Source organism: Felis catus, chromosome F1, assembly GCF_018350175.1.
Source record: "Felis catus isolate Fca126 chromosome F1, F.catus_Fca126_mat1.0, whole genome shotgun sequence".
NCBI lineage: Eukaryota > Metazoa > Chordata > Mammalia > Carnivora > Felidae > Felis > Felis catus.
In genome coordinates, this window is record NC_058384.1 from 66,559,904 (window position 1) to 66,803,704 (window position 243,801).

General features: G+C 59.3%; 7 protein-coding genes, 5 long non-coding RNA genes and 1 other non-coding gene across 53 annotated transcripts; 7 read left to right on the top strand and 6 right to left on the bottom strand.

The window, feature by feature from the left end:
- Window positions 1–10,116: 10,116 nt before the first annotated feature.
- On the bottom strand, window positions 10,117–10,201 carry TRNAR-UCG. Its single transcript has one exon. It is a non-coding gene; the product is annotated as a tRNA-Arg (tRNA).
- Window positions 10,202–17,306: 7,105 nt separating this feature from the next.
- Window positions 17,307–32,182, top strand: ETV3 (ETS variant transcription factor 3). 3 transcript variants are annotated; one of them, XM_045048665.1, is made up of 6 exons: window positions 18,063–19,136; window positions 19,280–19,335; window positions 19,940–20,177; window positions 21,419–21,534; window positions 22,234–22,444; window positions 27,472–27,793. In XM_045048665.1, exons 1-6 carry the CDS (start codon window positions 19,111–19,113, stop codon window positions 27,617–27,619), a joined length of 795 nt encoding a protein of 264 aa, XP_044904600.1. In that variant the 5' UTR covers window positions 18,063–19,110; the 3' UTR covers window positions 27,620–27,793. The 3 variants fall into 3 exon arrangements, with proteins under 3 accessions (XP_023103127.1, XP_023103128.1, XP_044904600.1); XM_023247359.2 differs by lacking the exons at window positions 18,063–19,136; window positions 22,234–22,444 and adding an exon at window positions 17,307–17,444 and having other exon boundaries at window positions 19,277–19,335; window positions 27,472–32,182; XM_023247360.2 differs by lacking the exons at window positions 18,063–19,136; window positions 22,234–22,444 and adding an exon at window positions 17,344–17,444 and having other exon boundaries at window positions 27,472–32,182.
- Window positions 32,183–40,097: 7,915 nt separating this feature from the next.
- Window positions 40,098–54,176, top strand: ETV3L (ETS variant transcription factor 3 like). 3 transcript variants are annotated; one of them, XM_045048666.1, is made up of 6 exons: window positions 40,098–43,163; window positions 48,809–49,573; window positions 49,694–49,931; window positions 50,111–50,297; window positions 50,629–50,749; window positions 53,126–53,741. In XM_045048666.1, the coding sequence occupies exons 2-6, from the start codon at window positions 49,516–49,518 to the stop codon at window positions 53,602–53,604; spliced, it is 1,083 nt and encodes a 360-aa protein (XP_044904601.1). In that variant the 5' UTR covers window positions 40,098–43,163; window positions 48,809–49,515; the 3' UTR covers window positions 53,605–53,741. The 3 variants fall into 3 exon arrangements, with proteins under 3 accessions (XP_044904601.1, XP_023103271.2, XP_044904602.1); XM_045048667.1 differs by lacking the exon at window positions 40,098–43,163 and adding an exon at window positions 53,857–54,176 and having other exon boundaries at window positions 47,722–49,573; window positions 53,126–53,451; XM_023247503.2 differs by lacking the exon at window positions 40,098–43,163 and having other exon boundaries at window positions 47,721–49,573.
- Window positions 54,177–56,976: 2,800 nt separating this feature from the next.
- Window positions 56,977–72,213, top strand: LOC109495827. Of its 5 annotated transcripts, XR_006591619.1 has the most exons (4): window positions 56,977–57,836; window positions 61,912–62,183; window positions 63,173–63,328; window positions 63,816–64,771. It is a non-coding gene; the product is annotated as an uncharacterized LOC109495827 (long non-coding RNA). The 5 variants fall into 5 exon arrangements; XR_006591621.1 differs by lacking the exons at window positions 63,173–63,328; window positions 63,816–64,771 and adding an exon at window positions 71,624–72,213; XR_006591622.1 differs by lacking the exons at window positions 63,173–63,328; window positions 63,816–64,771 and adding an exon at window positions 67,856–69,275.
- Window positions 72,214–72,964: 751 nt separating this feature from the next.
- LOC111558350 lies at window positions 72,965–74,039 on the bottom strand. Of its 2 annotated transcripts, none has more exons than XR_002739122.2 (2): window positions 73,481–74,039; window positions 72,965–73,172 (listed from the first exon to the last, which is right to left on the bottom strand). It is a non-coding gene; the product is annotated as an uncharacterized LOC111558350 (long non-coding RNA). The 2 variants fall into 2 exon arrangements; XR_006591618.1 differs by having other exon boundaries at window positions 72,965–73,348.
- A 969-nt stretch (window positions 74,040–75,008) lies between these two features.
- Window positions 75,009–162,021, top strand: ARHGEF11 (Rho guanine nucleotide exchange factor 11). Of its 11 annotated transcripts, none has more exons than XM_023247561.2 (42): window positions 75,012–75,403; window positions 118,886–118,900; window positions 119,212–119,309; window positions 120,224–120,322; window positions 126,221–126,270; window positions 126,946–127,003; window positions 127,718–127,896; window positions 128,581–128,652; window positions 132,850–132,969; window positions 134,377–134,422; window positions 134,900–134,976; window positions 135,926–136,063; window positions 137,732–137,806; window positions 138,016–138,117; window positions 139,012–139,110; window positions 140,093–140,135; window positions 141,141–141,237; window positions 141,372–141,494; window positions 143,494–143,517; window positions 144,527–144,671; window positions 144,967–145,066; window positions 145,852–145,881; window positions 148,659–148,785; window positions 151,181–151,360; window positions 151,440–151,487; window positions 151,618–151,805; window positions 152,066–152,212; window positions 152,516–152,595; window positions 152,703–152,828; window positions 153,359–153,476; window positions 154,273–154,451; window positions 154,871–154,946; window positions 155,094–155,261; window positions 155,711–155,801; window positions 156,278–156,403; window positions 156,724–156,785; window positions 157,540–157,758; window positions 157,931–158,248; window positions 159,164–159,259; window positions 160,040–160,278; window positions 160,361–160,550; window positions 160,989–162,021. In XM_023247561.2, exons 1-42 carry the CDS (start codon window positions 75,372–75,374, stop codon window positions 161,045–161,047), a joined length of 4,659 nt encoding a protein of 1,552 aa, XP_023103329.2. In that variant the 5' UTR covers window positions 75,012–75,371; the 3' UTR covers window positions 161,048–162,021. The 11 variants fall into 11 exon arrangements, with proteins under 11 accessions (XP_023103336.2, XP_023103329.2, XP_023103331.2 ...); XM_023247563.2 differs by having other exon boundaries at window positions 157,543–157,758; XM_023247569.2 differs by having other exon boundaries at window positions 157,654–157,758.
- A 1,026-nt stretch (window positions 162,022–163,047) lies between these two features.
- Window positions 163,048–174,264, bottom strand: LRRC71 (leucine rich repeat containing 71). Of its 13 annotated transcripts, none has more exons than XM_023247575.2 (16): window positions 173,925–174,264; window positions 170,492–170,641; window positions 170,116–170,241; window positions 169,708–169,783; window positions 169,467–169,544; window positions 167,463–167,531; window positions 167,082–167,241; window positions 166,910–166,993; window positions 166,737–166,826; window positions 165,902–165,994; window positions 165,666–165,759; window positions 165,189–165,277; window positions 164,110–164,151; window positions 163,926–164,040; window positions 163,421–163,542; window positions 163,048–163,314 (listed from the first exon to the last, which is right to left on the bottom strand). In XM_023247575.2, exons 1-16 carry the CDS (start codon window positions 174,082–174,084, stop codon window positions 163,207–163,209), a joined length of 1,656 nt encoding a protein of 551 aa, XP_023103343.1. In that variant the 5' UTR covers window positions 174,085–174,264; the 3' UTR covers window positions 163,048–163,206. The 13 variants fall into 13 exon arrangements, with proteins under 13 accessions (XP_023103343.1, XP_023103347.1, XP_023103346.1 ...); XM_023247579.2 differs by having other exon boundaries at window positions 163,951–164,037; window positions 165,902–166,054; window positions 173,925–174,263; XM_023247578.2 differs by having other exon boundaries at window positions 163,951–164,040; window positions 165,902–166,054; window positions 173,925–174,263.
- Window positions 174,265–174,545: 281 nt separating this feature from the next.
- Window positions 174,546–178,929, top strand: LOC123382748. Its single transcript, XR_006591617.1, has 4 exons — window positions 174,546–174,818; window positions 175,222–175,357; window positions 177,209–178,065; window positions 178,259–178,929. It is a non-coding gene; the product is annotated as an uncharacterized LOC123382748 (long non-coding RNA).
- Window positions 175,799–193,369, bottom strand: PEAR1 (platelet endothelial aggregation receptor 1). 7 transcript variants are annotated; one of them, XM_023247315.2, is made up of 25 exons: window positions 193,288–193,369; window positions 186,430–186,561; window positions 185,388–185,622; window positions 184,988–185,133; window positions 184,703–184,807; window positions 184,356–184,456; window positions 183,653–183,745; window positions 183,172–183,415; window positions 182,403–182,526; window positions 182,090–182,226; window positions 181,802–182,014; window positions 181,390–181,564; window positions 181,188–181,308; window positions 180,289–180,452; window positions 180,090–180,192; window positions 179,810–179,956; window positions 179,479–179,604; window positions 178,476–178,604; window positions 178,248–178,376; window positions 177,884–178,096; window positions 177,575–177,663; window positions 177,330–177,465; window positions 177,074–177,142; window positions 176,737–176,970; window positions 175,799–176,272 (listed from the first exon to the last, which is right to left on the bottom strand). In XM_023247315.2, exons 4-25 carry the CDS (start codon window positions 185,086–185,088, stop codon window positions 176,121–176,123), a joined length of 3,105 nt encoding a protein of 1,034 aa, XP_023103083.2. In that variant the 5' UTR covers window positions 185,089–185,133; window positions 185,388–185,622; window positions 186,430–186,561; window positions 193,288–193,369; the 3' UTR covers window positions 175,799–176,120. The 7 variants fall into 7 exon arrangements, with proteins under 7 accessions (XP_023103083.2, XP_044904599.1, XP_044904594.1 ...); XM_045048664.1 differs by lacking the exon at window positions 193,288–193,369 and adding an exon at window positions 187,026–187,163 and having other exon boundaries at window positions 182,403–182,523; XM_045048659.1 differs by lacking the exon at window positions 193,288–193,369 and adding an exon at window positions 187,026–187,163.
- On the top strand, window positions 187,055–191,249 carry LOC123382749. The gene is made up of 3 exons (XR_006591623.1): window positions 187,055–187,188; window positions 187,787–187,887; window positions 188,616–191,249. It is a non-coding gene; the product is annotated as an uncharacterized LOC123382749 (long non-coding RNA).
- A 7,249-nt stretch (window positions 193,370–200,618) lies between the features above and the next one.
- On the bottom strand, window positions 200,619–203,674 carry LOC109495480. Its single transcript, XR_002150892.3, has 3 exons — window positions 203,512–203,674; window positions 202,738–202,909; window positions 200,619–200,856 (listed from the first exon to the last, which is right to left on the bottom strand). It is a non-coding gene; the product is annotated as an uncharacterized LOC109495480 (long non-coding RNA).
- Window positions 203,675–204,139: 465 nt separating this feature from the next.
- Window positions 204,140–223,116, bottom strand: NTRK1 (neurotrophic receptor tyrosine kinase 1). The gene is made up of 17 exons (XM_023247543.2): window positions 222,856–223,116; window positions 219,451–219,525; window positions 219,147–219,218; window positions 217,487–217,555; window positions 216,684–216,829; window positions 216,333–216,475; window positions 213,951–214,083; window positions 212,032–212,358; window positions 211,557–211,574; window positions 211,341–211,396; window positions 210,958–211,060; window positions 210,306–210,452; window positions 209,883–210,013; window positions 209,589–209,761; window positions 206,134–206,374; window positions 205,703–205,861; window positions 204,140–204,523 (listed from the first exon to the last, which is right to left on the bottom strand). The coding sequence occupies exons 1-17, from the start codon at window positions 223,062–223,064 to the stop codon at window positions 204,338–204,340; spliced, it is 2,388 nt and encodes a 795-aa protein (XP_023103311.1). The 5' UTR covers window positions 223,065–223,116; the 3' UTR covers window positions 204,140–204,337.
- Window positions 223,117–224,600: 1,484 nt separating this feature from the next.
- On the top strand, window positions 224,601–240,197 carry INSRR (insulin receptor related receptor). 4 transcript variants are annotated; one of them, XM_023247540.2, is made up of 23 exons: window positions 224,601–224,888; window positions 225,168–225,324; window positions 228,381–228,932; window positions 230,180–230,483; window positions 230,578–230,720; window positions 230,926–231,070; window positions 231,737–231,951; window positions 232,202–232,328; window positions 233,697–233,935; window positions 234,298–234,465; window positions 234,553–234,748; window positions 234,987–235,028; window positions 235,099–235,319; window positions 235,563–235,699; window positions 235,783–235,945; window positions 236,145–236,250; window positions 236,863–236,915; window positions 237,100–237,329; window positions 237,822–237,932; window positions 238,065–238,224; window positions 238,513–238,642; window positions 238,760–238,894; window positions 239,106–240,197. In XM_023247540.2, exons 2-23 carry the CDS (start codon window positions 225,240–225,242, stop codon window positions 239,344–239,346), a joined length of 3,903 nt encoding a protein of 1,300 aa, XP_023103308.1. In that variant the 5' UTR covers window positions 224,601–224,888; window positions 225,168–225,239; the 3' UTR covers window positions 239,347–240,197. The 4 variants fall into 4 exon arrangements, with proteins under 4 accessions (XP_023103308.1, XP_023103310.1, XP_023103309.1 ...); XM_023247542.2 differs by lacking the exons at window positions 224,601–224,888; window positions 225,168–225,324 and having other exon boundaries at window positions 228,179–228,932; window positions 239,110–239,231; XM_023247539.2 differs by lacking the exons at window positions 224,601–224,888; window positions 225,168–225,324 and having other exon boundaries at window positions 228,182–228,932.
- The last annotated feature ends 3,604 nt before the right edge of the window (window positions 240,198–243,801 follow it).

Sequence of the window (243,801 nt, forward strand, 5' to 3'; positions counted from 1 at the left end):
CCCTGAGAGAACTTGTCCCCTGAACGCCTTTTCAGACCCGGGTCTGGCCGGAGTTGACCTGGCCTGGCCCGGTGCAGGGCTGTGCCGTCCACCTTCAGGGTCCAGGAGAGACCTGCTCCCTGGGCCCTGCAGGCGGGGCTGGGAGACCGGGCCGCGCGCGGCCGCCGCTGCAGCTCCTTCCGCCAGGGGGCGCTGCCGGCACAGCTTTGCCCGCAGGCCCTGCACCTGCTGAGGCTGAGACTCAGGGGCGCCCCTGGCCCGCGCCCTGACCCTGACCCTGACCGCAGCCCAGCCGGTGCGCAGGGTCCTTCCCAGCCTCGCTGCCCGGGTCTCCGTGTCTGCCTCCGGTTGGGCCCCGGGAAGAGGCCTGAGGGCAGCCAGCCTGGTTTGCAGGGCGGAGGGGGGGGAGGGGGGATGAGGAAAGGCGGCCCCAGGGCGGCCTGGGCAGGTGCAGGGTGCACAGTCAGCTTGTCCCCCGCGCTCTCTGGGGCTGGCCCTTGTCGGTCCCTCTTGTGTTTGCCGCTGTGGGTTCCCCGGGGGCTCATTGGGAGCCAGGGAACAGGGCAGGGGGTAGGAGCAAGGGCAGCAGAGTAGACAGCAGGGAAGAGTGGGGTGACAGGCGGCCCTTAACCTGCCAGAACCACTGGGAAAGGTGCCATGGCCCCACCCCCACTCACAGGGCTTGTCCCTCTCAAAGACAACAGCCCAGGAAGGGGAAACTGAGGCACCACAGGACAGGGCCGGCTGCCAAGTGCCCTCCTCTCCTGCCCCTCATTCCTGGGTATCCTGGATGAGAGTCGTGTGGAGGACGCCCCCCTCCGGCCCTGCTCCGTGGACACAATGGGTTTCCGGGGCGGAAGGGGGTGGTTGCTGCTGCCACACCCCCCTGATCAAGGCTGTAGGTCCGGGCCACACCCGCCTGCACACACCTGCTGGGAGAGCAGAGGCGGCCCACACCTCGTCCACCTCACTGCTGGACAGCTGACGACAGGGACAGGCAGGACAGGGCGATGCAGGCAGAGGTCAGCACGGGGTCTCTCCCACCCATGACCCCAGCGCCTCCTCTCTCTCCTGCCCCCACCCTATCTTGCCCTCTGAGCCTTGAGGCCTCACCTCCAGACCTAAAGAGGAGGGGTCAGTGGGAGTTCCCTGCTGAGCAGGGAAACAGGCTCTTGGCCTGAACTTTGGTCTGGCTTCGTAGTTGGCCTGAGGCCAAGAATAAGGTTTCCCTTTCCATGCAGACTTCCTGCTGGCCCAGGCTGGGGAAATCCCAGAAGCTGAACTGCCCTTCTCCCCCAGGGACTCACAGCTGGCCTGGGCCAGGGGCAGGGAGCTGCTGTGTGTCCCTGACAGCACAGTAGCGGGCTTGGGGCAGAGGGTGGTGCTGAGGCAAAGTCGGGGGTGGGGGGGGGAGTGGCAGGAGGGCGAAGGGCCTGGGAGATACCCAGGTACGGACCAGGGCCAGCAGCCCAAGAGGGACAGAGAGGTGGCCTCTTCCAGGCCTTCACTTCATGGACATGGGGCTGATATGGCTCTGAGCGAACCAGGGAGAGAGTCAGAGCTGGGGAGGGGGAGAGGGTGGGACGCCCATCTTGGCAGCCACGGAGGAGGGGATCGGAGGAAGGGACCGTGATGGGCTGAGGTGAGGGCGCAAACAGCTGGTAAGGCCAGCCATCCCGCACACTGGGAGCCAGGTGGAGAGGTGGGGAGTAGAGAGAAGTGGGGGGGGAGGCAGAGGGAGTGCGGGTGTTCTCCAGTCTGAAAGCAAAGCCCCCACAGGGAGCGAAGGCAGCCAAGCTGAGCTGGAACGGTGCGTTACAATGGTTATTCTTGTCCCTGTTGCCCTAGAGATCTCCTTGGGGCCCCCTCACGACAGCTGTGATGGGCTCCTCCTCCAGCAATGCCCCCCTCCCAGGATGGATGGGCCTGGGGACCATGCCCAGAGTCCCAGCCACAGGCAGGAAGCTCCATCCTCCCTCCAAAAGCATCTCCCCCTGATTCTCTCCTCCTTCGCAGTTGCCTCCAGGCCAAAACTGAGCCCTGCCTTCCTCCCCCTCCTCTTCCTCCTGTCCCTCCTCCTCCGGGAAGCTCTTCTAGACCAGCCCTTCCCCACCCCCTATGCACAGCTCCTCGTCCTCTCCCCGGAGTGACCAACTCCCTTTCCTTTTCTGGGCGCTGACAGGAGGCTGTGCAAATGTTCTAGACTCTGTGGTTTCCTGGATGTGTCTCAGGGCTCTCCTGTAGGAACAACTCCAAGGCACGGACCTTGAGGCCAGGTCACAGGCCGGTCCTCAGGGAGGGGGTGGGCAGCTGCCAGTGGACTTTCATAGCCCAGAATCCTAAGCGAATGGCCCTGGTCTCTCCATCACCACCTGTCTCAACCTGACCTTTGTGTCTCCCTTTCCTCATTTTCCTCTCTGACCCAAGCCATCAGCTTCCCCCAACTTCTGGTTCTGTGCCAACCGCTCCGCCCTTGTCCTCCCGACCTGGACTCCGTCCCTGGGAGTCGCCTTTGACTCTTTCCTCTGACACCCCAGATACACATGAGGCCCTTTCCGCTTGGGGCTCCAACCCCGGGCACCTCCTTTCTTTTCAAGTCAACGGCACCTTCGGGGGGCCGGCTGACATCAGGTGCCGGTTCACAAAGGATGAGTAAGACACAGGCAGTCACCCTGGAGGCAGTCACCGCGTTGCGGGTCAGACTGTACTGAGCATCACCTGGGCAGCGCGGATCGCTGCTTCCATCTGGGGCAGGAGGAAGGCAGTGTGGACCGTTTCTGTCTTCTCGTCCTAGAAGGGATGAAGCTGCCTGGGTCCCCTTGGACAAGTCACTTAACCTCCGAGCCTTCGTTTCCTCCTCGACAACTGGAGCCTCGCCGTGCGGCTGGGATGAACCATCTGACGTTTCTTGGTCACCAGGAACCAGGCGCCCTCCTAAGTGTTTCTTTGTGACGTAGAGTTCTACACTTACTCCCCCAACAAGATGGGCACGCTCTCAACTCTGGCTTTAGATGAAGAAACAGGCTCAGAGGTTAAGTAGATTATGCACATGAGCCCAGCTGATGGGGATCGGAGCCAGGATTTGATGCAGGGCACCGTTCCATAACCTGACCCTACTCACTGTGTCTTCAAAATAATTGTCATCGCAGCCAACCTGTTGGGTTTTTTTTTTCCCCAGCTCTGTGCCAGGCTCTATGTTGATTGTCCAATCCTTAGAACACCCTTGAACAGCAGATATTACCATCTTAGGAGAAAGTCAAGGCTCACAGAGGTGCCATGATGCTGAAGGCCACGCACCTGGTTCCCAGAAGTCTGTGCCTCCTGGGAGCTTTCTCTTCTGCCTGGTACCCTCCCCGCCTGTCTGGTCACCTGCAGGGCTCACGCGGCTCTCCCTTCCCGAGCTGTGAACGCTCCCCTGCTTCCCACGCCAGCTCTGAGCGGCCCCTGCCACTTTTCAGAGTCCTTCTGGGCTGCACTGCTCAGGAAGCCCTCTCGCTGATTCGTCAGAGCCACCTGGCTTGTCCTCTACAGACACGCTCAGCAAGTAACCCTGGTGGCCCGTACTCTGGGGCTTTGTCGTATTTAACCGACAGTGTAATTACACGTTATTTGGCATCGTCTTCTAATCATTTAATGTTTAGAACCCTTATATCCACGATCAGAGAGCAAACATCCCTTGAGGCCAGGAACGCTGACCTTCCGTTCCCTTGGGTCTCTGCCTCCTGGCCTCCTTACTGAGCGCAGGGCTAGACGCACCGCAAGGGCTCCTTAAATGGAGAGGGGCTCACAGAAGTGCCCAGATGCTCTCCCGCGTTCGTGTCCCAGGCACGCACGCGCCCGCATACAGCGTGGTGCACCGCCAGCCTCACCAGGGGGCAGCCGCCCCCCCCCCCCCCCGCGTTTCCAGGAGCTACAGGTCCTCTGAGGACGGTCTGCCAGACGACGGCCTTGCCCTTGGCTCCCATCTGGTAGCACCAGTTCCCTGCCCGCCGCCCGCCCTCCCTGAAGGAGGTCGCTAAGCGATCTCCCGAGCACAGCGGGGAGTAACCGCTAACCCAGGTCTGGCCCTCCTTCGTCTCCACAGCGACCCTCCGCTGCTGCGTTCCAGGGCCACCATCCAGACCGTGGCGCTGGGTCCCTCACTCAGGAGGACCGGGACTCGCCGTCTCCATCCCGAAGTGATGTTTGAGCCCCGGGCCCCACAAATGAGGCAGCCCGCCCTAGGCAGGCCATCCCTCCCATGCCAAGGGGGCCACAGCAGCCCGGGCCCCTTCCCCGCCCTGCCCCTGCCACCGTGAACAAGGAGGGCTCCGCATGGCAGGGTGCCAAGCCTGTGTCACCCTATCTCCCAGCGGTGTCGTGCTCCAGCCTCCTGCGGACCAAGCGCAGACTCCCCTCGGTCACAGGAGAAGTGCGCACGGGGCTTCAGGCAGGGCCCGGCTCTGGGTTCTCGGCAAATGCTGCGGGATTAGCGGGATTAGCGGGAGGCCTAAAGCCGCAGAGGGAAGTCGGGGGCGTGGATGGAGGTTTGGCCTTGGGACCAGATGCCTCATACCTGGGGCCCCCAGATCAGAGGACGGGCTCCTCAGAGTCCAGACCTCCTGCCGTGTCTCTGCTTCCTCAGCCTGTGCTCTGTCTCGGGCGATTTTCTTATCAGGCCTCGCACATGAGCGTGCTCGTCTCTGCTTCTGCAACTGCACAAAACGTTTGCTCCTAGATACCCGCTGTCACTCCTCCTTCCCGATCCGTGCCTGTCACCTCCTCCGAGAGGCCTCCTGTGACCAGCGCGTCTGCCCTCCTTCCCTGCCCGGTTCCAGGAGCGACACTACACTCTAATTGCTGAGCCTGCTTACTCACGGCTCCCTGCCTCCCCCCACCCACTCGGAGGAAGCAGATGCCATATCCCAGGACTGGACTGACCCCTTCGAAATTCTCCCCACGGCCCCCAGCCGCCTCTTGCTGAGCTCTGAGTTCCGTGCAAGCCCACTGCCTGTCAAAGACGGCGAACCAAGGACCAACGCCCGCCGCACCTACCTCCTCAGAGTGACGGAAGGTAACGCTTAGAAAAGAGGGCTGACCCTCTGGGAATCAGGGTTCTAGAAAATTGCCGGATGATTATTACTGAAGTGTGCTCCTGTGCTCCCAACGGGAGTGAAGGAAGCATCATAGTGCCTAGAAAATCCCCCTGGAAGAGAGCCCAGGAGAGCCAGGACCCCACGTCCAGCTCTCCCACCGACGTGCTGGGTGACCCGAGCACAGAACTTCTCCGTGACTCAGCCGTCCGCGATTTGGGGTTCTGAGTGCGGGGATGGAGTGGTCCCCACCAATCCCAGGCTGTGCCTACGGCTGGCCCTCCGAGGGCCGAGTTTGTATTTGTCCGCTTAGGACTGAAGGAAAACAGAGCTGGCGAGTTCTGGAAACTGAGTCCCGTCCTTTCTGCCCAGATGCCTTCCACCCTCTTCCCATATTCAGTGGGAGGCGAGGGGCAGGCCTCCTCTCCCAAATATGCCCTGATTCTCTCCCAAATTCTGCCGTCTACACACGAGATCACTTGAGTAGCAGGCATGAGACGAATCCATCATCGGCTCTCTCTGGTCAGTGAGCTTCAGTCCATGATTAGCAACAATGATGGGGTTGACAGCCTGCCATATGCTAATCGTTATCTCTGGGAATACTTTGATGGAGACACCATGAGGAGTCCTTCTGACCCCTGAAACTCCTTGTTCCCGTTCAAAACATTGCAAATAAGCCTTATTTTCTTTGGTTCTGTTTTCTATTGCTGCGTAGGAAACCACCCCAAAATTTAGCCGCCTAAGACAAGAGCTGTTTTACTATATTGGATGATTTTGTGGGTCAGGAGTTTGGACAGGACCCGGCGGGGCAATTCTTGTGCTTCCTGTTGCTCAGACTGGAGTTACCCGGTGGTTTCAGCTGGTGGCTCAGCTAGGCTGGGGGGTCCAAGATGACTTCCCTCATGTGTGTGGTGTCTTGCCTGAGATGGGGGAAAGGCTGGTGCCTGTCCCTGTCCGTGCAGTCTGGGGTCTCTGGCGGGCGGTGGCTCTGGGCCACGAGAGAAACAGGTAGAAGCTGCAAAGCCTCTTGAAGGCTCAGCCAGGACTCACTCCGAGTCGCTACGGCTGTCCTTTGTCGGTCAGAGCAGCCAAAGACCAGCCGAGATTCAGGAGCGACGGAAATAGCTCCCACCTCCGCAGAGAGGAGCATGGGAGAACGCTCGGCCGTCTGCAATCGGGCACACAGGGCAACCTGATGGGGACCAGGCAGGAAAGATGTAGGGGAGGACACCCAGCATGCAAAAGGCCACAGAGAGCTCCTTGATACAAAGTGAAACCTTCAGACTTGGCCATGGTCCCCAAACACCTCAGCCTCCCGGATGTTTCTTCTCTGCACCCTGAACCCAACCTGCCCAGATCCCAGGAGTTACCTCACTGGATGATTCGAAATCCAGACTGTGGTCTCGAGCCCGCCCGACACAGACACCGAGCCCTCCTCTCTGAACACCCCTCCCTGTGTCCTAACAGCTCCCGTGCTCCCCTTCTGTCCTAAGGAGCTCAGACTCTGTGCCCCTCGGCCTCACTGTCTCCCAGGACTAGTTTCTCAGACCGGCATCACCCCCTTCCGTTTCGTGGGCAGACTTCACACCAGGGTCTGTGCTAAGGGCTTTAGAAGCTTCATGACGGTGGCTCCTTGCAACGAGGCGTTGGCCGCGCACTCCAGGTGAGGAAACTGAGACTCAGATGATGCAAACACACCTAAGCTACGAGCACCAGGCGTTGAACACTCTCCATACACCGACTCACTGAATTCTCTATTTCAACAGACCACCCACGTCCCATGCCTGGGCCTTACATCCCAAGTTCCCTGTCAGTGGGAGAGGCTGCAAGCCCCTCAACGTGCTGATCAAGGACCCCTTAGATGGCAAAGGCGGTAAGGAAGGAACTCGGGGACCCTAAATCCTTCAAGAAGGAAATCCAAGGAGCAGCTGCAGCCGTGGTTTGGGACCGATTCCGCGTCATGGTGCATCCGTGGTGGGGATAAATCCGCACCCGGCCTCACGACAGACAAAGAGAACCGACTGAGCAGGACGGATGAACACTGGACACCTCATTCGGTCGTCCCAGCACCCCGGAGGCCCGGCCCCAGCGAGCTCGGTTCTGCGGAACGCAGCAGCCAATCCAGACGTGGACAAGGCGTTTAGGCCCCCAAAATAGCTGACACAAAGCTCTTGAACCAAAGCCAGGTGCTCAGGCCTCCACACAGAGCCTTACTTACTGAGCCACGCCGGACAAAGTATTCAGAGGCTGGCCTCTGATTTCCCAGCCCGTGGTCCGGGGAGGTCAAGGTGGGGCGTGGGCAAAAGGCCTTCTAGCGAGGCGAGCGTCTGGTCGGGGAAGAGAAAGCCAACAACCCAACAGCAAAAGACAGTAGGAGTCGAGGGCGGACGCGGCGTTGTGTCATAGGCCGCTTGGCTCCAGAAAAAGGGTCACAATGCCTCCGAAGACGGTGTCTGGTGGCTGGCCCAGCCCTTCCACACGGATTCTCTGAGTCTATGCCCGCAGCAAGCCTGTGAAGTAGGTGGCCAAGGAGAAGAGAAGTAGAGAGGCGAAGTGACCTTTTCCCTGACCACACGGGTTAGCGAGCGTGGGGCTGGGAGTAAAGGCAGATCTTGCGATGTCTAGCACACCCTTCTCCTGTGCCGTGACGCCTCTCTTCCCTAGTGACGACCATGAGTCAGCAAGAAAAGGCTACTTGAAATCTAGCCAACTCTGTTGAAAAAAGACAGGGAAGTACGCGGTCCTTTTTTAGATTTTTCATAAAAGGTGACACAAAGGGACAACGTTTGGCATTTGGGATACAGTTCAACTTCCTGCTGTCAGTTTTCCCTCCCCCTCTCTATTCCACCTGAATTCTGCTCCCTCCTCTCTCCTGAGCTCTCCTGAAACTCCTGATTGGGATCCCTGCCTCTGCTCATGGCAGTCTGGCCAAGGCCACAGAAGGAACAGCAAACTCTCCCGGAGGGAACAGTCAGGCTCTCCCAGAGGGAAGGCACACCCTTCATAGGGGGTCAAGGCCTCACTCCTCCACCCAAGCCCTGCCCACCCCCTCCCACGACACCAAAGACTCATAGCTACCTCATGTCTCTCGCAAAGCTGGTGGCTTCTGCTCTTGGGGTGACCCTGCGTTTCTGAAACGCCCTTTGTCCAGCCTCTCACTTGATGACTTTCTGCGTATCTTTACTTTTTTGGTTTTTGTAATCAAGCTTATTTATTTTGGGAGAGACAGAGCCAGCATGAGTGGGGGAAGGGCAGAGAGAGGGAGGGAGGGAGAGAATCCCAGGCGGGTTCCATCCACGCTGCCAGCGCAGAACCCGACGTGAGGCTCGAACCCGCGAAGCCGTGAGGTCATGACTCGAGCCGAAACCAAGAGTCAGGTGCTTAACTGACTGAGCCACCCAGGCACCCTCTACGTGTCTTTAAAAACCCAGGCTGAGTTGCTACTGGACACTTCTTCGGGGTGTCCCTGCCATACCCACCTCCGTACGACACGGCCTCCGTCCTTGCGTCATCAGTCAGGATGCTCGTGGTTCAGGACTCCCACATCTAACGCAGCTTGGACACCAGGGGCTTTACTGTCTCTTCACGACAAACGCGACAGCGGATGGTTCCAGAGTTGATCCAGTGATGCCAAGGCTCTAAGTTAGCGTGTCTGCAAGTCTCTTGGCCCTAAAGGCCTCATTGTAATTTACTTCCCTCTGTAGACACCCTATCTCCAACTACAGTCATGGTCACGTTCTGAGGTTCTGGGAGTTATGACTTCCACATAAGGAGGGGGGGAGAGGGGGGACAATTCAGTCCTAACAGTGGGAGAGGCAGGGTCGGAAATCCCTCTCTGGGAATCTCTCTCTTCAAGGGAAAATCTTTGCCAGAATCCTTCCAGTAAATTTACAGGGCAGGATTTGGTAACATGCCCTTTTCCTAGTTACAAGGGAACCTAGGAAATCATTTGCACTTTGTAACGGGAAGAGAGCTCTGCCAGCCGGAAGGAAAGTGTCGGGAAGCACCGTGTGGGGCAGGCTGCCGGGCTCTGGCACCTTGTGCCACACCGCTTCGAGCTGCCTGCTCACGCGTCCACCTCTCCCGTTGGGTTCTCAGCCCTTTGACACAGAAACCGGGGTTGCGATCATCTGTGTGCCCTTAATGCCTAGCACAGTGCCTGGTTCACAACAGGTGCTCAGCCAGTATCTATTGAAGCAATGACCACGTAGAATTTAATGAACCAGCTGAGCCTGTTTATGTGACACTCGATTAGGATCTTAAACTCTGTCCCTACGCTCGCCTTACATAGCCTGTGGTTCGCACCTTTGAAAGACTGTAGGGAGTATTGCTAACGGAACTGTTTCTACAGTCAGAGGAAACCAAGCTCGGCGAGCCGCGTCCCTCCCGAGTCTGGCAGAGTGTGTGTGCTGGCACCTGAAGCAGGACTTGATGTGGAACGAATAATGGATACATGAAAATTAAAGTACGAAAACTGGGGCACCCAGCTGGCTCAATTGGTAGAGCGTGAGACGCTCGGTCTCGGGGTCGTGAGTTCAAGACCCGCATTGTGCATAGGGATTACTAAAAAAAAAAAAAAAAATGCTTTGGAAAGGGGCATCTGGGTGACTCAGTCGGTTAAGCGACCAACTCTTGACTTCGGCTCACGGTTTGTGGGTTCAAGCCCCCACGTCGTGCTCTGTGCCGACGACACAGAGGCTGCTTGGGATTCTCTCTCTCCCTCTCTCTCTTGCCCTCCCCCGCGCACGCTCTGTCTCTCTTAAAATAAATACATTTTAAAAACTCTTTGAAAAAATATTGTCATACAAATTTCAAGAGTTACCATATTTTCTGGACAAAATGTCTTCCAGAACCAGGCATGCATTCTGCTCTGTCAGCACTTGTAAAGGGGCTATCGCGTCAGGCATTTATAGCACCTATTTTTTTTAATGTTTATTTATTTTTGAGAGAGACAGAGAGAGAGACAGACTGTATGCAGGGGAGGGGCAGAGAGAGGGAGACACAGAATCTGAAGCAGGCTCCGGGCTCTGAGCCGTCAGCACAGAGCCCGACGTGGGGCTCGAACCCACGGACCGCGAGATCACGACCTGAGCCGAAGTCGGACGCTCAACCGACTGAGCCACCCAGGCGCCCCTACATCACCTATTTTTATTCCACTGGTAAAGAACGGTCCTCGCGATCTCGGCCAACAGGCCCACGATGTCAGAGCTATTTCATCCGAGAAGTGAGGCAATGCCAGCAACCTGAGCAGCTGAGCTGTTGTGAGTGGCTGGGACTCTGGCTCGGCGCAGTCCCGGGAGGAATACCACCGGGCTGCACAAAGCCAGCTACCACCGGGCTGCACAAAGCGTGCTGGCCACCGGACGCCAGTTCTGTTCCACAGAACAGACTGCTCCACTGTTCCACGTGTCTGACCTTTCGTGTTCCGCAGAATAGGGAAGAACCGAGCACCTAACTAATGAACGGCATCAGCTGTGGGGGTACGTGGCTGATCGGGTGGAGGTTCCCCAAATTCTGGCCTCCCCAACGGTAGAGAGCCTCTCGTGTCTCCCATGTAATTGCTACTTCCCTCTCTGCATCCAGGTGAAGGCCTCCGTTGGCCAAGGCGTGAAGTACGTGAAATAAATGAGGACCAGGGACGCAGAAAGTTGCCACAAGCAACCGGGCTCCCAGAGGCGGGGCGTGTCGCGCCCAGAGGCCACCGAGTCGCCCAGAGCTGTCCCCTCCCACCCTTTGCAGACCCGGGGGACCCACACCTCCTTCACAGGGCTCAAGTAACGAGGTTCAATTAAAACGTTCGGGCTCAATTAGCGTCTCAGGGCAAAATATTTTCCACGAGGAACTTGAGAGAAAGTAACCCGGTTCGGGACCAGCATGGCATGTAGGGGCAGGAGAGGGCTCGGTCTGCACAGCGTCGAAGCCGGACAAGACGGCACTTGCGCGTGTGTGTTTGCGCGTCTCCAGCGCCCTTCTCTGCGCCCGGGGTGTTTTCCCAACAGCCAGGAGGAGGACGTGCACGCCAGGCTGTTTTCCCTCCGCGTTTCGAGTTTTTCTTCTCTCCTTCAAATATTAGCAGCCCAGACTCCTGCTGCAAAATCAAGACTTGTTTTTATAATGACGGTGCTTCGTTTTGGTTTGTTTAATTGTGCCAAGGAACCTGGTGTTGAGGCATTCTTGCAAGCGCATTAACCCAGCCCATTGCAAGAGTCTATTGTTCAGACAAAAATGTCCTGGCGGCACATGCATCGAGAAGTTCCGCCTTCTTAATTGATGCCAAAATATGATAGATTTCCAGTTCCTTACGATGTCCAACTACTTGACACGAACCCCCACTCCCCTCTCCCTGCGGCCAGCATAACAAGTACTTTTCCTTTGATGTTCTTCCTTTCCACAGCGGCTTTAACTCTCTACCAGAGTCCCCGGCACTAAGCGCTCTGCTATTTGGAATCCCATCACCTCCAACGCCACTAACTGGCATCCTGCAGATCAAAGGTACGATAATTGAGGACACACTACGGGATCCTGCAGTGACTTCTGAACCCGTCAGAAAATATTTGATTGTGTTTGGAGTAGGTTCACGTCGACGTTTTAATGCATTCTGCAGAAGTCTGCCTCATGCTTGCTCTAAGTAGAGTCTCTCCACCAGGACATCATACAATAATATATTCCAATAAATCCAGATGATATAGACAGGAGGCTGGAATGAATAACAGATCAAAACCAACCATATAAGGTTGACAAGAAGTAATGTAATTCATGTAAACTCTGGCATTTAGACTTCGAGACGACTTAACAGAAGACCTGGACAGTTCTCGTAAGAAAGCCATAGAGATTTTGACTATCTACTCAGCAGTACGCTATGGCCTCTGAAACGGTCAATCTTATCCAAGGCCATTTTAAGGTGGGGGGTGGAGGGAGAGGGAGAGAGGGAGAGAGGAGGGAGAGAGAGAAAGGGAGAAAAGAGAGGGAGTGAGAGTGTCCAAACAAAGAGAGAACAGCCCCACTCCATACTTTGCTAATCAGAGGAGGGCTGTGTTTAGTTACTGAAGCCACATTTGAAGAGGAAAGGAAATAAGGATGTTTCTTCCAGTTAATTCCTTACAAAAGGCATAATACTTGCCTTCAAAGAACTGGTGGGTTGTCACATGGAAGAAACATTCCACTTAATCTGCACAGCCCCAGCGCCCAGAGCTAGGAGTCATGGGTAGTCATGTCAGGGCGACACATTTCAGCTCCATATAAGGAAGAGCCTTCCACAGCTAGGGTGATCCAAACGCTGAACGTGGATGAAAACGGGAGAAGCAAAGAAAATCCCAGGGTGTGGTAGCTTCTTTCCCTGCATGGTAGGTACTTAAGCACCTTTGTTTTATTATGGTGTTTCAACGGACACGTAGATTTCCATATACTCTTCTGCAGGTCTGATATGTTTTACAATAAGAAAACTAGGTTGACTAGGTGCTAGGCAAAGTGGTGAGCTACAAAGTAGTAAGGGTCCAGGCAGAGGCTGATAGCGAGGGGATGGGGTGATGACCTCTGACATTCAGTCCATCTCTAAGATTCTACACATCCGAAAATATGTGGGCAATTCTTAAAGGGAAGCTTTTCAAAAGTGTTTTTAAGATGATTGCCTTTTAATTAACGTTGAGTCGAGGCCTCGTTCCATTGTTTGCCGCAATTAGTACGGGCGTTTGCTAGACTATGATCCCAAGTCTCTGTTACAGCGATTATCTGGTTTATTGCCATTGTGTAATGAGAATTAGATAGACACAGTGTCTGCCCTCTTAGGACAACAAATGATGTAAAGAGTATACAGTAAGAGCCGGACACGAACAGTGAACAAATACAAAAGATAGCAAAAAGGTTCACGTAGCAAACAGGGCAAGGTTTCAGGCTTGCAGGAGAGGGGACTAGGTACGCAAGGACCTTGGGAAGTGTGCCCTGGGTGGGTCAAGATCAGGAGCTAGCCCTCTGCTCCAGTTAACTTCAGTGGGCTTCCTGGGTGAAGCGAATTTTCAGAACGATCTAGATTCTGGCAATCGTACATTTGGTTAGGGGAACCTTTGTCCCCGGCTGCCGGGAAAAAGAAAAAGAAAAAAGTCAAGATAGCCTGAGTGGCTGGTTCCTCACGTCAATCCTGTTCTCCTGTTCCGTTCCTTCGTGATCTCTCACTACCGTCTCCCGCGTGCTGATCTGAGATGGGGGAACCAAGACCTGAAAAGGGGAAATGAGAGGAAGGGGTATTTATGGACTGTGATAGATGTGGAGTCGGGGAGAGTCCTTGAGTCCCCGAGTCACTGCTAAACAAACACACAGGCTTTGCCCCTCCTGGCTGAGCTGGGACTCTGGGCCAAGTTACTTCTCCTTTGGGCTCACTTAACCTTTAATCTGGGGATCCCCACTCATGTTACTGACATTAACTCCTCTATCTTTACAACAACCCTAGGTTGATGGGAAAAATAAACCAAAACACGAAAATCTTATGATCTGCTGGAGTCCAATGTGGTAAAATACAAATAATCCATAGCCGAAGTTTATTCTTTCATAATCACTTGTCTTCACTTTACTGAAAGGGAACCTGAGTCACAAAGAGAGGAAGTAAGTTTATTCCATGCACACCCTCCAGCTTTTGGCTCTATTGATATAAATAACGTTCTAACAGTATAGTATTTTTCTTTCTGAAACTTCTTGTCGTGGTCATTTTACGGGTGGGGATACTGATACTGAGGCTCAGAGTGACTGAAATGGACTGTCTCAAGGCAAGCCTGACAAAAAATATCGTGCCTGGATGAGAAACTCAAGAACCCAAATTCTCAAAGCAAAATTCTTTTCCGTTAGATTGCCACCCAGGTCTGAAGCATTAAGTTCACTTGAGGTTTGTGAAATGAGGTGATTATGGCTGTCTAGTTCAAGTTCCGGATACCAAGAACAGTGCGGGGTCTGGGGCTGGTAGCAAGAGGCATCACGGTCCATGACCTTCGGAAAGAGTTTAGAGTGTACGGGGGCGCCTGGGGGGCTCAGTCGGTTGAGCGTCCGACTTCAGCTCAGGTCCTGATCTCGCGGTTCGTGAGTTCGAGCCCCGCGTCGGGCTCTGTGCTGACAGCTCGGAGCCTGGAGCCTGCTTCGGATTGTGTGTCTCCTTCTCTCTCTGCCCCGCCCCGACTTGTGCTGTCTCTCAAAAAATAAATGTAAAAACGAGTTTACAGCGTGCGAATGTGCAGCTGCCATCACACTCTGTCCTCATCAAGGACATCAACAGCGTCCCTTTTACAGACGAGGAGGCCAGGACTCGTTTAGCGGCTTGTCAGAGGACCCGGTTAGCAAAGGGCAGAACTGGGACTGAAACTCAGGCCTTCCGTATCCAAGTTCAGCGAGAACGCCCTTTGGGGGGGAAAGAGGCCGCCTAGTTTTTACTGGGAGACCTAGAGGAGATTAAGGGAAGGTGGGAAGAAGCTAGTCCCGGCAGCACCCCAGCCCGTGTGTTGGCAAAGATTACCGTCACCAGGCATTTCAAGCGATGACACAGAACTGCTCTGGGCACCGTGACGTCTACCGCAGCTCTGGCTTCTGAAGGCCTGCAATCTAACACCAACACACCGAGAAGAACAAACATGCTCACGACACATAGATGGCATCTACTGCAGTGACAGATCTGCCGTGTTAATCCCCTACAAGGGTAGAGAGGAAAGCATCTGTAGGATACACACGGCCAGATCAGTTTGGGATGTAGAGAATTTAAGGGCACAAATAAAAACGGGAACCATAAAAGAGAGCAAGCCGGGCAAAGAAGAAACACACGTACACAAGCAAATGCACACACCAATCCGGGAAGGGTTTCTCGGAAGGAAAAATTAACCTGAGGAGTTCCTTTTCTCTTCTTTGAAAGGGAAGAAACAACGGTGTGGCGGTGTCACAGCAAGAGCAGAGGGGAGAGCGCAGGATTTAGAACAGAACTTGTCCCAGGCCTATGGAACGGCTACAGAGATGGGGAAGCAGGGAGGCGGGGGCAGTGGACAAAGAGGGCCTTGAGCAAGTGGAAATTCAAGAGAGGTCACAACCTGCCTTGACTCCTCAGACTATGCCCAAGTGTCTCCACCCCCACGCTTTCTGAAAGCTCGTGCTGTGTGTGTCTCAGAAACAAGGACCCCCACCTCGTGGAAGCCTGTCTGGAGAAGGCGGCGGGGTGCCACGGTGAAGGCGTAGAGGACGGGGACCTTGAGGGTGCTGGGCAAGGGGTCTCAAACCGTCCCCATCTCCCCAGCTTCTACCACCCAAGGAGGTTGCCAATGCAAAACTTATTCATCTGGACCCAGTAATTGTTAGAGGCTTCCCAAGATTTGTTTTTTACCAAACCCAAATCTTCCTGTTTGAGTTTGAGGCCAGTAAGGAGATTCTTCACGTAAAGACTGTTGAGGTCTGCCGGGGCATAAACATTAGTCAATGGATCAGTTCAAACTGCAGCCAGGTAGAGACACCTGTTCCTCTCTGTTAACTGTGTTTACGGACTCGTCATCCTTTGTGACCCTAAGTAGTCAGAGAGGCAGCGGCAGAGAACCACTAGGAGACCAGGGTGAATAATATGCAGAAAGAGCGCCTATCCTCTAGTTGCCGGCCCCTTGCAGAAAGGGTCCTGGGAGATAAGGGGCTGGCTCAAACCGTGACAATTTGAGAGCTGGGCCAAAAGTTAACAATTTCAGACTTTCCGAGGAAGCTGCTCATTCCCAATCATGCTGGTTTCTGAGCTGACACAACCAATAAAATTTGCAAGGGTGGTGTGAGAATTTGAGGATTTTTATGATAATGATTCTTATGATTATTTTTGCCAATATTTGTTCACCTGCCATGTTTACAATGTGCTCTTGTTAACCCCCCTACATGTCTTAACGCATTTAAGACAACCACGTGAGCCGATACTATAGGAACTGACACAGAGAAGTTAAATAACTTAATGGGGGGGGGGGGGGAGGTCACACAGCTAGTACATGAAGGCACTAGGATCCAACTACAATTTACATCATTCCGCTTAAATGATTTTAAAAAGAATGTTCAACCAAACATCTGATACTTACGTGTAAGACATTGTTCTAGGTACTATGTACAAGATACAAAAGATTGTAGACAGTTCCTTACAAAGAGCTCAGGGTACAGCTGCAGGTATTGGTAATCTTGGTCGTCGTCTCTAAGGCACTAAAATTGTGCTCATTTTATTCACCTACGTCGTAGCCTTTCCTAACTAGAAAAGACCTTACATCCTCAATGCTATTGTCCTTTTGTGGTTTTTGTTTTGGGGGGGAGGGGGATGTTTGTTTTTGAGAGAGAGAGAGAAAGAGAGAGAGAGAATGGGGGAACAGGGTAGAGGGAGAGACTCTTCAGCAGCCTCCACGCCGCGCACGGAGCGGGACCGGGGCTGACCTGAGCCGAAATCAAGAGACAGAAGCTCAACCCACTGAGCCACCCAGGTGCCCCATCCTTTCTTTTTTAAACAAAAAAGGCAACCTGAGGTCCAGTTAATCGATCAACAGCTAGAGAATGGCTAGTGGCAAATTCACAAGTGGAAGCCACCTTTTCCAACACGGGATGCTGACGTCCCCACGCGTCTGTGGCCTGGGTATGTCAAGGCACCAGGGGAACACCAGGACAACACGAAGTGCCCTCTTCTGACCCCACACGCCGATCAACTCCCCTTCAGTCCCGGGTCCCTCCTCCGGGGCTGCCGCTCTTATTCGGCCTTCCTCCTCCCTTCCCGACCGCCCACCTCCCCGGTGACACAGGCCCGCACCCGCGCGCGGCTGGGGGAGGCGGGGTCCACCTGCCCGAGGCCCCGCACGGCGATCTATCCCTGCGACAAGAACGACCGAGGGAGGAGGCGAGCCAGCGGGCTCCGGACAGCAGGACCGGACGCGGCCCGCCCCTAAGGTCCCCGCGGCGACCCTCCCCCGGGCTCGGAGAGGCCCCTCGGCGGGCAGGGCGCCCCGGCTCTCGCGGGGGATCTGCCGCACGCCCCCCCCCCCCCGCCGCAACGGCCGAGCCCGGCCCGCCCCCTCGCGCGGCTCGCCCGGCCCGCCCGCGCCACCCCGCCCCCCGCCAGCGTGCGTGACGTGTCCCCGCGGCGTGACGCGGCGCGGCGCCCGGGAGGGGGAGCGCGCGGGGGCGGGGCGACGGCCGCGGCGGAAGTCGGCGTCTGCGGAGACGAGAAGGACGGGGGCGCGGCCCAGGCGGGGAGCCCGGCCGACGGCACCGCCCCGTTTCCCGCCCCCTGCCCTGAGCGGAAGTGACGACAGCGGCCGCCGAGGTCACTTCCTGCTGGGGTGGATGAGGAGGAGCCGGAGACGCCGCGGAGGAGACCGGAGCGAAGACGGGCCGCGCCGGGGAGAGGTGAGCCCCGGCCTCGTCGCCGGGCCTCGGCGGGCCGACCCGGAGCCTCGCGGGCGGCATCCCCGGGGTCGGGCCGCCCAGCGGGCCACGCACAGGCCCGGCCGGGCCGCCGGCAGCGCGGGGGCGGCAGGGCCCCGGGGTGTGAGGGGAGCCGGAGCGCGTTCGTGTGGTGGCTCCGCGGGGCCCCGGGGCGAGGCCGGCTTGGCCGGAGGCAGGAGGGAGACAGGCTCCGGGGGCCGGGACCCCGCAACCGCGGAGCCGCAGCGCCGGCCTCGGCGCGCCTCGCCCTCCCCGGCGGGCCGCGAGCTGTGGAAGGGCGAGGGCCCGGGGAGGTTGCCGACGGGCGACGAGCGGCCTCGCGGGGACTCTGTGGGCGGCAGGGAGAGGCGTCTCCGGGCTCCTGCGAGGGGGCGATCGGGGAGCCGGGGGGTCGGGAGGAAGGTTCCTGGCCAGGTCCTTGCCGCGGCGGGACTTGCACCCCCGAGTCTTGCGGTTGGAGGGCATTCCTGCGGCAGAATGAGGGCCCCGCGTTCCGACGGAGCGATCCGGGGCTCAGAGTCCGGGGCAGCTTCCTGGAGCGGCGGAGAGCAGTGTTTTTCCTCCGTCGCGGTCGCGGAGATGGGAGCAGCCCGGAGAGGAAGCGCTGGCCTCTGAGCTCTGAGGCCTTGTTATTGTGTATCTTGTGTGTGGGACTGCGTGTCTGTGTTTGTGTCTGTTTTCTCCTTCCTTTGGGGTGTTTCTGTCGCCCTCGTTCCCTGGTCGTTTTATAGCCTGAAACTTAACTGATTATCCTAACGTATATGGTGAGAAAAAAGAGCTCGAAGGATCTAGAGGAATTCTGGTTAGATGAAATTTCCAAGATCAGGAACTCGCCCCCACCCCACCCCACCCCACCCTGAGGCCATTGAGGCACCTACATTCCGGCCTTGAGCGCTCTTGTTGATGTGGGTGCTGCGGCCCTGTCATCCACCCTGGGGAACCGAGAGTGTGGCCCTGCCCCCTCCTGCCCGCATCTCCCTGAGGCAGCTTCACCCCTCCCTCCTTTTTGCTAAAGGGTTGACTGACACAAAGCTGCTTGCTGCCAGGAACAGGAAACTTATCGAGGAGCTGTAAGTCTGGGTGGAATGAGTTCAGATCAGCCAGACTCCTCCACCTCCCCAACAGAAGCTTCTCAGAAATGCCCGCCTTCTCCCCTCCCCGTTAAAGGGAGAAGATGTAAAAATACTTCTCCAAGTAACGTAACTGTACATGTGGTGTGTTTACTTCCTGTATCCCACGGTGTTTTTCAAGAAGGAGGGGGCAGCCTCCGACTGGGAGGAGTTTCCTTCTCATATAATTCGAAATAAATCAAAATCAGATGTTTTCTTGAGTGGCACAGGGACTTGGATTTTTTCACCCTTTTAAACTGGTACATCTGGGTGAACTCAGGCATGTGTGTCTTGGCATCTGGGCCTGTCTGGTAATCGAAGAGAACGGTTTGGCTTGTTTTGGCTGCCTCTCTGGACCCATTTCACGGCACTCTTCCTTTTTTTTTTTTTTTAACATCTGAAGGGCCGGTCTGGGGGAAGAAAGCAAATACTAAAGACAGTGTTTGTACTTTGTGGTTTGAAGTCAGGTGAGAGGTAATTATGGCCTTTGAAGCTGATGACCGGAGGACCATCATTCGATGACTTGGGGATTAGCAGTTTGGAGGTGACCTATTCGAAAGAAAGCGGGTTACATAAGGAGGGAAGACAGGGAAGGAAGGTGGGGAAAAGGCTGTGCCGGAAAACGTTGGGAGGATAATAAACAAATAGCACCTTAAAGTAATTGATGTGGCTTGTGTCTCTCAGCAGGAGGGTGAAAATGAAAGCGGGCTGTAGCATCGTGGAAAAGCCAGAAGGAGGTGGAGGTGAGCAGAAGTTAATCATCTCTGATGTACCTGGAACGTTCCTCCCGGGGTTCCTTTTCTCTCCACTGGGGCTCTGTTCACAGATGTCAGGCTGTGACCAGACGGCCTGACTGGGTGGATACCGCCAGCACAGTTGTGGGCTTGTTTCTTATGAAAGTATATTTAACGTGTCTGGTCACCACACCTTTATCCCGGGCTTGAGTCTCCTCCCTGTTGGAGACACAGCTCCACCCTGGGGGAGGGGGCAGGGTAAGGGGTCTTTCAGCTCTATTTTCCTAAAACGTTAGTTTGTCTTTCCCGTTTGTTTCTGTTGGAACTCTCATGCCCTCGTGGAAAGTAGGTGTGAGATTTAGTAGCGTAGGAAAGGGCGACAGGTTGGTGCGCCGTCCGGCGGCTCTAGCAGACCAGATGATTGCCCCAGGGAAGGTGACGCGCCTTTGCTCTCCCCTCCCCTGTTGTGTCAGCCCCAGCTGACCGAGGGGGTGTTTATGGCATGTTTGCACAGCACTCCTGAGATTCTGAGCGTCGGGGTGCGAGGTCGGGGATACCGATAGGTGTGTGCCCGACTCCTGACTACCTTGATCTTGCCCTTTTCACATTAAAGGGTATCAGTTTCCCGACTGGGCCTACAAAACAGAGTCGTCCCCGGGCTCCCGGCAGATCCAGCTGTGGCACTTCATCCTGGAGCTGCTGCAGAAGGAAGAGTTCCGCCACGTCATCGCCTGGCAGCAGGGGGAGTACGGCGAGTTTGTCATCAAGGACCCGGACGAGGTGGCCCGCCTCTGGGGCCGCAGGAAGTGCAAACCACAGATGAATTACGACAAGCTGAGCCGGGCCCTCAGGTGAGGGAAAGGATTCCCAGATCCACGGTTTTAAGAGATTGGAAGGAGACGAAGCAGTTGGGTGAATGTTGGATGGAAAGGGTATCAGGTGGTAAGAGACTGCTCTATCGAACTGAATAGCAACGTGTGGCTTTAAAGTGGGAGTATAAGCGCTTCTGGATCTGAGTAGCACAGGCACAGGAGGGAAAGGCATATCTTTGGTCATATGTAGGAGGGATTCCAGCGTGGTTGGCATCGGATCCTGACAGACAACCGAGTCCGCTCTGCAGTGGGCGAGGGTGTGTGGTGAAACATGGATTGGAGCTCACTTAGAATCCAAAGGATGAGTTTAGACTTCCCTGTTAGAGGTTGGTTAGACTTTCTCTCTTTAGGCTTTCCTAGAAGAAACAGAAAAGTGAGGCAAGCACACGGGAGGAGGGTTCGCTGGATGGCAGTGACCTCACCTTTCAGCAGCCATATCTGGGAGCTCCGTTGTCGGTCCAGAGGTCGCTCCAGCAGGTCTAAAGATTGACCACTTCAAGGTTTCTTGGGTTCTTTTTTTCTCCCCTTGTCAGTTTTTACATTTCATAACCCGTTAGCCCTCCAGGGGCCAGAAGGTAGGTTATGACCCCTGCTGCTGAATAGATGCGATGCCAGAGGCCCCGGGTCCGTTGAAGCCCCTGCCTCTCTTCCTTCTTGGCTACCCTGAGCGTCAAATCTGCGGCAGCTGTGCTGGAGCCGCTCTCATCCTCGTGAAAATGAGGCAGGCCAGGCCGACAGCTGTTTCCCCGATCAGGGTACACGACTGTTTGACCTGCCATCATCAAACGGTTCTGCGTTTCTGTGTCTGCGCTTTGCGCTCAGGTCTCCAGACTAGCCTTATCAGGTCTCCAAGAGACTAGTCTGCCCCCACCTGGGCAAGGCGGCGACATACAGTGGGATAGGAAGGAAACAGAGAATGGAACTGAAAGTGTAGAGCGATGGACGACAAAAAGGTGGCTGGGGCTGGGATAGGTGTTCAGGATCTGAGAGTGCGATTGTCTTTGTAAAGCCCTGGCCAGACACTAGAACCTAGTTTGAAAACGGAATGGGAAGTGGAAGCTCTTAGGTCTCCCAGCCCTAACCTTCAGGCCAGGCTGCGGAAGGATAGTGATGTTTCCATGTAATTTAGAGCAAGAACCGTTTGTCTCGGTGGTTACCTAAGTGTATCAAGAACTCTCAGTAGCTAGAAGCTAAATTGACACGTATTCCTATTTTTACAGATACTATTATAACAAGAGGATCCTTCATAAAACAAAAGGGAAAAGATTTACTTATAAATTTAACTTCAACAAGCTGGTGATGCCTAACTACCCATTCATCAACATCCGGTCAAGTGGTAAGAAGCAGACTGTTCTGGAGGGCAGGGGGCGGGGGGGATGAATTTTGAATTGAGAAAGGATTTTAAAAGCCCAAGTCTAAGACCTGGCATGTTGAAGGATTTTTAGAAGTGCTGAAGTCAGGTGGATTGCCTCCACGGTCTCGTTCAGGTTTCCCTATTTGTCCCGTGCAGGGAGTGACAGCCTCTGCAGCCTCAGAAGAGGTGTGTTTAGTTGTGTCTTTGGTTCCCTTTTCTACGTGTTATTTGTATCTCCCAGATAGTCTTGCTCTGTCTTCTTTAGGAACTATGTTCCACAGGTCTGTGTTCATCTTTCAGGTCAGAACTCGGAGTGTTAACACCCTGCCCAGAGGCTCTTTCATAGACGAGGGCCTGTTTCTACAAACACTTCCGATTTTCTGTGAAACTACCAAGCTCTCCCTTATCGAGTGAATATCATCAAAACCACAGCATCCTTAATCACAGAAGGGGAGGTTCATATGTTTGCAGTGAAAAGCAGGGTCTTTGATCTGCACTAGCAACTCCTCAGAGACTAAGATCTGGGGTTGTTTGACCTTCTTTCCTCTTACGTGCAGCAAGGCTCCCTCTAGACTCTCCTCTAACCGCTTTCCATCACCGCTCCTCACGAAGAGTTGAGGTCTGCCTCTGCCCGTGCAGAAGGCACCCTCTTAGAACCGGTTTGCTTCTGTTTTGTTTCAGATGGAAGTCTTATCCCTGTCCAAGAAAACAGATTGTATTTAGTTTCTGACCAGCCCATCGATACTGTTTTTGTGGAGTTGTGTGTTAAGGCAAAGCAATCTGATTGTAATTCTGCAGATTCTGAGTTCTCAGAGAAAAGTTGGAAGAAACTTGAAAAGTCAGAGCGGGGGTGTGGCCGGGAGAACATACTGCTGAGATCCATTGTAGATAGGTAATTACTACACACAACAAGTTAGGGCAGTTTTAGCTTGACTCTCCTATCGGTAAAGTCCTGTCTCTCCTGTAGCCACTCCCTCCTATCCCTGGGGCATGCGCTTGAAAAAAAAAAAGTGGTATTGGAATGCATCTCTCTAATTACAACCTGTTTTCTTTCCTTGTGCCTGAGGGAGAGGTGTTAGGAAATCAGACCTATTCTAGACGCTGGAATCTTGTTTCCTCTGTTTTCGCTCGTGTCCCCTTCTGCGTACCTAAGGGAATTGAGACTATGGATGGGTAGTACACCAACAATTTTGAAGAAAATGTTGGTGTCCCATACCTCCTGCCTGAAAAAAGGTTCACTGCTTTTGTTTGGACCCATTTTTTCCTATTGAAAACCCTGAAGTCCAGCCAGCCACTTGAAGAGCCTGGAATGGGACACATCCATTAGCCCTTGGGAGTTATATGCTTTTCCGGGGCAGGAAAATCGGGCCCCTCACTCTGTGAAGTCTCTGGTGTGCTAGCCCAACAGTACTGGCCTAGCACAGCCTATTGTCCCTGATGAAAGCAATCGGACCAACCTTGATCCTTAACTAAGCTCAGGACCCTGATCGAATGAAAAGTCACAGGGAAAGGAAAAGAGTATACATTTTGTTTGTGTATACCACTTGGTTGCATACGTCCTGGGTACAGATAACTCCAAAGAACTGGAGTCATCGGTTCATAAAGGACTTTTACCCAGACCAAATGTTGTTTCAGGTTTAACTTTTATGATGACGGGGAAATGTAACATTTATTGAACAACTGCTTAATGGAGGTACTTCTGCTGGGTGTGTTTATGAATTCTGTCATTTAACTCTCCCAGCCTACTAAACTATACATCTCCAGATTCACATCTTACAGATGATAAAATGACGGATGACGGCAAAGTCAGAGATTGATGAGGGCAGGTTGAGTAGAGTTATTGTACAGAGTTGTTGAACAGTTTCTCAGGAAACAATTCCTGAGAGACTGAGCTATTGACACTCACTCTTGTTTATTAATAGGTCATACTTTCCTCCCCCAAATTGGGATTCATTCGTTTGCTCAACAGATAACGTGTTAAGTCCTGAAGACAAAAAGAAAAGATTATGGAGGAGTTCTTTCCCTCAAGGAACTTAAAATTTAGCGGGAGAGATCAGATATATGAGGTCTAGCACAATTCGGAGTAACGGTGTGAAATGTGATAAGCACTCTCCGTAGCAGAGCCCTGTGGATTTTGATTCTGGAGGTCAGACGGGTCATGTCCAGATGGTGGCGATATGTGTGTGCTTTTAGGAAACAGTAGATGCTGATGGTAACATACCCAAATAATACAGAAACTTAGAGTGAAAAGCAAAGTGAGCGCTCTTTTCCCTTCCTGGCAGTCCTCGCTGTTGACAGTTTAGGGTAGGGTGCTTAACATGTGGGTGGCATCAGAAGTACTTCTACGTACAGCATTTCATGTTTATCTTGAAAGCGTGCTATGAAATACGTTATCGTATATGTGTTTTTTAACGTTTACTGTCTTTGCATAAGAAACATTGGGAAGATGCAGAAGGTACTAGTGAAAATGGTTACCTGTCAGGGTGGGGGGTGGGCAGGACCGGCCATTCCAAGGAGGGATTTGAGAGCTCTCACTCTGTGCCTCCCCACCCCCAGCCTGGGTTTTTACAGTTCTCTTTATTTTGGGAAACTTTAAACCTATGAAAAAAAATTGCAAAAAATAGAACAGTGATTCCTCCATCTAGATTCACTAATGGTCGACGTCGTTGCCACATTTGCTTTTTCTCTCTCTTTTTTTTTAAGTTTGTTTATTTATTTATTTTTTTAAATTTTTTTTTTTAACATTTATTTATTTTTGAGACAGAGAGAGACAGAGCATGAACGGGGGAGGGGCAGAGAGAGAGGGAGACACAGAATCTGAAGCAGGCTCCAGGCTCTGAGCCCTCAGCACAGAGCCCGATGCAGGGCTCGAACTCACGGACCGTGAGATCGTGACCTGAGCGAAGTCGGATGCTCAACCGACTGAGCCACCCAGGCGCCCCTTTTTAAGTTTATTTTTTGAAAGAGAGATTGAGAGAGAGAAGGCTCTGTCAGCACAGAGCCTGATGTGGGGCTCAAACTCACCAACGAGTCTTTTTGAGGTTAAGTTGCAGACAACACGACATTTCTCCCATGTTCCCCCCGTAGGTCCAAGGACCTTCTCTTCCACAACCACAATAACATTAACACACCCAGGAAATAAGACATTGCTCTAATACTCTTGTCTAACATATGGTATGTAATCAAACTACATGTCTTTTACAGTTTTTATTTTTAAACGATGATTACTGTGTAGTAAAAAATTACTCGTTGTAACAAATAGTTAACGTAGTTAGCTGTGTGCCAGTACTATCCTAAGGACTTTATAAAAATATTAAACCTTTTACTTATTATTTTTTTAAAGTTTTTTATTTTTATTTATTTTGCGAGATAGCGAGCAAATAAGGGAGTGACAGAGAGAGACAGAATCCCAGGCAGGCTCTGTGCTGTCCACACAGAGCCCAACTCGGAGCTCAATGTCACGAACCGTGAGATTATGACCTGAGCTGAAATCAAGAGTCAGACACTTAACTGACTGAGCCACCCAGGTGCTGCAACCCCTTTAGTTTTTATGACATGAGGATTAGTCCTTTTACTATCCATTTTACAGGTAAGGAAACTGAGGCACAGAAAAATGAGTAAATTATCCAGAGTCACACAGCTAATAAGTGGTAGGGCGAGGGTTTGAAAGTAGGCAACGGTCTTGTTATTTCCATTTTGCAAAAGGGGGTTAAAAGCCAGTTGGTTACAGGTCACAAGGTAGAAGGTGCCAGAACTGAGATTCAGTGTCTTTTTTTATTTTTTTTTAATGTGTATTTATTTTTGAGAGAGAGAGAGGGAGACAGAGTTTCCAGAACGGGCTGTGCACCATCAGCACAGAGCCCGATGGGAGCTTGAACTCATGAGCTGCGAGATCAGGCCCCGAGTCGAAGTCGGACGTTCAACTGACTGAGCCACCCAGGTGCCCCCAGAACTGAGATTCAAACCCAGATTTTCCAGCCTTGCCACCCAGATTTCATAGTGGCTCCTCGAAGGCGGTCTTGTTCTAAAGCAGTGTTATTCAGTGTTTTAAGCAGCAAGCTCAGTTTTTCAAACAAAATCTTAGATTTGTTCTCTCAGCACATCTACCCCATAGAAAAGTGTTGCTGCTACTCAGCGTGGGAGGCGAGGGCCCATAGTGCTGCCCCAGCACGTGTGTTCTCTGTTCTTACTGCAAATCAGCATACCTTAGCCTGTGTGAAGAAGAAAGTAGAAGTTTAAAAAAAAAAAAAAACAGACTGTCTAGGAGACAGGACCTTCCTCCCTCCCTGCCGCTCCCCAGAACACACCTTCCGAACACATAGAAGCAGCTTTTTTGCTTTTCGGTACATGTGCTCTTAATACAAAATTAAGACGCAAATGAGTCCAAAAGAGAATTTTAGCCACTAATAGGCTGGTAGAAGAGATCCTTTTGGCCTGAGACGACCCTGATGCTACTCGGATTGTATATACAAGGTCATCTACCAGTTTTTCCAGTTGTAAGATTGAGTTACTGGCTTTAGGGGCAAAAGGCCCTACGGAGCCATTTCCGCGGAACTTCGGTTTGGGAAATGCTACTCTGGCACAGTTCCTCAGTTGCGTGTGCCTAGAAAGCCACAGTGCACAGCCCGGCCACCTGTAGAGTCCTGGCTGAGGATGGCCCATTGTGTCAGCAACGGAAGGGGGCAACTGATGGGGGCGCTTTCCGACCACACCAGGCCTTACACCCTCTTGTTTCTTCTCCTTGGTCTGGTACTTTCATTTACTTGGCTTTTCTTATTTTTTCCTTCTCCCGTATCTCTGCCTCAAGAGTGTAGAAAGCCCTCCTGACATCATCACTGATAGAAGCCACTGGTACCTCCCAGGGGCCCAAAGGGTCTCTGAGGCCTCAGATGGCATCCCTTTCCTCTGACTTGTTTATAGAAGGACCTTGGGGGGAGTTGAGAACTCGCAGGCCTCTGAGGCTGATGTTTAGTGTGGTGTTGGTTTTTGCATCAGTTAAAGTTTCGGTACCAGCAGGCAGACGTGGGAGAGGGGGTGGTAGGTCCTCCGTTTTCTCCCAGCCTCTTCAGTGCTTGAAAGCAGGATGGGAACGGAGAGCGTTATATGGAATTTGTTAGAGGAAAACAGATTTACAGACAGCAAAAAATACTTGAATCTCCGTAGTGATTGTGTATCAGAAATGACAAAGGATCTACCACAGCAACTCACCGTAGTAAACACGTGGCCTTTTCTTTTTTAAGCTGTTTTTGCTCTTAAATATGGTCTTGTTCGTGACCTTGTATGTGAGGTGCAGAGTCTTTGGGCTTTTAATGCATTGCTTTACATACATGTCCTTTCCAGTTTTGTTTGTGTTTGATTTGCTCTCTTGTTTTATTGATACAGCCCAAACTATGAAAGTAAAAAAGAGGGGCACCTGAGGGGCTCAGTACATTTTTTTATAAAAATAAAAAAAGACTCTTTGCAAAGCTGAGAATTGCAACAGGTGATACACGCACAGTAGTTTGAGTCGCCGAGGAGAAGGCTCGTGTGCCCATCTGTGCGTCCCGCTGACCCAGACTGGGCCCCGACGAACCCGTTGACCCCCGGCTGCTTTATTACATCTAGTTGCAAACAACGGGGAGTCCCCACCGTGGTGGACGTGATGTTGGAGGACAAATAAGAAATGTGATTTCGGACGCCCGGCGGGCAGGAGGCTAGGGGAGCCCACAGCAGCCGCCTCCTGGGGAGGAAGCTGAGCTGCAGCTGCTGGGGGGGGGGGGGGGGGGGGCAGAGCGCGTGCTTCCTGCTGTGACGAGCTGTAGACACCCCCCCCCCCCCCCCCCCGCCGTGCTGCTTATCAGGGTGCTGCTTATCAGGCTGAGCGTGCCGGCGGTGGGTGACCAGTCCTCTAAAGTGGCCTTTGTCTCCTCCGCCCCACAGGTGTGGTCCCCCAGAGTGCGCCACCAGTGCCGACGGCCTCTTCCCGGTTCCATTTCCCCCCTCTGGACACCCATTCTCCGACGGGCGACGTGCAGCCCGGGCGGTTCTCCGCCGGCTCCCTCGCCGCTTCTGGCCAGGAGTCCGGTAACGGCGCCGAGAGAAAGGCGGAGCTGCCGGAGCTGGACGACGGCTCGGCCGCCGACTGGCGCCGGGGCGTGGACCTCCTGTCCTCGCGGAGTGCCGTCGGTGCGGGAGGGATCGGCCATCAGAAACGCAAGCCGGACATCATGCTTCCTCTGTTCACCAGGCCCGGGATGTACCCTGACCCCCACAGCCCCTTCGCCGTCTCTCCGCTCCCTGGCCGTGGGGGCGTTCTCAACGTCCCCATCTCCCCAGCCCTGTCCCTGACGCCCACCATCTTCTCCTACAGCCCGTCCCCGGGCCTGAGCCCCTTCGCCGGCAGCGGCTGCTTCTCCTTCAACCCTGAGGAAATGAAACACTACCTTCATTCTCAAGCCTGCTCCGTGTTCAACTACCACCTGAGTCCGCGGACATTCCCCCGTTACCCGGGCCTCGTGGTCCCGCCTCTGCAGTGCCAGATGCATCCTGAGGAGTCGGCCCAGTTTTCCATCAAGCTGCAGCCCCCGCCAGCTGGGCGGAAGAACCGGGAGAGGGTGGAGAGCAGCGAGGAGTCCGCCCCCGTCCCTGCTCCCCCCGTGGCTCCTGTCCCCCCGAGAATTAAGGTGGAGCCGGCCTCCGACAAGGATCCGGAGAGCCTCGGGCAGTTGGCGCGGGAGGAGGAGCGCTCCCAGGAAGAGGGCCCTGTGCCGGGCAGGACCACGGAGGAGGAGAAGGGCACCCTCTTTGCCCGCCCGGCTGTGCCGGTCTGGCCCTCCGCACCCGTCGGCACCCCGAGCGAAGAGCCCCTAGAGGTGGCTGAAGACAGTGAGGACAGGCCTGGCAGAGAGCCCAACGCGCCTGAGAAGAAAGAAGACGCCCTGATGCCCCCCAAGCTCCGGTTGAAGCGGCGTTGGAACGATGGCCCTGGAGCCCGCCAGCCCAGTAAGAACGGCGCGGCCCTCTGGAGGGGGCCGGGACCCCGGGGCTTGGCCGCGGCCGCCGATGCCTAGAACTGGCGGGGGGGTCGGGGACCGTTTGTACTCTAGTCACACGCGTCCGTGTATTTATGTAGCGAGATTGGGGGTGGGGGGTGGGGGGAGGGAGTTAGACTGGTTTGATCATTCTAGGGGCATAGACTTGTATTTTTATGTTTGGGGGACGGGATGGGCATCTTCTGTTGTAAATTAGGTGGGGTATGAACACTTTCCCTGGTGAGTAGCACGCGGGGAGGTCGATGAACTGAGAGGAGGAGGGGCCTCCGCTTCTTGGGGAGGCTCACACTTCCCGACAAACTCTCTCGGGGGCCTCGCTACGCCTGGCCCCGTCTAGTTCAGGTTCCAGACTTCTTTTCTATTGTATTTATATATGGAAAGCCATTAATGAATTTCTTTTGCTCTGAGAGATACACGTAAAAGGGAATAGGGCGTGATCAGGAGGGTGAGTGGGGAGAGCCCATTCATACTATGGGTGTCGCCGGAGATGTTTCTGTATAATTATTTCAGGGGAGGAATGAGATAACCTGTCTTACTGGGACGGGGGGGCGTGTTCAGATGTTGCTTTTTTCCTCTTTTCCTTTGTTGTTGTTGTTTGGCGTTTTTTCCTTTGCTTTTAAAAAAAAACCGTTTGCAGGAAACATGAGACGTTTGCGCCGGTCACAGGCGGGGGTTGGGGGTTCCACAGGGGTGGGGCCGGGGGCCCCACTGCAGGTTTCTCAGACTTACCCCTGCTTCCCGTAGTGAGGAGCCGTGAGGAGCTGTAAACTCTGGTTCAGGGAAGCAAGAAGAGGGCGGGAGGACATAACCCAATGCCTTTAAAAACAAAACACATACAAAAATGATCTTCATCTTTCCTTCTCCATGGTGGGTTTGGAGAGCCAGGCTGCAGCGTGGCCATGGGCGCGCTGAGCAGCACGACGTGGGAGATGCCTTTGCGTTGCGTCTGGTTCTCTGGCTGTTTCTTAAGTCGAGCCTTAACAATGAGCATACTTTCACCTGATACGGGTCTGTCGGCAGAAGCCCAGAGAAGGGCACGGACAACTTTGCAGACAAGCCAGGAGCGTCGAAACAGGGTTAAGTTTCGAGGTGGCATTTAGTTGTTCCCCTGAGCGTCACCGGGACGGGAAGCAGGACGGCGGGATTGTGGGCGACAGGGGCAGGTGATACCTGGAAATTCAGAAGGTAGCCGGGGTGCGAGTGGATGTCAGCGGAGACTGAAGGGCGAGGCGGGCGGAGACACAGAAGGCGGCCAGATGCCAAGAGCCTGGGGGGAGCGCGGGAGTTGGTGTCCGTCCTGTCGTGGTGGTGCCGTTCCTGGCGTACCCATTTCCCTAGATTGTTCTAATCCTCCTGATAGGCTGGCCGTCCCCCCCCCCCCGTCCCGAGACTCCAGTTTACAGACGGCGAGGAGCGGTTTCTCCATGGGGAATCCCCTTCCCTCGGCACGAAGGAACGGGAAAGTACTGCTCTTACGTGAAGTGAGAGGGACCTGACTGGGGGCAGAGAGAACCCACAGCCACCCGCGTGCGCACACGCGTAACTGCGAGGTGTGCCGAGATGCCGGACCGGCTCACGTCTTCCCGGCGTCCAGGAGGCAGGGAGAGAGGAGATGACTCCCTATCCGATGGAGGCAGGGAGCGGGCACAGGGACGCTGTCTAGGAAGTGGCGAAATCCCTGACTGCACCTTAGCCTGAGGAAACTGTATACTAAGAAGCATTCAAAGGTTGTCTTTTAACGGGAGGGGGGAGGGTCTTTTTTAAAAGAGTGCATGCGGGAGGGGCGGGGGAAGGTCAGAGCAGGTGAGTGGGTTGGTAGGTGGCTTGGGATGTCTTGAGTCCATCGTGCTATTCTCTGGCAGGTGTCCTCGTTGAGATTTCCAAATAGTGACTTGTCTTTCCCTAGGAAGGGCTCAGGAGAGGGGTCTATCAACTCAGGCTTTGGTCAGGCTGCAGAGGGCTCCCCGTTCAGCCTCCTTGGGGTTGGTTATGTTTTTGTCCGTTTCTTTCTCTGCACCTCTTACCTCGGATCAGAAAGCAAGCCCGGGCAGGTGGAGGAAGGATCTCTGCGTGGCATTGCCCAATCTAACCAGGGTGGCTGGCCGGCCCCCCTCCCTGTCCATGAGAGGGGGGGGGCCAGCACGTGTCGGTATGAACTCAGGAATAGAAACTCGAGGCCTTTAAAATAAGAGGGAGGAAAATCCGTGATGCATACCTGGAAACCCCTGGAACCCAAGTGCCAGAATTAATTCCTAGATGCTGCTTCTGTGTGAACAAAAAGTCACCGCTTTTACACTTGAAAAAACACACTCGAAAAACGTTCGACTCCATGAGAAATGTTTTTTGGCTTTAAGAAATTGTTTGGTGTTTACTGTTTTCTTTGGCTGCCATTCCTCTGGTAAATCGTTGGTTGATCTGCGCTGTGCGCGGGCTGGCGTCGGGAAGGGCCCTCCTACAGAGCCAGACTTGCTCAGGAAGGGGACCGGGAATGGGGAAGTCATCGACATTTCCCGGGGCAGTGGGGTGGGAGGTGCCTCCTCACCCCAGGGGACCCATTCCGGCAGGCACCTGTCTCCCTGGCCCTGGCCCGGCACGAAGCCAGTGCTAGCTCTCCGCGCCGCATTTCATCCCTGTCCCGCAGCAGGCGGGGAAAGGGGGACGAGACCGGGCCCGTTTCTCCCGTTCCCCCCACGTTTTGCTGCGCCAAACCTTTCAGACTTTGCAGATCTACATCTTGGATTTCATCAGTCAAGAACTTGTTCATGCAAACAGTTTGCTTTTCTGACTACAGAGGGAACGGTAGTGGTCTCCCAAGGGCGTCCGGCGCTGCTGAGCTCCTCCTCCTTTTTTAAAGGATGGCTAGGTGTGTAGCAGGCGGTCCACCAGGTCCCTTCACCCCAGTTTTCAAGCTGCACTGCGTTAAACCCAGCTCGCCAGCCGACAGGGAGACGCCGCGCCCTAGTCCTCTGTGGGCCAAGAGACCCTGCGAAGCATTAAAAAGTAGTTGAAGTACATCACTTCTCACCAAGCGGGTAGTCAGTTGGCTGTTCGTCCCTTGTTTTTTGGGTTTTTTTTAATTTATTCCATAATTATGTTTATACTTCTTATCTTGTAAAGGGTCACGGAACATACGTTTTAAATTTGCTTAGAAGAAAACTTTTGACCCATTCTTTCGTGAGCAGTTCTCTTTCTCGTTTCGGTGGGGTGGGGGGAGTCGCGGCTCGTTCGTTCCGACATAGCTAAGCGTTCTTTGGGTTACAGAATTGCGAGGCAGGGATCTGGGAGTGAGGCGCTCACGCGCGGGGGAGGACTTCTAGGCGCGGCTGCAGCAGAACCAGCGTGCGTGTGTGCGTACGTGGAAGTAACCGCCTCCCTCGTGCAGTGCCTTTCAGACGTTCCTCTTTCTATAAAGTCTTCAAATTTTTGCATATATATTATATATATATATATGATGTAACGTTATAGAAATATATGTATAATATACATATTTTTTCCAGGGGTATCTGATAGCTCTGTATTTTGTTATGGAAGTTGAAAGAGAAAAAGTATTTTACCTCAGAAATTAAAGTTAAATAAAAAACTACTTTTAAGTAACGCCTGCGGGGTGTCGGTGGTGTTGACGCGCCGGGGCGGCCGTGGCAGAGAACTCGCCGAGCCGCGCCCGCTCACCCTCCCTGCCCCACGCGTCCTCACGGGGTGCCGGCGCGGTGCCGGGCAGGTCTTTTAACCGCCTCGGGGGCTGTCGCAACCCCGGCGGCAGCGGCGGCAGCCAGACAAAGGGCAGCTGACGCCGGGGACACGAGTTCGTGGGGGGAGTTTTGACCTCGGGATTGTTTGGAGGGTCCGGTGAGAGTCTGTGGCAGGGGCGCCGGCCGGCTCCGCCGGTGGAGCCTCCGGTTCTTGATCTCGGGGTCGCGAGTTCAGGCCCCACGTCGGGCCTAAAGCTTACTTTAAAAAAAGGGAAGAAGTGCACGGCGAAGCCGGCCCCGTAGGCCGCGGGCTGTGCTGTGCGATTCCGTTTCTACGAAGCGTCCGGGAGAGGCGAGTCTGGAGACGCAGCCTGGCTGAGCGGCTGCGAGGAGGGCAGCGTGACTGTGACCCCTCGCGCGTTCCCAGAGGGACAGGAGCGCTCTGCAGTTGGCGGCGGGACTCGCACGACGATCTCATAAAGCCCGCAGGATGGCGGTCGCTGCGAAGGGGTGAACCCCGTGGCTGCGGTTGTTACCTCCGTGAAGGCGGTTTTGTTAGCTTGTGGTTCCGCGGCAAGCTGGCTCCGGTTCCGGGGAAGCCAGCGGAAGATGACCGTCCGGAGGCAGGAGGGGAGCCCGTGGGATGTCGAATGTCCTGCCACACCGCCTGAGAAAGATGGTGCCACGCCCTGTAATCTCGTCGCCCCCCCCCCCCCCCAGAGCTCCCCACGTTCGCAGAAGCCCAGCCAGGTGTTGGGTTTGACTTCCGCGAGAGGGTCCTGTGGGTCGGGAGGGAAGGCCCGGACATAGGAGGTGCCGAGGCTGGCCCGCAGAGCCAGGGCGGATCGCAGGAGGTCTCAGGAGGGGCCTGGAGGGCTCACGTTCTCCCGGGCCGGCCGCGGCCACACCCCGTGTCCAACAGGAGTCGGGGCCGGCCGCCGAGCGTGGCAGTCCCGGCCTCGAGAGCCCCCCTCCCGCCCCGAGCCTGCTGGCACCCCTGCCCACGGAGAGCAGGGGAAGGGACGGTGACGAAGGTGGCTGCTCGAGGCCCGGAAGCAACCCGGTCAGGCTGGGAATGAGCGTGCGTGCAGACCCCGGAGCTGGGAGCCAGGCAGCCGGTCAGAACCCGGTCGATCCGTCCTGTGTCGCCGCCTCCGTGCACAGAACTGTGGGATTGCTAGATGCCGAGCAGAGAGAGAGGTGAGCGGGGCAAGGCGGCGGGAGGGGGAAGGGAGGGCTCAGCCCCTCAGGTGGGCGGGCTCCCGGTCACCTCCCTGTCCCACGCGCAGCCCCGCACAAAGCCTGCGTTGTAAGCAGAGCAGTCGCCCGAGCCGGGCCTCCTGGCGTCGGCTCCTTTAAACACCCTGTGAGGCAGGTGCCGCTAGCTCCCATCGTGCCGAGGGGACACCGAGTCGCGCTGTTAACTGGTGGCGGCCCCCGTGCGAGCCCCACCCGTGCGCTCAGCCTCTCGGCCCTGCTGACCGAGGACACCCTCTTTTCCTCCCCCTACCCCTGGCCGGTGACATCTCATCCCCCAGAATTCCACTCGCACGCCGCCGCCCTCCCCTGGCTCCCCCGAGGCGTCCCGTTGCCCCCGTGCCGGCCTCTGAACCACGGCCTCGCGCTGCCACCGGTGCCGTTGGTCTGGCCGCTGACAGGGTGGTGGAGAAGCCGGGGGCCGGCACGTTGCCGAGCCCTGAGGATGCTTGACAAGCGTTTGTTGGACAGACGGGAAGCAAGAGACGCACGAGGGGTGTTCGCCTGGGGTGGGGGACACAGGCCTGGGATACAAGGACAGGCTAAGGGACGAGGGGACAGTGGCACTCGGCGGCATACGGTGTCTCTGTGACGAGCTTCCAGGCCCGGAGGAGTCCCCGTGCGGAAGGCGCTGTGCCCTGCGGCTCCCTCTCCCCCTGCGTCTTCACACTGTGTCTCCTCTCCCTGCAGCTGAGCCCCCCTCCCGGCAAACCCGCCTCTCCCCGGGGCACCGACACGTGTGTGCTGCAAACTCACGCCCACGTGGAACGTGAGCCGGAGGGAAATGAACCGAGACCCCTCCCACTAGGCTGCTCCCTAAATAGCCCAGCGGGGTCTTTCCCTTCTCGCCCCTTTGGCCAGGATTGACTCACACATTCCAGCTTCACTCACTTGCCCCCGATCCTACAGAAGGAAATTTTTAAGGGTGTGCAAGAAGGCAGCTAAAAATCCCCAGAAGGCCTGCTGTGTAGACAGCCCCCACTCCGGCATCCCCTCCCAGTCGTGGTCCTGTGGCCAGCTGTGCTGAGCCCCAGAGGAGGGGAGGTGAGCTGGCGCTGGCCTTGCCCCCACAGCCGCCGCCCCCCCCCCCCGCCGTTTTCCTGGCTAGGACGTGGGCAGGTTACAGAAACTGCCTGTGCCTCAGTTTCCCTATTTTGTGGAGACCGAATGATGCACACAAAGCACTTAGTACTCAACATCATTTGTTGTAAAGATTTTATTTTTAAGTCATCTCCACACCCAACGGGCTCGAACTCACAATCCAGAGGTCAAGAGTGGCACCCACTGAGCCAGCCAGGCACCCCTCAAAATCACTCTTTTAATGAGACCGGATGTCTCCTCATTGAGGTGCGGCTCTGTCTTCACGCTCCTCTCCTCTGCAGGGTTGAGTGCCTTCTCGTCCCCCTTTGGCCCCTCGAGAGGATCCCTGGTTTGCAGATGAGAGAAAGGAGACCCGGCACGGGTGACCTGTCCCAGCCATTTAAACAGGTTTCCGGACTCCGAATCCCCAACTTGCCTCGGATCTCTGAGGCAAGAATGAAAACACGGAAGGAAGTCGTGGGGGGACCCCGGCCTTGGTGTTTCTCCACTGTCGGGCCAGTCTGGAGCCCGGGAGGCTCTGGTCAGACAGGCTCCAGGGGCCGGGCTGCCTGCTGACCAGGGAGGGAGAAAGATCGAAGATGGAACCCTTCACCAGCGCAGATGAGCCAACCCGGAGGAGCAGTCCCCGGGGTCTCCGACCGCAGGCCTCAGGATGTGGGGACGCGTCCGGGCAGACGACGGGGTGGGATGCAGCCCGGACACTGGACTGAGCCCGGACAAGAAGCCCAAGCCTCGGCCCGCGTCACCGCCCCTCGCCCCGGCTGGCGCTGGCAGGTGCCCGTCCCAGCCAACTTCTATCCAAAGGCTGGTCTGCAACCAACCTTGGTCCCAGAGAGCTAACCAGCAGGGAGGCACAGGGCCTCGCCCCTGGAGCCCTGCAGGGACCTCACCAGAGAGGGGTAGGGAGGAGGCAGGAGGGTGGAGGGACCCCCCCCCCTCCAGGAGGCAGAGAACAGCGTTGAACCAGGGGTCCGGCGGTGGCCGGGCAGGACCCAAAGTTCCGTGTGTCGTTACGAATTGCTTCCCCTCCCCCATCCCTCCAAGTGACATAAACAGGTGAGAGCGTGGGCAGCCGGCCTCACCTGGTGTTCTGAGATGTGTCGTCTTTGTGTGACGTTTGTCCTCTTGGCAACTGGCGGAAGGAAAGGGGAGGAGGGGAAACGGGCCGGTGGTGTTGCTCTCCATTCGTGCCACCACAGGTAACGAGGTCTGTTCACTGTCCTGCTCCCGGCCCGGCTGGAAAGCGTCTGCATCCGTGCTTGTTCAAGCTCCGGCCTTCTGCTGCCCAACTCTGCCCGACCCCCGTGTCGAAAATAACACCACCGTCTTGTCCAAATCCACAGACTTGCCCCCTGCAGAAAGTACTTATGATTGTCCCCATTTTGCAGACGAAGGAAGCAGAGGTCAAGGAAGTCAAGTGAGTTGCCCAAGGTCGACTCTGCTGTCGAGGAGCCAAACCAGGACTCAGCCTGAACTTCCGACCCCGAAGTCCGTGCACCGCCCCCCCCACCCCCGCCTCTCAGCCATGACACACAGAGCCTAGAAGCTGGAAGGAGGGCAATGGGGTGGCTTCAAAGAGGTCCCTGATGTCCCTAAGGGGACTTGTGGAATCAGGAATCAAGAATGCAGGGGGCTCTTCTGGAACAAGCTCCAGGCCACACGGCGCAGTTGTTCACCCACAAAACACGTGGCGGCCCACGCGTGCCTACAGCAGGTCCCCGCTCTCTGGGGACTCCTGGTTTGGCCCGGGAAACAAGCTGACATGAACTGACGGTGGCCTGGTGACAGTAGCCATGCATGTATTCAACTAGCCTTTCCTGAGTGCCTGCCGCATGCCAGGCTCTGTCCTGGGCTTTCAAAGTCAAATAGAGATGCTCCTTACCCACCAGGAGCTTCCCCCTGGGTGGGGTCCCCGCAGACGCAGGCCGCCCCCCACGGTGCCACCGCCTTCCCCAGCAAGCTGCAACTTTCCTGGCCCGGGGAATTTTCAGTACTGACCGGGCAGGCAGGAACTCAGGTGTTCCCACAATACTCGGGGAGTTCCCACTCTCCCCACGCCCCTTCTGGAAAGAACCAGAGCCTCGAGTGCCCCTTCTGACCCCGGGCAGTCCCCGGATGGACTGGTGCCCTTCCCTGCCAGCACCTTCACAGCCACCTTTGGAGCTGCACGCACAGCAGCAGCAGCAGCAGCAGCAGCAGCGGGGGCCTCCTCCCGGCTCCTCCGGGCCCGGCCCTGACCTCCGAGTGGGGCTCAGCCTGGGCCTGGCGCACCGGGAGTGCTGGGTGGTGCTCAGCACTGGAGAGGTCAGGTCAGGTCCAAAGACAGAGGCCCAGCTCCCTCCAGTCCCGTCTGGCCGGTGGGGAAGCCTTGGTCCCCGTAAACCTGGGTCTTGTGCTCAGAGAGTCCTAAGTGATGCCCCCAGGACACAGATGCGGGCAGCTGGCTCCCCAGCTGGCCTGGGGCGTGGCCCCCAGTAGGGGGAGTTGGCGAAAGAGAGGGAGGCATCCTGGGCAGCAGCCTAGAAGGACTGATGCTAAGGGGGTCAGCTTGGGAGGGGAGGAGAGGGCAGTAGGGGAGGGGAACGAGGGGAAGGGAGGATCCAGGGTGCAGCCTAAGCACAGGTGGGGGCCGGCCGGAGGGGCAGGGGGTGATCCTCTGGGGGGCCGGATGCAGAGGTAGACTCAGGAATTTTCAAGGAGTGGGCAGGGGCTGCAGCAGGGAAGGGCAGGGGACCCCCCCGCCCCAGCCTCCTGCCCACAGTATTGATCTGCTAGATTACTCAATTTCACCCGTATTGATCAGGTAATTGCTTTATCTCGGGTCTCATTTGAGCTCTGCATTCTCCTGGCTTCCCCTTCTCTCTCCCTCTTGTTTTTCCTATCAGCCTGACACAGGGCTCCTTAACACAGAAAAAAAAAAATATATATATATATATATATATATATAAAGATATAAAGTTTGGTTAGCTTGTTGGGGGGTGGATGGAGCTCCCTCTAGCCCCTGAATCGTCTGCTCTCCAGAAGCCCCTACTGGCTCCAGATAGTGGGCACGTTGGCTGTCCTGAGCTCCAAGGTCCAGAAAGGAGCTGGGGAAATAGAATCCATGGGCTTCGGCCTCTGTTTCCTCTTCCCGTCACCCCACCCGCTGCCCTCCGACTGCGACCCAGAACCCCCTACTCCTTAGCCAGGCTTTTGGGCATCACCAGGTCTCGGGAGCCCCGCCTCTGCCCCCTCGCCGCCTCCTCGGGGGCCTCTTCAACGGCGGTAGCGCCCCGTCGGCCCTGCCCTCTCTACAGCCCTGTGTGGGCCCCTCTTCCTAACTCCTGCTCCCCTCAGCCTCACCCAGCCCAGTGCCCTGCCCCCAGGGCCCAGGCAGCCTGGGGAAGGGGAGCGTGGGAAGGGTGCTCACAGCCCTCCCCCAGGGAGCCCCCCATCTGAGAAGCAACAGTTCCTGGCTTCTGCAGAAGAGACAGACCCATCTGAGGACCAGACAGAAAGACCCACACAAAAGACAAAAAGACAAGGCCCAGAGGGGAGCAGGCAGTGAAGGGTCCTGGACAAGTGTCATTTTGAGCACCATCTTCCAGAGCTCGGGTCACAGACCAGCCTGGCAATGGATACAGATACAGAAATTGTAACTTGCAAGCAGGACCACCGGAGCCTGGGTCTGGAGTCTGTGGCCAAGGGGACGTGTCCACCCGCAGCCATGTCCTCCGTCCAGCCCACCCTCTGGGCTCCTGGCACGCGGGGACCCCTGTCCACATGATGGAGTGGTGAGCAGTCTGTGCCCCAGACATGCCCCCCTGAGCAGGGGTGCGGGGGGCGGTCGCCTGTTCGTTCTCCTGCACAAGTACCTGCAAACGTCAGGAGTGGACCAGGCTGCAAAGACTTAACATTGGAGCTCCGTCTTCAAAACTTCCACTGAGAGCTTGGTTTATAAGACAGATGAAAGCCTGCGTGACCTCCGAAGACAATGAAGTCTTCATGGTTATTGGCACAACCCTCCAAACACCTCGAGGTGCCAAAGGGCCAATGTCAGGGCGATTTGAAAAGCACTGCGTTGAGATCAAACAGCAGGGGACATCTCTCCCCTGGGCTGGAGCCCGGTCCTGTGTGAGCAGGGACTGGTGCAGGAATGAGATTTGCTGGTGGCCGTGCTCCCCTGTGCGGCCTGGACAGCAGTGGGAGGGACAGGAGGGACAGGGGCTGGGGACAGGAGCAGCCAGGGGACTAAAGGGCCCCCAGAGGAGGGCAGCTAGCACCCTCCGAAGAAGGTGCAAAGCTAGAGTTAGTCAATAGGATCTTCAGAGACACTGTGTGCCAGGCATGGAGGGAGGGACCCGGAAGTTCCAAGGTGAAAACCATGACTGGTACCCTCCCTGGGGGAGCTCAGAGACCCTAAGACACTATAAAAAACCAGCTCAGCCTCACGGCCCCCACTCCACCCATGCCCACCCCCCGGGGCCACCGGGCCTGTTCCAGCCCATCTCTGAGTCGCTGTGGGGGGCGGGGGGGGGGGGGGAGCTTTTTTTTTTCTAATTTTTCTGATTTTTTCTAATTCTTCTAACGTTCAAGTACCAAGCGCCTCGACCTTTCCAGCTTCCCCTTCAAGCCCCCACATCCCACGGTTCTCCCTCCCTGGCACCTGCCCCTCCCTTCACTCCAGCCTCCTGGTGTCCAGGCCTGGACGAAGCAGGAACCCCTGGCCTGGTTTTCGTGGGGCTGGGTCAGCTTCAGTGCTGAAACTCCCGTGTCTGGGGAGACCACTCAGGCCCTTCTGGGCCTCAGGTCCAGCCCAAGGGCCAAAGCTGGGGGGCAGGGTTAGAGAGCGGCGGCACCCGCCCACTCGTACAAGGAGACGAAGAGGGGGGTGCACGTGTGTGCACATGCACACACACACACACACACACACACGGGTACACACACACACACAGACTCTCGGAAACAAAGCGTGACCCGCACGTCCAGAGCAAACACCCACAGAATCGCGGACACACTCACGAACCCGGGCTCACACACCCACGTTCCCAGAGACAGGCGTGCGAGGACACACCGGCGACACAAAACGTGGCAAACACCCACGCGTGAAACCGCACGGCCGTGGAGACGCCTACGGAGACACACGGCCACTTCCCGGGTCCTCGGAGACGCACAGACGCAGGCCAGCCGAGACAGCCACACACACAGACGCCCACGCGCGGGCACGGGCGGGCCAGGAGCACAGAGACACCTTCACCTGTGCCCACGGGGTGAGCGGCTCAAACTCCAGAGCTTCCCCGGTTCCACCTTGGAAACATGCGCAGGGCTGGGGACGTGAGTTCAGCCCCGGGGGGCACAAGGTGGGCCCGAGCCTCACAGAGCCGGACATCACCACCCCCCACCAGGCCCACCTCACCACGCTGGGGGCCCCCAGCCCCAGGGACGGTTCCGGGAGCAGGCTCTCCGGGGAGGGGGTCCGGGGGAGCCGGCGGGGGTGGGGAGCGTGAGTGAAATGGGTTCATTACTGGGAGTCTGTTGCCTCGATTGGTATCGATCCCACATGTCACCTTCCATTGCTGCTAATGGGACCTGAAGAGTCTGCACCGACACCACAGCCACGGGCTCCACCCCCGCGCGCCGCCTCCCCTCCCCCTGCCCGGCCGCCGCCTCCTCTCCCGCTCCTGAGGTTCCCCAGTCCTCCTCTGTCGCACCAAGGACCTTATCCCTCTATTCAGGGGTGTCCTTCCCCCGCTTCCCCCCGCCGAGTCCGGTCTCAGTCACATCTGTCACAACCGGACCGTCCCCTGCTGCCCTCCACTGCCTGCCAGGCCCCCGGGGCCAGATCCCTTTTCTCTCCTCCTTCCTACTCCTCATTTCTGAGCCCCGACCCGCACCCTGCGCAGCCCCTCGATCAGGCCTCCGGGGGCTGAGCCCACCCTGTGTCTCCTGTCTGCCCATCATAAGTCAGAGGGTCACAGGGGCCCACATGAGGCCTAAGAGGACCCACGTGGGGTGATGAGGTCTTGATCCAAAGTGTCACACAGTGTCCGTAGGCTCACGCTGGCTACTCATGTATGAAAAAGTCACTACTAGGACGGGAACCTTCGACCCCAAGCTCACGTGAACACCCTCTGGTTGGCCCCCAACCTGTGCCACTAAGCTCTAGGGGGTGGCCGGGGAGCCAAGGCCCACCCTCCTCCCCCTGGGGAGACTCCTCTCTCTGGGCGGACTCCCGGGGGACCCCCAGAGCCGGCTCCAGCCCCAGAGTGGGAAGGGCCGCCCTCTGCGGTCTCCGCCTCACCCCGCTTGGTGCCCGTGATTGTGTCACTGTGTTGAGAAAATGTAGGTGGCCTGGAGCGGGCCACTAAAATCAGTGGCAATGAAGTTGGGGGCCCTGAGGCGGTGTAAAATGTGTCGAGGCTGATGTGAGCTGGGGCTGTGGGATCGGCTTCAGCGGGGGGGAGCCGGTTGGGTTGGGGTGAGTTGCTCAGCAGTCATTGGTGAGGCAGCCCCGCGGCCAGGCCCTGGGACACATCAGAGATGCTCGCAAGAGCGAAGGGCTGCATTTGGTTAGGGGACGCATCCCCAAGGGCCCTGGGCCCTTTGCCTGTGTCTTGGGGAAGAAACAGGAGGCCCCCGTGTGCCACCCGGGAGCCAGGGTCGGTGCCAAGCGCCTGGCCTCCTGTCCCCTGGTGAATGGGAGTGGGGGCTCTGCTCTGATCGGGCTTACGGGAATATGGAAGGAAATGGGCAGGGAAGTGTGTAAGGCACTAGAGGGAAGGTGAAAACCCTAAGTGTCGCAGAAGCAGCTGCTCTGGTTCCCGAAGGGACTGTAGTTAGCGACTTGGGGGACTTTCCTGGGAGCTGGGGTCATGGCAGGCAAGCGGGGGAGCGGAGCCGCCCTCCCCGGAGGCCCCCCGGATGCTGCCTCCCGGGGGAACTCTCGGAGGCAGCAGGTGCTCTGAGCGGCCGTGGGGTCCAGGCCTTGGACTCGGCTCCTTCGAATGGGCGGGGCCTTCGTGGAGAGGAAGCTCTTCCTGCCCGCGTCTGCCTGGCCTTGGCATCTTCCGGGTCCTCACTCAGGTGCCAAGTCCTTAGATGAAGGAGATGGAGTGAGGTGACATGTGTAAGGGCAGGACCACCCGCCCAGGGGAGGAAAGGCCAAGGGCACCTGAGGGAAACGCCGGGATCGCGTCTCAGTGCCGACCTCGGCCCCCTCGCTGAGGCTCCGTCTCCCGTGGGCACCAGGCCTGCCTGCTCCTTGCTAGGCCTGCATCCAACAACCTGGACACGCATCCTGTCCCCCCCAGGACCCTCTGCCAGCGGTCCCCAGCGACCTGTCTCTCCATCAATCATCCTCTCCCCCCTCACCTCTCTGTCATGTTAGCTTCGGTTGATTTAACCAGAAAACAACCCCCAGGATTGAATTCCATGGCTCTCCCTCCCCACGTCCTTCAGCCCGAGGCCGGGAGGGGCTGCGTAATGAGGTGGGGAGGGACACTTGGCCTCCCAGAGCCAGGGAGGAATAAAAGAAAATCATATTGATTCCCCAGCGACAGCCGTCAACCTTTTCATCCCCGCCGGAGACTGGAGACGTGGGCTCCAGGCCCCACAGGCTCCAAGGGGCTCATTCCCCGGGACTTCAAAGGCAGAGGCCCTCGTTTCGCCTTGAGAAGCGTCTCCCGATGTCAGGCGCCTAACGCAACCCCTCCCGGTGTATTCTGGAACCCTGCCCCTTCCCTGCTCCTGCTCCTTCCCTGCAGGGTATCTGATGCCCCCCAGTCACTTCCTCCTGTCCAGTCTGTGCCTGACCTGGAAGTTCTTCTCGCTGTCTGGCTTTCAGTCATATTAATAGAGGAAAGCAAACATCATTTTCCAGAACTCCGAAACTCCCAGACGACAGAGACATAATAAGTGCTTTAAAATCCTCAGAGAAAATACATCGGGTAAACCATTTGTGTCATTTAATACTCGAGACTCGAGGGAAACGCCAGATTTCGGGGACTGTAACGTCCATGAGCTCGAGCAGAGCCGCGGCCTGGAAGCCAGGGGGACTTGGGGACCAGGCGGTGGTAACAGTCCCAGGTTGGGAGGGGCTTCTCTTCCAGGCCTGGGCTCTATCTGCACAGAGAGTTCCCTGAGACGGGGACTGACTTATCTAGGGAAGGGTAGACAGCTGGAAGGACTTCCCCACAGTTCAGGGTCCCTTTGCCTAGAACGGAGGACAGGTGGCCTCCTCACGAGTCTCTGTGTTGGCCTGACACTGTAGGAGCCACCAGCCCCAGAGGCAGCTCTGGATACGGAGGACTGAAGGAGAGACACCCCTCCTACCACAGCCCTCACGGAGGCGGAGGGGGCGCGGGCCGCGGTGCCACTGGCCCCCGAAGGGTTAATGCTATTGTCTGAAAACCACATCGGCTCCCCTGGGAGCTTGGAGATCCCGCTCTCATTTTAAGTAACCCTAACTCGCGTGTGATGAGCGAGGGCCGCTGGGCGAGGCGTGCTCCAGAAGAAGCAGGGGACGAAGCAGGGGCCGGCCGGCCACCGCTCCAAGGTAAGGGACTCTGGTGGCCGGTGTGCGGCTGGGCTGGCCTGAGGGACGGCCCTTCTCGCCCCCACCCCGCCCCGGCTGTGGGTCCAGCTGGGGAGCGGCCGGGAAGGGGGTTCGTAAGGAGGAGCGGGCAGTGGTGGGGGTGAGAGCCCAGGGGCCTCGCAGAAGCCTCCCGGGAGGCGGCCGGTGCGGGACAGCCGCAGGGCCGGGTGCTGGGGGGCCAGGGCGGAAAGAAGTGGGGAGCTCATCAAGACAGCTGGTCTCCTCTCCCCAGGTGGGGCGCTCCTGGGGTCAGATGTCCGCGTGCCGGGGCAGAGGAGACTCCTGGCACGGATGGGGTCAGGTCAGGCTGGGGCCGGCGGAAGGACGGGCTCGGGCATCCCTGCACCCTGCCGTCCGCACAAACAGCAGCCCGTACGGAGCTGACCGCACCATCGGAGGGGCTGAGGGTGGGGCCGGACACGGGGGGTGCGGGCATCACAGCCCGGGGGTACGGAGGAGCAGGGGGTGGGCCTCGGGGTCCCAAGGGCGGGAGAGTTAAGGCTGTGCTCCCACCTGAGCCGGGCTGGGGTGGACCGGACCGAAGCCTCTGGCAGGGTTAGGGGACGCTGCCCCGTGTGCCTGCCGGGCTCCCTTCCTCATGCTCCTGGCATCCTTCCCAAAAACGAGGTCCAAGAAGCCTGAAGTCGGACAGCCCCTGTGCTGGAGGGCAGGTGCGGGCTCTCGGAGGCTGGAGAGGCGCAGGGAGGGGTGATTCTCTCCTCCAGCCCTCCGGAAGGACGGAAGGACGAGGACGGAGAAGGAGGAGGAGGAGGAGGAGGAGGAGGAGGAGGAGGAAGAGGAGAAGGAGGGCTGGGGAGGGCGGGGGCAGGGAGAGGGGCTTCGTTCAGGCAGGAGGCTTAGTGAAGTTCAAGTCAGGGTTCACTAGGACTGGGGTGAGCACCACGAGGCTGGAGGTGGAGGCTGCGACTGGACTGGGATGGGGGGGTAGTCCACCCAGCCGGCGAAGTCCTGACACTCTGGTCCCTGTTTGCTCCGTCTGGCTGCCACTTGTCCCAGATCAGCGTTTGACTGAGAACTTTCACTTCCTCTGGCTGGCCTGGCTCCTGCTGGAGGGGATTTCTTGTTGGGGGGGTGGGGGGTGGGGGGAGCAAAGGGAAGGATCGGGGATGTCCAGGCAGGGGGATCCCCAGGGCACAGCTGACAGGAATGAGATGTCAGGAAGGAGGCTGGGGTTGCCCGGGAAGGGATTTGGGAGGGAGCAGGGTGGGAGGGGGCTGCGGGGACCTAGGCCGGGGAGCTGGGGGCCTGGGCTCAGCTTCCAGTCTGAAGCCTGGGTGAGAGAAAGAGCACAGGAACAGGACGGAGAGAGAAGCAAGAAAACGCAAGACACAGGGCCTGAGCCTGGCGGCAGTGCCCAGAGCAGGAGATGGGGTGAGGCAGCCGGCCTGGTCCCCAGAAGTAGAGACGGAAAGGGACCGGCCTCCTCCTCGACACCGAGACGGAAAAGGATGGGCCACAGAGGTGGCGGGGCAGGGAGACTCAGAAGCCTGGTGGCCTGGGGACTGGAAAGAAGGGAGAAGAAGCAGTCGGGAAGCAGGAAATGAGCTAAGATGAAAAGGTCAAACCAAGCGAAACAGAGGCCGGGAGGGGCCAGACGGGAGAGGGGAGCATGCGGGGCTGGGAGCCTGTCTCCCGGCCCCCGTTGCCCATCCCCCAACCCCTGGGCCAGGGGGCTGTGACTTGCCCCACCGCCCTTCTACTGCGTCTGGGGTGGGGTCTGGGGGCGTCTGGGATTTCTACTCCAAGAGTTGCACAAACCTTTTAAAGCCCACGGTCCCCAGGGACACAGAGATCAGAGTCAGAGGGTCTGCCAGGGGCTGGGGGGGCAGGGACCTGAGACCCGAGGGCCCCTGGAGAGAGAAGTAAAGTGACGGAGAAGCAGGGCCGCCTGGGGACCCCCCTAGGGAGAGGCAAGGAGGGGCGCCTTTCCTGCTTGGGGTTACAGGGTAGAGGCGGGGCTCAGCTGGTCCATTCCCAACATGGAGCATCGAGAAGGGGCCCCTCGGCCCCATGCGGGTCCCCTGAGTTTGGGGACCTGCAGGAGGGACAAGATGCCCTGGGGTCTCTGGGAAGAAAGAACTTCTGTCTCTGCCCCTCCCCCAAATCCCCCGGGGAAGAAGGTGGTTGGCTTTTCTCCCGGGCCCCAGCCCCTCGAAGTCCTACCTAACTAAGCAGCTTTAGCTAATAGCATTAAGGGAGGTCTCAGGACTAACCACTCTCCACTGGGGGAGAGATCAAGGGGACGGACCAGAGGCTTCTAATCAGATTGGGGATTCTGCAGAAGTGGGGGGGGGGGCGGTGTGCAGTTTGCTCAGTGTCCCCTGGAGGCCGTCACCTCTGTGTTCCCACTGTCCCCCTCTGGGCTGGTCTCCCCACTGTGACCCTTCAGCCCTCACCTGTGTCCACACACACACACACACACACCACAGAGCTGCCTGTCATTCCCTTGGCACTCTTTCTTTCGGACTCTGTCCCCCTGAATCAGTCGGGGACTCACCCACCAGGAAGGCTCGGTGGAGGTCAGTCAACCCGACCGTGCGGTCAGCCCAGGCCAGCCTCCTGGAAGGCCCAGCAGCAAAGTGACTCTCGATGCAAGTTTTGCTTTTCAGATGGGTAGGCAGTACGGGCCTTTACCGCTCAACTTTTTTTTTTATTCGGAGTGTGTTCGTGTCTTTCTCATCCCCTTCCCGTCTGACTGTCGGTCCTCAGGCTTCCGGACAAGGAGCCCAGCACAGCTTAGGTTAGACCCGAGAGGCTCCTCCAGGGCCCCGGCCGCCACCACCCTCTCAGCTCCGAAGTTTCAGTCTCGGCCTCTCTGCCCTGATTGACTGATTACAGCTCGGAGCCCGGAGTCAGATAGACCTGCTCCCGAGTCCGGCTCAACCACCTGCACGGGGATCTGATGCAAGGCTCCCACTCTGTGGAGCGTCGATTTCCTCGGCTTGCAAAATGGGGGAAATAACGTCCGCGTCGAGGGGCTTGTGTGCGGATTCGGGGCAGGACCTGTGGAAAGAGAGGGCTGGCCCCGTGCTGTGACACGACAAGGGCCCGTTTCTAGTAACTAAACTCTCAGAAAGATAAGATCTGCTCTGGACTTTTCCTCTGGCTCCAAGCCCAGAGAAGTAAAGTGTCGGAGAAGCAGGGCCGCCTGGGGACCCCCCTAGGGGAGTGGCAAGGGGGGCGGCTCTCCTGCTTGGGGTTACAGGGGAGAGGCGGGGCTTAAGGCCCGCTCTCCGTTGTTACCAGGCTCCTCTATATCGCGTTGTTAAATAATGACCTAAAACCTACCTGTGTGGTAACCAGCGCTCGTATTAGCCAAGCAGACCTACCGTGTTATCAGTAACCAGAATGACGGGGGCGGTGACAATAACAATCGCTCACGGCTACGAGCCTTCAAACAACACAAAGCGCCTAACAGCAGCCCCTCTGATCATTCCAGATTGGGTTATGGTCCTCTTTGATTTATAGCTCTCCACGCTGACCCTCTGAGACCCCGCTGTCGCCGGGGCTGTAGGGGCTGCGAGAGCCGCCGGGCAGGGGGGCCCCCCAAGCCCTGCGAGCTCAGCTCACCACACGGGAGGGAGGGAGCTGGGGGCCCGGGGTGGGGGCTCGGGGGACAGAGCGGGTCACCTCCCCCGGCCTTGGGGTCACCACCACCAGAGCCGCAGGGTAAAATTGGAGCACAAGGAACCGAGACGAAGCACGAAGCACGAAGGCCGCGACCGTCTGAGGGCGGGTCAGCTCCTCGGGGCCCAGGGCAAAAGGGGGGGCTGGAGGGGGGCCGTCAGGAAGGATTTGCCAGCAGCGAGGACTTCCACATCCCCGCCGCAAGCTCCTCAGAGACCCGGGGGTCTTGGCGGGACCCCCACACGCATGGGGGAGACCGGGAAATGGGGAACGGCGGGGACGGGAGGGGCTTGACCTCACCCACGGATGCCACTTGTGGTTTTTGTATTTGGGGTTTTCTCCCTTTGGGGGCCAGAGGCGGGGTGTCGGTCGGTCGGTCGCCTCCCTGGGTGGCGGAATAGCACACATCTTGAATCAAGGTGTTGCTGTCGCTTCCGCTTAAGAGCTGTGTGACCTTGGAGAAGTTCCTCGACCCCTCTGAGCTCCATCTTGTGAGATACTCCCGCGAGCTTTCGGGGCGTGTGGGCTCCCCGGCTGGGGGCGGGGCGCACCGAGGACCCCCTCCGCGGTGGGTTCATCATTCTCCTGACGCCAGATCCTAAAGCTATCCTAAGGTCTCCAATCCTCCAGACCAGACACTGTGGGGGCCCGGCAGCACTGGGGGGGGGGGGAGGCAGCTGGAGGAGGCCACCGCTCCCTCCACGGAACAGTCTTCCCGTGGGACCTCTCACCCCGGCACCGCCCCCCCCATTTCCCAACCCATTTTCCTAAGGTGAGGTGGAAGGGATCCCAACCCGCTTGAGTTTAGACAGGAGGAACTTCTCAACGGACAAGGCGGGGGAGGAGGGTGGGAGGCGGGTGGGGGGGCTTCTGTTTCGGGGGAGGACGGGAAAGGGCGAAGTTCCAGAATGTCAGCCGTCAGTTTAGAGGCGGAAGGCTGGGCGGGAAGACCCCAAGCGGCGTGCACCCCTCACCACCATCCACCACGGCATTTCCGGAGGTGCCCTCTGCTCCAGCCAGACCGGGCACCCCCAGGAGCACCTGCCCCCAAGGGGCCACTGGTTTGTCGGTTGACCCCCTGGAGCCGTGTCCCCTGGGAAAGGAAAAGCAGGAGACCAGATGACCTCTGGGGCGGGGGTAGGGGTGGAGAGGGCAGGGAGGGTCTCAGCAGCTGAGGTGTCTGACGTCCTGACCCCCAGCAACTCCCGGGGTACCCCGCGGGCTCTCGCTACTCAAAGCAGGGTCCGCGGGCCGGCAACATCGGCGTCACCGAGGAGCTTGTTAGAAATGCAGGGTCTTGGGTACCACCAAGTGCCTCCGAATCCGAATCTGCGTCCCGAAGAGATTCTCGGGATTCTTCGCCTCGGTGTTTGAGAAGCACTTCCATAGACAGCGGGGTCTAAGTCTCAAGACGACACGGCGTAGGAGCGGGGGCCGTGTGCGAGGGGTGAAAGTGTGGCCGCTGAGCCCGTGTGTCGGGTGGCTTTCCCTCTGTGAGCCTCGTCTGGAAAGTGAGGAGGCCACTCCAGGCAAGCCCTCACATGCCCTCCAGACCTGCCGGCCTAGTAAGTTCTGGCTGAGAGCAGGGCTCACCCCATCCCGACTTCCCCCCTCCCCCAGAGACGGAGCCCGGAGCCAGGTCCTGTAAGCCTCGTCACAGGGTCCTGACCTCACAGGTGACGCCTACCCTGGAGCGGGGCCCACACCCTGCATCTCCCCCAGGCCCTGTGGGCGCTCCGCCTCTGGGGTCATCTTCCCTCGGGGACGGGAAGCCAGCCCTCGGCCCGGCCTCAGCTCCATCTGGAAGGTCTGGGACAGGGACGGGTGCTCTCCTCCCGTGGCCTGCATCAGGGAGCTCACCCCCGAGTCCTCTCCCCATCTGGGCCACGCTGGGAACCAGCAAGACCCCTCCTTCCGTGGCCGGGGCCGCGGTTCGGTAACTCCACGGATATTTACAGAGTAGCTGGAGCCCAGGGCCCATGCTGGGCTGGCCTGTGAACAAGACAGCCGGGGCCCCTGACGGCGGGGAGCCACCACTCGGAGGCAAAGACAGACACAAGCACACAGACCGCATCGACAGCCTCATTCCCACACGCGGACTCCACCGCCAAGCACTTCACCGCCAGGCACCTGCGACGCACCAGGCGTCTGCTGGGCCAGGGGCTCGCTGGGGACAGAGCAGGAAGCACACACCCCCTGCTCGCCCCGAGGCCTGCAGCAGGTCCGGCTCCGTAAAGGTATGGGTGTGCGTATCTTCCGCCTGCCCCCGCTCGAGGTTTACGAAGAGCCCACGATTAATCACATTTTCTCTGGTCTTCTCTTGGGGAAAGCGCCAATCCTATTAAAGCCCTGAGAGGAGAGCGCGTCCTGTCTAAATCCCCCAGCGGGGGCAGGATATAGGACCCTCTGCCTTCTTCTGCATCCATATAAGTGGTCCCAGCTCCAGGTCTGCCCCTGGCCGGGAAGGACGTCCCCAGAGGAGGCCGGGCCCTGCCTTCCGTGCGGGGGAGCTTCCCGCCTGCCACCTGGTCCCCTGCCTCAGGGCCCCTCGTCCTTGTCATCCTCCTCTCTGTCCTCTTTTCTTTCCCTCATTCTTCGCCTCCCTCCTAAGCAGTGACCGGCTCCCCCAGGCCCAGACGCGGCCCTCGCGGCCCCAGAGGCGACCATGCACTGCGGCTGCGGGGCCCAGGGCGTCCCTGTCGCGGGCAGCTCCTGGATCTCAGGTGAGCCTCTGCCAGGCCGCCCGCCCGTCGTGGAGGCCCAGCCGCAGAGGGGCGGCCCCGGGGGGCGGGGTTGCCCCCCTCCCCCCCGCAGCGCTGTGGCACTCACGCCCCTCCCCCCAGGCTTGGCCTTCCCGGACTGGGCCTACAAAGCCGAGTCGTCCCCGGGCTCCCGGCAGATCCAGCTGTGGCACTTCATCCTGGAACTGCTGCAGAAGGAAGAGTTCCGCCACGTCATCGCCTGGCAGCAGGGGGAGTACGGCGAGTTTGTCATCAAGGACCCGGACGAGGTGGCCCGCCTCTGGGGCCGCAGGAAGTGCAAACCACAGATGAATTACGACAAGCTGAGCCGGGCCCTCAGGTGGGAAGGGGCGGCCAGCGGCCAGAGAGGTCAGGGCTCAAAGACGGGGCTGTGGGTGCTGGCAGCCCCGCCCCCCCCCCCCCCGAGGCTGGTGGGGTGCCCCGGGGCTCCCCAGGCTCGACGGCCGGGGGAGGGGCGTGGCCGGCCCAACTCTGCGTTCTCAACCTCGGAATCCGCAGGTATTACTACAACAAGAGGATCCTGCACAAGACCAAAGGCAAAAGGTTCACGTACAAGTTCAACTTCAGCAAGCTGATTGTCGTCAACTACCCTCTGTGGGAGGTGCGGGCACCACCTTGCCCCCTGCTGCTGGGGGCCCCTGCCCTGTTTCGGCCAGCCCTGTTGCCCATGGGCATGCACGGCGAGGTAGGCACAGGAGGCCCCCCCTCCGCTCCGCCCAGGAGGACCCCAGCCCTCCTCTCTGCCTCGGGGGCCCCGGCAGTGGCCAGTGGTCTTCTCCCACTGCTTTCTGGTCCCCCAGCGCCCCGGGCGGGGGGGGACAGGGCCGTCACCCTAAAACACCTTCAGGGGGCGCAGCCTGCGCCTGGGGGCGAGGGTGGTTCCTGCGGGACCCCTCCAGCGGGAGGACCCCAGGGAAGGGGGCGGGGTCTCAGGGAGGAGTCTGGGCATGAACCGGGGAACACAGGCCGCCGGCCAGCCCACGCCACCCTCACTCCTGCTTCTCCCCCCCCCCCAGCTCCTGCACAGCGCGCTGCTGGCCCGTTGGGCCACAGTGGAGCAGCTGGCCGGGCAGCGGACCCCCCGAGGGCCGCCAGAGGCCTCTGAGGATAAGAAGGGGAGCGGCAGCAGTGCCCTCCGTGAGTGCTCGGGCCGGGGAGGGCCCAGGGGATTGCAAGTGGGACCCTCCTGGCTGAGCCCATGGGCCAGAGGCTTGAGACGGGGACAATAAAGTCATTCATTCATTCAACAAACTGAGCCCCAGCTATTCCCTAGGTGTGGGGGCTCAGGGGGGCCGGACGGCCCTCAAGATGCGCAGAGAATGGAGGGAGTAGAGGAGGGACAGTCAGCGAGTGGTGTGGAGAGACTCAGGGAAGCGCCAGGCGCTACGGGAATGCAGAGATGAGTGGGCATCGGGGAGGAGGAGGCCCCTGCCCCCGGTGAGGCAGGTGCAGAAAGTGCCCAGGCAGAGGGAATGGCGTGTGCGAGGCAGGGAGTTGTGAGCAAGAGTAGAGGCGCTGAGGGACCCAGTGAGTGGCCGTGGTCAGAGAGTGAGGGGTGGAGCTGGGTTGGAGGGGGCGTGAGGCGGGTACCGGCAGGCTTGGGAGGACCATCCAGGCAGAGGAGGACGGGACCAGAACGAAGCACGGGCGGCAGGTGGAGAAGGAGGCTCTGCACAAGGAGGAGGGAGAACAGCACGGCAAGCAGAGAGAAACAGTGTGTGCAAAGGCCCTGGGGCAGGAGCGAGGGACTAGGAAAGGCCAGCGTGGCAGCACTGGCGATCCCAGGGGGGTGGGTGGAAATGTAGGCAGAGGTCAGCTCTCCCAGGGCTGTAAACAGCGAAGTGGCAAAACCAGACTGTCCGTGAGGAAGATCACGGACACGCCTGAGCAGCCTGAGGCTTCACACAGACGGCTCAGACCTGCCCCTCCTCTCCGGGCGACTTCACGGGCGAGAGACCCCGGGCCTTAGCCTTGTCCCCAGAGCCAGGCACCTCTGGGCCCCAGGGTGCAGCCGAGGCTGTGGGCGAGGGTGGCCCAGGGCCTGCTGGGACCTGCTCGGCCACCGGTCTGGCCCCTGGAGAGAGACAGTGCCTGCACGGCCCCCCTGTGCTCCTACCCCCCCCCCCGACTCCTGGCTCCAGAAGTGCCCTGCATGGAGCTTTCTCTTTGGGGAACCACGAGGGGGAAACTGTCCCCGGCGAGCCCCAGCTTGGAGTGGGCCGTCTGCACCTCCCTGCCCTCTGTGGGGACATACACACACACACACACACACACACACACACACACACACACACACAAGCTGCCTGGCTGAAGTCATCTGAAGGCTGTGCAGGCCCCTCACCCCACCTCCGCTCCGGGCACTGGTGCCAAGAGAGGATGCTTCTGGGTGGAAAAGTAGGCAGGCCTGCGAACCGGAGGCAGAGGCTGCAGGCCCGGTGCTGGGAGTGGCGGTGGAGGGGGGGGGGGCGGTGGCGGACACTCAGACCGTCTCCTTCACCTGCTCCTCAGCCCCCATCTGATGTCCGAGGGCGGACGCAGCCCCAGGCCCAGGGAGAAGGGCAGTGACCCCGGGGGACGGCTCGGGGTCACCTTTGCCTCATGCAGGACCCTGTCCACTGGTTTCCCTTTGTGGGTCCGACTTCAGAACCATCGTTCCGTCCGAATACGTCAGGCGTGTTAAATAATAACGAATTCGCCTTTCCGGTTTTCATTCACTACAGCCCCACCGATGTGATGACATTACTCTTGTAGTTCGATGATGTGGCCTTGCTAAGAGAGGACTCGAGGGGTCGGAGTTGGGCTTTTGGAAATAAGGACAGTGCCGGGAGGTTGTGCTAGTCGCCCCGAGCCCCGCCCCCCCCCCCCGGGGTTTTGGGCGCCGGGTTGCAGGATGCCCGCAGGGCCGGAGGATCTGGAGGGAGGGGCGGAGGGAAGGATCCTGGGGCAGCAGGCCAGGGCCCAGCCGGCCGAGAAGGCGAGGCTGGGCCCCCCACGCGCTGGCCTCCCACTTGACCTTCGCCAGCAGAGGGGCCGGTACAGATGAGGAGACCGGGGCCTGGATTTCAGGGACAAGCTTGGGGCCACAGGCTAGAGCCAGAGCCCTGCGCTACAGAGAGTGCAGACAGGACTCACTGAGTTCCAGCAGTGTCCTCACCCAGTCATCCCACACGCTCATCCTGAGCTCTTAGGAGGCACCAGGCGGGTCCAGGAGACAGCAATACAGGCGCGGTTCTGGCGCGCACAGAGCCGGGGGCGCAGACATTCTGGGGGTAACCACGCTCATCGGGCCAAGGGCCCAGGAGGAGAGGGGCGGGAGCCACAAGGGGGACCCCCAGGCTGACCTGTCTCGCCCCCAGGGAATAGACCCGAAGCAAAGGAAACAGGATGGGGCACAGCAAGGAAAGGAAGTTTCCAGCAAGAGGAAAAGGAAATAGGAAGTAGGTGGAGAAGGGAGATCCCTCCTGACCCTCCCTCCCTCTCTCTCTCTGTCTCTCTGTCTCTCTCTCTCCCCAGGCCTTGGCTCTCTCCCAGCCCCCTGCCAGCTTGGCCCTTGCTGCCTTCTGGGGAGCCCCCGAGAGGAGCTGCTGGGTCTGGCCTCCTTGGCCCCTCCTCTCCTGCCTTCCCTCCCTCCCGACTGGACCCGCCTCTCAGGGCCCTTCCTGCCCCCTGTCCCCCCAGAGCGGCTGATCCCGGGGACCTCCAAGCCAGACACCCTGCTGCCGGGGCCCGGCTGCCCCCCAGCGACCCACCACTTTCCGGGGCTCCCCCTGTTGGCTGGGCTGGGACAGGGGGCCGGCGAGAGGATCCGGCTTTTGCCCCTGAGGCCCCCGGGGCTGGAGGTAAAGCCCTATCCCATGATGGGGGCAAAGGGACGCCTGGACCCCAGGGAGGGCTTCTCCTCAGAGATACACAGACCCAAAGTCGGGGACGAAAGCCCCGTGTCCCCCCATCTGGAGAACTTCAAGGCAGTGTGGCCCTTGGATCCTCCTTAACTGGGGAGAAGAGGGGAAGTGGGGAGTCCCCCAAAGTCCATGCCTCCTCCCGTGTATTTCCTTTCTGGCTTTGCACCTTCCTTGGCCTGGAAACAGGTTTCAATTACAGGAGGCTTTGAAGGGGAGGAGTTGGACAAAAGGGGGTGGGGGGCATGCCGGGGGGGGGGGTGGGGACTGAGGCAGGGTGACCCTCCCCTCCCCTCCCCTCCTACCAAATTATGAATCAGATTAAGGAGGCATCCTTAACCTCAGCTGTCTTCAAAGGAGATGAGCATACGGATTCTGTCGCTTGAGCGCCCCCAGCCCCACCTGCCCACATGACATGACGGAGAAAGCGAGCATCTGGGGAGCCCCTGCCCCCTCATCCGGGCTGAGGCCCCAGTCTCTCTCCTGCCTCTCCGTGCGCTTCCTCCTCGGCCCTCTGGTCTCTGTGACCCTGGGAGCTCCTGTCCTGCACGGGCACTTCCTACAAGCCACCATTTCCCCAAGACGCCAGGCAGTGGGGCAGGGAGGACCCGGCCTCCTCAGCTCTGTAATTCTCCCCGCGAATAAAACACCCTTGGCCAACCGCACTCGGCTGACCGTCCCACCGCGTCCCCGCTGCCCTGAGCTGCTGTGGGGCTACACGTCACCCCAGGCTCTTGTGGGAGGGGGGGCAGGGGACAGGGTGCTGCCATCATCCCCCAGAGAGAGAGGCTGGCAGACGACGTGGTCTGGAGCCACCTGTGCTGCGTGGGGACCAGCCTCAAGGACAGAACCCGAGCAGAGCAGGGCCTGCCGTGGACCCATGAGCAGAGCCGAGGGGGCAGCGGGTGGAGGGGGCCCTTCCTCTGTCCCCAGCCCTCCGAATGACCAGAGGAGCTGAGGAAGTATGGGGCAGCCAGGGGAGGGGGCCGTGTGAGGGAGGGGCTTTTGCTCAATGAAGGAAAAGCCAACAGGGCAGAATGTTCCAGGAGCCAAGACGAGTGAACCGCATCGCTCTCCTGTCTTTGGGCCACCGATTACAGGTTTAGGACTCGTCTCCACTTCCTGTCTAGGATATGAGGAGGCACAGGGGTCCTCGTGTGTGTGTGTGTCTGCACTGGGCTTGGGGGTGCGCGCATTTTGCGTTCTGCCACCTGCTGTCCTTCCTTGCGGCAGATGCCTGGTGGCCTCCAACGGAATGGGGGAGGAGAGGCCCAGAGCAGGGCGGGGCCGGGCCCTCACCCCAGGGAACCCTGGATACAGGCCCGGGGTCTCCCTCCCAGGAGCTATCGGGGGGTCCGTGAAAACCCACTTCTCACTTGCTCCCAAGGCGCAGGCCGATCTCCAGCCCAGCGGGAAGGAGGAACCACCAGCCCCGGGCCTGCCCCTCACCCTGCCGGGTTTGGGAGACAAACCAGGTCTCCTCTGACACAAGGAACCGGCTCGCGCTGTCATGGGGCCTGGGCCCTGTTCAGAGAGGCCAACCCCCCCCCCACGCCCCGCCTCGACAGGGTCCCGTACTGAGGACCCCATGTACCCTCTGCAGGGCACACGGTGGGTGAACCCGGGACACGGCCACAGCGGGTCCAGAGGACATAAACTCCCAGGGCGCGTGCCCTGTTCTGCTCTGCATAAACCATTTTCTCAACCTTGGCAGTGCGGACATTTGGGGCTGCCTCGTCTTCCCTTCTGGAAGCTGTCCTGTGCGTTCCAGGATGCTTAGGACATCCCCGGCCTCCAGCGACACCCGCCCCCAGCAGACGCAGTGAACTGTCCCTGGGGGGAGGAAACCGTCCCTGGCTGAGGGTGGCTTCAATGAGTCCAGATGTTCTAGCAAAGCTGGGCCCTGCGCTGTGCCAGCACGGGAAGTTCAAGGGTTCCATGGTGCGAGAGCGCCCTCTGGTGGCCAGGGCCTCCACCGACGCCCGGCGTGGGGGGAGGACTAGGTGTGAGGTGACGGGCACCTTGGGGTCTTCTCAGATTAGGGATTCGCAATTTCACATTGTGAAACCCTCCCACTTCAAACCCCCTTGGCTGATCACGGAGGAGCCCCCAAAGGCTCCGCAGGCCTCATGTGACAGCAGACAGCAGGTGAGCAGCTCCTTTGGGACAATCGAGTACAGCCATCAACCCTGGACCTCACGCTCCCTGGCCGCCTGTGGCCGGAAGGGCCCAGAGTGGATACTCGGCCCTCCTCCAGCAGCAGCGGGAACCAGGACGAGACACGCAAAGTCGGTGCACCAACCATCCTTCCTCCTGGACGCTCCGTCGCACCAAAAACAGGGACACTCGTGGGTTCGGGCAGGCTGAGGACTCACAAACCCGAGCTTCACGAAGGCTGGACTGTTGGGAGCCGGAAGGGACCTTTGCGATCACGGCCCACAGAGAGAGGAAGACACCTGCCCCAAGTCACACGTGTGGAGGGGCCACGTGTAAAACCAAAGCCCCCCAGGTATCAGGGACCGTTCATCCCACCTCACCACAATCACGTGGACTGAGAGCTTAAGACGCCCCCGAATCCCTTAGAAACGAGAGTGTATTACGTACGGAGAAGGAAATTTGACGTCGTTCCTGCGTGATTTTTACTATGGCCGCGGTGGGATTCGACAACAAAAGCGAGTCATTTGCTGCCCTGAGTTGTCAGTGGCGGTGAGGTCCTTCCCTCCCCTCCCCCTCTTCGTCCCTAATGAGGACCCTGCCCAAGAGCGGGGGTAAACGTTCAAGGACCGCGGGTGTTACGTGCACACACACGTGTGCGCGCTCACACGTACGCACACGTACGTACGTACGTAACTCAACAAACGCTTCTTAAACACCTGCTACGCGCCAAGCACCGTGCTGCCTGTGGCTCAGGCAACCGCCCTGGAGATACTTTCCTCTGTGAACGTCGGAGCCCCGGACGCCAGGGGGGAGCCGAGAAAGGAGGAGGGTCTTCGGGTGAACCGGAGAGGGGACGGGGCCTTGGCAGTCACTGCGGGAGCTCCGAGCGTGGCGTGCCTGAGGGGCAAGCTTCTTCCTAATGTTCGACACCTAATTTAAAGATCAACTTTGTAGGGCGCCCGGGGCACTCGGTCGGTTAAGCGTCCGACTTTGGCTCAGGTCGTGATCGGCTCAGGTCGTGATCTCGCGGTCCGTGAGTTCGAGCCCCGCGTCGGGCCCTGTGCCGACAGGTCGGAGCCTGGAGCCTGTTTCGGATTCTGTGTCTCCTTCTCTCTGACCCTCCCCCGTTCATGCTCTGTCTCTCTCTGTCTCAAAAATAAATAAAAGTTAAAAAAAAAATTTTTTTAATACCTAAAAGTAAATTTTAAAGCATTTCTCTTTTTATTTTTTAATGACTTTTTTTTTTTTTGAGTTATTTACTTATTTCCAGGAAGGGAACGAGCAGGGGAGGGGCAGAGAGAGAATCCCAAGCGGGCGCCACAATGCCAGCGCAGAGCCCAATGCGGGGGCTCGAACCCACAAACGGTGAGCTCGCGACCTGAGCCGAGATCAAGAGCTGGAGGCTTAACCCGCTGAGCCCCCCGGGCGCCCCCGGGAGGCGTTTCTAATCCCCGCACACAGTCAGGCAACATGTGCCAACGGCTTGTAAAGTCACCAAAACACATCCCAAGTCCGTGATCGCTTTTCTGCGTGTCACTTCATAAACAGCTCACCGCGCGCGCTCGGAGCCCACGTTGGCCCGCTCGCCACGGCCGACCGTTGGGTCACGCGGCCACGGCGTGTATTTAAGCATCAGCCTTTCCGTGGCCTTCTAGGTTGTTCCTCTTTCTTTGCTTTGTAAATACAATGGTTTCAAAACCTTTGTCCCAAGTTGCCTTTTTTTTCCTTTTTTGACTTAATTCCTCGAGATACCTCCTCAGGAATGAAATTACTGACTCAAAAACCATGACATTTGAATGGCTTTAGATGCGCACTGCCCAACCGTCCTCAGGAAGGGTTGTAACGGTTTCGAAAGCCACGTCTCCGCACCACTCGCTAGGAACCGTGCTGTGTCTCACGCGAGGCCTAGGGCAGCTGGCGGGGGGCTGGGGGATGGTCATCACGCTTCCCGGATGAGAACATCAGGTGTAGACGGGCCAGCCAGCTCAGGGCCCAGCCGAGGTGCACTTGGCCGCGGGCTCCACGGCCCGTGCCCGCCCCCCCCCCCCCCCCCCCAGGCCAGCCGAGAGTGTCAACTCAACTGCAAAGGACGGGCTCTCCCCGACCCGTCTCAGTGAGAGAAGTCTGTTCCATCTCCGCCGTCGTCTTCGGTCGGTCTTCAGTCAACGGTGAGGGCAATCGAACATTTGACCGCTGTCTTGCTGTTTTTAATCTGTACGAATACAATACCTAAAAGACGCTTTAGGGGCGCCCGGCTGGCTCTGTCGGTGGGGCGTTGGACTCTTGATCTCCGGGTTGTGTGAGCCCCACACTGGGTGTGGAGATGACTTAAGAATAAAATCTTTTGGGGGGCGCTTGGTGTGGCTCAGTCGGTTAAGTGTCCTACTTCGGCCTAGGTCACGATCTCGCCGTTCCTGAGTTTGAGCCCCGAGTCAGGCTCTGTGGGGACAGATCGGCTGTGTTCTGCCCCTCCCCCGCTCATGCTCTCTCCCTCTCCGTCTCAAAAATGAATGAAACATTAAAAATTAAAAAAAAAAACTCAAATAAAATAAAATCTTCCAAGGGATGCCTGGGTGGCTCAGTCGGTTAAGCGTCTGATTTCGGCTCAGGTCACGATCTCACAGTTCGTGAGTTCGAGCCCCGCGTGCGGCTCTGTGCTGACGGCTCAGAGCCTGGAGCTGCTTCGGATTCTGTGTCTCCCTCTCTCTCTCTGCCCCTCCCCCAACTGTGCTCTCTCGCTCGCGTGCTCTCTCTCTCTTTCTCGCTCAAAAATGAATAAACATTAAAAAATTAAAACAATAAAAAATTAAATAAAAATTTAAAATATAAAAAGCGCTCCCTTTATGGGGGCTGAGAGCTGTGGTTTCCATTTGAAATGTTAACACAACAGCTACTGGGCACTCTTTGTTTTTCTTTCCGCGCATTGTGCTTTCTGGCCTCAGCCCCTGGGTCCTGAGGTTGGGCCAGAGGTTCTGCCTCCCAGCAGGTGAGCCCCAAACAGCCCACCGCCGGGAACCTCGAAAGGAAGCCGGCAGGGGGTGGGGGGCGGGGGGGCGGGTAGCAGTCCAGCCATCCCAGGTCCCCAGGCATCGGGTGTGCTGAGTCGCCAGAACAGCAAAGCCGGCGTATCAAGGCCTGTGCGGTCCATCCCGTCCCATTCACCCCTACTCCCCTGCTGAGGGCTGATGGAGAGACCCCTGCGCCTGCAGGGACCCCGGCCCACCCCACCTCTCCCGGAGTTCCCAGGCCGGCGGCAGCGGCTCGGCTCCCTAACGCCTCCCTCTCTCCCATCCCACCTGGTCGACCTCCGTCCTCCAGGTTCTCCGGGTGGTCTTCTGCCCTTCCTGCCAGACCCTCCCTTCCCGCCAGACCCTCCCTTCCCTTCCCGCTGGCTCTTTCCTCCAGTCTCCCCAGCGACGCGGCTCCCCCCCCTCCCCCACCTTCACGGCCAGGCAGTACCATCCCTTTGGGCAAATCTCCTCAGTGACGGGGCCACGCCTGAGAAGCACGCAGCTCAGGAGTCCACGGCTGTGTCCAGAAAGGGGTGGGGCTGTGTTTTTTCCGTGACTTCCATATTCCATTGCAACCAGTGATCACACTTTGGTCCTTATCTTGTTCAGCCTCTCCCTGCATCCACCACCCTTGACGACTTTTATTCCATTAGTTGCCAAGATCGACCCCTCCCCAGGTCTCCTTCCCATCCCTAAGATGTTACTTTTCTTAAAAAAAAAATTTTTTTTAATGTTTATTTTTAAGAGACAGAGAAACAGAGCATGAGCAGGGGAGGGACAGAGAGAGAAGGAGACACAGAATCCGAAGCAGGATCCAGGCTCTGAGCCGTCGGCACAGAGCCCGATGCGGGGCTCGAACTCACGAAGCGCAAGATCGTGACCTGAGCCGAAGTCGGACGCTTAACCAACTGAGCCACCCAGGCGCCCCAGTAAGATGTTCCTTTTCAAACTCCATTCTGGGGTCCCCTATACACGCCCACCTCCAGGGCTCTCCACGGACCCCGCCACAGCCCTGCTAAACCTGCCCTTGATTCCTGGGTGGTTTCAGTTCTGTCCTGTCTCCCCGCCTTGGCTGCCACCTAAATGCTGACCGTGCCCACGTCTGCACAGCCAGCCATACCTCTGACCCGAGCTCCAGGCTCATCAGTCCGCCTGCCCACTGCCTGGACGTCCCACAGGCTCCTCGAATGTGTCATGTCCCAAGTGGAGCTCTCTGTCCCAATATCCAGGGCTGCCTCTCAGGCCCCTTGCCTTTCTGTTTCTTGCTTTAGTTGACGGCACCACAAAATATCCACTTACACCCAGGGAGAAGCTCGGGGGTCAGGCTGTCCTGCCTTTCCCCTCACCTCCTACACCCTTTCAGTCATCAGAGCCTACCAGTTTACCAGTTTTCCCTCCTAAACATTTCTCGAATCTATCCTTTTCTGGATGATCCTACGCTGACCTGGTTAGGCTCTGACCAGCCCATAGGAAGCCCACCCTGCACATCCCATACATTTCTGTTCAAAATGCCGATCTGACCACGTGACTTAAAACCCTTCTGTGGCTCTCCTGAAAGGAAAAAAAAAAGTCCTCTGTGCCCCCAGTGATGGTAATTTATCTGTACAATAATGTCACTTAAAGAGACAGAGACATGGGAATGCAAACTGGTGCAGCCAGTTTGGACAACAGGATGGAGGTTCCTCAAAAAACTCAAAATAGAACTACCCCACGACCCAGAAATTGCACTGCTAGGCGTTTCTCCACGGGATACAGGTGGGCTGTTTCGAAGGGACACACGCACCCCCACGTTTACAGCAGCGCTGTCGACAACAGCCAAAGGATGGAAAGAGTCCAAATGTCCCTCGATGGATGAGTGGATAAAGAAGATGTGGTCTATATACACAAGGGAGTATTACTCGGCAATCAAAAAGAACGAAATCTTGCCATTTGCAGCTACGTGGATGGAACTGGAGGGTATGATGCTAAGTGATGTTAGTCAGAGAAAGACAAAAATCCTATGATTTCACTCATATGAGGACTTTAAGAGACAAAACAGATGAACATAAGGGAAGGGAAGCAAAAACAATATAAAAACAGGGAGGGGGACAGAACAGAAGAGACTCATAAATATGGAGAACAAACTGAGGGTTACTGGAGGGGGTGTCGGGGGGCATAGGCTAAATGGGGGAGGGGCACTAAGGAATCTACTCCTGAAATCATTGTTGCACTATATGCTAATTTGGATGTAAATTTAAAAAAATAAAAAATAAAACAAGTTTTAAAAAAAGAGAGACAGCTAGTTGTAAATATGTATTTATGGCACATCCAACTATAAAAGATCTGGCAATTTACCAATCAAATGGAAACAAAATTAGCAAGCCAATACGTATTTTACTAATAACATTTTTTTAAGTTTAGTTTATTTTGAGAGAGGAAGAGAGTGCAAACAGGGGAGGGGGAAAGAGAGAAAGAGAGAGCAAGAATCTCAAACAGGCTCGGCACTATAAGCGTGGAGCCTGACGTGGGGCTCAAACCCACCAACTGCGAGATCGTGACCTGAGCCGAAATCAAGAATCAGATGCCTAACTGCCTGAACTGCCCAGGCACTCCTTTATTTTACTAGTAACATTAATTTATTGCAACAGATGGTATTTACTGAAACCGATGACTGCACAAAGCGTGACCCTCCAGCGCAAGTTCCCCGGTGTTTGGCAGGCGTGTGACAACTCACCTCTGCCGCCACTCTCCGTTAGAACTTCTGCTAACCCCCTCTTCACGCCACCTGGAGGGAAGAACCAAGTCCTCTATTCTCTGTTCGGTGGCTGACACCATTAAAGCGGCGCTCCTCAGCACCAACTCATCATAAACACAAAGGCAAATGCAAACACTGAAACCAATTGGCAACTTAAGTCATAGAGCGCCTCCCGGATAATCCAAAACATGATTAGCTCATTTGTTTGTTATCTTATCACTAAAAGTAAGACCCAAAAGTTAACCTTTCCGCAGAAGTTTCATGGACTTTGGGTTGAAACCTACAGAACCGAGTCAGAGTTCCAGAAAGAGCCAGGAGCTCCCCACTGCACCCGACACAAACACTCAGAGCCACGTCTGTAGCCATTCCCCGCCATCCACTTGACATCCCAGTGGAAACAAATTGCTTGCGCCTCTGGGCTTTGCATGCCTCCTCATCCCTCTGACTGAAAGGCCCTGTTTTGCCCACTTCTGAAGCTAACTCCTCCTCATCTTTTAGAATTTCACTCAGAAGCTCATCCTGAACCCTCAGGCGGGATCCAACAGGATTTGTCCGAGCTTGCCCCCGGACCACGCAGCATGGAAACACGGCCACCAGACTAAACCCCAGGCTCCCTGCAGCAGTGGAGGGAAGCCCTCACCGTGGCTGAGCCGTACAGCTTGCCACGATGATTGTTTGTGACCTTGGACGTGCCATTTCACCACCTAGGACCTCAGCTGCCCCATCTGCGACACAGGAACAATACAGATAAACTGGCACAGGTGAAAAGTGTAAGTATAAGCAAACTTCGAGCCTGGGCTCGAAGCAAAATATTAGAAGCAACCCAATGTCCACAAATTACACAGATTAGGGCACATCCATAGAACGGAATCTCATGCACAGACAGAAAGAAAGAGGAAGCTCTCTGTGTACGGATGTGGAAACACCTCTGAGATTTGTATTGGGAGGGAGTAGGGACATAGCAGTGTCCGTGGGATGTTAGCATTTGTCTGTGAAAGGGGGGAGGGAATGCATATTCACATTTTCTTGCTTCGGCACTAAAATGTCCGGAAAGGTAGACAAGAACTAATCACAGAGGTTACCGTTAGCGAGAAGTGGGTGGGTGGAGGGCACAGGTGACAGGTTTTTCACCGCACAGACTTTATGTTCATGATTTTAAAGTTTATTTCTTTATTTTGAGAGAGAGAGCGCGCGGGGGATGGGCAGAGAGAGAGGGAGACAGAGTCCCAAGCAGGCTTCATGCGGTCAGCACAGAGCCCACATCGGGGCTCGATCCCACCGACCGCGAGATCATGACCTGAGCCAAAACCTAGAGTCAGACGCCCCACCAACCGAGCCACCCAGGCGCCCCACGTTTATGATTTTTAAACTACAAGATTGTTATTAGTTATATAAAAAGTAAATGAATTTAAGAGCAAACGGTAATATTGCTGCCATGGCCACATCTCGGGATCAAGTGGGGAAACCAAACAAAATCTGCAAAAGCACGTGCCGTGGTCGTAAAGCGTGGAGCAACGGCAGCATTTTTGTGGTGAAGTTACTACCCTCCGGGGTCACATGCCTGCCCTTCTCTATCCCTGCACCCCTCCCGCCACACTCACCGGGAGGACCAAGCTACCATGTGACAGAGGGACGTGGGGAGGCTGCAATTCAGGAAAGGACAGCTGGGCACATGATCTCGTGCCTGCTTGTATTATGGCGGGTCCCACGTGCAAACCCTCCCGCCCAAGAGCCTTCCTCCCACCCTCCCTTCCCACAGCTCAGTCCCAGCCAGACCTTCTCGTGGGCCCCCGCACAATCGTGACCTTCCTTACTCAGTTGGACGTTCTCCCAGGAGCCTCAAGGCCGCCAAACAGCAGGTCCCCACAGAGATACTGGGTGCTGAGTCCTGAGATCCTGGGTGAGCTAGCTCAAGGTGAGTCACTTCGGATGGGCTTCCCGCCTCTTCTCCCTCTTGCTTCAAAGAAACTGGAAGGGTGAGGGCGCCTGGCTGGCTCAGAGCACATGACTCTTGATCTCAGGGTCATGAGTTTGAGCTCCATGTTGGGTGTAGAGATTACTTAAAACTTAAAAAAAAAAAAAAACCAGAACTGGAAGGGAAGAATGCCAACATTGGCTTTTGGAGAGCAGGCAGGTGCCATGCAAATAACACCCCAGCAATGCCCACAGGAAGGGTCTTCTGTGAAATTCTACGCTGAGTCCTACTTGGTTCAAGGAACGGCCGGAAAGACCCTAACCATGAAATGATTAGATACATGGATTTTGGTCATGTGTCTATTCATTCAACAAATATTTACTGAGTGCCTACTAAGTGCCAGGTGCTGGGCTAGACAATGGCATGCTGGTAAACAGGCTGTCCAAAAACAAAAGTTAAAAGGCCCTGATTTTTTTTTTTTGAGTAGGTTCCGCACCCAATGGGGGGCTCGAAGTCATGACCTCAAGATCAAGAGTCACATGTTCCACCAAATGAGCCTGCCACACACCCCAAAAAAGCCCCAATTTAAAGCATCTGTCAACTACCGTGGTGTGAATACTCCCACTATGGTCCATTATCAGCTGTAGGACGTCACCGAATGTGGAACTGGGAGGAGAGAGGCACGACCGGTTCTCGTCGGCACAGGCTGGCTGCAGCACGCCACCAGACGATGAGCAAAACACACAGACTCTACCTTCATGAGCACGTGGCATAATTACTAACGTTTCCTGAGCGTTCGCTGTGAGCCAGATAATATTCTAATAAGTTCATCATTACAAACCGTTAAGTTGTCACGACAAACCCTATATGGGGGGTTTTATCATCGGATAACAGGAAACTGCACACATAATCTCGAAGTGGGAAGCCAACAGACAGGGTACTGGAATAAACTATCGACAAGGGGGCAGGGGCAGGACATGATGACCAGGGCAGAATCTCTCCCCGCCTGGGTACCTTAATGAATAAGCACAGGAGGGCCGCATGCTACGCTGTTCACCCATCCCGCTGGTTAAACCACTGAAATTTGGGGATGGTTATGCTAGCTAGAATCATCCTGGAACAAATATTTTCAGTTGGTGGCAAGTATTTGTTGTATTTGTCACACAGAGGACATCATTCCACGGCTTTCTGATTTCCATGGTTGAACGTTGAGAAGTCGGCTATCGGTATAAATGTTGCCACTTTTACAGACAGCGGGGTTTTTCTCTAATCCCTTAAAAACATCTTCCTGTGCAATGATTTTAATAGGCATCTCTAACATACAAAGAATAGGGGCGCCTAGGTGGTTCAGTCGGGTAAGCCTCTGGCTCTTGGTTTCAGCTCAGGTCCTGATCTCATGGTTCGTGGCATCGGGTTCTGGGTTGACAGCTTGGAGCCTGCTTAGGAGTCTCTCTCTCTCTCTCTCTCTCTCTCTCTCTCTCTCTCTCCCACTCTCTCTGCCCCTCCCCCACTCAGTGCTCTCTGTCTCTCTCAAAATAAGTAAATAAAAACATTAAAAATAGGGGCGCCTGGGTGGCGCAGTCGGTTAAGCGTCCGACTTCAGCCAGGTCACGATCTCGCGGTCCAGGAGTTCGAGCCCCGCGTCAGGTTCTGGGCTGATGGCTCAGAGCCTGGAACCTGTTTCCGATTCTGTGTCTCCCTCTCTCTCTGCCCCTCCCCCGTTCATGCTCTGTCTCTCTCTGTCCCAAAAAATAAATAAACGTTGAAAAAAAAAACATTAAAAATAAATAAATAAAATAAAACAAAACACAAGAGATAACTATTTTTAACATAACCACAATACCATTATCATATCAATAGTATTAGCAATGGTATTACTAGTATATCACTCATCAATAATTCCTAATATCCAGTGATCTAATGTCTAAATTGACTCACAAACGCCATATGCTTTTTTAAACGTTTTAGCAATTTGTTTGTTTGAATCAGTATCCATAAGGCCCACATATTACGATTGCTTGGTATGATTTTTAAAATCTCGTAATCTATAGGTTCCCCATACACACACACACATACAAACACACACACAAAATCTATATATAAGATACAGATTTTATATATATATATATCTATACATATATATGTGTAGATATATATACTTTGATATATTTCATCAGTTTCTGTGGTTTTCCTCAAATAGATTTGGTATATACTTTGTTAGATTTTTTTGTTTTTGTTTTTTTATTTTTTTAAGTAGGCTCCACACCCAATATGGGGCTCAAACTCACAACCCTGAGCCCAAGAGTCACATGCTCCACTGACGGAACCAGCCAGCTGTCCCTATTTTGTTAGATTTATACTTAAGTATCTCATTTTGGGGAGTGCTACTTGAAATGGTAATGTGTTTTTAATTTCAGATTTCACTAGTTCATCGCCAATATATAGAAAAGCAATTGACTTTTGCATAGCAGCCTCATTTTCTGCAACTTTTCTCTAATCTCTTATTAAGTTACAGGAATTTTTTGTTGACTCTGATTTTCTACATAGATGATCATGTCATCTACAAAGTTTTATTTACCTCTTCCCAATCTGTATCCTTTTTACTTCTTTTTCTTTTTTTTTTATTTTTTTATTTATTTTTTTCACCGTTTTTTATTTATTTTGGGGACAGAGAGAGACAGAGCATGAACGGGGGAGGGGCAGAGAGAGAGGGAGACACAGAATCGGAAACAGGCTCCAGGCTCCGAGCCATCAGCCCAGAGCCCGACGCGGGGCTCGAACTCCCGGACCGCGAGATCGTGACCTGGCTGAAGTCGGACGCTTAACCGACTGCGCCACCCAGGCGCCCCTCTTTTTCTTATCTTATTACATTAGCTAGAATTTCCAGTATAATATTGAAAAGGAGTGGTAAGAGGAGACATCCTTGTCATGTTATTGATCTTAGTGGGAAAATTTCGAGTTTCTCACCAAAAGTATGATGTTAGCTATAGGATTTTTGGAGATTTATTTTATCGAGTTGAGGAAGTTCTCTATTCCTAGATTGTTAAGAGGTTTTTTTTTTTTTTTATCATGAATGGTTGTTACATTCATGTCAAATGTTTTTTTCTACACCTATTGATATGATCATATAATTTTTCTTCTTTAGGCTGCTGATATGATGGATCACATTAATTGATTTTTGAATGTTGAATCAGACTACCATGCCTGATATAAATCCCACCTGGCTGCGGTGTATAATTCTTTCTATACATTGTCGAATTTGATTTGCTAACATTTTGTTGAGGATTTTTGTATTTATGTTTATGAAAGACATTGGTCTGTAGTTTCCTAATAATGCGTGTGGTTTTGTTATTAGGATAAGATTGGCCTCATAGAATGAGTTACAAAGTATTTCCTCTCCTTCTGTCTTCTGGAAAAGATTGAAGAGAATTGGTAATAATTTTTTTTCATAGATGTTTGGTAAAATACCAGTCGGCAAATCTGTGCCTGGTGCTTCCTGTTCTTAAGGGTTATTAATTATTAGTTCAAAGACATTTTTTAAGATACAGGCCTATTCAGATGGCTTCTTTCTTCTTGTATGAGTTTTGGCAGACTGTGCTTTTGAAGGAGTTTGTCCATTTTATCTAAGTTATCAAGTATGTGGGCATATAGCTGTTCATAATATTCCTTTGTTATCCTTTTAATGTCCATGGGTTCTGTAGTGATGCCTTTTTATTTCTGATATTAGTAACTTGTGTTTTTCTTAGTTAGCCTGGCTAAGGGCTCATCAATTCTATTGAGCATCTCAAAGAACCAGATTTTGTTTTATTTTCTCTACTGATTTCCTATTTTCAATTTCATTGATTTCTGCTCTAATTTTTATTATTTTTTATCTTTTGCTCACTTTTGGTTTAATTTGCTCTACTTTTTCTACTTTCCTAAGGAGGAAACTTAGATAATTGATTTTAGATCTTTCTTCTTTTCCAAAAAATGTATTCAATGCTACAAATTTCTCTTTAAGCACTGTTTTTACTGGATCCCACAAATTTTGATACACTGGGTTTTTTTTTTAATTTAATCAGAATATTTTAAAATTTAGCTTGAGATTTCTTCTTTGACCTGTTGTTTGGAAGTTTACCATTACATTTCCAAGTATTTGGGGCTTTCTAGCTATCTGTCAATTATTGAGTTCTAATTTAATTTCACTGGGGTCTAAGAGCAAACACTGTATGATTTCTACTCTTTAAAAACTTGTTAAAGGGTGTCTTCTGGCCCAGAAGGGGGTCTACCTTGGTGAATGTCTCATGTGAGCTTGAGAAGAATGTGCTACCGGCTGTTGCTGGATGAGGGGGTCTCTAGATGTCCATTATATCCAGCTGATTGATGGTGCTGCTGAGTTCAACTCTGTCCTTACTGATTTTACGCCTGCCGGATCTGTCCATTTGTGACAGAGGAGTGTTAAAGTCTTCAACGATAATACTGAATTAATATATCTCTCTTCACAGTTGCATCAGTTTTTGCCTTACATATTTTGATATTCTGTTTCAGATGCACACACATAGGATTGTCATGGCTTCTTGGAATGTGGACTCCTTCATCATTACATAATGCCCCTCTTTATCTCTGATAACTTTCCTTGATCTGACGTCTGCTTTGTCCGAAATTAATGTAGCCACTTCTACTTTTTTTTGAGTAGCATACCTTTTCCTGTCTTTTTTTTTTAACACAAAGATTGAGTTTGTAGTTAAAAACTTTCCCACAAAGAAAATTCCAGGTCCAAATGGCTTCACCGGGGCATTCTATAAAACATTTAAAGAAGAAATAATGCCAATTCCACACAAACCCTTTCAGAAAATTGAAGAGGAAGAAATTCTTTCCAACTTGTTCTACAAAGCCAGCATGACTCAAAACCAGATGGGGCGTCACAAGAAAAGAAAGTGACAGACTAATATCTTTCATGAACATAGATGTAACAATTCTTAACGAAATGTTAGCAAATCAAATCAAATCATAAAGAAAAGGTTAACATCACAACCAGGTGGGGTGTATCCCAGAAATTCCAGGCTGGTTCAACGTTGAAAATCTACAATATCAAACAACGAAAGAAGAAAAACCATATGATCATCTCAGTCAATCCAGAAAAAAAAAACTGATAAAATAACGAACATCTATCTATTCTTGATTTTAAAACAAAACAAAACAGAAACAAAAAACAAACAAAAGCAACTCTCAGCACACTGGGAATAAATGGGGACGGCCACAGTCTGATAGAAGAGCACCTAGGAAAAACCTACAAGATAACATCATATTTAATGGTGTAAAATCAATTGCTTTCCTCCAAAGATCAGAAACAAGACAGGAATGCATGCTCTCACTAGTTCTATCAACTTTGTTCTGGAGGTTCTAGCTAGTGCAGTAAGACAAGAAAAAGGAAATGAAAAGAATGCATACTGGAAAGGAAGGAGGAAAATTGTCTTTATTCTCAGACAACATGCTCATCCATACAGAAAATCTTATGGAATCTACAAAACACCTACTAGAACGAATGAGTGGTTTTAGCAAGATTGTAAGATATAAGATCAATATATACAAAAATTACTATAGATCCATGTACTAGCAGTAAGCAATTTGAAATTGAAATTTTAGGGGCACCTGGCTGGCTCAGTCGGAGAAGCATGTGACTCTTGATCTTGGGGTCATGAGTTCAAGCTCTACGTTGGGTGCAGAGATTACTTAAATAAATAAAACTTAAAAGAAAAGAAAGAAACCTAAGAGAAAAAAGAAAAGTCCCATTCAGCAATAAACTGATGTACTCAACAATATAGATGAGCCCGAAAACATGCTGAGTAAAAGAAGTCATGCAGAAAAGAATACATACTGTATGATCTCATTTATATAAATTCTAAAAGATGCAAACTAATCTACTGGGGCAAAAAGCAGATCCCAGATTGCCCAGGAACTCGGAGGGGTGGGGGGTGGGGGTCCAGTGGGAAGGAGCCGCAGGCAAGAATCAGAAATGAACAAAAAGTAACCTTAGAGGTAATCAACATACTCATTACCCTGACTGTGGTGATCGTTTCATGGGTGTGTAAGTGTCAAAACCCCTCAAGCTGCACATTTTAAATACGAAAAATTGATTATATGTCAACAATTTCTTTTTTAAATTTAAGAACATTTTCAGTTTTTAAAGCAAGCTTCGGGCGGTTTTTAAAAAATTATCTTCCCCTTGGCCTCTCACCTTTTTTTGTAGCTCACTTTTGATCCTGGGAACTTTTCCTTATTCAGAGGGAAAAAATAACACACGTACACAGCCAGCTTCCCAAAATATTAGCCTTCAATCTAAAACTGGTTTTCTTTCACACATTTTCCTTTACAATGTATCTTGGCACCTTCCCTGCTATTCAGTTCGTCTCAGCTACCAGAGGTGTTGGTGGGAGAGAGTTGGTTTCTAAGGTAACCACAGACAGTAAGGTACCAAGCTTGGGAGGCTGGAGTGCACACCCAGAGGTGACCCCCCCCCCCCAGGCAGCACAGACCTCCCCTCAGTGGGAGTTAAGGTGAGAAGCCCCTTCTGCACTAAATGCCTTGAGATCTTCAGAAACCATGAAGGGCCGAACTTCTGGGGGTGGCGTCTCAAGGCATCAAGGGACAGTAGAAAGGGAGACACAGAACTGAGAGCAGGAAGGTGAGATCTGCTGGTCACCGCCCCGTGGGAAAGAGGACCGTGCAGACGGACCCGGACTTCCAGCAACACCCTCGCCAGTGTCCCCGCAGTAAGCCTGCACCCTTCTAATCTTCTGAGAACCTCCTGCCTCCGCACCGTTCTTTGGTTTCATCTTTTCCTCCAGTGCTGGCACCGTGCCTACAACATTGAGGGGGTGTGGTTGACAGTTAAGCACAGACTCCGGAGACAGACAGCCTGGGTTCCCAGCTCTGTGACCCTAAGCAAGTCATTCAACCTCTCTGGGCCTCAGATTCCCATCTGAAAAGAAGGGGTAACGGTAAGCACCTCAAAAGGTTGCTTGAGAGGATCTAATGGTTAATACTGACAGTCTGTTTAGAATGGTATTCACACAGCAAGCACTGTATATGTGTGGGGTATGGTTATCACTTCATATTAAAATGTGATCGGGAACTCAACAGGTGGAACGAACAGAATACTGAGTGGCATTCAAAGGGGGTGTATAACACAGGTTGACTACTGGTTATCCTGTCCACCCAAAAGCATTCTAGAGAAATCTAAATCAGCCAGAAAATAAGTCTCCGCCTTAGGGCTAAACGATACCTTAACTAAGCCAGCCTTTCCACATCCCCTTCCCAGCGGAGAAGGGCTACAAGAAGGATAAAAGATCTCCAATAAACAGTGGCACTGGGGCCTTCAGTGGTGATGTTGTCTTCAGAAGGAGAATGGCTGCAACCTGGAGTGACTTGGCTGTCACTCTCTAGGACACACCCGCTTTGGTCTGGGGATGAGAATGAGAAGCTGTTTCTCTAGAACTCACTCCGAACCATTCGGGGCTCTGGATCACTACTCTCCCTCCGCTACTCAGTCAAGCGTTAAGTTTCTAGAATCCCTCCCCGCAAATAGGAGCCGCCCATACCTGTGTTTTCCTCTGCTTCTCACGCCTAAAGATGAGGAAGTATGAATTCTAGCTTCAAGTTATCAAATTAATGAAACTTCTTGCTAACCACCTACAACCTGTCTGTGCCCTTCCCAGTTTCCTTAAGTATAAATGAACGAAAGCAGCATTAACAACGAACGCCCTCCCCACCCCACAGGATGTTGGACAGAGGAAAGGATTCATTTATTAATAGAGTTCTGGGGGGGGGGGAGTTAAAAGGACTACGTCAACTCAAGGCATCGCTTCTTAATGTCTATTTTGATTTTTCTGTCCAGCACGCTACAGTTTACAGAGCCCGTGCTTGAACTTATTCTATCCTTACGACCTGCAAACAGCGGTCCCAGAGCTGAAAAGGGACACAGTCCCCAAAAAACTCAGTTCTTTGGACTCCTAGTCTAGTGCTCTTTCCATTAACCAGACGCTGCTTCCAGATCCCCTACAACGCAGTCTGTCTTGGGTCTAATCTAGGTCTTGTTTCTAAACCAAGAGTTGCAGTTCACCTAAGTGGCCAGCTAACTTGAAGGAACTCTCTTCTGCTGAAGCCCCCCCCCCCTTCCCCATAGACTTCAAAGTGGAGTGTACCAAGAGATGCTCAGGTGTGCAAGAGGAAAACGTCTAAGAGTGCGTGCACAGTAGTATTTAACTGTAGCAAACACAGTTGTCTAAGCTTTACTAAAACCTGTCTTTAACACAGGGATCGACCTAGAGCTCTCTCTGGGCAGCGTGTCGGATGTTTCCAGGAACGAACAGTAATGCCACCCACAGCTTAGACCTCCATTTTCACCATCGCGTAACGCCATCCGCCAGACAAAAACAGGCCTGTTAATTGCTACAAACTTGACAATTCTTAGGAAAGACACGGAGAATGACCATGAAAATCCTTGTTCTGCAGAGAGTCACTGGTTATCTCCAGAGAAAGGCCCCACAAGAGATACTGAACACAGAAGAGATACCCGTTTTTATGTGACCGCGTCCTACGCTGAGGACTGGCCGGCAAGAGTGGACTAACACTTGTGTTCCAAACCAAACAACGACAACAAAAAATCCACTTAATCTGTTCCTTCAAAGTGAACAGGGCAGTCTATTAATGAGTGGGAAAGGCATTGCTTTGCTAAAGAAAGTCATGCATACGGGGAAAGCATTTTGAAAATGCACGACTACATATGGGTCCAACATTGTGATTTTTAAAATTTACTTATCGGGGAGCTTGAGTGGCACAGTCAGTCAAGCGTCTGACTCTTTATTTTGGCTCAGGTCATGATCTCAGAGTCCTGCGAAAGAGGCCGCGCCAGGCTCTATGCTGAGCGCAGAACCTGCTTGGGATTGTCTCTCTCCCTCTCTCTGCCCCTCCCCCACGAACATGCACTCACATTCTCTCTCTCTCTGTCTCTCAAAATAAATAAATAAACATAAAACAATAAAACTTATTTATCAAAAACAATGTGTTACCTGTAAAACATATATATATATACATATATATATGCATACATATATATATTTTTTTAAATCAAGTAAACCCTATGCCCAATGTGGGGCTCAAATTCATGACCCCGATGTCAAGATCTGCATGGTCTACCTAGTGAGCCAGCCAGGCACCCCGTCACCTGTAAAACTTTTGTCTGCACGCTTGAAAAACTAAGAAACAGAATTTTAAAATCTGTTTTAAAAACCTAAATGAACTTTCTTAGTAGGTTTGGACCCATTTGTTAAAAATACAAAACGCAGCACCTTTCAATCAAATACCAAACAACTCATTGACTTAAAATGTAAGTTTGCTGACTGGATTTCAATGAAAACCTTTGTATCGTGGTGAACGGACTGGAAAATGAGTCCTAATTTAATAAATGCAACCAAGGATGCTCTTCCTCTACTTTAATCTACCTCTTTGACAAGTATCTCTTCCAGTTATGACAGCCAATACCTTTCACTAAAAAAGTATGATTTTAAAAATGCACTTCATCTTTATTTCGATCTTCGCGTATTCCTACTCTAGGGCATGTTTTATAGGGTATGTAATAAAATTGCATGTACACCATTGTTTTTAAAATATCGCATGTATTCAGAAAGCACGATAGGACTTGTCTGGCGACCACTGGTTGGTCTATCAGCACAGAGGAAGTGTCCACATTCGGGAGCATCATCCTCGCAGGTAGAACGGGAAAGGAATAAACAATAAGGACAGCAGCAATTTGGACCGTGGCGCTTCAGATGCCGGCAGACCACCCGTCTTGGGGAGTTCTGACCTGGGAGGTGGTGAAGACGGGTGAAGGCAGCAGGTCTTTCTTTTAATTGTCAACTTGTACTTGGTATCATCTAGGGGAAGCTCCTGGGTTATTCTAATCGTCAGCCAATGCTTACTCGTCTTTCCTCGTGCTAACTGGTAACGCTGCTGGGGTCAGTCCACACGGCTCCCTCCACACTGCTCATGGATGTGTGGGTAAGCACACGTGCACCGTGCGTGTATTCCCCGCCCCCCCCGCCCCCCAACGATCAAGATGGTGTGGGAGGGAGGGAACACACTGCCCGCGGGGTGTTCTACAGTAGCACTTACCTAGGCCGGAAGACAGAGAGCATTCCCCAGTCCCGATGGAAAAGTTTCCTTTTTATCTTATTTTTAACGGTAATGCCAGGGACCCTCTGACCAATGTCATGTTACTTGGAAAGATTGAGGCACCGTGATTCTGTGAGAGGGGTTGTAAAGATAGAATTGTCCTTGAAAGGCTCTTCCACCGAGTTCAAAAACGCCCAGGGCTGGCACCAAGGTGCCCAAACGCAGGGGAGCGGGAAGAGCGAAAGGTCTCTGCCTCCCAGGTGGTGGTGGGGGGGGGGGGGGCTCGGGGGTAGGGAGGTCACGGACACCGGGAACAGGCTAAAGAGCTCCCGGCACCCAGGAAGAAGGGCCGCACAGATTTTTGGAAAATAAGACGAGGTCAGAGGTGGAGAGAGGGTGAGCAGCGGCGGTGGGAGCGCCCCGCGCGGGAGAAGGGGGAGGGGGCGGCGCGCGCCGACTCGGCGAGCCAGGGCCGGGGCCGGGCAGCCGGCGGGCCTGGCCGGGAAAAGCCGGGGATCCCGACGCGCCCGAGGCCGGCTAGGCCGCGCGGAGAGAGGGCGGCGCGCGAGGGGCGGCGGGGCGCGGGGGGGAGGGGGAGGGGCCGGAGGGGGGGTGGAGCGCGGGGAGGGCCGGGAGGAGGGGAGCTGGGAGGACGGCCCGGAGTGGGGGAGGACGAGCCAGAGTGGGGGAGGGCCCGGAGGAGGGGAGAGAGGAGAGCGGGGGAGGGGAGCGGAGAGGCGGACCCGGAGGAGGGAGGGGGAGGGGCTGGGGGAGGGCCCGGAGGAGGGGAGGGAGGACGGGAGTGGGGGGGGGCGGGGAAGGCCCAGAGGGGGGAGGGGAGCGGGGAGGAGAACCCGGAGCGGGGAGGGGCCGGGGGAGGGGCCTGCGGGCCGCGCCGGCGGAGCGGGGCCGAAGGGGGCGGCGCGGGCACGGACGGGCGGCCGGCCGGGCCTGCGCCCGAGGAGCGGCGCGCCGAGGGGGAAGGGCCCGGAAGGAGCCGCCGAGCCGCCTTCCGCGCGCGCCGGGCCGGGAGGCGAGGCCGCGGCGGGCGAGCGGGCGGGCGTGCGGGCGGCGCAGGGGCCGAGACGAGCCGGGGCCGGGCGGCCGCGGGCCGGCGCGGAGGAGGCCGCAGGCGGGCGGCCGCGGTTGATGGCGGCCGGCGGCCGGCGGCGGGCGCGGGCCGGCGGCGCGGAGAGGCCGGGGGTCCGGCGGGCGTGAGGCGGGGGCGCCGCGCTGCCGGGGAGGCGCTCGCTCGCGCTCTCGCCGTACGCCAGCGGCCCATTGAGGAATTTCCAGACCTTTCACGGAAAGGCTGCTTTTTTTCCCTTTTTCCAAGGACGTTGGTAAGCGCGGTCCCGGCGGCGGGCCGGACCTGAGCGGCCGCCGCGGCGCGCACGCCGCTGCACGGTGGCGGCGGCGGGGCCCGGCCCGGCTGGGGTCCCTGTGGCCGCGGCCCGCGGCGCTGGCCGGCGGGGGGCCCGGGGGCCCGCGCCCGCTCTCCGCGGTGAGCGCCGACATGCCGGGGGCGCGTTCTTCCTGCGGTCCGCGCCGGAGCCCGCAGCGCCAGCCGTGAAGAGATTTGCGGTCGGGGGTTTGTTTTCTGAGAAGGTCACAGTTTTTCCTCTTTTTCTTTCGGTTTTTTTCTTCTTCTTTTTCTTTTCCCTACGGCGGGGGAGGGGACCGGGGGCCAAGAAAGGACAGCATGCTGGCCGGTGCGAGTAGAGTGGAGCCTCAGTTCCCGGGGTCCTGAGAGCCCGGCGCACGGCACCCGACCATCCGGCCGCGAGCGGGGAGGCCCTCCTCCCGCCTCTCTTAACCATCGCAGCCGATTCGGCCCCGATCCCGACGTCCACACTGCAGGACCCTGGCGGCGCGGACGCGCTGAGGAACCATGAGTGTAAGGTTGCCCCAGAGCATAGACAGGTAGGTTTACGGATGATGTGCTTTTCAACACTTTCTTAAGGAAAGGCTGGGAGGGCGGGTGTTGCATTTGGGTAAAAGGTTGCAAAGCCCGGGTCGGGGTGGGAGCGACCGTCTCTGGGGACCCTCCGGACCTGTCTGTGTGTTTATGTTCTGTGTGTGTGTGTCGGCGTCCTGATTCCGTGTTTTTTTAATCTACCAGCAATAGACAGCAGAGCTGGGAGAGCAGAAAGAGGGGCCGTGCTCCCATCAGCCTTTGACTTTTGCCTTGCTACAGGCTGATTTTGAGCCCCTAACACGCCAGTTTAGGGGGCGGGAGGCGACACGAGCCTGGTCACGTGAGTCCCCAGGGTGGATTGGGACTGGCTTTAGGTGTTGAGCTGCTGGGGGAAGGGCCCTGCAGGGGCGTGGGCCTCCGCCTGCTGGTTGCTACGGAATGGTGGGGCTTGGTGATGGGGTGGATTCCATTTCTAGAACGAGGAGGATGTTGCAGGCCTGACTGATGGGACAGAAACACCCTTTGCACCCATACAGGTCTGGATTTTTGCCAGTGGCTGATAATGGCCCCGCAAACGCGCAGGCCACGTTAGAATCTCTTGCTCTGCAGGCTTAGGGTTTAATTGGAGTCCTGCTTACGGGCGCACGTTCTAGGCTTGATCTTCTAAGCCGTTTTTAAAACGCCTGGTTCTGCAGGATGGGCCTTTCCTCTGCCTAGGAGTTGTGGGCTCTCAGGCCTAACCTGCAGAGGCGCTGGGCCTTGGAGTCTGAGCCCAGGACCCACCCCCCCCACCAGCCTCTGCTTCACTGGTTACCACCGCAGTTTACAACTTTGTGAGGCGTTTGCCCGCCGCCGCCCCCCCCCCCCCCAACGCTTTCTCCTTAAGAATCTTGACAGAGGGCTGCATTGTGGGTGCTGCACACATCCTAACTGGATGGAGATGGGTGGTTGCAGGACTGAGCACTGGCCTGGAGGCCGTGTGAGCGGAGCGGCAGGGCAGGGCAGGGAGCGGTGGTGTTTTCAGGCCAGTTAACCTTTGATTATCCATGCTAATAGTAATTTCTTTTTGGCTGTGGAACGCGGCCTGAGTATAATCTGTCCCTCCCAGACACTCCTCTGTGTGTCGTCCCCGAGTCCTGTTTAGATCAGTTCAGCATCAGATCAGCTCAGCAGTCCCCCAGCCCGGGACCTGACTTGGCAGCGGTGGGGGGAGAAGGCGGCCAGCCGCAAAGGACATAAGGCGTGTGCCCCTTCCCCTTGTTGTTGGCCTCTTGTAAAGGGAGGCCCGAGGTGCGTCGGGCCAGGGAGGTGACATGGTTGCCGCCTTCTCTGTTCCTCCGGCTGGAGTTTGGAAATTCGTGCACCTGCCTTTTGTGAGATTTGAATGGTGAGTGATTTCTTAGAAATCGGGGATGTGAGCAGGTGGAAACCCAGGCTTAGGGGGGCAAAGAAAGAGGCCATGACGGTTCCCGGGCTAACGCGAGATGCCCCTCTGGGAGCCTGTGTATCTTCGTAGTCTTGTCGGGATTCATACAGCGCAGGACATCTTCCTAAGAGCTCTCGTAGGACATATCTCATCTGGGCCCACGGCGTTTCTGAGGGGCAGACAAGTTGGATGTGATTCCGTTTTACAGAGGGGGGTCACTGAGGCTCGGGAAGGATACGTGGCTTGCCCAGTGCCGTCTTGCTGGACCAGTGGCAGAGTCTGAGCTCCGACGCAGGTTGTCAGGCCCAGGCTCTCCTGCTTGCGCACACGCTAACAGGGTTTATGACTTGGCCCCGTGGAATGTGGTGTCAGTCTCTCCTTTTGACAGTAGGTGAAGATGCCTTTCAGTGTTCCCTTTGCACTTTTTTTTAAGGGTCGTTTATTTGTTTTTAATTTACTTTTGAGAGTGGGGGACGGGCAGACAGTCGAGAGCGAGAGAGAGAGAGAAAGAATCCCAAGCAGAGCCCAACATGGGGCTCGATCCCACGAACTGTGAGATCAGGACCTGAGCCACAATTAAGAGTCGGATGCGTAACCGACTGAGCCACCCAGGCGCCCCTCCCTTTGCACTTTTTAACAGTCTTGGGGCCAACACTAGCTTCTGTAGTAACGCACTGTTTTCTCCTGGGGGATGAGGTACCTTTGCAGGCTGAGAGCATTCCTCGCCTCTGCCCCCACCTCCGCTCTCTTCCCCGTTAGGTATCTCCCGTTGTATCCGATCTCACCCCCGAGGCTGCGGGCTCATTCTGCCGGGCCTTTGACATCTCAGGTTCAAGACTCTGGATTTTAAATAATTCATGATTTTACTCCGCACTGGAGGGATTGAGCAGAAGGAATGCTCCAGATTGTGGCGTCAGGGTTTCTCTTATAGTTTGTCCACGTGCCGTGTAGGGTCTAGCATGAGACGCCAGACGGGCGTTTCAGAAAATTGAAGGACGCGGCTCCTGCCCACAAAGAGTGTGCAGTCTATTTGGGGAGCGAGGGAAGGGTCCCGAAGACCCTACACTAGGCTGTAAGCCGCGCACAGGCAGGGACTGTGTCTGCTTTGCTCAGCGGTAAGCTGTGCGCACTGAGCCTTCGATAACTGTGTGACGGGTGATTGTGGGAAGGCGTGAGCGTGGCAGCAAGCAGAAAGTCTTCCATTTCAGATTGTCTCAGCGCTCCGGTGTTGGTTTCCCGGGTAGTCAAAGCGGGGTCAGAGAAGGCCTCCTAGGTGGCGTGTATTTCCCAGGGGATAAACCACGTGACACAGGACCACGTTTGTGGGAAAGAACCCCCTCTAGGGGACGGACACCCGCGTCCGCTGGAACGAGGGGTATTTGTGACTGATCTTTGTCTCTCCGTATTAATCGGTTGTGACTGACACATGGGCCCCAGCGGCTGCTTGAGCCCCTGTCGGTTTTGCCCGTCGACCCCTCGTCTTCTCCAGAGATCCTGAAGGTGTGTTTGGTGCTGCAGGCGGAGGTGAGGATGCTGAATTCGTCTTATGGGAACGGTAATGAGTTCTGCTGAACGATCTAGATCCTTCTGCTTCGTCTCCAGTGACACACGTTTCCACGCCGGCCGGGTGGGTTAGGCGGCTGCGTCCGCACGGCAGCTTTCCTCCGTGCAGAGGAAGATAGCCCCTGTGAGGCCAGGACAGACGGCGAAGTAGGAGAGTTAAGCCAAGAGGCCCTGGTTTGAGCCCTGGCATGCCCCTTGACTCCGTGACCTTGGGCAGGTCACAGACCTTCTCTGATTTCCTCGTAGGCGAAACGAGCGTTCGCTTATGTGCAAGGCCTTCTGGTTCACAAACATTTTCACGCTGTGTGTCATTTGAGGATTATAACATTTATTGCGTCTCTCTCGTGGGGCTGTTGAAAAGAGCAAATAAGATAATATATTTCAGATTGCTTTCTAAGCTGTAAAGCTGTAAAGGAGTTCTAGGCGGTGAACTCCTGAATTTGATTTAGCGTCATGCGGTACTTTCTGAACTAGCCCAAAACAGATTTTGAGTAACTGAAGGATCCTTGCGTCGTTTCGAAGCATTTGACCAGAGTGAACAGGCTTTTTGTGCAGAAGTACGTGGTCGGAAGGGAGAAGTACTTCTCCTGTGGTCTGTGCTGGGTAATAGACCTGAAGAATATGAGAAGAGGAAGCTTCTCAGGAGTTTTGATGAGTGGGAGGGACCGTAGCTACCTTGGCTCCCTTAGATTTGGGGTGGAAAGAATTTGTTTCGTGATCTCCGGCCATCCCCAATTCAGAGTAAATCCAGACCCAGCAACCGCCCTTATCAGAGATCTGAGGCTGAATGTAACCTTTCCCTGTCGGTAGCCTTTTTTCTAGAAGAGACTCAATCTTGGGGGTGGGGGGGGGGGGTGGCACAGGAAGGAAGGACGGTAGAGAGCCTTGCGCTTTGGGGAAGGTCTGCAGAGAAGAGACGCTGGGTGCCCAGACAGGGCTTATGTGGAAAGGAAGGGGGTGGTTCTGGGAACTCTTCCCACCTTGGCTGCAGGTTCTTACCGAGCCCCAGGTCCTAGAAATCCCCATTCAGCTGAGTTTAGATGGTTGGCCTCCCTCCCATTCAGAGCTACAAGTAATAAGCCCCCTGAAATGCTGAGTCTCCTCCAGGACATACTCTTGCCCCGTCTGGGGTGAGATGAGAGGTAGCAGCAGATTTGGAGATGAAACGTTTGGTGGTTAATCACCACTATGGCCGGAGCACGCTGAGTTCATTCACTTCAAAAGCATTTTTGAAAGAGCGCCTTTTTTTTTTTTTTAATGTTTATTTATTTTTGAGACAGAGAGAAACAGAGCATGAATGGGGGAGGGTCACGGAGAGGGAGACACAGAATCCGAAGCAGGCTCCAGGCTCCGAGCAGTCAGCACAGAGCCCGATGTGGGGCTTGAACTGACGGACCGTGAGAGCATGACCTGAGCCGAAGTCAGATGCTTAACCAACTGAGCCACCCAGGCGCCCCGAAAGAGCGCCTTTTGATTAACAAATTTATTTAGGGTTTTGTTTTGTTTGTTGTTGTTGTTGTTGTTGTTGTTGTTTTTGGTCGGGCTACTGTCAGAGTCCTTGCCACCCATTTAAGAGAATAAATAAAAAATATGAAAAGTTAAGTGATGGTATGATTTCATCAAAAATAAAAAGATCTTATGAAGGGTAATGGCTCATTCCCAAATTAGTATAGAGACAGAGTCCTGGAAACTCATAACCCTCACGGAGTGGAGTTTGGGAGCCCGGGCCAGCACCCCGCACCGCCGCTCTGAAGGTCTGGGTGGGATCCCATGGGAGGGAAGGGCTTCCGTGCGTGTGTCGTCCCAGGAAACGCCACAGGAGTTGTTTTAATCTATGTTGACGGAGTCCGCTTCGTGTCTTCATAGTGGCACTTACCGCCTTTCCGTCTCCACTTTAGTGGCGTGTTAATCTTGGTTTGCTATTTTATTTTATTTTATTTATTAAGAAAAACTGTTTTTGTTTTATTTTACATTTGGGAGAGATAGAGCGAGCAGGGGAGGGGCAGAGAGATGGAGACAGAATCCGAAGCAGGCTCCAGACTCCACGCTGTCAGCACAGAGCCCGATGCAGGGCTCGAACTCATGAACTATGAGATCATGACCTGAGCCGAAGTCAGGCGCTCAACTGACTGAGCCACCCAGGCGGCCCATTGGCATGGTATTTTAAAGCGGTTTATCACGTGGCCCTGAAGAGCCTCTTCGGGGACCCCCCCGGGGTCCGTGCATGCTTTCCCTTCTCAGCCCCTGAGTGGCCCATGGCAGGACCCGCACACAGCCCGGCTCTGGCCTCCAGGGTCACTCCTGCGCCCCGTGGGGGTCAGCAGTGCTCACGAAGCTACAGGTCCTGTCTCAGAAGAAAAAAGGAATCGTTCCTTCACTCAGTCACGCTGGGTCCCTCCCGAATGGATCGTTAGGGCTCTGAGTGACAGGGGAGCACATCAGCCCGCAGCCTCTTGGGCTCGGTCCCTCTGAGAGCATCATGCGTGTGTCCTTTCCAGAACCAGGACTTTTCCCCCGGGGATCTTGGTCTGGCCTTCCGGGAAACGGTGAAAGTGAAAGTTTGCAAAGACCAGGGAGCAGAGCTGGTGCTGCAGGGATGGAGGAGAGTGGAAGTGCGCTGAGGGGCCCGGAGCAGGGGCTGCAAGGTGCTCTCACACCTGGAAGGACACCCGGAGCTGTGGCAGGAACGTCACACGCGTCCTAAGGCTTAAGGGGTCACCTTGCCCTTTCCTGTTGGCTCCAGAATGGACACCTCTGGGGCTAGTTTGCAGCAGGTGGAGTGTCTCTCCCATACTGGCTGGTCCCTCGAGGAAGGTGGCTCCACATGGCTAGCACAGTTAGGGTCTCAGACTTGCCTCTGCTCCAGTTTAAGCCCATTTCATTGTCTTTTCATCCTGACTTCAGCGTAGGCCCTAAAATCACGAGTATTCTTTTATCTCTTTGTTTGACTTCAGGGTTTTCGTCCTCATTCTAAAGAACAGCAAACTAAGATATGAATGCACAAGGAAGGAGCTTTGAAAAGTCAGGGGAAGTGATTTCAGAGTCTTGATTTCCAGCACTTTCTCCGCCAGTATTTGAAGCTACCATAAGGTGGTCTGTCGGGGTCTGTCGTCACCGGTCGTGGCCTGGCCTCAGGTGCTAGAGGGGACCGGGTGACTCCAGCAGCCTCCCAGGTGATGCCGTGTGATCGGTAGTCCGCTTGCTGGACGACAAATATCTATCAAACAGCCGCACACCTAGCTCGGTCCTTGGTGTCCTGGCAGATAACGTCGGAGGGAACGTTAGCGAAACAGCACGTAACCATGAAAGGATAGTAGTAATTGCTCAAGTCCGTGTGTGTCGAGAGGTGCGTTCGGAGGAGAGGAGAGAGCGGGTGCTAAGAAAGGCAGCCCGGAGAGGGCAGGTGGAAATTAGGGAGAGGGGAGGGGCCACGGCAGACACGCAAACAGCACCGGCAGAGGTTCTAGGTGGGACCAGCGTGGGGCGCGTCGGGGTGGTAAGATGGTGTGTGTTTGCAGAGCAGGGAGAAAGTAGGTTGTCGAGGTGGGCAGGATGGGGGGATAAAGGCGTTCGGACTCGATGCGGGAGGGAGAAGGAAGCCAGTGAGGTTTGTGTGTTACGTGGCAGAGAGAATGCGGACTGCGGGCGTCGATAGGCAGATCGGAAGAGAGCCTGGGGCCCGCAGGCCGGCAGGGAGGTTGTGCGGCCGTCTTGGCAAAAGATAACGTGGAACAGAGAAGAGAGGCAGGACCCGAATGACACCGTGGAGGGGAAATCTTCGGGGTCTGTTACGGCTGAATCCCATTTGATTTCCAAGGTGTCGAGACAGGTTGGCTGGGAGGAGGGTCAGGCTGTCGCTGGAGAGAATGGAACGGTCCGTAAGTCTGTCTCCTATTGGCTCCCAGTAGTTCGCTGACTGTGGCCGCAGCCAGCGATCACTTCCCTTGCCGACACGGCCCTTGGGTTGGGCCTCCTGACCACAGAGTTGTAGTTCTTCGTGGCAGCCTCTTGAAGGGAGCGGGAAGGGAGTCGGGTCTGGGAGATCCCTCGGGAAACTGGTCCTGGTCTGAGGAGGCGGGCACGTGTGTGACGGGGATGAACTCACACTGCACCCCCACGTGGCAGACCGGGCCCCAGGGCCGGAGGGGGGGGCATCTCTGCAGGAGAGGTGCTGGGACCAGAGTTACAGAGTCCAGGATTTGGGGCGAGAAGGTCTTTGTGGGAGCCCCCACTCAACCACCACCCGGCTGTGCGAATTCTGTGTTGTCAAGGTGGCTGGTGGGACCAGGACCAGACCGGCCTGGGCTCTACTCAGCTGTCACGGAACACCCGGGTCTGGGGGCTCCGGCCTGTGCTCGCCCTAAACTGGGGACTGGCAGCCATTGCTCCGGGGACACCGAACAAACACGGGACGGTACTTAAGAACCCAGTGCGCAGGATCTCGTCCTAAAGGCATCCTTTGCCAGACACCCACAGCGCCTTTCCTTCCCTGCCCAGACCCCCCAGCTGGGGCTCCCCCCCAGCTGGGGCTCCGTGGCTCCTTCCTTCAGCTCGGCCCACCTCTTCTTACTGTGCCCCCCACCCGCTTCCTGGGCCCACACGCCCCTCCGCACCTGTACTCGGGCCTGCTCTTCCCCCCACGACTTCAGGGAGGCCATTTCTGGTAAATGCCACCGCGCTTGTACGTCTCTGTCATTCCGTGTCCCTTCTGTACACACGTACAGCAGTTGGACTCTTACCCTTTGTGTAAAATAATTCACGTAGGGGTCCTAGCAGAACGCCGCACCCCTGGCGCCCTGTGGTCGGCAGGTGCCGGCGTGCTTCTGTCCTTCCCATGCTCTGTGTCGGTGACAGTGTCTCTTCCTGTCTCTTCGTTCCTGTGGGTGGATGTCTCGTGCCCAGCTGGCTCTCTCCATACGGCATGCACACCTGCCTGCTGTTAACTGACTTCACCTGCAGCTCCTTCTGGACGTTTCCCATCCCCACCGGGCCTGGCCACGGAGTTTTCGAGGAAGCAGCTCTCTACACAGTGCTGCCGGGAACGGAGACCAAGAATTCAGTGCTCGGTCTTGGGCACTTGGCGTTTCTTCTAGGGACAGAGCAGCCTTGTTGGGGCTGCTTCTCAGAGGCCGGGGGATTTCCCCACTGGCGGCCTGGCTTCCGGGCTGCCTCTCCCCGAGGGGGTCTGACGGCACCGGGCCCACCCTGCTATTGTCCTGCCCGCCCCAGGCCCCAGGCCGGCCCCATTCAGTTCCCAGAGCAGACCCACGGAGAAAGGCCGCTGTTGTCTGGGGGAGACGGTGGAGAGAGTGCAGTCAGCAGCCCTGTCAATGGACCTTGTGTGGGGCCAGAGACGCACGCCCTTCCTGCTCAGGGCCCTGGGGACGGGGGCAGAAACCACTGCGTGCCAGTGTCTTCGCAGGGACAGGGCTGAGGTTCGGGAGGGTCCGTGCTGGCTCTCAGGTTAAGAGGTCTGGTCCACTTCTCGAACCTTCAGGGCTTCAGCGGGAGTGAGCTACACACACCACTCTCCGCTGGGCGGGGAGACAGAAGGTAGGGGGCGGTGTGTGATCCCACCCGGAGCTCTCTTCGGTGACACCTGCTGACGCACGCGGGAGGGACACCGAGGAAGGTTTCCTGGAGGGAGGGACCTTGAGGCCTAAAACAGAGCCAGGCTAGCGGGGGCAGGAAGGGCGAGGTGTGGGGGGGGAGGGTGGCCACAGGACAACGAATAGGTGAGCCTGGAAGACGGCAAGGAGCCGGGGCCCGTGTCTGGGTTCGGGGGGTGACGTGAATGGGATGCGCCGTGAGGAAAACTGGGGTCCCTGTGGCGTCGGTGGAGCAGCGACAGAGCCGAGAGGCGATCAGGCAGGGAGCTGTCGCCGGGGGTGGAGAAGGACGGTGGGACACTGAGCAGCGGCTGCGTGGGGGAGGACGGTGCCCCATCCTCGGTGCGGGTGGGGGTCCCCCTCGAACGGGAGCGCCGGAGGGGACAGCGTGCTGCAGGGAAGGAGGAGCAGGGCGCACCCCTCTCGGGCGGTTGGAGGTGCTGAGCAGGCAGGGGCTGGGGCCCGGCGGGCCGCCCGCACCCAGGGGAAGCGAGAGCGGGTCCCACAGAAGAGGCTGGGAGGGAGCAGCGGAGAGGCAGCGGCGGAGTGTCGAACGCTCCCACGGGCTGAAGGCGGAAGGGATAGAGAAACGTCTGGACGTAGAGCATTTTCTTGGCCTCTGGGCCTGGAGGGCAGGCGGGAGCCAGTGTGCAGTGGGTTGAAGAGAGAAGAGAGGGTGAGGAGACGGTGACAGTCTGGTCCATTCTCGTGCGAGGTCTGCTCGGGAGGAAGGGGAGGTCCTTGACGGAGGGACTTTGAGTTCAGTTTCTGAAGGCAGGACTAGGCTGCCGGGAGCGGAGGTTGCAGTTGTAGGCATCCGTCAGAATCATCTAGAGCCGCTAGAGATGTGTGTTAGCATACCCACGGCAGGGCCTCCCCCCGGGAGTCACCTCCCCTCCCTCACCCAGGGAGGCCATTTCTGACTCCCTGAGATTGGGATCTGGCCTGAGCATTTGCATCTTCACCAACTTCCCGGTGAGGCCCCTGCAGGTGACTCCTGTGCGGGTCGGGGCGGGTGGCCCACGCCTAGAGAACCACCGAGGACGCCTGTGGCCCTGCTTAGGTCTTCTGGTGCACGCACAACAGAGCTTTGTACGCGTGCTTCTCTCTGCTGGGAATTTTCTCAGTAGCTCGGGAACATCCGGGGGGGCAAGGGCTGGTCACTCTGTAACCTTGGTGCCTAACCTAGTGCCCCTTAGATGCCCAACACGGGATTTCTGGGCCCTCTGTGAAACCGCGTTTAGCCTTTTTCTGCCTACCTCTGGTGTAGGTGCCAATAAACCTGGTCTACTAAAGATCTCCAGGGGTTTATCTAATTTCATAGTGAACTAAAGCCAAAAAGAAGGTCAGAAAAGAATTGTATAGAAATTTCAAGATTTATAGTAAATGCCAAAATTGAATATCCATAACTTCAGCAATTCAGTTTTGTATTGAAAGAATACATTTTCTCACGTGGTTGGCAGACTGATCCCCGGCTCTGAATTTTCCAGTGGGCAAGATCCTTGACGTGCCATTGATTCCCCTTAGGATGTCGGCAGAGCTGTTAAAACGTGGGTCCTGCCCCCAGAGAGCTTCCGTCTCTGGAGCCCACTTCTGTGCAGTGGCGGTTCTGCCCTGTCAGCCCACACTGCCCTCCACTGGCGGTGTCTTTGCAGGGTGGGGGCACCGTGCTGTTCCGGGGCCCCTGTCGCTTCCCTTGAAATTGGGCTGAGGGACTGCACAGCTGGGGTTTCCAAGAGTCCCCTGACCCTTAGGGTCTCCTTGGTCTCATTTTCCTTTTTTCCCTCTGAATCAGTGGGTTGTTTCTTTCAACTTCTAGAAAACCCCCTAGGTTCTCCAGACCAGTGGCCACAGAAGTCTGAGGTGTAGGTATGAGTCGTGGACCATGATCTGTGTGGGCCAAAGCCAGGCAGCTCCTGCGGGATTCCTAACCCCACTACCGGCCCTGGGATCATCTGATTATGCAGCAGGATCCCAGAGGAAATCCGGGTTCTCCTAGCAGGGCCCGGCGTGGGCCTGATGGCTTTGCTTCTGCTTTAGCGTTGGTCTTTCACTAGTTCTGAACTTGAGGCCCGACAGGTGGAGAAAGGACTGGATGCGACATGGGGGCAGAGACCGCTCCCCTGTCAAGATCCTGCTGCACATTTGTTGGTCTGGGATGTGGGAATTTTGTATGGATTCAACACACGTATCAGATACATATTCAACGTTAGGCAGTGTTTTGGGCACAGGGGATACACTGGGACTTAGACTGCACCGGGGAAAACAGACAAGTGAGTATATAACTTGCTTTCGTGGTCGTCTGTGATCCAAACATAAGTGAGTTTAGTAAAAGCTGGGTTCGTAACTGCCACGGGAGAGGCAGGACGGGGATGTGTCAGGGTGAAAAGAGAGATCCGAGTCGAGAGGGCGGTCAGTGTTTGAAGCAGGGGAGGACGTGGTTGGTGGGGAGAGAAGGAGGGCAGGTATAGGAGCCGGGAGAGAGCACTGATGGCCTCCTTTGTACTTTGCAGTATAACGTATCGTTGGTGGAGCGGTTTTGTCTCTTGTCCTGTTGAGGTAGTTGGGCCAGTATTTGCGTTCACGTGTCGCAGACGTGGAAATGGGCCCAGAGAGGCTGTGGTGACTTACCTGGGTGTGGACACTGGTGAGTGACAGAGCCGGGACTAGAGCCTGGCATGGCACGGTTCCACTCTCCTCAGCCCGGCGGGGCCTGGTGGGCATGCGCGTCCTGGGAGAGAGCCAGGCCTCAGGCGTGCCTGGCAGGAAGAGATTGGGGACCAGGAATCAAGCCTCCTCCAGGAAGACCTCCGAGCCCTTCCACCACGCGGCGTGTGGCACCTTGGAGCTCCTCAGGGCTCGTCTGTGTTCTCTCTGGTAGCCGGGACGGTGTCACAGGTGGGTGCTCGGTGAAGTTTTACTGAAGGAATGGATACGATTTTTTGAAGATTTTAAGTTATGTCTACACCTGACATGGGGCTCACACAACCCCAAGATCAAGACGCACGTGTTCTAGCAACTGAGCCGACCGGGGGCCCCTACCATTTTTTCACTGACGGCTTTATAGAGGGTAATTCACATACCTAAAATTCACCACTTTAGAGCGTACAAGTCAGTGCGTACAAGTTAGTGTATTCAGGGTTGTGCAACCATCCCCACTTGCTAATTTCGGAAAATTTTCATCACCCCAAAAAGAACCCTTGTGCCCATAGCGGCCGCTCGCCGTTGCCCCTCCCCCCAGGCCCAGGCAACCATTAATCTATTTTCTGTTTCTGTAGGTTCGTTTATTCTGGACATTTCCTGTAAAGAGAACCCTACAGTATGTGGCCTTTTATGCCCGGCTTCTTTCACTTAGCACGGTATTCTCAAGGCTCGTCCGTGTCGTGGCATGTCAGTGCCTCGGTCCTTTCTGTGGTCGAACGCCGTCCCTTCGCACGGGGAGACCACCAAGGTCATCCACTCCTCAGTGCGCGGGCACCGGTGTGTTTCCACTTCGTGCTAACTGGCCGCCGCGGACATTGACGCGTCGTGTCTGGGGGGCGCGTGTTCTCGTTTGTCTCGGGCCCGTACCTGGCGGGGGACGTGGGGGGATTGCCAGATCATGTGGCAACTGTGTGCTTAGCGTTTTTAAGGAACCGCCAAACCGTTTTCCAAAATGGCTGCACCACTTTACGTTCCCGCCGGCAAACCGTGAGTCTGGCTTCTCTTCACCTTCACCGACACTTGCTACTGTCTGTCTTACAGCCATCCTCGTGGGTGGGAAGTGGTTTCTCGTGATTGCCGTTTGTTCCCTTAATGAAAACTCACGGTGACCATCTTTCACGTGCTTATTGGCCATTTACATATCTTCTTTAGAGAAACGTGCATTCACATCCCTTGCCCATTTTTTGTGTGGATTATTTGTCTTTTTATTGTTGAGAAACGGATACAATTTCGAACTAAATGACCTAACCTCGGGGGCCTTAATTTCATCAGTGATCCAGTGGGAGAGTCTCATGTGGTGTCTGAGACCCAGGTCCCCACCTTCTCCGTAACGGTCACCTTGCCGGGCCGGGACTCTGAGCTCCGTTTTCCTCCTGCGGTCTCGCCTCTGTCGCTTTGGTTATTTACCCCAGAGACTGAGATGCTTGGGAGCGCTGTGAGCTGAATTCCTTTGGAGAAGTGTGTGTGTGTGTGTGTGTGTGTGTGTGTGTGTGTGTGTGTGTGTGTTCTAGAACAGCGGTTTGAGGAATGGTGCTGAACGGGTAGGGAGCACAGAGGAGCAGAGGGCAAGAAGACAGCTGGAGCAGGTAGGGAAAAGAATCTCCCAAAGTGGCAACTGTGACGTTCTCTTTCCTTGGACCGACAAGAGTGCTGGCGGGCGCACAGCTGACCTCTGTCTGCCAGGAGCCCACTGGCGGCCCGCGCTGCCCCCACGTCATCAGGGCCGCTCGCCGAGAGTCTGCTTCGTGTCACTTCCTGTCTCAGTGAGCTGTGTGACGGTGCCGTTGCGAGCACCAGGATGCAAAGCGGACAGAGGCCGAGCGCCCACTTAATAACCAGCCCCACGGCCCCGAGTGTGCAGTGCTGTCCCCGTGCGCCTGCCGTGCACTTCAACCTCACCGTGGGCGTGTGAGGAGGGCCTGGGGCGGATGAGGGAGGGTGACCTGCTTTCCCTTCCCTCCTCTCCCTCCTCGGACCTGGTGGCCCTAGGACGCACTGTTGTGACAGCTTTTTCCCACGTTGGAATCGTCCCCCTTCGGGTACAGCTCAGCTCCTCCATCTTCCCGTGAATGGGGGACCTTCCGTCCCTGGTGCTATTTAACAGGGGCCCCGCTCGCTCATCTGTGTGGCTGCCCAGTCTGTCACCGTCATCGCGTGCGGAGCCTTTTACACGAAAGCTACAGGACCGGAGAAGGAATGGGCTCGGGCAAGAAGATGACTGGCTCGTAGGCCCGGAATGCACGCTTCAGGAAGGCGAGCAGGAAAGGGGGTGAGGAGGGAAGGAGGAGGTGGCCACCAGCAGCCTGAATTCGACTGGAATCCGGATTCTTTCCCCTCCGCCAGATTTACGCCACATCTCGTTTTGGGTAGCATCCTCTCCGTCAGCTTCCACTCCTGCGCTGTGCTGCGTGCTCGCGTCTCCGCCAGATGCCTTGAAGAAGCTCATGGGGACGGGTGGTCGCCGACCTCGCCTTTCCTTAACGGCTGATGATGTTGGGCATCTCCTCCTGCTCCTGGTGGTCGTTTGCATACCTTCTTTGGAGAAGTGTGTGCTGTTGAAGCAGCCTTGCCTTCCTCGGACAAATCCCACTTGGTCGTGACGTGTCCTCGTCTTCCCATGTTGGTGGATTTGATTCACTAGTAGTCTGATGAATTTTCGTGCGTGTAGTTTTATTTAATCATTACAACGACGCTCTGAGAATTAGGGTCCTCGTGAAGAAGCCAAGACAAGTAGGCAGCTTGCCTGTGACCAAATGGCGTCAGACCTGGACCAGGAACACTCGACTTCCGAATTTAGTATGATTTTTTTTCCAGTGCTCCACTTTGCTCCTCTTTACAAAAAAAAGTTTTTTAATGTTTATTTTTGAGAGAGAGAGAGAGAGACACAAAGTGCAAGCAGGGGAGGGGCAGAGAGAGAGAGGGAGACACAGAATCCAAAGCTAGCTCCAGGCTCTGAGCTGTCAGCACAGAGCCCGACGCGGGCCTTGAACCCATGAACCGTGAGATCATGACCTGAGCCAAAGTCAGACGCTTAACTGAGCCACCCAGTGCCCCTTTCCCTCTTTCTAGTGTGGGTAACCAACAGTAGATTTCATTTATGTGGGCTGTTGTCCTTTTTTAAAGCCTCGTCACTGTTGCTTAGAGTGTAAATTCCCAGAGGGTGGTCTCACTAATGCTCTTGTCACATGGCCGCACGGGACTTAACATCGGATGCATTTGGGATGATAATGAAATTTATATCCTTGACGGTTACTGATTTGATTGGAAATGTGTCCTTGTCTCTTTGTGGAATCTGGAACATTTCCAGATGAGGACATACGTGTGATTCTTCTTTCTTTTCTCAGCACCCGGAGTTTGCTGTGCCCAAATACATACTTACTAAAGACTGTGGGGTGGGAGGGATGCGTCTCTGTCGTGCCCACCTGAAAGCTACCCCTTAGACGTCCCTTGCGTACCCTGGTGGCCGCGTGTTCGTTGGGTGTCGTCTTCTGCCTGAACTGTGTGCCCCATCACACCTGCCTCTCGACCTCCTTTCCGCACGGTGACTGGTTCGTCAAAGACCGGAATCACTGAGAACTTGCTGATGGAATCTCATTATATCTTTTGCCTTTCCGATGTGAGCATAGGCAGACCGCAATCCATTTCACATTGGGGCGCGCACATTTCGAGACCCAGGAAAGCTCTGGGGCAGCTCAGGAGCGTGAGTAGGGGGTGCGTGGGCACACATTTACCTGTGAGCGTGTGCCCCTGGCAGGCACGTCTGAACGCTCTTGAACTGTCATTGTCTGCAGGTCACCCAGCGGCCTCGTGTGTGTGCCGGCATCGCTCTCTGTGACACCTTCGCTCCTGCTCTGGTGTCAAATGGGAGAGGGGTGGTGACAGTTCATTTCAATATTAGTCAAAGCCTGACATCCCTGAGAATATATCTTCTGCGAAACAAAACCATGTATTAAGTTACAGAGGCAGATGAAATTGCTCTTTGGATGATCTGTTTTTGCTGATTATTTGTGCCGCCTCTCCGATAACGTGGGTATTTGGGACTTACTTGCCTGTGCATTAATTGATTAAGTAATCATTTGTACGTACAAGTAGCTAGAATGCAAGAGTATGCCCCTGTTGTGATTTTCCCTGTTTTAAATCCAGAGGCCATCGCCTCGTTTTGTGATCTGGCGACACTGTGGCCTGGACGATGAGCAGGGTGTCTTGGGGCCGGCTTGTGTTACCAGGAAAAGGCGCCTGCCTGCGTCTCTATAATTTAGAAGCACAATGTTGCGTTTCTGTGTGGGCCCAGAATACTTTTTTCCCTTAATGCTGGGTTTTTTTTTTTTTTCCTTTTAGTAGCTTTATTAAGGTATATTTGATGTACCATCAAAACGTACACACTTAAATAGAGTATACACCTTGATGCTTTTTGACGTATGCGTGTACCTCTGACACTGTCACCCCAATCAGAATAACGAACATACTCATCACCCCCAAATGCCCTTTTCATCTCTCTCTCCTCCCCAACCCCGGGGAACTTTCCTTGGGGATTTCCTTCTTTCATGGTAGATTAGTTCCCGTCTTCTGTCATTCTGTCCAAATGGAATCATACACCGTGGCCACTTTTCTTGTCTGACCTCTTTCCCTCGGCACAGTCATCTGAGGCTAACCCGTGTTCTACAGGTCGGCGGTGTGTTCCTTTTTATTGCTGAGTAGTGTTTCAGTTTATGGGTCACTTGTGTGTCCGCTCCCCTGTTGACAAACAGTTACAAATAAAGCTGCCGGGAACATTTGTGCGTAAGGCTTTGTGCAGACCTCGACTCCCGTTTTTCGCGCACTGACCCTGGTGTCGTGTGCTAGGTGTGTGTTTGACATCGCGAGATGTGGCCATACCACTTTCCAGAGTGCTTTTTCAGTGTTGTGTTCCCACTAGCGGTGTGTGAAAGTTCCAGCTCCCGTGCCCTCCAGCCAGCACGTGGTGCGGTCAGTCTTTTCCACCGTAACCGTGTGGGTGTGTGCACAGCGATATCTTACTGTGCTTTTAATCAGCGCATCCCTGATGCCCAACGGTGCCGAGCATTGTCGATGCGCCTGTGCGCCGCACGTGAGTCTTCCTGGATGAAGGGCTTGTTCAGGTGTTTTGTCCCTTTCTTAATTAGATATAATTGCTTACGATTAGTTAAGTTATTGAATTGTAGGTGTTCTTTGTGTATTCTAGAGTTTCTCTGTCACCTATGTTTTTGTAACTGTTTTCTTCCAGTCTGCGACTGGCTTTTCCATTCTTACAACTCTTTATTTTAAAGCTTGTTTTAAATTTGCATACAGTATGGTGCGCCTGGGTGGCTCAGTTGATTGAGTGTCCAATTCTTGATTTTGGCTCAGGTCATGATCCCAGGGTCGTGGGATCAAGCCCTACGTTGGGCTCCACACTGAGCGGGAAGCCTGCTTGGGATTCCCTCTCTCTCTCCCTCTGCCCCTCACTCTTTCTCTCTCTCTCTCTAAAATAAACTTTAAAAACCAAAATAAAAGCTAAATTTGCATACAGTAGAATACAGTATATTTAGAAGAGCAAAGTTCTTAATTTTTTTTGACGTTTTATTTTTTGAGAGAGCACAAGTGGGGGAGGGGCAGGAGAGAGAGGGGAAGACAGAGGATCCGAAGGGAGTTCCGTGCTGACAACAGAGAACCCGATGTGGGGACTGAACTCATGAACCATAAGATCATGACTGGAGCTGAAGTCAGATGCTCAGGACGCTCAACCGGCTGGGCCACCCAGGCACCCCTAAAAGTTCTTGATTTTGATGAAACACAACCTATCAGTTTTTCCTTGTGTAGCTTGTGCACTTTTTATTTAGAAAATACTTGAGGGGTGCCTGGGTGGCTCAGTCAGTTGAGCCACCTCATTTTGGCTCAGCTCATGCATGACCCCCACGGTTCATGAGTTCAAGCCCTGCATCGGGCTCTCTGCTGTCAGCGCAGTGCCTGCTTTGGATCCTCTGGCCCTCTCTCTCTCTCTCTCTGCCCCTCCCCTACTCGTGCTCTGTCTCTCTCTCTCTCAAAAATAAATAGGTAAAAACTTAAAAAAAGAAGTTGGTTCTAGCTCTTATGTTTACAGCTATGATTTATCTGTAGTGACTTTTTGTGTGAGATTGGGGCAAGGTTATTTATTTATGTATTTGGCACATGGGTGCCCAGTTCTAGCACCATCTGCCAGAACACGTATCCTCTCCCTGCTGAGTTTCACTGGCACCTTTGCCGCGGATCAGTTGATCGTACGTGTGTGGTCTGGACTCTTCTTTGTTCCGCGCTCTCTCTCTCTCAGTAACACGGCTTTGGTTGTTGTCACCTTATTGGAAGTCTTGAAATCAGGAAATGCAAGTTTTTCCAATGCCGTTCTTTTGTTTTCAGTATTAAATTTTTTCTTATTCTGGGTCCTTTTTGTTTCCATATAGATTTGAAAATCAGTTTGTCGTTTTCTACAAAAATGCCTCCTGGGATTATGACTGAGAGCCTGCTGGCTCATAGTTCGGTTGGAGGCAAAGGTGCCCTGACAGTACCCGGTCCTCTGGCCAGCAAGGTTGGCGTATTTCCCTGTTTATGGAGGTCTTGACTTTCTGTCACCGCTGTTTTACAGCTTTCAGTGTACGGGTCTTTATCGGTCTTTTGTCAGATTTCTCCCTCCATGTTTCATAGTTCTGATGCGGTTTTAAATGGTAGTTTTTACAGACCAGTTTCAGTTGTTTTTTTTTTTTTTTTAATGTTTGTTTATTTTTGAGAAAGCGTGAACGGGGAGGGGCAGAGAGAGAGGGAGACGCCGAATCCGAAGCAGGCTCCAGGCTCCGAACTGTCCTCACAGAGCCCGACACGGGGCTCGAACTCACAGACCGTGAGATCATGACCTGAGCTGAAGTCGGACGCTTAACCTACTGAGCCACCCAGGCGTCCCGGGTTTCAGTTATTTTTGTATATGGTTTATTTTTGTACATTGATCTTGTATCCTGCAACCTTGCTAAATTCACTTATTAGTTCTTGTAGTTTATTTTGTTAATTCTCCAAGATTTTAGAATCAGCTGTCTGGTTCTAAATCATGTCGTAGGCAGATGATAACAGTTTTTACCTCTCCGTTTCCAATCTGTGTATTTTTTGAGTTTTGGGGGAAAATCGGGATTTTACAGCTTTTTGCTAGACCCGTAGAGTAGACACTGGGTTCTCCCTCATTAGGGTATCTTTAAAAACAAAAAGAAAGAAGATCATTAAATCCTTCTCTCCAGGAGTGTCAGACATTTGTGTGTCAGACGCTGTCTAGTGGCCGGTGGAGGAGACAGACGTGTAAACAAGTAATTATAATTTAACAAGTAAGTGGAGTGAGCACCCGGTGCTTGGGATCCATGTGCGTCGGGCGCTCAGTGGCAGGGCCGTTCAGACGCGGGGCGGAGCGTGAAGCACTCCCTGCCGCCCTGCTGCCCTGGACGTGGGTGACAGAGGAGTCCTCGGAGATTTGTCCGGTTACCCTCCCTGTCCTAAGACATTCTAAGTCTTCTCCTGATGGGTTCTGTTTATTACGACTGAGAGTCTGAAAGGAATGTGTCTTTATCTATAGTTCTTTTTAGAGAGAGGGAGAGAGAGAATCCCAAGGAGGCTCTGCACTCTCAGCACGGAGCCTGACGCAGGGCTCGAACTCCCGAACCATGAGATCATGACCTGAGCCGAAGTTGGACGCTCAACCGACTGAGCCACCCAGGCGCCCCTGTTTTCTTTTTTATTTTTTCAATGTTTGTTTATTTTTGAGAGAGAGCGAGAGAGACAAGGCAGGAGTGGGGAGAGTCAGACAGAGTGGGAGACACAGAATCCGAAGCAGGCTCCAGGCTCCGAGCTGTCAGCACAGAGCGTGACACGGGGCTCGAACCCACGGACCGTGAGATCATGACCTGAGCCAAAGTTGGACACTCAAGTGACTGAGCCAGCCAGACACTCCTGTTTTCTTTCTTTAAAAAAAAAAAAAAAAAAATCTTCCGTGTTCCTGTGGTGGCCTGTGCTTCTGGCTCGAAACCTCCTCGAGCCGAGGCCAGGGGCAGTGCAAGCAGGATACTCGACGCTGTGTTAGTCTCAGTACCGAATCGTGCTGCTGTGCTCAGAGAGCCTTGGGAGGGGGTCCTGCCACCCCATTTCTGCAAGGCTCTGTTCTGTGTAAAAGCGTGCTAGTGTGTCCCCATCTTTGGTATTCTCATAGTAACCTAGACCTTTACGTGTCTCCTGCCACGTGCATTTTGGGGGGAGCATGCTTTTGACCTCGTCGCCCCCGCCTAGATCCCAGGGTCTGGTGGGGGTTGGGGTGCGCGCATTGGTATAGCTTCTCTTTAGCCTACTTGTCATGCTGTGGGCTCCTGTAAATGATACAAGATCGCTCCCATTTCACAGACAAGGAGATGTCTGCGGGCCACCAGGGGGTGAATGATAGGAGGCACTCCCGTCAGTAGAGAATTCCGCATTTTCTGGGTCACTTAGGAGACGCTGAGACCAGCGCTCTTCATTCTGGAGGTGAGGACTCTTGCTCACAGAGGACAATGGCTGAAAACCAGTAACACTGGCCGTAGCTCTTGCTTTCCTTGTGCCCGGCCTGTCGTGGGTGCCGAGCCTGTGGGGTGCAGGCCTGGCTTGGGGGTGGCCGGGTGGGCCGTGGCTCCTGCAAACGCATTTACTGCCGACCCGGAGCCAGGAACCTGATGCACGTTCTTCCCTTGACACTTCTTGTGTCTCACGCCTCGTGACCTCCCTCTTCTATCATCCTGTTCGAGAAGAGTCTCTTCCCTTCTTGAATTAAGCACTCCCATAGAGCGAAGCGGCCGCCGCGGGGTGGGAACCGAGCCCGTGTTCTTGGCCGAGCGAGCGAGTGTGTCCCGCTCGCCCCGGGAAGCACACCTGTCGGGCCGGCATCGTAGTCTGGTGGTGGGTTTTCCGTTACTACCTCTTTCTCCCTTGGTGGAGAGGAGACCTCGCCTGCACCTACCTGTGCCCAGTGTGGGAAGGCCCTCCGTGACCTTAAGACCCCTCACAGCACGCTTCCTGAGGGCCCAGGGGCAGGTATGGCACTAGGCCTTCAGGCTGCAGAAACGAAGGAGACAGTCCTGGCCTCGGCTCACAGACCATCGCATAGATAAGTGCAGTTGACCCTTGAACGAACGGCACAGGAGTTAGGGGCGCCGCCACCCGCCCCCATGCAGTGAGATGTCCACGTGTAACTTTGAGTCCTCAAAAACTTAACTACCAGTAACCTGCTGTTCACCAGAAGCTTTACCGGCACCATAAAGTCGATAAACACGTGCTTGGCACGTTATACGTGTTGTAGAATATTATTCTTACAATGAAGTAAGCCAGAGCAGAGCCAGTGTTACGAAAATCATGAGGGAGATCTGCGGTCCGTTTACAGCACTGCCCTGTGTGGTTCAACAGCCGTCCTGTGAAGTAGACTCTGTTTTCCAGATTCAACGTGGGTGACTTGACAAAAATCCTGAACAGAAATCTTAGACCACTCATTTTGAACATTAGGAGGATAGTATCCATCAGTGTCCTAGGAAAGACCTTTTCTTCCACTTAGGAAAACCAGAAAAGCGGTTTGATTTTTACAACTTTATTGAGATATATTTCACATACCATAAAACTCATTTGTTTCAACTATACCGTTAAGTGGGTTTTTATGCATTCACAGAGTTGCAAGGCCATCACCACTAGTTTCATCTAGAATGAATTTTCCAGTGCCGTGAGAAGCAGCCCCGTGATCGTGAGCAGTCATTACCTTGTCCTGCCCCCTACCCCTGACCCCAGCCCCGAAAGCCCCGAGTCTCCTCTCTCTCCGGAACATGCCTCTTCTGAACATTCCACGTAAACGGTGCCCCACAACATGAGGACTTGTGCCTGGCTTCTGTCACTGAGCATCACGTGTTCAGGGTTTATCCGTGTTGTAGCATGTGTCTGTGCTTCGTGCCTTTATTTCAGTTTATTTTCTTTAAGATCTGTTTTTAAGTAATCCCTACACCCAGCATGGGGCTCGAACTCACAACCCCGAAATCAAGAATCACATGCTGTTCTGACTGAGCCAGCCAGGTGCCCCCATTCCTTTTTTAAAAATTGCGGGTTAAAAGTATGGAAAGAGCCCAATATATACACACATACAATGGGCTATTACTCAGCGATCAGAAAGAAGGAAATCTTGCCATTTGCGGCGACGTGGATGGAACCGGAGGGTATTATGCTGAGCGAAATTAGTCAGAGAAAGACAAAAATCATATGACTTCATTCATATGAGGACTTTAAGATACAAAACAGATGAACATAAGGGAAGGGAAGCAAAAATAATATAAAAACAGGGAGGAGAATAAAACAAAAGAGACTCTTAAATACAGAGAACAAACTGAGGGTTGCTGGAGGGGTGGTGGGTGGGGGGATGGGCTAAATGGACAAGGGATATGAAGACACTTGTTGGATGAGCCCTGGGTGTCATATGTAAGCGATGAATCACTAAATTCTGTTCCTAAAATCGTTATTACACTATATGCTAACTAACTTGGATGTAAATTTAAAAAAAAATTTTATTAAAAAAATAAAACTGTTCACCCTGCCAAAAAATGATTGCTGGTTAACGTGTCATTGTACAGACAGAACACCTTTGTTACCTGTTTGTCTCTTGATGGACTTTTGGGTTGTTTCTGCTTCGGAGCTGTGATGATTAATGTGATGATGAATGTTCACGTACAGGTTTCTGCCTGGATGTGTGTTTTCAGTCCTCTTGGGTTGTACCCGGGAGTGGAATCGATGCATCTGCGATCGTCTGCGTTTAGGATCTGGAAGAATTGCCAAAAAGCCGTTTTCCACGGCAGCTGTGTGCCTGCACGTCCCCACCGGCAACGTATGGGGCTTCCGTTCTCTCCACATCCTCGCCAGCTCTTGTCACATACCCTCGTTTTGGTTTTAGCCATCCTCGTGGGTGCGAGGTGGTATCTCATTGTGGTTTTGATTTGAATTTCCTTGATGACTAATGATGTTGAACATGTTTTCACGTGGTTGTTGGCCATTTACATGTCTTATTTAGAGAACTGTCCGTTCAGGTCTTTTATCCATTTAAAAAAAACTTTTTATTGTTGTTTTGTAAGAGTTTTTTTGTATACTCTGGCTACAGGTCCTTATCAGATAACATGATTTGCAAATTCTTTCTCCCACTGTGTGGGCTGCCTCTTCCCTTTCTGGATGTTGTCCTTGGAGGCACAGAAGTTCTTAATTTGAGTATGATAACTTGATGCTGTGGGTTTTACTTTTTATTTGTCTGGGGGGAAGTGTGAGATGAATTGGATAGGTGCTCCGGGCAGCAAGGTCATGTTGAGAGAAAGCAGGAGAGCTTGAGCCCAGGCATATTGAACCTGGGGGTGGGGTGGGTACTTTTATGGCCAACAAAATGGTTCAGAGCTAAGATAACAGCTCCTGGCCTCCTCAGTGTGTTTTGAACTTTGCAGCCAGTTACACTGGCTGCACCTTCCACAGAATTTCCCACCAGCCAGCTTGGATTAGCCAATGAATTTGCATTGGTAAGAAGTCCCCTTGTTTGGGTCAGTTCGCGGCTCAAGACTCATTGAGAAGCTACGGGAAGTAAGAGAAGGGCGTTTATGCTTTCTCCGTCCCTTTAAGAGCTCCGTGTAATCCTCTGACCTCAGCATCGCTCTCCTTGGAGAGCCCTGATTTCTGATCTCGGTGCCTATAACTCAGTGCTTTCTGTATCCAGTTGACTCTGCAGATTTGCACTTAACTCCTCTTGTACATTGTACACCGTGTCCCTGGCTCCTCAAGATTGTGAATTTCCCAAGGACGAGAATCATGCCTGCACCAGTATATGCGCCCAAATATCTAAGTCACGTCTGTGTACTGATAGTGATTACCTCTTGATAAAGGTGAGTGTGATCACAAATGCAAAGACTTCTGAGCCATTGGGGAAGTATATTAAGCGTAAATCCATTTTATACTTGATAAGCAGACTTTTGACAGAGATGAAGGTCACCTGAAAGTCCTAATTTTTAAGTTTAATACAGACAATTTGGGTTTTTAAGGATGTGCAGGAGGGTTCGAAAGCGCCCCTAGAACGTCCTGAGTTCATCTAGTTACCTGCAGGTGAGACGCCAGGCAATCCTACTCCTCACGTCCCCAGGCCTTGGTGTAGTGGAAAGTCCCCGGCCTGGGCCGGGAGCCCTGGGCTCTGGTTCTTGCCCTACTACCAGGAGACCCTGAAAACCGCGCCAAAAGGCCTTCTTACTCAGCTCAGGCTGCCGTAGGATACCGTAGACCGGGTGGCCTTCTCATAGTTCTGGAGGCTGGAAGTCCGAGACCAGGCCGGCAGCCTGTTGGGGTTGTGGCGCGTTCTCTCCTGGCTTGCGGACGGCCGCCTTCTCACCACGCGCTCCCGTGGCCCGGCCTCGGTGTGTGCGCGCCTCATGGGGGCCCCCGTGGCCTCACTCAGCCCTCTTTCCCCCCCAAAGGCCGCTCTCCAAGTTCCACTGCGCTGGGGGGTTAGGGCTTTAGCAAGGTGATTTGCGGGGCCACACGCATTGGGCCCGTGACAAAGGCTCTGATCCTCAGACTGTCTGCAAAACGCAAGCGCAGGGCCTTGAGATTCTCTCTGGCTCCTGCCGTTAAGACTCCGTGGGCAGCGAGTTTGCACTACTTTCTATTTCGACTTCTCTGGAAGGCTCCTCCCTGCGTTCTCTCTGGCGGCGGAGAATTGACTAGGTTTGGAGTTAAATGGGGCTAGGTGTATTCCTTCGCGTAGTAAGTGCGTCTGCTTCGGAGCGTCTCTCCGTGCTGGTGTAAGCACTGAGGCTGCAGCAGTGAACAAAGCAGGCCGTTGCCCCTGCCTTCCTGGAGCTTCCATTCTAGGTGAATTAAAGACACAACAATACAGCGGGCCGGGTAATCGTTGCCAAGGAGACAAAACATCAGGAATGTGAGTGGAGATGGGACAGGGCGTGTGTTTAATCCTGCGTGGCCCCGGGCGGGGAAGCTGAGACCCTGCTAAGGAAAGCTCCTTAATCCAGAAATCCTCCTCTCCCTCCAGTGGCCCTCCTCCCCGCTGCCCCCTCATCCACTTCTGTGCCAGACGCTCTGTGCTAATTAATGATTTCACAGCCCTTTTTAAATCTCCACCCAAGGGCGGTAATGAGGAGTTGCATTTCACACTCCCGCTGCCGGAGTCTGGGAGGATGTAAAGCGGCCCCCGAGATAGGCAGGTGTCCACTCCCTTCTCCCCTAAGCCGGCCTTTCCTCTGTCACCCTGGCTCGTGCTCCCCTGTCTCCGCATCTTTCTGACAAGCCCTCCGCCCCGACCTTTTTCTTGCTGTGCTCCCCCCTTTCTCTTGGACCTTCCCTGCTTCTCCTCCTCCACCTGTCTTACCTCCCGTGTCCTTGCAGGGGACGGGGCTGACGCAAGGGGAGCGGCCCTCCTGTCCCCCAGTTCCCTGCACCGGGTCACCCCCCCCCTCGCCGTGCCACCCGTAAGTCAGTTTGGCCCCACCGGACCCCTGGCCTCCCTAGGCCTTGGCATGGGGCTCACGCTGCAGATCTGGGGCCGCCTCTGCGGCTCGGGGTCAGGCCCTTGGCACACTTAGTGGGTCTTGGGTCACTGTCGGTGTCACTCATCGGTCCAGTCGTTTAGGCTTCAGTGTGCTCTGGGGAAGGGGGTTGCTGGCAGTTGGTAGAACCTTCTGTCAGTCATCACCATCTCTGACCTGACCCCTGTCCGGGTGTCCAGAAGGGCAGAGCCACCCAACTTCCCTGATGTCACCAAGAACCGGAGCCTTGAAGCCCACTCCTGAGCAGTTCGGCCCCCAGGGGGCAAATAGGATCAGGGAGGGGTCCCCCTTGTCCTTAGGACCCTTCTTCTCTAAGAACAGGAAAGAGTGACGGAGAAACTGGATTGTGCCACTTGATCTTGTGAGTCCGGTGTCTTTGATGGGTGCATCCTTGCTCCCCGCCTCCTGCCCTCAGCCCCGCTGTGTCACGATCAGGGTCAGCCTCGGGGCCGGAGGGAATCCTGGCCGTCGCCTCGTGGTTCTCAGTCCGCGGTTCTCAGCCCGTGTGGTTGCGTGGCCCCATCTTGCATAGCTCATTTCTGGTTGGCTGTGCGGTCGCTCGGACTTGTGTCGGTGGCCATTTGTCAGCTGTGCATAGAGTCTGTATTTTGTATGCCGTGTGTGTGTGTGTGTGTGTGTGTGTGTGTGTGTGTGTGTGTGTCCATCCGTGCCTGTGAAGAAACACCCCTTTTATCCCGCTGGCCCCGGGGGGAGGGGAGAGGGCAAAGACACTCCAAAGAGGGAGGGCACATCCTTTCCTGTCAAGGTGTATACACTTGGCCGGGAAACCAGACGTGTGGAGGCACATTGATTGAAAAGTACCAGGAGGAGAGTGTCAACCCCAGTGTCCTTTACTACACAAATCAGATCTTTGTGGAATGAATCCCAGGGAAGTGTCCGTGCCTCCGGTCACGCTGGGTATGGCACGTATAACTCTCAGTGAGTGGTTGGAATGCTGGTCTGTTTTTCGCCGGTTTTGTTCACAGTAGCACAGAGTGAACTCGTGAGAGCTGAGGTTACTCCTGCCAAGGGGGAGAGGTCGGCCGGGAGAGACTAAACCAAGGAAAGCTTCTTGGGATTCACGTTTTCAGTCAGATTTTGATGGGTGGAATGGGGTCAGTGCCGGTGGGTTTGGGGGCTTTTCTCCATCTGCTCTGCTAGCTGCGATTCTGGGAGCTCTGGACCGGCCTCGAGAAACCCAACCCTCCGTTCCAGCCATAACTGCTCAGAAGGCCTTTGGGATTTTGAGGCCCCTTCCGTCCCTGTCCTCTGCACTACCCAGCACTCAGCATACCTCCTGAGGGTCCCTGTGGATGAACCCGGGCACTCAGACCCCCTGAAAGCCCCAGCATGAGGGGGACAGGAGCAGGGGCACCCTGAGGCCCTTGGGAGCACCAGGGGACAGCATGCTGTTTCTTACGGTGTGTCCGCAGCCGTCATGGGAGGAAAACTGAGCGGACCTGCCACCCACACGATGGGCATTACACACAGCACAGGCGTGGGGACCCCAGTCCTATGTGTGAGGGTAGAGAGCAGCGTGTTTAGAAGAAAGGGCAGAGGAGCACCTGGGTGGCTCAGTCGGTTAAGCAGCCAACTCTTGATTTCGGCTCAGGTTGTGATCTCATGGTTCGTGAGATCGAGCCCCATGTTGGGCTTTGCGCTAACAGTGTGGAGCCTGCTTGGGATTCTCTCTCTCTCTCTTTCTCTCTCTCGCCCTCTCCTGCTCACATTCCCTTCATCTCTCAAAATAAATAAATTTTAAAAAAGAGAAGGCATGGCCTGTGTTCCTACAAGCCTGGATGAGGAGGAGCTTTGGGAGGGCGATTTACTCAGGATGGGGGAACACACACACACACACATACACACACACACACACACACACACACACACACACACACACACACCCGATGTTCATATAAGAGTCAGAGGCCCAGACTCCCGGCCTTCTGGATGCCATCGTTCCCACCCCGTCTGCGGCCAAGAGCGCTCTGTGTGGGGAGACTGAAGGTGCCCTTCCCCTTCCTCCTGTTCCTTTCCCCTTCACATTGGGGGTCTCACCCAGGGAGGGAGTTCCCAGTGTCATCTCTGGAAAGAAGGGGGAGGAGCGAGGGAGGAACGAGGAGGACCTCGGAAGGCTTCAGCACGTGGAAGTGCCTTCCAGTCCTCATCAGTTACCCCCGGGAGACGGCTTCTTTCCTCCCCCACCTACCCTTCTTCAGCCTCCTGGAAATGAGGGGGGCTGGAGGAGGGGTGGAAATCCCCACTGCGTCTCTGTCCGCGTGCGGGGGCCGCGACGGGGTTTGGCTGAGGGGGTGGGAGAGGCCAGAGACTGCCGAGCCGATGGTAAGGGCCTAATTGCTGCTCGGCCTTGAGCTTGCCTGTAATTGTGGTTTCTGGGAGCCAGCGCGTCCTGGAAATCTGCTGGAACAGCAGAGATTTGGGGTTTCCGCCTGGGATGGACTTGGATTTTCCACTTGGAGCAGCTCGCCCAGCACCCACTTTTGGTCGGGGGGGGGGGGGCGAGTCCCGGAAGCTCTGGCAGTTAGGACAGACTTCGGGCTACAAGGCCTGCCTTGGGGGTAAGGGGCTGTGTACCCTGAAATCCGGGACCTTTTTAAAGAGCCCAGAGAGGTAGCCGGGTGTGGAAGTGCCACGTGCTGCAGGCCGGGAGAGCCGGTCGGCCCCACCCCTGGGTGGGGACCTCGCGTCTCTAGCCTTAGTTTCCCCGCCTGTCACTGACTTGGATATCCTTCTGCCTTACAGGATCTTCCATAATAACAGGCGGGGAAATGCTGGACTAGTATAGGGGAGCGACTCAACTCCTTTCCCACGGTGGCAATAACAATAATAATAACAATAACAATACGGTACACATCTTGAGCGTTCATGGCGTGCCCTGTGCAAAATGCTCTCGTGAACGGCGCCTTCAAGTCCGATAACAATCCCGTGCAGTAGTCCTAACCTCTGCTACAGGTGAGGACACCTGAGGTTGAGAGGTGAGCTGTCTTGCCTGAGGTCACAGGGCCAGTGTCCGCATCAGGATCACCAACCCGGGGAGCAGATCCCGGAGCCTGTGCACTTGGCCAGCAGATGTGTAGACGGTAGCCCGCATTGTGTTTTATGCGTGGGCCGGGAAACACCCAGAGCCCGCCTGGCCCGGGGCTGCCGTTGAGCTTGGGGTTATGGGGTCCGCGTGCCGGCCCTGGCACAGGCCATTGTCACCCAGGGTCGTCCCCGCCTGCAGCGTCCCCATCTGTAAGGTACGCGCGTGCGGAGTTACTCCGAGGGCCAGGCGAGGTGCTACCCAGCTCTGCACCCGCCACCGAGCGGGTGCCTAGTAAATGCTAGCAGAGCCTAAATCCGCAGAAGGAAAAGCCAGCAGCCAGTGCTGCCATCCGGGACGTGGGATCTGAGGTGTCAGAGCGCTGAGTAGAGCGGGTCTGCGGCAGAGCGGCACGCGCAGCGAGGGTGCCCTCCCGTGGGGGGACGCGGCATTGGCTGCCCGGGGTCGTGTCCCAGCTGCGCCTCGCCCCTCGGTGCGCAAAGCTAAGCCTGGTGCTTGTGTTCCCGCGGAACGGCTTCCTCGTCTGCGAACTTACAGCACCAGGTAGTGCTGTCCCAGGGGGTTGTCGTGCCGGGTGAGTGACCCAGGCAAGAAAGGCTAGTGTTGGAGGAGCTCATTGTGTGCCAGGCCCTGGCCTGAGCATTTCATTTTTGCATGTTTAACTAGTCCGGTCCTAACAGCAGCCCCAGGAGAGGGACAGTCTTATCGCCCCCATTTTGACGGTGAGCCAGCGGGGGCGCAGAGCGCTGAGGCGACGAAGGCCACGTCGCTGGCACGCGGCAGGGCCGGCACCCACACCCGGGAGGGCGCCAGGAGCCCGCAGCCTCGTCACGCGCACCGTCTCCGTGAGTGTGCCCCACGCGTGCTTGTCTCGTCCTCGCTGGAACCCGTCCGTCAGCCGGTCGCAGGCACGCACGAGGGGTGTGGGCCCAGCCACGCGTCGCCAGCGCGTGCTCTGTCAACAAAGAGCGTGAGACATGGCCTGTTTGGAGGGAGGCATGATCGGCACGGGGGAGGTAACCGAAGATGGTGAAGCGCTGGCTGATACACGGGGCCGTCAGTGGCGCCTAGGGACTCAGACGTGGCAGGTGTGCAATCCGGAGCCGGAGACGCTGACGGAGCGGGCTAGGGGCGGACTGGAGCTCAGCGTAGCAGACGGGCGGGGGCGGGGGCGAGCTCTCCGGATGCTGGAGTTTGGGAGGGGCTGCGATTTCAAGGCGGCCGTTCGTCACTCAGCGCTTCGTTGAGCCCGTACACGCACCTGGCGCCTGGCCCGATGGAGAAGAATCAGTGTCGAGTCCTACTTGCCACTGATTATCTCCTGGTCAGTCCTGGTTTGTTTCTTAAAGGTGGTGTTTAGCAGACTGGCTCCTTCCAAGTTGAAATGCTGTTATTGCCCTGCTGGGGTGGGGGGGTCCTCCTGTTGATCCGACAAATCTCCTGGTGATGGGATTTGTGCCTCGATGGAAGGTGTGTGTGTTTCTAGGCCCCCAGGAGGGAACGGCAGGGACCATCCGGTTCGTGCACCCCTCTCCCCGTCACCGGCCCCCGCGCCCCCCCCCACGCCCCCGTGCCTGCGCACACGCCCCACACTCTGCTTGGGAGGAAACCAGGACCCACAACCAAGGTTATAGCCGGGGCTATAAGATGCTCTGTTGAAACTGCTGCCTGATCACAAACTGAGTCGGAGTCAGTGCTCTGCATTGTAGCTGTGCAGGACATGTGCTTAGCACTTCCGTTCACCTACGGGGAGGGGGGGTTGTGTCCAGTCTCCCGGCTCCAGTAATCTTAACACCCCTTTCGCCGTTGTGCAGCCCCCTCAACACGAAAGATTTAATCCAGTAGGAGAGTGTAGGAAGCAGCCCTCGCTGGAAGATGGAGGGGCCGCTGCTCTGAAGGCCCTTGTCTTCCCACCAAATGGCCTCCGAGGGTGTCTGCCCCACTTACAGTCCCAGAAGAGTCCAGGCGGGCAGGGCCCGTGCAGCCCTCTTCCAGTCTCCCTCCTCGAGGGCAGGCCCCGGCCCGTCCGCACCAGGGGCCTGGTGGGGTGCGGTGACTCAGAGGGGCCCAGAGGAGTCGCTACTGATGGGCCTGTCGTGAGGGCCTCAGGGTCTGGCTGGCCTTCCATCAGCTTCCTAACCAGTTGTGTCTGGGAAGGGTCCTGGGTAGAACCCGGGCTCTTGGCTGGGGACCCAGGTCAGGTGCCTAGAGAGGCGGGTGCTAAAGAAACTCAGAGTCCCTCCTTCGGAGCAGGTATGTTGTTAATGTGGGGGCGGGGGGAGAGCGTGCGCTTACAGCAGGAGTGGAAATCCTATGGGGCGCCTGGGTGGCGCAGTCGGTTAAGCGTCCGACTTCAGCCAGGTCACGATCTCGCGGTCCGTGAGTTCGAGCCCCGCGTCGGGCTCTGGGCTGATGGCTCGGAGCCTGGAGCCTGTTTCCGATTCTGTGTCTCCCTCTCTCTCTCTGCCCCTCCCCCATTCATGCTCTGTCTCTCTCTGTCCCAAAAATAAATAAACGTTGAAAAAAAAATTAAAAAAAAAAAAAAAAAGAAATCCTAAGGGCTGGACAGCACAAAGAACAGGAGTGGACATCACTGGTGAGCGCATTGAGGAAAGTTTCCAGAAGGCAGGGAGCCCGTTGCCAGCCAGAGAGGAACCTCCCCTACCTGTCCCTCTCTGTCCCTCTCCCTTGGCGGGGCCTCCCCCAGTACAACCGGTGGCTCCCCAGCTATGAACATCTTCCTCAGCCGAGGGCAGGGTCCAGGGGGGACAGTGGTAGGGAAGGGCAGCGGCTTGCCTCCCCATGACTCAGTGCATGGCTTCAGCTCGGCAGCTTTAAAATCCAAGGCGAACTTTCGCCTGCCACCCAGTACTTCCCCATCAATTCTGATCCGAACTCAGGGAAAGAAAACAAGTTTAAAATCCACCTTAACTAAAAGTAAATTAGAAAGGTGAATCTTCTGAGCCGATGACAGGCTCTTTGAAAGCAAAATGGAGACTTCTTGGATGGGCTATTATTCTGGATTGTTTTATGGTCTGTCCTTTAATTGTGCCGGTAATCAAAAATTGACTCAAGTAACAATTCTATTCATATAAAGTATACAGCCAGATGTGCCTTGTGTATTTAAAATATTATCATCATGAGGCGCCTGGGTGGGTCAGTCGGTTAAGCGTCCGACCTCGGCTCAGGTCACGAGTTTGAGCCCCCCATTGGGCTCTGTGCTGACAGCTCAGAGCCTGGAGCCTGCTTCGGATTCTGTCTCCCTCTCTCTGCCCCTCCCCTGCTCATGCTCTGTCTCTATCAAAAATGAATAAAGGTTACAAAAAAAAATTTTAAGTATTATCATCACTTCAGGAGGATTTACACATTTAGTTTCCTTGTCTGGAAAACTTTAGGTGGGACAGGATGCGCCGAAAGCGGTTCTGGGTTTACGAGTAACGTGGTCATCGCAGGGCCCCGTGAGAGGGGCAGGCTCGGTCTTCCCGCTGTGTCGCCACGAAAGCTGGCTCCCGGCCGCGGTGTGTGGCTTGTCCACTGCCACACGCTGGGCACCACGGAGGTGAGGAAGACATCTCGTGCCCCAGATTGAGGCCCTTCCCCACCAAGTCCAAGCCTCGGGCCCTGTCTTGTGAATTCTGACCTCTCGAATTCCTTCCTCTCATTAAAACCAGGAAACTGGAGTAAAAACACCCTAGGCCATCGCACGAACATCCACGGTGCGGACTCTGTGTGGCTTCTAGAGCTTCTAGATCTCTTCCCGTCAAGGCGCCTGTTGTTTTCTGCCTGTGCCGTTGAGCACATCTAGCTCCGCATCAGCCCTCCCTGGGTACGCGGACACGATGCGCCCAAGACCCCCTGTGAGGGCAGAGACCGGTGCCCGATGAGAGCCGGAGGGAGGGAGATCGGGCCCAGGCTCTGCAGCGTAGGGCCGAGGAAGCCGTGGCGTCCGGAGGGGAAGACCTGACTCCGGCGTCAGCAGGCTAGAGTTCACGTCTCGGCTCTACCGTTTGCTGGCTGCATGCCCTTGAGTGACTCGCTGAACTTCTCTGAATCTCGCTTTCCTCACCTGTTAAGGAAAATAACCACGTCTGCCTCGCCAGGTTGTTGTGAGGATTACACGGACGCCTGCGACGCATTAGACGCTTATTCCGTGTAATTTTCTCCTTTCTCGAGGGCATCCGGAAAGACGGGGGCAGAGTTGGTCTAGAACCCAGATGTCTAGACTGTCCGTCCCGCTCCCTCCCCGCGGCGGCCTCCACGACTGTCCTCCCGTGGGCCGCACGCCCCGGCCGGGCCTCCGGAGACGCCACGCTTACGGTGTCTGTGCTCCCGCACTAGTGGATGGCGGCTCCGGCCTCCCCGCCTCCCCCGGCCGTCCGCACACGGTGTCCATCTCGTCGGAGGTGACCGCCGGCGGAGGTGACACATGGACAGAAGCACAGGAGCGTGGACCAGACCTCACAGTGCGCAGCAGGGTGTCCGCCCCAAGGAGGCCTAGAGGCGGCTGCGCCCACACCAGATAACCCCGAGTTCACTTCGGTGCTGCGAGCCAGGCCGCGATCGCCTGGAGCAGCCGCCTCGTTCTGGCGGACTTAGGGGCTCGCGGCAGGAGTGGCAGCCAGTTTCCGAGCATGGCTGTGTGCCAGGCGTCATGCCAGATGCTTTGCTTACATCCCGGTTCTTACAGCAGCCGGGGGGGGGGGGGGGGGGGAGGGTGGCTGGTTTTCCGGTTCCAAAGATGAGGAAACTGAGGTTCATGGAAAGGAAAGAATTTCCTCTGAGCCCCACCAGTTGTCGGAGCCGGGATGGGGATGTACTCCATCCGCCCCCCCTGCTGGACCACCCTGTCCGCCCCCCATACTGGTTTGACTTCCTGGCCCGGCCCAGACGTCCGGCTTTTCCTGAGGCGTGTGTGACAGACAGGTGAATGGGATGTGAGTCTGCCCCTGCGCTGAGCAGGGGGGCGGTGGGGGGCGGGGGGGGGGTGTCAATGCCGAGGCCCGAGTGAAGAGAAGGTACACCGCCAGTCAACTTGTTCTCTGCTAAGCGCTGGAGACGGCCACCCCCCTGAGCCCCCGCTTCTTCCTCGCCGGGGACACTGAGAGGAGCCCTTCTGGCAGTCACAGTCCAGTGAGCAACACGGGAGAGGGGTCCACGCCCACGGGGCACTGCTTGGCAGCAGTCTGGTCACTGGGTGGCGGCTCTGGGCAGGCTTCTGGTTCTTCTCCCGGTCCGAGAGGCTGGAGGCCCCGCCACGGGAGAGAAGGCCGAGTCTGGGACAGCTGTGGCCCAGGGAGGCCAGGGCAGCCTCGTCTAGCAAAGCAGAACGCAAGACACACATGCCGTCGGAAATTGTCTAGCAGTCACGTTAGAAGTAGGAAGGAGGGGGCACCCGGCTGGTGTGGTTGATAGAGTGTGGGACTTGACCTAGGAGTGAGTTCGAGCCCCGTGTTGGGCCTAGAGATGATTTAAAAGTAGGATCTTTTAAAAATGAAAAAAAGGGCGCCTGGGTGGCTCAATGAGTTGAGAATCCAGCTTCAGCTTGGGTCATGGTCTCACGGTTCATGAGTTTGAGCCCTGCATCAGGCTCCCTGCCCTCGGCACAAAGCCCACTTCAGATCCTCTGTCCCCCTCCCCTCTGCCCCTCCCTCGCTTGTGTGTGTTTGCTCTCAAAAATTAAAACATTTAAAAATGAAAAAAAAAAAAGGTAAGGAGGGGCACCTGGCCTGGGTGGCTCAGTTGGTTGAGCATCCCACCTTGGCCCAGGTCATGACCTAACAGGTCGCAAGTGAGCCCCGCGTCGGGCTCGCTGCTGTCAGTGCGGAGCCCACGTCAGATCTTCTGTCCCCCTCTTTCTGTCTCTCCCCCACTCACACTCTCACACTCAAAAATAAATAAAACATTAAAAAAAGAAAAAAGGTGGGGAGGCGTCTGGGTGGCTCAGTCAGTTGAGCGTCCGACTTCGGCTCAGGTCATGATGTCGCAGTTCGTGGGTTCGAGCCCTGTAATCAGGCTCTGTGCTGACAGCTCCGAGCCCGGAGCCTGCTTCGGATTCTGTGTCTCCCTCTCCCTGCCCCTCCCCCCCATGCTCTGTTTCTCTCTCAAAATAAGTAAACATTTTTTTTTAAGGGGAGAAACAGGTAAAAGGAATTCAGTGATATATTTCATTTAACTGAATCTACTCAAAATACTGGTATTTCTGCCTGCGATCAGTGTTGAAAGTGTTGGTATTTTGCATTCCTCTTTTGTCTTGTACTGCGTCTTTGAACCCGTGTGTGTGTTTTACACTGACCCTCTCACTTCGAGCTAGCACATTTCTGGTGCCTGTGGCCCGGGCGGCTCCCCTGTGGACGACACAAGACGGTCCTGCAGCCTCTCTCCCGGCTGCTCTGGTTCATTCCATGCAGTGCTGGCACTCAGGTGCATGTGACCCCTGCCCTACCTGCTCTCTGCGCCTCCAGCCTCTCCCCTTCCAGTCCACTCTGGCCACCACCGTCAGACGTATCCTTTTCGTGCCCTGATCTGCTCCCGTGACTCCCAGGGAGCTTTCGGCCTCTACAAGGAGTGAAATCCACAGCCCGCCCCAAGCTCTCCTCCTGCTCTGATGTTGCTTCCGCGTCTCCAAGCCTCTGACGCACCTTGCCACGTAACTCCGAGCCGCCCCGTGAGGCAGGGAGAGCCGGCAGGTCAACTGTCCGCGTTGTCTTGGTGGAGACCCCGAGGGTTTCCTAGATCCACCGGCTGGGATGCGGCAGAGCCCGGGTGGAGACCCGTCTTCTCGGCTCAGTCCTGTCTGACCCTCCGTCCCCCCGCGTGTTGCACCGACGGCCTCAGAGCTGCCATGTCCCCCTGCCGCCTGTGCCCGCTCCTCCCTCCTGTCTTTCCACAGCAGAGCTTTCTGCCCTCGCTCCCGGGCCCTGGTGAAGTTGGCCTCCTCTCCGGTTCCTTCCTCCTTCTTTGGCCCCCTCTCTCCCCAGCCGAGTTTGTAGTCACAACACGCTTTAACGTGCATTTTCTTGTTTAGTGCTTTGTGTGCAGAATGGAATTCTAGAAGTCCGGGAGACTGAAGACTGTAGGAGCTTACATGGTTCTGCAGGTCGATGGCACTCGCCGTGTAAGTCCATGCAGAGGCTAACACCTTCCTGCCTTTGTTAAAACCACGAAGCCGTGAATGTAATCCTAACTCACGTGCACTGTGGCGGTCCTTCAGGCTCTCTCGATCAACGCTAAGTGTGTGCTTACAATATTTTGATGTCTGCAAAGTTCTCTGGCACATACGGTCTGATGTTATCCTTCAGCTCCTACTTTCTTTTTAACGTTTATTTCTTTTGAGAGAGAGGAGCACACGCGTGAGTGGGGGAGGGGCAGAGAGAGAGAATCCAAAGCAGGCTCGGTGCCGTCAGCACAGAACCCAAAGCGGGACTCGACCTCACAAACCGCGAGATCGTGCTCTGAGCCGAAATCAAGAGTCAAACCGACAGGAGCCACCCGGCACCCCTCAAGTCATAATTATTGTATATCGACTGCGTGCTCTGGCCAACAGGACACAATGAACCTTTATCAACAAAGAGGGAGAGTAGACGTGAAGCAGTCCGAGAAAGCACGAAATGACCAGTCGGCACTGAGCACCACAGGGAAGATTTCGGGGGAGGCCCGCGTCGTGGGGTGTCCAGGAAGGCCTCCCGGAGGAAGAGGTGTTTGTCCTGAACCCTGGAGCGTGTGTTGGCCTTCATGGACGGGGAGGCTCCTGGGGTTGAGGCCAGTGGGGGCACGAGGATCCCCCCACCCAGAGCACCTGCTGGGCTGGGGGAGGATTTGAACCTTTATACGAAGGTAAGGACGGTAGGAAGCTGCTACAGGGTAACGTTCCACTTCGTCTTTTTAAGAGATTGCTGGAAAGTTCTCAAGTAGAGAATGGATGGGATCTAGGGAGGGGAACGGCCGACTGTGCTAGGAGAGGGGCAAGGAGGGACAGAGCGGGTGGGTCCAGAAACAGTGGTGGGTAACGGCAGTAAGGTGTGGCGGTGGTTAGATTTGCAGGGGTGTCAGAGGTAACTCGGGCTCCCACGTGAGTGACCGCATGGCACGGTTACCTCGGGAGGAGACCTCTTTAGGAGCAGGGCCCACGCTGGGAGGCTGATTTCAGTTTGGGCATGTTGGCTTTGAGGTTTCTGTGAGGGTGATGTGCTCCCAGCCACCCTTGGAGGAAATGGTATTTTCCACATTCATTGCCGAGAAACCGGGGCTCGGAGAGGTGGCGTGCCAGCCAGGAGAAGGCTGAGCCCAAGCCCGAGCCTGTATTTCACCCCAAAACAGTGCTTTCCAGACCATAGCATGGGCTGTGTGATAAACACGGAGTGTTGAGCCCCGCACGCCGGTTCTCGCCACCCCCCGACCCCCTCCGTGCACCTGTCCGCCCCGATGCCCGCCGCCCTCAAAACCCTGCGTGGAGGCGACCGGGACAGCCGGGGGCATCTTCACTTCTCCGTTTCTTAGTCAGCCACTCTTCCTCATCGGTGTGCCTCACCTCTGGCACGTTGAGCGTCGGTCACCTAGTGTGGACCTTGAAAAGATTTGCACGGGACTCCACGCCGTGGGGAACCTAACGGAGCGCCTCTCTGAGCCTCACGGCAGCTCTGAAGGGAGGACCGTGCACGTTCCTTCAGCAGACGTGTCGGAGCGGCCTTGTCCCCGGGGCTCCGGTCCACCCCGGGAAATCGATGCTGGCGCAGAGGGAAGGGGCTGCTCGAGAAAGGACGCGTGTTCCCCGCCACCGAGCTGCCACGTTGGGTCCCCGGGTGGGAGCGTGAGGGGTTCCCACGCCGCTCTGCAGCCAGTGTGTGACCTCGGGGGTGGGAGCCTCTCTGGCCGCTCCCCACCCCCCACTGCCCCCCCCCGCTTGAATTGAGAAGAGACCCACGCGCAGAAGTGGGTGGTGGCCGAGGGCCCCGTGGATTCCAACAGAACTGGAATTGGCTCCTGAATTTCCAAGCCCAGTCCTTCTCGGCAGCACCCTTTGAAGTGTTGACTCTGCACTCCGGTTCTTTCTGACGGAGACTGCTTTCGTTCGATCTGTGCCTCTTTTTTTCTAAGTGTTCTCAAGTGTATGAGCTCTTAGGGGCAACGGTGTCTCTTCCCTTCACTGCAGGGATGTGCAGGCTGGAGTGTTTGCCTCAGACCGTGGGGAGACTTCCGCCCAGATGCAGAATCCTTGAAAAGGGTGCCAGGAGGCTACTTAGAGCTCCTCCACCCTGGTAGATAAGGGAAGCCAGACCAGTAAGACCAGGTCAGGGTTCAGCGAATGTGCACTTTATCTAGAACGAAGGTCCCGGCAAGGTAGCCCTTTCCTGGTTCACTGCCGCTCCTGGCTTTGGGGAGGGGCTCAGGAGTATGACTTTGCCCAGACACCAGAGACCTACGTCAGCTTACGTAGGGTGTGCTTTTTAATCTCTGTTGATCGTATTTGTTATCTCTCTAGATATACACAGCGTATGCCTTCTGCGTACCTTGTGAGTCTAGAGTACATCACGTGTATTGTGTGTGCGTGTGTGCACATGTGAGGTACATGTATCGTGTGTATGCAAAAAAGAAAATACCAGGAAAGGCCCAATAGAGACCAGTTAGATCCTCATACGTGGCCACAGGTCAGATAAGTTCATTTAGGGGCCCAGACCTTGAAGCCAGATCGTATCTCAACTCCGCTTAACCCCGCTGCTCACTCTGAAAATGGGGGTGTGCTGCCTACCTCGCCTGGCTCCGGGGAAGGTTAAATAGACAGCATACGGCAGGTGTTCCGCACGCCTTGCGGAAGGTAGGAAGGACTTCGTAACTAGCGTCACGGGGACATCCTAGGCTGCTCCCTAGCTGCAGGCTGCCGGCGGGACAGAACGAGGATGACGAGAGCAGGCCCTGTCGGCAGCCGTTGTCCCCTTGTGGGGCTTAGAAGCACGGTGGGGCCAGAAACCGGAAACCTGTGGTTTCTTAGTGTGAAAGGGTCTGATTTTCAAATTTTAACTAATTTTTAAAAATATACACACCCATAGGCCAACAGGAGGGGTAAATGGGCAGTTTCGGATTTTGTTGTCGGGACAGTCTCCATGCGTGTCCGCGCTTCATTGCGCACGGGGGGCGGGGGGACGGTTTCGGCGTGGATTCGCAGGGCGCCTCTTCTGCGCCTGGTGCTGCTGCGGGTGGAGGGGGGCAGACCGCCGGGGTGGGGGGAGCGTTCCGGAAAGCCCGGCCAGGACTGACACCAGATGACAGGAGTAGCGTCGGAGGGAAGGCTGAGGGCGCCTCGGCATCAGGGTGTGGCCGGCAGGGCAGAGAGAAGGGGAGGGACGTGGAAGGTCTCTGCGGACCGGGACGGAGCAGTGTGCATTTCCTTAGCTTCCCAAGACGAGGCTCAGAGAGAAAGCCAGAGACCGAGACCGGTGGGAAAGCTTCCCTGCAGGGTCAGGATGCGGCAGGGGCGGCTCTGGAGGGACCTTCTGTAAGGTGGCATCTTGCGTTCTCGACCACGTGAGTGCTGAACAGGTTCAAAACGTAAAGTTAGATAAATACTGAGGAAAGGAAACCCCCCAAGTTAAGTACAAGTATGAAAAGAGGCCTGGATGCATTTCAGGCCGATAACATCAGAGAGCAGCTTCCGCGCACGGTCCTGACTGTGCGCCTCTGATGCAACGCCATGTGGGGACAGAGCTGCAGGGACACCCTGGACTGACTGAATAGACACGTTGGTGCGTTCACCCCAGCAACCCTCTCACGTGGGAACCGGTTCTCACTCCGGGAGAGGAAGGACCTGCTAGTGTCGGAGCCAAACTGGAGATGTCAGCGTGGACTCACACTTTCTGCATAAATACTCGCTGCCCTGGCCCCCCCCGATCCTGTCTCTAAGTATGACTCCCACTGAAAGGAACCAGGGGTCCTTACAGGAGTGTTCGATCCTAGGCCTGGCTCAGGGAAGGTAGGCAGTGAGCCGGGAAGGTCTTGTGCCAGAAGGCAAGGATGTGCTCGAAGACAGACGGTGACACTGTAAAGGAACAAGGTCTCCCCCCAGCCAGATGGGGACAGCTCCAAGAGTTTCTAAAAAGTGATGATGAAAGGGGCGCCCGGCTGGCTCAGTCAGTGAGCCCGTGACTCTTGATCTTGGGTCATGAGTTCGAGCCCCACGTTGGGCATAGAGATTCCCAGAAAAAAAAATAAACTTAAAAAAAAAGAACGTTAAAAAAAAGTGATGATAATGGACTCTAATGCCTTGCATTAGGGAAGAAATTCATGGATTCGTGGCGCCGCTCCAGGAAAGGGAAAGACTGCCTCCTTTACAGGAGACTGCCCGCTAGTGGATGCGGAAGGAGAGGCGGAATCAGTAGATGGCCTTTCTACGGCTACAGTGCAGCATGCGGTCCAAGCAAGGAGCCCCCGTGGAGGGTGAGGCCGCTGGGGAGGGGCTGTTGGAGAAAAGGGTGGTCCTCTGGCTCAGGTATCACCCCAGCTTGCCCGCCGATTCAAGTGGGAAACGTGTTTTTACCACTGCCGACTCCCCGGAGCGCACCTGACCCGAGTAACCAAACCTGGCGTAACCACTTACATGATACTCTTTTAAGAGGCTTAATCTGAATCTAATCATGAGGAGACAGCCGAGTCCTCTGCAGGCCGATCGATAAGACGACTGGCCTGAGCTCTTACGCCCCAGGGTTCGGAGGGACCGGGGTGGGTGGGCGTTCTGGATCAGACGAATCCCGAGGAGACTGAGTAAATGCGATCTGCGATCTGCGGCTGGACCCCGGTCGCAGGCCGTGGGAAAGCAGCCATGTGGAAGAGCCGTACGACAGTTGGGCTTGAGCGCGGACTACACGTGAGGTAATCCTGTTGTATCGACGGTGAGCTCCTTGGGTGCTGAGGTCACTGTGGTTGTCCAGGAGAAGTCGAAGGTCTTGGGGGGTCATGCTGCCGTACCTCGGGATCAAGTATCACGCTGTCTGCTACTTTGAAATAGGGGAAAAGTGTGTAACCTTGGGAAAATAAAGCAAGCGTGAGGAATGTTGACTGGGGAGTCTAGATGGAGGCCTACAGGCACTCATCGTGCTGCTCCCCTCAACCTCGACACACGTTTGAAATGTTTCAGAATACAACCTTGGCGTAAAAGATACGCAGGCTGCCGTGGCCAGGGAGAGCACGGTGGGGTCCGTGCCCCTTGACCAGAGCCTCGAGGAGCAGGGGCAGAGGGCGGTGCCGTCACGGGGCCACGGTGTTTGGGTCCCCTCGGGGGAAGGCCCTTCAGCGCCAGGCGGCCTCGCACGCATCGGGTTGTCAGGCGTGAGGAGGGAATCGCGGGTCCCGATCCGGGGCCCAGGGCGGGCCGTGCCGGGGAAGGCTGGTCCACACAGTGAATCTGGGCTTTTCCAGTCACCCAGACCCAAGGCTGGAAGCCACACGGTCAGTGGGGGCAGGAAGCAGGGAGCGGGTCTGGAAACACCGACGGCTGCACTGGGCAGGGGGCTCAGTGGTGGGGCCCTCCTGGGAAGCTGGGCCAGACCTCCTGTCTCGCGGCTGCCGTTTAGCGAGCCACGTGTTCGGAGGGGGTCTGCACTCTCCCAGGCCTTCAGGTTTAGGCCGATTCCAATCTGATCTCTGCTGCCAGACTTGGCGGGGACGGCATGAAGGAGAGGCGAGCCCTGCCGTCAAAATCCCTTCTCCTTTTCTGACGGCCAAGTACGCTCTTTACTTCTCCTTCTTCCCTCGTCTCTCGGATCTTAACCTTCCCAAGGGCTCCCTCCAAACACTGCTTGGGCCCAAGCCCCCGCCGACCCAGCAGCCCGCGCGTTGTTGCCGCCTGCCTGATCTGCCGATGTGTCTTCCTGCCCAGTTCCGGGGTAGTTTTTCCTCCTCGAAGCTCTCAAAGAGAAAGGGCCGTTCGCATCTGTTGCTGAAGTGATTCTCGTCCACGCCCCTGACGTCCTCCGCAGCCGGGTCCCCGGGCCGCCGCTCCGCGTGCCTTTCGTGATGCACGACAGCCCACGGCCCAGCTCGAGTGCAAAGCAAACCAGGTTCCGAGTTCCTGTCCCTGCCAGGCTTCCATACAAGCGTGGGCCAGACTGCACGAGGCCAGGAGGAGGCCCCGGCCGTCCCAGCAGAAAACGGGCTTTCTCCCGAGGTGGCGAGGAAGGGGGGTTCAGGCCCGTCCTCGGTAGCCCAGGGGTGGGGTGTGCGGATCCGACTGCAGACAGCAGATGAGCGGCTGGAATAAAAGACCTTTAAATTAAGGTCTGTCCTGAGGACCCCTCTCTGAGGGGGGCCAGCACGGAGCTGTCGCCCCCGCGTGTGTGCTCCTCCTCCGTCTGTACCCAGCGCCTCGCACGGTGCCCGGAGCAGCGCCGTGCCGTCCAGGAGAGCTTTCCAAAGCGATGGAAGTGCCTCGTGCTGTCGGGTCCGGTGAGTGTGGTATGGTAACCACGAGCCACCGTAGCTAGCTAGGAAGCAATGGAAACGTGACTGGGCCAGCTGAGAAACTTACATTCTATTTCAGATGTGAATTCAAATAGACGCTTGTGGCTGTTACGTCGGGTAGCACAGGTCTGGGCTCTAGGGCACTCTCTCAGTTTCCCTGAGATCTCATTGCCACACGGCACTGTGCACGTTCCAGGGGGCAGCGTGACATACGCACGTTGCAGAATGATGACCGCAGCAAGTGTGGTCATCATCCGTGGATTCTAGACCACTTACTGAGTGCTGAGCTAAGCTGGGTGCCCGGTGTGGGTGGAGGCGTGGGGGTGGGCAGAGATTGGAGGCGGGTGATTTGAAGACAGCCAGGAGCCGGAGCTGCCGGCAGCGCACGCTCTCGTCTGGCTCACAGATGCGGTCACGAGCCGTGCGGCAGGAGGGACATCTGGGGAGCAGGCGCGGTACGGGCAAAGGCAGGGGCCAGAAACCAGAGCAGGTGAAGGGCCGGTGGCAAAGAGCAGAGACGGAGAATAAGGTGGCACGCCTGCCGAGTCCCACCTGGGCAGTAGGCCCCGGGGGCCGTGGGGGGCCCTGGGGGCCGTGGGGGGGCCCGGGGGCCGTGGGGGGACCCGGGGGCCGTGGGGGGACCCGGCAGTACGTCCCACTCGGCCACGGCCCAGCTCAGGCAGCACAGCCTTCCCCCCGCCCTGCGCACCATACGGAAGCTCTGGGAGGTTCCCGGCAGCAAAATGACATGGGCGGATTTGCATTTCAGCAAGATGACTAGTGCACTGTGGGCAGTTTCCACTCCGCGGCCCTTCTCGGCGCGATTGCGGCTTTTCTTGAACCGACCGTCTCCCGTGTCTTGTCTGGTTTATGTCTTGTTTTGTTCTTCCTTGTTTCTCGTCCTCCGTTCCCACGTCACGCTCTGCTGGGCCCCACGCTCTCCTCTCCCTTGGCGTCCTCCTCTCTCTGATCCAAAGATCAGCCAGTAAAAGGCAGTCTCACCTGTCCAGGGAGGAGGGGCGCCAGGATGAGGGGAGAAGAAGACCCCCGTCTTTCAACTTGGAAAGCTATTTTGTCGTGTCATATATATCGCTTGAAGAACTGGCTCCTTCCCGGGATCCAGAGCCTAAAGGCTGCAATCGAGAACATGAGTTTCTAGCACCAGCCCTGTGCCCCAGACACGCAGTCTCCTTCCTCAGAGGCAGCCAGTGTGTGTTTCTTCGGTACCCTCCCAAAGGTGTCTTAGATCCTTTGTGCGTACGTGAGCGAGCACAGAAACGCACACGAAGAAATACTTCCCCCCCTGCTCTTTCGCCCACTCTTCCCTGCGCCTTGCTGTTTTCACTCAACACATCCTGGAGGCCATTCCTTTCCGTCAGGGGCCTTCCCGTCACACGCAGCCGAGCACCCTGCCATCATACTGTCACCGTCACACTGTGGTTCGCTCCACCAGCCACCACGTGAACATTTACGCCAAGGGCATGTTCTGCCACTGCGCACAGCGCCTCCGCTAATGACCTTCTGCCTGGTCACTTGCTGTAGACACACGGGAGACCCCCTCAGAGGGGCAGCAGGTACACTCTCCTGAATGGGAGAGGCGTGGCAGCCGTTGCACTTGTCCTCCTGCTGTTGAAGGGAAGATCTGGTTTGGTGATCTCGGTACCTTGAGGTGTTAGGGTCTCACTTAACCTTTGCCGAGCGGGGCGCCTCGGGCTGGCTGCAGGCAGGGGCTCGGTGTGGGCCGGATTTCTACCACGGGCCAGGCCAGACTCCAGGAAAAGGGGCGTTTTCAGAGGCTGGGCCATTGCTCTCCCTCTCCCTTCCCGAGAAGCGTATGCCACCCTGCCCAGGTTAGTCCCAGTTCCCCGCCTGGAGGTGCCCGTCTAGAGGGGACGAGACAAAGCCCGAGGTGGGGAGGCTCTCTGCTGCACCCGCCGCCATCCTCTGCCGGCTGGTTCTGATGCCCCGCCGTCTCGCCCTCCGGTCTCCCTGTCCTTTGCCAGTCGCCGCCTGACACTAACCAGCTTTTGTTTTCTCCTGTCTTTTTCTTGCAACCATCTCCCTGCTGCTTCGTTCTGTTCCGTCAGCCCCATTGCCGCCTGGTAAGAGCCGCCAAGCGTGTGTGTCTGTGCGCGGTCTGCTCCCGCCACTCTTTCCTTGTCTCCCGACTCCAGGAAGGGCTCTTGCCCTTCGCGCCTTGCTGGGTACCAGGGAGACCGTGCTCGCCCTGCGGCCCAGGATCTCACATAGGTGGTATTGCCGGTGGTGTAGACACGGCTGATCTCCCACCAGATGGAGCCGGTTACAGGCTGAGAGGGGTGGCCTCTCTTCACCCCAGACTCGGGCCCCTTCTAACAGAGCCGCAGGCTGGTCCCTCCCCGCCCGGCTCACCGCTGCTCTCCTTGCCCTGCAGGTTAAGCAGCCTGTCTTTGGGAGACCCGGCGCCCGGACGCAGGCCTTCTTCCCACCTCCGCCAGCCCTCTGACGCCTCTGACGCTTCTGACACAGCAGGTAACCTTGGGGCGCTAACACGCAGACACAGAAGGGGTGCCTTTCCCGGGGGCAAAGCAGCCTTCCCGTCGCGCTCCTGGGGTGTGTCAGGCTCGGCAGTTCGCCGTTTGTACGACTTGTCTCCTCTGTCCGCACACCAGCCACGGAAGGGGGATGTTGTCCCTGCTCACGGAGCGGGGGGCCGAGGCACAGAGGGCTTCAGACACTTGCCAAGTGCATAGGCTCGGAGGGGCCAGAGGCAGGCCCGAAACCAGTTGGGCTTAACTCCAGAGTTCCTGCGCTGGCCGTTGTGGGACGGGGCCCGGGTCGGCACGTGAGCTCGGTGCTCGGTGTGCGGCATCCAGTGCGGTGTGCAGTCCGCGGATCCGGGGCGCGATGTCTGGGGTGCAGCGTGCAGGGTGTGGGGTCTGCTGCGCACCCGCAGGGACGGGGGCACTCGGCAGTCGTGGCTGCCTTTCTTTTCCTCCACATTTCTGGGGGCAGACGTGTGTGTGAGAAGGACGGGTTTTCTCTTTCCCTGCACCCTTCCCCGGGCCTGGCAAGGGGCCCGCCCCGGGTCGCCCCCCGTGAGCCGCCACCCGCCACCCTCGCCAGGCGGGATTTCCCAGCAGACACCTCACTCGGGCCTCAGTCACAGGGCTGCTTCCCTGTCCTGACCCTCTTTGGCCAGCCTCACCCGACAGACCTAAAGAGACTGACGCCTCAGTGACTGGAGAAGGGTGACTTACACGGGGCGCAAGGTAGCTTCCAGGTGTTCGTTGCTCCGGAGGCCGTCGTGTCATCGCCCTAGTTTTGCTCAGGAAAAGTCTGGGGAGTCGGTTAGTCTGGAAAGGCTTTCTGCGGGAGGACGACCTGGGGCTTTCCCGGTCGGTGGTGGCTCCTGATGATCCTTCTCTGTCTGTCACCCTCATCAGGTCTTGTTCAGCGCTGTGTCATCATCCAAAAGGACCAGCATGGCTTCGGCTTCACCGTCAGCGGGGATCGTATCGTCCTGGTGCAGTCCGTGCGGCCCGGTGAGTGCTGCGTCCCGCTGCCCGCGGGGGACGGGGACACCGTGTGGGTAGCAACCGTGTGCGTGACCTGCCGCGTGATTAGAGGACGGGCGTGGGTGCTCCCTGGAGGTGTGGGGAGTGCTGGGCGTGCGTGAATTGCTACGAACTGGTCCCCGGGGCCGTCTCGGCAGTGCCGTGCGCCAGACAGAACTCGTAGGGGTCACGTCGCCTGCCCGCTTCCCCGTCGGGAAGGGTAAGAACGGCAGGGTGGCCCTGAGGCTGCCGGGCAGATGCCAGGTTGCCACCCGAGGGAGGCCCTCTTACCGGGTCAGAAGGTGCCGTGTGGGGTCTCCGACCCCCGTCTTTGTGCCACCTGCAGCACCCTACAGTTTGGGACAGCGTGCCGGCCCGGGCGGGCGCGGGTGCCGGGGCGGCCGACGTTAAATAGTAAAGGGCCAGAGAAATGACGTGTGCCGGGCGGTCTGGGAGGAGACAGTGCTGGGAACGAACGGTGTTCGGGCGGTTTGTGGTCCAAGCCTCCCTGAGAAGCAGTAGGATTTCGGGAGCAGTCGCAAAGGTGGGAATGAAAGACGGCTGGCAGGATGGGAAAACAGAGCGGGAGGGCACGTAGGCAGGTCGGTCGAGCCGCCAGTTGCGACTGGAAGAGCCGCCAGCACCTGGAAGCCGTGTCGCCCAAGCCGCGTCGCCCGCCAGGAGGTAGAGCCGTGCTGGTAAGCGACCCGGGCCGGAGCTGACAAGCGGGAAGGACGTGGGAGCGGGACGCGTGTAAACCAGTGTCCCTAGGGGGGTGAACTTCAGTGTGGCCGCGGGGGTGGCGCGGGTGACGTGGAGAGTCTAAGGCTTGACAGGTACGGGCTCGGCTCCTGACCGCCACAGAAGCAGGCGTCGCGGTAAAGCGGCTCAGAGCGACGATTTGGTGTCTCCGCGCGCATGAAAGTCGCGCTCTCACCATACCGTGGTCTCAGAGTGCGGTGGCGTCACGTCTGAGAAAACAACACACGCGCCTTCGTTAAAAACACCTTGTTGTGGGGTGTTCCTGCTAATGAGCGAGTCACAGCCTCTGCCGGAGGGTCTGCCTCGATGTTGGTGGCTGCCTCGATGTTTTGGGGCCGGGGTGGTGGCCCCTGAAGCCTGGGGGGGGGCTGTGGCGATTTCCTGAGATAAGACGATGACGTTTGCCACGTCAAGCGACTCTTGCTTTTAGGAATGTCTCTCTGTCACGGGCACTGCTGTTTGGGAGCATTTTGCTCACAGCACAACTTTCAAAATTGGAGTCCATCCTCTCCACCCTGCTGCTCCTTTAGCAGCCGCGCTGATGGGATATTCTCAGTCCTTTACTGTCATTTCAACAGTCTTCACGGCATTCTCACCAGGAGTGGATTCCATCTCAGGAAACCACTTGCCCCGCTCCTCCCCAGCAAGCACCTCCTCGTCCGCTCGGGTTTTATCCTGAGGTCGCAGCCATTCAGCCCCGTCCTCAGGCCACACTGCATTTGTGCCTGCGCGGAAGTCTTGAACCCTCCGAGTCAGTCCGTGAAGGCTGCCTCTTCCGGTTCCTGTGAATATTGATGTTTTGACCTCTTCCCATGAACCGTGAATGGGCCAAGTGGCATCTAGAATGATGAATCCTTCCCAGAAGGTTTTCAATTTGCTTTGTCCAGATCCATCAGCAGAATCATTATCTATGGCAGCCACAGCCCTACAAAATGCATTTGTCAAATAATGAGACTCGAAAATCGAAATGATTCCTTGACGCGTGAGCTGCAGAACGGGTGTTGTGTCAGCAGGCACGACAACACTCGTCTCGTTGTCCATCAGAGCTCTTGGGTGCCTGGGTCATGGTCAAGGAGCAGTAATATTTTGTTTGTTTTTTAAATTCTTTAATGTTCATTTTTGGGAGAGAGAGAGAGAGAGAGCGCGCGCGCGCGCACATGCACACACAGGGGAGGGGCAGAGAGAGAGGGAAACTCAGAATCCAAAGCAGGCTCCAGGCTCTGAGCTGTCAGCCACAGGGCCTGATGTGGGGCTCCAACTCACGGACTGCGAGATCATGACCTGAGCCGAAGTCGGACGCTTAACCAACCGAGCCACCCAGGCACCCCTGTTTGTTTGTTTTTCTAACATTTATTCATTTTTGAGAAACAGAGACAGAGCATGAGTGGGGGAGGGGCGACAGAGGGAGACAGAATCCGAAGCAGGCTCTAGGCTCTGAGCTGTTAGCACAGAGCCCAACGTAGGGCTCGAACCCACGGACTGTGAGATCATGACCTGAGCTGAAGTTGGATGGTTAACTGACTGAGCCACCCGGGCTCCCTGGAGCAGTAATATTTTGAAAGAAATCTTTTTTTTTTTTTTTTTTTTTTTTTTTTCTGCACAGCAGGTCCCAATGGGGGACATAAGATATTCAGTAACCCATGTTGTAAACAGATGTACTGCCCTCCAGGCTTTGTTGTTCCATTTCTAGAGCACAGACAGAGTAGGTTTAGCGTGATTCTTAAGGGCCCCAAGAATTTGGGAAAGGTCAAGGAGCTTCAGCTTACAGTCACCAGCCGTGTTAGCCCCTGACAAGAGTCGGCCCGTCCTTCGAAGCTTGGGAACCGGGCCCTGACTTGTCCCGTCTGGCCACGAGAGTCCTGGACGGCGTCTACTGTCTGGTCCACACTGAGACTGTCTGGTCCACACTGAGGATCTGTTGGTGAGCGTGGCCACCCTGGTGAATTCTCTCAGCTGGACCTTCCGGAGAACTTGCCGCGGCTTCTGCATCGGCTCCGGATGCTTCTCCCTGCGCTTCTGTGTCGCGCAGGCGGCTTCTTTCCCGAGACCTCACGGACCGGCCTCAGCCAGCGTCTCACCACGCCCGTGCGGCCTCCTGCCCTCGCTCGGCCTCCGCAGAACGAAGACGGCGCGGGCCTTGCTCTGGACCGTGCTCTGGACCGGGGACATGGTGCGTGTGATGGTCCGTCCGGACCACTCAGACTTTCTCCGCATCGGCAGTAAGGCCGTTTAGCTTTCTCGTCATCCGCGTGTTTCCTGGAACAGCACTTCTCATTTCCTTCAGAAACCTTCCCTCGCGTTCACAACTTGGCCAAGCGTCGGGTACGGGAGGCCCAAGCGTTCAGTGTATCTGGGCTTTGGACGCGCCTTCCCCCCTGAGCCGAATCGCCGCCAGCTTCCGATTTCAAGCGATGGGCGCGAGGCTCTGCCTTTCACTGCACACTTAGCGCCGTTGTAGGGTCCGTGATCGGCCTAATGTCACTGCTGCCGTGTCTCAGGGAACAGGGCGGCTGAGGAAGGGGGAGAGACGGGGCAGGCCGTTGGCGGAGCATCTGTCAAGTTCACCGTCTTACAGGGCACCGCTCCTGGTGGCCCCCACACCATCACAGCAGTAACGCCAAACGTCACTCGTCGCAGGTGCACCTGGGTGGCTCAGTCGGTTGAGCGTCTGGCTCCTGATTTCGGCTCAGGTCATGATCCCATGGTTGTGGGATCAAGCCCCGCATCGGGCTCTGCACTGAGCATGGATCCTGGATCCTGCTTAGGATTCTCTCTCTCCCTCTCCCTCTGCCTCTCTCCCCTGGGTGCACACACACTCACGCACTCTCTCACACGCACGCACGCTCTCTCTCTCTTTCCCTCAAGAATAAAAATATAGATTAATGTAAATAAGTTTTTTTAACCTAAAAAAGATCACTCGTCACAGATCACCATAAAAATATAATAACAGAAAAGTTTTAGATATTGTGAGAATCACCAAAATGTGGCACTGAGACAGGAGGTGAGCAAACGCTGCTGGAAAAATGGCACCGACAGACTTGCTCGACGCTGGTTCCCGCAAACCTTTCATTTGTTTAAGTTTTTTTTTAATGTTTTTATTTATTTTTGAGACAGAGAGAGACACAGCATGAGCGGGGGAGGGGCAGAGAGAGAGGGAGACACAGAATCCAAAGTGGGCTCCAGGCTCCGAGCCGTCAGCCCAGAGCCCGACGCGGGTCTCGAACTCACGGACCGCGAGATCATGACCTGAGCCGAAGTCGGATGCTTAACCGACTGAGCCACCCAGGCGCCCCTCCCACAAAACTTTCATTTGTAAAACCCACTGCCTGCAAAGTACAGTAAGACAAGGTGTACCCATGAGCAGGCTAGCATTTCACACTAAGTACATTGCAAAGTGGGAAGAAAAATAGACTTTAAGTAATTTTGAGGAAATAGTTGGGATTTGTTTATGGGAAAAGTAAAAAGAGAATTTCAAATTCATGACCAAAATGAGGTCTGTAGATCACACGAGGACCTAAATAATTGCAGCTCAGATGTTTGGGAGTTAACTTGTGTCTGTGGGGCTTGTTTTCCTGTCCGAGGACAGAGCTCTGAAGAGATACTTCTGTTCTCTGCTTCCATGTTGTCCCTGCTGCTGGACAGGGGAGACGGAGCTGGTGGGGACAAAATGCTCGTCCTTCACCTCTGCGGCCTGCCCCACGCAAATAGCATGGGGGTCCCTCGGGTGCAGCTCAGCTCTCTTACATGTCCCTGCCCTGAGGCCCAAGCAGAGTCGGACCCAGAGTTAAGGGGTGTGTCTGTCCATATGTGTGTCTGTGCACGGGTGTCTGTGCACACGTGTGTGCGCGTTTGGGGCAGGAGACAAGGAGAGCCTACATTGGCATCAGCGTTGACCTCTCGGGGGTAACAAAGTGGTTGTTACGGTCTTTCCCTGACCTTAGGCTTCTCTAGTTCAGTTTCTCAGAGTGTGGTTGGTGCCCTGCCGACGTCAGAGTCACCCGGACCCCAGGATGGCTGCCACCCTCGTCCTGAGCCCACGGCCACAGTTACTGAATCACTCTCTACCAGGGGGCCAGGGGTCATGCCTTTGAACACATCCCCCAGTGACTCATGCTCACTGAGGCTTGAGAGTTTCTCCGGTTCCTTTACTCTGGAGACTGGTTTTTTTTCCGAATTGCTAAGTTACTAGAAATCACCACGTGTGTTTCCTACTTTCTTTCCCACCTTTGGTTTCCAGACACAGGGTAGAGCATTTCACGCTCCTTTCGAGTCCTCTTCCGTAAATAGCACGCTGGAGACGAGGGCGTAGTCTTGAGTCCCGTATTGGAAAGCCAAACTGGGACGCAGTCAGCGCTGTAGAATCTCTTTTTAGACCAGAAACATCTATGTGTGCTTTGTGGGAGTTTTGTTTTGATCAGATGAGTGCAGCTCACAGATTGAATGATCATCTGGGGCAGATTCACGAAAACAGTCTTCATGCCGCTCGTTAGCTAGCCTCAGCTTTCGTGTTTCTTATGCTTCCTGGATGTAAATCAGACCAGGACTGAGTCATGGAAAACCACACGGCAGTCACAGCCAGCGCAGCCTCTGGCCAAGGGGCAGCGTCTCAGTAAGTCTCAATCAGAAGCTCTTAATGTGGCCCATTTTAAAGGGAGGAACTAAATAGCCTGAAACAAATTTTGACAGTGAGTGACCATGGCCATCTTTATTGATACGAACCCCAGGATACCCCTGAACCCTTCAGGGCTTCAGAAGGACGCTTTGAAACCTCGTTTTTATTCTTTTGTCCATATTCCTGTTAATAACTATCGTTATGCTAACAGTACAGCTGATAACGGTAAACCCATCCTTCCCACTGGATCATAGGAAGTAGCTCTTACTGGTCTGGGACATCCAGACACATTCGAATAAAGCGCACGTCCACTCCCCGGAGCCCGGCCTGCCTCTCCAGCACCATGGTCTGGCCTCTGGAAGTCTGGTCACTGGAGCAGGACAAGAGGCACCCCTGGCTTTTGAGGTCCTGACACAAGGGGCTGAGAAGACAAGTCGGAGGGACCTCAGGGCAGGGTCAGTGACCTCTGGGGAGGGTGGCCGGGCTCTGCTGACCAGGTTGTCTCCCTACAGGAGGGGCAGCCATGAGAGCTGGTGTCAAAGAAGGCGACCGGATCATCAAAGTGAGTGCCCCGCCCCTTCTGTCCGGCACCTGCACCCTCAGGCCTCGCTGCCACCAGGGGCCCCCGGGTTGGGGGTGGGGCCACGAGAGGAGCCGGGGTGTGCCTGGCAGCAGGGGCAGCCTCTAGGAGCCCCATCCTCGGCCCTTCTTGACTCTAAGCAACCGAGCTTCTGGGATGGGTTTTATCTTTCCATTCATTTAACAAACAACAAAAATATAGTTAAGACGGAGAGGCTGAGGCCAGCGAGGGGCCCAGTGCCTTAGGATTCTGTCCCCACGCTGCACTGACCTCTCAGGTCCTGGCCAGCTGCCACCTGCTGTCACCTGCCCGCCCTGTCCACCCAGCACAGAGTCCTAGACGTGCTCAGGAGATCCTAGACGAGGAGATCCCTCGGTCCTCTCGTGAGGAGGACACAGGCTGGGGCAGGTGACAGGAGTGCGGACAGGTAGCTGGTATGGAACCTACCAGAAATAACAGATGAAGCTGCAGGTCTCATCCCTGGATCCTCACAGACTGCCTGGGAGGACAGAACGTACGGCAGATGAGAACAGAGTAAACAAGTGACCAGAGGTGTCTGGAGAGCACTGGAAAATGGCTTTGAAGGAGTGACATTGCAAACTTGAGAAGGATTCTGTGCATCCATCTGGTTACTTAATAGCATCTGTCCCCCAACAGGTGAATGGCACCATGGTGACCAACAGCTCCCACCTGGAGGTGGTAAAGCTTATCAAATGTGAGTTGGAGAGAGCCGAGCACAGCAAGTAGGGGACCAGGTGGGCTGTGGGGGCAGGCCCCCTGACCCGGGGCCTCCTTTGTATGTGACAGAGGCAGCCGGGGTCACGTCTTTAATCCTGATCCGCTGGACCTGCCCCCGTTCCCTGTGGTCACTGCACGTGCAGACAGTGGCCTCTTGTCTCCCTACACGCCCGTGTGGACCATATCCATATCGGGCCCCTCCAGTACCATTCACTGCCTGTCCCCCCGCAGACAGCCTTTCTCATTGGTTTCCTATCTGGGGGGAAGGGAAGCAGAAACACCCTGTTTGTAGCCAGGAAGACACAACAGTCAGGCCTGCCCAGGTAATGAAACAGAAGCAACAGATTTGAGGAAAGAGTTGGGGGGGGGGGGGGGGGGGGTGGCTAGCTTCCGCATGCCTCCTGTGTGCCAGGGGCTCGGCTGAATGTCATGAGAGCTGGACAGGTGGCCGCTGGGGAGTGCGGCCACGTATCCCGGTGGGACTGTGGTTGAGCGTTCCACGTGAAGGAAGGGAAGGAACGCAGGGCCAGTGAGCTGGGATTAGGGATGACAGGGCGTTAAAGTGCAGAGAATTTTATCTGCAGAATTTTAAGCTCCGCGCAAGGAGAAGCAGGACCCCTCTGTAGCTTGAGTGTCTGCCGTCCAGAACAAGGTGCCGCGAGCAAGCCTCTCCTTGTCTGTCTTCCTCCAGCTGGTGCCTACGTTGCGCTGACCCTCCTGGGCTCTTCCCCCTCATCCGTCAGCGTCTCTGGGCTGCAGCAGGACCCAGCCCCAGCCGGAGCCCCCCGAGTCGCCCCCACGGTCCCACCGCCGCCTCCGCCTCCGCCTCCGCCCCCTCCACAGCACATCACGGGGCCCAAACCACTGCAGGTGAGCTCCCCTCCTCAGCTGTCATCCGTGGGGAGGAAGGCAGGTTGTAGCTCAGTGTTCTGGTGAGAAGACAAGCCAGAGATCCGTGAAGCCTGTCAGAAAGCAGAGCAGAGAGAGGCTGGCTGCCAGAAAGCGGCCACCGCATCCTTAGTGTCCCCCTTCCACGCAAACGCATCGGTCTTTCCAGACAGCAGTGGGCTCGTGCCTCCTAAATGGGGGAGACCCCGAGGAGGCCCTCAAGGGCCCTGCTCCACAGCTCCCCCGCACCCCCAGCCGTTGCTGCGAGACTGTGGAATACACTGGGGAGGAGGGGGACATGGAGCCCTGCTGTAGGCAGAGAATTGAGAAAGGACAGACACCAGGAGGGGGCGGACCCGGGACAGGAGCTAAGAGGACGGAGAGGGCGTAGTTGGGAGACGGGACGGGACCGCCAGTGGGGAGGAAGGCAGAGCAGAAGTCCCAGGAGACCTGGGAGCCGTTGGACAGCAGAGGTGGTTACGGCCAAGGCTTCTAGGAAACTCCGCAGTAGAAGCCCTGAGGGAAGTGAGGGGCCGAGTGTCACTCCCACGCCCGCGCGGCCCAGGCTGCCGTGGTGGCTTTTCTCGCCTGAGAAATCAGCAGGTAGAGGAAAATTAAGCCGCGGGGCTGTTCCCAGCCCTCACCTGTCCTATGCTCCGTTCCCAGGATCCCGAATTCCAAAAACATGCCACCCAGATCCTTCGGAATATGCTGAAGCAGGAGGAAAAGGAGTTACAGGTAAGGCCCCTGCTCAGGGCGACTGGCCGCGGCCGTAGCGAAACCCGCAGCCAAGCGCACGACCTCACTCCGGGCGCGCAGCCCGTCACGGCCAAACCCTACCTACCAGCTGGACCTCGTGGGCCGTGGGATTCGTGACTGCGCAGCCCGGCTGAGAAGGGGAATAGGGACCAGAGCTCCTGGTCAGGTCGGAATAGTAGATCCGCAGGCCCCGCGCCAGCAGGTGACGGGCGAGGAGAGCACAGCCAGGGAGCACCAGAGCTGAGCCAGGCCTCGGGCTCTCTGGGGAGGGAGGCGGGGCGGGTGGGGGCCCCGTCGGTGGGAGGGGTGCAGAGTGAGGTTCAGGCGGGGGCGGGGGTGATGCGCTCTCGCTGTGGCGGGCAGCCAGGTCCTGGCCCGGCCCCTCCGTTTCAGTTCACGTCGCCGTGAGCGTTCGCTGCACGGAAAGCCCTGTTGTCGGGCAGCGTTCAGAGACCGAAAGATGAGGCGCGTCTTGCCCGCGACGCGGCTGTGCTGACGGAGGAGATTCGTAGCCCGATGGGCCAGTTGGTAGGGGACGCGGAAGAGAGCAGTTGGTGAATGACAGGAGACGCAGGGACACCAGAGAGAGGCCTCCAAGAGGGACTTCTGTGGGCGGAACCAATGCGGAGGGACCGCGGTGAACGGACCGCGTCAGCCAAAGGCACGCACACGTGAAGACGGACTCCTGGGTTCAGCGGGCATGGAATCTGTGTGGCGGGGTGGAGCACAGCGATGTCGGCACAGAGACAAATGAGAGATGCTCTTTCCTCGTGGCGCTTGTACTCCAGCAGGGGGTCGGCGGATCAAGGGAGGTACAGCTTCCCCCACGTTATAACACGTAGAGGTACTTAAGTGTGTTCGTGTCACACGGTGATCAGGACAGGCCTACACATCAGGAGAAGAGAAGTCACAGTCCAGAAATTAAACCGTACAAATATAGTCAGTTGGTTTTTGACAGATGCCAAGACCATTTAGTGGACAGGGTCTACAACCAGTGCTGGGCCACCTGGCCGTCCGCACGCAGAGAAGGGACATGGACCCATACCTCACACGATTCCCAGAATTCATTCCAAACCGCTCAAAGACTCACATGTAAGAACTAAAACTATTTTTTGAAACTGCAAAACTCTCGGGGCGCCTGGGCGGCCCAGTCAGTTAAGCATCTGTCTTCGGCTCAGGTCGTGATCTCAGGGTTCATGGGATTGAAGCCCACACTGGGCTCTGTGCCGACAGCATGGAGACTGCTTGGGATTCTCTCTCTCTCTCTCTCTCTCTCTCTGCTCCTCCTCCATCTCGCACATATGCTCACTACCCCCCTCCTCTCAAAATAAATAAATAAAACTTAAAAAGAAAACATAGGTACGAGTCTTCACGACCTTGGATTAGGCAACGTTTTCTTAGGTAAAACACCAGAAGTAGAAACAGCGAAAAACATAAAATAAAATAAATTGAACTTCATCCAAATTCAAAACCTTCGTGCATCAAAGAACACTGTCAAGAAAGTGAAAAGACAGCCCGCAGAATGGAGAAAATACTTGCAACTCGTATGTCCAGGAAGGGCCTAGTACCAGACCGTGTAAAGGACTCTCAAAACTTAATAGTAAAAAAGACAACGTGAGCGCCTTTAAAAGTTGGGCAAAGATTTGAATAGACAGTCAGTAAAGAAAACGTAGAGATGGCCAATAAGCTCGTGAAAAGACGCTCCACATCATCCGTCGTTAGGGTGACGCGATCAAAGCCCCACAGCTCTGCTCCGCACCCATTAGGGTGGTTAGAGCCAGAATAACAGAAAGTAACAGTTGTTGGTGGCAGTAGCCTGTGTATTTTGTCTGCGTGCTCGTTATGCTCATCTGTTCCCACCATTGCGGGGGGGATGTGCAGGCACGCAGCCGCTGTGGAAAACGGCTTGGCAATTCTTCCAGATCCTAAGCGCAGAGGATCACAGATGCATCGATTCCACTCCCGGGTACAACCCGAGAGGACTGAAAACACACATCCGGGCAGAAACCTGTACGCGAACGTTCTTCGTACCATTGGTCATAACGGCCCCAAAGTGGAAACAAGCCAAAAGTCGTTGGTAAACGGAGGTGGTCTGTCCGTACAGTGGGATGGCTCTCGGCCATAACAAGGTCGGACACACGCTGCACAGCACGGGGACCCCGAACGCGTGTTGCTCGTGAGAGAGCCAGGCACAGAAGGCCACAGGCTGTAGGATGACATTTACGTGCAAGTCCCAAATAGGGAAGTCTGTAAAGAGAGAAAGTAAATTAGTGGTTTCGGGGGTGGAGGAGGGGAGAAGTTGAGAGTGACCGCCGTCCTGTCGGGTGGTAGCCGCGTTCGGGAGTTACACGGCGACTTGTATGCTCTGCGAAGGCGCTCCAGGCCACTGAATTGGGCACTTTAAAACGGTGAGGGTTACGTTACGTGAATCACGTGTCGACAGCTTTTACAATGGTTTTTGAGGGCACAGAAGCCCAAAAGAAGGAATAATCATGCCGTAATCAGAGCAGGCTTCCTGAGGTGGCCCTTGAGTTTGGGTTCGGTCTGTTTCACTCTGGAACGTACTTTGGGCCTAGAATTCCGTCTGAGCTTGGGGTTTATTCTGAAGACCGTGGGATTGGTCAGGGTTTTGAACAGGGGAGTGATCACACCTCCAGACCGGCAGTCTCCACGGAGATGCGTGTTCCGTGCGTGGACACACCAGAAGGCCACGGGGGGCCACGGGGACATCTCAGAGGCAGAGGAGCGGGGCGGGTCCAGGGGCAGGAAATGAAGGTCAGCTTCGGTTGACCGTGCGACGTTCAGATAAAAAGGCCGTGGACCCGGCCGGTGGACGTGACAGGGTTGAGCCTCAAGGGAGAAGGCAGGGTTGGGACAGAGGTTCAGGCATCCTCAGCCCAAGCTGGTAGTTGAAAGTGGGGACCGGGTGGTGTCACCCAGGGTGCCGGGGCCAGAGGAGGAGCGCGCGCAGGGGTAGAACATGATGATCCGGTGCTCTTACCGCACACGCACCCGCCCGTAACATCGCTGCTATGGTTGCTGTTACATTCAGATTTCAATTATCTGTCCTCCTCCCTGCGGGACTGAGTTCCTTAAAGGCCAGGGCCACGCCACGTGTCCCTGCACATGCGTGTCCTGCACTGGCATGGCTGGCACGCAAGGCGGGGCGGAGACCAGGCGAGGCCGCGGGCAGCTGTGAGGGAGGGTGGGGGGCACCGGGGCGGCTGTCCGAGGAGGGGGCGCTGGAGAGGTGACGGCTGGGGCCAGGCCTCTGGCTTTGGCCTTGGGTCATCGGGCTCCTTGGAGGAGTAGCAGTCAGATCATTTGCGGGCAGCAGGGTCTGGCCCCGGGGGTGGACCCGTGTCTGGAGATGTGTCCGTGGATGGAGGGTGAAAGGGCTGAGGGTAGTCATAACTGACGGAAGGGCTCGTGTGCTCGCAGGATGGGGGGAAGGAGCCACTGGCGGGGAGCCCGAGGGCATGAGCGGCGTCTCAGCAGAGTCCGGGGAGCTGGAAGCAGGGCTTCTCCAAGGGCCGGGCCCGGGATGTGATGTCGTGTGCTGGGCGGCTCGGACGGGATGGAACGAGAAGTGGGGGGGTGTAAAATGCGGTTGGCAGGTGGCAGGGGGGCCTCAGATGAGCTTCGAGAACGTGTGCACCCACCATCTTGTTTAATTGCGAGCCAACACTTCCTTCCGGAGTGAAATTACAGTAGCTGCTCCCGCTGAGTCCTCATGGACGCGATGGCGTTCAGGTGTCCCAGCTGTCCCCGTTTTATCCGCGAGGACCCGGTCCAGCTTGCGGGTCTACGCAGCTAGTGAGCACGGGTGGCAGAGTTCAAGTCCAGCCTCCCCGAGCGCACAGCCCAGGCTGTAAGCGCGCCGGGTGAGCGTCCAGCCGGGCACGCACATCCGGCTGCTCCACGGGGACGCTGTGCATCCGCCCCTGGAGCAGGAGAGGGAGAGACTGCCGGGCCTTCCTGCCGTCCCTCTCCAGCATCGCCTGTGCCCTCACCGCCTCCACACCTCTCCCTCCTCCTAACGTGCATCTCCCGAAGGCAGAGAGCTCCCGTCTCTTCTCTTTGTTGTGGGGTGACTCCCCGTTCCCTGCCCCCGTGAGTTGTCTGTCCTCCACTAACCACCTTCTGCCTTCCCCCGTCACCCTCGCCCATCCCCAGCGGATCTGCGAGGTGTACAGCCGGAACCCCGCCAGCCCGCTGGAAGAACAGATGGAGGGCGCCCGGAGGCGCGTCACTCAGTTACAGCGGAAGATCCAGCAGGAGACGGGTGGCTCGGCGGTGAGTGACGCAGGCTGGGCTCCAGGCGGGTGCCGCGCAGACGGCCCGGGGGGCAGAGCGCGGAGAGCCCGGATGGGCTTCTGGAGCTGTGCAGGACCCGGGGCTGACCAGTAAGCGTCCAGGACTCTACAGGGAACAGAGGGCAGCAATTCTTTCTTTAGCGCCAAAGGGCCCCTTCCTGCCCCCGATGAACCTGCGACGGAAGGAAACGCACGAACTAAGTCGGGCCCTTGGCTTCAGTCTCCCTGTCACCTGCTCCCCAGTGCTGTCCTTGGAGCTGACGGCTGTCCCTGAGCGATCTCACACGGCGCACGTCTGGAGGCTCCTTTCAGCCCCCGTCCCAGCACTTTGCACGTCAGCCCAAGTGAGGGACCCACAGCGCTGACCGTTTTGCGTAAACGGAGTTTCCAGAGAGGAGTGTCCTTACCTGTCCTAGTCAAGGGCTTTGTTATTAGCATCCGTCTGAATCTCCATCAGGCCTTAACTCTTTGGGTAAATAAGAAGGAACCCGCCAGAAACTTTAAGATCTCCAAGGATAGTTTTGCCAAAGCTGGTAGAACTTGTTGGAGGATGACCTTCTTTCTTCTTTAGAGCATCCAGATCAAAATGTCTGGGAACCGCAGGCTAGTCAAATTTGAACCGTTGTGTCTTCTGAAGGACAGTCAGTGTCGCATGGCTGGTAGGAGCTCCGGTTCTGTGCTCGCCTTCTGTAAGACTTGGGCAGGCTCCGTACTTCCCAGGAGGCTCGGTGTCTTTGTCTGTAGAACGGAGGTCACAGCAGGGCCTGCTGGAGCGGGGCGGTATTGCGGGAGAGAAGCGTGCCCCTGCCGCTGTCCACACCCGTGTGCTCTGCGGGGTGGTGGGTCGGGTCGCCAGCCCCGGCGTCAGTTTTCCTGCTGCGTAGCTTGGCCACGTCACGTGAGGTCTCTGGGCTCCTCGGTTATGGCAGAGAGCTGTCCCTGCCTCGGGCTTCCCGAAAGCCTAGACGAGATCTAGAAGGGCGGGCTTCCCGAGCAGCCGAGCTCTATCACCATAGTCCCATCCCCCCAGCCCCGTCCTGTCTGTCGGTCAGCGGCAGTTAGAGGCCAGCCCTCCTCCGCTGCCCTCAGTCACCAGCTTTCCTGGCGGGAAGCTCCTTCTGCGTCCAGCCCAACCGAGGCAGTAGATGCTTTGAGGTCCGGGGTGGCAAATCCGTGGGTTTGAAGAATTTCTCCCCTTCCACCATCCTCCCGGCTACCCACGATGCAATGGCTCCCCAGTCTGGGCATTTTTAAGGCAACAAATCAGAAGCAGCCGCTCGCTGCGGCAGATACTGTCTGCGGAGATGAGGGGAGGGGTGGCTGGAGGAGGGAACAAGTAGGAGAGAGGCTTGCAGAACTCGCCACCCTCGGCACCTTTGTTTTTTAGGACCTGCTGTCCCTGTACGGTGACACCGGCCAGAGGTCGTCAGAAGGTAAGTCGGCCCAGCTCTCCATACTCTGGTCCGGGTTCCTTACTCACTGTCCCCTCCCCCTGGGGCAGGTTCAGGAAAGACTGACTGGAGGCCCTGCTCCGGGCACAAGCATAGGGAGAGAAAACGACATCCACGCACAGGGGCAGCGGGGGCGGCTCGGTCGGTAGACGGGAGTGCGTGACCGCAGCACCGACGGCTGCGGACCAGAGAGGAACTGTGACAGAGGAACAGCAGTCAGGCCGTTGGGAGGCCACACTGGGGTTGGGGGCAAGACTCTCGGTGATCTGGCGCAGCAGAGTCTCATTCCGGGACTGACGTGGCCCGGGCACAGGCACACTGGTGGGTGAGAGCCGGGTGTAGAGCATCTGACCTGAGGGAAACCCGGAAAGGAGGGAAGGTGGCACTTCGCCCCCCTACCCTGCCCACGGGCCCCCCAGGCCACGATGCCACCTTCCGTGTCATCTGTCTCCTTCCCAGGCCGGCTCTCTCTGGATTCCCAGGAGGGGGACAGCGGCTTGGACTCTGGGGCAGAGCGCTTCCCCTCCCTCGGCGAGGTGAGTGCCCACAGGGGGCCAGCCCCGTCTGAAACCACCGTCGGCGTCCGCTCTCCGGGCACCCACAGGTCCTGCCGTCTGTGCGCGCTCCCGGCTCCAAGGGTTCTCGTCGCTGTGCTCTGGGCACGGAAGGGGCTGCACGTGCGCCCTGCGTGCGGGGCTGTCGGAGCCGCCTTCCGTTCCGTAAAGAATCGGCGGAGGAAGGCGGACGACGTGTGGGGAGCCTCTGGGCGTGAGGGAGCAGAGCCTGTCCGCGAAAACCGCGGCCTGACCGCACACACGGGTCTCCCTCTCAGGTGGACACCCCGAGCCGGCCGAGGCAGAGCGGCGTCCCCTCTCTCTTTCACAGACCTCACTGTCCTTGAACAGCTCATCTTTTCTGCAGCGGTCAGAAGACTTTCGGGTTCTGGCCCAGCGTTACCTCCCAGCTGTTCTCTATTTGCATATGTAAATTGCAGAAATAAACTTGCAAGCTGAAAGTGCAAGTGAACGGAAGAAGTAATCACGATGTCTGTAAGATAGCTGCTGAGCCAGGTTAATTAACACACTTGCACCGTAATTCTAAGTAATAGTTGGAATTGTATTAGCGTGTCCTTACAGGACCCAGGATGCGTTCCAGGTATCCTGAGGGCCGGGTGTCAGAGAGGCGACCTGGCTTAGAGAGGAAGGCTGTGCGCTGGGTTGACCTCAGGGAATACCCATGGCCGGGTCCCCACCTTCGGCAAATCTCATGACCTTCCCGAGTCTCGATTTCCTTATGTGAGAAGCGGAGGGGTGGTAGTATCTGCCTCAAAGGACGGTTGTGAGCATCGAGCCCGGCGCGCCTAACGCGGGCCCAGAGTCGTGGCGGGCGCGGAGGAAGCACTGGGGAGTGCGCGTGCGCCACCGGGCATGAGCCTCACCACACGAGCGGAGCGTGAGTTTCCGGGTGGGCTCTCTGTTCCTCTAGGTGCTGAAGAATCGGAACTCGGCACTGTCGGACCCTGGGCTGGACAGTCCCCGAACCTCCCCTGTGATCGTGGCCAGGGTGGCCCAGCACCATCGGCGGCAGGGCTCAGACGCACCAGTGCCCGGCGCCAGCGACCAGGTGAGGGGTCCAGAGCCCCCTGCGGCTCTCCCTCCCCTCCTCCCCTCCTTCCCTCCTTCAGAACCACATTCCAGTGCGTGGCCTGGACCCCTCTGGCCACACCCGCTTCCTGATAGACTTTTGCCTAGAGAACAAGACGGAAGGACGAACGTGGCTTGAGTGGATGTCTGAACGCTGTCTCGGGCTGTGTGAAGACGCTGAATACGTGTGCAGGGAAGGGAAGGGACGCCCGAGGGACAGACAGCCGTCTGTGTACAGCAACAGATAGATTTGTGCAGTCTTTCTCCAGAACACTACTCCTCAGTTTTCTCTTTCTGCAGCAAAATCCTTTTTCTTACACAAAATCTTATTCTTATTTGGCACCCTGGTACCACAAACAGGCAAAAGCTCAGTTCCCCCGGGACCTGCGCCCGTCAGCGTCCCCCCTACCCCGGGGCAAGTCCTGTGGCCCCAGGGTCCTGAAAACCTGATTTGGAAGCGCTGCCCCCAAGAATAGAACCAGGAGGGGAGACCCGGGAAGAGGGTTCTGGGCTCAGCGCAGAAAGCTTGCCGAGGGTCTGGGCTGTCGAGGGCCCAGAAGTGGCCAGCCGCCATCCCTGGGGATCCTGGACCCCGAGGGATGCAGAGACCCAGGTGTTACAGGAGAGGAGGCAGCCCAGGATGTGTCTGAGAAATGCAGAGGCAGCTGCCCCCGCGTTCAGTCTGTCCGGGCCTCACGTTTTCATTTGTCAGCGAGCGCCACGCTGATCTCTGACGTACCTTCTGGGTCTCACGTTCTTTGACTGTCATTCTGAGCGAAGAGTCTGCAAATAGCAGGAGAGCAGGGTGAGTGAGTTTTTGAAAGGCGCTGTCAGGAAAAACCCCTTGAGCAAGTCGGGTGGGAGGGCATGTTAGGCCTGGAAGAAAGTGGGCAAAGTGGGCGTAAGTGGTCCAGACGGGCTCCAGAGCAGGGCCTGTGTTGGGGAATGCCTGGAAATGAGGCAGATTGAATTCAGTGGAAAACGTTGGTAGAAAAGCTTTGGAAGTTCATGGAACCTTCAGGAGAAAGCTTGTCCAGTGAAGCGTCTGACACGTCTGTGCAGAATGAACTCTCGTTGTACCTGACACGGACCACACACCAGTTAGGGGTTGGGCTTCTAGTAAAACAGGCGTGAGGAGGAAGGGGAGAACGCCATGCTCAGAAGTCTGGAATTTAGGCAGGTGGTGGAGGCCTGCCGTAGACCCTTGAGCCGGCTGGGGGAACGGTCAGCTCCGTCCCATCCTGCTCAAGGAGGCAGAGGTGGCTCCAAGCTGTCCTGTGACGGAGACCGGGCCACCGTGGGCGCCGTGCTGGACGTGGACATGGCCGCCGAAGGGACCAACAGAGCCCCAGGCCGCGGCGGCAGGAGCTGGCACTGCGTCCCAGGGTCTTTCGCAAACAGGAAGAGCGCCTTCTCTCACTTCCTGTCTCCGCATGCACATGCCCAGGCCTCCCCACCCAGAGGAACTTGACTCCGGGCGCTGGAGGCTGTGGTCTGCCCTCTGAGACCAGGGGAGGTGGGGAGATGCCAGCGCTCTCGCCAGACACACACGGTCCTCCTCACTGGTGCCATGCCGTCACCACACAGATGTGGTGTGGGGCCTGGATCCGTGTCCCCTGACCTCCCTGCATCTGGACTCTCTCCGCAGGGCACAGACCAAAGCCCAAAGCCTTTAATTATTGGCCCAGAGGAAGACTGTGACCCGGGTTATTTCAACAACGAGGTAACGGTTCCCTGACTCCCTGCTTTCGTCATTGTCGCACTGGCTGCTGTTGACTAGAAGCCGTTAGACCCACACCGGCCGTGAGGGGCCCAGGGTGGGCGCCGAAGCCTGCAGACCCGGGCGGCGGGGGAGGTGGGGCGAGGCCGCAGGCCATGCTGCTGTATCCTGCCTCTGCGCACCGCAGCCACGCCCATGCGTCTGCCTTCCAGAGCGACATCATATTCCAGGACCTCGAGAAGCTGAAGGCCCGGCCGGCCCACCTGGGGGTTTTCCTGCGGTACATCTTCTCTCAGGCGGACCCCAGCCCGCTGGTAAGTCCGATCCGTGGGCGCCGGCAGGCAGCTCGAGGACAGAGGCAAATAGGGAAGAAGGTGCGGGTCAGGCGGGAGGGACTGTGCCCCGCCAAGCACGTCCGGAGCGTAGGGAGGCGCGGGGAGAGGGAGGCCAGGGGAGCCGCCATCGTTCTCGGTCCGCTTGGGGGAGACGGTCATCCTGGAGTCGTGAACCCTGAGGACATGAGAGCCTGGCCTTGCAGACACGAGACCTTACCACAGGGAGGCTTAGCGGAGGGGCAAGGTGACAGAGATGACAGCGGGCTGTATGGGGAAGGGGCGCCCTGGGACAGGGCTCGGGGCCGGCGGCCTCAGCAGCTTCTCCCCTGCTGCTCAGCCGCTCGGAAGGGGATGGGCACGAGGGGGCGGTGTCGTGTCCCTCAGGAGGCACAGAGCACTGTTTGCCTTCGGGGCCAGGAGCACCGGTGTGTGGGGCCCACGTGCTGTGTCCCAGAGACTCCGGAGTGAAGTCCGGGCACATCACAGACAGAAGTAGAACACCGGCCCGTAGTACACAAGATACAGACCAGCACGAGGCAAAATGCCGAGTGTGGAGGACGCACAGATAGGGTGCCTGTGTTGCAAGCGGGTGGGCAGAACTCAGAGGGTTCTGAGACTCCAGGCCAGGGTTTCTCCGCCCCAGCGTGGTGGCGTTGAGCTGTAGGAGTTTTTGCTGGGGGGCCGTCCTGTGCATCTTCCCATCTCAGCTGCGCCACTAGGCTCTGCCCACGAGGTGCCCCAGCACCTCTCCAGGGAAGGGTCACAGGTGTCTCCAGGCACCGCCCGCTCATTGTCCCTTGGAGGCAAAATCACTCCTCCACGGAGGGGGGCCACTGAGAACCACCGCTCCAGCCCCCTTCTCTCTCCTCCTAGCTTTTTTACTTGTGTGCCGAAGTTTATCAGCAGACAAACCCCAAGGATTCCCGAAGCTTGGGAAAAGACATCTGGAATATTTTCTTAGAGAAAAACGCGGTAAGGCAGTCGTGGATTGAATTACAATTTTACTGTACTCCTGGGGGCCACTCGGAGCAGAGGAAAAATGAAGCCATACATTCAGGCTGGATGGAAACCGTTCTTCAGGGGAAGGTGGGGCTGACGGACGGCTCCTGGGTCCTGTTCCCGGCCCGGCTCTCAACCCTGAGCTCCTCTCCTGGCCCCTTTGTTCTGCGTGTGGCCAGGTAGAATGCACGTGGCCTCTCCAAACATTTGGAGAGAGAAGGAGCTGGTGCCAAACCCTGATTCCTGTCCCCTAGATCGGTGCTGGCTCCGTGTCTGGGCTCACTGACCTAGGGGCTCTCGTGCCCAGCCCGGAGCAGGGTTCCCGGGGAGGAGGCCGAGAGCGCGCGCCCGTGTGGACAGGGCCGGGCTGCAGCGGCACCTGCCTGCACAGGGCAATGCCTTACGGACTCTCCAGTGTGAGCGGCTACGCTGATGCCCAAACGACTTCAGTCTCTCAGTTCCAAAACATAAGCTCGCAGGATTCCTGAGACTGGGAGTAAAGTGTCCTTCTCAAGACTTCCACACCTGTTCCCTCTAGCGGGTCTGGAGGGGGGCGGCCGCTGCCGGCCGCACCCTGTGGGGGTTGCAGAACCGGCCTGTCCCCGCGGTCAGTCCCTCTGCTCTCCGCTCGCTGGGACACTCGGTAACCTGAGGGAGCAGAGACGGCCCAGTAAAGCTTGCTCCCTTGCTGCTGAGTCAGCAGCTGTGCGTCCCATGCACCCCATGTCCTTGAAGCAAAGTGGGAAGCCTACATGTGCCCCAGAAGGTGGCCCAGCTCGCCTTGTAGCTTCATGCTCGAGTGCAGGCTTACGAGGGGGCGGAGGAGAGGACGGTGGGCCGGGTGTCCGGGAAGGAGAGAAGGGGTGTTCCAGTCCTCCCTGCCACCGTGCGACGTCTCCCACGTACCCTGGGCTGTGGGCCTCACTGCCCCCGCCCCCACTCTTGTCTTTCCTAGCCACTGAGAGTGAAGGTCCCAGAGGTGTTGCAGACTGAAATCGGTAAGTCAGTTTACTGGCCAGCTGCTCTCGTCCTGGGCCGTGGGAGGCTGCAGAGCACAGAGGGCACATGGGCCCCATCCCTGGGAAGCCCTCCTCTAGGAGGGAAAGCAGGGGCGGTTCCCCCTGAGCGCCTCACGATGGCTGACGGGCTGCGCAACGGGACAGGCCCTGCCTGGGGAGCCCATCCCGGGAGTACGTGCCCCCGTCAGACCTGAGCTCGTTTCTGCCAGCCTTCCCCGGGACCTTCCTGGGCCCAGCGGGGCCATCTGTACGAAAGGGCAGTTGGACTTGAGGGATTCCTAAGCCTGGTCCATCACCGGAATCCCTGGGGGAATTCTTGAAACTCCAGAAACCGGGGCCTCACTCCATCCCACCTCGGGTCGGGATCTCTGGAGTATTTTTGTCTCTGTGAATTCCTCTCTGATGCTGCCGGCGTTTGGCCCGGTGAGGACCCTGCCGGCCAGTGATTGCTCTGTCCCCATCTCGTTCTCTAGTCGCGATAGGAGAGCTGAGGGAAGGCGGCATAAGAGGGTGTCAGCCTGAGAAGCGGGTCCCAGGCAGCTTTCTAGAGAACAGGCGTCCCACGCTGCCTTTGGAAAGCGTGCCTTGTGGCCTGAGGCCAGAGGGTAGAGTCCCTCGACCGCGTGAAGCTGCTGGGGGAGCGGGACCGACACCGTCCAGGTTCCGCTGGGGAGTCGGGGCTTCATGTGAAGTGCTTGCCTTTCTCGGCCTCGCGCCCTGGCCCGGTGGCCACGAAGAATGAGGGGTTTGCACTGTGGCATCAGAGGGCAGCCCCTGGGCCCCTGATCATAGACGGGGTTTCATTTGTCCACATGACAGAGCCTAGATCATCCAGAAAATGTTTTTGTGCTTGCCTTGGGACCTGGACAACAGGAGTCCAGTCCTGGATTCGGGAGTGGCCTGGTGGGTCCAGGACTCAGGGGGCTCAGCAGGCATGGCCCCCTCTCCCGACACCCCATTTCTCCTTCCCTGGGTTCCCACCAGACTCACGTCTGCGCAGCAGCGAGGACGTCCGCGCTGCCCTCCGGGAAGCCCAGGAGGCGGCCATGCCCGAGATCCAGGAGCAGATCCAGGACTACAGGTTGTGGGTCCCCCCCGCTCCCTCTGCGTCCTCACCCATCTGTCCCCTGTGACGAGCGTCTCTCGTGAGCGCATTTGCCTCGCTGTTTCCGGGCGTCTGTGAGCACGCGTGTGCGCCTGCTTTGTCTGTCTTAGAACGAAGCGCACCCTGGGGCTGGGCAGTCTGTACGGTGAGAATGACCTGCTGGACCTGGACGGCGACCCTCTCCGAGAACGCCAAGTGGCCGAGAAGCAGCTGGCTGCCCTGGGAGACATCCTGTGAGTGCACCACCACCCCACCCCCACCCCCACCCCCCACCCCCCCCCGCAACGCCACCCGGAAGTGCCGAACAAACGCGAGTGTCCTGTGCGTCTGCTCGCCGGCCTCTCCCCCCACGACGTCTGCCGGATCCTCCCCCCGGAAGGTGCGGAGGGCCCGGCTCACCTGCTGCCTTGCTCAGGCGAGACTGTCGGCATTTCACGGGGCCGCGGGACTCCGCGGCTCCCCCCGGAGCTTTCTGCTCCCCTTCCGAGCCCTCTTCCTGACCGTGCTGCCTCCTGTCTGTAGGGTCACAGGGACCCTGGCACGAGGGCCACACGTGGGCCCTCAGGAGGCAGACCGGCTGGCGGGCGGGAGGGTGAACGATTCTCAACTAATCATCTCAGTTGGGCGTCAGAAGACCGGCCTGACTAACCTGGTCAGGAACTTCGGCTCAGCTGCGGTGGCCGTGCCTCTCCTGTCCCGTCTTCCCAGCGCCACCCGCGTGACTTTGTGGGGACACATCAGACTTAGGGGCTTCTCCACTCAGTGCTCTGGGACCCTGGTCTCAGCTATAAAATGACAAAAGGTGGACGAGACTGTCTCCGGAGTCTCTGTTCACGCTGCCATTCGATGCAGCAACACGTGCGGAGTTCGTTCTGGGCTCTCGGGACGTGTTAGTGACCAAAACAACAGTTTCTGTGGTGCTCACGTCATAGGGGGAAGAGAGAGCAATGTGCAAGAAATAAGGAAGGCCTGTAACGCGTTGGAGACAACGAGGGGGACAGAGCAGGCTGGCGGAAGGGGTCGGGCGCACCAGAGCCAGCGGGTGACGGTTTTAAATAGGGCGGCCAGGGCGAGCCTCCCCTCCCCCCCCCCCAGTAACATTTAAGCAACTGAAGAAAGTGGGACCGTCATCCTTGAAGACCGCTGGGGGGAAGAGGCAGGGCAAAGTAGGCACGTGCTTGACGTGTGGGGAGCAGCGGAGACCAGAGCAGATAGAGAAGGTGGGTGCTGAAGTCAGAGAGGTGACGGGAGGGCAGCCGCAGAGCCTGAGGACGGTTGTGCGGCCTCTGGTTTTCCCTGTCCGTGGCAGGGAGGGGCCGCACGGGAACCCACGCGGTGGGGCTTGGACCGGGCAGGGCTGGGGCACGCGGTGAGACGCGGTCGGTGTCCCACGTGTATCCTAACAGTAGAGCAAATGGGCATCTCCTAAAAACTGAGTGTGGGTCGGGGAAGACCCCACGGTTTGTGCCTACACGGCAGAAAGGACGAGGTGCCATCAGCCGGGATCAGGGCGGCTGTGTGGGGGGCAGTCTGAGGTGGGCACGTTGAGTCTGAGGTCCGTGTTAGACGTCACCCTGGAGGTGCGGCCGCAGGCTAAGTCTGGCAGAGGAGAGACAGGACTGCAGACATCACACAGGGGCGTATTCCTGGGAATAACCCCCTGACCTTCAGCCAAGCCCTGGATCTTTGTGGGCCTCAGTTTCCCTGGCCTGTTACAGTGGGCACCCCGCTCGGGGTGGTCTCTATGGGAAGCTTCAGCCTCACTGACGGAGATCTAACACCTCCTCACCGGGAGCTTTGAGATCTCGATCAGCTTGTGAATAGCTTAGAATAGCGCCTGGCCCATCGTGCCCCCTCAGCTGGCCGTTGCTGCCTCCACCGCCGTGTGGGACGGTCTCTCTGGGTCGGCTCTCGAGGGGCCACCCGCCCTCCTCCAGCTCTGCGTCAGCCCAGCCCTTCGGTCGAGTTTGGCTGGGCGAGGACGGGCCCCTTCCTCCATGATCACGTCACAGTGCTGGCCACGTCCCCCTTCAGCGGGAAGGACCTCTCAGTCCCTGTGCCGAGGCCCCCAAGGGGGTGAGCGCTCTCGCCTCCCGAGCCCCACGTGGGCTCAGAGCTGAGACCGGAGTCGAGGTCTGGCCTCCCCGCCCCCACCGCCCCCGTCCTCCGTGTCTGCGCGGCCAACGCGCCTGTGCCGTACGTGCACGTCATGGCTCCTTCCTTTTGTTCCAGGTCCAAGTACGAGGAGGACAGGAGGTGAGTGAGCGTGCGGTGCGTTTGCCATCCTTCTGGGCACAGGGCGCCCTGAGCATCGAGGTCACAGTGTGTCCAGCCACGGCCCCGGGTGTCGCATAACCGTAACAGCGGCTCGTGAGGTCCAGGCCCCTGCCGCTTGGGGCCGCCGCCTGGGGCAAGGGTCTGCCCTCACCCCACCGTGCACATAGCCGGCCTCCCCACCTCCGCCTTAGCTCTGCGTCTCCCTCAGGCTTTCACCTCTGAGCCACCGTGAAGTGCTGGTGACAGGACCGGCCTGCGTCAGCAGCCCTTGTCGGGGGGCCGGGGCGCGATGCCTCTCCTCTCTGGCACAGGTTATGGGGTTTCCGCAGCCGGTATGCGTGTCCGCTCCTCAAGCAGCCAGCGTCGAAGAGTGTGCGCACGCTTGAGCCGGAGGAAGGCAGGCCAGGGCGGTTGTGGAGGAGGGGCCGGAGCCCCTGCTGCACCGAGTGCCCAGAGGGCCCGACCTGCCTCCTGAATCCAGGGCCAGATCCGCTTCCAGACACAGCTCTGGACGGTTCCACGTGTGGCCCGTGGCGGCTCCGTTGCATCTCTCTCTTGGTGCCAGGGCTGGGAAGGTGGTGAAGGCAGAGGCAAGCCGGCATTTCTCCCCTTTTCCCTGCCACCCCGCCGCACGTGGATGCCCGAGGACCGTGGCCGTGGGCCTCAGTCGGTTCCAGGCCTGCCGGCTTGTTGGCTTACGTTGTAGGGACCGGCCACATCCTGCTGCTGGCCGCTCTCCCCCCTTCAGGAAGAGTTCCACTTAGGGAGAGAATTAGGTCTCTCCCAGGACTCCTGCTAGCCAAGAGTCCTTCTGTGCCCCCCCTTGAGAATTCCAGGGCTCCTTCCAAACACCCTGACCCAGAACTCTCCCTTTGTCACCCCCCCGGGTGGTAGTTTGGAGATTGTTCGGAGCGGGGTTCCGGCCCTTCCGCCTGTTGGCGGGCACAGCTCGAGCTTTCTGACCGACCATCTGCTTCCCGTCTCACAGCGCCCCCATGGACTTCGCCCTCAATACCTACATGAGCCACGCCGGGCTCCGTCTTCGAGAGGCACGGCCTTCCGGCGCAGCCGAAAAGGCTCAGGCAGCTCCTGACAAGGACAAGTGGCTGCCCTTCTTCCCAAAGACCAAGAAGGTGACAGAACTACCTGGACAAGAGTCCTCTGGTGCGGGTCTCTGCATGAGGCCAACCCGGGAAAGCCACTCATGACTCACGACTGCGCCTGACCCTCGCTGCCTTTGCGTGGGGAGTCCGTGAGAACCCACAGACGAGCTCAAACCCGGCCCAGGCGCACGTGTGCTGGTTCGGGAGCAAGCAGGAGTCTGCTTTGCAGTTAGCCGTTCAGGGCGGGTCTGGGGGGCAGTGGCGGGGATGAGTGGCTAAGTCTGGGGATTGGGACCTTCTCCAAAGCTGGTGTCTCCTGTCCCAGCAGAGCAGCAATTCCAAGAAAGACAAGGAAGCCTTGGAGGACAAGAGGCGAAACCCTATCCTCAAGTACATCGGGAAGCCCAAAGGCTCTTCGCAGAGCAGTGAGTACACGGTGGGGGGGGGGGGGGGGGGGGGGCAGTGGCCTCGGGCAGGGGCGGCAGCCCCGTCACCGACCGGGCCGCTGGCAGAGGGTGTTCCCTGTCCCGGCAGCCGCACGCCCACCCGCCCTCTGAGACCACAGCTCCCGCTCAGTGCTGCTCATTGTCCCCTTGCCACACCGCGTGCAGGCTCCTCGAGGTGCAGATGACGCTTCCGAGCCAAGGAGGCCATGCCGGTCCCCGGGCCTTAGTCTAGGAGCTCAGGGCAGTTATAGCTACCGAGCAGCCACGCGGAGGAATATTCCCGCCTGGCAAGGCCGCCCTGTTGACAGTAAATGCTCCCTTCACCTTCACCAGTGGGCTCCGTCTGTGCCCCTGAGGTGTGTTGGGAGCAATTGTGGGCCCTCGATGGGAAGTCTGACTTACTGCTAAGCAGAACTAGATGTGGAGTGGGAGGTGGGGGGCCCAGCGACACCCCCGATGCTGCCACTCACCTGAAACTCGGTTAAGCCTGTCGCCAGTCTGGAACTTCCTGCTGGCCTCCCGGTCGGCGTCTTCAGACCCCAGTGTTAGTCTGGGGAGTCTGGGAAGGGCTGTGGGGTGGGTGGGCCGGTGGCCTTTTCTGACATTGCTGCCTGGGGGCTGCGGAAGGGGGGACTCTTCTAGATCAGACCTGATTTTTGCCATTCGTTTTTCATTTTCCAGCTTGGTGTAAGTTTTGTTTTGACTCTGGAGACGTTAATTTGACTTTTCATGGTTTACTTTTGTTTTTGTTTGTTTTCTTTTAGCATTTCATATTCCCTTGTCCCCTGTGGAAGGTAAAAGGACCATTTTCTGTGGGTTTTTCTTTGCATTAGCTTTGAGTTTCCATCTCTCTAGTCTGTCCGCCTGTCCTTTTTCCCCGTCCCCCGTCCCGTCACTCCGTCGCTGTCTTCCGTGTGCCTCCCTCCTGCTCCCGCTGCCTCCACAGGGGGCCGCTCCTGGCGGTGTCACGGAGGCCAGCCTCCCCGCCCTCGGCCCCGCCCTGTCCCTGTCTCACATCTCAGGGAACGGGCTCCGAAGGTCCAGGGCTCCGTGTACACGAGGGAGGCCTTCACACATTAAAACGTCCTGCACGAGCTTCTCAGGTTTTTGTCTCGACTGAAATAACAAAAATTCTCATTTTTGAGAGTTATGTGGGGTTTCTTTCATAAACAGTGGGTCTCTAACAGTTCTTCTTGGGGGCCTTTCACCGTCCGTCACCTGCTCTGCCTCAGCCCTTGAGCATGGCGCGTCCACCACTCCTGACTTAACATGGACGGTGTGGCGTCACCGCGGCGGTTGAAGAGAGTGACCCCTGCTGTGTGTTAGAGGGCCTGGTGCCGTCGGGGGTCTGTGCGCTGAAAACGAACACGTCATATACATTAACCCAGAGAGGCTGAGAACCTGCAGTTGGGCAAACTCATTTCTCATCAGTGAGGCTCCCACGAGTACAGTCACGTGATTAATGTGGTCAAGGCTCTGCTGCGAATCTGTGCAGAGAGAGAGCAGTGCAGTGAAATCAGGAAATTGTTCAGTGGCTAGAATTCATTTTATGTGAAGTGACAATTAAAAATAACGATTTTCAAAATTATTTCAAAGTTACTAAATTCCTAGACTCGTGCTACTTTATTGATTTTTTTTTTTTAATGTTTATTTATTTTCGAGAGAGAGGCAGAGACAGAGCGTGAGCAGGGGTGGGGCAGAGAGAGAGGGAGACAGAATCCGAAGCAGGCTCCAGACTTCGACGCAGGGGGCTCGAACCCACGAACCGTGAAATTATGACCTGAGCCGAAGTCGGACACCCAACCGACTGGGCCACCCAGGCACCCCTCCTTATGGTACTTAAAAAAAAAAAAAAAAGGTTTTAAGTTTTGAGAAAAGGCATATAAAACAATGGAAAAATAAAAGAATGGCCTTGGGACCCAGGCCCTTAGATCTTAACACACACTTCCTCCCGTCCACACTGCCCCAGTGGAGGCAGGAGGAAGCAGCAGCTTCGAGGGGCCGGGAGCCCAAGGACAGGGTAAGGGGCCTGGGTGTTCACCAGGGCTGAGGTCGGTCTTTCCATTGTAATCTGATGATTTGGTGTGGCCTTGGTTCTCAAGTTCCCAGGACATCAGCAAAGCCTGTGTCCGTGTCTTTAGCCCCCAGAGGTGGAGGAAGGGTCAGCACTGAGTGACCGTTAGAGTCATCAGCTGTTGCCCCCGTTTAACAGCGACCATAACTGACTTAATAACATGGAATGTACTTACCCTTCCATTTCATGGTCGTCCAGAGAATGGAGGAAGGAGAACAGGGGACACCAGTGAAAACTGTGCTCATTTAAAAAATTGCGTTCCTTTCTGCCTTTCTCCCCCCATTACACTGACTTTCCTCAGTTGTGCCGCCTCTCAGAGCAATCCCCGTTTGTCGTCACAGGGTGAACTATACCCCGAGCACAGGCGACACACAGGGGAGGGAGCAGTGGGCTCAGCCCGGCGGCCTCCTGTTACAGGGTATTCCCAGGCCCCCGTGCCGTCACCCAGCAGGGCCGCTCAGGCCCCAGTCCCCAGAGTGGGCGTGATGCTAACAGCCCCTGCTCCTGACACGGCCTCCTGTTACGCGTCTCTGGAAAACTGTTACCCCGGCCACCTGCCTAAATGATACGAAGTTTGAAGAGACCGGCTGGATGTTGTTTGCTCTGGCCTGGAAACTTTCTCATGAAACCTGAGTTTAGAGACTTAGGGAGATTTGTGGGTTTGCACGGGTGGGACTCTGGCTAGTGGGGGTAGGATCAGGGCCTCGCCTGCCTCCCTGCCCACCCCCAGCCTTCCTGCTGGTCTCTGGCAGATCGGCCTCTGAAGCCCAGCTCTGGGCTGATGTCACCTGCATCTCTGAGGAGGAACCTTCTGCGGGTATCCCCTGAGCCTCGTGACTTTCATACCTGCTCTCTCTGTTTCTTTGAACGAGAACAGCCTTCTTTTGTCTTAGCTTTGAAGAGGGGCTGGAATTTGAATGCCAGAGAGTGACCCCTTTTCTCTGTTCTCCCTAAGACCACCCCCACTCACTGATAATAAAGGGTCTGATTCACAGTGATGGCAGCAACTAGAGGCAGGGGCCGGGACTGGAAGGACAGGAAGGAAAGTCAAAAAAAGAACAAATAATGAGCTCTAAAAGGAACATAAACTTGGGAAATGATTGATATAACCTGGCAACCTGGCCAAATTACAGATAGATGCATTTTGGGTGCTCCTGGCTGGTATTCTATTCTGTATTCGGTTCTTGGAAAAAATCTCATCGTTAATTAAGCCTGAGAGTCATTGTAATAACGTGAGAGCCGAAAGGAATACCCACAGGAAATATACCTCCAAATGGTCTCATTTTGCATGTGAGAGAGCAAGGGACTGCCCCTGTCACTCTCCGGGTTATTGGGAGAGGACCAGGAAGTAGTCTAGAGGACCAGCCCCCGCGTCTCCCAGTCCCCAGCCCGGTGCTGCTGTCATCCGTGCTTGCTCACTGCTCTGTCTTCTGGGCTAACGGGAGCGAGGGTCCCGAACAGAACGCAGAGTACCCTTCATTGTCTTTCTGCTTCCAGTCAAACCAGGCAACGTGAGGAACATCATTCAGCACTTTGAGAACAACCAGCCGTATGACGCCCCAGAGCCCGGGACGCAGCGGCTCTCCACGGGAAGCTTTCCCGAGGACCTGCTGGAAAGCGACAGGTAGCAAGGGCCCCATGGGAATTGCCGGCTTCCCACGGAGGGGAGCCTGGGCGGGGTGTGCTGCAGGGTTATTTCCAGGTGCTTCCCCCCACTCCGTTAGACCGTAAGATCCCCGCCGCGGAACTCGCAGCTGCTCTGAAGACACGCCGGTGTCGGCCATCAGGCCACCCGAAGACCGAGCAGGGCCCCCGACCTCCCAGCCCGGGGACTGCGTGTCTTGAACGCTTCCTTTGGACTCACCGCCTGACTACTCAGCAGCTAGAGGATATTACACAGCAGCCGATCCCGACACCCTACCTGACAAGGCTGGAGAAGACTGGGGCAGGGGTGGCAAGGGACAGTCCCGGGGATGCAGGGGTCAGGCAAGGTTGGCCACCGACGCCCGTGAGGAAGAGCACTGGAGTTCGGCTCTGCTGGTTCCAAAGCACTTTCGGGAAGAAAAGAGGGTTTGCAGCTCTGGCATCTCGTATATCCTCCATCTTTGGCCACGTTCCAGTGAGAACCCTTCTCTGGCATCGAGGCGTGCTCCCGGACTTGTTCCGGACCGCGGCACGACGGCAGCCACGTCATGTCTGAAATTCTCCAGCCAACACCTAGTGAGAACCACCTGTGGTCAGAAAGCGCCGTGCACCTTCCCTGAGTCACCCTGGAGTCATAGTAGGTGGGGTCTTGCGTGCACAGAAATCATACACGTGTGCGCCTACTGAGCAGGCGCAGGCCAGGTCACTGGGTCACTGGGCAGTGGCCAAGGGAATCAAACCATTTTACCCGGGAAACTGACCAAACTACAAGTCCGCCGTTCCTGCTCCCACACAAGGTTACTCCTGCTTGTAGCAGACCTTCGTAAGCTCAGCGCATGTGGAGATTCTGCCGTCATGAGAACAAACAAAGCTGTAAGGGAAGGTGAAGGTTAGATCTGTCCTGAGCCAAGAGGCCGAGCTCTGTGTAATCTCATTGAGTGAATTAAATGCATAAATTACGGGATGTGTAGGCCCGATGTTACAGATGCATCAGGCGTGTAGAGACAAGATACCAATGTTGTGAGAAAAAAGTTGAGACCGTTTGTAAATAGTGCTCTTGAAGGTGCCAGCTATACATGCCCTGAGACCCTAGGATCCCGAATCCACTGTCCACGGGAGCCGTTGGCTTTGCTGACTGTAAGCTCACCAGCAATCTTAGCAGAAACGGTGGGTCAGAGGTCGGCAGGTGTAAGAGCCCCCGGATCTAGAAGGCTGTATTCTAGGGATCGGGGACCAGAGGTAGGTCGCCCCACTTGTTGGGAGGAAGGTTACTCGCTTGTGGGGGCTTGTCCTGGTGCTCAGGTGGCCTGTTGTGGGTTACTGGTGCAAGTGCTGGGTGAGTGGTCTTGGCTGGAGGCGTTCTAGCAGCCCCCAGGGGGTGGTCTGCGGCGGTCGGCTGGCAGCGTGGCTTCAGGGATAGCTCCGTTTGAGTCCTTGGCAGTTGAGAGACACGAGATAAATGGAGCCCAGGGTGCTGGCCTCCTTTGCTACAGCAGCCTGCTGTGTCCTCAGGAGCTGCCCAGACTCCGTAGGCCGTCCCTGGTCCTGGAGGCAGGGGGCCGGGATGCAGATCAGTGAGCAGGTCAGTAAGAACCAAGCCAGCGGGGCCGTGGAGGGAGGAGGCACCATCCTGGGGCAGCAGGGGTCAGAGACACCAGCTGTCTCCCGGCTCATGCTCTGCAGGATGAGGAAAAGAACACCCGGCCGTCAGCGTCTCTTCACACTGAGGGGTCTCTGGGACCGGAGGTGCTGAGTCTTGTCTTGTCTGTGGGTCTTTTGGCCAAACCTGGCAGGTGAGGGAGCGGGTTCCTGCCGGTCAGTAGATGGGCCCTCCCCAGCCAGCCTGCCCCCAGGAGGGGACGTGGAAGCTCCGGAAGGATGCTACAAGATGAGAACAGAAGAATCCGCACCACAGCTGGAGGGGCAGGAGCCCATCCGTGGATAGAATCTCTGATAGGCCTGCGAGGAGGCCAGGACAAGTGTGAAGGAAGGGCCTGTACTTCTCGGTGGAAGAAAGTCCTGTGAAAGGAAGAGATCTGCCTCAAGCAGGGTCCGCGGCGGGAGCTGACCTGCTCTGGAGTCGAGGGAAAGATGGTCTGGCCACCAGACAGTCCGGGACAGGAGCGAGGACCTCGTGGTCCCCGATAAGGGCCTGCGGCATCCACAGCTTTCCTGGAGGGTTTGGGGTCTGTGGCATACCACAAGTCTGATCTCTTGGTCCCCGCTCTCGTTTCCTGGTGGGCCACGGGGACGATGAGAGCCTCTGTCCATCGAGCTGGACTGGGGAAGGGCAGGGGAGGCACCTGGAGTCTTGGTGGCAGGGGAGAGCTCGTCCGGGACGCGGGACCCCAAGGTTGCCGGTCCTCCTTCCCCAGTTCACGCTCAGAGATTCGCCTGGGCCGCTCAGAGAGCCTGAAGGGCCGGGAGGAGATGAAGCGGTCTCGGAAGGCGGACAACGTGCCCCGCTCTCGCAGCGACGTAGACATGGACGCGGCCGCGGAGGCCGCCCGCCTCCACCAGTCAGCTTCGTCCTCTGCCTCCAGCCTCTCCACCAGGTGGGCAGGGCTCGGGCAGCTCAGCTGGGGCGTCTCGGGGCAGGGGCAGCGGGGGCTGAGGGCTGACTTCTCTCCACAGGTCTCTGGAGAACCCAACCCCTCCCTTCACCCCCAAGATGGGCCGCAGGTGAGTGGGGGGTCCCGGCCCCGAGCGGCCGGCCAGGTGTGCCCATCCACGGCCGCCGTTTCCCGTGGGCGTGGGGCAGGAGAGACGGGGGGGGCGGACCCCGAGCTGAGTCCTTCCTCCTCTTCCCCAGGAGCATCGAGTCCCCCAATCTGGGGTTCGGTGCAGACGCCCTCCTCCCCCACCTCCTAGAGGACGATCTGGGCCAGCTGTCTGACCTGGAGCTGGAGCCGGATGCCCAGAACTGGCAGCACATGGTGGGCAAGGACGTGGTGGCTGGGCTAAGCCAGAGAGAGATCGACCGGCAGGAGGTCATCAACGGTGAGCATGTGCCCCTCTGTCTCGGGCGAGTAGGGGGCAGAGGGTGGTAGTAGGCCAGGTGGCTCCCCGGGGACGGGACCGGGTCCGTGTCGCCATTCCCGCATGGCCCTTGGGGTGGGATGTCGCCCTGCGATCTGACACCAGCGCTCGGCTTCCCCAGAAGTGGTTTGGGGTGGCAGTCATGACTTTGCACACTCGCTTGACCCCCTGTGCTTTGTGTCCCTCCCATCCCGCGACCATCCCGCGACCACCCCGCTCAGAGCTGTTCGTGACAGAAGCCTCCCATCTGCGCACGCTCCGGGTCCTGGACCTGATCTTCTACCAGCGAATGAAGAAGGAGAACCTGATGCCCCGGGAGGAGCTGGCCCGGCTCTTCCCCAACCTGCCTGAGCTCATAGAGATCCACAGTGAGGGGCCGTCCTCCCCGCCCGCTGTCTTTCCCCCACACCCCTTCCCCGGCCAGCCTTCAGGTGTCTGTCCCCATCTGACCGTGTGCCAGGGCCTACCTGAGCAGACAGCCCTCACCAGCTCTCTCTGGCGGACAGCTTGATACGCGCCCTGAAGCCAGCCTCCCGGGTCCCCCAGGAGCAGAACGGCTGCCGGACCCTTCCCCTCGGCACTGCCGCCCAAAGCCCTTCTCCCCGGGTCCCGGAGGGTCCGGCGGTGCAACTCTACCCCGGGCCTCTCTGATTCTTCTCTCCTTGCCCCAGATTCCTGGTGTGAGGCCATGAGGAAGCTCCGGGAGGAGGGCCCCATCATCAAAGACATCGGTGACCTCATGCTGGCTCGGGTATGCTTGGAGGGGACGGGTCCCCCTTTCCCCTGGCCACGGGAGCGGCGGCGGAGGGCGTGGGAGGGCCGGGGTGCGATGCCCGGGTGGCGTCCCTTGTGCTGCAGTTTGACGGCCCCGCCCGGGAGGAGCTCCAGCAGGTGGCCGCGCGGTTCTGCTCCCACCAGTCCATAGCACTGGCGCTCATCAAGACCAAGCAGCGCAAGGAGAGCCGGTTCCAGCTCTTCATGCAGGTGTGGCCTCCCCGCCGCGGCCTGGCCGCCAGTAGTCAGAGCGGGCGTAGCTCCGTAAAGCCGACCGGGGTCGCCAGGGATCTCCCGGGCTGCTTTCCTGGAGCCCCGGGGCAGGCCCGCCGGCCTCTCCTCTCCACCCGGGAGGGCAGCCCAGCTACCCCCACGCCCACCCACACCCCCCTCGTCCCACGCCACCGCCTCAGAAACACTGGCACGTGCCGGCCCTCGGGACGGACGTGGCTTAGCGGCCGGAAGGCCGTGTTCGCCTCCTGCTTCCTGTGTGCACGTAGCTGGGCCTCGGTTTCCCTGTCTGTAAAGCGGGCACAGCACCTGCCCTGTGGCGCTCGTTCGACCACATCCCCTCCGTGGGTTATCTCCCGGCCCCCACCAGTCTTCCCTAAACCTTTCTGAGTGACCCTCTGGGGCCGGGACCCACTTGGCCTTTTCACACCCATCCGGGTCCCGAGCCCGTGAGCCAGGCCCTGACCGCGGGGTGTCCTCTTTCTCCGTCTGTGCCCCCTGCTGTCCAGGAGGCCGAGAGCCACCCTCAGTGCCGGCGGCTGCAGCTCAGAGACCTCATCATCTCGGAGATGCAGCGGCTCACCAAGTACCCGCTGCTGCTGGAGAGCGTCCTCAAGCACACGGAGGGTAGGGAGCGCGAGGCGGTGGCCGCACTCAGACCTAGTTCTAGCGCTGACCTGCTCTGTGGCCTTCACGAGTCACTTGTTTCGCTCAGTCTCGAGGGAGGTCGCGATTATGAGCGTGCTTTGGGGAGAAGAAGCTCAGCAGCGGGAGGGGGTGTGAGGCTCGCCCCCAGCCTGTGGGGGCCTTGGTGCAAACCTGAGGAAAGCGTCCGAACGGAAAGAGGTTGGCACGCGGACTCCCATGTGACTGTGGTCCCGCACCGGGGTCACGGCTGCCGTCACCTCCCCCCCCCCCGCCCCCCGCATCTGTCCGTCCCCCTGCCGGACGCCCCTGTGCAGCGCACAGACGTACAGCCGCGTGTGCTGGCTGTAGAAGTTCGGTGGCCGTGCTGAGAGGAGCTAGCCCCAGGGACACTCTCTGGGGTCCCGAGCATTCCCCCGCTGCCCTCGAATTTGGGGTGCTGGAGTCAGGGTATGGAGTGTGAGGACCCTCTCCCGACCTGGGTGGGCATCCTGGAGCCACCCTTGCCGTCAGCCAGGCCCTGCCCTCCCCCGCATCTGTGGAGCTGGTTGTGGTCCAGCTGGCAATTCCCAAGAGCCGTGTGTGTCTCCGGGACGGTGCTCTGATCCCGAGGACCCTCAGCGCCGGGGCCCCTTACGTTTGAGGCCCTCGAGTGAGGCCAAGACAACCCACCTGTGCCCGTACCGTCGGCTTGCAGCCACCGGCGGCCGGGTGTGCTGGACTCTGACACGCTCCTCAGGCAGGCACCCCCCAGCACCGCCTCTGCCCCGATCGGTAGGTGGCACGTCTGAGCACGAGAAGCTGTGCCGGGCCCGGGACCAGTGCCGGGAGATTCTCAAGTACGTGAACGAGGCCGTGAAGCAGACGGAGAACCGGCACCGTCTGGAGGGTTACCAGAAACGCCTGGACACCACCTCCCTGGAGAGGGCCAGCAACCCTCTGGCGGCGGAGTTCAAGGTGGGAGGCGGGGACCGCCGCACACACTGGGGGCACCCCTGGGAGCGGAACCGGCCGGGGCCCGGAGGGACGGGGTGCCGCAGCGGGGCCCCACGAACACCCAGCAGACGGCCCTGCTGGCAGGGACGGGATGCTGGAGTTCTCCTGGCCGAGCGGGGGCTGGGAGCCGGGGTCCAGGTGAAGGTGGCCAGGGAGGAAACAAAACGAGGTCGGGTTGGGGAGAGGCCCGGGCAGAGCCGCTGGCGAACCCCCCGGTGGGACGCACAGCCTCACGGTGGCTTCTGTCCCGCCCGTGGCTTCTATCCGAGCGTCAGAGCAGAGGCCGCCTCTTGCTTGCCGCTGACCCCCAGCTCCTCAGCGGTGTGGCGTGCACTGGGTCGAACGAAGGTACGAATGAACCAACGACGTTTCCTTAACAGAGCCTGGATCTGACGGCCAGAAAGATGATCCACGAGGGGCCCCTGACCTGGAGGACCAGCAAGGATAAGACCTTGGGTGGGTGCCCCAGCCCCGCCCCCTGGACCGCACGCCCGGGGCCCGGCGGGGCTCCTGCGGCCCCGCCTGGGGAGGGGGCACAGGACCCTGTCCCTGTGCTGGGGGGGGGGGGGGGCGGGGGCACTCCTCATGGCGCTTGCCCCCCAGACCTGCACGTGCTGCTGCTGGACGACCTCCTGGTGCTGCTGCAGAAGCAGGACGAGAAGCTGCTGCTCAAGTGCCACAGCAAGACGGCCGCCGGCTCCTCCGACAGCAAGCAGACCTTCAGCCCCGTGCTCAAGCTCAACGCCGTGCTCATCCGCTCCGTGGCCACAGGTGCCGCGCGGGCCTGGCCTCGGGCCTCCCTGCTGGCCCCTGAGCGGGAGGACGGGGCTCAGGGCGGGGTGGGGGGATGGGGCCCGGCGGACAGAGGCGGTTCGGTGAGAAGCCCCGTGTGTGCGGGAGGGGGCCCTGGGCCCGCTTTCTCCACCCGTGGTTTGGGGCGATGCCCCCCCCCCCCCCCCCCGCCTCCGGGAGTCGCGGGCGGCGGCGAGCTGAGGGAGAGCAGAGGGAGCGGGGGTCGCCGCAAGGAGGGCCTGAGGGTCCAGGACTGCCTCTGGCCTTCCTGTACGCGGCCCCGCGTGGTTCCGGTGGCCAGCTGCATGTTCTGCTCTGGTCCCCGTGCCGTGTCGAGGGCCGGGGTTTCCAGCACCTTGTGGCCCTGGCGGGGGCCGCCGTCACGGCTCTGCCACCTCCACGCGGCCCTTCCCCCTTCCTTCGCACAGACAAACGGGCCTTCTTCATCATCTGCACTTCCGAGCTGGGCCCCCCCCAGATCTATGAGCTGGTGGCTCTGACGTCGTCAGACAAGAACACGTAAGAATCGAGGGGCCAGGGCGGCGTGTGTGAGTGGTGGGCAGTGAGGCCGGGCCGAGGGGCGGAGGATGGGGCGTGGGCGCGGGACAGGGAGACAGGGCAGGCGCAGCGGGCTCGTGGGACCTCCGGTCTTCCGCGTGGTCAGTGGTCCCTTCCTCCTCCCTGCGCTGGGGTTCTTCCTCCTTCCCACCAAGCACATCCGCCCCCGGGGTCGTCACCCACCCCTCGTTCCCTCGCTGCCGCCACACGAGGCAGCTCGACTGAGCCAGCGTCTCAGCGTCAGGCTTGTCACCTGTGGGTCTTACTGCCTGTCTGGGGGCCGTTTAAAGACAAGGAGCAGACAGGGACCGCTCGGCCCAGAGCATGGCACAGGGCCACCGTGGGTGGCTGCACACGCCTGTGGGGAGGGCTGCCTGCGGGGGGCATGCCCGACCCTGTGTTTACCACCGGCCCTCTCTGCCCCTGCTGAGCCACAGGTGGATGGAGCTCTTGGAGGAGGCCGTGCGGAACGCCACCGGGCGCCCCGGAGCCGCCCCGGCACCCGCCCATCCCCCACCCACCGGCGCCCAGGAGCCGGCCCACCAGAGCCTCACACCCAGCAGGTGCTCACCCCCCAGGCCCCCAGTCGTCCCCACGCCTCCGCCTTCAGTCCCTGTCTGCTCCCCCCCAACCTGGCCGTCAGGGAGACCATGCCTGCGCCGGGGTGGGGGGGTACAGAATCGGGACCAGGAGACGCCGGCCAGCACCCACCCTGCTCTCCAGGTGGCCGACCCGTGGCAGATGCTGAAGCCTGCCACCTCCCTTTGTCGGACCATCCTTCACTGCCCGTTGTGACGCGGGAGGCCAGGGCGGCGTCTGAGCTCACCCCTCCTGGCTGGCGTCAGCAGTGTGGTGGGTGACCTCTGGGGGTTTGTCCCCGCAGGGTGGGACTGGATGGCTCAGAAGTGTTCCACGGCGAACCAGGACCTGAGGAGCTGTCTGGAGGTGTGTCCCCGGAACCGTCTTTGTGGGAGCCCACCGGGCCATTGTTGGTGGGACAGGTCAGGGGGTGGTCGGGTGCGGGTGCGGGGTGATGGGAGAGGATGTCGGGGCCAGAAGCGTGAGGTTTGGGTAAGAACAGAGAAAGGACTGAGAAGGGGGTCCAGAAGGGGAAGGAGAGCAGACCTGAGCCAGTGCGGACAAGCTCACTTGAACAGAGGCCCCCACCCCGGCTCTCCGGGTGACAGGCGTTCCGCAGTGGAGGGGGGGGCCCCGCCTCCTCCAGCTGGGCGTTTCCATGGAGAAGGCCACACCCGTGGGATACCGTGGGTAAATCTCCTGGTGGACTCCTCACTTCCTTCGGGTCCCTGCAGACGTTGCCTCTGCGGCGACGCGCCTTCTGTGGCCTTGCGGCTGCAGGTAAACGGCGCTCCCGCCCGCCCCCGCCCCCTGGCCTACGCACTGCCGTGTCTTTCCCACAGCGCTGTCTCCTAATTCGCCTGGAGAGCTCGCTGTACCGTGTTACTCCTCTGTGTCTGTCCACTAGAGCTTAAGCTCCACACTGGCAGGGAGCTGGGTGTCATCCCCGACGTCTGCCAAGGGTTCGGGACGGTGTCTGGTTGTAGTCATAGTAGGGGTTCACTAAACATTCGTGGAATGAGTCCACGTTCTCAGCCGCTTGAACCCAGAGCTGGGTGTGGATGGGGTCCGCCCACAGGTGCCTTCCTTCCCCGTCCTTATGCTGTCCTCCCGCCCAAAGCAGGCCCTGGGCCACAGCAGAGGGTCAAGGGGAAGCACCCGGTCCCGCTAGAGGATCCCGAGCAGGAGGGCAGCATAGAGGAGGAGCTGGGTGCCTTGTCCCACCCTCCCGCAGCCCTGGATGCAGAGAACGGGGGCCGCAGGACCAGGGATCCCATCCTCCTGTCCCTCCCAGGACCTCTGGTTATGGAAGGGCTCGCTGATGCAGCCCTCCAAGATGGTGAGTGCCTTCCGGGCCCCACAGACCCCTCTACCCTCCACCTGCTGGAACGCTCTCTCCGGCTGGAGGAAAAGGGACGCAGAGTCTGCTCCGGGTTCTGCCCTGTGGGGGAGGGGAGCAGCGGCCCTGGGCGTGGTTGTGCGGGGGAAGCCAGCACCTTCTCTCCCTCCAGTGGAGAGCCTGCGGCGCCTGATCCTGTGGGGCCTGCTGCCCGGTCACCCCGCGGAAGCGCAGGCGTCCGGAGAGCCCGAGGCCGACCGGACACCCACGCCTTCCCTCATGAGCAGCGCCTCTCAGCCCCGCGACCCCGGCTCCCCCGGGCCGGAGAGGGATCAGCCAGAGCAGGAGGACACGGCTCTCTGTTCCCTGGAGCATCTGCCCCCACGGGCCAGGAATTCCGGGATCTGGGAGTCCCCCGAGCTGGACAGGAATCCAGAGGAAGAGACTTCAAACACAGAGGCAGCAGGAAGCTACAAAGTTGTGAGAAAAGGTAAATCAATTGGGACGTCCACTGGGGAGACGGGCGCCCGGTTCACTGAGGTCGAGGCAAGCCTCCCAAATGGTGCTTTATCTGGGAAAGCGTGTGCACAGAGGCTCCCGGATCCCAGGAGGAGACGCCGACACACGAAGGCTTCAGGGTCGGGCAGCCGAGGTTCAAAGCCTGTCACCTAACATCCATGTGGCCTTAGACAAAATCGCAAACCCTCTCTGAACATCAGTGTGTAACATGAGGGTGTCACCTGGTGCCCGGCACAAACCGGCTGCCCACAAAAGCCCCCGCTAGCATTCTTCACGGACGACCCAGGCCTGAGGAAAAGATGAGGCTCTCTTTGGGGGCCTCAGACCCGGGACGGGTGCTTACAGCCACCCCCTGCAGCTGGTGGTTAGTGGCTGTGGTGAGGGCACTGGCAGCATGGGGGGGGGGGGGGAGGGCACACGCCACAGGACGAAGCTGGGGGTGTGTGGCGAGCCATTGTGACAGTGGGAGAGCGCCCCAAGTTGTGGCCCCGTGGGCGGGGTTGAGCAAGAAAGCCCAGACCGGCCAGGACAGGGGCTGGGGACGGGTTCGGGCAGAGCTGCAAGCCCGAGGGAGGAGGGAGGAGGGAGGGGACAGGACGTGGTCTGAGGAGGGCAGCAGGAACGATGTTCACAGGGCTGCGGGGTCCTGTCCTTCCGGCGCTCAGCTCCGCCTCCCGTCTGCCCGAGGCCCGCCTTCTCTCCTGGGTTTCCGGGGGCTGCCCTTCCTGCTCTGTGCTTCGGTGAACTGGTGGACGGTTTCTCCGCGGCCCCCGGGCGTCTGCGTTCACGGTGTTCCCCCTTTTCTTCTCCTCTCCTGCTGTCTTCCGCCGCCTCCTCTTTCCTTCTCTCCTGGTGTCGGCTCTCCCTGGTGGTGGTGCTGGTCCAGCCGAGGTGGCGGGTGCCACAGCTGTCCCCGCGCTACCCGAGAGTGGCCATTCGGGGCCTGAGCCAGCCGAAGCAGAAGGCGGAGCCGAGGCTGCGGGTAATGAACTTCGTGGAGCCGGAGCCAGGCTGGGGCTGGAGCGTGGGGCCTGCGGGGCAGAGCCGGGCTCTGGGAGCAGACCCCCTGCCGCAGGGCACCCCTGCCACTGCGTCCTCCCTCCCCCATCAGGCCTGGGCCTCTGGGACTGGGCTCGGCGAGCCGGTGCCGAATATGGTGGGGAGCACACGCAGCCTGGTGCCCGGAGCCCCACGTCCTTGGCCTGACATCCTGAGCCACACTGCAGTGTCGCTGTGGAAAGAGGCTCATGTGGCCTCCCAGGCCCCTTGGTGTCTCCCCTCCTCCCCGCTCTAGCAGTGTCTGAGTCTCCTGGAGCTGAGGGGTCTCTAGGACCCTGCAGATGGGTGCAGGGGCTGTGTCAGAGTTCATCTAGAGCTTGCGATGGGGAGATGTGACGGGAGATGTGACGGGAGACGTGACGGAGCCTCCCTCCGCTCCTTTTCCCAAGTGCCCACGGCCGGCCCTGCCTCCTCACCCCCCTTCAGGGATGGGGAGGCCTTCCCTAACCTCCGCTGCTGGGCACCCTCCCTCGGCGTGGGCCAAGCTTGGCCAAAGTGCCACCTAGAAGGCTTTCTGGAGGAGGGGGCCTTTACAGGGCTGGTGGGCAGCGTGAGGCCGCCTACGCCGCGCTCACCCACGGGACGGCAGCCCTGGCCCCTGGCCGCGCCAGTCCACGTGGGGAGCGAGCACCCAGGGCGACGGGGTTGGTCTCTGCGTCCTCTGGACCAGCATCCTAACCTCCCCGTCTCGCCGCGGGGACAGGGAACTGTTTTTACGTCAGCATGCCAGCGGGACCCCCAGACTCAAGCACCGACCCCTCGGGGGCACCCACAAGCCCCGCCCAGCCCGACAGCCTCCCTGACTGGCAGACGGAGCCTCGGCCCCGGTGCCAGGGCGGCCGCAGGCGCCCCAGCTGCTCCCCGCCCGGCCTGGCCCTCAGGGACGCAAGCAGCATCTTCCACACCATCGAGCAGCTCACCATCAAGCTCCACAGGCTCAAGGTGAGGGCAGGTCCCCAGACCCGTCACCCCCAGGGCCCTGACGCAAGGGACCCGGGTCACACATCGCCCTGCTGTCTTCCAGGACATGGAGCGCGCCCACAGAGAGCTGCTCAGGTCCCTCGGGGGAGACTCGTCTGGTGGCACCACACCCGTGGGCAGTTTCCACGCAGAGGCAGCCAGATGGACAGACAGCTCCCTGTCCCCTCCGGCCAAGGAGCCCCTGGCCTCAGACTCCAGGGACAGGCACCAGCCAGGGCTGTGCTCTGAGGACGGTGAGTGTGGCGCTGCCCTCTGGGTACCCACGCAGGGGAGGGGGAGGAGGGCTCTGTGAAGGGGTCTCATCACCCCCACCTGAGCACGAGTAATTCACACCCTCAGCTTCAGAAAGGGATCTTTCCAGGGAACCCTCACAGAAGCTCCCCTAAAAGTGGAAAACTTAGTATCGAACTCCATTTCCTTGGATCAGAGAGAGGATGGGTCTCCCCCCTTGAACCAGACAGGGGGTGGGGGTGGGGCCAGCGCGTAGCCACCCACGGGCTTGGGAGCAGCAGCGGCCACTCCCAGGCTCCGGGAGAAACTCCGCTTTCGTCGCAAAAGGCTCCAGAGGATGCACTCTCTTGAGCTCGGGTGCCGTGCAGGTGAACCCTAACAGGGAGGGTCACCCCAGAGGCCGGCCGCTCACTGCCCTCCTCGTCACCCCCCCCGCACAGGCTCCGACACACCCCTGGAAGAGTGCATGGCCCACGCAGCCTCGTGCCCAGGACTCTAACTGTCCAAACACCACATCCTCCGCGTCCCCACTCCCCCCGGGGACTGGCCCGAGGCAGGGGCACAGGGCAGCAGGACCCCAGACCTCTGCCCTGCAGTAGAGGCGGTCTAGCCGAGACCCCACAGGAGACCCGCATGTCCCTTGGTCCGCTCAGGTCCGGGTCAAATTTCAGTGTTCCCGTCTCCCCAGCCCCGTCCACGGCCTGGCACCCTGAGCATGCCGGCTGCACCCAAACGGCCCCCCAGACACACAGGTGGCAGGAGGAGGCTCTGTGTACGTGCACTTTCTTCCTCCCCTCCCCTCTTCGCGGGACCCCGGGGCTGGGGTGGGGTGCCTGCACCCCTGCCCTCCTTGTCACTTTGGTTTCCTATAAATATGTATGTACCATACGTGCATCTTGCTTTGTAAATAACCGAGCGGTTTCTGTCATCGGGGTGCCGGAGGCAGTCACAGAGGGCAGCTTGTGTCCTAACAGCCCAGCCCCGGGAGGGTCAGAGCTGAGCACGCCGGTCCCCCGCGGGCAGGAAGGTGTCCCAGCCCACCTGGCCTGAGAGCCCCGCCTCTGCGGCCCAGGCCAGAGCTGCTCCCTCCTGCGGTTCTCTTCAGGGGGATTCCGGACCCCACCTCTGTCCGCCCGTCCCCACCCTGTCCCTGTAGAAAACCAGTGTATCAGGTACGGCCCTGAAAACTGGGCCCCAGGAGGTGGGGTGGGGGTTTGAATGCTGGAGTCCCTGAACCTAACCCAGGACCGTCCCCAGGGGCCCCACAGCATTGGCCCCTGTTGCCGGGCCAACCCCCCACCCTAATAAAATATACACACTGTGCTAGGTGTATATATACATATATATATAAATATATATATAATATATAAAATATAGAGATGGAAATGACTGTTTTCCTGTTAAAATAATGTATACTCTTTCTTTCTTTCATGGTTAAGATTTTTTTTTTAAGAAAAGTTAAATATTCTTCAACCGTGGTGGTGTGTGTGTGATTTCTGAAACTGCCCTGATAAAGACAAGGGGGTGGTTCTCAGGCTCGGGTGGAGGGAACAAAAGGCAGCCCCTGCCCCTGGCGTCGAGCCCTCAGGCGCAGCTCTGGCCAGGATCTCCCCCAGCCTCTGTTGGGGGTGCAGCCCTCGTGGCCAAAGAAGCCACGGAACGTACCGCACACACAGGCAGGGGGCCCAGAGCCGGGGGACCTCAGGCAGGCCTGGCTGGTCCCCGCTGCCCTCAGCCCCCGCTCCCTCCCACGGGCCCTGGCAGCCCCGGAGGCCGCATCCCCCGAACCTCCTGCCTTTCGGACCTCATGGGCGGACCAAGGGACGGCTTCTCTTGCCACTCGGTCTCCTGGTCTCCCTCCCAGACCCAGCACGCCCTCCGTGCCGGCCTCATGGGCTTATGGTGCAGCCGGCACTGGACTTCCTACGACACGGTGCCTGGGAGCCGTAAGGAGGACTGGAGAGGCCAGCCAGGTCCCCTCCGGGCACCGGCAGCGTCCCACAGGTCATCTGTTCCATAGGTGCTCTCACCTGAGGCAGCACTGAAGGTAGAGATATGGGGGGGGGGGGGGGGGGGGCCGCTCTGAGGCTCCTCTGCAGCCCTGCTTCCTGCCATGCCGGCATCCCTGGTTTCACACCACCCACCTCCACAAACCACGGCTTTGGGGTTTGGGTGGAGGGCTTGGCCTTTACTATGTAGATACAGAGCGCCCTCTTCAAATCAGCCGCCCACTCCGCATCCTCTATGGAGTCCTTGCCTCCTGTGGGCGACTGCCAGCTGCAGAAGGAGTGGGGGCCTGGAGCCCTCCCCTTCCCCTGGGCCTGGGCGAAGAGGTTACAATCCCTGGGGTCCTGCGGGCAGCACGGAGAGGGAGAGAGCAAGCCGGGAGCAGGCCCCGGCCCGCCCAGGCTGAAGGGGCCAAGCTCAGCCCGGGGAAGAACTGGAAAACCCTTCAGCCACTTCTGGCCGCGAGACACGAACAGACTCAGAGTCCAAACGTTCCAAGGAGCTCTGGAACGGTTTTCAGACAATCTCGAGGGGCAACATACAGCAGTGGAGTTGGCTCGCGATCGAGATCGCCCCCAGGGAGGCCAGCCCACCACGCAGGGACCAGAGATGCTGCGACAGCCCGCGGCTCCGGGAGGCAGGTGGGAGGGGCTAGGTGGTCTCCTCCTCCCTGGGCCTGGCCTTGGTGACGGGGGCCCGTGGCAGCATCAGCTCCTGGATGGTCGCGTACGCAGGACATTGTGGGGAGAAGCAGTTTTTCTGCAAGAGTGAAAGGAAGGGGACGGTGGACAGAAGGGATGCAAGTCAGTCCTCCGGCAAGACAAAGCTTCCCGGGACAAGGTGGGCTAGGGGCCAGGGGACTCACCGCCAGGGACAGCCGCAGCAGCCCCACTGGGCCCTTGGACGGGCTCTTGGACTTGGAGAACTGGGCCTGGTACTGCACGGTGGCCAGGAAGCCCTCCAGCCCCACCTCCGTGATGCGGTTTCCTGGGAGAGGGAGCGACCCAGGTGGCCCCACTGCACCTGTGCCCCTCCCACCCAGCCCCTGCCCCTCACTTCTCCTCCTCCTGCTCCTCCCCTCCACACTCACCCTCCCTTTCTCCCTCTTCCCCACCGCCTCGCCCCCTCCCCGGCCTTCCTGCCTCGTTCTCCCGCCTGCCCACCCGGTTTCCCGCCTGCACTCCCAACTGCCAGGCCCGCAGCCCGACCTACTCTCGCCCCAGACCCTGTGCAGGAGGGCCTCCACCCTCGTGACGGCCAACCATGGGAGGACCGTGTTCTGCCCCGTAGGGTTGGGGGGGGCACCCCCAGGGCAGCACGGGGCCCCGGTGGCCTCACGGCAGGAGGACAGGGGTGCTCGGCAGACATACGGAGGAGGTTAAGGTGCAAAAGGACCTTGTTCCCAGGCACGAAAACCTTCCCGTCGCGGTGCTCCACCGGCTCCAGGAGCGGGTTGACCGTCTCTGTGGCTTCAGCAACCAGCTGCTAAAGCATAATCCCAATTGCAGCCGAGTAGAGGGAGCGAGCCCCCAGGCCACCAGTCAGTCAACATACATGCTTTGGAGACCAGCTATAGGCCAGGCTCTGTCCTAGGTGCTGGGGATACAAAGACACAATAAGCCCACGCCCTCCAGAAGCAACACTGTGAGGGGGGAGCCAGAAGGGGAAGGGGAAGGGGAAGGGATGGGCAAGCCCTGTGGAGAGAAGCTAGGGTGTGCGGAGCACAGAGGAGGCCCCCCGGCCCCCTCTCCGGGAGCAGGTGGCCCCTGTGCTGAAGCTTGCGGGGCATGTGACGGTTACCAGGCAAAGAGGGGGCGGAAGGTGTTCCAGGCAGAGAAAATGGCCAGAGAGGAGGCCTGAGGCGTTGGGGCCTTCCTAACAACCAGCCAGCGTGAGGAGGGCCCAGCGCTGGAGACAGAGGCCGACCCACGGACGGACCGGACCGGGGCAGAAAGGCAGCCCCCTGGGGCGCCCGGCTGACTCCGTGGGGAGGAGGAGCCTGCGTGCGACTCTTGATCTCAGGGTCCTGAGCTTGAGCCGCACGTTGGGCACAGAGACTACTTAATAAAACAAAACAATGTTTGAAGGCAGCCCAGCCCCTCTCTACCTGACCTTCCTCCTTAGTAGGATCTTGTGTCGGTGCCAGAGAAAACTCCCAAAAGAGGGGAGGCCCCTCCCTGCCTAGGGCAGGAGGTCTGATGATAGAGACAGACCCTTGGACAGCTGGAGGGCTGGGGCTGCCGGGCGCTGTGGAGTCAGCCCAGAAGGTTCCGAAGTAACGTGGGAGCCTCCCCAAGTTGAAAGAGAAAAGGGAGGCTCGGGCGGCAAAAGAAAAGGGGGCTCAAGGAGCCGAGCACAGGGTGGGGCGGCACCACGAGAGCCCTGCCTTCCCGGGGAGCTGAGAGGGGCACAGGGCCAGCGGGACAGTGTGGCCGTGGCCGTCCGGCTGGGAGGGAGCGGCCTCCTCCAGCCGGACAGAGGGAGCACTGAGCTCTCCCCCACCCCGCAAGGAGCCCGGTGGGGATGGGACGGTGGGGGGGGGGGGACCAGAGACCTTTGGGACGGTGTGGGGGGCAAGCACTCCAGGGGGCCAGGCTGCCACCACACCCCCACGCCCACCACCTCTCCCCTACCTCCGACTCCAGCAGGAAGCTGCGCTTCTCTTTGTTCCCGGTCTTGGGCCCTTTCCCCTTGCTTGTTTTCTGCTCAGGGATGGTGACCTCTGCAGGGGGCAGGGGGTGGGGGAGCCAGAATGCACAGGGCCCACTCCGGAGACCACCCAGGGGCCCCGGAGAGAATGGGGCGGGGGCGGGGGCGGGGGCGGGGGGGGGGGGGTGCGGAATCTCCTCACACCAAGGGTTGGGAGCAGCCGAACAGCTGGATGAACCACCCTGGCCAGGACGACGGTCCTCGTCTCAGAGCAGTGCCTTGGGGGTCCCCTCTCTTGGTAAACAACGTGGGGAGTGCGGTGGGCCAGGACGGGGCCACATGGGGCCGGAAGGACATCACCAGAAAATGCACGTGGAGGCGGAGGACAGGCCTCCCGTCCAGCCCCCCGCCGGCCCTCCCCCTGCACCGAAGAGGAGCCTCGAATGGGCACCAGCACTTACTCCCTTTGCCTGACTTCATGGGGTCTTCTTTCTTGGGGGTCCCTTGCGTGGGCGACTGCCCTGACCCTGACTTCTCCTCCTTCCTCACCGATTCCTGGGCAGCCAGTACAGTAAGGACGCAGATGGAACCCGCCTCCCCGGGCAGGACGGAGCCCGGCTGGGAAGGGGCCCACGCGGGACCTTCCACGGCCTTCCTCCCTCCAGCCCGGTTCCCCCAGCGCTGGCAGCACACCCACCCCCCCTGACTTCTCCTTCTTCTTGCTCAGGCCTTTCGGGGTCTTGGTTGTCTGCGTCTTGTCTGTCTTTTCCGCCAGTGCAGCACTGTTGACCTGTAGCAGCAGGTTCTTCTCACGGTCCGTTTTGGAGTCCCCAGGTCGGGAGGAGGAAGGCTGCGCTCACAGAAGGGAGGGGAGAGGAGGGGAAGGGAGGGGAAGGGAAGGGAAGGGAGGGGAGGGGAGGGGAGGGGAGGGGAGGGGAAGGGAGGGGAGGGGAAGGGAAGGGAGGGGAGGGGAAGGGAAGGGAGGGGAGGGGAGGGGAGGGGAGGGGAGGGGAGGGGAGGGGAGGGGAGGGGAGGGGAGGGAAGGGGATGGGAGAAGCAGCCAGCACCCCTTCCTCGAGGAGGGGTGAAGGGAAGCCCGGTGCCCCGCTGGCGGCGGGACTGACCGCACCCCCACGCCATCTCCCCGCCTAAAAGCTGAAACTGCGCGTTTGGGAGTCCTGGGGGTGCGGGGGAGGGGGGGTGGCAGTGGGAGAGGCTGGGGCGGGGCTGGGGGCTCAGACTCTCGCGTCCGGAGGGAAAACAGTAGACTTTCACTGAACTAAGGCAGGTGCACCGCGCGCACTGTCCCGTGCGACCCCGCGATAGAGCTGCGGAGCAGCCGGGCCGCAGAAGAGCACGCAGGCAGCGGTTAGGGAACGCGCCCCAGGTCCCGGGCTGTGGCCGGCTGCTCGGGGCGGTATCTAGTCCTTTCTCTCGCCCCCGCAGGAGAGGCTCCGCAGGGAGCGCAGACCTGCTAGGCCTGGGGTGGGCGGGGGGCGCTTCGGGCAGGGCCGCGGGCGCCCGGGGCTCACCGATCGCGAGCGTTCCTGCGTCCCTTTCTCCAGCAGGAGGCGGCGGCGCTCCACCACCTCGGTGTGCGTCAGCTCGAAGGGACGCAGGACCTGGGGCGAGCAGCCCGCAGTCAGACACCGGCGGGCGGGGGGGGGGGGGGGAACCCCAGCCTCTGCCCCACCGCCGCACCCACCTCGGCCAGCTTCAGGGCGCCCTGGTCCTGGATGCGGTTGTGCGCCAGCGACAGCCAGAGCAGGGCGCGGTTCAGCCGGAGGCCCTGGGGCGGGGGCGCGTGTGAGCCTGTGGCCCAGCCGTCCCGCCTCCGCCTCCAGTCCCCGCTCCCTGTCCCCCCCCCCCCCACGTACGTCCGCAATATAGCCGGCACCCGCGTCCCCGATGTGGTTGAAGGCCAGGTTGAGCGAGACCAGGGTCCGGTTGCAGCTGCGCAGCGTGGACAGAGCCTGGCCCAGCAGCTGCGCGCCGTGGTCGTCGATGTTGTTGTTCCGCAGAGACAAGTGCGCGATCCTGCGCGCAGAGGGAGAGCAGGCTGGCTGGGGACGTGGGGCCGCGCCCCCGGGGAGCCCAGCGGCGAACTCGGCGCGTAAGGAGGGCGCAACGGTCCGAGGGCAGAGGGGCAGGAGCGGAGGGTGCCTGGGGGTTTGTCAGGGGGCAGGACAGGGTGGACCAGGGCTGACCTGGTCCGGGGGACGGGCCCTAAGAAAGGGGGGGAGGAAAAGCAGTCTCACGGGCTGTCCGCGGCCATGAGCTTGTGATAGGACTGTTCCGGCAGCGGGTTGCCCTCCAGAGACACCTTCCTGAGGACGGGGGAGATCTGAGGACCTGGCGGCACCACTGGGGCCAGAGGAGGGAGGGGGTCGGACAGGACGTGTGGGTCTCTGGGGAGCAGCTTGGAAACAGCCCAAGGGTGGCCCTCCCTCCCGTGTAGGAAATTACACGGACAGTTCTTTCGACTAAAAACCCACAAGTTCTGGGGTCTTCGGTCAAGCGACAGACTCTTGATCTCGGCTCAGGTCTTGATCTCTCGGTTGGGGAGACGGAGCCCTGCATCAGGCCCTGCGTCCATGGGGTGCGGCCTGCTTGGGGCTCCGTCTCTCCTCTCTGCCCCTCCCCCACTTGTGCATGGGCACACGCTCTCAAAATAAGTATTAAAATATTTTTTTAAACATGAAAATCCGTAAGTGTAGCCATGTGAATGGGGTCACTCGCCAGCGCTAGTGACCGGTGATGAGGTGGCCTCTGAAAGGATTTCGGGATCCCACCTTCCTGGTACCCATGCCAGGTGTAGTCCCCCCACTCCCCCCCCCCCCAGTGTGACCCCCTTCCTACTGAATGGAATATGGCACAAATAATGAGGTGTCACTTCTAGGTCACAAAAGGACCGTGGCCCCTGCGTTGGGAGCTCTCTGGCCCTCTCTGGGATCCCCTGCGGGGCAGGGGGTGCATCCAGACGGCCAGACTGGCCCGGAGAGCCCTCCCTCCTACTGCAGCCCCACGGAGGTGGCCACTAGGTCAGCTGGGCGGCAGGTGCTCCAGCCCCAGCCGCCAGCTTCCTATGGGCCCACCGGGCCACCCCCACCACCGCGAGGGACCACACACTCCACACCCCCCACCCCCATGACCATCCCCCCACCACACACACACACACACACATCTGGGCAGGGGGCACCCAGCTCGTCCACACCCGCACCCAGGTCTATCTCCCAGAAACCGGAAACCAATAAACTGGTGTCGCTGGAAGCCCCCACGTGACACGTCGTGTGGCGACCCCCACAAGCCTGGCTTCTCCCGCAGCAGCAGCAGGCGCTGGGAGAACGCAGGCCCTTTTCCAAGTCACCACTAACACTGAACCAACGGCTAGAAGCTTCTCTACTTAAAAGTTCTCTCCCAGGGTTTATTATCACAGGAGATTCATTACCTTTCGGGTTGGCTCCTCCTTCACCTAAAGGCCATCACGTTCATTTTCAATTATTCGCCCGCGGCGATCTGACTTACTTTCTTAAGAGGAATCCCTACGTCTGTTTCCGGTTCCCATGATGGAAACAAATTACGTTTCCTCCGCTGAGGGAGACCCAACCCCGCCCTGCAGGAACGTCCCACCGGCCACCAGGGGAAGACCCGTAGCCCCGGAAGACCCGTAGCCCCGGAACGCGGAGGGTGTGTTCTGTGAAGCAGGATAAACCAAAGGTGCTGGGGAAGCCTCCAGAAGGAGTGCGAGGCCCCACACCTGTAGCGACACCGCCTCCCACCTGGCCCCTGCCCCCTCCATTCCTCCTCCACAACTCGGCACCACCTCCTCCAGGCAGCCCTCCTGTCTCGCCGCCCAGCAGCCATGAAATGGGGTGGCACTCTTTCTCTGCCCCCACTCCCTGCCCCACGAACCGCCACAGTGCCCACGCGGCCCTGCAGTGTCTGCCCTAACCTCTCCCTCCCCCACCGATGCCGATGCCGGAGGAGAAGAGCCAGCCCTTAGTCCCGCGTTAACCCCCAGGCAGGAAACCCCCAGGGAGAGCATGGGTGGTCGTGGTGGCGAGGAGAGGGGTCGGGGCCCAAAGGCCTGTCTCTTTAGGCACTGGTGTGGCATAAAAGGGACCCCCTCCTTGTCACACTGGAGCTTCCAAACCTCCCTCCCGCCCCAGGGACGCCACCGCCAGTCTCCTCCCCAAACTGCTCCCGGCCCCCCGCCCCAGGTCCGTCCTGGGGCCCTCCCCACCTGCCCTCCCGCCTCTGACCTGAGCGTGGGCGCGCAGAGAGGCAGGAGGGCGATGAAGGTGCTCAGGGTCTTATCCGTCAGCCCCACCTTCCACAAGCTGGACTTGGGAGGTGCGGAAGCCAGCTGGAGCCTCACCCCCTTCCCCGCGTCCCCTCCAGCCACACGGTCTCCCGGGCGCCCCTTCCACCGTCCCGGGCCTCCCGCGCCCCTGCCCTCGGCTCTTTATCCCCCGCCCCGGCCCACCCACCCCGTGCCCTCACTTTATGGCCTGCAGCTGGCTGAGGGTGGGCAGACATTTGGAGAAGATGCCCAAGATCCGCTCCTCGACCCTCCAACCTGTGGCAGCAAGAAGAGGGAGGGGCCTCAGGCCCGGGCCAGGGGGGTCCGCGGTGTGGGGGGGACTGCGGGGCGGGGGGGGGGGGGGTGCACCGCCGGGAGGTGGGAGGCGGACTGAGGGCGGAGGGGCACCGCGGGGCCGGGGGTCGTCGGGGCTCAGGTCCAGGGGGCGGGGCAGCGCGGGGTGGGGGAGCGTCGGGACTCAGGACGAGGGGAGGTCCGCGGGGTGGGGGGCCACCACGGGGCGGGGGGGGGGGCCGACTCGGGGCGGAAGGGCACCGCGGGGCGGGACTCAGGCCGGGGGAAGGTCCGCGGGGCGGGGCGGGGCTCACCGCGGATGTAGATTTCCTTCACCCACTTGTCCTCGGGCTCCAGCTCCACCTGGATCGTGGGCCGGAAAAACACGTATTTGCTCTCCAGGCTGTTGAGGCTGCAAGACGCCGACAGGCGCTGATCGTCTGCAAGGCAGGGGTGCAAGGAGCGGGGTGAAGAGGGAGGAAACAGAAGCGCCGGCCCAGGGCGGCCAGAGGGCAGTAGCCCCCAGGTGTGGCCGGGCCAGGGTCGCCGAGGGTTTGGGGAGGAAGGCGGGAGACTCGCCCGCCTCCACACCCGCCACTTGGAAGCCTCCCTTCGGCGCGCCGCACCCCTGCCCTGCGCCCCCCGGCCTTTGACCCGCCCAGCGAAGGGGGGCCCCTGGCACTCACTCACCCTGGGCGGGCTTTTCCGACATCGAGGCGGAGGGGACGAAGGCCGGGTGCGGGCGAGGCCGGGTGACCACCTTGGGGAAGTCCGTGTAGCCCGAGCGCGTGCAGAGCTCGGCGAAATCCGTCTCGAGGACCCCGGTGCACTGGTATTCCTCTGCGGGGTGGCGAGAGGTGAGGGCGGCCGGGCCCGCCGTGGCCGGGGGGGGGGGGGGGGGGGGGGGCAGCAGAGAGCAGCGGGCGCCCGCGGGGACCCACGGGGACCGCGCCGGCGACGCGTCCCCAGGCTCAGCCGCCCGGGGCTTTGGGCCCCGCGGCGGCTGGGCGCCCCCCTCCCGGAACGGCATCCTTACAGCCAGTGTTTAATCTAAGATGCGTGGTAAAGACCCACGCTGGGGACACTTGAGGGCAAACCGCGGGAAACCCAGACCCGGGAGAAAGGGGGCGGCCGGGCGCCTCCCCTCTGCGCTGGGGGCTCCACCCACCCACGGGTCAAGGCCGCTTGCGCTGCGCTCCCCGCCCCGGGGCAGGGGGGCGCTCCACCTCCCACAGTGTCCCCAGCCCGGCCTCCTCCCGTGCCCCTTGTTTGCTGGGACGGCCCAGCGTCACCCGGGGAAAGAAGCCCAGGTCGGACCGACGTGAGCCTGGGAAGGAAGCCAGGAGCGCCTGTCACCCCGCCCCCACCCCACGCGGACACTGAGCTGCCGCAGAGCCTCGGGCTTTTATTTACGCAGCAACGTGTTTATAGCACTTGTTTGTTCTGAGTGCTTTAGAAATATCACCCCACTCAAGACTCCCATTCATTCAGACCGACGCTCCCCACATCCCATCCTGAGGGCTACGCAACCCGGAGTCCTCAGGGACCCGAGGTCTTTCCCGCTTCCCCATGGGCATCCCAGGAAGAAGTGGTTCCTGAAGATGAGAAGGGCTGTCCCTGGCGCAGGGGAGAGTCTGGAGGCCGAAGGGTTGGCCCGGTACCAGCCTGCTCTTCCAAGTGCTGGCAGCCTGGAGCCGGAGCCCCCGAGGCACCACCACCGGCCTGTGCCGAGCTGAGCCGGAGGAGAACCGGTGCAGCTGACCACCCGGGAGCCTGCCCGGAGGCCCAGATGGCCTGGAAGCAGGTGCTCAGAACAAGGGGGGACGAGACAGGTTCTGGTGGCAAAGGAGCGAGACCGGGGGGGGGGGGGGGGGACAGGGGCACAAGACACATCAGCTCCAGGGACAAGGCGGTTGAGAGGAGGCTCAGGGCCCCAGGGAACCCCCTTGCACAGCCGCCTCCTGCACACCGCCTGCCTTCTGGGCTGTTCCCCCTGCTGGGGGAGCCCCTCACCCCTTCCTCCCTTTGCTCCCACCACCCTTCTCTGTAACAGAGATTCTCAAACCTGAACAGGCCAGGAGAGCCGGTCAAAACAGTTTCCTGGGCCGCCTCCCCAGAGACCCTGATTCCGAGGGCCAGGTGGAGTCTGTGAATTTGCATTTCTAGCAAGCTAACAACAAACCGGTGATGCCAAAGCTACTGGTCCAAGGCCGGCGGCTGAGAGCCTCTGCTCTGGAGCCGGGCTGCCCAGCAGAACTTCGCGGGCACATGGAAATGCTCTCTGCGCTTCAGGCCGCCTTTACCTGGTGGCCAGTGAAGCTCTAAAGGGGGCTTGTCCCCGCTCCGTCCCTCCCACACTCCTTCCTCACGCTCTCGGCTGACCTTGCCTTGCACTTCTTGAGAAACAGAAGCCACCAGATGGGGTTTCCACTAAATCTCTAAACCTTCCTGCGGCCGCCATCACTCTCTACCCGGCTGGAGCCCTGAGCCCCGCATCTGCCCCACCACTGCCCTCAGTGCCACTCCGTGTTGCCCTGGGCGGTCGCCACGCCCACTCTCTCCCACCTGTCAGCTTCTCTGCCAGCTGCTCCCCCCCAACAATGCCTCCAAGTGCTCCACTCTTCTCTGCACATGCTCCCCGCTGCCCCAGGGGAACCTCTTTCCTCCCCAGGCCTTAAATACACCCGGACATCAGCAGCTCCCAAAGTGCCGGCTCCAGCCTTCCCTCTCTTGGGTGCTCCGGACCCCGGTGTCCAGCTGACGGCACCCCTTGGGGGACTTCTCCCACGTGCCCTTGCTTCAGGCTTTCCTGTCTGCGCGGATGGCACCTCAACCCACCTACTGCCGAGCCCAGAAACCTGGGAATCGTTTCTCCCTTCACTTCCCACCCGAGCCGAGACTCCACCGGTTCTTTCGGCTTCTACTTGGGAACTATTTTTCCAAGAAGTCTAACTCATTCTCCCTCGCTGCTCTACCCCAACTACCACTGTCCCCCGTGTGGACTGGCGAAATGCCTGGATTCACCTCCCTGCCTCCACACTCTTCCCTTCCTCTCCACTGTTTATACAGAGCGGTGGGGGGGGGGGGGGATGCAGCTGGGTTCCTACCTGTAAAACATTCTACATTGTCTTGTCTCTCCTTCTGGAAAATGCTCTTTCTCCAGCTCTCACAGCTCCCCACCCCCCAGCCACCCTGACGAGGAGGTAGCCCCTGACCAAGTAATGACTATCAGAGCCTCTTCCCAAGTGGTTTTCCCGTGAGTCCAGGGACAGCAAGCCCCGTCCCTCTCAAAGTGGATGGATTTGAATCAAGGAGCCTTCCACCAGGGGTGCCGGCTGGCTCAGTTGGTAGAGGGCACATCTCTTGATCTTGGGGTCATGAGTTTGAGCTCCACGTTGGGTGTGGAGCCTACTTAAAAAAAAAAAAAAAAGGACTTCCAGTAAATTCCCCTCTGTGCATCATTTATGTGGGCTGGGGTTCCGTCCCTTGCAACACACAGAGCCACACGCTGACTTCCCTGGTTTTCTTTCCCCAGAGAGTGTGAACGGACCCTGTGCATCTCCGCATCCAGAAAGTAATTGTTGAATGAATGAGTAAATAAAAATCAACTCAAAGTCACCTCCTGGTAGGTTCCCCTCCCTGCACCTGGTGTCCCTCCCCGGGGCCTTCTTCTCATACATCTCATCACACCTTATCCTGTTTGTCAGCGTCCCAAACCACAGGGTGGGTTCTTTAGGATCGAGTTCGATTCAAAGCTGTGCCAAGTTGACTTTCAAGAGCTGGGCTGCGAGAACCGTGATCTGTAGGCCAAGATGGAGCAGAGAGCTGGGCACAGGGGTGCACAATGTACGCTCGTGGGATCAACAAAGGAATTTGCAGTGTACAAAACACCTTCCCACCGCCAGCTCCCTTGTTCCTCACATGTCCCATGTCCGCACTACACAGAAGGGTGCCCGGGGCCACACGCCTAATAAGGGTCACCACGCAGGAGCTGGTTACACGCACCAGGTGAACACAGAAAGCCTCAGCACCGGAGCTCCCACGGCGACCCCCGGCTCGCCCGCCGCGCGCTCCAGGCCGGCGCTGCGCCCCGCACAGCGACCGTGCCCACCCGCCCGCCTACCGGGGTTCTTGGGCTCCTCCTCGCCCACCGGCGGCAGGACGAGGACCGGCTTCTCCTTGGCCCCGCGATCCCCCTTCTTGGTCACCGTGCCGGACGACTTCTGGGTCCCGGGACGCGGGGCCCTGGGGGAGGCCCCGGGCGTACTCGCCTCGCCGGACATGCCGGCGCCGTCCGCAGCGGCCCCGGGACGGCCCACGCGGCGCGGAGGCGAGACGGGACTCTGTGGGACTCGCCCTGGGGGAGGACTGAACCTGGGGTCTCTATTCCGCTGCCACCGCCCCGCCCCGCCGCGCCCGCCGCCGCGTGGTCTCCGCGTCCCTCTCCAAGACAACGCGCGCGGCGGGAGGGCGCAACAGTTACAGCCGCGGGCAGGGGAGCCCGGGGGCGGAGCCAAGGAGAGAGCGAGGGGGCGGGGCGGGGCCCGAGCCGGCATGAGGACCACTCACAGCCGCGGGCTGGGGAGCTCGGGGGCGGGGCCGGTGGGAGGAACGGTTACAACTGCGGGCGGGAGAACTCGGGGGCGGAGCCAAAGACTGAGCGCGGGAGGGGGTGGGAAGAGGCGGGGCCGGGACGGAGGTGGGCGGGGCATCCAAAGTCACTCGGGAAGTTGCGTCCCGGAGAGCCGGGATGCGGCAGTCAGCGGAATCTAGGAAGGGAGGGTCGGGTGGGGGCAGACCCACTTTCTGGGGTGCGCCCTCCTATCCTGTAAGGAGAGGGCTCCTGATGGAAAAGGCGTGGCGCTGGGTTTTATTCCCGACCCCCCGTGTGGTTAGCCTCTGGGAAGTGTGCGCAGCTAGTGGGTCCGCTAATGAGGTCACGAGGCGAATCTCGCTTCTCAGAAATCTTGGATTCAAAGTCCTCAGGTCGTCAACCCCCCGCGGTTCCACAGCCCTTGTGAGCCTCCCCTCTCCCCGCTGCTCTCCCGCCTCCAGCCTCCGCAGCCCACCCACCTCTGCTCCCCCCTGCCACTGCCAGCACCTCCCGCCTGGGAGCCTTGGCGCCGACCTCCTGTGCCGCCCTGTGCACGTGCCACTCTTCCGGGAAGCGGCCCACTGTGCCGCCCCTCAGCTCAGTTCGCAGGCTGCCTACTTAATGGCGCTTACCACTGGTGCTTTCAGCTCACTTAGCCCCTCGCCCTTTGGGGGACATTTATTGAGTGCCTACTGTATACCAAGGGGAACTGATGTTGAGCATATTACGTGATCGTGATCCCTGCCTCCAGGGAGCCTACAGTGGCGGGGGGAGGGAGGGGGGAGGCAGAGATTAATCAAATGATCCCACAAACACCACATTACAGGGAGGACTGGTACCCTGAGGACCTTCTGCAGGTATCCGGTGGATGAACACAGCTGGAATCAGTGCTACACAACAGAGGGGAGCAAGAGAGGCGCTTCCCTGAGGACCGGATGTGAGGGACAAGTAGCAGCTGACAGGTGAGCGGAAGACAAGAGCACCGGATGTGCAAAGTCCCCGGGGTAGGAAGAAGTGTGGCTGGTAGGTGGATCTAGAGCCCAGGGTGACTAGAACGGAGTGACAGTGAATACAGTTCAAGGTGAGGCTGAAGACAGGCCAGGCCAGCAGAGCCCCTAAGGCCTGTGACAGTTCTGAGTCTGGTCCCAGAGCCATGGGGCACCCACGAAGACGTCCACACACAGGTAACTAACCATGGTCTATCCGGAGCAGCCGGTTGGAACAGGTGCCAGTGTGCGAGGAGGCCAGTTAGGCTGTTGCTGGAGTTCGCTGAGTTTGGGCTGCCTCTCGACTGCACAGTGTGTGCCCCAGACAGGGTGTGTGCCTGGAGGCCCTCTGCACACACACACACACACACACACACACACACACAGCCTGGGAGTGCGCAGAAAAGGAGCCCAATATACATTTTTGACATTAATCTGAAATCAGAGTTTTCCAGCAATATTCAACCCACCAGTTTATGTACAAAGGCCTTGGGGCCCTGGGGAGCAGCAGGTTGCGAAACGTGCAAAAGGGAAGGCAGGCCTCCTGCTGACCGGTGTCTCCCACGATGGAACCCGGGATCCAGGCCCCGGTGTCCCGGACATTCGCTTCCTCTGTCAGGCGTGTTCACGCTCACGGCCTGCCGGTCCTCTCCCTGCTCCTGGCAGGGTACAGCAGGCTCTGCCCCCAGCCCTGGGCCGCGAAGGGCAGGTACTGGCCTCTGCGCACCACCCCGACCCCTCAGCGGTCCTGGCGCCGAACTGGGGGTGACGGGGGATGCCGTACGGGGGGCAAGTCATAGTGTCCAGGGATGTGGCTGTTCTTTGGGGAGTCGTAGTGGCCAGGGGGCAGGCCCGGAGGCAGTGGGGGCTGGGAGCCCACAGAGTCTCCATCTGGGGACAGAGAAGGGACAGGGCGGGAGGTGGCTCCTCCCTCCTCACCCCTCCCCTCCCCTCCCCAGCCCCTCCTGCCCACAGACAGACGACGGACGGTGCCAGTTTGTGTATCTCCTCAGCTGCCGTCGGGGGGAGGCCACCTTGACCTGCCCACCTCATAGGTTATGAGGACACTTTGTCCCCAGCCTTGTTCCCCTCTTTTCTGGGTACCAACGCCACAAGTCAGGTGCTGTCGGACCATTTCAAATCCTCAGCCCTGGGAGGCAGGCCACCACTCACAGGCCCTCGGAGGCAACGTGACTTCCCAGACGTGATGCCTGTACGAGCCCAGTCTGACCCCAAGGTCCACACTCTTGGTTCTGCACCGGGCCCGCTCTGTGCTCTCTCCCCCCCACCCTTCTTTCTCCCTCCCTCGTCCTGCTTCCCTGTAGCCCCTGCCCCAGCGGAGAAGGGGGACTCACCATAGGTCAGAGGGCTGGGTTGTTCATAGGTGCCACTGTCTCTCGGTGGCTGGGGGTGTCGCCGCCTCTGGCTGTCCCGGAGTGGAGGGGGCTGCCTAGGGGGAGACCCTGAGGGGGGGCCTTTCATCTCCACATAGCTGCTCTCCCGGAGGCCCCCCAGGAGGCTGGGCAGGTCCCGGATGGTGGCGTAGGGGTTTTCGCTGCTCAGGGAAGCCGCGCTGGCCCCCAGCCCCTCTTCGGAGATGGGCCCCAAGGAGAGGGGAAAGGAGTCAGGCTCTGTGGGCGCACTGGCGCCCAAACCCCAGCTCGGCCTCCTGCCTCACCCCTGCCCCCGTACCTTTACCAGAGAACGGGCCTGGGCCGTCGCTGCTACGGTAGCTGTGGCTGTAGCTCAGGCGACCGCTACCTGTGCGGGGGGGGGGGGGGGGGGAGAGGGAGAAAATGAGCAGTCAGACCCTGCTGTCCTCCCCAGGCTCCCACGTGCCCCGGAACCAGAGCCCAGGACCCTGCTGCGGACACACAGCCTCCGAGGGAGCGGGGTGCTGGGCCGCACAAGCCCCCCTCTCCAGACGCCTCGGCCTCCAGGCTCCTACCCCTGTCCAGAGGCCCTGCAGGGGGCTCCCGGCGATGCTTCCAGTCCGCAGGCAGGGTGCTGTGGTTATCCTGCCCGTGAGCCCCCCCTGGCCGCTCAGGGACCTGCAGGCTGCCGAAGAGCTGACTGCCCGGAAGCTGGTAGGGGAGGGGCGGAAGGGGGAGAGAACACACAAGGATGGAGCTTTCCAGAGAAGTAGGTGTGCGCCCCCCCCAACCGCGGTGCCTTCCCTCCCCCAGCACTGACCTTGTTCGGGGGCGGGGGTTTCGGTGAGCACTGTGACAGGGTGTGGTAGCTGGGGTTGGAGTAGTAGTGGCTGTAGCTGGGAGGGACATCTGCGCGAACAGACGGGGCGCGTCGTGACCTGGCCGGTCAGCGAGAGGCCCGGGCCCGAGACAGTTGTTCTGTCCCGGCAGATCTGACCTCTCTTCTCCCCTCCAGCTCCCCGCTTCGCCTCTTCCGGGTCCAGGGAGGGACACGGGAGCCCCGCACCCCATCCGCCCGGAGCCCACGCGCCAGCCCCGCGTCGTGTCCCCCGCCCCCGGGCCAGCTCACCTGGCATGACGTACTCGGAGCCATCCAGCCGCCCGCTGCTGTAGGCCACGGCCAGGTGTTGGTGTGCCTTGCCTTTTTGCCAATGGCGGTAGCCGATGAACAGTGCCAGCAGGGCCACCACCAGGGACCCCAGCACCGCGATGCCAATCACTGCCCCCAGCGAGTTATAGGCCACCGGAGAGGTAGGCATCATGGTGAAGGGCTCCTGGCTTCCTAGGGGGATGGGGTGGCCGCTCAGCGCAGTCTTGGCTCTGCCTGTGAGCTTGGGGTGCCCGCATAGGACAGGCCCTGGGAGGGGGGCAGGGCCCATGAGGGGACCGGGTCCGGTGCCCTGGGGACCATCGGGGCCAACAGGAGAACTCACCAATCCTGCAGGGGGCGCCGCTGTGCCCCGGGGGACACACACAGGCTCCCGTCTCCGGGTGGCACCTCTCTCCAGGACCACACTGGCAGGACTGGGAGCAGTTGGCACCAAACATCCCCGGAGAGCAGCCTGCGGGACAGGCAAGGAGGCAGTGGGGTTGAGGGACCCAGATCTGCAGTGTCCGCCTTGGGCTTGGGGGCAGGGCGGGAGTTTCCCTTCTCTGGGTACCTTCTAAGCAGAGGTATCCAGTCCAGCCTGGGGGGCAGAAACAGCTCCCATCCTGGGGGTGGCAGGCCCCCCCCTGGCGGCACTGGCAGGGCTGGGCGCAGTTGGCTCCCCAGTGTCCTAGAGGGCACGCTGCAGGAGACAAGGTGGCTGTCCGGTGGGGCAGGGCCACCCCCGTCTGGATGAACCCTCAGCTCCCAGCTCCCTGAAATCTTCTCAGCCTTGGTCTCCCGGGGACACCAAGTTTTTGAACCGCAGCCACACACCGATGAGTCACACATGCTTATCACGTGCCCAGCTGCCTACTGGAACCTGCACTTGGCTATCTAGCAGCCATTTCAGACTCGCGGGGCCAGGGCCAGACAACCAAAGGCTTTCAAACTACCCTGCGTTGCTTAGCTCTGGTTTCTTTTTTCCGTCTTTATCATAAGAGAGAAGTAAACCCTTTGAGGCATAACTTGTGTGTGTGTGTCACTAGCAGATAATCTAATGGTAGCCGGGACCGCATCCTATGGGAAACTCTTCCCCTAGATATGCCCCTCGCCCACCGCCACGCCTGCACCCCGCCTTTCTTGTGGCCACAGCCCCTCATTTCCCGTTTCCAACACTTGCTGTCTGTGGTTTGGGGGACTAACCTTTTCCGTGATGTTCTTTATATATTTACGGGGGGAGGAAACCACATACAAATAAATATAAATTGAAAAGCGCAGAGGGAATAAAAGCACGTGCCCAAAACCAAGCTTGGGGATCCCCCCCCCCACGCGCCTGGTCGAGTAATGCCCTTCCCAGGCGTCCCGTGCAGAAGGGTGGGCGTTCCCTGAGCACGTGGAACAGGACCCGGCGTGTAGGGGACACCCGCTATGGATCTGTTTGCGTTGTTTACGTAAGTTACTGAATCCAAGTGGGTGCAGAGGCTTTTACGCCCCGCAGCAGGGGAACAGGAGCCTCTGGCCCTCAGCCCGCCTCTCAGCACACACACGCAGTCCCCCACACAGCCAGCACGTACGCTGGGAGCAGTCGGGGCCCGTCCAGCCAGCCAGACAGTAGCAGGTCCCATTCGAGGGATGGCAGGAGGAGTGGTTACCACACTTGCAGGGCACACAGCGTTTGCCATAGCGGCCAGGCTGGCAGGCTGCGGGAGAGAGACTGGCGGTGACTGGGGGGCAGGGGAGATCCCTCAGCCAGCCCTTGACCCACTATCTCCCTCCCTCCCTCCCACTGGAGCGGGGTAGTGGGGGCGGGGCTTCCGGCAACTGATGTTGCACCGCCCCCTACTGCTGTAAGCACCGCCCAAGTGCTTACAGAACCCAGGTGGGGGAAGGAAGGGGGGGCCTCACATCTCTGGCAGGAGGGGCCTCGGAACCCAGGCGCACACACGCAATTGCCGTTCTCGGGGATGCAGGTGCCCCCATTCTTGCAAGAGCAGGTGTTACTGCAGTTTGCCCCCCAGAAGCCTTCGGGGCAGGGCAGGTGGCAGCGGGTGCCTGTGGGAGAGAAGGGTAGGGTGAGCCCAGCCTGAGCCCCCGGTGTCCACAGGGGCTCTTCTGGACACACTTACTTAGGATGCATCCCCCAACTCCGCTGTGGGCCTGGGGCCTGGACCCCTAGAATGCTCACCCGTCCAACCAGCCTGGCAACGGCAGCGTCCGTGAACGGGGTCACAGCCATCAGCATGGTCACAGTCACAGCGACTGGCACAGCCTTCACCGAACTGTCCCTTCTTGGAGAGGGGGTGGGGTGGGGGCAGGCCAGTCAGCTGGCAGGGAGGAGGCTGCGACCCGCCATTCCCTGGGCAGACAGGCTGTTGAGCGCTTACCGGGCACGGGAGCTGGCAGTGGGCCCCCTGCCACCCAGGGGTGCAGGTACAGGCCCCGGTCTGGGGGCTGCAGGCTGCCTCGTGGGCGCACTGGCAGCTGGCGTTGCAACCGAAGCCCCAGGTTCCAGGTAAGCAGGGCACAGAGCAGTTACCAGGCTGCCAACCTGGAAGAAGGGCCCTGCAGGTAGGCCTAGGGCTCCAGCCCTCCCGGGGTAGCACACACCAGGCCTCAGCCGGGCCAGGCTCTGGGCTCCGAGCCGGGGGTGGGCCGGGGGCCCTCCCGGCCCACACGGGGGACCGGCATATACACTGGTAGAAGCCGGACAGAGGCAGAGCGGCCGCCGGCGGCGAGCCACCCCCTTCTGGGGCCTGCCTCTCCTGCAGAATGAGGGGAGCTGGCAGCGACCCAAGTGCTTACAGGCCCCACCAGGTAACTAAATGAGTTACACAGATCACGCGGCAGACTACGGGGAGGGCAGGCGACTGCAGACCGGAGGTTGGTTAAACATAACAGAGAACCGCCCAAATAAAACACATCCGTGTTAGAATCCAGCCTAGAGGTGGCCAACGGGCCACCCGGGTAGGTCTCAGAAGTCCCTCCTGGCCCTGCCATCGCGCGGTTCTAGATGACAGAGGGTGAGGAATGCTCGCCGAGAGGCGCCTTCTGGCCTGGGCCTTTAAGCGCAAGCAGGATTTTTGTGGTTGAAGAAAAGCAAAGTGGATATTCCAGGAAGGAAGTAGGCTGGCTACTTTCCCACCGTCCAGCTGCTGCTACCCAGGGGCGCCGCCCTCACCCTGCAGCCTCGCGCCTTCCCCGGGCCCGCCCCCGCCCTGGGCCCGCCTTCTCTCCCGTGGGCCCGCCCCCACGTCGCCCCTCCCCGGACACCCCACGCCCTCACCCTCCTTGCAGACGCAGGCGCCGTCGATGGGCGAGCAGGCCAGGGCGTTGTGGCAGGAGCAGCGTGCGGAGCAGTTGACTCCGTAAGTGTCAGGCGGGCAGAGGCTGGCGCAGTGCGGGCCCTGAAAGCGGGGCCGGCCTGTGAGCGGGCGGCCCGGCTCCGCCGCCCCGCGCCCCCGGGGCCCCGCCGGGCCGCGCCTCACCGTGTAGCCGGGCGCACAGCGGCACCGGCCGCTGTCGGGCTGGCACACGCCACCGTGCAGGCAGAGGCAATGCTCCTGGCAGCCGGGCCCGTGCGTGTCCTGCGGGCAGCTCTCGTTACAGTGCAGGCCGGCCCAGCCCGGCAGGCACGCGCACTCCCCGCTCATCGGGTGGCAGCTGCGGCGGGAGGGGCGGCGCCGTCAGAGCTGCGGGGTCCGCGCCCGGGCCCCCCCCCCGCACCCCCCCCCCCCCCGGCCCCTCCGCGCAGCGCGCCTGAGCCGGCTTCCGGCCGCGGAATCGCGCCCCCGCCCCCGTCCCCGAGGCCCCTCCCTCTGCCTTCTGCGACATCTGTCCCGCCCTGGGGTATGGCCTGCTCCAGCCTCGGCACCCGTGAGCGAGGGCCCCACGGCGCACCTGAGGCTGTGCTCCGGGTCGCAGGTGCACGGCTCCTGGCAGCTGAGGCCGTAGCGGCCGTCGGGGCAGAGGCGCTCGGTGCAGCGGTCCCCGGTGAAGCCGTGTTCGCACAGACACGCGCCGTTGGCCGGGAAGCAGCGGGCGCCGGGCGCGCAGTCGCACGTCTCCGCACAGTCCTGCCCGAAGCGGCCCACGGGGCACTCCTCACGGCACCTGGGCGCCGGCCGAGTGAGCCCCGGCAGCGCCCACCCCCGCCCACCCCCACCCGCCCTCGCCGAAGCCACTCACCGATCCCCCGTGTAGCCCGGAGCGCAGCGACACTGCCCAGTGAAGCGGTCGCAGAGGCCACCATTGTGACAGCGACACTCTTGGGAGCAGTTGGGTCCGTGGAAGCCCTCGAGGCAGGGCAGGGAGCAGATGATGCCCTGGAGAGGCAGAAGGTGGACAGAGCCCTGGGTGCCTGCCACTCCCCCTGGGCACAGGGCCCCTTCATACCCCCCCCCACTTCAAACCTCCGCAGGGTCCCCAGAGCCCACCCCCTTCCCAGGCATCCTCCTCCCAGTCCTGCCCAGAACCACCCCATACCCCGGCCCCAGCCTACCATCCACCCATGCGGGCAGCTGCAGGAGCCCTGGGAGGCCTGGAAGACGCCCCCGTTGTGGCAAGGATAGGTGCTGGGGCAGAAGAAGCCCACGGTGCCCCGGACACAGGGTATCTCACAGCTGCTGGGTAAAGCGGTCGAGGTCAGTGTGCACACAAGCAGCCCGCGCCCCGGCTGGGCCTCCCAGGGCTGGCCGCCTGCACGCCTCTAGCCTCTCTCGGGGCAAGTCCTGAACTCCCGGCTCTGGTCCCTGCTGGGGACTGCAGGAGTCAGAAAGCAAAGGTTTCCAGGAGGAGAGAAGTGGTGGGGACAGCCAGCACCCCCAGATGGGAAGGGGAACAGCCTGTGCACTCCCCCCACCCCCAGCACCTCTGCTCCGGGCCCCGGACGGCTCCCCTCCCCAGCTCCTCTGAGGCCTGACCCTTCTTGACCTCTGCCTGGTGCACATCTCCCCATTCTGCCTCCACCTCCTTGCGACAGGCCGACAGGCCGCCTGGGACCCTGTGTCAGCCCCACCTCACAACATGTTCGCACACACACAGGCTCGGGCTGTCTTCACAGCCAGCCTCCCGGGTGGAGGACACTGTTCCCGCTTCACAGACCGGCACAAGCCCATGAGGGGTCGATCTGCTCAAGGTCGCTCAGCTAGCAGGCGGCAGAGCTGGGCCGAGGACCTTGGCCTCTGCATCCCGTCCCGTTTGGGAGCCTGAGTCCCCTCGGATCCCTGTGTATGCTCGTGGGGCCCTGTGGCTGTGACCCCATTATGCACCTGGCCCCAGTCCTCTCTGGGGGGCAGAAGCAGGCTCCGGTCTGGGGGTCACAGGGTGCTCCGTGGCACAGGCAGTGGAACTGGCAGGCGGGACCATAGTGGCCCGGGGAGCAGGGCTCCAGGCAGCGTGGGGGCTGCAGGCCGGGGGGGCAGGAGCACGCTCCACTCTTGGGGTCACAGGAGCTGCCGTTGCCACAGTGACAGGGCTTGTCACACTGCAGCCCCCACACTCCTGGGGCACACCCTGGGGGCGGGGAGGGTAGAAGGGAGTCACCAGGGGTCTCACCCCTCCCTAGCCTCCACTCAGCCCTGGGCTCTGTCCCCCAGCCCCCCACACCCGTGCCCTGTAGCACCCCCCCTCCCGAAAGGGCCGTGGTGGCTATGGGGCTCCTGTGGGTGACTGTCCCGGGGCGTGAGCACCCGTGGGCGGTAAGGAGGGCGCCGCCCGGCGTCCTGGGACCTGCGGTCACCGGCTACTCACCACTGGAACAGTCGTCACCCCTCCAGTCCTGCACACACTGGCACTGATTGGGTGCCACACAGCGGCCATGGACGCACTCCTGGTCACAGAGAGCTGGGGCAGAGACGAAGGGAGGGGGTTGTGCTTCCCCTGCCCCCACCCGCCCATCCTCCTCTTGGGGGGGTGTTGCTGGGTGACACTCCTCCCTCCCATCCTTTTCTGCCCCGGGGCGACGGGGTGGGGGGCAGGCTGACTCTCCCCAGAAGCACTAGCATTCTTCTGCCTCTGAGACGCAGAAGACAGGGGGCCAGGACTCAAGGCTCCCCAGCCCCTCTCTGTGACATTCTCCAAGCACCTTGTTGGGAAAAGGGACAGGGGCTCCTCAGGTAGGGACCAGACATGGATGCTGTGCAGAGGGGGTGGGCTGGGTGGGGGTTAGGCAGGACGGAGGGGGGGAGACAGGAGTTTGGGGGTGCAGGAGAGACTGGGCAGTGACAAGTCAGAGACAGACGGCAACAGACAGACAGGGATGAGAAGAGATAGCGATGGACCCAGACCCACAGTGACAGAGACAGAGAGAGGCTGCCCCGGGGCTCAAAGAGAAGGGGCGGGAGACACACGGGGTCAGCTGGAGACACAGGCACCAAGTGGCGGCTGCCGTCCCGGGGACACACCCCGGGGCGGCAGGGGGGGACGAGGCCCCCCACGGCCCCCCAGGACTCACGGACACAGATCCCGCTGCTCTCATAGAAGCCCCGGCAGCACTGGAGTCGCTTCCGGTGGTCTGTCTTCACCACCTGGCGGTACACCGTCCTGTAGACAACCCTAGGAGACCACGAGCGGCCCTCAGCCCCCCTGCTGCGGCCGGGCTGTCCCCCGCCCCGCCCCGCCCCCGCCCACCATGTGGCACGGGGGAGGCAGGGGCACCGCTGGCCGCTCTGGGCCCCCCACCGGACCCCGCGACCCCGCGGCGCACCCCACGCCAGCCTCCCCAAGCCACGCCTTGAGTGCCTCTGCCTCCCGAGTCTCCGAGGAGAGAATGAGGGTGTGCGGGGCGGGGTGGGCACTCACGTGGGCCGGGGGCAGGTGTGGGGGCTCTCCCAGGGCCGGTCGCAGGGCTCCGAGGGGAGCAGGCTGAAGGGGCGGGAGTGAGACTCCTTGGTGGTGGTGGTGAAGCTGCCAGACAGGGAGAGGAGGGGCGGGGGGGGGGTGGTTAAGGACAGGACGGGGTCAGAGCCGGAGTCAGGGGGGCCTAGAGGAGCAGAGAGCAGAACCAGGAGGGAGGGGAGGGCTGCAGAGGGGCAGGGAGGCTGGGAAGGAGAGGAGGAGGAGACCCGGGGAGCAGGCACCCCTCACCTTTCCCAGAAGCTGCAGGTGTTGGGGTCACTGGGGTTGAGGGCTCCAGCCAGCCGCAGGCCCAGGCCCAGGAGAAGGAGGGCACGCAGAGCTGGTGGCATCGCAGAGGCCAGGGGCAGAGCAGGGGACCGGTGCAGAGCCACAGCCTGGAGGACGAAGTGTCTGCAGAGGCGGCTGCCTCTTGTCCCCCTGCCTTCTCTTCTCGTCACCCCTCCTTCCCTGCAGACCGTGCCCCCCCCGCCCCGCCCTCCCAGCACCCTTCACTCACACACCACCAGCCAGTGCCTCTTCCCGGGAAGGGGATCCTGCCTGGTATCTCTGAGCCCCAGCCCAGGGCACTTTGACCTTGGTACCAAGGTGTGAGACTGGGGCCAGCGGGGAAGTCAGGGGGGAGGCCCACCTGGGCTCAGCTGGAGGAAGGACTTTCCAACAGCCAAGGTTCCGGAAGGGAGTCGGCCGCCTCAAGTGGGGGGCTTCCCGGCCCGCATGTGTGCAGGTGGAGAGCGGCTGCAGGAGGCGCGGGGCTGGGGCGGGACCGGGTGGCCCTGAAGGAGGCCCCTCCTGACCACGGGCGTGCGGGCACCAACTGTGCGCGTGTCTGCCCAGCTCCCCGCTCACAGATGACACATCAGGAGCTAGAAATCAGGCTCGGGGAATTACTTCCATGGGGCACATGGGCCAACACCACAGACCAGGGGCAGCCTCATCCGCACCCGCCAGAGGCACCTGTTAAACCCTGGCCAGGGCACTTCCGTACCCAGCTCCGGGGACTACTGCCCGAGGACGTCCCCAACCTGGCCTCGGACAGAAGAAGCCCCTACCTCCCTCTGGCCACCCCATCGGCCATCTGGAAACAGCTCCTCTCCGCCCCCTCCAACCCGGCCTCGCCCAGTGGGTGGGAAGCAGGTCAGGACCTCAGCAGGGTCTGTTCTGGCTCCTGAGCTCAGGAGGGGCTGAGCTCCTGAGCGGCCGCCCCCGCAGCCGGTTTCAGATTCTGGGTTCAGTGTTCCTACAACTTGTCCTGGCTGCTTGCTCTCTGCCTCCCCGAGGCGCCCACATCTGCTTATAATTTTCCCGAGAAGAGAGAAAGGCCATGGTTGCTGGCCCCTGGCCCCCCTGAGTATCTCTGGAATGCCTGCTGCCTGGCCCCACCCCATGCCCCCCACCCACACGCTCCCAGGGTCCCCGGGGCAGCAGCGCTCCAGCCCTCCAGGTCTGAGAGAGGTGCTCCCTGACTTAACCCCATGTTGCCCTCTGCTTCGGCCCCAAAATGCCTCCCGCTGTCTCTTGCCCCCCCCCCCCCCCATACCGCCTGCTGGCCCACGGGCTTTCCTCCCTTTGGTCCTCTGGCTGGTGGCCCTGTCACCGCTCCCCTGGGGCACGTGTCCACCCCTAGCCTTCTCTGTGCTCCCCCAACCATCCTCGGTCCTCCAGTAACTCACCAGGCCTCTATGGCCTCCTGCAGCCTGAGAAGCTCAGCTGAGCCAAGGGGCAGGGCGGCTAGGCCCTGGGCCCAGGGGCCTGGGGGGCGCCAGGGAGCGTCCTGGGGGATCCCAGCGCTCAGGATATGGAGCCTGAAAACAGGAAATAGAGCCTGGCTAGAATGTGTGATGTGGGGGAGGAGAGCAGGGTCATGGGCTCCCTCTTCCCGACACCCTGAATTCAGAAGGTGGGGTGCAGGGGGCAGGGCCAGAAGCCTCTTTCTGGTAGGTTGTCTCTGAGCTGAGCACCGTGGTCCCCCTCTGAAGGGCTTCAGAGGAAACAGCCTGTCCTCAGAGAGCCTGGCCAGTCGGAAGTGTCCTTCAGACGGGGTCACCGGTCTGTCCCAGGGCACCCCCCACATCGTCCCTTCTCCCACCACCCCCAAACTATCCCCTCCACCCTGCCCTGCACCGGCCACCTTCCCAGGTGTGGGGCCCACCTCCAGGGCCATCCCCGTCAGCACCCAGTTGACCCCTCCCTGCCTGGCCCTCCCTTGGCAGGGCCCCGAGCCCTCACATATCCCCCCTCTCCACCCCAAGGTCTTCTCCACGCTGACCTCTCCGTGGACCCTCGCTGTCCTCACTGGGGCTCAGTCTGAATGGATTCAGGTCGTCACCCTGGCCCCTGGGTGAGCCTCACATCCAGCCCCACAGGGACCCCCTCTCCTGGATCTGTCACCAGAGCTCAAGGCTGCAGTGGGACCTACCCCGTGGAGACAGGTCAGAGCCCTGTGAACAGTCACTGCCTCCCAGACCAACTTCTAGAGGAAATGGTTCACCTGAGGGCTTCAGGAGGTGGGCAGGGGGCATGAGGAGGGCTGGGCCCTGACAACCAGAGATTAGCTGGCTGCAGGGGTGGGGGAGATTGTTTTCCCAGAGGGCCTCCGTTCCCGGAATGCAGAGGAGGCCCCAGCTGGTCAGCAGTGGGACTGGAGCCCGGGTGGGTCCACCACCGGTGGGTGGGTGGTCCGCAGGGAGGGAGGGTGGGGGATCCCGGGAGGGAGGAGAAAGCGGTTGGCCCGAGGGACCTCAGCCCCTGAGGAGGGAAGGAACACAGGCCTGACCGGGAGCCCAGAGCCCCAGCCTGGTCCCCCAGCTTGTTTCCATCTGAGACTTTGTCCCCAAGGGGCTGGGGAAATTGAGGCCCTGGCCTGTCCTTCCCTAACACCCCCGGGCCTGCCAGCATCGGGGCCCATGTGCCTGCACACACTCCCCTCCGGGGGGTTTGAACCAGACAGCTCTGACTCCCGTCCGGCCCCGTCCTGCCCCGGGGCCCACACTGCGGTCCCTGAGGGCGCCCCATTCCCCCTCCCTGTAGGCCCCCTCCTGCCCTCACAAGAAGGCATCATCTACTGCGTGGAGAAAGGCAGGGAGCTGCATATGAAATCCACGGTGGTGGGTGCAGTACCCCCTCTACAGGTGAGGACACAGGGCGGGTAAGTCCCCCACCCGGGGCCACACAGCCAGCAGGAGCAAAGACCCAGAGTGCGGCAGCCTCCCCACCCCAACCACGCTTCCCATCAATCCGGCCCACCCGGGAATCCCAGGGGCTTTGCATCTCTGTGTAACAGCCTCAGTTATGCAGAGGGGGAGCCGGGAGGGGGCGGGGGGGGGAGGCGGAGCGGGGAACTGCCACAAGGACAGACCAGAGGCGTGGGAACCGGGATGCGTTTGCAGTCAGTCTTCTCTCCTCCACCTCGAGATGCAAGGCAGCTGGGCCCCCGGCCCGCCCCGGCCCCCCAGCCCCCAGCCGCAGCCGGGTTCCCTCTGGTGGGGAGCCCTGCCCTCCTGGTGCCCGGCCCCCTTAGCAGGAGGGAAATGACTCTGGGTCCGAGCTCCCGAGCTCCCGGTGGGCAGGAGGTGATCCGTTTCTGTAGGAGGCGGAGAACGCCCTCTGAGCTGGGCGATGAACGCCAGCTCTCAGTTCCCTGGTCTGTAAAATGGGGGTGATAGCACTTCCCTTCGTAGGGCTGTCCCCAGGAGTAATACAGGAGTTACGTTCGCCGTCACCAGGATGGCGGCCGGGGTCCCGGGTCTCCTGAGCCCATCCCCGTCCCCACTGCCCTTGGCGCCCTTGGCCCTTTGAGCATTAATTCCAAGAAAAGCTGTTTCTTGTTTTTCGTTTGTTTTTTTTTTTTTTTCTGAAGAACCCCCAGGATGATCCGGGAATGGGGCCTTAGCTGCTGGCACAGAGAAGGGAAGTGGGGGTGGGGAGGGGCCAGACCCCCCACAAAACCTGATCCCTCAGAACCACGGGCTGCCCGCCAGGTACGTCTTGAAGCCAAAGGCGGCTGATGAGTTGGACCGCTTGGGTTCTGCTTCCCCCCAGCCCCCAGCCTGAGCACCACCTCCAGCGCCTTGCTGGGTCCCGGTGGCCCCTCCTCTCCTCTCCCTCTCTCTGTCCTCCCTCTCATCCTGGAATCCAAAGGTTCTAGGGCTTAGCTGTCACTTTCGAGCACATCGCTCGAGCCCCGTGGGCCTCCAGCCTCCATTTCCCCCTCTGTAAAATGGGAGAATAACCCCCACATCTCACAGGGTGCAGTGAGGGCTAGACTGCTAGTTCCCGTGACCGCCCCGGAACAGAGCCTCAGACCAGAAGCAGCTCAGAGGACCCGCGCTGGTTCAGAAACAGAATCCCCCACATTCTAGGCTCTCTGCCTCTTTTTGTTTCTGTCTTGTTCCTCATCAAAAACTCTTTGCTTTCTGCCTTTTCTTTTTTCTTCCTCCATCAGTTTCTTGGTCTGTGTCTTTCTGTCTCTCTCCTTCCTTTCCTATATCAAGGCCGTCAGGTATAGCACAGTCGTGCGGTGTGTTGACTGCACTAGGGAATCCATCCTCAGGTGTGGCGCGGGAGGGGAACTCCGGCCGCACTCGGCTCACCAGGCCGAGTGTCTTAGCTTGTGCCCGGGGCTGCCTTGCCCTGTGTCTCCCTTGTCTGTCTGTCTGTCTCCTTCCCCGTCTCTCTCTCTCTCTCTGTGCCGTTTCCAGATCTGTCTTTCCATGGAGACAGGGTCACTTAGTCCTCCCCACTCGGCAGCTAGACCCCTGTCAGAAGACTCCTCCCTCCCTCTCCACGCAGGGACGCACCCTGACCCAGCTCCGGCAGCCTGGGCCGCTCTCTCCACGTCCGCGCACGTGCACACGCCTGCACACGCGAGCGCCCAGCCCCTCCCGCACCCAACCAGGCCTTTTGCAGCCAGGAATGTCTGCCGGATGGAGGGACAGGAAGCCTGTGTGTGAGCCAGAGGCTGGGCGGGAAGGGGGCAGGGGTGAGGGGCCGGCCTGGTGTTCTCTGTGGCTCAGGAAACAGAAGCTAGAGGGTCCTCAGCCCGACCTGTTTACTCATCAGGAAATAGGGAAACTGCAGGGATTCTGAATCACCAAGCACGCATCGCGTGCCTGCCGGAGGCCGGCGCCAGTGCGGTCCGGGCCCCTGCCACCACCCGTGGGTGCCGGCGGCCACGCTCTGCAGCCACAGGCGGACGTGGGGGTCTCGGGCATCAGAGGCAACAAGGGAATTAGGATCTGCTTCAAAGAACAAAGCACCGGCCCACCCGCTCACTGCCACCGCCAGACACCCTCAGAAAGCACAGCCCTGCTCCGGCCACTGCCCCTCTCCAGAGCCCTCTGTGGCTCCCCACACCACACGAAAGGGCACCAGGAGCCAGGCCCGCCAGGGGCCCATCCTCACAGCCTCTCCCAGGATGCCCCCTCAGTGGCTGCAGGCTTCATACACTCCTCCCGCCCTCGGGCCCTCCTGCAGGCCCTCAGCCCAGCCACCACAGACCCTCCTGGCCCAGAGGAGCCCTGGGCTGCTCTTGCCGGAGGCCAGCTCCACACGGACACGGACCAGCACTCCCCAGACCCCAGCCAAGGGCTCAGCACCGTGTCCCTCCTCCGGGGGCATGTGGGACTAAACCAGGCCATCCCAGGAGTTTGCAGCCCCTGGAAACCTTCAGGTCTGACGGACCCATCAGGGATCAGCGTTGGGGCTGCGGGTCTGTGCTCTGGCTGCCCCACCAGGCTGGGGCACCCTCAGTCTTATTCCTCCGGGGCTGTTAGTGGTCAGGCTGCCCCGATGTACCCTCACAGCCCCCATGCCCCCCTCCTTCTGTTCTTATGAAGGTCGGTCTTCCCCGCTGGAATGGAGCTCCGTGGGGTCAGGGCGCTTTTCCGCACCTGACGGAGGGGATGGCCCGATAAAGCCCGAGCCCAACTTCTGACTCCAGCAAGCCCTGACCTGACTCTGTGGGGCTCGGGGGCCGAGGGAGAGGTGTTCAGAGGCTGCGGCTTCAACCCGGCTCGCCAGCCAGAAGAACTGGTCCCCCCTTCCAGGGCCCTCGAAACCCAGGATTGGCAGGATGCCGGAAACTGGGGTCCAGAAGGAGCCTCCACCCTTACAGAGGGGAAGGCGGCTCCGGACCTGCCCTCCTGACCGCCGGCCTCTGAGTTCCTAAGGGACGAGTGCACAGTCGTGCGGGGCACTGAGTCGCCTGGAGAGCAGGGGGTGTGCCCACACGGCTGGACCCTAACCTTGTACCAAGGGCCTCGGGATCCCGGGACAATGCCCCTCACTGTCCATCCGCACACCCCCTCTGAAACAGAGGGACTGGGCGCCCCCCATGCCTTATGTGGGGGTAGGGCAGAGGTGGGAGAGGGGACCCAGGAGGCCCCATGTCCCAGAGCTCCCTACACGCCATTTCTCTCTGGAGACCTCCACCTGCACGCGTGGGGGCTGTAACAGCCATCACCAGCCCAGATTAAATGTGCGCTTTGGGCAAGACGACCTCTCTCCATTCTCTCGGCAGTCCCAAAACGTAGGTGCTATTATGCTTACCATTTTACAGATAAAGAAACATCCCAGAGAAGTTAAGTAACTTGCCCCCGGTCACACAGCCAAGCGACGGCAGAGCAGGGGCCTGGACCAGGTCAATCAAACCCTGAAGCCTGTGCTGCCCCTTTACCGCCTCCCCCGTGATTTCCCTTTGGTCCTCTGACCCTGCTTCTCCTGTCCCCACCCCCTTTCTACTCCTTCTCTAGGTGCGTTCTCCGTTTCCCTAAGTCTGCCCTTTCTCCCCTCTGGCTCTCGTTTGCAGAAGCCTCTGCCTTTGCCTCTGTTTCCGTATTTTTGTCTCCTCCTAGCTCTGTTTTTGTCTTTGTCTCTCCTTCCCTGTCTCCCCTTCCTCCTGCTGGCTTCTCCCTGCCCGATTATGAACCAGGAGTGGTGCGGACACCCTCCCCGAGCCGATGGCCAGCCCCTCCCTGCCTCCAGGGAGACCCTTACTCAATGCTTCCGAGGCCACTCAGAGGAGAGGCTGGGGAGCACAGTGGTGGAGGAGCAGCCTGGCCCCAGCACCCCTCCCCAGCACCCTCCCCAGCACCCCTTCCCAGCACCCTCCCCAGCACCCCTCCCCAGCACCCCTCCCCAGCACCCTCCCCAGCACCCCTCCCCAGCACCCTCCCCAGCACCCTCCCCAGCACCCCTCCCCAGCACCCCTCCCCAGCAGCTGCTGTGGTGGCAGCGGTAGGGAGGCAGACAGCAGCCCAGTGACCTCTATCTCTATCCAGGTTTCCGACCCATTCGATTCGTGGACTGCCTGGAGAGTCAAGTTTCCTCTTCTGGGAAAGTCTGATAGGGAGCGGGGTCAGGCAGGAGTGAAGGCACCGATGCCAGTGCTGGGTTTCACCTCCCGGTGAAGAGCGGGGGACAGAGAGGCCGGCCTGGCCTCCCACCCAGCTCCCAGGTGGCCAGCCCTCGCTGCACTGGTGAGTGCGCCATAGACTTCAGGAGGCCTCGGGACTGGGAGAGGAGCAGCAGGGGACAGATGACAGCAGACAGGAAGGCGGCCCCCACCCTTGGTTCACACGTGCACACGCGCAGGCACTCCGTCACGCATTGGGCTGGCGTGGTGTTCAGAAAACAGCTCCCTGTGCACACCGCTCCCCTGCCCAGCCCCCGCTGAGGCCAGGGGTGACAGCTGACCCCTTGCCCAATCCCGCCTGGGGAGGAGGTCTGGCTGAGCCTGGGAACCTCGGGGCCAGTACAGGCTGTTCCCATCCCTGGGGACTAGGGTCACAGCGCAGCAGCCCCGGGAGAGGCCACTCATAAAAGGTCAGGACAGGAGAGTGAGAATCCGGTGGGAGGCAGGAGACGGGGTGGGGCCGCCGGCTGGCCTCGCTGGGGGTCCCCCTGTCTGGGCCCGACCACCCCCGCCCCCTCCCCAGCCTGCCACCCCAAATCATCCGCCAGCCCAGGCTTTTCTGACCATCTAGACGCTGGAGACCTTTGGCCAACCTTCTGTGCTCAAAACCGGCAAAGCTGTGAGCCGCACACCTGGCCCTCCCCTCACCCCCCAACCTCCCCGGGGAGGCGCCAGCACCAACAATGGCCCAGACCAGGCGCCAGCGGAGCAGGAGACATGTTTTTGTTCCTCTGAGCCTCCCAACAACCGTGGTAGGCGCCGTGTCTTATGGTTCCCCGCTTAGACACGAGAAACTGAGGCACAGAGGGCCCACAGCCGGGAAGGGGCAGAGTGAACTAGAACCCCAGCAGCCTGGACTCCCAGATCTGGGGGCTCCTCCCCTCGGCCAAGAAGAGGAGCCGGCACCCCATTCTCCGTCCAGCCCCGAGGGGGCCACGGGTTGGGGAGAGCGCCCGGCCCCACACGTCGCTGCAGGTCACTTACGTGCAGTCCCCCGGGGAGGGCGACCCCAGTGCCCTCGCCCCCTCCGCCGCCCCCACCCTCGCGCAGGGGCACCCGCAGTCCTTCCCCGGGGTAGGGGAGGTCGCGGAGCGGGTGGGGGCGCGCAGTCACTCACCTGCGTCGGACCCGGGCTGTCGCCGGCCTGGGGTGGGGACCGCCGGGCGGCCAGAAGGGGCCGGCGGGCCGGCGGGGAGGCGGGGCGTGCGGCCCGCGGGGCGGGGCGGGGCAGGAAGGGGGCGGGCCCCCGGGCCCCCGCGGGGCAGGAAGTGTTGAGGGGGCGCGGGGGAGGTGGGGGGAGCGGGCTAGGGAGGCTGCGGGCGCCAGGAGAGGGAGGTGCCGGGGAAGAGGACGCTGCGGGGGCTGGGGGGCGCTGGCGGGGGTGGGGGGGGGGGCGAGCCGGGGGAGGGGGCTGGGAACTCCAGGAGAGGGGCAGGCGGGCGGAGGGAGCCGGAGGGAGCGGGGTCGGGGTGGCAGCTTGGCCTGGAGCGGGCAGGGTGGGGAGGCGGGGTCCCGGGACCCGGGACCCCCGCCCTCCCCAGCTGCCGCAGGGCCCCGGCTTGCTCCGCCTCCCGCGCCCCAGCCTTCCAGTCTGCAAAGTGGGGCTGCGCAGGGGGCCAAAGAGCCCGTCTGCGGCGGGCAGCTTCCCTGGGCGGCCCGGCGACCGCGGGACCCGAGCCCGGCCGCAGCCCACTGTCCCCTCCTCCGCTTCCGCCCGAGCCACCCGGGCCGCGGCGACCCCCGGCCCAGCCGCCGCCCCAGCGCGGAGCCCGCCCGGTGCCGGGCGCCACCTGGCGGCCGCAGCGCGCACCCGCACCCCACCCTTCTTAGGGCCCCGGACCGCGGGCGTCTCTGAACCCACGCAGACCATTTTTGTGGCAACTACGGTTTGCTTTCCTCCCCGCTAGCCCTTTGGGTGTACTGCGCCATCGAATCCCTAGCTCGAGGTCGGACAGGATGAGACAGCTGCCCGCGCCTTAGGCTGCAGTCGTGGCGGCGGCAGGATTTGAACCGCGCTCTGGGCCCCGCCGGCTGCGCGGCATCCGGGCTAAACCACCGCCCGCCACAGAAAGAGCCCAGATAGCTCAGGGCGAGCGAGGCAGGAACACCCCTCCTGGAGAGTTTTAAAAATCAGCTCTATTGGGGTATAGCTGACGTACAATAAAAAAATGGACCCACTCAAAAGCGTACAGTTCGATGGTGCTTTTTAAGATTTTTTTTTAATTATGGAGAAATCTACATAACAAAACTTACCATTGTAACCATTTCAAAGCGTACATTTCGGTGGCATAAGCTCATGCATATCGTGCAGCCACCATCCGCCTCCATAAGGTTCTCATCACTCCAAACTCAGGCTCTGTCCCCAACGCCCCCGCCCCCCGCCCCTGGTTACCGCTCTTCCACTTTCCGTGGCTGTGGATGTGACCACTCCGGGCCGTCGTGTAAGTGGACCCGCACACACTGTCTGTCCTTTGGTGTCAGGCTTATTCACTGGTGTGAGGTCGTGGTCCGATGAATTTTGACAAATGTGGTTAACCTGTGTGACCACCACTCCAATCAAAGTATTTTTTTAATTTTTACTTATTTTTAATGTTTTAATGTTTATTTTTGAGGGGGGAGGAGCAGAGAGAGAAGGAGACCCAGAATCCCAAGCGGGCTCCAGGCTCTGAGCTGTCAGCACAGAGCTGGATGCGGGGCTCGAACCCATGAACCGTGAGATCATGACCTGGGCTGAAGTGGATGCTTAACCAACTGAGTCCCCCAGGCTTCCCTCAAAATAATTTTTTTTTTAAGTAATCTCTACACGCAAGGTGGGGCTTGAACTCACCACCCGGAGATCGAGAGTTGCATGCTCCACCCGGCCAGGCGCCCCAATCAGAATAGTTTTTTAAAACATTTTGTCCCCCCCAAAACTTCCCGTGGACTCTTGCAGACAATGCCCCGCCCCCGCCCCCAGCTCTATGCCATCTCCCGTCTGATTTCCGTTAGTGTGCAATTGTTTGTTCTCGAAGGTCGTGTACACGGACTCGCGCCACACTGAGGCGCTTATGTCTGGCTTCCTCCACTCACCAGGAGGCTTTTCAATAGTTCGTTGCCCCTTCCCACCAAGTGGCATCGCACTGTGTGGACGTACCACGATTATCTTTATCTTCACATCCCAGTTGATGGGACCGGCTCGTTTGCTTTTCCAGTGTTGAGCTACTGCGAGTGAAGGTGCTCTGAACGCGTGTGTACAAGTCTTGCGCGAGCATGTTCTCATCTATCCTTGTAGCCAGGCGCCCCGTGCCACGCTTGCACCAACCCCCCCCCCCACTTTGGGTGGGATTGTGGGGTTTCACGGTGATGAATCCTTTATGTATTCTGGTTTCAAGTCCTCTGTCAAAAATATGTCTTGAGAATATTTTCTACCCGAGAGACTCGCATCTGAGGGAGCCTAGCAAGTGCTCAATGTGACGCTCCCGGAGGTTTGCAGTGGGGAGGGGTGGGCAGGTGCTGCCCGAGGAACGGAAGGGCCGGACGCGTTCGCGAGTGGAAGACCAAAAGTTTCCAGCAGGGGGCAGCAGAAACCAGCGCACGGCTCCAGGGTCCGGAGGCCCAGGACCTTCGAGTTGCAGCATGTCCGAGGCCAGAGGGGCCTCGAAAGTCTTCCGATGCAGCGCCCTCTAGGGACCAGTGGGGGGGACCTGCGCTCCCCCTCCCTCACCTGTGCACGTGCTCGGCTCCCTCCACGGTCAGGTTCAGCACGACGCTGGCCCTTTCTCTGGGACCCTGTCCAACCTCTGTCTCTCCCTCCCCACTCCTGCATAAGGAAGTTAAACTTGCCTCGCCTAGACTGAGTGCTTTCAGGACTGGGGATTGGCTGAAATTGCCTTAGTGACTCCGAGCCTGGCAGGAAGTAAGTGCCCCTTAAACGTCCCAGCGGTGGTAAGCCACCCTGCGGAAGGCTCCTCCAGCCCCCTGGACCCCAGCTCGGCCTCCTGGGCCAGCCCTGTGGCTGGAAGGATGCCCCCAAGAGGGAACAGGAGGTCCAAGGTCCTTATTCGTTTTTGTTTTAACTTTTTAAAAAAATGATTATTTATTTTGAGAGAGGGTGAGCAGAGGACGGGCAGAGAGAGAGAGGGAGAAAGAATCCCAAGCCGGTTCCATGTTGTCAGTGCAGAGCCTGACAGGGGGCTCAATGAGCAGCTTGATCTCATAAACCCCGAGATCATGACTTGAGCAGATATCAAGAATTGGATGCTTAACCAACTGAGCCACCCAGGTACCCCAAACGCTGACTTTTTTTAAAAAAGCTTACTTATTTATTTATTTATCTATTTATTTATTTAGGGACCAAGAGCCAGCGGGGGGAGAGACAGAAAGAGAGGGAAAGAGAGAATCCCAAGCCGACTCCATGCTGTCAGCGCTGAGCCAGACTGGGGGCTCGATTCCGCGCACCATGAGATCACGACCTGAGCCGAAATCAAGAGTCAGACGCTTAACCACCTGAGCCACCCAGGGACCCTGATTTTTTTTTTAAGGGAGCCTCTCCACCAAACATGGGGCTCGAACTTGGAGATCAAGGGTCGTATGCTCCACCCAGGGAGCCAGCCAGGCGCCCCAGCTCATTCATTCTTTTGTTCCGCAATCACGTGTTTTGTGCCCCGGATACAGAGGAAGCGACCATGACTATGATGATGGCGGCAGCTACTTTTGTTGAAAAAAACCTACCGACAACCAGGTTCTCCCCGAAGACCTTTGTATTTGATCACTTATTTGGGTAAGAAATAAAAGTTCCTTGATCTCAAAACCTCACATGCCAGTTGAGGAAATAGTTGTTCGTTCGTTGGTGCATAAAGATCCGTTGAGCACCTGTGTGTGCAGGCACTGGGGCTATTCTGTGAACAGAATAGGGAAAGATCTAAACACGGAGGCCGAGAGGGAAGCTCGCACCCGGTAGCGGTGCTGGAGGGGAGACGATGAACACGAAATCAGAGACATCCGGACGCTTGCCATGATAGGTGCCGTCAGACGCCAATAGAGGGAAATAATGCGGGAGGGGAAGGGGAGTGCTGGGGGCGGGGGGGGGGGGGCGATTTGGGAAAGGAGGCCAGGGAAGGCCTCACTGGGAAGGTGACCTCCAGATGAAGTCCTGAAGGAGGGAGCAGGCCAGGAAGAGCGAGTACAAGACCCCGAGGCCAGAGCACGGGCCACGTTCAGAGACCAGCCCGAAATCTGCAAGGAGCGGGTGTTGGCCGTGGATGAGCCAGACCCTGCGGGGGCCTTGTGGGCTGTGGGGGTTTGTTCTGCGAGGGGGGGGCCGCAGGGGATTCTGAGCAGAGGAGGGTCATGATCCAGCTCAGGCTTTAACGGGACAGTTGCGGGCTGACGTGGCTGTAGGGAGCACGGTGAAGCAGGGGCAGTGGGACGAGGCCACTGCACTGACCCCGGGGGACGGCGGTGGTGGCTCAGAACCCGGGGAGCCCAGCCGGGGGCAGCGTGTGGGTGCCTCTTCCCTCCAGAATGGGAAGGCTGCTGGGGGGGGAGGGTCCCAGAGGGGGCCGCCTTGGAGGCATTGGGGAGGGCCGAGAGAGCCACCACCAGCTGAGCCTCGGGCTGGCGTCCTGAGCACACAGCGCCCCCCTCAGGCCTGACGCCCGCACGCCCCTGCATGTCAGGCCCTACAGACGAGGGAGGAAGTGGCCTCCGCCCCCCTGCAGCCCACTGCGGGGGGGGGGGGGGGGGGGGGGGGGGGGGGGGGAGGGAGGCGCGCAGCCTGGGTAGGGCAGGGGAGCCGGCAGGGGGAGCCTCAAGGGACAGAGCCTCCTTGCTGCTCACCGAGCCTGTCCAGGTGCCTGGCAGTGATTCCGAGACCCTGGCCAGCATGGTCCCAGTCAGGGGGCCCACCTGCCCCCTCCCTCGCCCTCCGGGGTCTCCGGGTGTGGATGGGGGACCCTGGAAAAGGAACCATAGCCCCAACTGCCTGCCTTCCAGCCGGGCGTCCCCTCCCTGCCCCCGGTGGTCCTGGCCTGAATCTGCCCACAGCGCCCCCCTCCGACCCCCCCTCAGCCCTGCCCTCTGCTTCCCATCCCTCAGCCCTCCACTGTAATCACAGCTCAGCCCAGACCCCCTCCTGTGAATAATTGGGGCTGATTTAGGGGCTATCAGGGGAGAGAGGGGGGGCTAATGGAGTCTGTGGGGGGGCCTGGTGATGAGAGGAGTATGGGAGGCAATTAGCAGGGCGGCAGCCTCGGGAATCACCTAATGCACCGGCCTGCAGTCAGGGCCCGCGAGGGCTTGGGGAGGGATCGGGGCCATCCTTCAGCCTGGCAGCAGGAGGCTGGAGGACAGACAGCAGGAGGGACTTCCAGCAAAACAAGGGTAAGGGGGGAGAGGGGGCAGGCTGACGGGATGAGTCGGGAGCCCCTGGTCCCCCACAGCCCCTCACTCCCCAGTACGAATGCATGTGTGTGCAAACACACACACACACACACACACACACACACACACACACACACACGCTGCCCCATATGAATCCTATCCCTCACTGGGGACCAGCTCCTGATTAATACCAACATTAGCCCTGAATGCTCTCCCCTCCTGGCCTCCCCGTCATTAATTACCTCCTCTCCCAGCCCAGCAGAGGGGAAGCCAGCTCCTCTGGGGCAAAAGGAATGAGTCTGACCCCCTGCCCAAGAAGCCACCCCTACCCCTCCTCTGTGCTTCTGAAGGCAGAGAGCAGAGAGGAAGGAGGGAACCCTGAGCAAGGACGGAGGGAGAGTATGTCATACCACCCCCAGCACCCCCACAGCCCGCGCCCCCTCGCGGAGGCCCTCGCCCCTCGGATGCAACTGGAGCGCCAGCCCCACCCCTGCAGGTGGAAGAGGGGCCCCCCGGGACAAGGTGGACAGCCACACCCCGATCCCCTTCCCCTTTCTGATTTCACCTTGGGAACAGGAATCTGCACAGAGAGCCAGGCTCTCACAGACCTCCTCAGAGACTGTCACGTGCAAACACAAAAGCAGACACACTGGGGAGAAGTGACAACGCGAGGATGGCATCGCCTGTGTGGCATCACCCAGCACCCAGCACCCACAGCGCCCACCGGGAACGTGCGCTTCCCAGGACAAGGGAGGCTGCCGACAGGGGCAGGTGACGGGTCTCAGAACGTCCGCGTTGGTGAAAGAGGCTCTGCCTTCGTGATGGGACCTTGAGTGGCCTGGACTTGAACTTGAGACTCAGGAGGAGGGAGCCCTGCCTTCTCGCCTTTGGGCTGCCATCTTGAATCTCTCCATTTCACCTGGGCCCTCCCCTCCCTCCCCCTCCCTCCCCCTCTCTCCTTTTCTTCCTCTCTCCCTCTCTCCCTCCCTCCTTCTCTCTCTCTCTCTCTGCCTCGCTCCGTGTCACAGCCGCACACACACTTTAAAGCAAAGTGCGGTGAACTGAAACCCAGCCCGCACCCCCCCAAGTCGGCCCCTCGCCAGGCTGGAAGCTCAAACCCCCCTGGGCCCTCTCCTCCCCGCAGCCTTTGGGTCCCACACTGTGTCTCTCCACGTCTCCCTCTGAGAAGGCGCCGCCCAGCTCGCCCTCAAGGATAAGGGGTGGAGGCTCGGTGAGCCCCTCCCAACACCCCCGTGAGCCCCCTTATAACCAAATGAGCCTGGAGACCCGACAATCGATACCCCTCAAAGACGAAGATGATGAAGACGCTAATAACTTTACCCCCTCTCGTCCTCCGACTCTTGCCTACATTAGCTCTGACCACAGGCCCAGGCAGCTGGGATCCGCCGTGGGCAGGCCTGGAGCTGAGTAACCCCTTCAGATCCAGGTGGGAAGCGGGAGGGCAGACAGCAAGAAGGACTTCCCGACGCCCGCGAATGGGAGGCCACGGGGATACGGGATAGAGGCCGCCAAAGCACGTTTCTAACACCTAAATGGATACACGGGAGACCTGACTCGAGTCTGTGAGGACTTGTGACCTCAGAAGCACCCTACAGGGGTGCCAAGGTCCATGTCTAGTCCCTGAGGGCTGCCTGGAGGAGGTGAGCAGGGAAGGGAGGTCCCGCTGGGGAAAATCAGGGGACTGGAGTTGACGACCGGGGGGGGGGGGGGGGGGGAGGTCAGCCAGTGGGGGTTGCTCTGGCCCTTCCCTCCCCGCAGGGGAGGCTCTTCCCCCACGAGGCTGCTGAGCAGCTCAGGGACCTGCAGTCTGCAGGGCTTCAGAGGGAGGAAGAAGCCTCTTCCCCACCTCACACGTCCCACCTCCGGGGAAGTGCCCCCCCAGAGCAGCTGCAGCTGGGGGGCTGGTGGCGACCAGCCAAGAGCTTCCCTTCTGTGATCACCATTCCCACAAAACGCGGCCCTGCCGGCCTGTGCTGCCCCGTCCCCACAGACCGGGGATGGAGAGGAGGAGGAGGGGGAGGAGGGGGAGGAGGATGACGCCGACAAAGACAGAGGAGAGAAAAAGGGTAATAAAGCCAGCAACCTTGTGCCCAGGCATCCACAGGCCAGTCCCCGCTGGGAGGGACTCACACAGAAGACTTGCTTTAACCTGCAAACAACCTCGTGAGGTTAGTGCTATCTATTATTATCCCCATTCTGCAGCGGAGGACCCTGAGGCACAGAAAGGTTGAGTAACTTGCTCAACATCACACAGCCGATGGATGCAGAAGCTGGTCTGCGAGCTTAACCTCCAGGGAGCCTCGGCCTGGAAGAGGAGGAAGGGACCCAGTTAAGCAGGGGGGTGGGCTGCAGAGCTTCTTGGTCCAAGCGCTTGCTGGGAGATGGGGCTCAGAGGACAGCACGCAGCCCGCGGGCTGTGTCCTGCATCTCGGGCTCTCTACCCTTGTCTCCGCGCGGTGCACGTGCGTGTCTGCCCTCCTCGGTGGCGCACCCCTGCCCCTCTCTGCCTCTCTGTGGGCCCCCCTGCAGCTCCGGCTGTGTCTTCTCTCCGCCTCTCCCAGCTCCGGATCCCTCTCTTCCCACAGCCCCAGAGCCCGAGCTGCTCAGATGTTCCATTTTAGCACTGGAGTCCGTGAGAGCTGATGCCTGGAGCATCCCTGGGGCCTGGCAGTGGCCTGAAAGTCGCAACTCCTGGGTCCTGGCTCCTCCCAGGACTGTCACCCCCGCCCTCACCGGACAGCCTGTCCAAGGCCACTTTAGGAATTTGGCCAAGACGGGCCCTCTCCAGCTGGCCCTTAGCGAGCCCAGGGCCTATGGAGTCTGGGGTTCTCCCTAGGGTCTCTCTTAACTTGGGGGTTCACAGGGGCATGGGTCAGGACATCTTCCACCCAGGCTGCCCCGGCCCTCTGCCCACACAGTCCCTGGAAACCCGAACAGATGCCCGTTCCCCTGTTCCTCGGGGGGAATCCGGCCCCCCGAGGGGCAGTGCAGGAAGGAGGCCGAGGCTGCCTCGGGAGGCGGAGGGGGTCGGACGGCTTGGATCCCTGGGCTCTTTGGAGAGCCCATCCCCGCACTGGGGTGGCCCCGGGGGACCCCCACTGGCTTCTGTATCACTGACTCCCTCTCTCCAGAGCCGAGAGCGGAGGCTGGCAGCAGCTTCCTTTAGAGGAAAGTTCTGGGTGCTTTTCTCAATGTTCTCGCAGAGCGAGCCCACCACCATTTCTGAGCCTCTGTCTTCCAGCGGACACAGCCTTTTTCTGAGAGGGAGGGGTGGTGGGAGGGGCTCACAGTAGGTCTAGGGGCCCCAGATGTCTGACCCCCACAGCCCCAGGTTGCTGTCCCTGTCCCAGCTCCCCGCGGGGTCCTCGGGGTCCCATTCCATTGATCCCCCTGCTGGCATCCGCCTCAGCTGGTGCTCAGCCCCTGGTGTGTAGGGCGGGGGGGGGGGGGCAGCTAATGGACTTGGCACCCGCAGGAGGTAATTAACAGGGCGGGGCATGGGCCTCACTGGGGTGGAGGGGGCACCATTACTGACAATGGAATCCAACAGCTAGAGAGAGGGGGCGGGGCCGTGTGTGTGTGTGTGTGTGTGTGTGTGTGTGTGCTCATCTGCGTGGGAGCAAAGAGGAGCCAGTGGGGGGGGGGGGGCTCTTAGGCCGTGAAACTAGCAATGTGGGTACAAGCCCCCTCCTCACCAACCAGGGCCAGGTCACCTGGAGGGATCCCGATGACTGGCTTCAGCTCCCCTTCCAGATCAAGGAAAAGCTATCCAGTCCTCTGTCCCACACTCTCCCGGAATATTCCCCTCCAGGTCCTAACCTGTTCCCGGAACCCCTCACCTTACCTTACCTGCCCAGCTTTTCCAGCTGTGGTTTTAAGAGCTTCTGATGTCCCGATGCCCTTGACCTTGGAAATGCCCCCACACGCCCTGGCAGGTCCCTTCTACTGCCTGACCTCCATCCCCTCTGCTTCAGCGATGGCCCAAATCCTGCTCAGTGCGGGAGGCCCCCTATGGCCCTACCTCTGGGGTCTCCCAGGCTGGTACTGCCCCACCCCCTCCTCAGCCCTGAACTGGGGCTCCAGGGGCAGGGGAGGTGGGGAGGATGGGGGCACAGGTGAGACAGAAAGCATCCCAGGACCCCATGCTGTTCTCCAGGACATTCTCTGATTCAGTTGCGTGTCTCACCTGTGTCTGTTTCCAGCATGCACCTGCACCCTGTCTCTCCATCGGTGTCCCTCTGTCTCTCTGGGTGTCTGTCTCTCCCCTCTGTTCTCATATGTCCCTCTGCAGTCTTTGCATGTCTCCGAGTCTGTAGATCCTGTCCCGGTCTCTCTCCAGGCACCTGTCCCTGGCCTACCTGTTGGATGTGATCCCCGACCCTGTCTCTCCCGCCACATTGCCACCCGCCCCCTTACCGCACCCGCTGTAAGCCCTGCCTTGCTGGGTGGTGTAGTACGGCCTCACTCCTCCCAGGTCAGGAGAGCAGGGCCTGTGAACTTGGCCCTCAGGGACCAACCCCCGCCCCCCACCCCCATCAATCAGCCTGCAGCCCTGGGTCAGACCTCCATTAGCACTAACCAGCCTGGACAAGAGGCAGACACCATCGGGCTAGGCCTAGGGGTGATAAGGCCCAGATTGAATCACTGTGTGGGGGGAGCTGGGCACCCAAGGACATGAGACAGCCACGACATTAGCCCTGAGGAGCCTTGGGGAGTGTGGGTTATTGTGGGAGCTGAGCAGGTGATTGGAAGTGATGGGGCGGGAAGCAGGAGATTGGGGGGGGGGGGGGGGCGGGGGCGGGGGGCGGGCACTGCTCCTCCAGGGCTCCATGTGATGAAGATGGGGGCAGGGCCCAGGTCCCGAGGGGATCCTCGGCCAGCCTCGAAGCCTCCAGAAGCCTGGGGCCACTCAGTAAAGCCAAGTGCTGTTCCGAGGGGCAGAGGGGAAAGGAGACCCTACCTCCTCCTTGGGCAGAATGGCACAGGGAGACGTCTCTATCCTTCCGAAACAGACACCTTGTCCAGTCCCTGGCCTCCAGATGCTGATCTCCAAGCACTTAGAGCCCGGAAGAGTGACAGAGCGGAAGGAACATGGCGTCCTGCCTCCCCCACCGCCCTCCTTCCCCGGCCTCGCCACGTGCGCACGCGCGCGCACATCCACGCGCGCGCACATGCACGCGCGCGCACGCACGCTCAAGCTCACTCTCGCTCATCCACTGGTCCTATCACGTGCCCGCCCTGTTCTGCCCACACCAGTACCAGGCGGACCCACCCCACGGATACTCCCGCCCGGTCCGCCGTGACATCTAACTTCCGCCTCGCGCTGCAGCCTCGGCCTTCGCGAACACGAAGCGCGGAGACGGACGATTCGGGTCTGAAGTTCTGGAAAGCCTGCCCTGAGGCTGCCTCTCCACCAGGTGAACACAATGGTCACCAGACTAGGAGGCTGCCACAGCTGGAGGTGACTGCCGCATGGACTAGGGCCACCGCGGAGGGCAACTAGAGAGGGGAGGCTCATCCCCTGCCTGAGTCTCGATACCCCTCTCCCGGAGTGACGTCATCCCAAGAACTGGCGAGAGACACGCGGCCAAGGGGTAATAAATATAATTGCCATGACGGAACCTGCCCAGAGAAGCAGGGACATCCTGTGCTCCCAGACCCCACTTGTCCCCTCCGGCATGCTGAGGGTGAGTTAGATGCTGAGATCACCCCGGGGGCTGCTGGGAACTGCAGGGGTGACTGATGGCAGGCCCGGGATTCCGGCTGCCCGGCCCCTGGGTGGCCCCCTAGCCCAGGACGTCCAAGTAGACAGGAGGCGCCTGGGCCAGGGCCTGCAGCCGGGCGTGCACCTCCTTGATGCTGTGGCGTTGCTGTGGCTCCCGCTGCCAGCAGCCCCGCATGATGGCGTAGACCTCCGGTGGGCAGGCCCGGGGCCGCTCCAGCTCGCGCCCCTGCGTGATGCACTCGATCGCCTGGGGACACCGGGGCGGGGGAGAGAGAAGAGGGCACGCGGTGCTGGAGCGCCCCCCCCCCCCCCCCCCGGAGGCTCTCCCGGCAGGCCACACACAGGTCTGGGCCTCTGGGCTACTAATCTTCTAAAAGGATGTGGTGAACCACCCGGACACTGAGCAGTGGGAAGGATTCAGGCTAGGTAGACTCTGGGGGTAGGAGCTTCCAGAAGGGCTGCAATCAGACCCTCAGAAGACCTGCCAGGTGACGGGAGGAAGGGGAGGGGCCCCGCCATTTGCCAAATCCACTGGCCCAGTGCTGAGGGCTGAATGGAGGCGGGGGAAGGGCCCCCCACCTCTCAGCTCCAGGGGGCAAAAAGAGAGCAGGATTGCAGGTTACGGCCGCGAAAAGGGTTTGCAATTTAAGGCACAGGGCGACCCACTCCCTTTTCTCTTCTGTAGGCACCACTCTGTGGGGACCTAGCTCCTCCGAAAGTTTGAAACGGCGGCAGCAGGAGAGACCAAAGTTAGACTCCAGGAAGGACTGTCAGAGCAGCGAAGGGATCCAGGGGCGGAGAGATGGTGGGAGCGAGGTGGGCAAAGGGGCCTGGAGCCTCTCCCCCCCTTCTCCCCTCCCTCCCCATTAGAGGACTTGGGTTATGGGCAGCACTAATTCCATTCCTTCTCTCAGTGCTTGAGAAAATTAAAATCTATAACCCTCTCCCCCACCCCACCGGCCTCCAGGGAGCAGACTGCATTAGCAGGAGAAATGGAAACTGACAGCTGTGAGCCAAGGAGGGGGAGGGGGGGCTGCTCTGGGAGACAGAACACCTGGGGCCCCGCGGTGGCCGCGTCCGGCCAGACGGAGCGCCAGGCCTGTCCTCCCTGCAGTCTGACCTCCGGCCTTCCTGCTGCGGCCTCAGGCCCTCCGGTGCTGTGCTCCTCCTCCCGGGCCTCTCCCTTCCACCCTGACAATGCCTGCGAGGTCTGTAAAGTGCAGCTGGGGATGGGGGTCTGGGCTCCATCTGTAAAGTGCTTTGGGGCTCCCCTAGGAGCCAGCTGGGCCTGGGCTAGGACGGTGAGTGGGAAGAATGCTGGGGGGGAGGGGCTGGGGGGAGGAGGCCCAGAGCTGCAGGGACGCTGGATGGGGGCAGAAGGGGACAGGAGGGGCAGGGCTGGGGGGGGGGGGCCGGCGGGGCTGACCTCGGTGTTGGAGAGCTGGTACCAGGGCTGTTTGCCGTAGGTGAAGATCTCCCAGAGCACCACGCCAAAGCTCCACACGTCGCTCTCGGTGGTGAACTTGCGGTAGAGGATGCTCTCGGGGGGCATCCAGCGGATGGGGAGCATGGTGCGGCCCCCCACCTGCGGGCGGCACCGTGTCACTGCCAGGAGGGGAGGGGGGGACCCGCCGCTCCCGCGCATCCCGCTCCCGCCCGTGGAAGCGGCTCTGGGCCCACGCTAAGAGGGAAGAACCCACGGTGTCTTTCCGTCTGTTCGGGAGAGCAGAGAGCCAAGGAGGGGGGTTCAAGTCCCGAGCCGGCAGCCTGGGCCCCCACACCACCCTCCTGGGGTCGAGGGGCCCCCCGGGGGGTCTGCAGTGCCGGTGCGGCCCGGCCGGGACCAAAGACCCTTACTCGGTAATAGTCGGTGCTGTAGATGTCCCTGCTCATGCCGAAGTCGCCGATCTTGACCACTAGTCCCTGACCCACCAGACAGTTGCGCGTGGCCAGGTCCCGATGCACGAAGTGCAGACCCGCCAGGTACACCATCCCGGCAGCGACCTGGCTAGCCACGGCCAGCAGCTGGGACAGGCCCAGGGGGCCCGGAGCCACGTCCTCCCTGCCAGCCAGCAACTTGGCGTCGGGCCCGTGGGACCTGCCAGAGAGAGAGGGAGGGGGGCGGGCTGGGGGGGGAGAGAACCCCCAGGAGGTGGAGGCTGGGGAGCCTGGGGAGCTGGGGTGGAAGTGGGGAAGGGACTCAGGAGAACGGAGGGAGGGAAGAACAGGGAGGCGGGTGTCTGGAGGGGCTGGGATGGGCCCGCCAGGTGTGCCCACCTCCAGAGCCCTCACCGCTGCCCACACTTGCCACATTCGTGCCCCACCCCCAGGCAGCCCCCTTGCACTCTGAGCCCAGCACCCACCTACCCACTGGCCCCTGCATCTCTCGCTCACGGGCACCTCCCACTCAGTCCTGTAGATGCTTAGCATCTTCCGCCAAGTCTGCGCCTTCCTCCGTGAAGGGAACCTCCCTCCCCAGCCTCAGAGCCTGAAACCTGGGGGTCCTCCTGCCTCTCTCACCTTCGCCCTCAACATCCAGCCTCCCGTGGGGTCCTCCTTCCTTCCCGAGGTTTCCAGGACGCCCTCCACCTCCCACACGGCCATCACCAGGCCAGACCAGTCCAGACCACTCAGCCCCATCCCCCAGATACGCCTTGTGACCCCTGCCTGAGCCCAGGGCTCTGTCAGCCCTGCCCCTTCCTACTGGCCAACTTTCTCCTGGTCCACTTATTTCTTCGTTTCTTCTAAAGCCTGTTAAACACCTCCAGTGTGCCAAGCACCAGAGCTCAGGTGGAGAGTAGGGTACAGATAAAGGGGTCACCGCAGTGCAGTGTGGGGGGCACCTGATGGGCACTCGGGCCGGAGATGGAAGAAGTCAGGGAAGACTTCCTGGAGGAAGAGACATTTAAAGTGAGACTCGAACCCTGAAGAACAGAGGTGACTAAGCCATTCAAAAGGGTCAGAGACAGAGGTGAAGTGGCTGGGAGGGAGACCCGAAGTGCCAGGCAGAGGGAGCTGTAAGTGCAAAGGCCCTGAGGTGAGAAGGAACAGATGGCCCTCCTAGGGAACGTCTTCCAGACTTATCAGAAGCTTTCTGGTCCCCTCCTTTGGTTCTCCGTGTTCCATGCAGCCATGAGAGCCTCTTCTCCCACAGCCTGGGCCCCAGATAGCAGCATCACCAGCACTCAGCACTGAGCCCACACCGGGGCGGTGGGCAAGGGGAAGGCCTGCTGTGGACTCCAGTTCCGCTCAGCCCATCCACCCCACACTCTACATCGGGCCCTCCCTCCTGCTCCCCAGCCTCCACTGCGTCCTCCTCCTGCTTAGACCCTGAGGCCTCTCCCAACTGAATTCTGTACACCTCACTCCCAAGGGGGCGTCTGGAGACCACATCACGACCTTTAACTGGACAGCCACAAAATGCTTTCTTATCCACAACCACAGTCCCTCCCCCCGCCCCCCGCTCTTGTCCCGCTTAGTGGCAGGGAAACTGAGGTCAGAGAAGAAAGCTACCGGGTCACAGCTGATCCAGCCCTGGCCCTCCCCCTTCCTCCCTCACACCTGACAATGTCCCGTCCTGCGAAAGGGGGAATCTCGTGCAAGAAGGACTCAGCAGAGGGAACATGTGACCATCACAGTCAGGGCTTGAGACACGGCTCTACCTGGGGTCATACTCTCCCCTGGGCCGCTGACCACCTTCATGCCCTGGGGCAAGTCACTTAAGCCTCATCTGTGAAATGGGCACCTTTCCTGAAGTTATTAAAATTGTCGGCACACGCCCGTAAACGCATCGGAGTTGTTCTGCCCAAAGCAAAAGAAGGGAATTTCTAGTCACTTCCTCCAAGTGTAAATTGCCACATGCTCTCAGAGAGCATGAAGAGTAAAAGTCTACTTGTGTTATTACACAGACGTGTACAAACACACGCAGCCCTAGTGAAAGTGACTTAGTCACTTAGTGAAAGTGACTCGCTTAGGAAGTGACATAGATCACGGAGCCTGGAGCTCAGCAAGCGCCCGACAAGCGTTTGTAACTCTCGAAACCCCACCTCCTGGGGGCCCGGCTTCTGCGCGCCACTGCGCCACGGGCCAGTGCGCCTCGGGCCACTGCACCACGGGCCACTGCGCCACGGGCCACTGCGCCACGGGCCACTGCGCCTCGGGCCACTGCGCCACGGGCCACTGCGCCTCGGGCCACTGCGCCATGGGCCACTGCGCCTCAGGCCACTCCACCACGGCCACTTTGCCATGGGCCATTCCCCCATGGGCCACTCTGCCACGGGCAACTCCACCTCGGGCCACTCCGCCACCGGCAACTCTGCCACCGGCCACTCCACCTCGGGCCACTCTGCCACGGGCCACTCCGCCACGGGCCACTCCTTCATGGCCACTCCGCCACGGGCCACTGTGCCTCAGGCCACTGTGCCTCGGGCCACTGCGCCACGGGCCACTGCACCTCGGGCCACTTTGCCATGGGCCATTCCCCCATGGGCCACTCTGCCACGGGCCACTCCACCTTGGGCCACTCCGCCACCAGCAACTCTGCCACCAGCCACTCCACCTCGGGGCCACTCCGCCACGGGCCACTACGCCACGGGCCACTCCTCCACGGCCACTCCACCATGGGCCACTCCTCCACGGCCACTCCTCCACGGCCACTCCGCCTCGGGCCACTCCACCACGGCCACTCCGCCACCGGCCACTCCGCCATGGGCCATTCCCCCAGGGGCCACTCTGCCTCGGGCCACTCCCCCACCGGCCACTCCACCTTGGGCCACTCCACCACCGGCCACTCTGCCATGGGCCATTCCCCCCACGGGCCACTCCACCTCGGGCCACTCCCCCACCGGCCACTCCACCTCGGGCCACTCCGCCACCGGCCACTCCCCCACCGGCCACTCCGCCATGGGCCATTTCCCCATGGGCCACTCCACCTCGGGCCACTCCGCCACCGGCCACTCCGCCATGGGCCATTCCCCCAGGGGCCACTCCGCCTCGGGCCACTCCCCCACCGGCCACTCCGCCTCGGACCACTCTGCCTCTCACGAACGCATACCACTCTCTGCAAAGCCACCTCCCCTGAGGTACAGCTCCCGACTCCTGCTAGTGCCACCTTCCCGACTGCCGCCACCCTGTCCTCTGCGCACGCTGCCTCCGGCGTTCACACATCTGCCCTAGAGCTCCCCGGGGACGGCAGCCGCGCCTTCCCGCTACTTCTTGGTGCCGCCTCTCGACTCGGGGATGCGCGCGTAGGGAAGGGATGAGGGGCTCAGGGCCAGGGGCCAGCGCGTGGGGCGGGGGGCGGGCACTCGTACCGGAGGAAGCGGTTGAGGTCGCCGTGGCGCATGTACTCAAAGACCATGAGCAGCGGGCGGCCCTCGGTGCAGACCCCGAAGAAGCGCACGATGTGCTGGTGCTGGAGCACGGTGAGCAGCTGGGCCTCCCGCTGGAAGTCCTGCCTGGCGCTCTCGGACACCTCCTTCAGCGCCTGGACGGCAGGGCGGCACTGAGTGCAGCACCGCCCCCCCCCCCAGCCCCAGCTCACGTCAGGGAACGCCGGTGCTCCGGGAGGTGGCCCGGCCGGCGGTGCGTCATCCACGGGGACTCACCTTGACGGCCACCAGCATCTTGTCCTGCTCTGGCAGCAGGTTGTAGCATTCGGCCAGGAAGACCTTCCCGAAGGCGCCCTCGCCCAGCTCCCACTTGAGCACGATGTCCCTGCGCTTGATGTGGTGAACACCTGCAGAGAAGCTCGAGGGATCACGCACAGGAGCCCCAGCCTCTGGGAGCAGGGGCGAAGTGCCAGCCAAGGGGGTGGCTGGGGGCTGCCATGAGCCTCCACGTGCTCACCAAGCCCCATGCCGGGGTGTGGACGGGGGTGGGGGCAGATGGGGGGGAAGGCCCGTTCGGGCCTGGGGTGGGCAAAGGAGACGCTACCGGGGCTTCCACACACACACACACACACACACACACACACACACGTGCACACACACCCAGGTCCCCCCCACCCTTGACCCGGGATAGCCGCTCACAGGCATCACTGAAGTATTGTGGGTTCTCAATGATGTGGCCTTGGAGCCCAGAGCCTTTGCCCTCAGTGGGGGACAAGGAGCTGCCACCTAATGTCATGAAATGCAGGGACATGGCCAGTCCGTCCTCTGGAGCCAGCACAGCTGTGCCTGGGGAAGAGACATAGCCATGCGGAGGGGTCACAGCCCAGGTGCCCGCACTGGCCCCTGGCAGGTGCAGGACACCAGGCAACCCCACCTCCCCACTTGCAGGGGAGGACTGGAGGAGCGGAGGAGCAAGTCGGCCGGCAGGGGAAGGGGGGGGGGCGGCACCGCGGCCTCTCTCCATCTGGCTCCTGTCCAACCCCAGGCCCCGTGGGCCACCAGAGAACTCCCCCGCCACCCCCCTACAGAGCTCAGACCTCCCAGACCCACTTAGTGTTTGACTACAGTCCAGCCACCAATTAGCAGCTGCTGCCTCTGACACTGCCCCAGCCCCGGCCCCGACACGCTCACTCACACTCACACCCACGAGCCCTGCAGCCAGGCACCCAAAGACCCCTACACACCCCCGAGCGCTCCACCTGCCCGCGGGCCCCCCACACAGAGGACAGAGCCCGCAGGACAGACTGATGGACAGACTGACGGACAGCCCCACTATGGCAACCCCACTCACGGTTGATCCCAAACTTGTTCCTCCGTCCACATTTGTTGAGTACAAGGAAGAAGGCAGAGAGGAGGAGGCAGGCAAAGACGGCCAGGCCCACAGCCACTGAGACCTGGGGGGCAGGGGTGGGGGACAGACCCAGAATTCCTCCTATGGCCTCGGAGCTCCCCCAAAGCACATGGCTTCTCCAGCCTGCGCAGGGGCCCAGAGTCAGGCCCCCAGACCTGCCCCCTACTCCCCTGGCGCCCCAGGCCGTGGCTGTGAGGGTGGCTGAGGGAGCTCAGGCCACACGGTAGCGGTCCCCACGCTGTGACCAGAAAGGACACACAGACAAGCCGCTAGCCCAGACTCCGGACCCCAAGTCCTCGGCAAGCTTCCCGCCCCACACTCACCCCAAAAGGGGTTTCGTCCTTTTTCTCCACTGGGTCTCCGGACGTGCTGTTCGAGTCTGTGGGGACACAGGGAAGAGTGGGCCTTGGCACACTCAGTGCCTCCTGCCGCAATGCCCCCCGCCCCCGCTGACCCCTGGGGGGTCAGGTCAGCCGTGCCCCCTGCCCCAGCCTCGCCTTCAGCCCAGACGGCACGGCCCTCCGGCCTGAGCTACTCACCCACCGGTGAGAAGGAGACTGCCGTGGGAGGAGGAGAGAAAGCCGTCAGATGCCGGGCGGAGAGTGGAGAGTCACCCGCCCCTTCCCCCAGACTCATCCCTTCCCGGGGCGGGGTGGGACCAGGAGGTGACACTGCTGGACCTTGCTGAGAACAGGCACGTGGCCCCTTCCAGCCGAGCCACGGATGCCCTGGGGCAGGGCCCTCTCTCCAGCCAGCCCAAGCGAGTGGACTAGCCCGGGGGGTTCGGGGCTCCTGGGCTGGGAGGGGGGCGGGGCAAGGAGGCCAGCACCGAGCCTGTCACCACAACCCCAGGCCCCTTTCTGTCCAGGCCCCGGCACCCCAACTTCTGGGGTCGGGATCACAGCAGCGCCTGCGCGGGGCCTCCCCCCCGCCCCCTCGACACCCGCACCCGCACCCACAGGGGGAGCCGGGGGGTGGGGGGGTGGGGGGCGGGTCTCAGGGTGGCCCTCGCACCGGGGATGGGGTCCTCGGGGTTGAACTCGAACGGGTTGTCCATGAAGGCCGCCAGCACGGAGGCGGCAGCCCGGCCAGAGGGGTTGGCGGCCAGCAGCGTGTAGTTGCCGTTGTTGACGTGGGTGGGCTGGTTGAGGCGCAGGCAGCCGTGCCGCACGGTCTCGTTGGCCGCCGGCTCCAGGAACTCCGTGAAGATGAAGCTCGTCTCGTTGAGCACCGAGCCGTTGAAGAGCCAGCGCAGGGAGGGCGCCGGCTGCCCGTCCACCGAGAAGGGGATGCACCAGTGGTGCAGCTCTACGGCGGCATGCAGCTGCACGCTGGCCGGGACTGCGGGCCACAGACAGGGGCGCGGCGAGGTCAGCCGCCGGGGAGCCCAGCGTGGCCCCGCCAGGTCAGGGGGGAAGGGGGGGGGGGCGGGCAGAGCCAGAAATCAGGTGGCGGGCCTCAGGGAAACGGGTGAGCAGCCCCTAACGAATTCCCCGGGAGGGACATTTTGGAGAAGGGCGACAGTAAATCTTCAACCAACCAGGCAGCAGGTGCACAAAATGCAGAGGCTTAAAGCACTTAAGTTGGAGGCCGTGAGTAAGCGACGGCCACGGAGAAGCGGGGTGCCCGGCTGCGGAAACTAAGCAGGCCGTGCCTCTCGGACAAGAGATCCGGAAAAATTAAGTGCAGTCAAGCTTAAGAAGCCCGGGAGAGGGCCTAGACATCAAACAAGCAAAACGTATCTAGTTAAAAAGCTTTCTGAAAACAGATACGGGTTTGAAAGAGACCCGACCTAAAAAAAGCAGACACATACATGTCAGGCAGCGGGATCCCCCTCGGCAGGGAGTGAAGCAGCCAAAGCCACTCCCACCGACACGGACGAGCCCGAAAACGTGCCGCTGAGCAAAAGAACGCACAGTAATACTGGCGGTGTGATTCCACGCGTGCGACGCACAGGGACAGGTAAGACGAAGCCACCTTGACGGGGCTGCGGGACGGGCGTCAAATTGTTTTTAAAAGCAAGGAAAAGAGGGTCACGAAAGTCCAGATGGGGCGGAGAAAAAGGATGGCGAGAGGAAGAGAGTGTCTTCGGAAGAGCTGAAGAGTAATCACTGTTTAAAGTGTCTGAGTTTGGGGCGCCCGGGGGGCTCAGTCGGTTAAGCGTCCGACTCTTGGTTCCGGCTCAGGTCACGATCTCACGGTTTGGGGGCGCGAGAGCCAGCCTCGGGCTCTGCGCTGACAGTGGGGAGCCTGCTTGGGATTCTCTCTCTCCCCCTCTCTCTGCCCCTCCCCTGCTCCCTCTCGCTCTCTCAAGAATAAATAAATAAAAACTTGGATGGAAACCAATTTGACAATAAATTTCATATATTGAAAAAAATAGTGTTAAGAGCTAACAAAGTAAAGAAATAAAAACTTAGAAACAATTTTAAATAAAAAGAAAATAAAGAGTCTAGGTTCTATGTACAAATCTAGATCATAGATCACAACTAAAGGACTATGTGACGCACCGGGTTTAAAGTGATTTGTTGGCAGACCTAGGGGAATTAGGCAGCGAGCCTACAGAAGAACCCGGGAGGGGAATTTCTTGTCTTAACACTAGGATGTGCGACAAGAGTACTACCAAGGCTACAAAGGGTCAGGCGGTGAAGCGATCCAGCAGGGAGCAGTGAGAACAGCCGGGCGGCGGGCACCAAGGGCCTCAGGTAGCAAGACTTGGGCAGGGGGCCAAAAAGAAATCCATCACCATCCCTCCGGCCTTGACAAGCCCCCAGGACTTCCCCCACAGGATCAGGTTTTCATGGGAATCTGGAAACAGCTGGGCAGGAGCAGCTGTGGAGACACGTATCCCGGCCCATCCTCCAGCCCCCCACCCCCACAGCCTCTTTTCAGGGAAGGAGGGGACATGGGGGTGGGGGGCCGTCATTGGGACTCACAGGACACGTTGACCTGCACGGAGACTTCAGCCCGGCCCACGTCATTCTCCGCCCAGCATGTCACATTCTTCCTGTTGAGGTCACTGGTGACATTGGCCAGGGTCAGCCCCAGGGATGGCAGAGCCCCAGATTGCTGGGTCAGGGAAGAGAGGGGGACATCGGGAAAAGTGTCAGCAGGCTTGGGTATGGAGGCAGGGGGCCGGAGCTGAGGTCTTTGGGGGAGCCCCTGGGGCTCCAGATGGAAAAGGAAGAAGGCATAGGGGGAGGAAAGAGGTGCAGGAGAGAATATAGCAGAGAACGGCCCCCCTCCTTTAGAGCTCGTTCGCAGACTATGTCCTGGATCGTGTATTTAATGGTCCGAAACATCTAGAACATGACCAGTAACCTCAAAATAGGCACGGGATACCCTGAACCAAAACCACCGTCCGAGCAGCTAAATAGATGTCAAGAATCCCGAGCGCCAAACAGACACAACTCACTGGACGAGCCAGCTGGGGTCTCGCCACCCTGCTCGGTTTTGTTTTAGACACAGTTCGAACGGTCTCAGCCCGAGGAAGGCCAGAAACGCAGAGGCGGCTTGGATGGCAGGGCGGCAGGTGGGAGGGACAGCGGCAGCATGACCCCACCCGCTTTGGCAGATACACACGGAGAGTGAAGTTACAGGCAAAGCGACTTGATTCTGAATCAGCATCGAAAGATTGAATCAGTTTCAGATTCTCTTCCTAAGAAACCGCGGCTACGTGCCAGTTCCACGACCTTAGGACGATTCTTAATCTTGCTGAACCGTGGTTTTCTTGTTTTGTAAGCTAGGGAGGTAGACAAAATGATCTTTTGACGTTCTAGAAAGCTGTTTTCATAAAATGATGAAAATACACGAAACAGTGGATGACCCTCACTCATCTGGAAATTTCCTAAATGTGGGGTCCTTTGAGTAAGTGTGGGAGGAGGTGAGGCTTCCCCGGGTTTCCGCTGGAGTATTAGCTCCAAGACTCCAGAAGAGCCCTCCAGTCTCTTGTGCAAAGCTCTGGGTTCCAGGCTCCTCCAGGGGAAGCCCCGCCCTGCCCTGCCCCCAGCTTCCCTTTGCTGTCCCATCTCCCCCAGATCACCCTGGGCATAGGGCATCCCACTAACGCAGAGCTGCTCCGCGATCCCCCAGTGTCCTCAGGGTGACCAGCACCCCCCTGCCCTCTATTTAACCCAGTTGGGTGTGGCTTTTCTATAGGAAGTTTCTAGAAAACAGAAGCGGTCGCAAACATGTAAGTCTCCCAAAGAGAAAAAGCAAAACCCTGGAATTTCCCAAAGCAGTTGACCAGAGGTCTCTCCACAGATGGTCACGGCCAGCCTCCTGCCTCTACCTGGTTCCCTTCCACTGCTCACTCTCGGGGGCTGTGCTCTCTAGGAGGGAAGGAGCCACACAGTGGCTACTGGTCCCCCCACCGTGCCTGGATCCCCTGCTCTGGTGGCTCCTCCTTCAGTATTGTTCCAGAGGCCTCCAGCAATTCTGGGGGATGGTTCCCTCCCAAAGCGAGGGCCTCCGCACTGAACACGCTGGTCTGGCTCCTCCAAGGGGCTGGACCCTGCGTGTCTCCTTGTGGGGCCAGAGTTTTGGGTGGGCGCAGCCTATCGTCCACCCCTGCCAATCTTGTCAACAAGGCCTGAGTCTGCTGCGGCTACGCTGCCATCATCAGCCTGACGACAAAGGGCAAGGCGTGGGAAGATGCCCAAAGACACATCTGCAGGACAGAGATAGCAGCCAGAGTGTCCAGAGGCAGGCGGGACATCAAAGGTCATCGTGTCCACCTCCGCAGTAGACAGATACGGAGACCAAAGTGCAGGCAGATTTAGGCATTCTTCCAAAAGTCAGTCCAAAAACTCATTGGTGACAAAGCTGGACCCAGACCCGGGCCTTCTTCCCGAATACGGTCGTCACACGCCCAAGAAGACGCTGCTTCCAGAATCTCCAGAAAAAGACGGGAAGGATCCTGAGGACTCACCTGGGTGCCAGGACCACAAATACTGTGCTCTCTCCCTCGTCTCGCTTCCTTCTCCAGAAAGCAGGTGGACGGCAGGGATAGTCTGTGGGTTCAGGGACCTTCTCTTTTGCGGCCAGAGAGGGGCCTAAGTCCTGGCGGCCCCAGCAGAGCCTGGGGTCCCTGCTGGGCCAGTGCCCACCCTGAGGGTACGTGGGCACCTGCCCCACAGAATGAGCCTCAGCCCCGTGGAGTTAAGCCATATCTGTCCATCCCTCGCACTCTACGTGCTTCTTCCTCACTGTCTCTCTTTTCCTGTCTTTGGCCCCGTGTCCTGTCCAAGCCTCTCCTGGGACGCGGGGAAGAGGAGGACGAGGGACGGGGGGTGGGGGTGGGATACAGCGCTTCTCACCGTCACCGTGGCCGACTCCTCCAGCTCCGTGAGGATCCAGCCAGCTTGCTCCAGGCCCCGCCCCTCCACCTGGCATTGTAGCAACACATCGTCCCCCACGTTCACGGAGGCATTGGGCGTCTGGACCTTCAGCACGGGCACGCCTGGCAGCCCCGGACGGCCAAGGGATGTCAGAGCAGGGAGTGGCCTTGGGGCCCTCCCTGGCGCCATGCCTCCTCCCCCACCCTCCTCGGCAACCCTGAGCCCTTACTGGCAATGCCTCCGAACCTCCCGTCCCCCCAGCTTTTGCCAGTGCCCGCTCCCCGGGCATGCGGCTCCTTCCCAGCCCCTTACACCACCTCCAGCACCTACCGCAGCTGGCATTGGACAAGAGGGCCAGGGGCCCCTGCCCGGGACACTGCAGCCTCTGTGCACGAACTCCGCCCAGGCCCTCCTCCTCCCAGCGCAGCAGCCAGTGCAGGGCACAAGAACAGCGCAGAGGGTTCCCCGACAGGACTCTGTGGGCACGGGGACACCGAGAGAGAGTCAGGGCGGAGCAGGTGTCAGCCGGGGGAGCCACAGAGAAGGAGGTGTCGCAGTAAGAGGGAGCGCAGTCAGAGCGCAGGGGCGGGAACATCCACGGGGAAAGGAGTGGGGACAGAGGAGAGGCTCCTCCTCCTGGGGACCCAGGAACAAGACATTGTCACAAGAAATCGAATCCGGAAAGTCAAGGAGCCGGCTGTGGGCTCCACGCAATTGCCCTGCCCCAGCGGGCTCCCTGGGATGACAGGCCGGGCGAGGCCTCTGAGCAGGGTGACAAAGAGGGAAGGGCACTGGGGTGACCCACAGGCCCCAGGTGCCGACCACACGCAGACCTCTGCTGCCCAGCCGGCCCGCGTGCGCAGGGTGCCGGCAGTGTGGGCAGATGCACACACGGCCCCCAGCCTCCAGTGGGCCTGCGGCCTCTTTGATGGGGGTCACGGTCACGTGCCAAGTCCCTGTCTCGGGTCTCAGCTCGCTGCCGAACACGTAGTCCCCAAAGAGCGTGCCCCGCAGCTCCACACACACCCAGTGACACACCTCCACACAGGGATACGAGTGCCCACGCACACACGCGCACACACGCACACACACGCACACGTACCGATCCGGCCCCCTGGAAGCCCCACACTCACAGCTCCTGCAGCGACAGGCCCTGGACGGTTTTCCAGGAGAGAGACTCCAAAGCGTTAAAGGAGAGATTCCTGTGGGAGGTGAGATAGAGACAGTGGCCTTGAGCCCCAGCTGGCCTGCTCTGGCCTGGGCGGGGAGGGGAGCCCCGGGAGCCACAGGAAGCTGCTGTCCGGCCGCCCCTCCTGGGGCAACAACTAGAATCATCCAAGGGGCACCGGGGTCGGGACAGGTTAGGCTCTTTGAGTCCTCCTCTCCTCCCTGGGACAGCAAGGGTTAACCCCACTTAACCCCCTCCCTAGACCCCAGGGAGGGGGTCCCAGGGAACAGCCGCTCCCCTCTCCCCCACCCTGGCCCCAGCTGGCAAAGTGCTGAGGCCCCAGCTGGGGGAAGGGGCTCCATCTGTGCTCCCCTACCCACGAGCCCGGGACGGGCCACAGGAGGAGGGGGATGGGGACCAGGATCTCAGACTCCTTCCTCAGCTCCCCCCACCCCTCCCTTCCCCTCCTCAGGGCCCCTGGCCCCGGGGCCCCTAGCTGGAGACAGGGAGAAGTGAGCCCTGAGGGGTGCCAGCTCCTGGCCACACCGTGAGCCAGGTTAGGAGCCCCGGCTGGTGCCTTACACCAGGCTTCGTCTACAGGGCCTGCCCTGGGGCCCCCGGGTAGCTGTTTGTTGAGCGGTGACTCTTGGTTTCAGCTCAGGTCATGGTCCCACAGTTCAGGGGATGGAGCCCTGTGTCGGCTCTGCGCTGACTGCATGGGGCCTGCTTAAGGTCCTCTCTCTTCTCTCTCTCTCTCTGTCCCTTCCCCCTCCCCCGTCAAAATAAACATTAGAGGCGCCTGGGGGGCTCAGTGGGTTAAGCTGCCAACTTCAGCTCAGGTGATGATCTCATGGTGGGTAAGTTCGAGCCCCGCCTCCGGGCTCTGAGCTGGCGAAGCCTGCTTGGGGTTCTCACGCTCTCCTCTCTCTCTCTCTCTCTCTCTCTCTCTGCCCTTCCCCCACTCGTGCTTTCTCTCTCTCTCAAAAGAAATAAATTGGGGACGACACGACCTCTCACCGCGTTGACCGTGAAGAGTCACTGACATCACGTATTGTGAGGTGTCACTGGGCACTCATCTTTAACTGAAGCCCCCAGTGTGTAGTCCGGGATGGAACATCACTTTTGCGTGTGTGACAGAGAGGGGTGGGGGAGGGGCAGAGGGAGGGGGAGACCAAGGATCCAAAGCAGGCTCCGCGCCCACAGCAGAGAGCCTGATTCGGGGCTCGGATTCACGAACCGTGAGATCATGACCTGAGCCAAAGCCAGACACCACCCCCGCCCCCCCGCTTCCAGGCTACCCCAGGGGCTCCCGCCGCCCGCTGGCTCCCTCGCACTGGTGTGGATCTGAACTCCGGGAAGAAAAATGGGGCAGGCACCTACGAGACGGACGCATCCTGTGGCAGACAGCGTGGGGGAGAGACCTCGAGGACCTTGGAGCCCACGGGGTGGGAGCTGGGGGCTCCCGCCTCCCCGGATCAGGTGAGGACGAGCCCCAGGAGAACGGGGGAGACAGTGGCCCGACCGGCTCGGGGCTTTCTTCAGAATGGGGGGTGGGGGGCACGAGCCCAGCAGCCGCCCAAGTCTGGGGGCCCTCCTGCTCCCTCTGCCCCGCCCGGGCCACTCACAGGCGACTGAGCCGAGGAGTAAAATGGAAGACATCTGGTGCCACGAAACGGAGCCCGCTCTTCACGATGGTGCTGGGGGCGGGGACAGCAGGATCAGCCTCCCGGGCCCCAGCTACCCACACTAGACCCCAGTGTCCAGCACCGGACCCCCCAAACCCTCCCAGCCTCCCCGGCTACCCTGGCCCCACTGACCCTCGGGCTTTCTGATCTCCTCCTGGAGTCTCCGAATCCCCGGCCTTTGCTGAGCCCCGTGCCCGCACCCGCACCCGCACCCGCGCCCGCGCCCACACCCGCAGCCCCTCACAGGCCTCTCAGCTCCCCCAGGCCCCTCAGGTCACTGGGCTCCAGATGCCGCAGCCGCTCTTGGTTCTCGATGTAGCTGTGGGGAGAGGGGGCGGGAGTCACAGGGGTTCAGCTCTCCAAGTCCTGTATGCAGCCACCGCCTCCCCCACAGTCACACGTGCAGGTGCACACACACTCTTATGAACACTTGCACACATATGCACTCGGGCACACGCAGACCTGCTGCACGCACATACGCGCACAGGTACGTGCATACACGTGTACGCAGAGACACCTCACACTCACTCACACACGTGCGTGCATTCTCTCACCTCTCATGCGTGCACACACAGCCATGCACACACGCGCAGGCATACACATGCCCACAGAGACACGCCTCCTCAACGCACGTCACACACGCGCCTGTGACGTCAGCACGCCTGCGCCCTCACAAGTGGACATGTGTGTGCACATATCTCTCACGTGCACAGATGTACTCACATTCCTAAACACGCAGAAGCCCAGTCTCAGCTTGGTGTTCTGCTTTTATGCCCAGGGCCTGTCCCACACATGTCAGAAACAGGGGGTCCCGCACATGCTTAGAAATGGGGGGTCCCACACATGCTCAAAAATGGGGGTCCCGTATGTGTCAGAAGTGGAGGGGTCCCACACATGCTCAGAAATGGGGGGCCCCGCACAGGCTCAGAAATGGGGTGTCCCGCACATGCTCAAAAATGGGGGGTCCCGTATGTGTCAGAAATGGGGGGTCTCGCACATGCTTAGAAATGGGGGGTCCCACAATTGCTCAGATATGGGGGGTCCCGCACGTGTCAGAAATGGGGATCCTGCACATGTCAGAAATGGGGGGTCGTGCACGTGTCAGAAGTGGGGGGTCCCTGCAGAAACACTTGCCTCTTGCTTCCACCAAGGGCCTAGGCTCACCACAGCCACTGCCCCCCAGCACAGAGGAAGCCCTGTGGTCATGCACATATGTGTTCCCAAACACACATTCACCATCTGCGCTGACCCACATTGCAGCGCACGCACGCGCGCACACACACACACACACACACACACACACACACGCCCCACCCTCTCCTCCTCAAAGCCACAGCCCCTCCCTACTCAAGCAGCAATTCCTAACCCCCCCCACGCACACACCTTTCAGCAGAGCAAGCGAGAGGCACAAGGCTGTTGGCCAGGGACCCCCTGAGCTCCTGCCTGCCCCAGCAGGGACCCAAAAAGGGGGAGAGGGGCAACGGGAGGATGGAGACGGGTGACAGGGGAAGAGGCACAGACTGGCTGGCTTACCTGGCAAGACGGTGGTGGGAAGGCTCAAGGAGGGGGGCAGAAAAACAAAGAGGCGAACAGAGACACCGAAAAGGAGAAAACAAACAGGAAGAGACTGGCAGAGAGAGACACAGGCAAGGAGAAAGACAGATAAGGACAGGCAGACAGACAGATAGATAAGGACAGAGCGCCAGAGAAAGCGAGACAGGGAGCCGGGACAGAAGGCCCTGCATGTGGGGTTGGGGGTTGCTGACGCCCTGGGCCCTGCCCAGCTTCTGGATCCTTCTGGACTCGGCATGCCAGGGAGTTCCTGAGAACTCAGCTGCCCTGGAGTGGCATGTCAGTGTGCCCCCCCACCCCGCCCCTCCCACATGCCAGGGGCCCCTGACTCACTGCCTGTTCTCAGAACTCCCCTCCTCTACCCTCTCACTTTCCCTCGCTTATAGGAACCGGGCCCAGCCAGCATAACGGACCCCCTCCCCAGCCGGGGCCCCAGCAGGACAGCCAGGTATCAGGCCCTCCGGCCCCTGAGGCCTAGGGGACAATCTCCAGTGACGGTAGAAGAGTAGGTCCCTGCTCACAGGGTCTACAGAGAGCTGTGGGGACCCAGGGAGGGTGGTGGCTGTGTGCAAGCTGTCAGGCGGCACACTCAAAGCTGCCTCATTCGTTTGGATTCATCATCAATCTGTCTTTTGGAGTCCATTATCTCCTTGTTAGCTCTGCGGGCGAGGGAGGGGAGGAGGAGGGGGCATGCAGGCAGAGGCAGGGGGTCAGGCCGCTGCCCCACCCTGAGGGACGTCCCCTCTCCCCACCCTGCACCTCCTCGTCCCCGGCCCAGCCCGTCCCCTACCCCCGCCCCACCCCCAGGGCTGGACCCACTTGGGGCCTGGCAGGGAACTGGGGCGAGAGGGGACATTCAGCAGCCTGGGCCCCGATGTGAAGGCACAGGGCACTGAGTGGACTGGACCAGCGGTGGCGGCCTGGATGCCGCGCCCCTCCCATCACGCAGAGACCTAGGCCCAGACCAAGACAAGGCCATCATCTCGTCTCCTCCTGGTCTCCCTAGGGCCATTAAAGAGAGAGACTGAGGACCTTCCCGTTAATTACCACAAGATACCGGAGTAACTCACTGCCAATTATCACAGGCTGCTCAAGTAACTTCCAGACAGTGACGGTTCCCGCCTCGGATGCCTTCCAACCCGTCGCTGCCTGAGGCCAGGGTTCCTCACCCGCCCTCTAAGCCCCAGGCCCCAGGAGGAGGGTTTTTCTAGCAGTTCCTCCCCTCTTCTAGAAGTCTTGCCGCCCCGCCAGTCCCGTGGGATGTTCAAGTCTTTTCCAGCCATCACCATGTGATGCTTGGGGACCTCTAGGTATTTCTACAGAGTACCCCCATAGGTTCACCAGCTGCTGGGGAGTACTCCAGTATTTTGTAACCAAGTGCTGCAGGACATCAGAGTACTGCAGAATGCTGGAGCTTTCTGCCAGTCTGGGGCCCTGAAAGGAGGAGTGTGTCTCAACAAGAACCCTGGCTTTCTGGCCCAGGTAGGGGGAGGAGGGTGGAAAGGGAGTCAGGACAGGGACAGAGAGGCCAGGGGTCTCCTTTTCCACCTCGGAATCCAGGGGTGGTGAGGCCACGGCAAGGTGGAAATGGGGAGAAGAGGGCGGGACCACCTCGCCAAGCTACGCTCCTCACCACCTCCACCAGCTCAACCCCCCGCGTTGCCTGGTCATGACCCAGAACGGGGTGGGGGCTAGTTTCCCCCTGGAAAGGGGACAAGGCGGTAAGGATTTGAAACTAGGGACTCCCCGCAGCTAGCCACCCTCCCCCCCCCCCCCACCTCCAGGAGGCAGAGCTTGGGCTCCTGTCTGATCTCCAGAAGGCCAATTCCACACGGCTGGGCTCCCCCAGACCCGGTGCACGGACAGCCCCCTCGCCCCAGCTGCACTGAGCACCGCGGTGCTCCCTCCAGACGGTCGCCGGGGTGGGAGCCGCCGTCAGGTGCAGCCTCCCGCCGCGCCCGCCCCTCCCGGGCCCGGCAGGCCCGAGGGGAGTCCGCGCCCTCGGGGCTACGGCTACACCCGTCCGCTCCCCACCACCCCCCCCCGCCCCGCCCCGCCCCGCCGGCCGGACACTCACAGCTCCGTCAGGTTCTCAGCGCCCGGCAGGCGGCGGAGGCTCTCCAGGGCCCCAGCCCGGGTGCAGCGCAGCCCCGAGGGGCCGTGGGGGCAGCAGACGTCCGCGCAGGGTGCGGCGCCCGCGGACGCCAGCATCAGCCAGGCCAGCAGGCTGCCCGGCCCCGCGGCCCGGCCGTGCCCGCCCCGCGGCCCGCGTCCGCCTCGCAGCATCGCGCCGCCGGCAGCCGTCCGTGCGCTCGCAGCCGCGGCCGCCGGGCCTCCCCCGACACGTGCGCCTGCCGCGTTAAAGACCCAGCCGCCGGGAAAGGGCGGGGCCCGCGGCCCGCCCCGCCCCGCCCTGCCCCCTCCGGCTCCACCCCCGCCCCTCGGCTCCTCAGCCCCGAGGCTGCCCCCACCCCTTTCGGGGGACCCGGCGCCCTCTTTTTTCCCCAGACCCCCGGCTCCAGAGAGAACTCCTTAGAGGTGTCTGCTGGGTGGGGGGGGGAGGGCTGGGAAGTTGATCCGTTATTTCTCCCAGTCTAAAGCAGCTGCTTTTAGGGGGAGGGGAGATGACAGGGCGAGGGCAAGGTTACCGTCGGGGTCATCCCAGCCAGCCCCCCGGCCTCAGATCTCCTCACGATGCGCGCCCCTGAGGGAGTGTACGACGTCACTTGGGGATAAAGAAGGTGAAACACTCCCTAAGGCCTAGGAAGAAAGGGGAAGGGACCCCAAAAAGACCAAACGCAGGACCTGGGGAAAGAAAACAGGAGAGGGAGGGGGTCGCCCCAAAACGGCCGGAGCGCCCCAAGGAGCCGGGAGGCCCGCTTTCAGGAGAGACCACAGGGTGGCGCTAGAGGCGCGCGCGCAGAGTGCGCTCCGCGGGGCTGGGGGCGCGGTCTGCAGCCCCCCAGAGCTGCGCCCCAGGCCCCAGCGGCGGCCCCTGACCCCGGCCGGCCAGCGCCGGGCCCCAGGCCGGGTGGGGCCCCGCCGGGCTGGGCTGGCATCGATCGCCGCCCTGACAAGAGCATCGATTTCTGCGCGGAGAAATTAATAGATCTTCTCTTAGCTCCTCGGACCCGGGAGCCGCCCGCGGGTGGAGCTGGGGACCCTTCGGTCCTAGGAGGTCGCGCACCCGGAAAGCCCCGGGATCCCCAGCCCCTCCCACCCCGGTGGCCGCCGGAACCCGCCCGTCTCAAGCCGGGGAGGAGGCAGTAGAGGGCGAGGAAGAGGGTCCGGGAGGAGGGGTTCGGACGGGAGGGCAGGCGAGGGTCGCAGGGAGCGCGCCAACCAAACCCACCTAGAGGGGTCGCCAGGCCCTCAGCGCAGACCGTGCCCCAGCCCCGGGACGGGGACAGACAGGCCGACAGACCGACCGACCGGCGGCCCGCTTTGGGAAGGCGACCGGACAGAGGTGGGCCCCCAGGATCTGGGTCGGAACCGAGGGACTTGGCTGGGACGGATCCTCGCGCGAAAGCGGAGGCGGCGGCCCCCCAGGGGGCGGCGAGGGCCTCGGAGAGGCGAACAGCTTGAATGTTCAGCACACGGTTCGCGTTCCCGCCAGGTTCCAGCAGGCTCGCCCGGCCGGGTCGTGGCCGCCAGAAGTCGCCCAGCAGGTGTCAGGGCGGCAGAACTTACCCCCGCCCCCACCCCAACTCCAGCCGGCACACGCGGCCCCACGTGAGTGAGTCCGCAGGGGCGATGGGCGAGCTCGTTCCTACCATCCCCCTGTATTTGGCCTTATTTCCCCAACAGACCTGTCCCCCCTCAGTTGTCAGGCTAAATATTTTGGCTTGGCGGGAAGGGCAGAGAGAGCCCGGAGGTCCCAGCAAGCCAATCCGTTGCACCCCGGGGCGCGGAGGGCGGGAGCTGGGCGCGGCCCCGAAGCGCCCGGTGATACCGCGGCCCCGTGCGGGCCCCCCGACGCTCGCTCGGCGCCCAGCCGCCCAGCCGCCCAGCCGCCCAGCCGCCCAGCGGGGTTCCGGACTTTTCTCCCGGGCGAGTCCGCGCCGCTCTCGTGGGCGGGCTCCCCGGGCTTCCTCGCCGCGCCGGCTCCGGGTTGGCAGGCCTCGCGGACTGCCTTTTGCTCTGCACCCTGCCTGACTCCCCCTCTCCGAGGCCTCTCTGAGCCTCCTCTGCTGCTTTCTGCGTCTCTGCCCTCATCATTCTGTCTCTGGGTTCAGACCGAGTCTGTCTCCAGCTGCCTGTCACTGTCTTTGTGTCTCTGTGGCTCTCATTCCCTTTTCCCCTCTGAGATTCCCCCCCCACCCCCCCCCCCGCGCCCGTGGGCCCCCACCCTCCCCTCCCCTCTGAAGCCTGCATCTCTGCGTCCCTTAGGGCCTGCCAGACCCTGCTCCTCCCCGAGCCGGCTGCAGAAGCCAGGAGTGGGCACGAGGCAGGCCTGGGACGATGGCAGCGCCCAGCCTGTGCCCGGGGGTCGCATGCCTGCTTGCGATCCAGCTCTCCTTGGGATTTGGCCTGGACACGCTAGAGGGTGAGTCCCCCAGCGCTGCCTCCTGGAGCCCCATCTCCCCCCTCCCACACCCCCCAGCCAGCCGGGAGGCCAAACATCTGTTTACCTAGGGCATGGAGACGGGGGCGGCTCTCAGGACTTCCCACCGGGAAGAGCGGTTAGTTCCCCCACATAACCGTGTTTCCCCCTCAGCCCCCTGCGATGTGAGAAGGACCTTGAAACAGAGAGATGTAGAGATCTCCTCCATCGTGCATTCCCAGAGAACAGCATGAGGAGGAGAGTCTCAGGGGTCGTTTCTCGGGTGCAGGGAGGGATGGGTAGCTGAGAACTAGGCACCATGAAGTAATGAATCCACTGTGCAGACAGGAAACTTGAGGTTCAGAAAATTGAGAGGGAAAGCTGGACTGGGGCCCAGAGCGCTTGTCCCAGGGCCTTGTCCCATGTCCCCCACACTTAGGGCCAATCCACTGGGCCCAGGCCAGACCCTTCCTGTGTGCAGAGTTGGGGAGGGGAGGACCGCATAGACCAAGAGGCCCCATGCGGGTGTGGGGAGCCTAGCAGGGGAGGAAAAGACACTGAATGTGCGACATTCAAAAGCGGGAAGGATTAAGAGCGTGCCCTTCCCCAGTCCCACCGTTCCCTTCCAGACCGAGGCCGCTGGGGGTGGCGGGTCCACTGCTCCGTGCCCCCCCCCCAAGGGGCCCCGTGGCACCCTCAGATGGGAGGCTTCCAGGAGGAGGTCAGAGTCTCCCTTTCCTACAGAGACAGAGGGGAGCTGCAAAGGGTTGGGGTCGGGGGTCCCCTGAAGAGTGCTGGTGGGGAAGGCACTGCAGGCGAGGGACAGCCCCTCCCCCACTGCCGGGCCAGGACAGGGCACACAGATGCCAGCCGTGAGCCCGGTTGTCAGGAGGGGAGCACGTCCCTGGGAGGGGGTGGGGCGTGGTGTTTGGTTGTTTAATCAGGGGACCCAGATGTCCTCTTCCCAGCACAGCTCTGCGCAGGGCCAGGTCCTGAGGGCAGGCAGGCAGGGGTTAATCTGTGAAGGTCGTAGATTTGTTTTTCCAAATGACTCCCATCAGGGGAGCCCTAGAGAGGCCGGGGCATGATGAGAAGTGGCATGTGGGCGCCTTGGAGAGCCTGATTGGCCTTTGCCTGGAGGGGCTAGAAGTGTTTTCTCATTCTCTCCCTCTTTTTGTGCATGTGAATGTACACACACACACACACACACACACACACAGCAGCTGTGCAGAGCCAAGCACAGGGACCATTAATGACAACAGGGAGAAGGTGTGGTGCAAGCCTCAGGGAGCCAACCTTGCCTGCCCGCCACCAGGAGCTGGGCCTGGGTCTGTGTGGGGGTGCGGGGGTCTGTGTGGGGGTGCGGTGCTGCCGAGAGCCAGGCAGGAAGTGGGGAGCAGGATCCAGAGAGCCTAGCAGGACATGACTGGCGAGCCGAAGAATAGACTCGAATCCTCCAGCCTGGAAGGTATCCTCTGGAGCAAATGAGAGTGCATGGGCCAGGCATCCAGCCCAGTCAGGGGGCCCGTCTCAGGTGCCTTGGGGAGAGAAAGGAAAGTGGGTCTGAAGAAGCCAGGCACACCCCGGTCCCCGGGGGAGGAGTGGATCTGGGAACCAGATGTCCGCCAGTTCAAACCATGGCCCCTGAGTGCCCGGTGGACGCAGCCCTGAGCTGAGCACCGCGGACTCGGTGCCGACTAACAAGGGCCACCCTCGGGAGATCCCGTCCTTGGAGGGGTGACAAAAATGTGGACAACAGTTGTGGGGTGAGGCCCCAGGTGTTCCGGTGGGTGCTAGAGCCAGAACTGGCCAGCCCGAAGGGGGAAGTGACTAACTCAGGTCAGAGGATCGGGGACGGACGGGCTCGACCCGAGGTTCGCAGGACAAGAGCTGAGTGTGTGGCCAGGCCCGGGAACCCTCCTGAGGCTTGGAGACATTAGCGAGCCCCCTGGATATCAGGCCAAGGAACTTTCACTTGAACTTTCGGCAGTGGGGAGCCACGGACGTCCCTTCGAGAGTAAACCAGTGCGGGGACCAGACATCCGGCTCCCTTAGGCCTGGGAGGGAGGCGGGAGGTGTGAGGCTTTGCGTCCCAGTCACAGAATCCATTCATTCATCACATACTTGCTGAGCACCAGTTTTGTGCCAAACACCAAGGATACAGCAATGAACTACACAAAGATCCCTGCCCTTCCGGAGCTTACCGTAAACAAAATAAGTAACTCAGGCATTAGCCAATGATAAGATGTAAGGAGAAAAGTTAAGTAGGAAGGGGGGTAGGGAGTGTTTAAACGGATGGTCAGAGAAGTCCTCATTGAGGAGGTGACATCTGAGCAGAGACTTAAAGAAGGTGAAGGACCGCGTACAGGGAACAGCGCTCTAGCCAGAGGGAACAGAATGTGCAAAGACCTCAGAGCAGAAGCTTGGCCGGCTTGTTTGAAAAACCAGCAAAACAAAGTCAGTGCGGCTGAGGAAGAGAGGCAAAGGGGGTGAAGTCAGAGAGGCTGCAGAGGCCTTGCAAGCCCCGTAAGGACTTGAGCTTTTAATCAGATGCGGGCCGCCAGGGGGTTGTGAGCAGCGCAGGAAGGTCACCCCAGTTGTTTTGAGACGATCCCTTTGGCTATAGAGTGAAGAGACCGGGAGGGGACGCGGGCGGAGGTGGGGGGCCATCTGGGAGGCCACCGCTGTCAATCCAGGAGAAGGGCACGGTGCCCAGCAGCGGAGGCGGTGACTGAGCATTGGATGTGCTGTCATTTAAAGGTGGAGCCCACAGGCTCTGGGGGCGGGGGTGGGGGGGGGCGTGGAGGGAAGGACTCTTCACCGTCACCGTCACCGCAGGAATGAAGCAGGTTGGGGAGGGAGGAGCTCACTCTGGCCCACGTTGACCCGTGGGGTGCCCGTCCTTCAAGCCGCCATGAGGCCTGTGAGGCCCAGGGAGGAGACCGCCCCACCGCCACGGCGGAGCCCTGCTCCCACGCCGTGTCCCGCTCCCAGAGGGTCCCCCAGGGCGGGACGGGGAGCTCAGTCCACTGACGACTGCCTGCCGCCTGTGCCCGCAGTGTGCCCCAGCCTGGATATCCGCTCGGAGGTGGCAGAGCTGCGCCGGCTGGAGAACTGCAGCGTGGTGGAGGGCCACCTGCAGATCCTGCTCATGTTCACGGCCACGGGCGAGGACTTCCGCGGCCTCAGCTTCCCGCGCCTCACGCAGGTCACGGACTACCTGCTCCTCTTCCGTGTCTACGGCCTGGAGAGCCTGCGGGACCTCTTCCCCAACCTGGCGGTGGTCCGCGGGGCCCGCCTCTTCCTGGGCTATGCGCTGGTCATCTACGAGATGCCGCACCTGCGGGACGTGGGGCTGCCGGCGCTGGGGGCCGTGCTGCGGGGGGCCGTGCGCGTCGAGAAGAACCAGGAGCTCTGCCACCTGTCCACCATTGACTGGGGCCTGCTGCAGCCGGCCCCCGGGGCCAACCACATCGTGGGCAACAAGCTGGGCGAGGAGTGCGCCGACGTGTGTCCCGGGGTACTGGGCGCCAGCGGCGAGCCCTGCGCCAGGACCACCTTCGGCGGGCACACCGACTACAGATGCTGGACCTCCAGCCACTGCCAGCGAGGTGGGCGCTGGCCCAGAACACGACGGGGCGGCAGGCGGGGGGGGGGGGGAGGGGGGCACCGGAAGGGTGGGGCAGGCGGGCCGGTGGCCACAGGACGGCGCACGTCCTTGCTCGGCCGGCACGGACCCCCTTCATTCTCACCCGTCCTGTGAGGCAGGCCGTCTTTGTTATTCCCAGTTTGCAGATGAGGAAACTGAGGCTCGGAACAGTTAGGTAACCGAGGTGGCTTACGTGAGCTATTCCACGAGGCTCAGGGCAGTGCCTGGGTCATGGCGGGTGTTCTCTGTCCCGATAAAAGCGGCTGCAGCACGGGCGGGAGGCCCAAGGCAGGCTGTCAGGTGGGATCCAGTCTAGCAAGTCAGGTGCACGGAGAGCAAAACGGAAGGAGGGAAGGGAGTGGAGCGAAGCGGGGAAGTGAAATAAGGAGGGATGATGGGGGGAGGAGGCGGAGTTCACGGGGGAGGAAAGGAGGACCGGTCAGAGGCTCGGAGCAGATCTGGGGTCCCCGGCCACAAGGAGGGCAGCTCCCTCAGCCCAAAGCCTCTGCTTCGGGGCAGAAGAGTAACCAGATCCCCGCTGTGTCTGCCGGGCCCCAGCTCCCCGGTGCCTCCGTGTTGGCTGTAAACACGGCTGCTTCACATCCTCTGTCGTGTACAGTGTCAACACGCCCTGACTGACCCCCGCACGCCCCGCTCCCACAGACAGCGAGCTGCCACCACGCACGGTTCACAAGCCTTGGGCCCCCAGCCCCAAACCCACCCGCCGCTGCTTGGAGCCGCCCCCCCCCGCCCAGGGCAGAGAGCCGGGGAGGGGGGAGGAGGTGTGGGCAGGGCACGGGCGAAACGGCCCGAGGCGGCCCCACCTCGCACACACTCCCAGGCCCCCTGGCCCCGGGCCTCGGTGCCCGGGAGAAGCTGGCAGGCTCCCCCTGGCACCAGGCCCAGTGATGATCTGAGCACCAGGCCCAGACAGGGCAGCAGGCGGGGCAGAAGCAGCCGTGGTGGACGAGGTCACGGCTCTGCCCTGAGTTCCGACGTCCCTGGCCAGGCGCCGTGGGAGGTGGGGAGCCACACAGAGGGACCGTGGTCCTTGTCCTCAGAACCCACCTGAGGAAAAGAGAGCCAGCAACCCCGTGCCACCTGAATGGGAGGAATCTGGGTGCGGACGAAGAGTGTTATCCCAGGGGGAGGGGTGGCACCAGAACCAAGGGGGCAGGGGCCAGGCCCGACACGGCCCTCTGTCCGCAGTGTGTCCCTGTCCCCATGGGCTGGCCTGCACCGCTGGGGGTGAGTGCTGCCACGTCGAATGCCTGGGGGGCTGCAGCCGGCCGGAAGACCCGCGTGCCTGCGTCGCTTGTCGTCACCTCTATTTCCAGGGTGCCTGCCACCGGGCCTGCCCCCCAGGCACCTACCAGCACGAGTCCTGGCGCTGCGTCACGGCGGAGCGCTGTGCCCGCCTGCGCTCTGTGCCCGGCCGCGCCTCCACCTTCGGCATCCACCAGGGCCGCTGCCTGGCCCAGTGCCCTCCAGGCTTCACGCGCAATGGCAGCAGGTGAGTGTAGGGGGTGGGGGGGGCACTCTCGGGTCGGTGAGGAGGTCCACGCTGGTCCGGGGCTCATTCCGCACCCTCCACTTGCCCCTGCCAGCATATTCTGCCGCAAGTGTGAGGGGCTGTGCCCCAAAGAGTGCAAGGTGGGCACCAAGACCATCGACTCCATCCAGGCCGCACAGGATCTGGTGGGCTGCACCCACGTGGAGGGGAGCCTCATCGTCAATCTTCGCCAGGGCTGTTAGTACCTTCCCCAGGCCACACCTCTCCTCCCGGCCGTGCCCGCTTACAGGGACCCGGCTAAGGCACCACTGTCCACCACCCCGGGTCCCGGTCCTGAGGGGCCCCCTCCTCGCGCCCCCATCCAGCAACGCGCCCTGCTCCCCTGCCCCATGCAGACCTGTCACCTCCCGCCCTGCTCTGGCCCCGTCTTCCCCGTTTCCAGACAACCTAGAGCTGGAGCTGCAGCACAGCCTAGGGCTGATAGAGACCATCACCGGCTTCCTCAAAATCAAGCACTCCTTCGCCCTCGTGTCCCTGGGCTTTTTCAAGAACCTCAAACTAATCCGGGGAGACGCCATGGTGGATGGGTAAGGGGTCAGAAACAGCCTCTGACCTGATCCCTCTGTCACGCCTCCTTGTCCCTAACCCTCCCAAAACAGCGGCAAAGAGCATGGGCTCCGGAACCAGCTCTGCCTGGGACTATCTGTGTGACACCGGGTAGGTTACTTAACTTCCCTGGGCCTCAATTTTTCTTCTCTGTAAAATGGGGTTAATCGAACACTACTTATTTCTTAGGGCTGTTGTGAATACGACTTACATTGTTATGTATGAAACACAACAGTGCCTAGAACACAGTACGTACTATGTAAACGACAGTGACACCAAACTCTGCGTAGGTTGCCTAATATTGTTATCCGATGCTCTCAGCTGCCCAGCAAGACTGCCTCGGTTTGAACCCATCCCTACCACGGACCAGTCAAGGCCTACCTGTAAGGTAGCCAGGATTTGTCAACGTACAGAGAATGTTTTAAATTACCGTCCCACCAAGCGGTTTTTCATGTCTCCCTGGAGCAGCCACGGACCCCCCAGGGGTACCCACACTGCAGCTGGAGAGGCAGAGCCCCAGGCTGAGTGCCCCTTCTCCCCTGTGCCCCCCGGCAGGGACAGCCCCTCCAGGAGGAACCCATAAGGCACCCCCCTCCCCCCCTTGCCCCCACCTCTCGTGCAGAGCAAGGTCCCCTGGCCTCCCCCAGGAACTACACTCTGTACGTGCTGGACAACCAGAACCTACAGCAGTTGGGGTCCTGGGTGGCTGCGGGGCTCGCCATTCCCGTGGGCAAGATTTACTTCGCCTTCAACCCGCGCCTCTGCTTGGAGCACATCTACCGATTGGAGGAGGTGACCGGCACGCGGGGACGCCAAAACAAGGCCGAGATCAACCCCCGCACCAACGGAGACCGCGCTGCCTGTGAGGCCCGACACCCCAACCCCGGGGAGACACGACCCACGCAAAGCCCAGGCGCGCGCGCGCGCGCTGAAACACACCAGACACGCACCCGGGAGGCAGGGGGCGCTTGACCGGGACCCTTAGCTACGCCCCTTCGGAGGCCGCGTGGGGGGAGGGGGTGCCGCGGGGTCTGGGTGGGGGCTCGGAATTAGGTGGCTCGGGCAGAGACGAACGCGGCTGAGAGCAGGTGTTGGCCCCCCGCCCCGCCCAGGCCAGACTCGCACCCTGCGCTTCGTGTCCAACGTGACGCAGGCGGACAGCATCCTGCTGCGCTGGGAGCGCTACGAGCCGCTGGAGGCTCGGGACCTGCTCAGCTTCATCGTGTACTACAAGGAGTCGTGAGTACCAGGGGCGGGGCCAGGGCGAGGGGCGGGGCCCGCGCTGGAGTGGGCGGGGCAAGAGCCACCGCGGGGCGGGGCCAGGCCCGGACGCGGCAGATTCCTTCGAGAAAGCGGTCAGGTGAGGGCAGAGCGCTTTGGGGGGGGGGGGGGGGGAGGGCTGTAGAGAACCCAGGGGCCAAGACCCCCACGTCGCACTCGCTTGCAGTGCCCACGTCTGGCTCTCCCCTCACTTTATTCATCCCTCCGTGCCTCAGTTTCGCCTCACCAGTGAACTGGAGAGGACAGTCAGGACTTCCCAGAGACCAGGACAGGAGCCCCGCTGAGAAGGCTTGGATAATTAAACTTCAATTCACTATGCTAATGTTCTGTACTGACCACATGCTCCTGCCCCAGCAGCGGTTTGGGGAGTACCCACTAATTTGGCCAGTTTCATGCGTAGCTTTGCCAGCATTTCACTAAAGCCGGAGGAAGGGAGGGAGCAGGGACAGCCAAGGACAGGCTGCTCTTTTCCCCCGAGAGAGTGTACTGACCAGTGCAGGAGGGCCAGTGGTTAGACCACAGGAAGGATTTCTCCAAAAGCATGGCTAGGAATCAAAACTAAAATTCTTAGAAGAGAGGGGTGGGTCTGGGAGGGCGGTCTGGGAGGGCAGCAGTGAGGAGAACTCCCCGTCTATGGGAGGGAGACAGAGGATGGGAACCACCTCGCTTGGAAGTCCTTCTTGGGAACTAAAATCGAGAGGCCTTAACCTTCCCACTAGCACAGGACCTGGCTGGGGGGAAGGGGGTGGGGAGTCAATGGTGGGTGGCCTGTCCCAGTGGTAGGTGAAGGTCTCTAGCACGGGGAGCTGAAGACTGGTAAATACAGATTCCTGGGCCCTGCCCCCCCCCCCACACAAGTTCTGATTCACTTAGTCCTGGGTAGGGCCCATGAATCTGCATTGCTAACAGGCTCCCAGATAATGCTGAATCTTCTGATCCATAGACCACACTTTGGGGAGCACTAACATGGACTGCAATGTACCTGGCACCCCCTGCCTGGCTTGTGCAGTTCACAATCTACACAACTGTACCCAGCTGCCTCTGGGCTCAAAAGATAGAGAATCTTAGAAGTCCTTCACGAAGCCCCCCTACCATCACTGCCTTGCAGCATGGCCGTGGCCGTGCTCACTCAGAGACAGGCTGTGACTCCTGGCCCAATCCCAGCTCTGAGCAGACCCACTCAGTGAGTGCCCCCAAAGAGCAGGGTGTCTTCACGCCTACTGGAAGAATGGTAACGACAGTCTTCAGGTGGTTCAGAGAGGAGGGGGTGCTAAAAACTGGGGTGGGGCTGAGCCACCTCTCAGTTCTGGGGGTCGGGATGTTCAGCCCCTTCCAGAACGCCACGGAGCACATAGGTCCAGATGCCTGTGGGACCCAGAGCTGGAACCTGCTGGATGTGGAGCTGCCCTTAAGCCGCACCCAGGAGCCAGGGGTGACTCTAGCCCCCCTCAAGCCCTGGACCCAGTACGCAGTGTTTGTGCGGGCCATCACACTGACCACTGCTGAGGACAGCCCCCACCAAGGAGCCCAGAGCCCCATCGTCTACCTCCGAACCCTGCCTGCGGGTAGGCTGGACTTCCAAGGGGGTGGGAGCTAGGTGCCTGAGTCGGAAGGAGAATGAGGGAACCCAGGCACCAGACATAGAGAAGCTGGGTCACTGAACACCTGGCCCCTAGAGACTGGGAAGCCAGATGTTAGAGTCCTAGAAAGAATAGGGGGCATCCGTCTGGGTCCTAGGGAGGCTGTGGGTGGGAGAGAGCGCAGGGGGAACATTTGAGCCAGTTCAAAGGCCTTCGAGGGACGGGGGGGGCCAGGATTCTGAGTGCCAGGAAAGGGAGTTTGCGGGTCACTGATTCCTTGGGAGAAAGAGACAGTATTTGAAAGGGGGATCCGCGGCCCCTCAGCTGTACCCTACTTACGTCCCCAGCGCCCACGGTGCCCCAGGATGTCATCTCCACGTCCAATTCCTCGTCCCACCTGCTGGTGCGCTGGAAGCCACCGACTCAGCGCAACGGGAACATCACCTACTACCTGGTGCTGTGGCAGCGTCTGGCGGAGGACGGCGACCTCTACCTGAACGACTACTGCCACCGCGGTGCGCAGGGCAGCGGCGCGGGCCGGAGGGGTTGGGACGCGGGCCGGGGCGCCGTGCGTCTAACTGCCTTTCCCTGCGTCGCGCCAGGCTTGCGGCTGCCCACCAGCAACAGCGACCCGCGATTCGACCGCGAGGACGCGGAACTCCAAGCGGAGACGGAGCCCGGCTGCTGCCCTTGCCAGCACCCACCTCCGGGACAGGTCCTGCCGCCGCTGGAGGCGCAAGAGGCCTCGTTCCAGAAGAAGTTCGAAAACTTTCTGCACAACGCCATCACAATCCCCAAGTGCGGCGAGACGCGCCACCCCCCCCCACACACCCCGAGGGCCTGAAGGGCCGGGCCGCGGAGGGGCGGGTGTGGCTGGAGGGGTGTGGGCGGGGCCGCGGAGGGGCGGGTGTGGCTGGAGGCGTGGGGGCGGGGCCACGGAGGGGGCGGGTCTGGCTGGAGGGGGAGGGGCCTGGGTGGGGCCGCTCTGCGGGCGGGGCTGACCCCGGGCCGACCCCGCCCTCCCTGGTCTCCCCAGATCCCCCTGGAAGGTGACGTCCATCAATAAGAGCCCTCACAGGTGAGCGGGGCGGGACTGAGGGGCGGGGGTCCCGGGCCGCCGCCGTGGTTCTGACTCGCGCGCTCCCCAGAGACTCAGGGAGGCACCGCCGGGCAGCCGGGGCCCTCCGGCTTGGGGGGAACAGCTCGGATTTCGAGATCCAGGAGGACAAAGTGCCCCGGGAGCGAGCAGTGCTGAGTGGCCTTCGCCACTTCACGGAATATCGGATCGACATCCACGCCTGCAACCACGCGGCGCACACCGTGGGCTGCAGCGCCGCCACCTTCGTCTTTGCGCGCACCATGCCCCACAGTAGGTGACCCCCGACACCTCTACCCACCCCCCACACCGACCCCAAGGACTCTACCCAATTAGTGCGCCAACTAGCGAGTTCGACCTCCCGGTAACCAGGGCCTCTGCCTGCTCACCCTTCCTAGTCCCCAAGTCCGCATATCCTAGAGCTTCCTGAAACCTCCCAGGGTGGCCCCCTTGAGTTTGAACGTGAAGGTGAAAGGAAGTACTTGGGGCCGGACTGCCTGCTGCCCTCTCCCACAGGAGAAGCCGATGGCATCCCAGGGAAGGTGGCCTGGGAGGCAGCCGGCAAAAGCAGTGTCCTCCTGCGCTGGCTTGAACCCCCGGACCCCAACGGACTCATCCTCAAGTACGAAATCAAGTACCGCCGCTTGGGAGAGGTAGGTACCCCAGGGGACCCCCCACCCGGCCCCAGCTTTTGCCTCCATCCTCTTCCCAGACAGCTGTTCTGTGTTGTCCTCAGGAGGCCACAGTGCTGTGTGTGTCCCGCCTGCGGTATGCCAAGTCTGGGGGGGTCCACCTGGCCCTTCTGCCCCCTGGAAACTACTCTGCCAGAGTTCGGGCAACCTCACTGGCTGGCAACGGATCCTGGACAGAGAGTATCGCTTTCTACATCCCTGGGCCAGGTTGGCATAGCCCCTGCCCTAGACTGTACTCCCAGCAGCCCCGCCTGGGTCCCCCGGCCCCCGCCCCTGCCACATCTCCGGTTGTGGAAGTCACAGCCACTCCACCGCATTCCTCCCCCTGCTCCTGTTGCCCCTCGTGAAAGGAGGGGCATGACTTCTCCATCTTTGACCCTACCGTCTGCTGCCCTCTGACCACCAGAGGAGGAAGACTCCGGGGGGCTGCACGTCCTTCTCACCGTCACCCCCGTGGGGCTCATGCTGCTTGTCATTCTCGCTGCCCTCGGTTTCTTCTACGGCAGGAAGAGGTGATGATGACCAGTCCTACCGTTTCCCATCCCCCTTCTCTCCCTGAGCCCTCATCACAAAGTCAGTGTGCAGTCAGAGGACGGTAAATGAGACAGTAGAGGACTCCCTAGAGCCCTAACTCATCCCCTGAGGGCAGCATGGAGGAGACACACATTTCAGGGGGGTGACCGCTGGCCTCAGTTTACTGGTGAATTTCCCAACCTTACCAGTGAAAGTCCCACCTCCTGGGACTCCCCGGTCTGGGCACACGGGGACTGTTGGCCACCACGTTCTCAGCCTGCAGGGGAAGAGACAGGAGACCTGACCATGTGCCCTGGAACAGTTGCCAGATGCCCCTGGGGCTGAACACAAGAGGGCAATGGAGGCAGGATTTTGCTTGGCTGGACTCTAAGGGTCACAGGGTCACCAGAGTAGGCAGGAGCTGCTCTACTCCCCATTCCCAGCCTGTCACAGCCCAGATGCCGGGACTTGGAAAGTGCGTAGGGATCCCCAAGGTCACCCTTGATCAGGGATGGGGGTGTGGTCAGTAACTTCCCTCCTCTTTGTCCTCTGACATTGCTCCTTCCTTCCTGGGGACACTTCCAGCCTGACCCCCTCACCTCCCTTTGCAGAAACAGCACCCTGTATGCCTCCGTGAATCCGGAGTACTTCAGCGCCTCTGATAGTAGGTCTGGGAGTGGGTGGACAGGTGTGTGGCAAAGGGAGACAGGAGGGGAGGACAGCCACACTTCCAGGAGACCTTCTTAGAGAAAGCAGCCTTGGGACCCGAGCCCTTTCAGAGAGGAGAGGGGGGGGCGGGGTGTGGCAGAGAGCAGTGTTCTTGCCTCGTGACCCCCACCTCCCCTCAGTGTACATCCCTGATGAATGGGAGGTGCCTCGGGAGCAGATCTCCATAATCCGGGAACTGGGCCAGGGCTCCTTTGGGATGGTATACGAGGGACTGGCACAAGGACTTGAGGCTGGAGAGGAGTCCACACCCGTGGCCCTGAAGACGGTGAACGAGCTGGCCAGCCCACGAGAACGCATTGAGTTCCTCAAGGAAGCCTCTGTCATGAAGGCATTCAAGTGTCACCACGTGGTAAGGGAGGATCAGGGACAATGCCAGGGTAGGGTCATAATTAGGCTGAAAGTCATATGGTAAGACGGATAGGGAGGGTCAAGGATGAGGTCAGGGCACCATTAAGGTCAGGGTTGGGACTGTGGCGAAGATCCTAATTGAGGTAAAGGTCATGGTTAGGGCTGGACTCAAAACCGGATCATGGGAAGACCATGACAGAATCATGGCTGGGGCTGGGATCAGTCATGGTTGGGGGTCAATACTCAGTGTCATTAGGATCATGATTGGGACCAAGGTCAGAGTTGGGTGAATCGTGAAGATTGGAATGATAGTTATGATCAAGTTCGTGGGTTAGAGTCAAGGTCATTGTTAGATCAGGATTAGGGCTGTGGTCATGGTTGGGTTTAGGGTCAGGGTTGGTGTCTGGGTCAGGTTGTGGTCACAGCAGGTCAGTACTTTGGCCAAGTGGGTCAAGGAGAGGGGACCTGCAACCAGGCTCTTTGTCCGTCCCAGGTACGTCTCCTGGGCGTGGTGTCTCAGGGCCAGCCAACTCTGGTCATCATGGAGTTAATGACCCGTGGGGACCTCAAGAGCCATCTTCGATCTTTGCGGCCTGAGGCAGAGGTGGGGACCAGAAAGACCCTGGGCCAAGGGGCTGGAGAGTTAGAATTGACTTGGGCAGAGTTGTGGGGGAATCCTTGGGCAGGAGTCCAACCTCCGGGTTCCTTCTTCACCAGCCCCCTGTCTTGGCTCTAGAACAACCCTGGGCTCCCGCGGCCAGCACTGGGAGACATGATCCAGATGGCTGGTGAGATTGCAGATGGCATGGCCTACCTTGCCGCCAACAAGTTCGTGCACCGAGACCTGGCAGCCCGAAACTGCATGGTGTCCCAGGACTTCACCGTCAAAATCGGGGGTACGTAGGGTGCAGCGGGTAGGGGCAGCCTGAGGAGTAGAGTGACCCTCCCTGGGCTAGACTAGGAGATCCAGACCTGGCCCCCAGCTCTGCCCCTAACAGCCACTCCCCCACCCTGGATCTCAGGCTTCTCGTCCAAGGCCAGGGGGTGGTTGGCCTGGGATGATCTCTGAGGTCCTTTGAGCCGCCGCATTCCAGGATTGTTGGGGGCTGTGCAGGGGGAGAGGGCCGGGGCCGGGGCTGGTGTGGCCTTCCGCGGCCCCACCCCTGTCCACCCTCACTTTGCAGACTTCGGGATGACCCGAGACGTGTATGAGACAGACTATTACCGCAAGGGTGGGAAGGGGCTGCTGCCCGTGCGCTGGATGGCCCCCGAGTCCCTCAAAGACGGAATCTTCACCACCCACTCGGACGTCTGGTGGGGACTGGCTGGAGCAGAGGGCTCAGGGGGTGTGCAGGTGGGGCTGGGGAGGGGCCCGGGTGCACTGCGCGGCGTGCAAGGTGCTGGGCTCAGGCCCTCGTGCGTGCCCTCCAGGTCCTTCGGTGTGGTGCTCTGGGAGATCGCGACTCTGGCTGAACAGCCCTACCAGGGCCTGTCCAACGAGCAGGTGCTCAAGTTTGTCATGGATGGTGGGGTGCTGGAGGAGCTGGAGAGCTGTCCCCTTCGGCTGTGAGTGCCCCCTGCCCACCATCTGCCCTGCCCCGCCCCCGCGACGGTGGCCCCGCCTCCTCTGATGCTGTAGGTCCACCGGTGCCCCGCTCTGAGCCTTCCCATTCTGAGTCCCCACTACGACCCCATTTCCGCCCCTGTGGCCCTCCCGATGTAGTCCCCCACGCCCCCCTTGCACCAGCTGGCCTTCTCACGCTGCCCCCCTCCCCAGGCAGGAGCTGATGAGCCGCTGCTGGCAGCAGAACCCACGCCTGCGGCCCACCTTCACCCACATCCTGGACAGCATTCGGGGGGAGCTGCGGCCCTCCTTCCGCCTCTTTTCCTTCTACTACAGCCCAGAGTGCCGGGGCGCCCGGGTGTCCCCACTGCCCGTGGCCGAGCCCGACTCCCTACCGACCCCAGAAGGGGCTCCCTCAGACTGCAGCCCCCAAAATGGGGGCCCGGGGCACTGAGGCCACCCTATTCTCTGGGTGGCGGGCCTCCCACGGGCAGAGAGGAAGGGTCCTGACCTTTGAGGCCCTGAGGTGTGCAGACATTCACACCCCACCCCATGCTCAGAAGGGTCATGGGGGCGGCCCAGGCTGGGCCAGGGAGCAGGAGAGGGAGGACTGGGTGGGGGCAGAGGGGGCAGAGCAGACTCCCCATAGGAGTCTGAGTTTCTCCACGAGAAGCTCAGCAAGGTCACGGCAGGAAGAGTGGACAAGAAGTCCAGCCTGGGGAGAGGGGCCCACCCACCCAGAAGGTGGGGTCCGGAGACCCCCAGCCTCAGCTTTGGGTGTCCTGTGGACCTCTGGGACCATCAACACACTCAAAACCAGAGGAGCACCCGCATGAGGCCGGGAGCCCTCTCCGTCCCCGTGTGGAGGTGGGGGATGGGATGTCCGTACGAATGCCCTTCTCAGCCCCACGTTCCCCCTCCTCCCCTCGTCCCCACGCACCAGGGGGCGTGGGGAGAACCCAGAGACCTGGGTGAGCAGGTTCCTAGCCTGTAGCCTGCCCTCACTTCCTCCCCTCCTTCGCCACACCCAGGACCCCCCAAGTTTGGTGCTCCTCCGCCCTCCTCCCCAGGGGCATCCCTTGGTGCAGATTCACGCCTTCTCCCAGCCCCTTCCCCTCAACCTCCCCCCTGCCCTAGGATGATTAAGGCTTTGATCCTTCAAGCCTTGCTTCCTCCCTGCCCTCACTCCTGCCCCCCAACCCCCGGCCTCTCAGGGGAAGACTGAAGGAGGCACAATAAATGCTGAGGTCTGTTTGTGCCCTGGTCCCCGGAGAGCCCATTATCTCTCCATCTATGTGGTCTTAACACTGGCTGAACTTCCTCCTTCCCTTCTTGGGGACTTGACACGGTGACCCTGAGGCCGCGATACAGGATAAATACTGGGCTGTCAAACACCACCTCCACGAGGACCTAACAGCCCGTGTTGTCATGGCCGTGTCCGCCGCTCGGGCAGCCAGAGGTGGCTGAGCCTGGCAAGGAAGCTTTGTCTCTGGGCTCCCAGCCTCACCAACCGTCCCCCACACCTCATCTTTAGGTCGTCGCTCGCTGCTGCCACCGGGCAGACGTCCCCCGGGCATCGGAGGACAGATGCAGGGGTGGGGGAGGGGCCCTGATGTCCGGTCCGTGCTGGACGCCCCCCCCCCCCCGCCCCCCAGCCAGGGCAGGGACCGCGAGCAGAGTCTGTGTGTCTGGCTCCCTTAGATTACCCACAAGCAGAGATGCCCCGCAGGCGTGTTGAAGGAGCACAGGGGAGTCCATTTCCAGGCTCTTACGCCAGGAAGAGCTGCAGATAAACGACTTAAAGCCTTGGTGAAGACGATGGAGGCAGAGGGGGCTGGTCACGGCTCAGGACATTTTAGCATCCTGTACCAGCGTCTCCCGCACCCTGGGCTCGGGGCCATGGCTCCCGCGCTGCCACGCGCTGCCACGGACCCAGAGTCTGGGGACGTTTGCGCTTCTGAGCTTGCTTGGCGCCCTCGTGCCCTGCAAACCACAGCTCCTTAAGGCCTGAGTGGAGTGGGCACGAGTCTGTGTGAGACCATCTCCGTCATAGCAGTTACAGCTCACTTACACTCCGCTGGCAGGGGCAGTGTGGGCAGCCGGGACCACCTGTCCCGCCGGACCCCTGCCCTGCCCCTGCCTGTCAATGGTAGCTGATGCAACAGTGACCCCTAATGGTTGCTGGTGGAACCACAGTTTACGGAGAATGGAAGCCCCGGAGGTTGTTCTCTGGGTTCCTGGTCTCTGACCGGGTCCCGCTGACTAGAAGGGGCGGGGGGCACGCCACACAGGGGCCCCAGGGGAGACCCACACACCTACACAGGGCACACAGCCACACCGGCGCTTGCACGGGCCTGGACGGCGGCAGTGGGGTCAAGCTTTCCCCCACCGCCCGCACCCCTAACCTGCACAGTGCTGGATGTCACCTGTCCCGGAAGTGCTGGCCATCTGGACGTGGAGGGGCATAAGGAAGGGCTAGAAAGCTGAAGCAAAGAGGGCTTCAGGAAAACCCTGCCTGTGCTCGACTTCCAAAGATGAGCAGGTGCTGGCTCTTGGTGAGCCCCTGGGAGCACGGTCAGAGGGAGGCTCTTGGCAGGCCCCTGGGAGCACGGTCAGGAGCTTGCGATCAAGTCCTCAGCTACTCCTGATGCCTGACAGAAGTAGGGGTCTCAAAGGGGCTGCAAGGCTAAGAGTTCTAGTGTCCTTGCTGTGGAAAGGAGGCCTGAGGGGCCGTGGGACAGGAGTTCTGAGTGCGGCCTAGATATTGGATCACCCTGACTCAGGAGTATTTGCCCTTCTCCAAAGCCAGGAGGTATACAGCCCGTGCCCCGAATCTTGCCCCACGGTAGATATTGCAGCCCCAGCTGAGATGTCCTCTCATTCGGTTCCTGGGAAGGCAGGACACCTGAACACTTTGGCTTCTTGGACGGAGCAGGCCAGGAGTCATTCTCTCTGCCTTCGTTGCTCCCACCACAGCCTGGGAGAGAGGGGAGGAGGGCGCCGGTAAGAAGCAAGTGTGGGGATGGGCAGAAGGGAGGCCGTCCAGGAACAAGGAGGCTGGCTGAAATCCTAGGACAGAAAAAGGGGCTCGTTCAGGGGCCTCTCTCCCCACCAACACCCCAGCAGCTTCAGCTCTGAACCACCCGGGCCTTCTCGGTGCCGGGATGGGAAAGCATGGATGCTGGGGAGACGGTAGGAGCAGAGACACAGACAGACAGGGAGACAGGAGCTCAGAACCCCTCTCCACACGCCATGGACGCTGAGAGGCCACCCCAAGGCCTCTCCCCTACCCTGCCCTTTGCTCTCTGTGGGTCTAGCCCTCCCCCCCCCCCACCCTACACTTGCAAGCAACAACAGGGGGACTTTCTGCTTGGTCACTGCCAGACGTGCTCGTGCAGAACTAGAGCAGGGGGGAAGTGGGCAGAGGTGCAGGGAGAGGGGGCGGATGAAGGATACATAGAAGACTAGGCGGCCGTGGGGGAGAAATCCCCAGACCATGAAGAAAGACTCTCAAGAAACTGAGACAGGGCGTCTTCCTCCCTGGGGGGGCAGAGGCAGGAGAGCGTGTGCATAAAAGATGATGCATCTCAGGCGAGAAGACGGGGAGCTGGGGAGGGGTGCAGCCAACCTCACCCCCGACGCAGGAAGGGGGAAGGCGAGGCTGGGGGGGAGTGTGGGAGCACGGTGGCCTCTCTTGGAAGCAGCCTCACCTAAGGGAGAGCCCCCCATGAAGGAAGGCCAAGGGCTGAAACAAAATAATGAACACCGAGCACTCTGCGAGCTGGGGAGCACCACACAAATGACCACCGTTACCTAATCGTGATAGCATTTTTTTTTAAGTTTATTCATTTCGAGAGAGGCGGAGAGAGCAAGCGGGAGGGGGGCAGAGAGAGAGGGAGAGAGAGAGAGAGAGCCCCAAGCAGGGTCCATGCCATCAGCACAGAGCCGGACACGGGGCTGGAACCCACGAAACGCGAGACCATGACCTGAGCCGAAACCAAGAGTCGGACACTTAACCAACTGAGCCCCCCAGGCGCCCCTAAGTGTGAAGGGCACGTGGCATTTGAAGGACACGTGGCAGTGCCTGTGGTGAGGACAGGTGGCGCCTTGGAAAGGTGGCCACGGTGAGCTGCAGAGCAAAACGAGCAAGTCACAAATTTTGCATTTACGTGTCCCAACTCAGAAAAATATCGCCAGCGTAATCGAGGCCTGGGAGACGCGATTGTGAACGACAACCTTTTTGCTTATCTGTATCTTCTCCGCCGGTCTGTTCAAGAGCATGCATCATTCATAGGGTGGAAAACAAGCAGTTGCTTTGAAAAGGAGGCTTCCTGCCCAGGTGGCCGAGGTCCGGGGCTGGGGACGGGTGAGGTCAGATCCGTGGGGCCCCGGCTCACCCTCTCCCTACTTGCTTGGATATCGCGAGAACTGACCCATACGCATCCTCCAAGAACATTGTTTCCTCCGTGTTCTGGGCAGGACCAAAGTCAGTTTCCATGAATTTAGGATTGGTAGCCTGCTTCCGTAGCCCCAAGATGTCTTCTGCCTGGAAAGACTTAAAACAGGAGGGAGATGGGGGAAAGCGGACACTTCTCGGAGATTCCGGACAACTCTGGGCCCAGTCCGGGGGAGGCCAACAGCCCCCCACGAGCAGTGTCTTTGGGACCACAAAAAGTGAGGGCGCCTTCCCCTCCCACCCCGACAGGACCACCCTCCGTCTGGTTTCCCAGCCCCTTCACTGGGCAGACCCTCCACACCCACTGACCAACCGCATCTTCCCTTCCCCTCGGGTCCCACGCCCTGCCCAACCTGTCCCCCCACACTCAGTGCGGGCCACCTCACCCCTTGAGGTCACCCCACACTCCTCCCCACTGGGACGCCCCCCTCCTCCCCTTCCCAGCCTGGAAAC

Coding starts and splice junctions, on each gene's coding strand:
- ETV3 (XM_023247359.2), top strand. CDS start 19,290: ATGAAAGCGGGCTGTAGCATCGTGGAAAAGCCAGAAGGAGGTGGAG. Junction 19,336..19,939: donor AAAGCCAGAAGGAGGTGGAG/GTGAGCAGAAGT, acceptor TTCACATTAAAG/GGTATCAGTTTCCCGACTGG. Junction 20,178..21,418: donor AAGCTGAGCCGGGCCCTCAG/GTGAGGGAAAGG, acceptor CTATTTTTACAG/ATACTATTATAACAAGAGGA.
- ETV3L (XM_045048666.1), top strand. CDS start 49,516: ATGCACTGCGGCTGCGGGGCCCAGGGCGTCCCTGTCGCGGGCAGCTCC. Junction 49,932..50,110: donor AAGCTGAGCCGGGCCCTCAG/GTGGGAAGGGGC, acceptor CGGAATCCGCAG/GTATTACTACAACAAGAGGA. Junction 50,750..53,125: donor GAGCGGCAGCAGTGCCCTCC/GTGAGTGCTCGG, acceptor CTCTCTCCCCAG/GCCTTGGCTCTCTCCCAGCC.
- ARHGEF11 (XM_023247561.2), top strand. CDS start 75,372: ATGAGTGTAAGGTTGCCCCAGAGCATAGACAG. Junction 137,807..138,015: donor CGGGTTATTTCAACAACGAG/GTAACGGTTCCC, acceptor TCTGCCTTCCAG/AGCGACATCATATTCCAGGA. Junction 141,495..143,493: donor GCTGCCCTGGGAGACATCCT/GTGAGTGCACCA, acceptor CTTTTGTTCCAG/GTCCAAGTACGAGGAGGACA.
- LRRC71 (XM_023247570.2), bottom strand. CDS start 174,084: ATGTCCGGCGAGGCGAGTACGCCCGGGGCCTCCCCCAGGGCCCCGCGT. Junction 170,242..170,491: donor GTCGGAAAAGCCCGCCCAGG/GTGAGTGAGTGC, acceptor CCTGCCTTGCAG/ACGATCAGCGCCTGTCGGCG. Junction 163,543..163,925: donor TTTGCACCTTAACCTCCTCC/GTATGTCTGCCG, acceptor TCCCTCTCCCAG/GAAACCGCATCACGGAGGTG.
- PEAR1 (XM_023247315.2), bottom strand. CDS start 185,088: ATGCCACCAGCTCTGCGTGCCCTCCTTCTCCTGGGCCTGGGCCTGCGG. Junction 183,746..184,355: donor GAGCAGCGGGATCTGTGTCC/GTGAGTCCTGGG, acceptor TCTCTGCCCCAG/CTCTCTGTGACCAGGAGTGC. Junction 177,664..177,883: donor CTCCGAGTACGTCATGCCAG/GTGAGCTGGCCC, acceptor CTGTTCGCGCAG/ATGTCCCTCCCAGCTACAGC.
- NTRK1 (XM_023247543.2), bottom strand. CDS start 223,064: ATGCTGCGAGGCGGACGCGGGCCGCGGGGCGGGCACGGCCGGGCCGCG. Junction 219,219..219,450: donor CTGGGGGAGCTGAGAGGCCT/GTGAGGGGCTGC, acceptor CCCCGCCCCCAG/CACCATCGTGAAGAGCGGGC. Junction 205,862..206,133: donor ACAGCACCGACTATTACCGA/GTAAGGGTCTTT, acceptor TGCCGCCCGCAG/GTGGGGGGCCGCACCATGCT.
- INSRR (XM_023247539.2), top strand. CDS start 228,236: ATGAGGCCTGTGAGGCCCAGGGAGGAGACCGCCCCACCGCCACGGCGG. Junction 234,749..234,986: donor AACGCCATCACAATCCCCAA/GTGCGGCGAGAC, acceptor TGGTCTCCCCAG/ATCCCCCTGGAAGGTGACGT. Junction 235,700..235,782: donor AGTACCGCCGCTTGGGAGAG/GTAGGTACCCCA, acceptor TGTTGTCCTCAG/GAGGCCACAGTGCTGTGTGT.